The 288,358-nt window shown below is 36.6% G+C and overlaps 7 protein-coding genes across 31 annotated transcripts; 3 read left to right on the top strand and 4 right to left on the bottom strand.

Annotated features, from left to right (window-relative positions):
- Positions 1-4,798: 4,798 nt before the first annotated feature.
- Positions 4,799-8,725, top strand: LOC5576035 (zinc finger protein 888). Of its 2 annotated transcripts, none has more exons than XM_021846926.1 (4): positions 4,799-4,952; positions 5,695-6,253; positions 6,313-7,753; positions 8,346-8,725. In XM_021846926.1, exons 2-4 carry the CDS (start codon positions 5,699-5,701, stop codon positions 8,657-8,659), a joined length of 2,310 nt encoding a protein of 769 aa, XP_021702618.1. In that variant the 5' UTR covers positions 4,799-4,952; positions 5,695-5,698; the 3' UTR covers positions 8,660-8,725. The 2 variants fall into 2 exon arrangements, with proteins under 2 accessions (XP_021702618.1, XP_021702617.1); XM_021846925.1 differs by having other exon boundaries at positions 5,692-6,253.
- A 13,763-nt stretch (positions 8,726-22,488) lies between these two features.
- LOC5576034 (RNA polymerase I-specific transcription initiation factor RRN3) lies at positions 22,489-25,108 on the bottom strand. Its single transcript, XM_001655925.2, has 3 exons — positions 24,243-25,108; positions 23,298-23,915; positions 22,489-23,234 (listed from the first exon to the last, which is right to left on the bottom strand). Exons 1-3 carry the CDS (start codon positions 24,779-24,781, stop codon positions 22,571-22,573), a joined length of 1,821 nt encoding a protein of 606 aa, XP_001655975.1. The 5' UTR covers positions 24,782-25,108; the 3' UTR covers positions 22,489-22,570.
- A 7,048-nt stretch (positions 25,109-32,156) lies between these two features.
- LOC5576033 (probable cytosolic Fe-S cluster assembly factor AAEL012261) lies at positions 32,157-33,994 on the bottom strand. Its single transcript, XM_001655924.2, has 5 exons — positions 33,812-33,994; positions 33,659-33,754; positions 33,332-33,599; positions 32,876-33,268; positions 32,157-32,816 (listed from the first exon to the last, which is right to left on the bottom strand). Exons 1-5 carry the CDS (start codon positions 33,872-33,874, stop codon positions 32,200-32,202), a joined length of 1,437 nt encoding a protein of 478 aa, XP_001655974.1. The 5' UTR covers positions 33,875-33,994; the 3' UTR covers positions 32,157-32,199.
- A 16,980-nt stretch (positions 33,995-50,974) lies between these two features.
- Positions 50,975-77,582, top strand: LOC5576032 (probable chitinase 10). Of its 2 annotated transcripts, XM_021846924.1 has the most exons (11): positions 50,983-51,038; positions 51,132-51,228; positions 69,764-69,811; positions 69,880-70,088; positions 70,149-70,687; positions 70,749-73,651; positions 73,708-73,893; positions 73,962-74,241; positions 74,296-75,305; positions 75,363-75,973; positions 76,038-77,556. In XM_021846924.1, exons 3-11 carry the CDS (start codon positions 69,785-69,787, stop codon positions 77,491-77,493), a joined length of 7,221 nt encoding a protein of 2,406 aa, XP_021702616.1. In that variant the 5' UTR covers positions 50,983-51,038; positions 51,132-51,228; positions 69,764-69,784; the 3' UTR covers positions 77,494-77,556. The 2 variants fall into 2 exon arrangements, with proteins under 2 accessions (XP_021702615.1, XP_021702616.1); XM_021846923.1 differs by having other exon boundaries at positions 50,975-51,228; positions 76,038-77,582.
- Positions 77,583-83,965: 6,383 nt separating this feature from the next.
- LOC5576031 (probable 39S ribosomal protein L24, mitochondrial) lies at positions 83,966-84,974 on the top strand. Its single transcript, XM_001655922.2, has 2 exons — positions 83,966-84,201; positions 84,260-84,974. Exons 1-2 carry the CDS (start codon positions 84,109-84,111, stop codon positions 84,920-84,922), a joined length of 756 nt encoding a protein of 251 aa, XP_001655972.2. The 5' UTR covers positions 83,966-84,108; the 3' UTR covers positions 84,923-84,974.
- A 3,606-nt stretch (positions 84,975-88,580) lies between these two features.
- On the bottom strand, positions 88,581-159,704 carry LOC5576030 (CD109 antigen). Of its 2 annotated transcripts, none has more exons than XM_021846922.1 (9): positions 159,657-159,704; positions 158,444-158,654; positions 94,360-98,500; positions 91,105-91,291; positions 90,647-91,041; positions 90,391-90,584; positions 90,144-90,318; positions 89,886-89,991; positions 88,581-89,811 (listed from the first exon to the last, which is right to left on the bottom strand). In XM_021846922.1, exons 3-9 carry the CDS (start codon positions 98,467-98,469, stop codon positions 89,597-89,599), a joined length of 5,382 nt encoding a protein of 1,793 aa, XP_021702614.1. In that variant the 5' UTR covers positions 98,470-98,500; positions 158,444-158,654; positions 159,657-159,704; the 3' UTR covers positions 88,581-89,596. The 2 variants fall into 2 exon arrangements, with proteins under 2 accessions (XP_021702614.1, XP_001655971.2); XM_001655921.2 differs by having other exon boundaries at positions 159,602-159,699.
- A 9,045-nt stretch (positions 159,705-168,749) lies between these two features.
- LOC5576029 lies at positions 168,750-263,737 on the bottom strand. Of its 22 annotated transcripts, XR_002500840.1 has the most exons (11): positions 263,534-263,666; positions 254,870-255,384; positions 212,068-212,277; positions 209,159-210,394; positions 201,526-201,646; positions 192,604-192,770; positions 192,389-192,508; positions 186,983-187,174; positions 186,785-186,920; positions 185,917-186,072; positions 168,750-169,695 (listed from the first exon to the last, which is right to left on the bottom strand). XR_002500840.1 is itself a non-coding variant. In XM_021846920.1 (10 exons), exons 2-10 carry the CDS (start codon positions 254,943-254,945, stop codon positions 169,677-169,679), a joined length of 2,277 nt encoding a protein of 758 aa, XP_021702612.1. In that variant the 5' UTR covers positions 254,946-255,384; positions 263,534-263,666; the 3' UTR covers positions 168,750-169,676. The 22 variants fall into 22 exon arrangements, 21 of the variants coding, with proteins under 21 accessions (XP_021702612.1, XP_021702610.1, XP_021702601.1 ...); XM_021846920.1 differs by lacking the exon at positions 185,917-186,072; XM_021846918.1 differs by lacking the exons at positions 168,750-169,695; positions 185,917-186,072 and adding an exon at positions 170,361-176,838.
- Positions 263,738-288,358: the final 24,621 nt, after the last annotated feature.

Raw genomic sequence — 288,358 nt, 5'->3', positions numbered from 1 at the left:
TGAAAACTCCCCATCTTACCAACGGCCAACTGTTAGCTGCAGCGCGGGAGATGACTGACAGTTCCATTTCCATCGATCCGCGCACAGCCAATGGCCAACACATCGGTTACACATAGCATGAGTGCGACTTACACAGAATTTTCACTCAACCAGAGAGTCCTGTATTGGTTGCCTCCTAGGGCAATTGGATAGTAACGAAGCTAGCGTAAACAAACCATGCGAGTGTTATCGGAGCTTTACATTTTCCTTTTGTAATCGAAAGTCACTCCGATTGCGAAACGTCATTGCTGTCTCATGGATTGCCTTATTGTACAGTACAAAGAGGTAAGATACTTTAATAACACTATATATGATATATTACTATATATTGGGTATTGGGGAGGGGTAGCCTAAGGGAGTTAATTGAACTGTTGACTGGATGAAAGTGCGTGGGGTCGCCAGCCTTTTGTCATGAGAAAACAGCCTAAGTGTTGTCTTCCAAAGGTCTTCAAAGATATTAACTAGCCCTGCTACAACAAACCATCAGGTAGATCATTCCATCCCGGTATGATTCTGCAGCCATAGGTAATCCTTGCGCTGATGGTGGCTAAATAATCATCATCATCATCACTAACATGCTGGTTAACATTTTTAGTATTAGACACTGAAACTTTTTTAAGATTTGTTGGTCATCAAATATTCAATATTCTACTAAAATGATGGCTACAACCTATAGAAGCTTTTAATCAGTCAATTGTTAAACTTCTTATGTGTTGTAGAACTAAAGCTACTATATTTACATTTTCGGAGGTTTATTCAGCTCTTACCCAAACGCAAACTTCAGCAACACAAACAGCTTTTTTATAAGCGGAAATTAATTGTAATCAATAGGGTAATGACTGTTTATTTTGTTCTCAAACGCTAACAGTTGGCGCCAGCGGCAAAAATTACAGACAACAACCTTTCGAACATTTAATTTCTCTTACCGGCCGCCGAGCGGCGACACTGTTTGTATCCCACTCACTGATCGCGCTACGCTGGATTCTCGAATTTCTCAAACTTTCAACACAAGCGCATGGAAGAATGGTAGTCGGTGAACTGTCAAAACGTAAGGAAAATAATTAAAAACGTAAATTGCTTGCAATTAGGAAACTGGATCAAAAAAAGTAATGATTAGAAATCAAGGGTAAAGTGAATACATAACTTTTTGTGTTTAGTTTATCTTCCGTGGTGCTTTCTTTGCTTCAGGATATCGTTTTTACTACCATTCAAAAAGTGCCATCTATTGCCTTTTCAGTTTTGAATATCGCCCTATTAACCCATTAACGCCCAGTGATCTATTTTGAGATCAGATGCCTCGAACGCCCAGTGATCTATTTTGAGATCAGTAACATTTCTGAATACAGGTAATTTTTTAGACAAAATGGATGGTTGGTATCTTTGACAAAGTTGTGAAAGACATTATGGGCAGTCTAATGACAGGTTTTTTAATTCATATTTCTTCATCTAGGTTGCGCTATCAGCATGAAACATTTCTGTTTTGTCACCAGCTCTTGTCGGCATCACCACGCTCGTCTTATACTACCATAAGCGTGGTTTGCAAATCAGAGATTCCTGAACAATTATAGAATGGTTCCTGTGCCGGAAGTCAGTGTGGATTCCGGGATTCCAGAGTTAATTCTGAGATTTCAGAATATATCCTGGGATGCCAATGTAGATCCAGGGTTTCCAGTGCAGAATCCTGGGATTCCAGTGTGAATCCTGGAGTTATAGTGTGGATCGTAGGGTTTCAGTGTGGACGCTAAGATTGTAGTGTAGATTCTGGGAATCCCGTGTGGATTCTGGGAATCCCGTGTGGATTCTGGGAATCCCGTGTGGATTCTGGGAATCCCGTGTGGATTCTGGGAATCCCGTGTGGATTCTGGGAATCCCGTGTGGATTCTGGGAATCCCGTGTGGATTCTGGGAATCCCGTGTGGATTCTGGGAATCCCGTGTGGATTCTGGGAATCCCGTGTGGATTCTGGGAATCCCGTGTGGATTCTGGGAATCCCGTGTGGATTCTGGGAATCCCGTGTGGATTCTGGGAATCCCGTGTGGATTCTGGGAATCCCGTGTGGATTCTGGGAATCCCGTGTGGATTCTGGGAATCCAGTGTGGATTCTGGGAATCCAGTGTGGATTCTGGGAATCCCGTGTGGATTCTGGGAATCCCGTGTGGATTCTGGGAATCCCGTGTGGATTCTGGGAATCCCGTGTGGATTCTGGGAATCCCGTGTGGATTCTGGGAATCCCGTGTGGATTCTGGGAATCCCGTGTGGATTCTGGGAATCCCGTGTGGATTCTGGGAATCCCGTGTGGATTCTGGGAATCCAGTGTGGATTCTGGGAATCCCGTGTGGATTCTGGGAATCCAGTGTGGATTCTGGGAATCCAGTGTGGATTCTGGGAATCCCTTGTGGATTCTGGGAATCCCGTGTGGATTCTAGGAATCCCGTGTGGATTCTGGGAATCCCGTGTGGATTCTGGAAATCCCGTGTGGATTCTGGGAATCCCGTGTGGATTCTGGGAATCCCGTGTGGATTCTGGGAATCCCGTGTGGATTCTGGGAATCCCGTGTGGATTCTGGGAATCCCGTGTGGATTCTGGGAATCCCGTGTGGATTCTGGGAATCCCGTGTGGATTCTGGGAATCCCGTGTGGATTCTGGGAATCCCGTGTGGATTCTGGGAATCCCGTGTGGATTCTGGGAATCCCGTGTGGATTCTGGGAATCCCGTGTGGATTCTGGGAATCCAGTGTGGATCCTGGAATTACAATATGGATCCTGGTGTTCCAGTCTGATTCCAAGTGTTTCAGTGTGGATCATAGGATTCTAGTGTAGATTGTGTTGCTGCATTGTGGATCCCTAGTTTCTAATGTGGATATTAAAATTCCACTAGGTTTGTTGTATTTTTGTGTATATCTTGGGACTGTTGTTCCGAATCTTGGTATTCCATTGTGGATATTGAAATTCCTGGAATTGAATCCGTGAATTCCAGTTTAGATCCTGAGATTGTAGCATGGGTCGTGTAAATTCAATGTGAAACCTGAGATTTCAGTAGGGACCTTGGGTTTTCAGGATTGATGGACCTTGCAATTTTAGGGTGAACCGCAGGATTAGAACATGGGTCCTTGGTTTCCAATGTGAATGCTGGGATTTCAGTGTGGATTTTAGGATTTCAGTGTGGATATTTGAACACCAATGAAGATAATGCATTTTCAGTGTAGATCTTTGAAATTCACTGGGGATCCTGGGATATTCCAGTATGGATTTCAGATGTGGATCCTAGGGTTTCATTGATGGATACCAGTGAAGAGTTTGAGTTTCCAGTGTAGATTCTTGAATTCCAGCATAGATCATGGATTTCTAGTGTGGATTTTGGGATTCTAGTGCAGATGCTTGTATTCCAGTGAGGATTCTGGCATTCCAGTGGGAATTGTTAAATGGTAACCCAAGGATATACTGAGGGAATCCTGTTAGAGTTATGCAGTCTGTGCAAATTTTGTAAAAAAATTGCGAAAATAGTGAGCAAAAACATTGGGAATCTAACGAGAATGCTGAGATTCTTGTGATGGCCTGTTGAAATCTTGTCTTATAGTTATATGGCAAACAGTTAGTATTCCTGAGAGAATCACGTAGAAATACTTTGGGAATTTGGATTGGTCTTATTGGAAAGAGTCAATTGTAAGAATTATTTGGGTATTGTGTAGAAATACTGCGGGAATTATCAACATTAAGAGAATTCAGCATCCTGGAATTAATGCAATGTGGATTTTGTGATATTCTTCGAGAATCCTGAGGGAATCCTGTTGGAATTCTGTGCGAAGCCTTCAGGATTTCTGTAGAAACAATATGTAATTGTTGGGAATCCTGCTTAATCCTGAGTGGTTTTTATTACGACAAAAAATATCATATTCGTGGAAATTTGTATAAGTGTGTACCACGTAACCATTTGATACAAAGGAGCCTGGCGTAAAATAAAGGAGGAAAATGCGACTACTGCGGCTATATGTGTATGAATGTATGCATGTTTGTATGTACAAAAAAGTTTGTGTTGTGCATGTACGTATATGTGATCGTGTGTGTGTGTTTCGTACGCGTGTCACATTCAACATCATTCTGTGGTGTAGTTTTCAATTAAGCCTCGTTTTGTTATTTATACTTATGGTATCATGTTCTTACCGTTTACATAATGTTTGTCATAATATCTTAACACTTTTTAATGCACTATACCACCTTCTAACATTTGCAAAAATAATCAAGTATTTTAATTTTTTTCAATATTTTGCGTACATATGACCCACTGTGTACTGTGACAAAATGTGACCGTAGATTTCCATTTAAATGACGGTTTAAGTATTCTCTTATCATAATGCGATACTCCAGAAAGAATCAGGTGATTACTATAAATGTGAAATAATTCGGGCGTTAATGGGTTAATGATTCAACTAAATATTTGTTCAGCTATGGTTGCTGCTATGCAGCTTGTATTAAACATCTAAGTACCTTAAAAGCTACCAATTGTTCCTAAGGATGTCCAAACAATTTACAAAAGAAGAGCAGCATCATTTTAGACTGCCGAGAATACGTAAATTTCCCTACCTAGTGCTTTGGCAGTTTTTATTCGGGAAAATTAGTAGAGCAAGAAGGTATTTTTCATTCTGGATACGGCTAGCTCAAACTCGAAGAAGAAATCTTTTAGGGTGAACGAAAATGTACCGTTAGACAATTCACCACTTGGGCAGCAATTTGACATTATCCATTATCACTGCCAGTGATCGCTCGAACCACCCACTCCCATCAATGATTGCTTATCGTAAACAATCATCTTACTGACATTATCGGGAACAATATTTAAGTTTTGTAATTATATATTTTGTGTTCAAAATTCTTTAACAAACATAGTTTACATTTTACTACTTTCAACAATAGTCTGGTAAGTACATAGATGTATGTATATCATAACAAATTAAATTTCCAATGGTAAAAAGGTGTTTTTGGTATATGTGTAACCTACAGTTACACTTTCTTTGAACTATTGAATATGTTATAAGCGAATCCACTAAAATTTATAAAATCTTGAGAATGAGAAAGCAAATTTCAAATTTTATTTGTTTCGCAATATTCTGCAGCATGAGCGTCGCTGAGTTAGAACATTAATCGATTCATAAAATATTCACTTTTACTGACCAACTCGTTGTTGGTCACACTTCAATTTGGAAATTTAATTGCCAAAAGTCTAACAGCTGATATCGCATAATTATTTGTCGAATCTCGGTTTTGTTATACAAAACCTATTTTAAAATATGAATTGTTTTAAACATTTTTCAAAGCTTTTGGTATTTAAATATTATTGAATTTGTAAGGGAGATTATTAATGACCGGGTCATCTCCAACCGTTTAAATGTAATAATTTTGTTCTGAATGTAATCCGTAAATGGGGAAATGGTCATTTGATAGTAGGTCTTTTTGCATAAGTGTGGTATAAAACCATATGATGTAACACTGTTACGCACTGAGTGGCCTTTTGGCATAACTGTTGTTCCACCATGAATTACCATTATGCTAATTCCAGCCATTACCATTATGCAGGTTTCAGCTTAATATTTGATGTTGTGTGAAATGAATTAAAACAAAACATTTTTAGACTAATAAAGGTCATATTTTTCTTTCAGCAGACTCATGGATTCCAATACAAATCCCAATCCAAACGAAAGTGACCGTTTGCTAACAGGACACCACACATGTAGCCATTGTTCATCAACGTTTCGAAGTAAAGCACTCTTAGCGCGCCACATCAGTCAGCTACATCCGGAAAAGAAAAGATTCAAATGCTCTCATTGCGATGCAGCGTATAACTTGCAGAAAAACTTTTCCATCCATCAAATCGTGCATAAGCCTGGCAATCCGCCGTTTAAATGCCCCCAATGTGGTGTTGCCTTTCGCCGTCATTCCACCTTGGTGGGTCACATTGAACGGCACTACGTCAACGAGGATCACATCTGCGCCATATGCGACGAGCAGTTCCAAACCCTGGACGAACTGAAAGCACATGTTTATGAGGGCCATGAGGAAGGACTGCGAAAAAGGGATGTGTCCAAGGTGGGCAGAATTGCTATTGTTTCGTCTCGAGACAGAGAAACTTTCAAGTGCAATCTGTGCGAGGACAAAATCTTCGCCAAAAGAAGTTTGCTGGAAAGACATTTTCTCATTCATACCAAGCAAAAGCCTTTTGTGGTAAGATTACTAATATTACAATGTACGTGTGTATTTCATCAAAATTTGTTTTTTTACAGTGCGACATCTGCGGCAAAGCATTCAACCAGAAAAGTACACTAAAAACACACACGTTGGTGCACAGCAAAATCCAGGAGTTCGTTTGTCTGCTATGTGGGTTGAAATTTTCACAAAAGGTCAACCTGCGCGTACACATGCTTCGAGTGCATCCAAAACGGACCAGTTCTTTGGCGGGAGGACAGCCTTGTCCATTCTGTCCATGTGTGTTTAAAAAGCTTGGCAGTTTAAATGCTCACAAAACGAAAGTTCATGCAAGTTTACTGATAGACACTATCAAAGATCGATATGTGGCCACGAAAACCGTTTCGGATTCAACATCGTGTGAACCGACACTAGGGATCATCTATAAGTGTAGTAGTTGTGGAGTGAATTTTCCAGAAATGGAGCAACTCAACCAGCACATCAAAGAACACGAAAAGGATGTTCCCCATCCTCATCGATCTACGTCTGACATTATACAGCCTATCGTGGCCAGTCGTAGTAAGGAACATTTACAGGGTCCTAGCGAACAGAGACGTTATTCGTGCGAGATTTGTCCGGCCGCTTTTAAGAAATCCAGTCATCTCAAGCAGCACATCAAGTCTCATTACGGACTGAAAGGTAATCGTTGTGGTATATGCAACAAAACTTTCACGACAAGCCACACGCTGAAAGTACACTGCAATAGTCACAGTCAAAACTCACACCTGCACTACAAATGTGACCAATGCAGCGCCAGTTTTAGTCTCCAGTCAAGTCTTCGCAGACATCAGAAGCATCACGACAACCCTGATAGGTCCTATAGTTGCCCTTACTGCAAGCGAGTATTCAAATGGTTTCAGAATTGTAAGACGCATATGAAGAATAATCACTCAGAAGTCACGGATCAACAAGACCCTATCGCATTTTTTTCTCACAAATCTACATCGAACACTGAACAGTTAGAAATTACTGAACAAAACGAACCTGAACTCGCCGAAGAAATGATCATCGATGTGAGCAACTTACCGTCCAATGTGAGCATTTTGGACATCAGTAATCTAACGAATTGCATTGTGAGGATAGATGATCAACTGTACGAGCTACCAGTGCAGATCGGCACGGAGTTTCCACTTCACGAGGAAACAGACCTGACGGAAATGATCACGAAAAATGCAACTGGAGGCACAGTTCAGTCGGAAGGTGAAATTCTCAAATTGAACAACTCGGAGGATTCGTTGTTTCAATATATGGAAGAAGTACGCCAAGAGGATGAGGTTGAAACGACAGCTGTGTCAGAAGAAAAGACGGATCATGTAAGCCAAAAGCTGAAGCCGAAAGAAAGAAAGATTCCGAACACAACTGAACAGGATCTGTTTGAGGAGGTGATTGAAGACGGGAAGAAAAAGTACGGTTGCAAGGGGTGCCGGAAAGTTTTTAAGAAACCAGTTGATTTACGCCGACATATTCGAACCCATACAGGTTAGATTTTAGTCATTTGCCCGCTTTGTACTGTAAGCTATACTGAGAATTCAACGTGAATTTGGCGTGATGAATGACAAGGTGATGTAACGCACGTAAAACCTGTGATTATGTGAAAGATTTACTTTGGTTGGATAGCAAAGTATTTTACACATGATTTCAAAGTGTTTTGCAATTGTGATATTCATCACTAGTAGAACTAGTTTGCCGATCATGGCAAGGACTCATATTTGACAAACAAGCATGTCCCTTTTTAGGAAACTGGGCGCCCGTAATAGGTGCCTGTAATCCGAAAATTCAGAAATCGCTAATGATGCAAAGTTTTTCGATTATTTGTAAATTAACATGTTTTACATTTGAATTTGGATTGCCGATAGAGCGACTGGTTTACAATTCACGTATGAAACACGTTGATCGAGCTTGTAGAATATTTTCAGTGTGTGTAAAATGCTTTGCTGTCGAACCAAAATCAATCTTTCTCAGAATCATAAGTTTGCCAATCAGCATGACGAATTTACGTTGAAAAGAATGTGGATCGAACGTGTGGATTTTTTTTTTCAGTTTATAATCACATTCATCTAATTTCACCCAGGTGAACGACCTTTCCGATGCGACAAGTGCGCCAAGAGTTTCACCCTCAAGGCCGTCCTCGGGGCGCATCTCAAAACTCACGAGTTGCAACGAGAAATGATACCCTGCCCGGAGAAGGACTGCGGCAGCCGGTTTTCCAGCAAATCCAGCCTTGAGCTGCACCGGCGCATCCACACTGGCGATCGACCGTTCCAGTGCGGTGTGTGTAGGCTCACATTCCGAACGTCGGGTCACGCGCAGGCCCATATGACTTCCCACGCACGGTTGGCCAAACGGCGTGAGCAGAACAGTTTCGAATTTCTCTGTCAGACATGAAACATTTTATTTTTTTGATATAAAGACAAGATTATGCGAGAAACGTATAAAAAGTACAAAGATGGACTAAACGGCCTTTTTTCTATAAATGTGTATTTAAGAAAGCATGGATTTTGTTTCCCAAAAGATCCATAAAACTTCTACAGTGGAGTCTCCCTTATTTGCGTTTACCACAGTTTTAACGATGCTTAAGCTTAACTCCTACTCTTAACTAAAACGGGGCGCATTTAATCAAAGTTCGCAATTACAAAGCTGTTGATGTTTCCTTCGAGTTTGTGTGAGAAAAACAAGGAGAAATATTGTCCACGTTTCTTACGAGGTTTTCTATAAATGAGAATCCTTTTGAAATCTCTCCACGACTTAAGAGCTTAGCTTAACCCTTTCTTTCCCACAGCTTTGGCCGATAATCTGATCGTCAAAATGGCGTTTCTGAAAAACGTGCTTGAACAAAAGTTGTTACAAATAATCTAATTATCCAAAACCAATCGAAAAAAAACAGTTGAAAATCAATAGTTATTTGAAGGCACTATTTTCTTATTTTTCAGTGGCGTCTCGTCCTAAGGTGCACTTGGTGCACTGCACAGTCAAAGATTTCAAACTAACAAATTAAATATATATATTATAATTCTCAATACTTCTAACATTCATAATGTGTAGTTGTTTGAAAATGTTGTTTGACTTCTTCACCTTCAATTGGTGCATCGCCCTCAGTGAACGAACCGTTTGATTCTCCCCCCATGGTCTTGCTCAACCAGCAAGCGAAAACAGCTAAGCAAACAAGACAAACTGCCATGCGTCTCCATTAGTCCTGTTCAAATTTGAAAAAATGTTTGGAAATCTTCCGGTCAAGCAGTATTCTGAATTCTCATGCTAAGAACAATGTCTGGTCAAATTTTCAGCTCATTTGATAGAGATTTCACTATGCTTCAAGATGAAAATATGTTTTTAGGCTTATTTTAAGGTTTGAAAAATCATAACTCAATACTTATAAATCGAAATCACTTGCTATTACCACCTATTGAAAGCTAATTCTATTCTGTTAAAGTTTGTCGAACACGCCAATAAGATTAAATTAAGTTTAAACATCGTTTGATCGAGATTTGTTCTCCACAGTACCCAAAAATCACGGTTTTCTGAATATGTATGCTCTAAAAAACACACATTGGTATTATTTTTCCAGGCCCTAGTAACCGGGAAATAAACATAATAAATCTATGAAATCATTAACCATTAACAGCTTACATGTTGCTTTAGGAATTAAATTACAAAAATGCCCAAAGATTGAACAACCCATCCCAACCTGATGATAGTCAAATCGTGCATGACACATGAACCGTCGAATGAATGAATTAAATAAGTTAGCATTGCTTTTTCTTTCCGAGTAATGATTGTTTGGATCGTATTTCACTGACTATTCAGAACGATTTGAAAACAATCATTATCATTGACTGTGAAAAAGCAGTGCTAACGTGTTCATTTTTTACGTTCCTTGAAGCTCACGGTGGAGTTCTTGGCTCACCCACAGCGGATTTACGAATGTGCTTCCTAATTGCCTATTTTTTACAATTTATTTTCTAAAGATAAAAGGTATCTTTAACCGGGATTGAGTTTTAGAAATACATAGTCATCATGTTCTGGAAATTCAAAATCCAAAATTTTCAAACAGGTATGTTTTTCGGAGAGAACACTCCCTAAAAATAGTGAATTTCAAGAACCTTTAAGCACAAACCTTATCCAAACTATGTTTAAACTTGCTCCAATCATAAAACCGTGTTCAACAAAAGTTCGTACAATTGAATAAACTACTATGTAGAGGTATTTCCGATAAGTTTTAATGTTCCGTTCAGTAGTTATGAATTTTCAAACTTGAAAACAGTCCAAAAACACATAATTGATTTGAAGCACATCTAAATTTTCTCCAAATTGACTGAAATTTTGACCACAAGTTTATTTTGACATGAAAAATCAAAATATTGGTTGACTGAGGAACTTCCAGACATTTGAATAGGTCTAGTCTCCATCGTATTGCAGAGAATGTACATTTCAGCCGTGCACTCTTTCTTGTGCACGAAAATAGCGTGTATGGACACAGCAGGAATGTGCATTTGTATTGGCATTTCTAGAGCAACAGTGGCGTTGTATAGGTAAAATCTGGTTCACTCCAATTTGTGCACCCGAGAGAGAAATTGCCCATGACGCTCGCATTGGTTTGCAAGAATTGAGAAAGCGCGCGCAATTGGCGTCACGACGTCTGCTGTTGGAAGAGAAAGCGTTAACGCCATACATGCTTTGTGTGTATATATGTTGCATGGAGCTTCCAGGTGTCGCGCGATAGTAGGCGCAATATTGATTGGAACCAAAACTAGATGTTATAAACGTATTGGCCAAATTGATTTATCTTATTAAATACACAAAATTTATATGGCTTTGAATTGATTTATGGCTTTGAATTGATTTATATTATATGTGAATATAGTTTTTCTTGCTCAATAGACCGACAACTGATAAATTGCGGTGGGCGTAAAGTGGGTTTCAGCGTTCAACAGTCAGTCATCATTTCACTTAAAAGCTTTGATGTATCAACAAAAGTATACAAAGAGATGTACCAGCGCTGGACATCGTCGAAAAGCTAAGATATCGTGATACAATTGACAAGCTGTAAATAATAAGAATTATTATATAGAATAACAACGTTAGGAATAATGGAGATTCGGAATTTCGCGAAAGTCACGAAATCCACGGAATTTATCCTTCATCGCGAAACTTGGAAAATAACGCGTAAATAGTTGAATTCTGAAAGTTTATATGATAATCTCAGAAAAGTTCAGATTTTTGCTCATAAGAATGGTTTATTTATTTGTAAGCCGAGTTTCATATAAAAAAATGTGCTAATCGTTTAGTTCCAAGTTAAACGTCTTTCTTCTTGCTTTATATTTTGTATTGATAATATGATATTAAACTTCGCAAAATACAAAACATGCTTGAAATTTACGCATATAAAGGTCATTTTTACTGTAAATATACATTTTTATGTCAAATATTATCAAACTATGGGGCCGCGATTAATACGCAAAATTTTTCTTTCATTGCCTTGATATCAGCGAAATTTTGAGAATTTTTCTTGTCCCTAAACATTGTATATTGGAATCATCCAAAATTCTTAAGACTTACTACTAGTGAATGAAACGAAGAAAACAAACAAAAAATACGTCCAATGAGCAACAAATATAATAGTTTCCAGACACTTCAAGATTGCATACAGTATTGGAAATTACATTTTAAGAAGAAATTACATTTTAAGCTGGAATACATTTTAAAAAATCAATTGAAAAATTCGTATTCATAATTCAAAATAAACGGTTTGTGCGAGTCAGTGCACAGGTAATCAAATTCCTCACGGGACGCCTCTGTTATTTTTATCCTTAAACTTTTTTTTTGAATAATTAATGTACAAGAGGGTCAGGGGCCATGTCTCCAGCATAAGTTTGAAAACTCACACCTTCCATAATACACCGGAGTTCAGGAGTATGGAAAGTGCGCAACGCAATATCTTCGACCAGAAGGTTTCTTAAATTTTGCTTCTACTCTAGACTTCCACTACACGTGTAAATGATGCATGGTCAATAGAACATGAATAAGTCATACATATACTGCCCATAACTGCATATTTGTAACATTCGACAAAAGTAGGCATTGAGTAAATTAAATACTAAGTGTGCATTTCATGGCAGTATGGGAGGAAACTAAAATTTCAAAAAAAATTACCAGGAACTCAAAAGTGCTTATTTGAGGCTGATGTTTTGTACAACTCATATCGCATACTAGGTGAATAGTCAGAAAATAATTCTGATAGATATTTCATTGCTATTACATTACGAGGCTCATTTATAATCTCAATGTGACTGCTATGCGGTTATAATTACCAATGTGACAAAACAACTTGGTATTTTTTTCGAATTTTCAAGAACAATTTCACAGATTTTATTAAGTTGATCGAAAGTATTTATCATTTGATGACTCTCCATTGTATTATCTCCAATTTGTCAAAAATATCGAATGTGACTGTTATGCAGTTATGGGCAGTATAGCGGTACTAAGGTGTTTTGCCTGAGGATATTGGAAAGGGGAATTTTGTGTGGTGTATGTAAATTGTGCTGTGGAAAGAATTTGTTGTTAGTTAAATAATTAGTTAATCGATTTACCTTTCAATTAATAAAAAAAAATGTTTACTAAAGGTGGTACTCATCGTTTTCTAGGCCATTACGCTGCCATGATAAGGGATGTTCTTCCTCTCCGATGAAATATTCCTCGTAGTAATGTCGGGTTAGATATGAAAACACGAATAAGGAGAGAAGAATTGTTAGTGATTGTTACATGCTATATTGCAGTATTAGCCTACACTGAAGTCATACAAAATTCGCTCTCACGATAATAATCACCATGCAGCTTACGACAAACTCCATGGCAATGATCTCTGTACGTCATGTACGGCACTGAAGTAAATTGAATTCAGTACTTCAACAAAACTTCAATATCTAGCGCAACAAAAAAAAATAATCCGAAGAACGAAAACTTTGATGTTTCAATATAGGACAATCCCGCTTCATTGCATGTAAGAAGTTCATGGTGATACACTCACAACGGCCATTCAGAATGGTTCGACGGATGTACATAAAAGATCATTATAATAAAATTAACGAACGACATTTTAATAAGCTCAGAACGACTTTTGTAACTAGGGATGGTACACAAACTATGTCACGCTAAATTTCAACTTTTTGGGGGCCTCTTTGTTACGTTTTTTGTATGAGTCCTCCGAAATATTTGTAAGGCTTGTCACGCTTGGCTTGACCCCCTCCCCCCTCGGATCGTGACGTCATTTGTGCATGACCCCCTATAAATATAGATAGTTAAACTTAGGGTCGATTATTGTACATAAATTTTCATAGGAGGGGAAGTGAAGAGTGAACGCGAAGTAATGACCTTCCATCCCATCTTCAAGTGTTGTCCCGTTTGTTTTTTCATATTTGGGTTTATTCTACGAGTAAAGTGAGGTGAGAATAGGGTCCTAAAGCCCTGTCCCAATTTTAGTGCCAAAAGCTTAAGTTTAAGCCAAAAACACATGTTTACTCAATTTTCTAATGTTTTCCGTTGGTTTAAGCCCAAAAAACATTTTTTTAGATTTTGTCACATCCTTTGGCTTAAACTCAAATTTTGGGTGTATTTTGTTTTCCGTGTCCCTTACGAAATGTCAGATAGGAACAACCCCAGTGGTCGAACTAAAACCCCTGTGGTGTTTTTGTCGACTAAGCGAACGTCAAACATGATCAAAAGTGTCAAGGTTCATTTATGGATCAAATTTTTAAATTAAAGTTTAAACATGATATAGCCATTATTTGAGCGGGAAAAATTGCTAAAGTAGTTAGAGTAACATGCTCTTTCGTGTTATTAAATAAAAACAAGATTTCATTAAAAATTTTAGGACCCAATTGTCGGTCTCGTATAGCGAGGTGACAATTCCCGACTCGAGTGAAGTGACTTGCCGTGTAAATCAAATGGAGAGTCACTTCACTCGAGTCGAGAATTGTCACCTCGCTATACGAGATCGACAATTCTCACCTTACGCCACTCGTAGAATAAACCCAATTTACTACTTCCTGTTGAATATTTACTATAATGTTTGTGCACACAAACACGTCGGAACACTTCTCCAACACTTTGATAAATGAATTTTCAAAATCTGGTTGCCCGTTTGCAAGCCATTTCGTGACATGCAAACACCATTCCATTTTTATTTACACAGAAGATAAATTGGTTTCTCTAGTGATGGAAAATTCACAGTTTTTGGTAGCTTGATTAGAAGAACACATTTTTCTAAGTGTAACACAATTTTATTGCGCTTAGATATCTAAATTTTGATATAGTAAATGATTAGAAAAGATTTCAGTCGGTCGACTCAATGACATTTTAATTTACATAATGACAGTTAGTCCAGAAGTAAAATTAGCCAAACGCGATTTCCATACTAAATTTAAACGTTTTTAAAAATAGTTCCAGGGCACGGATTCTGGCTCAGTTTTTAACGAAGAATCAGAATATGTAAAAAACAAGCCAATTGAAAGCTTTCGATTGATGCAAATAAAAAAAAAATCACAATATTTCCTCTCTTTAGTTTAACAAAAAATATGTTCTCTTATCAGTGCTATCTATAGGTACGATAGCGCAGCTATGAGTGCAAAGGTAGCCTAAATTTTAATCAAAACTTATTATTTCGATGATTTTTTGAACAAAATGAGGTTGTGAATCAATGGCAGGTTCTTAGATAAATAGCACCTGACTTTCATGGAAAAAATGTGCACCTGTATGAAAACGTATACTCACTCTATGTCATTTATCAAAGTTCTCTCAACAAAAAAGCTTTTTTTTTTTGAATCAGGAGGTTAAGCCGGTTAAGACTACCAAGTGTTCTGACTAAGTGAAATTTGGAAACACCTTGATTTGTGCTCGTGAAATTACACTGAGACAAAATATAATTAATTATTTCTTAAGAAATAATTATGATTTGGCGACATAACGAGTATTGTTGAAATTTATAAGTTAAACTAATGATTTTTATGAAGAATTTCGTTATCAATGTTCATAAGTTGTTCAATCAATTTCTCTAACCAACACATTTATAAGCACGTAATTTAAATTATCAAGCATTGAAAACGTTTGCCCAGAGACGAATGGAGACATAGCATTCGGGTTCAGAATGGGTACCACTTTTAGTACTGCAGTGCATTCGGTCCCTCGGTACTGGAAAAAGTACCCAAGTTTGACAGATAGCAGTACACTTTTCACGGCATTCTAGATTTTGCTCTATTGCCTTATGTGGCATAAAATTAAAGGCAACTGCAAGGAACATGGAGGTCTTTATTTCGTCTTTGGTTAGCCTACACGGGTAAAAAAATCTGTGGTAAAAATAACTATTTTAGCTGACTCCGCCCATTCTTAAAACTACCATAGAATTTCAGACCAATTTACTATGTTTACGGTACATCCCACCATACTACTGGTAGATTAGAAAGAAATCATTTCCATCAATCTGATTTCATCTACAAAGATGGTAAAAACGAGCGCATTTCTGGTCTGCTGAAAATTGCCGGTGCGAGCGCTTAAGTTAACCCCTAAAATGGTAGTTTTTACCGCACCGCGTGTATTACTACACGCAAACAAATTCTGTTGTATAATCTACCGAATCCATGGAAGAATTAAGAACTGCACCAACGATTTTCAACCGACTACAAAAATCTGTTCAATTTACTATAATCTGGTACAAATCACTGAGCAGTGCAGTAAATGTGACCATGTCCATGGTAGCACCCACTACATCCGCATTGTATTTCAATCAGTGACACCCACCGTACAACAAGGTTTGGTCAAAAGTAGAATGCTAAAATTGTCAAATCAAGAAAGTTTCTACTCATAAATACTACAACTGTGGTTAAATAAACGGAATATATTTTCTTGTGTAGTGATGTTGACTATGTTTTAATAGAATTAACAGATAAATGTACTTGTTTTTTTTAATTATGAATCGTGGTTTACGGCCAACCAGCCGAGTGGAAGTTTAACAACTACCGAAAAGCTAAACATTACATATAATTTTCAATTGGATTAGATGGACAAATTGATGTGAAGATTTGCGAAAAAGTTACACGTCTTCTCAGTGAGAATCGAACTCAAGACTCCCCGATCTCTAGTTGGGGCGCGTTACCACAACGCCATGAGAGGACTCATGAACGCAGAAGTTAACCTGAATAGGGTCCTAAAGCCCTGCCCCAATTTTAGTGCCAAACGCTTAAGTTTAGACCAAAAACACATGTTTACTCAATTTTCTAATGTTTTCCGTTGGTTTAAGCCCAAAAAACATTTTTTTAGATTTTGCCACATCCTTTGGCTTAAACTCAAATTTTGGGTGTATTTTGTTTTACGTGTCCCTTACGAAATGTCAGATAGGAACAGCCCCAGTGGTCGAACTAAAACCCCTGTGGTGTTTTTGTCGACTAAGCGAACGTCAAACATGATCAAAAGTGTCAAGATTCATTTATGGACCAAATTTTCAAATTAAAGTTTAAACATTATATAGCCATTATTTGAGCGGGAAAAATTGCTAAAGTAGTTACAATAACATGCTTTTTCGTGTTATTAAATAAAAACAAGATTTCATTAAAAATTTTAGGACCCAATTCGATTTCAGCTCAATAATCACGTGGTCCTTTTTCGCAAAGTGCACCTCTTTCGGAAGAATTAGATGCCCATCCAAACACAACGCTTTCTATATATATCCAATGCCTAGCCCGAGAGCGCATTGTTTTTTAGGTATAGGAATAGCACACTACACTAGCCAGCAACTGCGCTGGCTGAGGTTGCTATTGTGTGGGCTTCCAATGGGTCGCGTCGTTCTCAAACGACCCAAAAAAAACAAGTATTTATCGAGCAACGGACTCAGGTTCCGTAACCGGTCGTTTGAGAACGTCGCGACCCATTGGAAGCCCACACAATAGAAACCTCAGCCAGCGCAGTTGCTGGCTAGTGTAGTGTGCTATTCCTATACCTAAAAAACAATGCGCTCTCGGGCTAGGCATTGGATATATATAGAAAGCGTTGTGTTTGGATGGGCATCTAATTCTGTGGGGTGTCTGTCGTGAGTCACACATTCTGCGAAGGGTCCGCAGAGCATCCTTAATATGAACCATTTTCGTCGAGTTGGTTCTCCCAGCAGCTGGTGCAATTCTTGATCCTCTACACGTAATGACCTTGTTTCGTGCCCATAGAGGAGTACCGGTCTAATCCGTGTCTTGTAGATGGTTAACTTCGTGCGAACTTTGCTCGATTGCAGTTCTGCTGAGTCCAAACTAGACGCGATTTCTAGGTCTCTGGATTGGAGTCCGATTCACCTAGCTCATCCTAGCCAATCGTCTCAAAGTTCCGTGCTACAATATCAATGACGTCGACGACACCAAGTAGCTGAACGGACTTCCTGAAGTTCGTGCCACTTGTGTCTATTCCCGCTCTTCTTCACACCCTCTAACGCAATGTTGAACAGTAAACATGGAAGGTCATAATTTTGCCGTAGCCTTCTGCGAGATTCGAGGGGACTCAAGAGTGTCCCTGATACTCGGACTGCGCACAAGCCTCGTTCCATCATCGCCTTGATCAATCTTATCAGTTTGTCCGAGAAACCATATTCGTGCATAATCTGCCATAGCTGATCTCGATCGATTGTATCATGGGCCGCTTTAAAATCGATGAATGAATTATGTATGAGTATACATTATATTCGCGACATTTCTACAACACCTGGCGGAGGTCGAATATCTGGTCCTTTGTAGCTCGTTAGCCCATCAATCTTGCTGGATATTGCCCAACGAATTCTCTAGCACTTGGTGATTGAGGGCGGCATAAAATTTGCCGCCCTTTTTGTATATGGGGCAGACGACACCTTCCATCCACATTTCCGGTGATACTTCATCTTCATCCTTCCAAATCTAGTAAAAAACCCAATGCAGCGCTCTTGCCCACTGGACTCTCCACCACCGTTTTTTACCAGCTCGCTCGGTAGTTGATCCACTCCAGCTCCAGCTTTTCAACCGTCCAATCTCCATTTCTACCTCACGCGAACTCCCTAATTAATTTCCGGGCCACCTTCGCTACTGGCCACATCACCATGAGGGTGCTCGTCGTACTGCTGTTACTACTTTTCGACCACTTTATTTCCGTTACAGTCTCTGCACAAGTCGGCTTGTGCCAGATAGCTTTTGCGCGAACGGTTCAGCTTCTCGTAAAACTTCCGTGAGTCCTTAGCGCGTAGCAGCTCTTCCATCGCTCTAAGTTCTCGTTCTTCTTGTCAGCCATCATCAAAAATGAAATCGTTCAACTTTTAAGAAATCTTTATGAAAATCATTTCACTGCATTATAGATAGATAGTAATCACAAACCCAGCGTTCGTTTTGGATAAAATAAAAAATTGTAGAACGATGGCGGTTATTTTCCTCTTAAGCGTTTAATCCAACCATACTTTTAATAATCCATAAGTCGTGATTTATAGGAAACCTAAGTAGTTTTGTGTTTTTTTTTTTCCAAGCCAATAAGCATTTATTAACTTTTTCGGAACGCGATGCTACTCAAAGTGGAAAGTGGAAGGGGTAAGGAAAGTAATGTAGAATATGATGGATAGAATCGCAAGCGAGCCATGAGAGAAATTTGTGCTTATTCTGCGCGGCGTGTGAGGTGAGACGAGTCGAATGAGGTGACAATTGTTGACTCGCTCCCATTTGATTAACATTAGTCGTCTCACCTCACTCAAGGTCGTCTCACCTCACTCACGTCGTCTCGACTCATACGCCACGCAGAATAAGCACGATTATTAGAGCATGAGCATAATAATAAAGCACACGCAAAAAAATTGTGCGGTAAAAACTACCATTTTAGGGGGTTAAGTTAAGCGCTTGCACCGGAAGTTTTCAGCAGACCAGAAATGCGCTCAATTCTACCATGTCTGTAGTCGAAATCAGGATATCGAATATGGTTTCTGTCAAATGTACCGGCACCCATCACGCTACTATAAACATTAGACTGGCCCAGCTTAGTATGGGCGAAAATTAAAGTTGTATAATTCCACGGGGCACCCTCCAGAATTATTCCTTAGAAGAAGAGTTCCTGAAAGTTTCAGCTCATTTGGTCGTTCAATGAGCTGGCGCATTTGAATTGAAGTTAATATGGGATTTTCAGCTCAAACATATGGGATTCAGCGCATCATCTAATGTTTGGTCCAGGAAAATCGTTGATCGCGTTCAATTGCACCCAGAATGTTAAATACCCTACTTGATACCATAGCAAACAATATTGTAGAAGGTTTTATCATGATTAAAATTGTTAAAATTGGTGTTTTAACTATTTGAAGTAGATTTGTTAAGCTCATGCTATACTGCTTTGTATTTCCTCAACATAGCCACTAAGCGCATCATAGCCACCTATGACGCTGGGCGAGCTGCTGCACAAGGCGCATGCCAATATGTGACTGTACGGGAGGCTGATCTAAGCCTAATTTTCAATAACTGAACTGCCCATAACTGCATATTTGTAACATTCGACAAAAGTAGGCATTGAGTAAAATGGATAACAAGTTTCCATTTTATTGCAGTATGGGGGGAAACCAAAATTTCAAAAAATCACTAGGAATTTAAAAGTGCTTATTTGAGGCTGAAATTTTGTACATCTCATATCGCATATTGGATGAATAGCCAGAAAAAAATTCTGATGGAAATTTCGTTGCTACTGCATCTTGAGGCTCATGTATAATCTCAATGTGACTGTTATGCGGTTACAATTGCCAATGTGACAAAACAACTTGGTTTTTTTTTCAAATTTTCTAGAACAATCTCACAGATTTCAGTAAGTTGATCGAAAGTATTTGTCATTTGATGACTCTACATGGTATTAACTCCATTTTGTCAAAAATGTCGAATGTGACTGTTTTGCAGTTATGGGCAGTGAAATGGTAATGAAAACGAGCTTAAATCTTGATACAACCTTCTGCAATTATGTTCATTAGGGTATCAACTAGGGTATTTGTCGTTCTGGGCTTAATTGAACGCAATTATCTAGTATACAAAACGAAACAGTGACATTGGGTCAATTCTCAATATATTTTGAACGAATATTCCATACAAACTTCAAATTGAATGCGCCAGCTGGTGGAGCAACCAATCGAGTTGAAATTTTGTGAGCGCTTTTTTCTTACCCTAACGCACATATCTAGGGGGTGCCCCGTTGAGTTTTACAACATTTTTGTATTAGGGCCAGTCTAATAAACATAGTAATATGTGCCGAAATTCCATGGTAATTTTAAGAATGAGCGTAGTCAGCTAAAATAGTAGTTTTTACTATAGATTTTTTTTCCCATGCATGATTGACCGCCCGAAGTTGCTACTCCGTCATTGCAAGAACAGTTGTACTTACACAGGGAACCAACAGATGCTACTCAGGATCAGTAGCATCTTCAATGTATAAGTACTGGTGCTCTCATTATTATAACAAACAATACCGGCGCCGGCTGCGTCCGAATGCAGGTCAATTTGGGAATGGGAGGGAAATGTTGACGTGTTACTTGCTTTATGGAAGCCGAGGAGTAGAGATGTACCGAATATTCGGGCCGAATATCTCGATTATATTGATTTTGCCGAATATTCGGTCTGCCGAATAATGAAATCCGTTATTCGGCCGAATAGGCCGAATAATAACATAATAAAATAAAATGTAATAAAACATTATGTTTCACACAATGAAAAATGTAAAAAAACAAATTTGGTGGATTCTATGGAGAATTTTTCTGTTCTACGGCATTAAGGCGACTACTGTCAGGGCTATCCACAGCTTCGATATTTTTTACGACACTTCAAAGACACCAAACCGTAATGCTTTCAGTGGACGGTTATGCCCTTTGAAGGAAGCACCACACTAGACAACGAACTAGCATGCAACGACCAGCGGAACAGTCGGAAAACGTTGCTGACGAAAAGTTTTCCGGACTAAAGCGGGAATCGAACCGACATTCCTTGGATCGATACGGCTATATGTTTAGTAACACTAACCGCACGGCCACGTAGCCCACACGATCACGTTCTTCCTTTATTATGCGAGTCAGTGGTCTGCGGTGGTATATTTGCTCCAATTTCTATAAAGCACTTCCAGAAGCCGGATGACGAATCAAGTGAAGTATTACCCGAGTTTCTTAAAAAAAATAAATGGATAAATAATACCATCAATTGTTAATTATTAATAAGATACAACTCCTCAACTTCAGAAAATCAAATCCTTAGAGCTTTATTTCACCACTAGACTATCGCAAAAGTTTTTACAAGTGCGGACACGCTAATAAAAGTGCGCAATGGCGGCATCAAATCGGAAAGGTGTCGTAAAAATCAGAGAATAAGTGCTCTGAAGATACCAACATGATTCGATGCAATCCCGCACTTTTATTCACACTTTCGTACTTAGAAGGTCGCACTTCGCAGTCGAGTGGTTAAAGAAATACACAATACGATAATTTCTTCGATCGATTTGAAAAGCTCAATAAAACGATCATTCCGTTCAATTCTTCACCTTGGAAGTGTTTCCTATTGAAAAAAAAACTTGCTTTTTTGTTGTAGATCAAAATTGAAAATGTAGTTTTCGAAAAATTAGACGAATATATGGGTGTTATACGGCCGAATTTTGAGGTTTTAGTTGGCCGAATATTGAGTTATTATTCGGCCGTTTGGATATGGGATATGGGAAAGGATTCGTTTTAGTAAACGATAAAGATATAATTTTAAATGAATGCGTGAACATATACACGGATGATCGATACCGATAGTGCGGTTACTATGCGAAACGGACACGATCCGAATATCGTCGCTCGCCCACAAAGTAGCATGCAACAGATTCAACGGATCAAAAACTACTACTGAGAGAAATTATTAGAAGTTAAAAACTAACAGAGGGCCATGTGTGAACAACACTATCGAAACGACGAATTTTTGCCTAACGCTCTGTTCTTGAACGGCTAGATGTTGTAGTGTTGGTACTGTGGAGGATATTAAACACTGTGTGGCAGTATAATCTTATATGGAGATTCAAAAAACTCATAACACTCATTAAAGTAACTCATTACACTTTCTAAATAGGTACCTATTTTGAACTCCAACTTTTTTGTTTCGACTCATACGCGCGTTGGAAAACAATTATCGTTCTCAAATTATGCTCCCTATTATGCTGTGATATAAGTGAAAAAAGTTGTCTAATCGATTATAATACAAAAGTGTGTAATGGGGTAATGATCTATGTACAATACCGTGTGATAGTAAAGCCGATTTATTCGCACATCTAGCTATGGAAGCCGGGCGACACGCCGTAAGAATATGTAAAGTGTAACTCTCCGGCTTCCTGGCCTCCGCCGTGACAATTCTTCAGTCGTTTGCTCTCCAGAATGAAATCGTCCACATCTTCCGAGGTTGATTCGTAGCGTTTGCGGCCCCTCGCTTCCGAGGAATTGATACCCTGGTCTTCGTCTACCTCGCAGGCTTGATATTGCAGGAAGATTGGTTCGATCCGCTTGCCCGATTTCTTAAGCATGTACGGATCGAACGGGAAGAACGTGTCTAGACATTCTTCTGGGGTTTGGGATTCGTTCTTGTAGACGGTTGCAAGCTTTCGGCGTGCATTTCTCTCCAATATCGTGTGACAGTAGGCCAGCTGGTGAGCACGGGTTACACCCGCAAACGCCGTGGCCACTGCCGGTAGACAAACTCTCAACGGATTGAGATGGCAGGTAACGATGGATGACAGCTGCAGGCTTTGTAGGAAAGTGAGATTTTTTGCATTGGACGTAAGATGCTTACTGCGGAATGCAACCACGTAGAAGATCGCCTGGCACACCGAATAGAACACCATGTGCGCTTTCAACGATTGATTATAATGCATCGAATCCATCCGTTGGATGTAATTATGCACCCAGTAGGAGAATTCTTGTAAGGTAGATTTCAAAAGACTGAAATATACAAAGAAATTGTTAGCACTTTGTCAGATCATCACATCGGTTACTCAAACTTACACTAGAGGAACATATTTTGCACGTGCCAGCATGCTAGCAATGTATCCCACAGCAGCCTGTCGCATCGGAGTCGACACATTTGGATTGCACACCTGTTTCCACAAATACGTGATAAAATATTCGACGTACGATTGCTTAAAACTGCAGATATAAAACACTAAGAACTGTACATGATGCGTATTGTGCGTAGGAAGAATGTGCTTATCGAACAAAGCTAGCAAAATTTTGAACATCCTATCGGCATCGCTTGTATTTTCTGACGTTGCCCGTTGTTCGATGTACTTGAACATTTTCTGCATGCAACAATCCAGAGTCTCCGCAATCGGCAACTTCATGATAATATCGTCATTATCATCTTCGTCTATCACTGCTGGATCCTCATCCATCGAGAAAATCTGATCATCGTCTGGAAATTCAGCATCCTCGATTTCGTTACGCGGAGTATTTACATCGATTGTAAGCAATCTGTTAAAAATGATCTCCAACAGCTCTTCGGAAAACATGGACGAGTGTTCTGTCATCCATAATACATTATGTAGGTATCCACAGATTACATGCATTGGCTTCTTGAAGTACGGAAACTGCTTTCTCAACTGCACTAGTATTACATTAAATATCCTGGAAATAAAACGGAAATTCTTGAATTAAAACCTACAATTCCACAGTTATGGATCAATTAGTGGTGGTTACTCCTGAGGCTTTTTCAAACATCTCAAATCAACATGTATTTCTTATTTTTCAAAATCCCATCGATTACCTACAACATATAGAAAAAGAGTCGAGCTGGCCCTTACACTGGAACATTCTTTAAAACTTGAACTAATTAGACATGATTTGATCCAATATATCTTAAGGTGTCCTAACAGAAATCTTGATTAGGCAGACATCTTTTGCCAAAGTATGTTTTGAGCGAAAAATTCGGTTTCAAAAGCGAACGGTACTCACATCGGAATGACATTCTTCAGTCTTTCGATCAATTCATGAATCGGCGATAGCACCTTCAGCACATCCTCACTCGGAACGCCGTAAATCCAACCGGTTCGTTCTTCATCCTTTGGCACGAACAGTTGCACCAGCTTCGATACGGCCAACGACGTATAATTACTGTGAGCCACCAGCAGTTCTATCACAAAGTCCATATAGATTTCCCGTGCCGTTTCGCTTCGAACTACCCAGTTTACCGACAGGAGAGCCTCGACCAGCATCCCAAAGTTGGCATTCAACATGTAGACGCTTCGTTTCGATTCGATGAAGACCTGCTGGAACTTCCCATCGTCGAACTGTTCCTCCTTGATGGCCGCCAGGAGATGTTCGAAGCGCTGCAGTCGATTGCTTTCCAGGGCATCTTGCAGGACAGACTCCACTGAGAGGTCATCGAAATGTACCTTATTCTGCGATAAGCTGCCGTTCAGCTTCGAACCGTCCAAACTGGGGTAGGGTTTTAAAATTGATGAAATACGACGTTTATCCGCTGTGACAGACATTCTAACATGACCAAATGAAACCGTAATCCGGATTCCGGCGAAGAGATCCTCCAATCCCCGGAAGCTGTTTCAAGGCTATTTCGGCAGCAGCGGTAGCGGGTATAGATGACAAACTGAATTTCACACAGATAACGATCCGAACCGAGTAATTTTGATCCGGATGTCTCACGCACGATTTGTCACACTCGAATTGTACCAACTTGTGAAATATTCACAACTTTTATACAAATTAAAACTGAATTAACACGGGTTTTCACGCCACCCGAGCACGTTTTAACACGTTACAGATTTTTTCACCTCACTCTCGATGCAAAATTTGACGTTTTCGCGGTTTTTATTTCTTCCTTTCTTTATTCGATGTTTGTTTTGATTCGCTTTCGTATTCACCACACTGACCCACGTGGCTTGAATCACATATCAAGCGTGTGCTAGAATAAGGGCGTAAGTCGCATGATCGATTTCTCTTCATCGATCCTCTCTTCTGTGAATAAAGGTGACAAGATGCGGGTTTGTTGGCATTATTTCACTTCAGACTGATTGGCAGCAATGCAATCTTGCGTCCCGAGGTGAAAAAATGCTAACAAACTTGCATCTTGTCACCTTTATTCATAGAAGAGAGGATCGATGAAGAGAAATTGATCATGCGACTTACGCCCTTATTCTAGCACACGCTTGATATATGTATACACGGTGTATACACCGATAAAAAAAGAGTCGAACACGGAGAAATAAAAATAGTCACAAAATTACTAAAGTTTATGCATTAATGACTATTTTCTATCTGCCTCTCTTTCATTGTGCTGTGAATTTTCACACTAACTATCATTTCGACTGGGTTCAGGCTTAGCGATGCTTGAACCAGGGTGAATTGACAAATAGGAATAAAATTCCCTGCAGGGTAAAGGAGAGGCAGATAGAAAATAGTCATCAATTACTGAAATTTAGTCATTTTGTGACTTCCCGCGTTTCTGAGTGAATAGTGCTGCACAGAGAATGTAGCTAGTGAAAAAATTGACCACTTCCCCCCTCCATAGGCAAATTCAATGCGTCACCATCATAAAGGTGGGAAGAAGGAGAGAAATGTCATTGAAAACGTTTGTTGACGTCCAAAATTCAATTTTTTGAACCCAAAAATTAGCTCATAATCAATTATTTATTAAACTATTTTCCATTGGCATAATCACTTCGCTTTATTCTTGCGATACGCGTGATTTCATAACAAATTTAACCACAAACAAAGAATCTGGAAGTTTATAACCTATGTAGCCAAACACCAATTTTTCAATTTTATCCCACTAATCGTACATGAGCACTGACCGGATCTGTACATTATCGAAGGAAAAAAAGTTTATCATGTTTTTCAATGCTCTCTGATCGTCTACAACATAACTATTCCGAGAAAAAGTCTGGACAAACATTTCAAAAGGGCACATCGACATTGGTAAACATTGACTTTGCAAGACGCTGTTGAGCCCAATTCAACTCGATTACGCTCACCAACACCACTATCAGGAAGAGCTAAAGCCAATCTTTCTGATAGTGGTGTTAGTAGAGGCTCAAGACCTCTTGGGCCCTTTTCAAATGTTTGTCCAGAAGTGTAAAATGTGTGCTCTTTCCTATGCTGCACACGGTGCATTCTCAACCCAACCTCTTTTATGACGGTTCTCCTACTAGCCACCAGATGTCGAAGTGATCGTTCAGCTTTGAAAATATTAGCCTATAAGGGTTCATTCACAAATTTCATAACGCTAAAAATGGTAAATTTTGATACCCACCCACCCTCTCGTAACGCATTTTGTATGCATATTTTACAAATTTTGTAAGAGCTGTAACATTTTGAGGACACCCACCCACCCCCTTCAGCATTATGAAGTTTGTGAACAGGCCCTAACGCACTTCGTATAAGGGCTTATTCACAAATTTCATAACGCTTAAGGGGGTGGGTGGGTGTCCTCTTGATGTTACAGCTCATACAAAATTTCTCGCATAACTTATGATCTCGCCCTAAAAGCCATTGGTAACCATGTGTGTAGCTCGTTGTTTCTGAGCATTTGAATGGATTTACACGTTATTTAACAACTCCATGGTGAAGAAAGGATCATTCTCTACCTGCCAGTGGTGTTGGTTTGGATGCTAATTCATTCGTTTGCTCAGAAACAACGAGCTACGCACGTGGTTACCAATGGCTTTTAGGGCGTTATCTCAGATTATGCGAGATTTGTAGAATATTCATACAAAAAGCGTTACGAGGGGGTGGGTGGGTGTCAAAAATGGTCATTTTTTGCGTTATGAAATAAATGAATGAGCCCTAAGGGCCCATTCACAAATTTCATAACGCTGAAAGGGGTGGGTGGGTGTTCTCGCGATGTTATAGTTCATACAAAATTTGTAGAATATTCATACCAAAATCGTTACGAGGGGGTGGGTACAGGTCCGTCACACTCGAGCTCAGATTGGGTACCACTTCTAGTACTGCATTTCGTCCCTCGGTAGTACAAAAGGTACCCAGGCTTGACAGATCGCAGTACACTTTTCACGGCATTCTAGATTACCTTATGAGCCATAAAATTTTGGGCAACTGCAAGGGACATGGAGGTCTTTAATTTGTCTTTGGTGGGTAGGTGTCCAAAATGGCCATTTTCGGCGTTATGAAATTTGTGAATTAACCCTAAAAAAAAAAACTAAAATTTTGTGAGAGCCGTGACTCTAGTCTAGGTTTTATTTTATTTTATTTTTGACTATCACAAGAAAGAAAGATAAACATTTGTCATAGTCTAGACTAAGCTTATTTCAATACCGTGGCATTGATACGTGTGAATGTCGTATATATTTGTATTCTGCATTGTTCATACACTCAGGCAAATGGACTATCGATAATCATAGGAACCCCTTATGAAAATTCGCCACAATAAATCGGATTGAAATTCATAAATTTGCCTTATGAAACCAGAATTTGAAAACAAAAAGCGTTTACGCGGCATCCTAGAATCGAACCAAGAACCTTGCGATCGATAGGCCCGAGCGTACACCACGCGCCTATCGACGCCTTGATGTGGAGTGATGCTAAAACGATACATAAAGCGTTCGTATTGCAATAATCGTTCCACCTTTCATAAGGCAAAATGTATGAAATTCGATAGTCCAGTTCGCTGCGTGTACAATAAGGGTTATTTCACAAATTTCATAACGTCGAAAATGGCCATTTTGGACACCTACCTACCACCTCGTAACGATTTTTGTATGAATATTCTACAAATTTTGTATGAGCTGTAACATCGCGAGAACACCCACCCACCCCTTTCAGCGTTAGGGGTCATGCACAAATTACGTCACGCTCCAAGGAGGGGGGGGAGGTGGTCAAGCCAAGCGTAACAAGTCATAGAAAATTTTCGAAGGACTCATACAAAAAACGTGACAAAGGGGGGGAGGGGGTCGAAAAAGTCGAAATTTAGCGTGACATCATTTGTGTCCCATCCCTTATGAAATTTGTGAATGGGCCCTAAAAGGACTAGTTCGAATTATTGCTTGGAATCGATGTTTTAAATAGTCCAATTATTGTGTGTTTCTTTCACTACTGGACTGCGAAGTGCGGCCTCATAATAATAATGGTATCCACAAATGCTACGGGTAACTAAAACACAAATCTCTTAAACAAATCAACAAACAAACAAAATCTCTTAAACAAATCAAAAACTTCAGAAGAATCACGTCACACATAATATGGCCATTTCCAATGCTTCTCTCTCGTGTGATATTCCTAAATTATGTATGGATTGTCACGTTTCCGTGAATAATTTCTCCGAGAGTGTGTCGTAATTTATAGAAGATCCTCGTTTGCTGATTTCTCAATAACCTTCGGGCTGTCAAGCTGTTGTACCATAGACTTACTTATGTTGTACTTTGTACAACAGTTGTGATTTATATGCTATCATTTTGCAACAAAGATATCTATCGACACCAAACCAAAATGTATTCCGCAAGAATCTTCTAAAGAACAATTGTTAACAAGTATTAATACTCGACAGTCTTGTTTACAGTAAGGCCCTTTAAAATGCGTTAAAATCAACAAATGTACTTAAAGTCGCATATTAATGAACGCACTATATACGGTTTAAGTAAACGTCAGTTTGAAATCGGTGTATCTCAAAATCCAGATAATATAGAAACTTGGTTCTCACCATCATAGAGGTCGCTAGGGGAGAACGAGAGAAATGTCAATGAAAATGTTTGTTTACGTCCAAAATTAATTTTTCAACCCAAAAATTTGGTAATTGTCAATCGATTTTTGAACTTTCTTCCATTGGCATAATCATTTGAAACCATTATTTTTGCGATCCGTGTGATGTCACATCAAATTTAATCACTAACAAAGAATCCGGATGTTTATAACCTATGTTGCCAAACACCAATTTTTCAATTTTCTCCTACTAAACATACATAAACACCTACCGGATCTGGATATTTTCGAAGGAAAAAAAATTTTATTACGTTTTTCAGTGATCTCTGATCACCTACAAAATAACTATTCCGAGAAAAAGTGTAAATTGTGTGCTCTTTCCATTGCTGCATACTGTGCATTCTCAACCCAAACCCCTCTTTTGAAGGTTCTTCTACTGGCCACCAGATGTCGAAGTGATCGTTTAGCTTTGAAAATATTTGCCTATGGAGTGATACAAAAGTATTTATATTAGTATTTTATTAGTATTCATATAAAATAAAATACGGCAAATAACCAATTGGGTCCTAAAATTTTTAATGAATTCTTGTTTTCATCTCATCATACGAAAGAGCATGTTCTTGCAACTACTTTAGCATTTTTCCCAGCTCAAATAACGGCTTTAGCATATTTAAACTTTAATTTTAAAATTGATTCCATATATGAACCTTGACACTTTTGATCATATTTGACGTTCACTTTGTCGACAAAAATGCCACAGGGCATTTAGTTTTAACACTGGGGTTTTTCCCATCTACGGTGGTTTGCGAATACCCTTTAATGGGTAAAAATTTACCCATTTCCGCTAGAAGTGCCTCTCCACATTTAATGAGTAAACACGGTTTACTCATTAAAGAGTAAAGTCAGTTTATGTCATAGGATGGGTAAATTTTTACCCTTTATGCAAAACGCTCCCGCATTGAAAAATGGGTGAAAATTTACCCATTTCGAGAATGATGAGAGGACAATCACAAATTTGAAGATTATTCACGTTATCGTTAAGTAAAACAATTGAGAAATTATAGTTTTGGTTTATTTTATCATATGGAACATATGGGAAATATATTTAAGCACTTTTTTTGCTGAAATATCGATGTAACATTGCGCCGGAATGAAAGGTGATGCCAAACCGGTGCAACCCTCCAACTAATCTGAAATTTCCTGAAAATAAACAACAACTTTAGTTATTTGAATAAATATTCGAAACGAGCATCACTTACCGCTTTTATGGAATATCCCAGTATACTGTATACTTAATAAAAAGATAATATGGAAAATTCAATAAGAATCAAGAAGCACGATAATTTTCTCTGCAAATTGATGTACGCTCTTCATAACTATTTTTCACCCATTTATGAGATCAACAATGGTTTTAACAAATGGGTATTTTTTTACTCTTTTTGAGTTTTCAAATTCACCCATGTTTTGACAGATCGGTACGCTATTCGATAATGGGTATTTTTTCACCCATTAAAGGGTAATCGCAAACCACCGTGATGTGAGATTTCGGAAGGGACACGGAAAACAAAATATACTCGAAATTTGAGTTAAACCAAGGGATGCGACAAAAACCGTAAAAAATGTTTTTTGGACTTAAACAAACGAAAATCATTTAAACATTGAGTAAACATGTGTTTGTTGCCTAAACTTAAGCGGTTGGTACTGAAATTGGGACAGGGATTTAGTACCAAATTGGGTCCTAAAATGTTTAATGAAATCTTGTTTTTATTTGATAACACGAAAGTGCATGTTACTGTAAGGACTTTAGCAATTTTTCCCGCTCAAATAACGGCTATATCATATTTTAACTTTAATTTAAAAATTTCGTCCATAAATGAACCTTGACACTTTTGATCATGTTTGACGTTCGCTTAGTCGGCAAAAACACCACAGGGGTTTTAGTTTTAACACTGGGGTTGTTCCTATCTGGCATTTCGGAAGGGACACGGAAAACAAAATACACCCAAAATTTGAGTTTAAGCCAAGGGGTGTGACAAAATCTTAAATAAATCTAAAACAAAGTTTTTTGAACTTAAACACACGAAAAGCATCAACAAATTGAGTAAACATGTGTTTTTGGCCTAAACTTGAGCGTTTGGCACTAAAATTGTTACAGGCCTTTAGGACCCAAATAACCTCCAAATCATCACCTCCAAGTTAGATCTAATAACCTCCGTTATATGCAATATGGTGGAGCGTCGAGCGTCACTAGTTTATCGTTAAACAGTCAATACTCGCATAACTTCTGATCTCGCCCTAAAAGCCATTGGTAACCATGTGTGTAGCTCGTTGTTTCTGAGCATTTGAATGGAGTTACATGTTTTTTAACAACGCTATAAAGAAGAAAAGATCATTCTCTACCTGCCAGTGGTGTTGGTTTGGATACTTATTCATTCTTTTGCTCAGAAACAACGAGCTACACAAGTGGTTACCAATGGCTTTTAGGGCGTTATCCCAGATTATGCGAGAATAGATGGCTGTTTTTCAGTGGTAGTAAAAACGAAATCATGAAGCAAAGAAACCATCATGGAAGGAGAACTAATAACAAAAAGTTATTTACATTTCGTTTGAATCACTACTTTTTCGATCCAGTTTCCTAATTGCTGATAATTTACGTTTTTATAGAGTGCCTGTAAACAAGAGTGACGTCATGTTCCAGTTTTGACAGGTCTCCTGCTCGATTGGAACGCGGATTTGTATGGAAATGACAATTCGCCGCTGTTCCAATTTTGACATTGGAATCTAGAGCCACTCTTATCTAGATCCACTCTGGTTTTTTATTATTGTCCATACGTTTTGACAGCTCTCGACTACCATTATTCCATGCACTTGTGTTGGAAGTTTGACAAGTTTGAGAATCCAGCGTTGCGCGATCAGTGAGTAGAATACAAACATCAGTGTCGCTGCTCGGCGGCCAGTTAGATAAACTGAATGTTCGTAAGGTTGTTGTCTGCAGTGTTGCGATGGATCTTCTTCGCGAACGATAATCTACGCATCTTCGCGGTTTAAAATTTGCCAAAAATCATTTTTCATTTTTATTTGACTTTTAAAACGTATCCCGTTTTTGGCCTTCTTTTGTCCATAACCATATGGTCAGCCTAACTTAACTACAAATTATAAGGAAAAGGGTGGGTCTTAGATTGAACAAAACACTACAACTTTTAAATTGATCAACTTTATTTTACATCATGATCTATACAAATCACCATTTTATATTCAACGCAGTATTCATTTTTTCGATCTGGTGGTAACTTGTGTGTAAAAACTCTTTCCGTTTGTTATTATCACCAGCATTGTCCAGGAAGGTTGTGTACACCATCTCTACCGCTTCGTTTTCTGGATTCGACTGAGGTAACATCTTGTACATGGCTTCTAATTCCGCTGTTAGTTCTCGTGGTGTTTGACCACTATTTGGCCGGACTTGTGCCCCACCGTTGAGACAACCGGAGGGACATGCCATTATCTCTATAAAGTGATAGTTACATTTTCCTCGTTTCAGTTTCTGAACCATGTTTTGAATGTTCCTAAAGCCATTTGCAATCGCGAAGCGTAGCAAAACTTCTCCATTTATTTCCAGGATCGCTTCACGGAGATCATTATTGCGTAGGATTTTAAACTCAGCTTGATCGATATTTATGTTAAATAGCTTGCGCGCTGCGTATTTGAAGATGTATTCGCTGTATCCTCCTGATCCCGAGCTCTCATGGGCCCACACAAAGGCAGAAGGACGAGGCGTTGGCCATGGCCAATCGATAGGTGATGGTTCCACTGTTTGAAGGAATTGAATGCCCGTTCCGTCCAACATTTGTTCGATTTCAACTACAAGGTGTTAAATTATTAGCGTAAATTTACTAAATTTATGTTAATCCAAAACTTACTGGATGTTATCACACAGTCAACATCCCGACAATTGTCCACATCCGAGAAGAAATCTTCACGCGAAGCTTCCAACTTTTTATCATAGCATGGCATTACTGTCACATGGTAGATTCGATCCCCAGGAACACCCAGTATTTTGGCAAGATATTTCTTAACCAAAACGCCCATAATCTGCTGGGGTGATCTCGTTGTGGCAATGAAAGGCAAAATAAAATTTCCATGGGTCTTCTCGGCGTAACACACCCATCCAGGACAAGATGAGGCCATCATAGGCATCGATTGCCTATTAGTATTGAACCGTTCTACGAATTCATTTCGACTCTCAATCAAAGACAAATCGTCTGCTATCTTTGTGTCTACAACCATATCAGCACCGAGCTTCTTGAAGTAGCCTAAAAAACCATTATCATTCAGATAAGAACCATTCGATGCCATTACATAGTCTCTGATCTTACCAGCGACACGCTCAAAGGTTTCCTCAGGACCTAAATTGTATCGCTTGGCCAATGATAGAATTGGTTGTTGGGCGACAGTGAACACAATGTACCTTACGGAATCCAGTTGATTATTCAGTTTCGCCAAATTATTTTCGTTCATCACTTTCAGGAGCTCTTCCTGACTTTGCTGCGTGATGAGGACACCCTCCGCTGAGGTGATGCAACCGGAACAAGCAAGACAATCGGCCAATGTGATTTCCACCTTTTCCAACTTTTGCAGGCCACTCTTTAAAGAACGTACAAAATGTAGTTCCAAAGAAAGTTGATGCATAAATGAATACTTACGGAAGTAGCTTGCATGTAAGACCCGTCATCTTGGATGGTTATTTTGGATCCAGTTTTTGATTTGTTGGTTTCAATCTTCACGGGTTTTATACATTCCTGTGGAAAACAACAAATTGAACTCATTGGAACTACATCGCATTAGGATGACCTCACCTGTGACGGTGTTATAAAATCATCTAAATCTGTAAGTTGTAGTGCTCCGCTAAACCGAGACATTGCAAATCCACTTTATCACTAGATCAGCGATGATTACGGTCCTGAAACAATTTTAACAGATAATTTCTACGTGAGTATCAAGAAACACAAACTCGTATTTATGATAACGAGAAACTCAAGGGTGTACTTGAATAAGAGCGTAATCATACGAACTCGTTATCTATATCGATATTCTCTCAAGATGCAAAATTTGATTCAAACATTTAATGTTCATTTCAGAACGCCTCACAACGATACAATCTTGCATCAAGATGTGCATAATTGCAATTAAACTCGCAACTCGTTAGATTTAATCGCGGAAAAACTTGTTATTTAGGAAGATAAATCGATCATGAACTTACACCCTTATTCTAGCAAAGACGTGAAATTTTGTTTTGCAAAACTTGCAACCCGAAATGTCAAAAATAATCACCACTTTGTCCCAGTGGGGAATCTTTCGTCGATTGAACTAGAGCTGTCGAATCCCAGAGTACACACCAAGGTATCTAGAAGGGAGGTAATTCAATCTATCCGATTCCTCATTCAGCCATGGACGAATTCACTATGGACCTATGCACGCGTTCACTATTTGACGTTTTAGCGGTGCCGTGTTATTTACGTGACCATGGCTACGAGTGAATTCGGCACCGCTCAAACGTCAAATTAGTGAACTCGTGCATTGATCCATTTGACGTTTGAGCGATGCCTTGTTATTTATGTGACCATGGAAACAAGTGAATTCGGCTCCGCTTAAACGTTAAATTAGTGAACTCCAGCATTGGTCCATTTTGAAATAGAAACTGACAGCTGGCGACCCGGATAAAAACGTATCATTCAGTGAATGGAATAAACCATTAATGTACAATATATCGTATTGGATACAATACAGCGTATTGTAATTGAATGTCGAAGCAATATTATTCTTGTTTGGATATACAATTCAAAAACAATATAATATATTGTAACAGAACATCGTATTGTTTTTAATTGGTTTTATACCTTACAATTTTGGTCAAATTCCTATTTTCGCGTAAAACAATTGTTGCTTTTTTCTATGTAGCTTTGCTGAAAGAAATAAACAAAACAAGTTCAGAAAGCAAGAAATGTTGGGTGAAAAATATTCAAAAAGTTAAAATAAGTAGTTTTTTAGAAGTCACTTGACATTAGCTGTAACGACGAATGCAACCATGATACAGTTCGTTGAATTGTTTTTGTATTGTACAACAATACACGAATTGCTAATCAAGACAATACGTGAACATTATATCGTATTGTATTTTCAAAATGTTTGTATGAGTAAATATGTATATTTGTATTGTTACGATACTTAACCACCCATACATTATATTGCAAAAATCTCATATACCATACAGTGAACTGTTCAAAACAATATATTGTGCTGTAATTGTATTGTCATTTTACATATACTGTATATTGTATTTCCAATATATTGAATGGTACTGTTGTAATACGTTATATTGTTTTTGTATTGTATTTTTTATTCGGGGAGTTTGTCTTGGTTATTGAAAAAAAAGCCCTCCGACAAGGCATTTTTAAAAAGCTGCCATTTCGTCAATTTCCATCAGATTTTTTTGAAACCACCGTCAGTTTACTTTAAAAAAGTTACAGTTCTCGCATAACTTCTGATCTCGCCCTAAAAGCCATTGGTAACCATGTGTGTAGCTCGTTGTTTCTGAGCATTTGCATGGATTTTTATGTTATTTAACAACGTTATGGGGAAGAAAGGATCAATATCTACCAGCTAGTGATGTTGGTTTGGATGCTTATTCTTTCATTTGCTCAGAAACATACAGCTACGCACGTGGTTACCAATGCACAGTGGGACGGATAGGGGTTTTAGGAGGAAAGATGGAACTCACGCCTTCAATTGGGTCCTAAAGTCCTGTCCCAATTTTAGTGCCAAACGCTTAAATTTAGGCCAAAAACACATGTTTACTCAATTTTCTAATGTTTTCCGTTGGTTTAAGTCCAAAAACATTGTTATTAGATTTTGTCACATCCTTTGGCTTAAACTCAAATTTTGGGTGCATTTTGTTTTCCGTGTCCCTTACGAAATGTCAGATAGGAACAACCCCACTGGTCGAACTAAAACCCCTGTGGTTTTTTTGTCGACTAAGCGAACGTCAAACATGATCAAAAGTGTCAAGGTTCATTTATGGACCAAATTTTTAAATTAAAGTTTTAACATGATATAGCCATTATTTGAGCGGGAAAAATTGCTAAAGTAATTACAGTAACATGCTTTTTCGTGTTATTAAATAAAAACAAGATTTCATTACAAATTTTAGGACCCAATAGATGGCACTTTTTGAATGGTAGTAAAAACGATATCCTGAAGCAAAGAAAGCACCACGGAAGATAAACTAAACACAAATTTTAGGACCCAATTGCGATTTTACGTAAAAATGATGTTCTACAAAGTTGTTTCTAATATAAAAACAATTTTTTTGGTCGGAACGAAAATTAGGGTGGCCCTATGTTTAAAAAGATAACCATTAAAACTTTTTTATTTTAAGGAATATTGACATAGCTTGTTCTACAAAGTTGAAGATCGGAGAATTTTAAGCTGATTTGATAAAAAAAGTTTTTTCCTAGCTCAAAAATTGACCGTTTTAGAGCATTTTTCGCTATTGATGTAGGGTGGCCCTTCAAAAATAGGTTTTTGTGTTATATTTTTTTTTAGATATCTCGTCAAAGTTGTCATTCCTTCATCTTTAGACGATTGAGACGCATATTTTAAGGCCTATACAATTTTGTCAGTGAATAGTTATAAACATTTTTCATGAAAAATAAACGTTTTTTTACATGTAAATGTAGTTGGGGCATGGCTCATCCCAAACTTCCGAATAATTCTGTTCTGGGATTTGCCGGGCTCTTTGGGAAACATTCTGATTGGAAGTAACGAATGCTCAATTACTAGTAATTTGTCCACCGTCGGAGATATATCGTATCTGGAACGGTATATTACTAGAGTACGATTTCTGATTATGACGCTGACTTTCAAGGCTAGATTAAAAAGAATAACTATATGCATTATTTGATCATGTTTAGATGTTTTGATTAAGGCTATAATTTAGAGATAGCCATGCCTGAAAATTGAACATTATAGTAAATTTGGGAGTTCCTTCAAAAATCTGTTAGTACCGATTATTAATATATGAACCAGTCATATCATTAGCAAACAGATCCGCCGAAGTATAATACGATTATTCACATTTTTAAGCTGACAAACACTATCGTCATGTCAACACAATTCATTTTGTTTTCCCAACTATACAAACATATAAACATGTTTTTTTTTTTTGATTATCAAAAAGACTTTAACTTTTCATCAGAAAAAATTGTATCAAAATTCTTATTTTTTGGCATTGCGTCCCTACTGGAACAGATCATACTTCTTAGGTTATTGTTGTTAGGAGCACTTCCACAGTTATTAACTGAAAGCTTTCTTTGCCATATTTTTCATTTTGCATTCCTATATCGTATGTACTAGTATCGATGATACTTTATGTCCAAGGAAGTAAATTAAATTTTCATTACGAAAAGACTCTTGTATCTATTTGTTTCCATTAGCTATATCTTTTATGTTGCGTTTCAAGTAATGGGAAGACAATTTTACTAAGAAACTTGAAATAATAAAAATTAAACACAAAAAAAATTTTTTGATGGGCCACCCTACATCAATAGCAAAATATGCTCTAAAACGGTCAATTTTTGAGCTAGAAAAAAACTTTTTTTATAAAATCAGCTTGAAATTTTTCGATCTTCAAGTAGAACAAACTATATCAATATTCCGTAAATTAAAAAAGTTTTGATGGTTATCTTTTTTAACATAGGGCCACCCTAATTTTCGTTCTGACCAAAAAATTTTTTTTTATATTAGAAACAACTTTGTAGAACATTATTTTTACGTAAAATCACAATTGAAGGCGTGAGTTCCATCTTTCCTCCTAAAACCTCAATCCGTCCCACTGTGCAATGGCTTTTAGGGCGTTATCTCAGAGTATGCGAGAGTTATTCATCATAAATGGATAATGCTGAATTCGGAAGCATGCCGGAGATATTCAGGGTTGTACTGGGGTCACGAAGGTGCCAAATTCGGGAAATGTGAGATAATGATCGATTGTCATCATTTCAACATAATTTTCATTCCGGAACATCGTAGCCAGTTCCGCCTGGGCCAGTTTCGAGAAATTTCCGTTTCATGTCCAAAGCATACCGTGCGACGTCTCAATCTCCATTAATTCGGGAGAACATGTCAATAAAAGAAGAAAAACTTCGGTACATACAGAGGTGGCAACTCCAGAGCACCTGGCACAGGTTCCACGAGGGCCTCTTTGGGGATATTTCCTTTTGATGTCCATAACATACCGTGCGACGTCTCAATCTTCTTGAACTCAAAAGAACCTGCCAATAAAGGAAGAATAAACTAAATATCAACAGATTTGGCCACTGCAGAGCAACTGACACAGGTTCCGCCAGGGCCTCTTTGAGGACATTTCTGTTTTTTGTCGGAAATACACCATGCGACGTCTCAATCTTCATGAATTTGAGGAAACTTGTCAATAAAAGGAGAATCAATTAATTATCAACTGATTTGGCCACTCCAGAGCAATATAATTTGAATTGACGCGAATGAATTGGCTAATTAAGTTTCAAGTTTCAAAAATAATAAATAAATAAAAAAAAATCACAAAGAATTTGTAAGTAAAACCCTTTCGGGTAATGAGCATGAGCTCAAGCATAGAAGACCGCTTCCGTCGTTGCACTCCGTGATTGACCAGAACAGTGGAAGTTGCACAGAGATTTAATGAATGGCGCTTGGGATTAGCAAACCATTCCCAAAGAGCACGAATCGAGAGTTTAAAGACCGAATATACCTGTATATCTCCACAGTTGTTTTGGAAAGGACATTGGGTAAGTAAGAAAATGTGGTGATAATGGTGATGCGGTCCAACCGGGCCTAACCGGACTTCCGATATTACTCGATTACGCGTTGCATGTCAAACGAGTGTGTTTCCGGTCCCATCGTTTGCTTCCGGGGATTTATTATTTATTTCCGTACGGGTTTGGGCCGAAAGTTCTCAGATTTTCATGAAACTTTTTCCACAGGTAGGGCTCATCAATATATGAATAAAAAAGATTGAGAAAAATTCAGTGTCGCCTATTTTCCCGGAAAACTCAGTTGGATTTTTTTTTGTTTTCCCATGACACTACTTACTTTGAACAATCATAACTCAAGAACGAAGCATCATAGAAACAAAGTTTTTTTTTATGAAAATGAAAGCAAATTTTCTCAGGAATAAAAAAAATAAACTGGAAAAAGTTTTCCACAAAATTTTCCACCGTTGAAACATTTTTTTTTTTGATGAAAATGTAAGTTGTATACTGAATAATTGAATAAATAAAATTAAAAAAATAATGATAATAATCTTATTTGTTCCATAGAAAAGAAAGAATCCCTTTTCAGTGTAATGAAAAATTGAGGCAGGAACAGTTTTTCTTAGCGGTGTAATTTTTCATGAAAAATATTATCCATTCTGACTTATACTTCATTAAAACCAATCCCATATCTTTTTTCAGATGTTTTAGAAAATTTGCAATTGCTTTGATAAAAAAAACTATAACTCAAAAACGAAAAAAAAGTACATTTCAAAAATTTCAGCGATTAAGGCTTATGAAATTACCTTCTCTAATATATATTTTTGAAAGTTTTCCACTAATTGGAACATAGTTTTTCCGGCTTTTCTTTACGAATTTTCTCAACGGTGGAAAACTTTGTGGAAAACTTTGTGGAAAACTGTTTCCAGTTAATATTTTTTTTATTCCTGAGAAAATTTGCTTTCATTTTCTTAAAAATTGTTTGTTTCTACGATGCTTCTTTCTTGAGTTATGATTATTCAAAGTAAGTAGTGTCAAAGGAAAACAAAAAAATTCCAACTGAGTTTTCCGGGAAGATAAGCGACCCTGAATTTTTCTCAATTTTTTTTATTCATAATTGATGAGCCCTGCCTGTGGAAAAAGTTTCATGAAAATCTGAGACACTTTTCCCAAAAAACTTGTTTGATCAAATTTAATGAATGTAAGGTTCTTGCACAGACAAACAGACGTAACACTTAGAACAAATCTATGATCACGAGGGCATGTACGCCCAATGCTAAAATCGGTGTGTTTGGCCGATAGGCCAACAGATGGCGGTAGTGTGTAAACGTCAAACACGAACAAAAACGATGCGAGCGCTGCGGGTGGCGGATTGGCCACCTACCATATTTTTGAATCGACCGTTAAAAAGGTGGTCGATGGACAGTGATGAGAGTGTGACGTCTGTTTGTCTGTGGTTCTTGTTTTTTTTTAAATGTTTTTTGAATGTTAGCTTTCAGTTACCAGAAGTTAGAATCTAACTGTTTTAAATACTTCATAAACATATCTTGAAATCAGAATACTTGAGGAAGATGAATCGAAGCCAAACCTCAAATTTTCAAGAGCACAAATCTGGAGAACCGATTACTCATTGAAGCTGAAAGCATAATCGATTGTTCACCACCAGCTAGTGACCAATCGATCAAGTTTTCAGCTTAAACGGATGTTCGGTTCTTCATCCAGGTCTTGAAAACTTGAGGGTTGGCTTCGATTCATCTTCACCTTAAGAGTTATGAATTGCTATAGTCCATTTTGCAAAACGACAACACTGATGATATTACTGTTACATTCACACGTTACGGCACCGCCTTCTGTCAAAAATTCTTTCATAAAATAAGCGATCAGCTGTTCGAAAACGTAAAATGGACCATTGAAGAAAATATTATAAAACTCAAAAATAATTGTAATTCGATACTTTGTTTTAATTTTGTTGGATCTCTTAACTATTCGATGAATTTGATTTTTGCAATTCGAGAAATTGGTTCACCGAATATATAAATATGAGAGTTCATTAAGATTTCGAGATGTATGCATATTTCTCTAAGATCCAAAATAATGGGACAAGTATATTCCAAGAGGATGAGACACTATTTTTTTGACCCACATAGTTTTTGAGTTATCAATCTTGTGTTTTATTATTTTGATTTGAGTTTGTTTTGTGTCAATCCCGACTGTTATTTTAAAACCATATTAAATGTTTTTGAATCTTTGATTCAGAAAAAGTTTGTATCCCTAAATAGATTTGTAATTCTGACGACTCTCCACATCTTGATATCGAAGATACCGTTGAGATAGAGAAAGATCGAAACGAAGAACGTATTTTTAATGAATACTAGATTGAAAATCGCTTCATAGTCAGGAAAATAGACAAAATAATAAACAGGCAGATGTCGTGCTCCTAAACTATTTTGGATCAAGAAAATTTGATCTAGTAAGCTTTGATAAGGGGCATATCGACATACGGAGAGTAAATTGGGAACAAAAAATCTACAAGAGCACATCAAGATACAGAGATATCGAGATAAGGAAGATATCCTCGTCGTAGGGAGAGATATCGAGATATAGAACATCGAGATGTGAAGAGTCAAATGTAGTTCTATAATATGCAATTATAAATATTTAAGTCGTAATTTGTGGGGGCCCCTAAAATGTGGGGGCCCGGGGGCCATGGCCCCCTTGGACCCCCCGTAAATGCGGCCCTGCTCAACTCATTATCACGCTTTGTTTGTCAGTACTTCGCTCTTACTAGAAATACTTAGCTTCAATGTTTATTTTTGTTTTTCAAAATAATCCTTCATTTCAGGAGGCTGACCATGTTTATTTTCTGAACAGCTATTTAAAAAGTTTTGAGAAAGCATAAGTTATAAGCTTTGAAATGCATTCGGAACTCAACACGAATTTCGGATATTTTGTCCATTTTATGAAATTTAGCTATAGTGTGATCGCTTTCACTAGGCTTATTTATTGCTGAACAATGTGTTTGTTAATCGTCATTTTGGCCTCTATTGGATCAACTGTTCTTCTAGTATACTGAAGCTGAATTAGGATTTTATGAGAAACTTATTCAGCTCTAATTCATGCTTATGTTAAACATGTGGAAATAGCTGAAGTGCGACGCAAGTAAAACGTTAGTTCGTCTTCTGAATATACTGTTATACATATACATTTGTTTAGTGGAATATTGGCTTTTTAATTGGGGGAAATCAGTCTTGTTCAGCTCATTAGTAAAACAATCTTGACTAGTCGAATGAGAATCTTTGGAAACGTTTAATAAGTGGCGATTCAACTTTTGTTCATTCTAATGCATAACGTTGAACATTGACCTAAGTTTGTGCTAAAATAAACACCTCCACAGCTCTTTATAGAGAAACATTTTTATTCAGCTGTCATTACCATTATTGAACAATAATTAAACATGCATGCTTGTTTGTGGCTCTGAATAATAGAAATATTAGTAGTAGAACGCTAATGGCGCTGTTCTCACAAAACTGAATTAGTTTATTATCACCTTTAACTGTATCTTTTCATTGTTTGTTCGATGCCATGTTGTAGTGGATGATTTTAGAATTTATTTGACACTTTGAGGACCGGTACTCAAGCTGTCAGCGCGTGGCAAACTAGATGTTGGTAACACGAACAGTAGCGACATTAGCATTCTTAGGCTAATGCTTCTACTCTCTGTATTGTTAGTTGGGTGTTCCTTGTGCTTTGGAATGTTGGTAGCGAGGTCACTCTTCATTTATTGACATATTTTTTCCCTTCAAATATTCGTAAATGTCATAAAATAGGCCTTCCATAAAAAACGTGCGTGATGCTCAGGAGTGGCAACACAGGGTCTATTCCTCATCTATTGACATATTCTATAGAATTCATGAATGTTGAGACGTTGCATAATAGGTTTTGGACATGAAACTGAAATGTCCCCTAATATACCTAGGCGGCACCTGTACCAGGTGCATAGGAGTGACCTAATGGATCATTGAAGGTAGTTTTTGCCAGTGCTCACCGCATCAAAACAAAGGCGCCACTGTATATGGGATTTAACATTGTGACAGCATTGCTGTTCTGTCAAACACACAAGGCTATGGTGGCGCCATCTATGCTTTCCATAGCGGCCGTTTTGGTTATTTTAATGATCCATTAGTAGATACCTAGTTCATTCTTCATTAATTGACATGTTCTTTCGAATTCACGCGGATTGACACGTCACACGGTTTGTGTTGGATATAAAACAGATATATCCCCACGGAGGCCCTGGCGAAACCTGTGCTTGGAGCTATGGAGTTGCCGCATCAGGTGTCAATAAGTTGATTCTTCTTTTATTGACATGTTTTTTTTTACAATGGATCATTAAAATGACCAAAACGACCGCTATGGAAAGCATAGATAGCGCCACCGTTGCCTTGTGTGTTTGACAGAACAGTAATGATGTCAAAATGTTAAATCCCATATACTGTGGCACCTTTGTGTTGATGCGGCGAGCACTGACAAAAACTACCTTTAATGATCCATTCACAAAGATTAAGACGTCGCACGGTATGTTTTGGACATAAAGCAGAAATGTCTCCAAAGAAGCCCTCGTGGAACCTGTGCCAGAAGCTCTTCTACTTCTTATTGGCATTACATCCGCACTGGGACAGAGCCTGCTTCTCAGTTAGTGTTCTTATGAGCACTTCCACATTTATTACGATTATACTCTATGCCCAGGGAAGTCAAGGAAATTTTCTTTACGAAGTAAACTCTGGAGTGGCCAAATATTTTATTACCGTGTTATTTTTCATTTATTGACAAGTTATTTAAAATTCATGAAGATTAAGATGTCTCACGGTATGTTTTGGACATAAAACGGAAATTTCCCCAAACTGACCCTGGCGGAACCGGCTAGGATGTTCCGGAACTGTCCACTTATTAAAATTATGTTGAAATGATGACAACCCATCATTATCTCACGTTTTACATAAAAATTTCAGTGATGCAACTGAAATAAATAAAAAAATAATCACATTTCCCGAATTTGATGCCCTTGTGACCCCAGTACAACCCGGAATATCTCGAGTCCGCTTATCTCCCAAGCAATCGAACAAAGTTCTTATGAGCACTTCCACAAATATTAACTGAGAGCTTTCTTTGCCAAAGTTGCCATTTTCGCATTAGTACAACGTGTAGCAGGTACGATGATATGTACTTTATGCCCAGGGAAGTCAAGGAAATTTCCATTACGAAAAGATCCTGGACTGACCGGGAATCAAACCTTCAGTACGGCTTTGTTTTGTAGCGGTGGACTCTAACCACTCGTCTAAGGAAGGCCCCATAGTAAACTCTCATCAAAACCATCATTTTCATTCGCGACTACGAAACAAAAAGAGATTTACAAAGCACTCGCACTTATGGAAAACCTCGTAAGGAACTGTCATCGTGTGCGTGAAAAAAAAGCAAAAAATATATCCCGCCTTGTTTTTCTCACAGAAAACCGAAGAAAACATCAGCAGCTTCGTAGTCCCGAATTCTTACGTGACTAACCAAAGTCGGACTAAACCGGATTCCCGATGGAAGGGATATCTTCACTCTTGATCTTGTCATTGGATAGCATTGAATTAGAGCTGCTTACCAATCCGGTTTTCTGACAAATATTTTGCACATGATTCCATGAATTACGAAACGGCTGTGAATCGCTGACCGATTATGCAATGATAGGTAGCCGAAGGAATGCACACGCTTGTGCCCTATAATAGCCTGATTTCATTTTGTTGCTCTGTTTAAGCTTGGCCATTCTCATAATATTATTGCGAAATATAAACCGGCAAAGGAGTTTGTTTATCAACAATCTGCACTGACGATACTGTCGAGCCAGACGAGTTATTCCACTTACCATTTTTAATTATATTTAATATGTATAATGACAAAGAGCACGCTCCATAAATATTTATCATTTGAGCCAACGGATAAAAGGAGTGGTCGATAAAGTCGGGGTCAATGACAAAGTAATGGTGCATCAAGTACAAACACACCAAACTTGACTTTTCGGGGATATTCCATATTTGTTGTAGGTGTATCCAGGTTGGTATTCAGTATTAACGTAAAATATTTCGGCGGCGCTGGCGACTATACATTAGGGCGGTTCAAATTTTAAAAATGTTTGAAAATCCAATCTTCCATATGTTCCCTACCATCCTTACCATAGAAATAGTGTGAAATTTCCAGCTTTGTAGTGATTTATAGGTGGCCCAAAGACAATGTAGGTTTATATGGAAATTACTATGGAGAAATTTTGAGATATGTTCCAAACATGCTAGTGCTGTAATGTAAGTACAAACTTATTATCCCATTGCAAAAACTCATTCTTCAAACCATAATAAAGAAATTTGGTGAAGAGAGAAATTCAATCCAACGGATAGCAGAAGACATATTCATGAGTTTGTTTGCTATTATTTAGCTATATATGAGATTATAGCCCTGCAAACATGTACAAAAATCCCAAACAAAATTAACTCAGAAGGGATTTATTTCTTCAGCAATATTCTTCATTAAAGTTTGAAGAATGAGTGTTCAATATGGGATGATAAGTTTCTACTTGCATTACAGTACTAGCATGTTTGGCACATTTTTAAAAATTTCTCCATAGTGATTTCCATATAAACCTACATTGTTTTTGAACCACCTTTGAATCACCACTTAGAAAGCTGAAAATTTCACAGAACACTATTTTTATGGAAGGGATGGTAAGGAGCATATTGGAGATTGGATCTTCAAACAGTCTTAAAATTTGAATCGCCCTACTCCACATACCAAAGATCATCTTATTCACTGATAGAGTTGATGGATTTTGCCCAAATTTTCGCAGTAGCTTCTGCTGAACAAATTTTGAGGGGTGTAACTTCAGATTTTTATAAGTTGAATTTTTCCATACAAAAATGAGCCACCTTAATGTGTACTAACAGATGATACAATAATCAAGAGAAATTTCCCAAGCGCAAGGTCCTCGCTGACAAGCTGATTCTGACTAGAGGTAGCCCCTCTAGCAAAGCCGACAGAGCAAGAGTTGACGAGACCCACAAAAGGAGCAATGGACGAGTGACTTGCGTGCTTGTGGCTGCGACGAACCCGTTAACGATGTCGTGCCCACAAGATTAAAAACTGGTACGATCAGTACTGACTGACTCCCCGAGTCTCCTGTGATGTAAAATGAAACTCTGTTTTAAGATCAAGGGCGACCAACACCCTCTGCGCGCGCGGCATCGGAATGGTATGGATGCTCAACTTGAAGGTGGTTGTGACCAGTCCTCCTGCAGCCGGGAACACTTGTTTTGTCTGGATATCTGAAGCACAGTTTTTTTTTCAATTCTGGAGCAGTTTCAATCCGGATTGAAACAAACAGGAATCAAGAGAAGTAGATTTTGCACTTAAAATGCCAATGAGAATTTGCATTGTTCTGCAAACGGAAAAGTAATTAAATTGGTTTACGATCAAAATAAAATTATCACCAATTTTGCATTCCATTTGGATAACTGATTTGAAAGCGGACGATTTGCTTTTCTATAGAAGAAAAGTTCCTGCTACATCAACTTTTCGGTTGGGTTGCTTTCCCCCGAATGTCGGTTCCTCGAATGCCGTTTCTCCGAACGCCAGTTATCCGAACGCCAGTTATCCAAACGCCAGTTATCTGAATAGCCCAGTTCCCCGTAAAGTTTTTGGCAATCATTATATGACAATGATACATATTTCAAAATTCAAACGAACTGGTCATCTGATATGTAACCTTCTTTATTTTATTGGCGCTTCTCTTGAGCTTCCCCGTTGTTGTTGTTTGGTGAAGAAGACTTTAACCCGAAGGTCATTTGTCCCTTTGAAGCTTCAACGTCCTCAGCATTTTTTGGCGACATGAGTATAAACCAAAAACCTCTTTTTTCTGATTGTTTATCGTTCTGTCTAGTTCACCACCCTGCTACTGAATACTATGATAACACCTATTTGAACTGCATCACATTTCTGGGAAACGGGGCATTCGGGGAAATGGTATTCGAGAAATGGGTCATTCGGAGAACTGGCGTTCTTGGAAAAGTAGCACAATTCAACTTTTCATGTCGTAGCTGGCAAATATGTGTTGAAAAAATTCTCACCACTTCACCTCTATATTCATGTTAATGAAAATGAAAGGAAGTTAGACGTCAAATCAAATCGAATGCATTAAAAATATAGCCATTCTTGAAACCAAACCGCTATCAGCACATATTGTTAGAATTATAATTTTATGTCACTGTTCGCTAGTATAGGCAAAAACTAGAGGAGGGTCTTTTCGATTTACCACGATTGGTGGAACCTCGAAACAGTTTGCTAAATAGCCCATTTTTGATAAATCTTAGGTATTTTTTCACGTGATATGTCTGATATTTCCCATGGAACATATTTCAAACTTAGTGGCGTCGTTTAGAGGAATGATGTAGTGTTCATTTGAAGCTACACAACATTTTGGTAGCCATTTTGAATTTGGCCGTCATCTTTGAACTCCTCTAGTTTAAGCATATACGAGCGATCAGAGACCTCAAATTGGAATTCTAAAGATATGTGGCGATAGCGGCTTGATATCGGCGAGAAGCGCTCACAGTTTAAATAAATCTTCAAATTTTCAATACTGTTTAACAGCTCTCAAAACCACTCGTTATCATTGGTGACAGTCTTTATACCTGGTCTTAGGCGCCAACTTTGGGGCGAAGCACTCATGGCCCTCTCAATAATTTGTCAAAGAGGCGAAGTACAAAGTGTAGGGCAGGAATCTCACATTCTGCTAACAATTAACCAACTCTCATGAATTTAATTTTTTAAATGATTACAAATTTGAATTTATGCTAATCCGGTTGCATTCGCGTAACAATGGTAATGTGACAAAACAGCTAGAAATTTTATAGGAAAAAAAGTTTGGACGATATTATTTTTACTGCCTTAATCGAAGAAACATCTATTCTTAATATGCTATTTAGGGTTTGTTTCAGAAGGGACTATTCAGATATTAAGTAACTTTTTTGAACAACATGTTTATGTGCATAATTTAATTATAAACGCAATCTAATTTGGTTGCAACAAAACGTCGTTTGATCAAATTGTGTATGAAGAGTGGAGAAAAATAATTTAAAAGGATTTATTATCAAAAATACATATGACAAATTGATTGTTTTTAAACAGCTCTAATTTGAAAACCGGCCGATATTCACAAAAAAAAAAATATTTATGTGAGATTGAAGGATGTTTTTCAATGAGTACTATTCAAAATAGAGGCGACATGACACGAGTTGTTTTTCAAGTTAAGATCATCATGAATGTTTAGTAGTAAAATTTTAAACGAATATTTTTCATCATGATGTGCGATAGGAGTGGTGAAAAATAAGCTTTCAAATTGTGCATAACATTAGTGAAATATTTCTCTTCTTGTATAGCAATTTTGTACTCTATTTAACATCATATTCTTATTTATTTTTTAGCCAATTTGTCGACATAGAAATCATACAAATTTTACAAAAATTTTGTTAATTTTTGATCAAGGATCATAGAAACATAATAAGTAAAATAAGTTTTAAGTTAATAAAAACATATAAAAATCCACTTTTGGTAGTTTTGACCTCTGCATTTTGTGTCCAGGCTGCACTAAGTACCAGCTAAGTGCGCAACCCTTAGCTGGCGGTCTTTTGCCATCGTTTGATCCATAGAAGCTTGAGGTAAGGACTTGGGGGCTGTCCATTAATTACGTAAGACAATTTTAGCGGTTTTTCAACCCCCCTCCCCCCATAATAAGATTTTTTGTATGAAAACCAAAAATAATTTGTATGGCGCGTAAGAAATCTTCAACCCCCCTCCCCCCATAAACCCTTACGTAATTAATGGACCACCCCTTGTGAGGATCTAACTAAGCTGTGTTAGGCGCTCTTTCCTGGTTGTCGTCTCACCATTTTGCAACCATTGGAACGCCTGAAGGAATAAATAGTGGAAATCCTTGAAATTTCAGGCAGATTCTCGAACGAATCCTTCGAAGAATTCTTGTCAAATCCTTCGTAGAATACAATAATGGAGATGGAGATGACAATGGCTTGATCTAGGGTCAGAGTGAGAAAAAATGTAATCTGAATTAAATATCTCAAAAAAAAAAAAAAATAGATGATCGCAGCAGGCAGCGCGCGCGAACGGATATGTTGAAAATTTATTTGTCACGTTTTCATCGTCTCCGCAAATTATTATATTCGGCTGGTGCAGTTGTTAATAAACAGTGTCTAGAAATAAGTCAATTTATCCTTTATTCTACACGCGTTCTGCTAAGTAGTGCTTCGTTAAAGCCCAAACAGAAGGTGAAGATGCATCGATGCTGGATTTCATATTTGCAGGACCGTGGATGTGGAGAGCTGGACAGCGGATCGAGTTGTATAGGCTTGACCGACTGACTAATTGCTAGTGGTGACCAATCGATTAAGTTTTCAGCTTGAGCCGCTGTCTGGTTGTGCTCTCGAGAGTTCGAGTTTTGGCTGCGTTTCATCTTCTCAATTGAGAAAAACATAAACGTCCACGGTTCCAGTCAGAGCTGTTAAATGTCATAAATTTTAAGAGATTTTGGTAATTGAATATTGCTTATATCATCCTTCCCCGTGGAAGAAGTCAGCGGATATTTTATGTTTAACTTTATTTCTAATGACTGTCGGATGGCAATATTTGCTGATGCGAAATTTCACTTATAACAACAAGCATAATGCGTTCACACCAGTTCTGCAGCGTTCACCTAAATCAAAACGATGTAAACGCATGGTAGATCACATTTTAACAAAAGACACCAATTAGCTGAAATCCCATAAACTACAGGTTCTTCATCTAAGCAATTAGGAGTCATCGAGACCGTCTAAAACCACGTAGTTGAAGTACGTAATACATCGGGAGATAGCTAAATATTGTGTATAGAATTCCATAATTGAAAAATGACCACTATGTCTACTACAGTGTCAATGGTTTATCAGTTGCTTGACATTTACTTTCCATACTTTGAATGATAAAATTCTACTTAATATCTTATCTATGGATATATACACTTCAATGCCCTTACTCAGCCCTTCCCCGATGAATGCACTATTTCTAAATAAACATTGGTCTCATCCATCACTGCCCATTTTCGTATAGTCGACGTAAGCACCAACATGACCAAAAAGAGTTTTTTCATTGCTATGAATTCTATGCCTAGTAATACACTCGCTGGGCATTGGAACAACCCTTTTTGTTAGAAAATATTTGAATTATTATTAAAGGAAAACGGATTGGCATGAGTACTTACACCAACTTAGGCGGCGTCCATTTATTACGTAACGCTAAAATTGGAAATTTTTGACCACCTCCCCCCCCCCTCCGTAACGCTTTTTGTATGATTTTTTTTATATTTTTGTATGAGCCGTAACGCTTGAGCCTACTCCCCCCTCCCCCTAGAGCGTTACGTAATTTGTGGATGCCGCCTTATCCGAACATAAATACGTTTTGTCTAGTGTTTGTTCGGATAGTTTAGCGTATAAACCAGGTTGCTATGACAGTGACCAGGTTTATATGTTAATTCGTGCATACAATCGATCATCAAACTGAGTGTTTGTTCGGATAAAATTATGTATGCGTTTTTAGTTGACAAAATTATGGCATGAAACAAAAAATCTTCCTCAGTCAAATTTTGAATTCCAGCAAATGTACCGATTTTTTGACTGGAATTGTTGACAGATGCAAGAATGCAGCCGGGAACACAAAAACGCATCTTCCCAGCAATGAAAGAGCTGGTGGTTACGTCGATCATGCAAACATGAGCAGATCAGTATCTTTACACCACTAGCTGCCCAAATAAGCCTAAACAAATCACGTTCCCTAAGGAAACCCTTCCTGTACCCAACCCACTTATGAGTGAATCAATCGCAAGTTTATTTTTTAAGAACATAAGATAAAAAAAAAAATCCGCATGCCCGAGCTCTCCCTAACACATGCCCAAGAACGGGACGGCAGGAACAAGTTTAGTCACCCAATCGAGGTCCCCTTGTGGTGCGGTGTGTCTTCACTGGCGGTTTCTGACCGCCTCAATCCGTCTGTGCATACCCGTCCTTACGTCCGTTTCTTCCGTGGTCTGGTCTGAGCCGGGAAGCGTTCGCGTATAAAAGCGGCCTGTCGGGATGAATAAGAATTAGTCTTACGTTGCCCGTTACCATCGTCATCGTCCGCCGTCGCGAGAACCAGAAGTCGAAGAAAAGTGCGTGTCGTTAAGAGTGCCAATTGATCAGTTGTGGTGTCTGTTCCTTCCTTTGTTGAAATACAGCTCATTTCTACAAGTGGATCATTGCAGAACTGGAATATTCGATTCAAACGATTAGCAGCGGGGAAGCGGAAAGGAAATGACCAGCGTCTGGATTACCTACTTTGGATTACAGTGAAATAAAAATGTTAGTATCGTGTGACACGCTTAGAAGCTCGATTTGTCCCAAAACGTGATGCATTGTTTTAAGGAAAAGTGTTTGACCTGATAGAAGGTGGTACCTTATAGGTGGAAGTTTGTGGTAGCCGGTGCAATGCCATTTTAATGTGTGCCTTTTAACGACAAGTTGTGTATGCTTTTGGAATATTGGCTGCAATTTCTGGTTCGCTTTGGAAGATCCAAGCTGATAAGTGACTGTGCCGCGTGATAATTGTTATTCAGAAAACATAATAATTATTCAAATTGATTGAACCTGGTGTAACTGAATTTGTGAGTATGAGCAGAACATACAAGTCCCTTCCTAGTGCACTATTGTTTGGCCGGCTGATCGCTAGTTTGAGGGACGAAGAACATCAACGCTCAGCGCATATCAATGTTGTCTGTAACAGGTCGACGAGCGCTGCGTGAGAGATTCAGTGTGAAGATTAGTCGCCGCTGCACTTGAACTACGAAATATTGAGGAAGTACTCGTCGTCAACGTCGTACTCGTATCTACAGTTCAAACACACACCTCAATCAATCAGCATTAGGTTTAACGATCAGTGTGCTCTGCTCTGTGTTTGCCGATACGCAAAATGTACAAGAATTTTTATGTTTCTCGCAATTTGGGGCGCATTCGAAGAAAGTGTGTCAGATAGTGTATGCGGTGGATTGGCGTATAATGTGCTGCTTGGTTTGGTGAAAGAATCTCTGAATTTTTAATAAACCTGAGGCAGCGCAGAATTTGTACCGTTATTAGCCATTGGTGACATAGTTTGTGTTGTGCTTTTTTTTTTGCATTGCCATTTAAGTGACAACAACGGCCAGCAGAAAGCAACCCGAAGAGGAAATAATCCCCAATCCTCAGAAGAACACATCTCACCTTTCAATCGAGAAAGCAGTTGGGAGGCATGATTATAAATTCAAATTTGTGGTTTTATCGTTCTGTTGAACTTTTGCGGGGACATGTTTGGCAAATCCTCTTTTCTTGCTGGACCGAATGGCATCTCGTGCGGTGAGGATTAATGGAACGATTCGCCGCAAAGAATAACTGGTTTCAGGTTCGCAAATCGTTGTCACACAGTGTATTGACACTAAGAGTGGAAGGAATAAATAAACTGAAGCACATTGACAGTGATTAATTTGTGTGATTGGGATAAATATAGATAGGTTATTAGGGAAGAATGATATTCAAAAAGATTGAAATGATTTACCCTATGCGATGATGAATCAATTATTGAAAATTTCCCCAATTAAAAAAAGAAATTACAAATTTGAAAAGAAACAATTTATTCTTGCAGAGTCAAATAAGTTCAAAAATGTCACGTGTACTTTCTAGCAACTACAAAATTTTAAATTTCAGGTATGGTGCCTATTGATGCAGACTACCCCGAAATGAAAATTTCAATAAAAATATTTGCTCTGCAATGACGAAGAATTGTTAAATCAAAGTTTGCCAATGGTGGGAAAAAATTGTATCGAAAAATAGTTGCAAACTTTCAAAACGGTATGTCTTAGAGCATAGTTGTTCCTTCTTAAACTTTTTACATGTTGTCAAAATCGAACGGAGGCCAGTAAAGAAAAGTAAAAATGTGCCATTGCTAGTAAAAGCTGTGTTCACAAAATATTAATGTTTTCAAAGTCAATATCCTTAAATATCCAGACCTGATAGTTAGAGTAAGACAATACATAGCACCATGCTTCCGAATTCTCACTCACTCTCACGATAATGGATGTATCCCTCACAGCAATTTTCAGCGATTAGCTGCCTTGCGATTTTATCCGTCCACAAAACAAAACGAAAATAGATATTGCACATATCCGCAGCAGTGAAAAGTTTGTTTTCTCTTTCTCCGATCCATGGAGAACTTGTCCTGTATGCATCGCCACAAGCAGCAGTTGCTTTTATGCACCAAATTAACCACAACTTTCGTCAAGTTGGTGTGGTAGTATGGTTAGCGTGCACGCATCGCGATTGTTTTTAGCAATGTTCTAGGTTCGAATCCCGTCGCCGGCACTAGTTTTTGTTTATCCACATAGTGATAATTCTCGGGAGCAGTTGGGAGTTCTTTTTGATCTTTCGACGTTGACGCTTGCTCCTGGGCAGTGCGTCAAGAAAGCATGAGCAATCGTTAGTTGTTTTCCCTCTCGGGTCACGCGCCTATTTTCTTGGAGTGCTTTTATATAGCCGAGCAAACGAGTGAAGCTGAAAGTGTATTGTTGTTGCTCAAGGATGACGGATCAATTGGTGAGCTCGTTTCATGCTACTATTTCTAATCTATAAAATATGTATGACTGCACCTTTAATCAACGGTGAGACGTAAATATGATTGTTCAACAAACTTTGAAAGGTTCGTCACTGTGAGTGTCGACATAAACTCTGATTCATAAATTATTTATGTCTAATTTTTATTTTTCAAAACTCCTTTTTCTTTTTACCTTTATTTTTGTAATTAAAAAAAATTTTGAATGGTTCGACACTACAAGTGTAGACTTGCGAAAGGTTCACTTTATTCAACAAACTTTGAAAGGTTCGTCACCTCAAGTGTCGGCATAATTTTTCTCTACATAGATATTGTTCATATCAAATTAAAATATTATATTTACATATAAGCATGTTTATATCTCACAAATAATTATTTATCATGGTCTAATCGCTTATCAAAGTGAATCCTGTGACCCAACGATCCTCCCCATTAACAAACATCCCTCCCAGTAACCTTTGTGGAGATGCAGAGGCAAACACGGTCTCCAAATAGCAAAGGTTACACACTAACATTCCTTCCCCCAATCCCACCTGACTGCAAGGACGTGGCCGGCGCCGTTATTGACCATGTATAAATAGAAGCACTGAATTATGCACACCGAAGAAGATTATGGCCAATCCCAGCCGAACTTCTAGTTGATTCTTTGTGCATTTTCACTAACTTCGGCCAATCACGGAATAGCAACCATTGATATGTGTAGTCAGTCTAAGCTAAGCTAAGCTAAGCTAATAGTGATAATTCTCGGGAGCAGTTGGTGAGCGAAAATATGATGGAGTGAAAAATATATTATCCCCGGAGTGGAGTGATTTTCGGTTATCCACCATCGTAGCTCCAGGGAAAATTAGTGTGAGCGATAAAAGATGTTCACGTGAGGAAGCGAAAAAAGCATTCTCCTTACGTGCGAAAAATCGTAGATTTAGCATCATTGATACGAAAATTCAGAACCCTGCATAGCACTACAAACAACAAAAATATTTAACCCCTGAGGAAGACACAATTCCCGTATCGAAACTTCCGGCATATAATAAAACCGTTTTAAAAATATAGACTGTGTAGCTGAAAAGCATATTTGATTTAACCATACAGTCGAGTCTGTACCGTGAAAGCAGAACGGGTTTTTTAATTAAAACTTCTATTATCGTTTATTTAGCATTATGTCCGCTTCTCAGTTAGTGTTCTTGTGAGCACTTTTATAGTTACTAAGAGTTTTTTTTCACCAATTTATTGATTTTTTTCCATTTGTATATCGTATGGCAAGCCCAAAGATATTCTATGACATGGAAAGTCGAGAAAATTTTCTATACGAAAAGATCATCGACAGGTGGGATTCAAACCCACGACCCTCAGGCTTGGTTTTGCTGAATAGCTGCGTGTTTACCACAACGGCTATCTGGGCCACTTATCACCGTAATACAGGTATACCTCGATTTAGTGGACCCTCGATTTTATGTACTTCGATTTTATGTACATTTTACCTCGATTTTATGGACATTAAAATTTCATATTTAATTTTTTGATGTTTATCCAATTCTAAACATGCGTTATGTAAACTTAAAACCTGTGAAGGGTATACGGTATGCTTATACAGGGGCTGGGTCCTGTTTCATTGCAAAATGCCAAATAAATGCGTTTAAAAGATGGAAGGTGTTTGAAAATAAGAAGACTCCAGTAGGACTTCCTCAGCCCGTTTTTAGGCTTTCGAGACATTTGATTTGGGGTTTGTCCCATCTCAACCAGCGAAGGTATAGCCGTGACCTGGGAGGGAGGCACATATACTACACACGAAATATTGAACAACTTATTTCTAAACTGCAAGATAACTCCAGCTTGCCAACGACAATCAAGGCAGGCTTGGTGAAAATCGCTAGTTTTCATTTGTTGTGCAGCTCCGACGTTTCTGGACAAACATTGTAAAAGGGCCACAGTTTTCTGTGCATTCAATTTTCATTTTCATTTGAAAAAGTGAAATGATGCGTATTTCAATGCTTTTTATTTGAACAGAATTAAAAACGCCCTAGTGACAATACTTTTGAATGTATATGAATTGATTCTCATTCGATTTTTGTCACTTTTGATAAAATGAAAAAAATATGTTTTGATCAATTACGCGCTTTTATCATGTTTGTCCATTGTTTAAGATCACGGCTCACAGTGACAGTTCGCAGAATTTGGGCTCACTATGACGTGCAGAAATTTTGTATCGGTTTCTCCCTCCAAGGTCGTGACATGTAAATAAACGATAACTTTTAACATGTTGCCATTCACAAATTTAATGCTACAACTAAGTCTGTAGTGATGAGTGCGAATTGTAATTATTAAGGTTACTATTGTATTCTTAGGATTGTTCCAAAAATACCAAAATTTCGAATTTCTCTTTTGTGGGTTTCATGCTGCTCAGAGATGCATCCAAGAGTTTTTTTAGAATTTACTAGAAAAAGGAGAAGTTTTACAATCTAGTAAGGATTTATCAACAGATTATTCAAGTGATTATGCATCTTTCTTCAGGATTTGTTAGACTAATCTGCTGAAATTATTCCAGTGGTTCGTTTTGATGCACAACAATTAGTTTTTCTACGAATTTTTCCAGACGAATAGCATTTTTTTCAATGACACGTGTACGAATTACTCAAAATGGATGTTTATGTTCAGTTTTAAAGTTTTCCACAGTTCCAAGAGCTTTTTCAAAAATAACTTGAAAACTCCTCATTGATTTCGTTCTAATTTTTTAAAGATAATTTCAAAGTGATTTATTCAGAAGTTTTTTTTTTATTTCAAAAATTTATATATTTTTATTTTTATGTATTACTCGTAATATTTTAAGAAAGTTCGTCATACTGGAACACCATGAAATTAAAAAACAAAAACATAATTTTGAATAAATAAAAAAAAAAGAATTTTGTACTATACCGCAACTGTGAGGCTTTCTTCAGTGTCGTGTACAAGACTGAAATTTTGCTACAAGAAAAAGTTTTGCACATATTCTTATAAAAAAAACATTAACCAGGAATAAAATAATTATGAATTGACTAGAGTGTCCATCCCGGGACATCCCGGGACAAAAAATCCCGGGATTTGACAAATTTCGGGATTTCCCATTTCCCGGGATTTTATTTCTGAGATCCCGGGAATCCCGGGATTCCCGAAATGTACGTAGAATTAGATGAAAACCACTAAATTTCAATGAAAAACAATGACATTTTTCCTCACCATCAACCTCATTTGATAAAGTAGAAAAGCATAATGAAAAATAGTACAAACGAGTATTTATTTTCATGAAGAGATCAATTTACCCAGTATATATTTTTATTTGTCTAGTTGCAATGTTTTAATGCTTTTCTTTTCACCATTAGCCGTTTTCATGAGACTATGCTGAGATAAAAAAAAAACGAAAGTACACCTAAACTGCCGTAAATCGCTAGTCAGTACCATCTGTAAAAAGTAGGCATTGAGAGAATTGACTGAGAAATTTTCTATCTCGTTTTCCATAAAAATATTCAAAAAAATCCAGGAGATGGGAACATGTTTCGGCCTCAATGAAAGATTCATAAATTGCTATTCGCTTCGTTACCTTTCCAAGAAAAATATAAAGATGACCAAATAGTGATTCAATTTTGTGTTAAAGTTAGCAAAAATCTGCAGTGGGATGCGTTTACTTTTCATTATGGGTCAATTCGACTTGGTGTTTTTCCTTCATTTTACTAAACGAGAAATCACGTAAGAGCAGCTGAAAGATCATTAGAAGATATAATAAAAACTTATATCAACTCAATTTTGACCAAAATGCAGATGGTACTGAATTGCGATCCACGGCAGTAAATTTCAGTCAATAATTTTCAATAATTAACAGTTAACATGATCTACAATACCTTCAATGATCTTTGATCGTTTCTTTTGTTCTGAAGTTGTCATGACTTTTCAAAAGTTTGAAGCAAATTGCTTTAAAATTATGACTTAAGTTTTTATCATACTTCCATTCATAAGTGTTATAGAGAATTTGAAAAAATCCATGGCAAACCCGGAATTAGTCATGGTTATTTGATGTGATTACTTCATTAGAATAAGAAAGTCTTATCTGAAATGTAATTTGCTATAATAAACATATTATTTTGAAAAGTTACATTATCTGATTATTTTATCAAAATAAAAATTTGATTGTTAAATTTGTACTTCCATTTCAACCGAAATGCTAGTTTTATTGAAAATTTTATAAATCCCGGGATCCCGGGATTTCCCGGGATAAACATAGATTTTTGTCCCGAAACCCGGGACGACCAAAATGGCCGGGAAATGGACACTCTAGAATTGACCATTGTGAAATGTTTGCTTTAGTTAGAAAAATATTCTCAGTGTATTTTTAAAATATCTCCAGATAATTGTTGTTACGCCGATCGTCTCGTTTCCCTTCGAAATCCTTTCTCTTTATTTCGTTACAGGTCATTTTGCAGAATGAATGTCTAGGAAAAGATTATTACCCATTCTTACCTAAAACATTTTTATCTCTTACATCGTTCAAACAGCGATTTTTTTTCTTAATCTATTGCCGTTACAAAAATAACATAGCTCGTCTAGCTTTTGAGATTTCAATCAACTTACACGCAAGTTTACCAACTTGTATGGCGATTTATTTGCTAAGTTTACTACATAATTCAAAGTGTATGCGTTCAAAATAATTTTAAATATAGTTCATATTTCCGATGCTCAAACGATATGTTAAGAAATATTACAACAACTTACCATATAAAAGAAACGAAGAATTTGGTATGGATACTGCAAGCATTTTGATGAGAACGATTTAATTGACATTTTTACGTGCGATTTTTGCCAAATGATACTTAAAGTGAAAGATTAAGTCTTATTCTTTATGTAACATGAATTAAAAAGTATGATAAATTATACACGCAACGAAATAAATTGTACGATCAACAAAAATTGGGTCAAACACGACCAAACAGTTTTCATCTCAGAGCTAGCAAACTTTTTTGATGCATTCAAGCCGAAATGTTTGTTGGTTCTACAATCATGTCACCAGTGTCGTAAAAATTCAGCCGAATGATTCCCGACCAGTGCGAAAACGAACAAAAACAAACTCCGCTAGCACAAAGCCTATCTGACTATGAGAGCGATTGCGAAGAGAAAGGGAGTGAGTGCAGCACACGCACACATTCAGTTTCACTCACTGTCGGTGTCATTGAAATATTCAATTTCACCTAGAGGTACTGAATTAAGAATTGAATATAAAAAATTAGACTGAATTTTAAACCATTGGAGTAAGCAAACAGAAATGTGATGCCTTTATTTGAACATGTATTGTCAAAAAACATTCACACAAAGAAGAAATCAACGATAGCGGATCCTCCTGAGGATCAGCATTGTTGATTGTATATTAAAATATGCAGACACTGGTTGTCACTCAGTTTGATATGTTTGTCAATCCAATAATAACTTTTGTCATGTTGACTATGTTGACCATTCCAAATTTACTAAAAAACACATGATTTGATCCCTGAGACATACAGAATGTTTTTTTTTTGTTATGCTGTGTAAGGAATTGTAATAAAATTTCAAATGCGTTCGGCTCCGTTATGAGTGATGGTGCTTGAGCCTTTGAATAAACAGTTAAGTAAACCATATTGAAAGCATTTTTTGTCGGGTTTTTAACAGTATTATTATGAAAAAAAAACATACATAATTTATATTAGAATGCATTACGTCAATGACGGACTGATTTCATCAAAAATTTGTTAATCAAGGCAACCTTGAAACACTGAGCCGAACACTATCGAAAATTTGTTTTTAGGCGATAATGATACATTCTAATGAAGTTTCAACTGAAAGGAAAACAAAAAGTGAGATAAAAATTTTGCTTCGATTTTATGTACAATTCGATTTTATGGACAATTTTTAAATCAAAATGTCCACTAAATCGAGGTATACCTGTAATGACCACGAATAGAAATTTACCTATTTTGAACAAGGAACCTAAGCCTTAAAAAGGCTCATAAAAATGTTAAGATTAACAAAACGAGTGGCTGACCTATGCAGGCTCTATGTTATGGCTCAGGGTATGTTATGCCACGAAGAAGAAGTGACTGGCCTATTAGATTAATTTACAACAACGTGATATTCTAGAAACTAAATAATAAATATGGTAAGGTGGGGCGAAAGTTCGACCTAAGTGGAATAATCAATATTTATAGAGAACTGTAAAAGTTTAAAAGAAATAAATACCACATAGTGAAGCTTCAACATATTGGCTTCAATTTTGCCAAACAAATTTATGTCAAAATATTTGCTGTTATAGTTTCAAAATAAATTTTCTTAAACAATCTTTTGCTCCACCGATGGGGCAAAAATTCGATGACTAAATCACAAAAAATCGATACTTTTATTACTGGCATTCTTTGAATCAGAGTGAAGAACTAGCCTGATGAGTTAAAATTCACACAAATAAAGTCAAAAAAAATCTTTGAATCAGCCATAAACTGACATTTGCAGAAAAATACACTCTATATATTCCTCACAAAAATTTCGCAAAACTAAGGAAAACCTTGTAATTTTTGTAACTTTTTCGCATGAATAGACAATTTTTGCCAAATGTAAAGATAATATGTGGATTTTGGGCATTTTGCATTTTTTCCATGCACTTATGCAAAAATTGATACACTTTACTTGATATGCCTAGAGACAATCAATTTTACGCAAAAAACGATCAGTATGCACACTCTCTGCACCTTTTTGCATAAATTTTGTACTATGAAGGACTTTCATCTTTTTTTTCATTCCCAGTTAATAAAGTGGAAGTGAAGAACCTTCTTTGTTCATTTTTTTTTCTGAGTAGCTCGTCCTTTAACGGTTTGAAAAATTCCATATTGTAAAATTTTCGAAATTATGATACATTATGATGACTTTATTTATTTTGATTTTAGCTTTTCTTCCGATTTATGTATTTTATATAAAACCGTCAAACACACAAAACATAAGTTCATGAATTCTATAGTAACATTTATTGCGAAAATTCCTCCGTAAGCTACTCCCTTTTAATTCCTGTATATATTTTTCTGAGAATTTAATCAATGATATGTTCAATTTATCGATATCAATATCGATATCAAGATTCCTTGTATAATCTCCTCCTGAATTACTTTAAGAATAACAATCTAAATTCCTTTAGGGATTGTTTCAGGAGTACTGTCTATGCTTGTATCAGGAATCAATTCAAATCTTTTTCAAGAATTTCTTCTAAATTTCAGTTTTGTTCATTTCTTGGGATATCATGAAGATGTTTCTTTAGTCATTGCTAATAGTATTTTTGTTTTTCGTTCCAGGATTCTTCCATTGATCTCTTTGGAGGAATTTTATGAAAGATGTTTAATGGAATTCATCTAAGGTTGTTCCCAACAGTTATGCCAGGGATGACTTTGAGAAAAAAAACAATATATACCGAAAACTACTCCAAGAAACAATAAATACTCTTGATTCACCAATTTTTGTTATAGAAGTTAAGAAAACAAACTTCTTTGTGGATTTCTTTAGAAACTTCAACCTTCTTTTCTAAGGATCAGCTTTAAGTATCTTTTGAACATAATGATTCATCCGAAGTTTTATCCAGAAATTTCTATACACATTTAATCAAGATTTTTTGGAAAATCCATCCAAAAGTTTCGGAATTTCTTGTTTAAATACTCCAGGAATTCTTTCAGGAAGTCCTCCAACGATTTATCCAGAATTTTTTCTAAGAATATCCCTTGAAGGAATTTATGAAATTCGAGAAGTATTCTTGATAATTTTCTTGGTAGTGTTCTTTGAGATATTCATAGATAAATTAAAATTATAAAAATGAAGCCCGAAGGAATCATTAGAATTCATTCAAATATTGGAAAAGGATTTTATCTAATGAACAAATTTAGTTGTATTTATAACATGAAGGAAATTGAAACATTAAACTTTAGGTACTTTTGGGTAAACTTTGGAAACTCTTGGAAATTTATAAATTACGGAAGTCTTTATATGACATTTGAGGAACTTTAAAAAAATACTTAAATTATCTCCAAGGAAAATTTCTAAGGATTTTTCATTTTATAAACACTTTTTTTATACTATATCTTTTTTATTTATTGATAAATTCGTAATCGATTTTCTGTGCATCGTTCAACTATTATTCTGCAATGCTAAGAAAATATAAGATCTTAGAAAATGCTTTTGGTTAAAGAGCTAAATAGTTTTTTCAAAAACTCCTACGAAAAGCTGTTCGTCAAAGTTTAACATTACTTTTCGCAAAACAAAAATCTTTATTTTTATGAACAAACTGGATGTTTGTATCCTTTACTATTCTACAAATGGAATAGATTTGAAAAAATCAATTATACTCAACCATTCTCTGACATTAGGTAACTTTAGCGATAAATGAGTAATATGGCCAAATTTGCTGATACACCATCCTTTCACTCCCAGCAAAAGAGAAAAGTAAAAAACGTGTTCAAAACTAGTTTGGATTACCGTAATTCGGGGTGTAGTTGATCAGCGGGGATAAGTTGATTATTCCCGTACCCACATGTATAGACTGTTATAAGAGCTATGCCACGATTTCAATTATCAGAATTTCTGAGTTGTGGCATTACCTGATAGCTACTCTTGATTTTCATAAATACGGTTTGGCATTCAACGTAATTATTTCATGGAAAAACAGAGTTTTTAGGAAATGTTTCATGAACTGTTGAAGGGTTCTTCTCCAAACAATCGACTTTTTCCACGGCTATACAAAGCTACAGTTATAATAAACTGTTTCATACATTCCAGATATGTTTTGTGTACCCAGTTTCGAATTTGTATTGAGGATACAAATTCTTATTTTAGAGAAAACATTATCTTTTTGCAAGAGGGCTGCTAACTTCAAAGAAAATTGCCTACCTTTAGGCGTTTAATGTAGTGTAATCTGTAATTCACAACTTTCAATTAAAAAATTACTCGATTTATCAATAAGTTGTAAGATTTTTAGGTCTTGATTCAGATTCAGAGACCCCAAATTTAATGAATAGCATACTTCTTTATTTTAGGAAACCTATCGCAGTAATTGATCACCTTCACCCCGGAATCAAAAACATCACTTTTTGATCTCCAAAAATTGTTTTTGTTATTACGATAACAATTCGACAAAATTTCGTTTATATAATTCGTTGAACATTCAACCAGTACACGTTTTAAAATATTTGGATGGTAATACATGCATCCCACTAGGAATTATAACACAGAATCGCTCAAAAGTGATCAACTTCCCCCCAGTTTACGGTACTAAAGAAACTATATTTGTATAAACGAGAGCTAAATCGTAAATTTAAACCACAGTCTTAAGTATGAATTTTACCCTTTATGGTAGTTTTATTAAAAAGTCTCATACTTATAAAATCAGAAACGCATATTTATCGATCTACAGCAAATTGTAAACGGTCTTCTCCGTATATTTCAATTGCTAATCTCAGAATAACATATTATAAAAATAATATGAGAAAATGAAATCGATTTTATTACAGCAGTGTTGCCAATTTTGATGATTGTCAATGTACCGTAAAACGGGGTAACTTTGATAATGCGAGACTCTCAACATACTAAACGAAATAACAAAGTTCCTGTTAATCTGTTAAGCAAAACGAATGCAAAAGTAAAGAGTATAAGCATGACACTTCATGTTAAAGCTATTTCCGTTGGGATCAAGTACATTTGAGGATTTATATGCATATATGGAAAATTTATAAGATTTTAGCAATTTTGAAATGCTCTCAAACAATCTGTTCTACGATCACTATTTGAGAAAACCGACTTTCGATTATATGAAAAATTATATATCCATTAAGAATAAATCTTTTGGAAATCTATCAACTGGAATCGATAGTTAGGATACCAGTACTAGTTTTAAAAATAAGAATTAAAATTCTTTGAAACAGCATGCATAAATATTCAAATTTTCTTCGAAAAAACTATCAAAGTTACCCCGTTTTACGGTACTTTGAAAGGTCTTCTAAGAATAAAGCAATTGTGTTTTTATTGTGTTTCAAATGTGACGTGGGGAATAAACAAGTAATTCTATTACCGTAAAACGGGGTAACTTTGATAGTTTTTTCGAAGAAAATTTGAATATTTATGCATGCTGTTTCAAAGAATTTTAATTCTTATTTTTAAAACTAGTACTGGTATCCTAACTATCGATTCCAGTTGATAGATTTCCAAAAGATTTATTCTTAATGGATATATAATTTTTTTTTTTTTTTTTTTTTTTTTTTTAAACTTTATTTGAGTGTATTTTAACGCACGAGGGCTAGTTCTACACTTATGGATATATAATTTTTCATATAATCGAAAGTCGGTTTTCTGTTTTGGGGTAACTTTGATAATGGAGCATCACTCGAACAAAATTGAATGAATTACAGAACATTTGTAGGGCGTTGCATATCTTTAGGCGTTTAACGATATATGGAAATTTCTGACTTAGATTACAAAAATGGTCCCAGTTTGTAAAAATAGTATTCGCTAAGAGTTTTGAGACCGAATTCGAGTTCTACTATAACTACACTATCAAGTATAAGTGACGAATTCATTATGACTTCATCAAATAGTGATCGTAGAACAGATTGTTTGAGAGCATTTCAAAATTGCTAAAATCTTATAAATTTTCCATATATGCATATAAATCCTCAAATGTACTTGATCCCAACGGAAATAGCTTTAACATGAAGTGTCATGCTTATACTCTTTACTTTTGCATTCGTTTTGCTTAACAGATTAACAGGAACTTTGTTATTTCGTTTAGTATGTTGAGAGTCTCGCATTATCAAAGTTACCCGCATTATCAAAGTTACCCCGTTTTACGGTACCACTTCCATCAGGACGTACTTTAAACCAAACAATTCTACTCATATCAGTACCCTTCAAATTTAAAATATTTTTCTCTAAAAAATATAGGGAAAAATGATTTTATTATATCTGAAAAACAGTTGCTCCAAAAATAACTTGATTTTTCCATCAGACTTCTGATTGATGATGCTTTCGAAGAACAAGCCTTTTTTGAAAATAAAAAATATAAATTGTCGAATTTTCCACCCAATTTCTAACAATCATTGATTTTGATAACCTCCAAAAATCAATCGTTCTAATCGTTGTTCCATATTCGTGTGAAATTTAATTATTTTGGAGAATTTTCATTATCACAACATTGTACAACACTAGTCGAACCGATTGAAATTTCATTGATAAATTAAAAAGATACCGCATGCACAAGGTGTCCACTTTGTAAAATGAACAGTCCTTATATTAAACTCTTGAAAAGTCCCTAATTGAATTCTAGAGGAATTCTTGTCAGATCTATTAAAACCTTTTTATGGGGTAATTTCAAGAACATTCCAAGATACATAGGGAAAATTCCTAAGCTTTTCTTCTCAAACCTGAAGAATTAAGAAAAGTACTTTAAGAAGCCCAAATAGCATTTCTGTACGAATTTCTTTGATAATATCTTAGAACTAATCAACGCAAATTAATACAAAAAATCCTTGGAGTATTTTTACTATGTTTGGAACTGCTGGTGTGGTATAAAATCTGTATTATTATCAGAAGAGAAATGGAATTTATAAAAGCATTTCAAGAAGACCTCTTAATGGAGTTCTCACTGGTATATCAGAACCAAGTTTTGATTAGTTACGGGCGGTATGGGTTGCATTTCGTCAAGAATTTTCAGGTGAAAAAAAGATCAAGAAAACTGAATTTTCAAGGGCTTTAGGCAGTTATTGAAGGCATCAACCCAAATAAGTTATCAAAATCAATTCATTGAAGGATTATTAAAGATATATGAGAACAAATATTTCAAGATTTTCAAGGAATATAAGAAAAGTTTTGGTGTGAATCTTGAAAATAACATGACTTCTAAAGCGTAATTATGGTTGTAATTTATGATTTCTATAATGTTAACAATGCCAAACAACTAAATGCAGGAAAACAAGTACGAAGGTGATCCTCATCGACTCATGTACCGATATTTTCCAACAAATGTCATTTTAGTGTTAACAAATATCTCTAAAATAAAAAATCAGGGGATCTCATTTCGGGGTGAAATTGATCACTTGTCAATGCCATTATTGTTAGTTTTAAAAACAACTCTACCTGATAAATATGAGCTCTCTGAATCCAAATATGCTTGTCAAATTCTTAACAATGCAATATTTATATAAATAACGAACAGTTAAATTTCAAGAATTACGCGGAAAACGCCTAAATGTATGCAATTTCCTACGGAATTGAGTGATATCTAACAGAAATTCAATTATTTAAACCATATGAGCTAATTGGTACGTGTTTTGGTAATGAAATCTGGTTTAGGGGTATATCTGAAGCATCCTCAAACACTTTTAGGTTTATACCATGTTCAGATCCTTGCTTAGAAATAGAAGTTCATAGGTGTTTGTCAATACTGCACCGTGCATGATTTTAAAATTTTACATCATTTTCATAGTAATACACATTCTTCAACGCAAAAAACTTCACAACACACAATTCGACAATAGTCACGACGAATGACGTTCATTTACTGCAGCTCACATTGATATTTGTGCTCCATTACGAATAAATAAAATCGTGTGATACGATGATCAATTTCGCCCCTCTGATCAATTACACCCGATTTTACGTTTGTAGGTGGATGAATCCCTGCAAACTTTCCCTGCAAAACGGTGTGTTTTCTTTGTCTCTCGATAAATACTGTGGTGGTAGCAAGGACAGTGTCGAGACTTGTGGATGCAGAGATCGTGAGTTCAATTCAGTGGCAGGTACTTTAATTGTGTAACGTTGGGAACATTAATTACAGATACTTATGATATAAATTCGGGAAGCTGTGAATTCTGGAATTCATATCATAAGTATCTGAATTTAATGTTCCCAACGATAGGCGAATTTTGAGATCTTCTGAAAATAACGCATTTTTCTCTATTGGGCTTTAAATATGGCGTTGGTCTGAATAAGCAACTCTATGAAGACGTAGGTTGTTTTTCATATGAATACTACATAAGTACTTCCATCATATGACGTACATTAAACCTAAAAATTCTACCTGTTTCAGTTTCCTTTAAATTTAAAATATTTTTCTCTAAAATGAAAATTGTTTTTATGATATCTGGAAAATTGTTGCTCCAAAAATAAATAAATTTGTTTAGAAGGCTTCTTATGTACAAGCATAAGAAGCGTACAACAGCTGTGATCATTTTTCAACAAAGACATCTATCGACACCAAACCAAAATGTATTCCTTAACAATCTTCTTAAGAAGAATACTCAACAGTTTTTGTTTACAGTATGGTGTTTTATGATGCGGTAAAATCAACAATTGTACATAGAAGTCGCATAATAATGAATGCACTATATAAGGTTCGAGCGGACTACAAATTGAAATGGACACCTATATCTTAAAATCTAAATAATTTCGAAACATGGGGTCTTCAGTAAAGTTGTTCTGGAAGTGGAGCTCTATCTGGTGGTACCTCATTTAATTCGGAATTCGATCGCTAGGTGGCACTAGTATGCATGATACTTTTCCTTTTGTTTTGCACAATCTCAGAAGCTGGTGCTTGTGGGCATGAAACTTTTTTTGTGGATATTTCAAGATCCTGACCATTTAGAAAGATGATGTCTTCGGCAAAGTTGTTTAGTAACTCGTGCTGCTAAGATATTTGCACAACAAATGTTTCATGCTCATTGGCGTCACCTGGAAATAAAATTTAGAATCAACTGGCTTGATCCATGATTCCCCTTGGCTTATTGAACAACTTTGCCCAAGACGCCATCTTTCTAAGTGGTCAGATTCTTGAGATATCCGCAAAACAATTACATGCGCACTAGTGCCGCCTTGTGCCAAAATCTCGAATTTTTTGGCTCTAATAATGATAGCTCTTGAGCTACTGAACAACTTTGCCGACCAATGCATACCCAGTACTTTATTTGATTCCGATCTAATATCAATATCACACATATCATTTATTAATTGGTAGCACTCAAACATATCGTTTTGAGAGTGATTTTCACCACAATTCTACCTTCTTCCCATAAAAAAATACTAAACTATCCACGTTCTCAAGGTCTACGTAAGCGCCATTGTCAATTTCAGCATTCTAACTACATTATTTAGCGTGTGTTTGCAGATACTATGATTTGATATCTATAGTACGTTTGTTCTAACCCTAATCTAGATATCCGTGTGTAAAAAAGTTTAAAATTTTCGTTGTTTGTCGTTCAAATGACAACAATGTTCCGAAAACGTCAGTATCGCTAACGTCATCCTTGCAAACATGGGCAGTACAATTAAGAGTTACCTATCAACTTGTGCAAAAGGTATTTGAAAGGCAGAGTAATCTCAACTTTTATGTCTATTTCTGAAAGATTTCGTAATTTTGGATGTATTTTTTAAATATTTTGAGAAAACTAAATTGAAGTTTCTTTCATGTTTTGATACCTAAGTTTCTAGAAAAAAGTGAATTAACAGATATATGAGCATGTAGTCTGATCTGAAACTTTCAAGCTACATCGAGGCTAAAGACCGTGAAAATAAAATCCAATTATTGTATTATAAAACCAAAAATGAAGGGCTGCTGCCTCTCAGTCATATCTGAGAAAATGCATCAAATGCATCTGATAAGCATGAATAAACTGTTATTTGTGAAAATCCCAATTCCTTCGCAAAACTTAACTGTAAGCTACTGGGTGTGCCAATAATAATGTTGATTTAATTTATTTTAGTGTTAGTTTTACTTGAAAACATGCAACAACATTTTAATTTAAATGCCAAACACTGTGATCATTCTGTCTCGTATCCCGGACACCTTGCTTCAAATGCCTAACAGCACGAAGAAATTGTATTCAAATGAACAATTTTACAAATTAATTGATCTGTTCGAAATTTGAGACAAAACGGTAGGCGTAATGTTGGTAATCTTGAGTCACCAACGAATAATGAATGAGAACGAGAACAGGTTTACGTTCAATTTAATATTTTCCCAAATCGATAAGCAACCCTGCAAATTTTAATTAAAGCAGCCAACAAGATTTGTAACCACACTTCAAACTCGTTTTAATTTATTTGATTTAGTCAGCTTATGGCAGATCGAGAAGAACTGGAACATGCATTGTATGTGGTTTCATTCGTTTTAGGCGTGGTGGTGTCGTGAAAACTTTAATCAGGCTGAAGGACTATCAACTAATCGATATTTGATTTGCTTTTCGGACAGGCTTACAAGTTACTATCTATCATTATTTTAGTTCTTCAATTGTATATGAGATATTTTTAATTACATTTTGCGAAGATGTAAGGACCACGATGATTATTCGAGTACTAGGTAACTCATATCACGTGTAATTTGATGTTAAGGTCTGCCTTCTTCTAGTTCTGAGCATTCTTTTTTTCTGATTCTACATCTCTACTAGGACAGAACCTACTTTTTAAGCTTAGTTTAGTCTTATGATCGCTTTCATAGTGATTAACTAAGAGATTTTATTTGCTAATTTACCATTTTTACATTTGAATCGTATAATTGATTCTTGCTCGTCGTCCTCAGGATAGTCTTACTGAATAGCTGCGAGTTCAGTTCAACGGTTTATCAGGCAACTGTCTGTATCGCATTATGAATGCAATACATTTCTAAACTGATGCACATCGAATCGTTAACATAAACCACCCAGTGACCCACTAGAACACGACAAAACGGTGCTCTCTATACGTAGCCAACGAAACAGCAGTTAAGAACGAATGATTATTCAAATCCATTCAACGAACGGCGCAAGTTGGAGGTGTGTCTGGGCTTCATTCTTTTCTACGATTACGGCATAGCGGTACCGGTTGTAAGCGCGTCGAACTTGATGCTGAGCATAGAGCTTTTTTGTCTGCTTCTTCTCGTGTTTCTATACAAAACTTCCATCAACGAATGAATCACACACTTGTTGTTGGGTCTCCCGTGTCCGTGAATTAAACTGGTTTCGAGATACTCTCAACTTGAGCACGTGCTTGAAGATTTTGCGCCTACGGGTTTGAGGTTGAATGGATGCCTATATGTTTTGCTTTTGTACTGGACCTGACTTCAAGTTCAAGAACAGATTATTCTGACTGTTTTTTGCTTACAAAATAATCAGTGCAATTATTTTTATTTTTCTCGGGCCATTTACTTATTCATGAATCTCCAAATCCCTGTCTGAACCAAGCCATATGAATGCATAATATCATCATTTTTTATTTCAGTTTAAATGACCAGTGGACAGAATGACTAAACGAAGGTTTTTCAGTCCGGTAGGTTCTTTTGTTCTATGTTCAAATTAAGAACCATTCTCACGTACAGTCAATCAATCTATTCGCAGCCACTTGTTGTCCTTGCTGTCTGCTGGGCATCGTCTAGCTCGAGCGCGTACAGGAATGTTCAGCCGGAAGCCACAACCTTTCTTCGCGACAGCGTTGAATCAATCCCTCCGCATGTGTATGAAAAAACCGCAGCCTACACGGTGGATGATGTCTTTGGAACAAAATCTCTCCCACTACGAAATGCTGTAGAGAGTGCACCAGTCAATCTGTGAGTCATTCAGATACCGCGGTTATACTATCAATGTACTTACATTATTCCTTGTTCCAGGGTCGATGAACGTCTGCCTCTGCGAGATGCAGTTGAGTTCCGTATCGTAGACATGGATAATGCAATCGAAGATGTAGTCAGTGAAGTAAAATCAGTCATCACCTCGGAACAGCAACGAGTTGAATCAGCAGAAACCATCGACTATCGGGCTCCGCAAAGTCCCATATTCCAGAATAAATATGCTGCCTATTCATTTCCCATGCAATATGATACGAAAAATCCACAACCGTTCAGATACGGATCTCCATATCAGCAACTGGTAGATATCAACACATTGAAACAACTTCCCACGCTTGAATACAATCAGTACAATCAATACGAAAAATTACAAAAAGTTGAAAGCCTGAAGCAAAGCTCAGGTGACTACAAAGTTATCTGCCATATCACCAACTGGGCTTTCTATCGAAAGAACGATGCACAGTTTGTTCCTGAGCATATCGATAACAAGCTATGCACGCATATTATCTACTCATTTGCCACCCTGGATCCATTGAGCTTGATGATGAAGGAGTTTGACTCGTGGGCAGATATCGAAAACAGTAATCTATACGTGCTACTCACTGATCAATATCATTATTACAATATCCATTCTAATTTCAGATCTATATGCAAGAACCATAAGTTCCAGTGGGTCCGTTCCAGTCCTGCTGGGAATCGGTGGATGGACTGATTCGGTTGGGAATAAGTATTCTTCGATGGTTGGTTCGCCCACAAACCGTAGAAACTTCATAAGCAATGCCATAGTTTTCCTCAAGACGCATGGATTCTCTGGTTTGCATTTTGATTGGAACTATCCGGTGTGCTGGCAGAGCGATTGCTCCAAAGGATCTTCCAGTGATAGACCAAATTTATCTAAACTCATGATGGAAATGCAGCGGGAGTTTTCCAGAGAAAACCTTTTAGTCACTATGAGTATTTCGGGATACAAAGAAGTAATCACAGAGGCCTACGAACTAGCTCAACTATCCAACGTGGTTGATTTCATGACTGTAATGACATACGATTATCACGGCTCATGGGAAACGCAAACGGGACACGTGAGTCCTTTGTATGGCAATGCAGGCGATAAGTACCCACAGTATAATGTCGACTATACTATGCAATTGCTTACGAAAATGGGTGCTCGTAGGGAAAAACTAATAATGGGAGTTCCTATGTACGGTCAAACTTTTATGTTGACCCGTAGTAGAGACAAGAGTGAAATACCTGGTATTGGAACGCAAGCATCCGGCCCAGGTAATGCAGGAGAAGATACCAGACAGCCAGGAATGTTGGCATATTATGAAGTTTGTCACCGAGTTCGCAAGCAAAAGTGGTCGGTTGGACGTGATTCTTCTATGTCTGGACCATATGCAACCTGGAAGGATCAATGGGTAGGATATGATGACCCAGTTTCGGCGACGGCAAAGGCTAGATATGTCATGAAATCTGGTTACGGTGGAATAGCTGCATGGACAATCGATCTAGACGACTTCCAGAACAAGTGTTGTGAAGAAAGATATCCTGTACTGAGCGCCATTAATCGAGCACTCGGTCGGTTGAAGACCCCTCAGCCAACAGTAATTGACTGCTCTCGTCCAGTGCAACCAGTAACTCCACCTCCTGCTGAAATGACGGTTAGCGTTGATACCGGAGGTGGTGGAATCGCGACTACTTCTGCAACCACATGGCCATCCTGGCAGGAACCTACAACCTCGAGGATGACCACAACTACAACTACTCGTAGAACTACCACAACCACGACTACAACTACAGAAATGCCAACGACCACAACAACTAGACGCACTACAAGAAGTACGACAACCCGTAGACCAACTACAACCACCACAACATATGCTCCTCCACCAACTACTGTCGGTACGACCATTCCTGCTCCTGGACTTGTTCAACCAGAACTAACGGAAGGAGAACCATGCGAACCGAACCAATACAAAGCCCATCCATACAGTTGTAATTCTTATTATCGTTGCGTCTATGGTGAGTTCAAACAACAGTTTTGTGCAGGTGGTCTCCATTGGAATGAAGTAGCAAATCTGTGCGATTGGCCTGCTTCTGCAAAATGTGCCAAGGACACAGCTGGTCCACCTCCAGTTGCTGCCTTGCCTACAACCACTACTATGGCACCAGCAACTACGACAAGAAGAAGAACTACAACCACGGCTTATACCACCCAATCTCCCTGGTGGTGGACTACGGCTTCACATGTAGAAACCACTCCTCCTAAAGCCACGCGACCATCCAAAAAGCCGGTGACCACAACCAAGAAACCTGTGCAACGACCAGTCGACAAGTGTATCAATGGAGAATACTATCCTCATAAGAGCTGCGATAGCTTCTATATCTGCGTTAATGAGAAGAAGATCGCTCAACAGTGCGGTCCCGGCCTATTCTGGAATGAGGAAGAGAAGAGTTGTGATTGGGAGGATAACGTAAATTGTGTTAGCCGGGCGCAGTATTACAAACTGTTAACCAAGAACTCAAAGCTAGCAGCTTTGAAAGTTTTATCAGAAGATGACCCTTGCGACGGCCACACCCATGTCCCGTATCCAGGAGATTGTTCTCAGTACTTGATTTGTAACTGGGGTCGTCTTGAAGCGGCCAGCTGTGCTGATGGACTCCACTGGAATCAAATTCGAATGATCTGTGATTGGCCGGCAAATGCCAAATGCACGCAGTTGGCGAGTACCGAAAACAGTTCTGAGGAGGGAAGTGAATCGGTGGTAGAAGAAGGTCAGGACATTGATGGCCCGTATAATAAACCTTCTACCACGACTACAACAACTACTACAACGACAACGACGACTCCAGTGCCTATCCTCGAACCATTATCCGGATATTACAAGATGGTTTGCTATTTCACAAACTGGGCCTGGTATCGAAAAGGATACGGAAAATATACACCTGATCATATTAGAACCGATCTATGCACCCATATTGTTTATGGATTTGCTGTCCTGGACTACTCATCGTTGACAATTAAAACCCATGATTCATGGGCTGATATAGATAACAATTTCTATACACGTGTAGTCGAGGCCAAAAATAAGGGAGTGAAGGTGACGTTGGCAATCGGTGGATGGAATGATTCGGCTGGTGATAAGTATAGCCGATTGGTTCGAAGCGCTGCAGCTCGCGCCAAGTTTATTGAACACGTAATAGGTTTCCTTGAAAAGTATGGCTTCGATGGTTTGGATCTGGATTGGGAATACCCCGTTTGCTGGCAGGTAGATTGTAAGAAGGGTTTCGCCGATGAGAAGGAAGGTTTCGCAAGTTTGGTACGGGAACTGTCAGCGGCATTCAAGCCACGTGGTTGGTTACTGTCAGCAGCGGTGTCGCCTAGTAAGACGGTGATCGACGCTGGGTATGATATCCCCACTTTGTCTAGGTACTTCGATTGGATCGCTGTAATGACGTATGATTTCCATGGTCAATGGGATAAGAAAACTGGCCATGTTGCTCCACTGTACTACCATCCGGAGGATGAGATCGACTTCTTCAATGCGGTACGTATCTAAGGCGTTGATTTGTATTATACTGAACTAACTTTTATCAATTGAAGAACTACTCAATAAACTATTGGATTGAACTCGGAGCTCCATCGAGAAAGCTAGTTATGGGCATGCCTTTATATGGCCAATCGTTTACGCTCGCTGATCAGAAAAATAATGGACTAAATGCGAAGGCCCCTGGAGCTGGACAAGCTGGAGAGTTCACTCGAGCTGCCGGATTCCTTGCCTATTACGAGGTTGGTAAATTGTTTCATAATTGTTTTATTGACAAGGTATAAAAACTAATTGTACATACTTTCAACAGATTTGTGATCGTATACAGAACAAGGGTTGGACAGTAGTTCAGGATGATTTGAAGCGTATGGGCCCATATGCATACAAAGGAAATCAATGGGTGTCATTCGATGACAAGGAGGCTCTACTACGTAAAGTTCAGTTTATCCGAGCCATGAACCTAGGAGGTGGTATGATTTGGGCTCTTGATTTAGATGATTTTAAGAATCGCTGTGGTCACGGACATCACCCTCTGCTAACCGCCATCCGAGAAGGACTGAAGGATGCTCCCAATGGAGTGGAGACTATTCGTAAGTATTGTATCTCTAAATAAAGAGTCAAAGCTTCACGTACATTTATCTTAGCTTCAACAGTTGCCGAGCCAAGCAAAGAAGATGAAAATCATGAAACGATCGGCACTAATAGCGTTGAAACCCATCCAGGGAATTTAGAAGTGTCGGCTGAAGTCATCAATAAGGAAACATCAAACCAAGACGAAAACGCCATTGAATCCGACGTTGACTACAAAGTCGTATGCTATTTCACCAACTGGGCTTGGTATCGTCAGGGCAATGGAAAATATCTACCGGAAGACATCGATGCTGATTTATGCACTCACATAGTTTATGGATTCGCGGTATTAGATCGGGATCGATTGGTAATCAAACCGCATGATTCGTGGGCAGATATAGATAATCGGTTTTATGAGCGAGTTGTTGAATACAAAAAGAAGGGGAAGAAAGTAACGGTTGCTATCGGTGGATGGAATGACTCTGCTGGGGACAAATACAGTAGACTGGTTCGAAGTGCTGCTGCTCGGCAAAAATTCATAGCGGATGTAGTAGCCTTTATCGAAAAGTACGGTTTCGATGGACTGGATCTGGACTGGGAATACCCGGTATGCTGGCAGGTTGACTGTAAAAAGGGTTTTTCGGATGAGAAAGAAGGATTTGCTAGCCTCGTCGTAGAGCTTTCTCAAGCATTCAAACCTAAAGGGCTACTCTTGTCATCCGCGGTGTCTCCGAGTAAGAAAGTTGTTGATGAAGGTTACGATGTAGTAACGCTTTCCGATTACATGGACTGGATCGCTGTAATGGCTTATGATTATCATGGTCAGTGGGATAAAAAGACTGGACACGTGGCGCCAATGTACGAACATCCAGATGATTTCGATAAGACCTTCAATGCAAATTTCACTATTCACTACTGGATAGAGAAGGGCGCTGATCCACGAAAACTTGTTATGGGAATGCCAATGTATGGCCAATCATTTTCGTTGGCTGATAATAAAGAGCATGGTTTAAATGCAAAGACATATGGTGGAGGTGAAGCAGGAGAGTCAACTCGAGCCAGAGGGTTCCTTTCATACTACGAGGTAAGTTGATTTTAACATTCAATACTGCATAACTTAAAAAAAATCTATCTGTTCTAGATTTGTGCCAATATTCGAAACAAGAAGTGGACCGTGGCTCGAGATAGGAAAGGACGAATGGGTCCTTATGCATACAAAGGAGATCAATGGGTATCCTTTGATGACCAATACATGATTAGGCATAAAAGCGAATACGTAAAAGCAATGGGACTCGGTGGTGCAATGATCTGGGCTCTCGATCTTGATGATTTCCGTAATTTATGCGACTGTGAAGAATATCCACTACTGAGGACTATCAATCGTGTACTGCGAAACTATCCAGGACCCGGACCAAGATGTGTACTAGAAAAGGAACCCCAACGTGAAGAACCACGACCAACTCGGCCTCCTACAAGTACTACTCCCGAAACAACTAGAAGACCATCTACCACTACATCGACAAGACGCACTACAATGACAACTACTACCACCACCACTAGACGTCCGACAACTACGACAAGACGAAGAACATCCGCTAGACCTACTTATACCACCACAAACGTTCCAAGTTATCAAGAAATTGCTAATGAAGTAGACGAACCAACCTGTACTGATGGACGACTTTTTGTTCCCCATCCAACTGATTGCAACAAATATTACATCTGTCAATACGGCAAGCTGTATGAACAAAAGTAAGTTCTTCTATTCCTCATGACAAACCTATACTGAACATTGAATGAACTGTATTATTTTCAGATGCCCCGGTGGCCTCTACTGGAGTGTTGATCACTGCGATTGGCCTCAAAGCACCAACTGTCGCAATAAGCAGACGGATACTGTAACAACAACCAAAAAACCGTCGTATCCTTCAACCCAACGGACAACAACCACTACTCGTCCACCGAAGCGAACTACCGTAAGAACTACCACAGCGTGGAAGCCGGAGTCAACCACATCATGGTGGTCACCCGAATCGTCCAGCATGGTTTGGTGGTCTCCGGATACAACAAGCAAACGACCAACCAGACCTCCTTTGGAACATACAGACGTCCAAACAACGGGTAATAACGACTTCAAGGTCGTATGCTACTTCACCAATTGGGCGTGGTATAGACAAGGTGATGGAAAGTATACTCCGGATGACATCGATTCGAATCTCTGTACGCACATAGTTTATGGCTTCGCAGTTCTCGATCGTGAATCATTGACAATTAAGACACATGATTCGTGGGCCGATATTGATAACCAGTTCTATGAACGAGTAGTAGAGCATAAACGTAAGGGCACGAAGGTAACCTTAGCTCTGGGTGGATGGAATGATTCACTTGGAGATAAGTATAGTAAACTTGTAAGAAGCTCTTCTGCGAGGCGCGCATTTGTTAAGCATGCCGTCGAGTTCATAGAAAAATACAACTTTGACGGTTTAGATCTGGATTGGGAATATCCTGTGTGTTGGCAGGTGGATTGCAAGAAAGGTTTCCCCGATGAAAAAGAAGGTTTTGCAGAGCTTGTTAAGGAGTTAGCTATAGAATTCCGTCCCAGAAAATGGTTGTTATCGGCAGCCGTGTCGCCTAGTAAAATGGTTATCGATGCTGGATACGACGTTCCAGTTTTAGCGGAATATTTCGACTGGATTGCGGTCATGACTTACGATTTCCATGGGCATTGGGATAAACAAACAGGACACGTTGCTCCGCTGTACTATTATCCTGGTGATACATACGATTACTTCAATGCTAACTTCTCCATCAATTATTGGATCGAAAAGGGAGCTCCATCAAGAAAGCTAGTTATGGGTATGCCTTTGTACGGACAATCATTCTCACTGGCTGACAGTGGTAAAAATGGATTGAATGATAAGTCATACGGACCGGGTGAAGCCGGTCAGTTTACTCGTGCTGGTGGATTCCTGGCATTCTATGAAATTTGCGAGAAAGTCAATCAGAACGGTTGGGCCGTGTATCGAGATTCAGAGGGCCGTATTGGACCATATGCGCTGCGAGGAAACCAATGGGTATCGTATGATGATGTGGATGAGATTCGTAGGAAATCACAGTTTGTTAAAAAGATGAATCTTGGGGGTGGCATGATTTGGGCCTTGGATTTAGATGATTTCAGAGGTCGTTGCGGTTGCGGTAGGCATCCATTGCTTAAAACAATGAACCAAGAACTAGGAAGGATTACCACAAAACGACCAGAGAACTGCACCTAGAATTTTGAGTTTAGTGTGGAGCAGTTACAAAATTGTATTTGATTACTGCTATAAGGAAAGAACTGAAATAAAAATTTATGATAATAAAATATTATAATATTTATTTTCTTCGAATGCCTACACTGAAATGAATTTTATTGTAGAAACTACTGAATCCATGGTAAAGTTAAGAACTGCACCAACGATTTTCAACCGACTACATTAATCTGTTAACTCTACCAAAACAATAGTCAACATCACTACTCAAGAAAATATATTCTGTTTATTTAACTACAGTTGTAGTATTAATGACTAGAAACATTCTAGATTTGACAAGTTTGGCATTATACTTTTGATCACACTGTGCTGTACGGTGGGTGTCACGGATCGAAGTACAATGCTGTGTAGTCGAAGTTACTATGGACATAGTCACATTAAGTGCACTGCTCAGTGATTTTCACCAGATTATAGTATACTTAACAGATTTTTGTAGTCGGTTGAAAATCGTTGGTGCAGTTCTTAATTCTACCATGGATTCGGTAGATTATACAACAAAATTTGTTTGCGTGTATATGTATTTTATTATATTATTCTGTATATTATTATATATTATTCTGTCCGTGGGTCCTTTTTTTATTCCTTATGAGTAAATAGTGCTACCATAAATAAATACGTATTAGTCAAGCAATCTGAAAAGAATTGGTTTTGGGCCCATCCACAAATTTCATAACTCTGAAGGGGGTGGGAGGGTGTCCTCGTGATGTTACGGCTCATACAAAATTTGTAAAATATTCATACAAAAAGCGTTATAAGAGGGTGAGTGGGTGTCGAAAATTGTCAATTTTAGCGTTATGAAAGTAAACAGTAAACACTGTTACTTTATATAATGAAGTATGGATTTTTTATGTTTTCAGTATACTTTTTATGTTATTTATACTTTTAAATATAATGAAAACTGCAGTGGACATAATTCACGTAATGGCTGAACGACATGTGATGTAAATTAAGGAATGCCACAAAAATGTGTCTCTGAAGATGTATTGGACCAAAAACGTAAATTTACTTGTAAAAGGACACGAAAGTAATGCAACTTTTTGAATCAGACTCTATCGTACCTATCTATGGACCACTTCTTTTATGTGCATACAAAAGACGTAAAATCACTATTTTTTATATTTAGTAGACTACATTCGCATAAGACTCACATTCATTAAAACGTTCGAAATAAAAATAGATAGATAGAACTTATATGAAAAACAGCGAAACAATTATCTACCAAAACTTGTTTTATTTACTTCAATGTTGTGGGCTTGTATGGAAACATGAGCAATTGATGTTGACCTAACTATTTCACCTTCATTGGGATATTTTCATCGAAGCCATGCATTGTACCCCCCACTTTACTGCTGTTTGTTAACCACGGAACGAAACTATTCCACAACTCCTTATAGAATAAAGTATCTCAGACTCCAATCTTGTAGAAATTATCTCAAATGTCCATGATGCCTTTGAACTGCTCTTAGGGCATATATTAATTCCACTCCATCCATTGTTGAGTAGCATTTAAATCTGCTTCGAAAAACGAAACAACTGTTCCTGAATATTCATCTTCCTAGGTAAGGATAATCTGCACAAACTTTAATTTTAATAATACCCTTAGGACCAACTTATGCGGATTATGCCAGATATAAAATTGGATATTTATATTTTTTAACCTAGAAACTAAGCTGCCATACCGGGTATGCTTCTTCGTTGAGCTTGTCTACAGGCCACCTTTTCTAAGAGACAGAATCAATGATCTAACCCTTGGCATGTTCAGTCTGTCGGGTTCCGAAGCTACAGTCATCTCTCCCTTACTCGATATTGAAAGGACCATCGAGTTAGGGAGGTATCGAGTTATAGAACACAAAAGCAGTGCAACTGCGTTCCAAGGGACTATCGAGTTAGCCATGAAAACCAATTTTTACTATGGTTCTCTAACTCGATATCGAGATACGGAATATCGAGTAAGGGAGAGTTAACTGTATAACATAGTTAAAAATGACTTTCCGGAACAATGCTAATTATATTTGAGATATTCTTAGGAACTGACGAGATCACAATGATACGGTGAAGCAGTGCATGATACTGTCATTCGTCCTCTCCAATAATTTGCCAGCTTTACTATTCACGAAGAAATTTTGGAAAAGGAAGCTGCTTTTCTCAAATTGGTCGAGAAAAACTTTGAAAACGACAACAGAGAATAGTTGGAGCAAACCATGAATTGCGTTTTCAGAAAATGTGCATTTAAATGCATTAAATTTTGTTGTTGCATCAGATGCACCCCTTGGATGGAACGCAGTGGAACGGAACGCAGAACCAAAACAAAACAGTGAAAAAGGTAACCAGAAACGCGTTTCTATGGTGACTATATGTTCAAATTAAAAATGAATCCCGATGGTTTGCATGAGGTACCGTTCAAATTAGCGGGTATTCCGAATTTTGTTGAAATCTCGTGAAAAACTGTGTTTTATTATCAATAATAAGGTCAGTATCATCTGATACCCATTGGCGTAAATAGGGAGGGGCCAGGGGGGGCCTGGCCCCCCCGAACCATGGGCTTGGCCCCCCTGAAAAAAATTGAGAAGAAATTACAATACAGTTAAAACTAGTTTTTAGTATCAAACACTTCTGATACTAGACGCATTAAATGCATTTTATATATAAATTTATGGATGATCATTGTTTGACAGGCAATAGCAGTATGTAATTTTAAAACGTCACATTCTGCCTCACTGTTTCCTTTTTGCCTTTCCCGATATTGAAATAAATCGAAGCATGTTTTAGAATTAGAAGAACTGGCTTGATGAACAATACCACTATGTTAATTAGAAAACCAAAAATTGAAACCAAAATATGAAACGACTATTTTAAAACAAGCTGCGATATTTTGTGATCAACTATCTAGAACGAATCGTTGTTACTGGGAATGTTACTATTTGTTTCTGTAGAATAAACGTAAAATCTTATTCATACTGAAGACACGCTTTTAATTCTTCTATAAGTGTTTATAATATGACCCTTTTTTTAATTTATTCTTATTATTTTTTCATGCGCCATTTTTGCGTCTTACGTAGTTTATATGTACACTAGTGGTCCCGGCAAACTTCGTCTTGCCATCAAGTAGGCTGTTGAAAAACGATATTGATGGTCCCATACGAAATGACAGTTCCGTTCAAGCACGTTTTTCCAACTTTCCCGGTGACTCTCCTGGGATTTTTATACACACAAACACGTCGGAAGCCTTGACGAACAAAACGGAGATAGAATCATTCCAATCTGTTGACCCGTTCGTAAGCCATTTCGTGACATACAAACACCATTCCATTTTTATTTATATAGATTACATCAATTCTTTTTGTTTGTCTTTGTTAACGAGATTTTTAACCCTGGGCTAGTTCATTTCGAGGCCAATTGCGATCAAACGAATCAGCTGTTCGACGAATAACGAAACGTACGCATTTTGCCTCGATCCTAATACATACACAGTACCTACATGTTTTAAATGTCTGTCTGTCCCCTAGGAAGCTTCTCGGACTTTGCTGAGCAAGCATCTCAGTGTATACTCACCGCAATTGATAATAAAATACTATCAAATAATGAGTTAAACACTTACACACAGTGGTGCATTACTCACATATGCAAGCGAAAAAAAAGGCAAATGAACCACCATGATTATTGCCCCCACGAATCAAGAATATTATTTGTTACATATTCTTGTACATGGGATTGGAGAACTGCACTGCACATTTGATGTAAAACACTACACTCCAAAACCCCATTTAAACAGTCTCCTTGATGACTGTATTTGACGAAAGCACCAAAATAATATTAAATTAAATGAGCCATCGTAAAGGCGTCCACTACCCAAGAACACCACACACTAAAAAAAAAAATATGTTATAGCCGATACCTGAGCTGGAAAAATTGCTAAAATAGTTGCAAGAACATGCTCTTTCGTATTATCAAATAAAAACAAAAAATCATTAAACATTTTAGGACCCAAATGTGAAGCGAAGCAAAAATTGCATGGGAAGAAATAACAATTATTAATAATGAAATATCAAACTCCAAAGGATTTTCGCGTGACGCGTCTACCCTGGCCGACACCTAAAAGTCAAACGTTTCAGCGTTTTAAGCCTGATTCGCTGCTGACAAGTATTTTCTTGGCCTATCTTGATGGATGGAAAATTCCTGCAAGGAATTGATCAAGGAAGCGTTTTTTTTCTGATCGCAGTACGCAGTTGAAAAGAGATGTCAGTTCAAACGGGAATCGCTGTAGAAAATTTCTGCAAGGAATCGACGAGAAATTTCTTTAGCGATTCCTGTTCAGCAGCAAATCAGGCTTTAGGGTATCCAGCTTTTTACGAGCGCTAATGGCTGCCGCCATCAGGCTCGCTTTCTGGTTGGGATCGGTCGATTTGACGTTTGGCTTGGGTCCACTCAGTATAACACGACCCAAGCCAAACGTCAAATCGACCAATCCCCACCAGAAAGCGAGCCTGTTTGCGGCGGCCATTAGCGCTTTTAAAAAGCTGGATAGGCTCATGAACGGATCTTTGTCCCTCACGAGGGCCTAGCAAATCGTCGCTATAGCAAGATATCACATTGATTGATTTGAATACACTGAGCGAAATATCCCGCCATGAATTGAATGATTTTTGCCTCATCCGAGCCCCAAACCTATTTTCTGACAAAAATAGAATGATTTTCATTGTCGTCAAAATCATATGTTTACAAATCACACCGAATGAAAATCATCCAGCCTCGAAATGATTTTTATTCTTCTAAAATAAAATCAAAATTGAATGATTGCTATACACCAATGTAAACAACCCCCATTATCTTCTGGTTCGTAGTTCAAAACAATTCAAATTAAAAATAAATAATAGCTGGTGGTTTTGCTCAAATCACTATTTATTTTGATTACAAGGCCATATAAATACATATAATAACACTTCTTAAATTACTGAGTTGCCTGTTGGATGCCTCTAACATACCTGGTTGGAACGAACATGAAGTGACTGCTCCTTTAGTACCCGCGATGACTCGTGCGTTGAATAGGTCTAGATCCCTTTAAAAGTAATTAACAGACACCACAGTTATAGTTGCTTCTCGATAATAACATCATAGAATGAAAAATTACCTTCAAACACCACGAAGAAACTCTGAACCTCGTTGTTTCCATCATGTTTTTAATAAGATTGACAAGGATGATTTGAAATCTAGGATCATTAACTTTCCAGATGACATTTTGGACTGTAATTGAATGATTTTTGGTTTGGGGCATCGAAGAAAAGAATACCCGTCATAAATTACATGTTGTTCATTTGTTTTCACGTAATTCAATTATTTGCTTAATGTCATACGGATGCGCACTAAAAATCATCAAAACATTGGATGATTTTAGTTCAGTAGTCGGTGGATGCATCATACCCTCTAATAATCATTCAAAATAAGGATTATGAAGATTTCCAGTCAAGTGAATAGGGTAATGACTGTTTGTTTTGTTCTCAAACGCTAACAGTTGGCGCCAGCAGCAAAAATTACAGACAACAACCTTTCGAACATTCAGTTTCTCTTACCGGCCGCCGAACGACGACACTGTTGTTTGTATGTCACCCACTGATCGCGCTACGCTGGATTCTCAAATTTCTCAAACTTTCAACGCAAGCGCATGGAAGAATGGTAGTCGGAGAACTGTCAAAACGTATGAAAAATAATGAAAATCGTAAATTACTTGCAATTGGGTCCTAAAATTTTTAATGAAATCTTGTTTTTATTTAATAACACGAAAAAGCATGTTATTGTAACTACTTTAGCAATTTTTCCCGCTCAAATAATGGCTATATAATGTTTAAACTTTAATTTGAAAATTTGGTCCATAAATGAATCTTGACACTTTTGATCATGTTTGACGTTCGCTTAGTCGACAAAAACACCACAGGGGTTTTAGTTCGACCACTGGGGCTGTTCCTATCTGACATTTCGTAAGGGACACGTAAAACAAAATACACCCAAAATTTGAGTTTAAGCCAAAGGATGTGGCAAAATCTAAAAAAATGTTTTTTGGGCTTAAACCAACGGAAAACATTAGAAAATTGAGTAAACATGTGTTTTTGGTCTAAACTTAAGCGTTTGGCACTAAAATTGGGGCAGGGCTTTAGGACCCTATTAGCAAACTGGATCAAAAAAATAGTGATTAGAAATCAAGTGTAAAGTGAATACATAACTTTTTGTGTTTAGTTCATCTTCCGTGGTGCTTTCTTTGCTTCAGGATTTCGTTTTTACTACCATTGAAAAAGAGCCATCTATTGCCTTTTCAGTTTTGAATATCGCCCTATTGCAAATCATTCAATTCATGGCGGGAGATTCCGTTCAGTGCCGGCGAGACAAAATTTATTAGCGTGCGCGACACGCTTCGACCTTTGATGAGTCGAACAAACCCTCCTGTTCCTCGCGTACGCCGGGCTGTCAAAACGAGAAATCAAAACATTGCGCTGTTTCATAACATTTTCCATGTGAATTTCCAGCAATTTCAATATTTTGTACTAATTTTTGCAAATATTTCTGTTCGTTGGAGGAAAAACTTCTAAAATGCGAATCACAGGGGTTCTGCAGAAAATCGGTGATGTGTCGAAAAAGTTTTCCAATCTCCCGGATGCGTATATTAAGCGTAGCATGGAGCAGGTGAGGCAGAATGTTTATACGGTGAGAGTTTTATTAAGTTACCAACAAATTCTTACAGGTTTATTGGAAAACACCCCGCGGGAAACCACAATACCTGCCGCGCACCGTTGAGCGTAAGCGGTATCGTTTCACCACAAACCGGCCTTGGACGGGTCAATTCAAGCAACAGAATATGCCGGGTACAATTCGGAAAAAGGTATTCGTCGAACCGGTCGCAAATTGGTCGTACTTCAAGGGCGATCGAGTTGAAGTGCTTGTAGGGAAGGATAAGGGCAAGCAAGGCATCGTTAGTCAGGTGTTCCAGGAGCGAAACTGGGTCATCGTCAGCGGATTGAACTGCCACTTGCGGAAAGTGGCGGATGAAAAAGATTATCCGGGAATAACGATCAAATCCGAAGCACCGCTACTTGTAACCGACCAGGTAAGGTTGGTGGACCCTTCGGATCTGCAGGGAACGAGCATCGAATGGCGTTTTACTGAGGACGGCGAAAAAGTTCGAGTTTCGACACGCACCGGACGAATTATTCCCATTCCAAAGGGTAACGAGGAAACGCACGACTATAAGGCCAAGAGTTTGTACATCGAGCGGCCAAAGGATACGGTGGGGGATGTGGTGAAGGAGATTACCTTCAAGCCATCGCTGCAGACGTTCGAGATGGAGATCATGAAGGAAATGGGCATCGAAGAAGACAGGATACCGACCAAGACGTACTGGTATTAGAGAAGGTAGGCATTAGAGATGGTTGAATGGAATAGATTGCGTTACTGAAACATGAGTCGTTGAACTTGAGATGAACAAAAAGAAAGCCTGATTATTTTCTTGGTGATGAGTAGATTATTACAACTATTAAAAATAATTAGGTTAGCTCTATCTAGTATGGTCTAACGTGTTTTAATAAGATGTGATAATTGCAGTAGAGTGCGGTTTGCCAGTTTTTTTTTCTTTGGATTGTCGTACTCGACAAGCTAAGACCATTGGTTGGTCCATCTCGCCAAAAGTTTGCCAGGTTTGCACTCGCCAAGTTCGTTAAAATCAGTATGTATGAAACATATCTATCTAAATTTAAGGTTCCTTTTTGACAGGGTTTGCTTTAAGCATCTCAAAAGATTGCAGAATTCATAAGTTGAAGATTCCTGTTAGAAGTTCTTAAAATTATCAATGTGAAATCGCTCAATATTTTCTTAAGTTTACTGTGCATATATTTTTAATTCCAAAATTTGACACACTGATATGTTAAGCTGATAGATTTCAAGCACTCTTCTTTAAAATTTTAATAGCCGTTAAAATTGTTTACACTTAAATCTGATTTTGCAGTTCGATTTGAGATTCAAAACTAGAAAGAATCAGGATTTTGTATTATTTAGATCAATTTTATTGAACTTTGCATGGAAGCCTTCCTATACCACGTCCTTTTTCTGGACTACTAAACAAGCAAAACTGCATTTTACTTTGAGAAAGCTTGGCCAAATACAGTTTTATTACAGACAAAGTTTTATTATATCATATGCTTTGTTCTAACCAAATTCCCAAATATATTCAAAAATCTTGAGTACGAAGTTCATGCAATCCTGGACGCGAATTCTGGGAAGAAATGTTATCGTAAATTGAGCACAGTTGTTATAAAATATTGAGCAGCAATCTGACATCATCTTCAATAAAATTTTCACAAAATTTTGGGGACGTGCTTTACAAGATACTTAACGAGATTTCACAGATTCATACAATCGGCAAAAACTACACGTGTGTGTTGCAACATCATGCATTTCTCTTTGAACTTTTCTTAAGGACCTATCTCTTTGTTTGAATCACTAGCCAAGGATATTATCTTTCAATGCTGTAATCTCAAGATCTCTTCAAAAGATACAGAATTCCAGCTGAAATTCCAAAATTCTCAGAAAAATCTTTGATGTCAAATCATCATAAAATTCACGTGCACATAAAGGGAATGTCAGATTTATTGCAAATTCACACTACGAATCGTGTAAAATTACATAAGCTACATGAATTTGTGTCCATGCTCGATTACGCGATGTATGTAACAATATTCATAATTTCACATGATTTGTCTTCAAATTTGCCAATCTCTTCATATGCATGATTATATTGATTTTACGCTGTACTCTGAATGGATTTTTTTTTAAGTGCAGCATCAGTTGACAGCTCACTGCTACCCGTATGTAGTAAAATCTCTTGTTCGAAAGTAGTACGTACTACATTTTCGTAAAAGTTTGTTTATTCATACCAAAAGAGTAGTAAAATTTGTGGATTTTGCTTTTGAGTAGATGCTACATGTAGTAAAGTTAAACGCTTTTTATTTATACCACTCATCGGCTGTTGAAAACGAAAAATCTGACTATATCAGCCAACTTGCATGCAAGTTGGCCAGCTTGCATACAAGTTGGCCAGCTTGCATAGCAAATTATTTGCTTAATTTGCCACAGAATTCAAACTTCATATGTACAACAATACTCATCAACACAGTTCAGCATCGAAAGAATGCTCAAAAGTTATTTATTAATGGTTTAGAAAAGTATTGTATTTTGCCATATAAAAGAAAGAAGAGTTTTGCATGGAGACTGCAAGCATGTTAAAAAAATCGTGCAATTTCGACCAAATTATATCTGAAATGAAAGTTTAAGCCCTATTCTGCAAGCAGGCTGAATTAGATCACAAACAGAATTTAAAAGTAATATTTTAAATTTTATGTGAACATCAACAACTTTGACGACCTGTAGCTAAAAAATATGACCTGCTGGGATATTTCTGAGAACGGCTTCAGATGCAGCGACCCCTAATCTACGAGAGACATATAATTTAATCCTTGTGACACACATTTGTGTTAAGGTACCGTGGGGCAAGTGGGTAATGGAATTCGTATAGTTGAGATATTCCAAATTCTAGAGACTTTAAATTGAAATTAATGAGGTCGTGTTTATTTTTTAGTTTGACTCCCACAAAATATAAGCATTATTCTGAAATTGATTTTTGTGTAAAATTGATTAAAAAAAAACAGAAAAAGTTTTTGAAAAATGTCTCTTTACTTTTCACTTGCCCCATAAGTGGGGCAAGTGATAAGTTTATCTTTTTGAACAATCAATTCAAAAACTAACGGTTATACTCACGATTTCTATTAACTTTGACATTTGTTAAAGCGTCGCAATGAACAATAACATAATTAACATGTAAACAAAGAAAATTCTATTCTTGTCACTTGATTTTTCTTCTGTTCAGATATGTTTGTTGAAATGATTCGACAACATCATAACTACAACATTTTCAATATTAGTTCTTACAGAGACAGCAATTGCATTTCTGCTTTGTAGAATTTTCACTGCTCGTTATTTGTTTTTAAGAAAATCGGTTACGACGTCGGATAATTCTTTGGGAGAAATCAAACGGAATGCTTCAATAATGTATTTGGAATCTTTTTTATGTGGATACCCCATTTATATGTTTTGAACTAGCTGTACATAGACATTACAAGAAATTTCAGTGCTTTTTTTATATTGGAACTATACAATCAACGTCTTACTTTTAATCGGCTGTCCGAAGTAGACATATTAATATCCAAATATTTGGCAACCTCTTTTAGAGAAGTTCCTTGATTTCTAATAGTTTTTAACGCTTTGAGTATAATGTTTCTTGTATTATCAGTACGTTCTGTTTTTCTATGATAATTGCGAACCTTGTTTACTTATAGTAACCTAAAGAGAAATCACAAATTCTCTCTAATAAGAAACTTTTCACTTGCCCCACGAGATTAGAAAATTTATGGTGTTCCAATTTAGTTTCTTTTAGGTCTACGTCGAATACATTCTAAAACTTTTTTAATTGCTGTTTGAAACTGTCAGAGTGGACAACTTAGAAGTGGTACAGAAAATTATTTTCCGCTACTGAAAATATTAAAATAAGATTGCACGCCGCCAACTTGTTATGGAGTGATAGTTGACAGGTTAGCAATCTTTCGCTCTATTATGCAATAATGGTTTGAAAATCTCAGGAATCTGTTACCTATCGTAATGTTCTGAATGGCCTCAAAGGTTTACGCATGAGTTTAAAACGTTAATTCAAATATTCTGTAAAATATACAAATTATTTTTACTTACCCCATTTACCCACTTGCCCCGCGGTACCTTACACTGTGTTATTGATAGTATCTACTATACTGAACCAAATAAAGTTCTTTTTTTTACTGAAAAATTAACGATGATAATGCAGGCTGCTCAAGAGAATCTTTATAGAGAGGGAAAGAGATTTAAGGAGCTTTAAAAAATGCAAGTGATTCTATGGAAAATACAAGATGATCTCTACGGTTGGTTTGATTTCTATTTGGTCATTCGATTTCTTCAAAGTAGATCACGTATTCAATTCCACACACTTTTATTTTCAATAAATTTATTTTAAAATGTAGTTTCATCAGCACATCTACGAGCTATGCAGTGATCGTTTTTTGTCACTAAACATTTTTCATTAGAAACATTCGCTTCTCAGATCTCCGTCCTTTTTCAGGTTCTAGTGATACAAAATCGTTTTCTTATAAATGATGGCGCATTCATTCCGCTGAGATAGTTATCTTCCAACTTGCAGTTAAGGCACCCACTAATTTGTATCATTCGTTATCGTTTGCCTAAACGTAGTAATGTGATAAAATTTGAAGTGTTGGAACGGAATTAGTACTATAGTACGATGCTGAGTTTATTGGACATTGAAACCTAAAAGATCATTGTCATTTTATTTCAGTATTAAGTTATTTGTGGTGCTACCTCCTGGAGTAAAATTAAAACTAATGTTGATCTTAAAAATAAAAAAAAAATGTTATGACCAGAAAATTTGGACGGCCTGAAGATTTCTGCTTGCGTAAGATAATAAATCCTAAAAGGCTAGTAAACGAATACAATTCGTACTACATACAATCTACAGAAAGAATATTTAAAATAATAAAACAATAACTGTCGCTTTCCTAGCACTTCTAAAAATAAAAAAAATCGAACACGTGAGAAAATAACGTTTTTCTCCTAATCTAAACGGCATTGCTTCATGCTTACTTTTTCCTACGTCTATCGCGATGTCTCGTTGCGAAATGTAAAGGGAAGAATTGTTCATTGTACACAAATGCCTTGGATGGAATCGCACGGAAAATTGACATGACATGAAATGCACACAGTACGATTCGAGTATGATGTCTGGACAATACTACACTACAGTAACTCAAAAAAGTCTTTGTATAAAAATGAACATCATAGACGAATTCGCAATTGCACGCTGTCGCGCAGTCTCCGTTTAAAAAAGCAGAGATTCTCGATTTCGCATTAGATAGGGATTATGTACACAGAAGTCTGATGGACACTGCTCTTCGTTTTTAATGCGTGCGGCAGCTCTTGTGAGCAATCGTTCCTAATCGTTCCAAAAGATCCAACTGTTCGGATTCACTATTCGGTAGTGGCGGGCAACTATGAGTACGCTGGTGAAGAGCAGCAACAGAACCGACACCGGATTCCGGATGGCAGTATTGTAGATCCTACAATACGGACACTGGGAGCTACCGCATACTTCGCAAATGTTTAGCAGATATGTTTGTAGAGAGTCGAAAATGGTTTCGTTGAAGCGCTCTAAAATTATATGGAAAAGAATGAAATTTGGTATAAGTTAACGTATCATATATTGAAATATCTAAGATACGAACCTGGTGCGTAGTAGTCGTAAACCCTAATAGGCAGGTATCGTGACATGTTAGCCACAGGCATCCACCGTTCTAGTGTGAAGTTCACGCAAACGAAGTCGTTGTCCAACTGTAATTAAAATTATTGTTTAATAAAAAGTTTTGATGTCGATGTTAAGAGTATTATGTCAGTGCTGTTCTGAATAATAGCAGCTCTACTTTAGCATACTCAAGTTTTGTTCCCGTTCAAGCTATAGAAGCGAATACCGTAACAATACTCACATAGTCGAAGTAGAACAACACCTTCCTCTCCTGGTAGCGTGCACGCTGTAGGTTGCGTACTCGTTGGCTGATAGTGTACGAGTCAAGCTTCTGCTGCTGAATCATGTATCCAGTCGGAACGGCTACGTCCAGAACGGCCATACCAGAACGGATCGATTCGGCAGTGTTGGTCCACCTATACGAAGCAAAGAAAAGAAGATCACGAACAATAATGAAAAGCTTTCACTACACACTGTTCGTTACGTACCGCTGGCAGATCACATAACTGATGTGAGACTGATTCCTACCGTGGAACACGGTATGCGTTGTCAGGTCAAACGATTTCACCGGAGGCATCGTTTGGAACTTATACGTATCAACCGAGTACTCGACGTGCATCTGGAGAATAGCGTAACCCACACCTTTTGCTTGGACCTTCACGGTACCCCATGCGTTTGGAATCTGTTGATAAAAAGTCATGTATGAACGAATTGAACCCAACTCCAGCATCAGCAATGGCTCACCTCAATATCCTGAATTGTCGCCAGATTGTGCTGTCCGATGTGCAGGACCTTCGATTCTCCAGGAAGAGACGTAGCCTCCACGGTGACGGTCAGCGAAGTGACATCCGCCACGCGATTCCGGGTACTGTACTCAGTGAGAGCTTTCATGGCAATTCCGGTGTCCTGACTGGAGGCCCAGCCGCCGTCCATCAACCGTTGACTGTTCAACCAGCGAACGATTGGTTCTACGGTGAACGTCTCCTGACGCGATACGTAGGTGAGCAATGCGTAGGCCGTCGTTTCGATGTTGACTGAATCGTATTTGTATGGTAGTCGCGGAAGGTTGAAGTACTTTTGATTTTCCAACTTGCTCGGCGGTTGCGGAACTTCATCGTTACCCCAGTAGTTGAGATCGGCTGAAAAAGATTTAAAAGTATTATTATCAAATGTTTATTTAAAAGTAACCTGAATGTACAAACCTATCGATCTCATCTTGCTGGCTAGGATTTTGAAGGCATGCTCAGCTTGCGGAGCCTTAGCTTGGGCCAATGCATAACTCACCACAGCGATTTCGTACGGAGATCCGTAGTCTTTAATCAATCCGATGTTGCGTTCTATGTATCGAGATGCACGTTGTTCTGCCAAGGCAACACTCGAACCCAGTCGCTGTAAGAATACAAAAAAAATATCAGATTCCGTTAAAATAAAATTCTTCGTCGATCGGTAGCAGGTCTATTTCAGAGATTTGTTCTATTTTAATGAATAACTCTAGAAGAGCTCTATTTTCAATTTAAGGTCTCTTTAAGTTTCTTTTTAAGTAAAATGCTTTGCAAAATCACTTTTTCATTTTTCGAATGTGTGAGCGAGTAAGGCATTCTAAATTAACCATCATCCAGCCAACATACTTTTGCATGCTGAAAAACACACTAAAATCTGCAAATTTTGTTTTTGTTTCTTGATGGATTTCGCTGAAATTTTCAAAAGTTCCCGAAAAACTCTTCTAGTTTAAGGTCTAAGGGTTTCGGAAATATGGTCCAGGTGGTTCCGGAGTTATTCCGGATTGTCTTGGGATACCAAAATTGGCCACATCATCCCTTCAACGGATATCTCAGGATGAGTTGAGTGAGATATCTCAAGATCCCGACAAAGTTGTTCAGTAGAACGAGTGCTACCTGGCAGTAAGAAATCAGTTTGAGAATTCGTCCACTAGGTGGCGCTAATAACATTTTTCCTTAAATTTCCTACAATTCAAGATCCTGATGAACTAGAAAGTTGTTCTTTTTTGGGAACATTGTTTAGTATAACGAGGGCTATTTAGCAGTCAAAGACCTGCTTGGGAATTCGTCCGCTAGGTGGCATTAGTAACATTTTTATTTAATTTTGTATATCTTGAGATCCTTATGGGCTAGAAAGTTGGTGTCTTCAGCAAAGTTGTTCAGCAGGACGAATGCTATCTAGCAGTGTGCAATTTGTTTGGCAATTCGTTTTTAACCTTGATCAACTAAGCTTTAGAACTAGGATAGTTTATTTCGGGAAGGCTTTGCTTACTTTCTTGTGGAATCATTATAATTTTAAGACCATAAGTGACTTCTAATATTGTAATGCATCCTGTGAATACCATTTTATTCTGACAGATTATCCATAAATGAATAATATGATAGACCCAAATTTTTCAACTCCATGAGATAAGAAATAAAAACAATTGTATCGATCGTTTGATATCAAGAATAAATTGCTAGGAATATTAATGCACACGCAGTTTTTTTTTTGGGTGAAAAAGAGCCGATGCTCCCTCATGTTGAAGTTATACCGATCATATTAAGCATAATACTCAATGAACGCAATGCATATGCATAATAAGGGATAATCGCTATTTAACACTAATTTTCTCAGACAAATTTCCATCATCTATAAATACCTTCCAAAAATCAAACAATCTGTAAACGTTCAAATGAAACCAACGCCAACGAATTCATGTAACGTACTACATAAAAAAACAGCCAGTTGACTATTAAAGAAAAAAATGCACAGAACTGGCTAGAATGGGATTTGAAACACAATTTCGTTTCGCTTATGGATATGCCCTCTGTTTCAAGTTGAAACGTTAATAAATTGATTAAATTTCTGTCACCGGTTTCTTTGGATTAATACTACACCCGATGCTGTTTTTGCACGGATTTTTTTACACGGCCGCAGTTTCCATACATTTTTTTCCACCAAAACCTTATTTTTGCATGAAACGTCAAGAAATGGTGTTACTTTTTTTTGCACGGTTTTTGAAATTTTGAACTGAAAACTTTTTTTGCACGGTACGCATCCCCCGTGCAAAAACAGAATCGGGTGTATGTTTGTTTGTTGGAATTAAATTGAAATTTACAAAAATGTCCGTTGTAAAAAAAATAAAAAATCAAACAAACTTTATGTTTTTTTTTATTTATTTTTTTTTATTAAAGTGCACTTAGAACACTAAGCTGAAAAGCAAGTTCTGTCCCATTGTGTACGTTATGCTAAAATATACATAAAAAACAAGACAAACATTATCGGTGTAGCTAGTCTTTGACTGTTATCTTAAAGAGATCTCTGGATAACATTTCTGATATTTTTTTTCCAATGGACTTACTGATTTACTGTACTGCCCTTTTTCGCATAACAATCCCATGTTCTATGGGATTTCTTATAAACATGGGACTGTTATGCGAATATGGGCAGTATAATTATTGTATAGAAATTTCTTGAAAAAAAAAACTTACTTGGTAGAAATGATCTAAACCTATTTCTGGAATGAATTCCTAATTTTTGAGCGACGAAGTATAGGTAATTAACCCTACCAGAACTGTATGAGAAAACTCGCATGTTATTATTAGAGAAACTGCTGCCTGAAATCCATAGAAAATCTAAAAGAATTCCAACTTTTATAGTAATTGAAAAGTTTCGCAGAAGTTTATGAAATTATCCTTACATCGAATCTTGGTGTAAGTGAATAATTCCTACATTAATGCTTCGAGGAATTTTTTGGGGAATTTTTGGAATACATATTTGAGAAAATTCTGAAGGTACCTCAGAAATAATTCCTATAGGACATTTAGGGAAACTCCAAAGGAAATTTTGAAGAAGTCTGGAAAGAAATTTTCAGAGGAAGTCCATGAAATAATGGAGACCATGAAGAAATTCATTGCGGTATTCATTAAAACATTGTTGGAAGAGTCACTAGAGGAACTCCGGGAGAAATTCCATTGTTGGCGTGGGAATACTTTCTGTAGATAATAGAATAATTTCTAGTCAAAATATTGCAGGAATACCATACAAAAATCTAGTATGTTTCCATGGGAAAATAGAAGGCACTGGTTCAGTTTTTGAAGAACGAAAATCTTGGAGGAAATCCTAGGAAAATCTATCGAAGAAATCACTGAATTCTTAATGGTAATCCTAAACAAAAATAACGTAGGATTTTTTTTGAATACGTGAAATAGAAATAAAATGAATCTTCCGATCATAATCCTTGAGAAAAACATGGAAAAATACTATAATTCCTTGTGTAACGTCGTGAGCAATCCTGAGAAAGGCTTGTAAAATCTTTTATAACATATCTTATTTTCTGTATGATCTCTTTTTATGTTTTTTTCTGGGGTCCTGTCTGATCTCTTCCTGATTCATGGTAGGTCTCTTGAAGTCTCTATTTCAAACATAAGTACATAGCCACTTAGACGCTATCGGCCCTGATATCAGCTACTTACCCCTGACAGATCTTTGACCGAAACGAGCGTTATCAGCACATGTGCCGTCAGTGTGATGTTCTTGGAACGGACGATCTCATTGCGAGGATGCTCGGATGACTGATTCACCTTCCGATCCGGTAGCCAGGTAACTTCCCAGAAAGAACCATCATCCTTCTGGTGCTGCAGGATGTAGTGGATGTTTTTCTGGATCACCAACGGATCGATGTAGATGAAATTTTCGTACTCGTAGAAGGATGCTTCCGAGAAAATCCTAGCGCAATAAGCGGTCAGCCATACGGACGACGCGGACTGATTCCAATCTGCACGGAACAGGGAGAACGAACCATCATCGTTAAGATAACTGAGCTGCTTCTGGTAGCCGATGTTCATGTAGTGGAAGGCAAGTTTCTCCGTTTTCTTGTTACGTTGTTTGATTGCTCTCATGTACTGTATGGTGTAGAAGTTGGCCGCAAAGCTGAACATGTTTTGTTCGGCCGAGTCCATTGGCAACGATAGTAGAGATGTTGCATTGACTGGCATGGTTGGGAAAATGGCGCCCACCACGTCTCCAACAACAGAAATACGAGCCTTGTTCGAACCGAATACATAGTAACGATCGATTTCGTATGGGATAATGGGAGTTTCCGTTACGTTCACATGCATGTATTGGAAGAAGTAAGCACGATTACTGAGATCCAGCAGCGTAGATTGATGACGATGTTGGACGAGGCCATCAGGTTCTACGTTGATTTTTCGACTGACTTGATATGCTCCAAGAAGAGTGGATGCGTGAATGGTAACTTCAATATCACCCAAACGAGTCGGAACAATCGGAATGTATACATTTGAAGAATCCTGCGCATATATGTAGATGTAGAATTGATGTTCGCCGAATGATGTCCTTGGGTTGTAGGATCGCACAATACCATCTTCTTCCACGTGCACAAACTGGTAATCCGGAGAGCTATGCAGAACCACAGTAACTTCAATATCCACCGTTTGATAGTTGAACACAGCCACACGAATTCCAACCTGTTCTCCTTGCCTACAAACCGTGGGCATTTCCAAATTGATGAAGAACGGTTGCACTCCGACGTATTCCAAAGGCTTCCGAAGCATGCCGAAACCTTGACTAGTACTCACACCGAAAGCAGAAACGATCCACAGTGCCGGAATTTTGGGCACTTCAAGATTGAAAATGAATCGCCCATGCGGTCCAATATTGATATCCTTCCACAGCCACACATTCTGATAGTGCCTCAGGATTCTGTTGAATCGATACTTTCGGAATTCAGCCAACGCCGTGCTATTCCTGTTATCACATCCAGCTTCGTCCGTTCCATCCTCACAGTCGAAATAGCCATCACATCGTTTATCGCTCCTGTAGCATCTTCCGCTCAAGCATTCGCTGTAGTTCATAGCTGGATCACAACTCAACGGTCTCCGAGGAATCACCCCATCCGTAAACACCACAAGCCCAACGTATTCGAAAGTACGGTTCGCATCTATGCCAAATGTTGAACTGGGATAGTAAACCAGCTCATCTGGATCTCCCTCGTGCGAAATCCACGTTTGCTTGAATGTTCCATTCGTTTGTTCGTCAAAGTTTGCCATTTTGGTAATCACATTCGCGTAAGTCAACTCGTTACCAGCCTGCATGGTGTAGAAAGCGTTGTCGATTCCCGACAAACCCACATACGAACCGGCCTCACCGTAGATAGCCACTTCAACCTTTTCTCCGGTTCTAGCCTTGCGGTTGTTGATAAACACCGTGAAATTGTTTCTGGAAATTCCATTCACAGGGAAAGTCAAACTGTCCGCGATGACCTTTCCGTACCGACCGATGTGCCAAACTACGATCGTTGCTGTAGGGGCCATTTCTGCGCTCAACGTAATGGACAGCGTTCGCACACCACCAGATATGATTTCCTGTCCGGTTACCAGCACGATTCCCTTGGACATGACAATGTAATGGAAGTCCTTAATGTAGAAATTGCTCTGCACGTGGAATATCATGTATTCTCCAACCTTGGCGTCCCTTGTGCTCGTCAGAACCTTTATATTATGGTTGTTCGGGGAGAAGTGTGATAGCAGCAGAAGTTCAGCGCTCGCCCGTTCACCCGATGGGTGGATGTAGTTCGCCGAGAGTCGCATCGATTGAATTTGATTCAGAAACTCATTCGTCTGCTTGCTGTTCTCCAGATTAAGATCGTTGCGAAGATCGATTTTCAATTCCCAGACTCCAGGCTTGTCCGACATTTGCAATTCCTTGACGTCGTATGTGTTGCGGCCTCCACCGCTTCGGCTATCGATCGTGCCGGATAACTCCATCCGACCTGGATATAGCGGATCGATTGGTAACGGTGATCCGTCGTGGTATTCCGCGATCAGGTACACCGTGAACGGCATCGAGGGTTTGAATACCTGGGGAGAGTTGCCCATAAAGGCAACTCGAATCGAAGAATTGTAGATCCGTGTCATGGCATAGCCTTCAATGACTTCGTCGTAGAATCTTTCTCCTACACGGGCCGTGATTAACACTTCCATTCCAGCGAGATTACTTTGGAACAGTTGGGACAGTTCTGACATCGGGAACTTGAAGTGATACGTTCCGTTGAAGTATCTTAAGTATGGCAGGGATTCTCTGTAGGTGTTTGTCCACGAATCCCATTGCTCGGCAGAATCTATCGGTTTCTTGATCCAGAAAGGCCACTCTTCATCAAAGTTGAAATGTCGTTCGATCACATAGCTGTCCTGATAGTTCGACTGATACCTTTGATCTTGGTATTGGCTGTCTGGTTGGTTGAGCTGGCTTGTGAAGGTTGACTGAGCGTTGAACAGATCCGGGTTCGTGTATTGCAGGTAGTATGGGATGTTAGGGTCCAACTCTCGACGGTTGCCGGTATTCCATACTCTGTTCATGTGGTTGATAGCTTTGGGATTCATCCAACCAATTGGACGAATGGTAGCCTTAAGTGTTAGGTTACCTCTCGTGGGTGTTCCATTGGTAAAATTGGCCATGATTTTCCCGTGAATGAACGGATCGGTTTGGAAGAAGAAAGCAGGCATGGTTACGTTCACTTCAAATCTCGTCTGATAATATTCCTCCACACTGAATTTTCCTTCCTCGATTTGACCTTGGGCAATCACACGAATTCTCCATTCACCGAACATCGGTTGATCAGACAGTTTGTACTCTAAGCTAACAGATCCCAAGTTGGATTGCCTAGACAGCCATCGCCGCATGATGTGTCCAGTAGGATCGAGCATGTAGACATCGACGGCATTGTCGAAGCCTTTCAGTTCAGTAGTAATCGGGATCGTTCTGAATCGCACCATTTCTCCCTGCATGTAGACCGGTTTGTCCGTTTGAATGAAGATCGTCATTGATCGTTGCGAGAAAGTCAGTTTGGTCTCGTTCACGAAAATGTACCCGCCGAAGGTGTTTTCGTAAGAACCTTCCACTCGTAGTTTATAGTCGCCGACTACGCTGGTCGGAGGGATACGCATAAGTAGCGTTTCCGGGATACCAACGCGTACCGATTTCAGTTCGCTACTAAGTTCTACGCCGTCACGGGAGATACTAGCGCGTACAGCCATAGGATGTTGCGCCTCCAGCAGATTCACCGATACCTTGTAAATCTGACCGGGACGGACCATGCGGGATGCCACGACAAAGTACGTGATCTCCTTATTCAACGGATTGTTGGATTGGTCCAGGAAAACATTTCTGTTGCTCTGCGGATTGAATGTTCTCGGTCGAGGGGTTGTGCCGAATCGCGTACCAGGAAACTCCCGAGGCGTCGTCGATTGGAATAGTACATCTCGATCACGATCGCGATCGCCACGGCTGGGATCGAACCGATTGTCGATGCTGTTCGAGTCGGTCCCGTAGAAATCTCGACTGCCAAAGCTTGGATTCCGAGGATCGTTGCTCGCGGTTGGGTTTGACTGAGGCTGGAAATTGCTTGAGGTAGGATTGTATCGTTGTCGATTGAACGGATCGAGTGGATTGTATCGTGGCACGTCGTTGGGATTCTGTTGCTGTTGGGCCCAGGTTAGAATCGAAGGGAAGCCGAATAACAGCAGGAGCACACCCGACCAGGTCGGATGCCACCGACGGGTCATGCTGCCGCCGTGGTCGCTATTTTGATGAGTTCTGAAAGCAGATGGGAGAAAAAAGGAATTAATATAAGTATACTAGAAAACGATTTAAATATAAATTAGGATTGAAGTAAATCTGCAATTATTCGACAGGCAAACAGACGAAACTCTGTAGAAAATTGTAGTACCACGTTTAATCCATAATTTTAAATCTTTTAAGTTTTCTTATGTTCTTTCACTTGCACCTTCTGCGTGGCGATTTGCTTTGGACGAACATTTTTCTTACACTTACGTCTATTTGTCTTACTTTCTTCATCTTTATCTTCGACTAAATTAATTCAAATCTCTAGAGAAATTAATCGTTTCCCATTTTTCACCCTACACGGAGCAGTAAATTAAATTAGCATTTTGACTGGATAGGTTCGCGGTTGTTGAATGAAAGCAGTACATCAATCGACAGGGCAACCGATATTCCGGTGTCTGTTTTTCGTCAGGGTTTGGTGGCGAAATACAATACCGAACTACGTATCCAGAAAAAGAAACCACACTCAACTGATAATTATTTATGACACGCATTTTGTACTGCCCACTGCAATCGTGACACCACCCATCCCTAATATTCTATCTATACCTGAGGCAAAGCATCAGCACATTCTATATCAATTGCCAAACTTCTTCCCGCCACCTCCGCAATAGAGCTCCAGAACCATCAGAACGTAGCAATTTTTCGGTTGATGGATGATTGCGCTGTGAGATGGCGGGTTCCCCATTGCATGTTTCCGTTCTACAGCGGTCTATCCGCAGACCCATTGCACAGTTGACGGGTGAGCAAAATTAGTCGAACATTAAATTTTGTTCAACTGTCACAATACCGATTGCCGGACAATAGGACATTCGGACTGTCGTCACAACATTAAAGTTCCATGGCATTCAAATTGTCCGACTGAAGCTTTGTTTAAATTTTGAAGTTCATTGATTTGCTTGTCGTAGGTCTATGCAAAACGAGACCTCTCTGCTGAGCGTGTAACGCTGATGACTCTAATGCTGCCTGTATTGTGGGTGTCGTAGTGTTAACGTGAAGTGTGACGATGAGGTTGGGACAGGCATGAAGCGCAACGGTTAGTTAATGATGAATGAATGAATCATCGTGCTGGAATCGCTTGTCCAATGAGTAGGGGCGTAGGTCACTTTGCGTAAGCAAACTTATGTAGGTATAGGGAATTTTCGAGTTTAACTCGGATGGATTGTGACTGCTGTGGTCAATCGTTATCGATTGAAAGAATCACTGATCGAAAGAGTCGAGACAAACTTGTGGTATCGAATTAATGCAATTTTGTTTATAGATTTTGTTGAAGTAATTGTCGAGACCCAACATCTGATATTTCTATAACATCCAAAAAAAAAAATTGTGAATCAATTTATCTCAAGCAGGGCTGGGAAAAAATCTGAAATTCATTCTACAGTAGTCAAACAAAGCCAATCGCAGTCAGCGAAGCGAAGTCAGTGAAAATCACGCCCATCGCTGCTGTAGGCAAAGAGCCTTGAAAATTGCAAAAAACCCGTTGCTAAGGGCAACCCAAAATTACTGTAGAAAAATGTTCTATTTTCCGCTGCATTTCCCGCATTTATTGCTGTTTGCGTTTGACGTGCAAATCCAGTCTAACTGAACTTCAAATGCGGTAACACCAAGTAACCAAAGGATACTTAGCAACCATGATGCATATCACCGCCAACCTAGCAAAGAAAATCAAATTTTGACTTCGCCTTCCTTGTTGAAAATCTTACCGCATTTGGTGTTCCCGCATTTGATATTTGCATTTCAAATGTACACAGCAATATAGCCTTCAATGACACTAACGATTTAGAAAATTCATGCACCCAACATAGGCTACTTGATGAGATTCACATTTTTGAACTACTGTACTGATCTCAAGTCACTTCACACATACACACTTAGATTAAATTACTGGGGTCGGTAAAATTTTACTGGTTTTTGGAACTACCGAAAGAGTCAGTAAAATGGAAACTGTCGCCACGCGTAATTAAAAAGCAAATTTCACCATGTTTGATTTTTTATCAATATATGATGTAGAAAGAAAGCTCCCTGCAAAATTTCAGTAAAAAATCTCTGTTTTTCGATTTCTGACATTTTTTTTAGTTTACTGTTTTTTTTTGTAGTTTAAAAAACCCAGTTATGTTTACGAACAGATTGAGTGTGTAGATTAGGTACAGAAACACAGATAACATCAGATCTAAACATTTTCTAAAACAGATCAAACTCGAAGTTTTTTTTTCGAAATCTCCATTTCCATCTTTTAAATACTACTTACTGAAGTATTGCAGCATACGTGAACATTACTCGCAATCACTGTATCATTTTTGACGAATCATCGTACAAACAAGCCTAAGTTTGGCGATCAGACTATCTGAGATAATTTTATGAATGTCTTGGGACGTGGATGTCGTAACAAAACTAGGATCAGGTAGCAATCACAGGAATATAGGAGTCGAAATCGGGAAGAACGAGTATAACAGAAAATGCTACTCCATTTCGTATTCCGTCGTTGGGGGTGACAATGGATCAAAAAGGGATATGTACGATTTATTTATTGAAAAGCTATCGCAATTTAACTCCAATAAATTTCAAATTTGGTGTGTATGTACTTTGATGGTACATTAACAACTGCTCGAAAAATCAAAGAACAATATTTATTCACAGCGGCACCACAAGTGAATGAAAAATGACCCAATCTCATCCCATAGAGGGGTTGACATTGGGTCACTGTAATTGAAATAACTTGTTTTTGAGAATATGATTGCAAAACCATTCATAGCTGAAAAATATTGATGAAATACGATGCAAACAGGACAAAAATATATATAAGATGTTTCACAAATATGATAAACCCACTTAAAAGAACGATTATACCAAAAAATTGAAAAGCTATGAGAAAAGATATGTGAACCCAACATTTATCCTCAAGTTTACATTTTTTTTGTTTTTTCCCTCAAATGGTCTTCAAAATCTCATATCCATTGTCATAACGCCTATTCAGTTTTCCCAATGGTGTACTGAAACAGTGATTATTTTAAACCTTCGCAAATAGTTAAATTTCGGTGCGACATTCCACGATCAATATATTTCATGCAGATGTCATAATCCCGGTATTTCAGCGTTCCAACTCATTTGTACTTCCGTGAGATGTTTCTATTAAATTCCAAAAACCATCCGTTTGATAATATTTTACGATGTTGCTGCGCACAAAACATAGTTGCTGGTTTGAGAAGTTGTCAAAATGCGTTGCATTGTTATTCAATGCACGGAATATTCAAGTAGACTTGTTTGATGTTTCAGCGATGCTGTATTTAAAAAGAATCTCACTCCCATTTTCGATGTTTTAGACACCGTACAGAAAAAAAATGAAAATTTTGTGGAAAAATCAAATAGATTCCGGAAAATACGTGTTAAGTGTAATGAAATGACTTTCAACCGTCTACTAATATAACGATAGAGGGTAAAGTACATGTGTGATACTTTGCACAGGAGAAATTTATTGTTGTAAATTTTGCCTAGTTTCAACATACAAGTTTATTGATATATTAAACAAAAACTACTATTTCTAAAAATGTATATTGTGATGAATTACATGTAATAATATGTTCCCTAACGTTTGAATTATTAATTTTAGTAATATCAGCGTTATTAGCTGAAATATATCATAAATCATATTTTTCCGTTTTGACCCAATCTCACCCCCTAGACCCATTGTCACCCCCATCGACGGTTCTTCGCTTTCTGATCGACCAATTTATGAGAATTATAAGGTATGAGAGGATTAACCCTTTCCCGCCCATGTTGTCTGTAGAACACTAAAACTTTCAACCTTTGTATCTATAAAAATAACGAACAAAATCAAATTGTTTTCACGCTACTTCATAATTACACATCTTCTCTTTCACTACAATGCCTTATTTTAGGGATGCCAACACATTTAACATGTTGTTCTTCGAAAAATATGTATGAAGGAATGGGTTTTACCGGTTGATAAATATTACATGATTTCGAAGCCTGATATAACAAAGATAAACAATCCCCAAAGTAGAGATAAAAAAATTTTACCAATAATTTTACTCTTTATTTGAGCTAACATATGATCATAAATGCACAATTTTGTTTAGTAATCATTGAATTTGATGGATTTTTTATGGTGCACATATGCACCACTGGGCGCACGGGCACACAAAAAAGTGTAATGTCGAAATTTCATCATTGTTTACATTCAACATGAAATTGTTGTTATCAGCTCAGTTTGCAAATTTTACTGAAAAATCGTAAAGAAATAAGACAAATCTTTACGAAAGTTGTGCAGAAAGTGATTTTATCGGATTTTTTGATGAAGATTCTGATGCGTTCAATGGATTTGACGAAGTTACTGATGAAGTGGCCAAACTCTCTAGGCATGCTCCGAAATCGATTAGATCCAGAAGTAAGATCAAAATTAGAATCGCATCGTATAGCGGAATATATATAGAGCTATATTACAGATTCCGATATTGTTCACTTTTTTTAGATTTCTGGATCCCCCTGTCACGCTTTTCCAATACCTAATACACGCACTGTCACAATATTGTAGATCGCTTGTCCTCCTTGTCATGGATGTAATTTTTGAATGGTCCCTACAGAGTATGAGAAAATGATGTTTCGGTTAGATAATCACATGTCTCATGGATAATGGGAAACCGATGGACATTTTTCAATGGTTTACAATTGAATACAGCAAATTCTTCTCATTCGAACCTCGGTTTTTTATTTTCCAAAAATAGTTATAATCGCATAAATTAACTCAGAGATTATCAGGGATTTCTTGGCAGATTCTTGAATAGTTTCTCTGAGGATATCCCCAGGAATTACTTAGAGATTTCTTCAGGGATTATTACAGTAATGGGGACTATGTACCTGAAAAGAAAAGTAATCGCCTATCTCGACGCGTGGGAATTTTTTTGCAAGAAATGGTAAAAAAAGCATTTTTCTTCGATCGCAGTATTCTTCCAGGAATTTTTCCATGCATGAACAGAAATGTGATTTTTTTTTCAAATATTAGAGAAAATGTTCGAAAAAAAAATGTTTCTAAAGCAAATTTTAAAGCAACCTTCGATAAAACTTGTGTATGATTTTAAGTCACATTTGATGAATAAGGGTTACTAAAAGAACTCATAGACCATTGAGGAAATTTTAAGTTAAACTGTAAGAACAATTGAATAAAAAACGAATTAATCAAAACTTTGGATGATGGGGCCTTTCTTAGCCGAGTGGTTAGAGTCCGCGGCTATAAGGAAAACCATGGTGAAGGTGTATGGGTTCGATTCCCGGTCGGTCCAGAATCTTTTCGTAATGGAAATTTCCTTGACTTCCCTGGAGATAGAGTATCATGGTACCTGCCACACGATATACGAATGCAAAAATGGCAACTCTGGCAAAGAAAGCTCTCAGTTAATAACTGTGGAAGTGCTTGTAGAACACTACGCTGAGTAGCCGGCTCTGTCCCAGAAAGGACGTTAATGCCAAGAAGAAGAATAAAAAGAAGATGGTGATGATATCTTTCAGCATTTCCTGAAGGAACTCCTTGAAAACCATCAAACAGAATCCCTTAAAGCATGTATAAGAGAATTCTCTGGAAAAATGCTGCAGCATTAATTAGTATGAAATTTCAAATAAAAGTTTGTAGACTCTATGGGATTTTTTTTAGAAATGTTTGGCAGTACTACAGTTGTAGTTCTGTGATGAAATTCTGGAAAAATTCCTAGAAACAGTATAGAGGAACTCAATGATGAAATACAGATTCGAATTTGAGGAATTCTTCGAAAAGTTCTTAATAGATTTTATCGAAAAACACCTTGAGGATTTTTTTTTGAAATTTATTGAAGTTACCGTGAATGAAATGACGTAGAAATTCTTGTCGGGTTTGTCGGAAAAAAATGCTTGAATATTTTTTTCAAAACCTCTTGAATTAACTTTGCGGATTTTCTTGGGAAAAAATCTGTAAAACATCTTTGCAAGATCTCCTAGTGTAACAACTGGAAAATTCGGTTGAAAGATTAGTGGAAAAATATCTGAAGGAAGTTCAAAGATAATGTATGTTAAATTTTTCAAAGTGATTCCTGGGCAAATCACTGGAGATAGTAACGTTAAAGTGTTCGAAGATTTCCTGGAGCAAATTTCTCAAAATATTCTTTGCAAAATCGCCGGAAGATATCTGGAAGAATTTATAGAAGAATCTCTAGATAGAAGAATTGCTGGAGAGAAACTGTAGAAGTCCCTGAAAGTATTCCAGATTAAATAATTGGAGAAACCACTAGGACAATTTCTGAAGCTTTTCCTTGAAAAGTTTGACAGGAAATTTTTGAAGAATTAGTTAAAAAGTCTTGTAACAGTCTCTGAAGGTTTCTCTAACGCCTGAAAATTGTTGCATCAGAATCCACTGCAAGCAAGATATGGAGTTCCATTTTTCGGACTCGTAGTTGAAACTCAACAAAATAGCTCTGAGCCAAGAAATATTTTAGTCGACTAATTCATCAGCTCTTTCATTAATTTTGAATCCACAATGGCTAAGAACCCCGAAGAGATCAACTGTATTATTAACATCGCATCTGTATCGGTCCATGATCGGTAATGTTTCACAAGTTGTAACAAGCTTGATAAATAGCAACATAGAAGGAGAGCCCCCCATTTCTCGCGTAACAATTTAAAAGGGCCAATCCTCAGATCGTTGACTGTGAGAAATTTCGATTTGAATATTGTTCACCACATTTTAAACTCCTATTTCTGAGTATTCAAATCAATCAATGTGATTTCTTGCTAGTTGAGTGTCGATTTACTATTACTACAGGCTAATAATTGATTTTGTTCTGAAAACTGGCAAAAATTTGGAAAAAATGATGAGTTTAAATGCTTGGCCCATTTTCGATTTTCAACAAGGCATGGGCCTTTTTTATTGCCCTAAATTGAATTTTATTAGCGTGCTTGGCCCAAGGCTAGGCCTTTTCGTTTTTCAATGAATCAGCAAAAGAGAGTCATTGGCCTCTCACCATGCAAAGGCCAACGACAGTTTGCGAAATTTTCCGATTGTAGGCCCTCTTGATGGAGCGAGAACCGATCATTGGCCGTTTCGAGCGGGGGCCAATGAATGATTTGGAAAAAAGCGGTTATTGGCCGTTTTGAAAAACGAGTTTATAACGTGAAGTTTTATGATTATGTTGACAATGTTTGCATAATTTGTTGGGAGATGCTATCGAAAGGTATCATAACCCGATTTGTTTACAATTTGATCATTGGCCCTTTAGAATTGTTACGCGAGATTTCTCTCGTTCATTTACCATTAGGTAGGTGTTTTACTTTACTGGCATGAGAAACAATCTTCGAACATCCTATAACAATAGTGCCCTTCAGGCTTAGAGTTTGTTTAGATGAATTTTATCATTTACTGTTATCCCCCCCTATATAATAAGAGCTGTAGCGGTAGACGATAAACAGGTCATGATATGTTGCGAATTATTATAGTCAGAGAGAACGATAAGTGAGAGATACTCTCAAATTTCAACCCCTGATTATTAGTATAAGAAAAGAAAGCATTTTCATATAAGTTTTGACGTGCACGCAAGCAGATAAAAAAGATCTATCACAGAATCATACTTAGTGGTTTTATGATGTTCAACATTTTTACTTGTTATAGAATTTTATTATCAACCAAGCAAAACTATACTTCTTTGGAATAGTTTTGTGGCACCCTGAAAAATCATCACAGACTGATATAGAGGTCCGCAGTTTGGGGAACACTGTCTTAGATCAATAAATATCTTTGTTTTATTGATATTTTCACAGATTCGACATCTTCGAAGCCTCAAAAATTAACCACCGTTTGACAAAGGAGGACAATACTTATTACACTGTGAAAGTAAGCTAAACATTATAAACTATGATAGCGTCATTTACTCCTGCAGATAATCATCCAAGGAATAATCATGACAAATTGAAATCTGAACAAGGTCCAAATAGGGTAAAGAACTATTTGGACACTTTAATGATTCACTTTGGCATGTGGTATTTTTTCGTTTGAATTGTCTAAAAATTTGCAATAAGGACCACTTTCAGATGATATATAATGTAGTTAAATATGAGCCCAGTAGCTTTAAAATGCCTTTACTGAAGTGAATTAAATGTGCCAAGAATAGGATCCAGTTCCCTAGGTTAAGTACTTAATACTGTCCCGTCATCGTAATACAACTGCGCGTCTTTACTAATCCACAAAATAACCCTTTGAACCACACAAATAAATCTTGTTTATTGAGCAGATTTTTTCTACCACCAAAAGAATTCGTGTTTGTTCATTTTTAAATTCCCATCCGGAAACGCTACACGCGACCTAAAACCAACAGAACTACAACGCCTACAACACAAACAAAACCATTACGCCTTTTTCGCTATCAATTTTATCGCACGCGGAAAACGTGACTTTTCAACAACTTGGAAAACTCTAAGGCACACACACTTTCGAAATTCTGCTAAACTTAAACGTGGAACCGGGGAAGTGGTGGCGACGAACATAAATTTAATTTCAAACAACAAAATCTCGATTAGGCAAACATAAAAACGAATGAAGAGTGAAAAACGACACCGGCCGGCCGGCAACCGGTCGTGGCGTGCGGCGCGGCAGAAAGTGACATCATTTCGGGGATAACTTTTTGTCATCGGGATGACTGAGTGGCTGCTGATAAGCGACCGACCCCATGGAAAATCGATACTAATTTTCCACTTTGCTGCTTTTACGCGCAAATTTTTAATGAATCCATAAATTTCTAAGAAGGATATTAATGTATTTTCCTTATGGATTTTCCTGGGAAAAAGGTAAGCTTGGTATATAGCATTTTGCTCGGAGGGTTCGTCGTGGGAATTACGGTAGATGTTGCCATTAGTGTTGATGCTTGTCAGCGTTTGGATCGGAAGTATGTCCCTAGTCATATTCACACTGTTCCAAATATTGCTCCAATCAACGTTGGGGCGTGACTCTATTTAAAACAAGAAAATTTCTTCACGTCAGGTCAAATTTAAATTAAATTCTTAATTTTCACGTTGACTTTCTTCGCTTACCCCTCCGATAGAGAGGAAGCTTCCAGCCTCCAGGCCAATGCCGCACACATGACTGACTATTGATGAGCGTGCCGAAGGATTTTGGCTTGGTAAAATAAACAGTAGGAACACTCCAATCGAGTCGGGCAGAGCCAACGGCTGCTATCTTGAGGGTTTCTCTAAAATTTAATTTGAAAATATTTTCGTTCACTCGGGGATGCCGCCAGCCGGAATCTTGAAATTAAACAGCGTTAGAAATGGTACTATAGATGCAGAGGGGTTCAGAGGGTTTGCTTTGGTACACACTGTGCAAACATTGTAAAACTGTTGCCATAACTGCACGTCGTCAATCGCAATGCGGTTTTCCGGAAGGATCTGTCCGGTGGAAATTGTAAGGGACGGGTACCGTTATTTATGGGCGCTTTGGACATGCATTTTTGAATTGATTAACATGATGATTCATTGATGTTGAACATAAAGAAGCCAATTCTAGCGTTATAAATGAAATATTACGCAGCGTAACAAAAATGATATTTTTGCGTGTCTCAAGGGTCAAATTATGTGTCTCTAATAGATTCGGGGTTGAATCTGATGCCGTTCTCAGAAATGTTCCAGCACGTCACAATTTTTAGCTACAGTCGTCAAAGTTGTATGAAATACTGGTTTCATTGATATTTGCATAAAATTTCAAGTATGGTTTATCAATCTATTTAACTTTTTTGTTATCTAATCCTATCTGATCCTATGCAAAATAGGACCCGAACTTTCACTTTAAATATAATTTGGTTGAAATAACACGATAAAATTTAGATTTAATTGTTTTTTTCAACACACTTGCAGTCTTCATACAAAATTCTTCGTTTCTTCAAAATACAATAATTTTCTTAACCATAAAAAAATAACTTTTCAGCATCGAACGTATTATGAACTTTGTTGATAAATGTTTTTATACACATAAAGTTTGGATTCGGTGGCAAATTAAGCAAATAGATTGCTATACAAGTTGGTAAACTTGCATGCAAGTTATCTGAAGAAGTTTAATTTTGCATTTTCAACAGCCAATATCTCCAAAACCAGACGTGCTATGATATTTTTGGAAACGGAAATGGATTCAGCAATCCTTAATTAACTAAATAGTGATATTTTGGTGCTTGATACAAAAATGTGTTCCGGTGTTATCAATCAATTTTTCAAAGATATTTTATAACTCCACCTATGCAAACTACTTTGAATATTGAAACAATACTTTTCTTATGGGCTTTTGGCCATTTGGCTGAACACTGATGTGTAGGATTCGTAAGTGTAGCCCAATAACTGATCAGCTAAATCAGTGGTACTCAACCTTTTTGAAGCTGCGGCCCCTTTGATGTTCTACAAACAAACTGCGGACCCCCAAAAATGGATGCTCTTGAAATCACTGGTCATGCAAACCTCTCAAAGATCTCATAATGATTTTCTGACATAGGTATTTGTCACTTGGCAGGAGTACACAAAATACGATTAAATTCACCATGGATAATGTAAAGATTAGTGCAGTTTGTGATTAGGGAGATTAGAACAAGTAACAAATAAGGTCCTAAAGCCCTATCCCAATTTTAGTGCCAAACGCTTAAGTTTAGGTCAAAAACATATGTTTACTCAATTTTTTAATGTTTTCCTATGGTTTAAGTCCAAAAACATTTTTTAATTTTGTCACACCCCTTGGTTTAAACTCAAATTTTGGGTGTATTTTGTTTTCCGTGTCCCTTCCGAAATGTCAGAAAGGAACAACCCCGGTGCAGTGGTGGAAAGAATCATGCCGTTTACGCAAAATGAACCAATATTAAACAGGATCCACGCTCACACGCTCACGAACCAACAGCGACCGATTTGATCACAGATTCTTGCATCGGAGAACCAGAACAAAACAAATGTAAAAAGAGAGTGATTGCTGTATGAGTTCACAGCGGTTCTTTTTTCCGTTCCTAGCTATTTTTGTGAATAATTGGACGGATTATGATTATAATAGATAGATTACAAACTAATGTACCACAGTATTGAGAAAACTGACCGATATGTGGTGTTATTGTAGAAATATCAGAGGGAATCAGACGCGTGATTGCATGTCAAAATAAAATGATGCGATGCCCTTTACAGTATATATGTTCGGGCGATCGTGAGCAAAGAAAGCAAGAACGCAATCGCACAAAATGAACCACCGATGCGGTAGCATTTTTCTGGTGTGCATGAACAGACTCTGTTCACCGTTTTACAGCACTGCCCCGGTGTTAAAAAGTTGAACCCCTGTGGTATTTTTGTCGACTAAGCGAACGTTAAACATGATCTCAAGTGTCAAGGTTCATTTATGGATCCAATTTTTAAATTAAAGTTTTAATATGATATATCCGTTATTTGAGCGGGAAAAAATGCTAAAATAGTTACAGTAACATGCTCTTCCGTATTATTAAATGAAAACAATATTTCATTAAACATTTTAGGACCCTATTGGGGGAGATTGAATATTTTTCATAGTTATTGCAATTAAGGTTCAAAATACATTCATAAAGAGTCTTATTAAAACAATTTTAGCACAAGGGTGAAATGTCATTCTCCTCCAAGATTAAGTTTGCAACGTGTGAACTGAACTACGCTTCGAAGGATTGAAGCAAACCGATACTACAGAAGGACTAATAAGTCAAAAACCATTTTAGTTACTGTCAAAAGCTGACTACAAATGCAAAGCGGAAATATCTGCTAGCAGAGAAGTGGATAATTGCTTACATTTAGAATGATCTTTTTGAATGATCATTGACTGTTTCTTGAACTAACACTAAAGAGCTGTTTATCAATGATGATTTATCCTACTTTGAAAAAAAAAACTGTTCTTTGAAATTCAGGTCTGAAATTAATTGCAAATGCAATACAAACAAATGCATGCTAACTGTACTTTACTGTTGTTTTCAATTTCGGCCAAACGACATTCGGCCAAATGGCATCCGGTTAAATGACCCGGAACCCTTCTTAGGAACCAGATTACAGCTGTTGTAAGTGGTTCAAAAACCTGATTAGATATCCGTCAAGTTTTTTTTTGTGTTTTTTAAAGGATCACTACTACAAACGTCGGTCGAAAATCTAATCAGAAATCTTGCTGATAGGCTTGAGAAGATTCCGCCAATGGTTTGAGTGGAAATAGTGAAGAATTGCCATTTTTTCAATTCCATCAATAGTTTTTTTTTTAAGAATTTCCCAGAACGTTTTGAGAACCTTACCAAGAAGCTGGCGAAATCTGTCAAGGTTTTGGCCTAAAGTATGCCTACTAATACCGCTAGGAACGATGTTGATTTTATTTTTCAAGTTTACACTGAAGAAAAAATGCGAATCTGGAGAGGTAAAATTAGGCTAAATATGAGATTGATAGAATAGCATTACAAATATTTTATCAGTAATTATATAGATAAAAATGTCATTATAGTAATAATTTAAATTACAAAAACTTCGCGAACCATCATCAAAACAAGCAAGATAAGACATTTCTCTCATTTATTTATCAATAAAAAATACACATATTTACAACGACTTCGCGGACCCCTTCAGAAGTCTTAACGGTCCCTATGAGTCCGCAGACCATCGGTTGAGAAACCCTGTGTTAGATGGAATTGAATTAATCTCAATGTGTTGTTTCTTAAACAAGCTGTCAATGCTTGTTTTTCTACAAGAGATCTGAACTTTGCATTTCAAAGGTTATTGCACAAGACAGTAGAGCTAATCCAAAGTAAGAACTCTTCGAATCATTGGTGTTTTAAATTGAAGAATTGAATGATGAATTCAAGAGTTAAGGCAAAGTAGGCCGTCATTGAAATTTGTACGCGTCGTTGATGATTGTTGCTAATGCATCTCACAATTTCGAATCAAAGGAAATCAGTTGGTTTTGCACTGACACAGCTGAAAAAGTATCAGCTTACTTTATGCATGTCAGCGCGTGATACATTTTCAAGTCAATATAAACTATCAAGACTGAGTTTTATCACTTTGGAATGCAAGCTCAAAAGTCATCATTGTTGCCAAAACGAATGACGGGCTACTTAGCCTTAATGTATTCAATCGAACGTGCTGATTTTTGACCGTGTCCCAACAAATATGAAGGTTATTTAACCGGCCTTGCTCTTCTACTCGTAGGTAAAGCATTCGACATGGATTGGCATGAAACTTTGATGTTTCAACATGCATTGTTGGAATATTTAAAAGTTATCTGTCAAATCTTAGACGAATGTTAGACAATTTCTCACATCTGCCTAAGGAATGTTGAAAATCTTTGCGTATAACGCCGGTCTCTCCGCTAAAGGGCGAAGCCTATGTGTCATCTGTAATAGATTGGGAACTAAACTTGTGTAATCTGTAATAGATTGGGAACTAATATGTTTTCTTCATACTTGCAAGAATGGTAAAATTCTCAAAATGCTTTCAAATCTCAACATATAATATTCCAAAGTATACTAAAATCTCTATAATTGAAAGCTCACAATAGTCATGTTTGCCGAAGATAGGATTCCCATAAATTGGTCAGATAAATTTAAGTGTCTATGATGTTAATGTGATATTCGATAGAGGCTTCCAAGCAACATGTGACAAATATTTGGAAACATTGTCGTAAGAACAAACTTGCTCTACAAACAAACATATAGTCCGGGCATGTTGTATGCTGCACTTATATAGACAAGCTAGAACTACGAAAACATTTTTACAGACGATTCAAAATAAAAATTTGAAAATGATTTTGAAACTGCCACCCTGATATATTACTTATGAATTACACAGAATATCCAATGTTGAAATATTGGTGCAAATTTCGAATAAAATGATCAAATATTATAGAAAAATTCGTTGCGATTTATGTTTAGGTAAAGTTTAAGCCTCAAACAGGTGAATGTAATTCATCTGCGAATATTCTGATGTACTACGGCACATGAAATGTAATATGGTGTGTACAAATAGGAATAATTCAGTTCTACTAAATTAGAATGATAGTGTTGCTTAATGCTAAAAATAAAATGAATAAATGAATGTAATGCTTGAAATAATACTAATAAAAAATTGCAAAAAGCAATCAAAGAACCCATCGATAGGTCACCTCACAAAAGGGCCAATTTCAAACCACCCCTACTTGACAGTAATTTTACTAGAACTTTTCCAGTTTTCCTCTAGCAATCATTTATTTCATTTCCCTTCTGCGGAAGCTGTAGTAAATTCGTAAAACCCTGATGATTAAATACTGTGAAACTCGCACACACTCTGTTCATGCCTACCCTAAACGTTCAGTTTCCTATCGCACGGCGGCGCCCACTCTGCACCATAATCACCATACAAATCTTGGAAATTGGATTATAAACCAAAGAAGGGGGAAGACAAGCCTCGGTGCCCTAGGGCAACGAAACATGTGGCAAAGTTCGGCCACGAGTGAGTTTCGCAATCCATCGAAGTCAGTGAATTCCCCGAACGACGACGGGCAAAGGCAATCATGCTTGACACAGTTCTATCCTTAAAGTTTCCCGAAATTTATGTAGGCCATCATCACCCAAAGACACCGCAGTCACAACTGTGAAGTGTTGGATTTTTCGTCACCATCTGGTGTGTATAGTTGGGCAAATGGTGTTGAATGGGCGGGGAGCTTATAAACTCAGAAACAATAGTCGAAAACTGATCTCTTTCCATACTATCGATGACATTGGAAGAAACGGCAAGGGAAAAAATGCACTTTTCGGAGGTTTTATCGGAATTATCTGTGCAAACTCACCCCCTCCTATAACAAATGGTATCATTGCAACAGTGAGATGGTGTGTTACAGGCTATAGTTTGAACTGAGCTGTAGTGTTTATGACTTTTTGTCTATAGATACGATGCCAAGTGTGGGGTTAGAAAGCCAATCATAGAAAATGAATTAATTGTAATTGGATTATACTTAGTTGAGGAAGAAAAGCATTCCTAAGGATTACTTCTCTAAAACAACCAATCTTCATTTATTTCATGATCAATGAGAAATATACACATACTGTCAGGATTGCTTTGAGAAAAGTAATAGAAATAAAATTGTATCAAACTTTATGAGTTATTATTTACTGTATTACTACACAATAACATAACCATAAAATATGTGCACTTCTTCGATATTATCGATGATTAGACCTATCGTGTCGCTAACATCAACTAACTATCTGATAATGGTTAAATTGCACTCAAAACTATTATTATCAACAATGTTCGGTACCGACGACTTAGGATCCCGAAAGGTGGAAGCGGCATTTCGATGAACACTTTGATACTATGGTGTTGCGAGCACAGACAAGAAGAGTCACGACATCTGAAGAAACGATAAAAACCAACCGGCCTGATTTTGAAGAACGTCAACGAACGGTTTCAAAAGTTCAAAATGGTGCCATTTTGGATTTTTTTTATAAATTGCATTAGCTTAAGCTTCAATAAAATTGAATGGCTGTCTAGTTCTCAAGGACCATTAACATTTTTCAAAATGTACATCGGTTTGGAGTTATTACAGTGGGATTACTGGGCTGGATCAGGTAAAAAAGACCTTGATTTCCTTTTTCGTCAAAATTTACCGATTTCTATAGATTGGATTACGTATATTATGTGAGAACTAAATAAGTCAATGGGGTTAGCTGTGGTCATGAGTGTTTTTTTTTTTGGTTCTATATCGGACCTCCATGGATCCGGACTTAGATATGCCAATTTTATTTTTCTTCTTAGCAAATTTTAGACAGTTTAGACAAGTTCAGGTCGACTAGCAGCGATTGGCCCATGACCGATTCCAGTGGTGGCGGATTATCCATTCGGCGTAGTTTCATCGTAGCAAATTGTGGCCCATCAAGTATCAAGTATAACAGCCGTAGTTGAGTATGAGCATGATTTACCGCCTGCAGTTGCTACTTCGTTATTGCAAGAACAGCTGTACTTACACAGGAAATCAACAGACAACTCAGGATCAGTAGCATCTTCAATGTGGAAGTACTGGTGCTCTCATTATTATTGCACACAAGAACGATGCCGGCTGGGTCCGATTGCAGATCAATTTGAGGATGGGAGTTAAATGTTAACATGTTACTTGCTTTATGGAAGCCGAGGAGTCCTCTGCACTTCCACAAGAAAACACTAAAATTCTATTCCCTTAAAAAATCCCACGTGAATGATTTCGCATTCAATTTTGCACGTATATTCGTTACATTTATTATGTGTCCGAATTTGAATAAGACATTATTAATCAAAACAAATCTTAGACATATCAAAAGCCGACACAGCTGAGGGGAGTGTCCTGACTTTCTAAGAACGACGAATTGACGCGGTACCCTAATTCTACAAACATCGAGCACAAATTGATCATAGAAATGGCACTGTTGCGCAATCAATCATGCGTGTTATTGCTTCGACTCATCTCTGTACACATGTACTCACTGACTGGCAGCAATGATGTTTCACCCTCATCATGCTCTCTTTCATAGTTCCCAATGTGCTGTAGTAAAAATGCCATTAATAATCTACGCCGATACCTTACCGTCTCAGCACGCTTCCTCGTCATCGCAGCGAGTGCAGTTATCACATATTAAGACATCATACACAGGGAGACAAAGTGTCGATTTTAAAATGGGTTCGACAAAATTTATTGAATCGACAATTCGATGAATGCCTACCACACCCCACTTACAGAGCAAAAAAACTGTTGTACAATGACAATCGGCACCATACAGCATGGGCAGGAAGATCGAGGTCACACATGACACATAGAATAATGGCTGTGCGGCAGGGATAAGCCTTTGGCAATCCGTCAGCTTTGGGGGCTTCTAATGACTATTTATTTTCACTCTAGGTGAGTTGAGTAATCGTATTTGAACAGGGGCAAAGTAAACATGACATCAGCAGCATCGAACTGTATTGACGACGATATGTACGGCGGCTAATAGCAATTCCATTGGTTTGGTCCCGTGGTGGATAAGTGGTTTCGAGACAGTAAGGGGGTGTTCTAAATGTCTGGTGAATGAGGAAACTGGGAGAATAGAGCCTGCAGTGCGTGCCGTTAGGAATATTTTGGATAGTGAAAAACTGCATTTGACAGTTATCCTACAGATGGGTTTACCGTACCAGTATTTCTATAAGGTTATAGTACAGATGGTTAGGTACCGAAGAACAGAAGCATCAATCAAGAAATTACCTTTATGGTACTTGAAAGGGTTTCCTGTTGAAATCAACTATGTTAGTGAAAGACTTCAAATTCAAAGCCACTACTGTCATGCCAAGTGTCAATCTGTCAAGTATCAACAAAGCACATGACACACTCATGCTCTCGAAAACATAGAACAAAACATTGTAAACCCGTGTTGGCACACATGAGCTGCCCAAGCAGAACATTCCCACCCATTTTGAGGCAATTAGCTACCATTATTTCAACCTTCTGTCTGTGACAAAACCAGTTACGTTGACTGTTCCTTGGAGTCATATTGACTCCAAACTCAAATCGTGATAACTGCGCAAAATTTCATTGTAATATCAATTTTATGCGTTTGTTGAAAGTTATACTGAAAAAAAAATCAAATCAAGGATGGTTTATCGCGGAAAAAGGTTTAAATATAAATAAAGATTTAGAAGCCTATATCTCTGAAACAATATTCTATAAAATTATACATATTTTAGCAAAGATATGCAACAGGGATATGATTATTACACATCATGGCGCCAATTCAGAAAAAATATATTCTGATGTTCCTAAACGACTAGGCGTTTTATAGTATTTTACTGTAATTGCTGATGATTTGGAAAATTATTTTCTTAGGCAGTTTGCTCATTGGTTCATTTACTGCATATTGGATTAGTTAAAAATTCTGCAACTAGGCGATGCTAGTGAGCTACAAATATTTCAAACTCATACATCTAAAGATAAAAAATCAGTTATTTCGGCAACATTGTTCGTTAGGTTCAGGAAAATGTGTTGCACTAGGGTGATCCAAAAACACATAAAAGTTTGAAAATCTTATTTACTAAATTTTCCTTACAACCCTCACCAAAATAAAGACTGGAACGTGCAAAAATTGGTCAACTTCAAATTGATGTGTTTCAATTGAAAATACAGTCATCTCTCCCTAACTCTATATTGAAGGGACCATTGAGTTAGGGAGATATCGAGTTACAGAACACAAAACCAGTGCAACTGCGATCCAAGGGAAAATCGAGTTAGCCATGAAAACCATCTTTTACTATGGTTCTCTAACTCGATATCGAGATACGGAACATCGAGTAAGGGAGAGTTAACTGAACATTTAAAAAAAAACCTGAAATGCTGCATTTGAAAGCTTATTGTGTATACAATGCACATTGGTCCCAAAGCCATATCTAGGAAGACAAAAATGATTGTGCCTAAGCCGTTAATTTTAGATACATGGTGTCTTCGGCAAAGTTTCTCCATATTTTCTGACATTTATTTCAGTGATGTGAAATTAGGGTGGCCCACATGGTTTACGAGATCAGCATATAAACTTTTTTGCTGATGCATTTAGGCCTACACAATGTTCTACAATGTTTTGGAATAGCCGATTTGGAGCAATTTTTCCGAAGAACCCAAATTTCAATCTCTAATGGTTCGCGAGTTATGATTCTTTTATACAAAAAAGTTAGGGTGGTACTGAAAAATCAGTTTTTTCTTGATAACTATTCATACGATAATTTCTCGCAAAAACTTTGTTCCGAGCACTATTAGAACTTTCGATTGTGCAACTTTTTTGGCAAAGAAACTACTGAAAAACTAACTAAAAACCATCAATCAAGAGATCTCCGTCTAGGAGTGCCTCGAAAAGCGTCTGCTGCCATAATAGACCTGTGCTGTTTTGGCCATACTTGGTGAGCTGTCACTATGGGAAGAAGGCAATCGAGTGGTACTATACGAACAACGTGGATTTGGTACCCGAAGACCACAACCCTCCCCAACAGCCCAGTATTTAAGGAAAACGTCGACACTTTTAGAATCGAACATTTCAAAGTTTTTTTTTAAATTACAAAAACAAAAGTAAAGGTTTGTTTATTTCAATTGGTTATGTAAAATATGAATAAGAATATGTCGACACTTGTAGTGACGAAATTATCAATGTTGTTGTTCAATAACTGCATAAACGTAACATAAAAACTATTGTAAATTAAAATATGTGTGCTTAAGGCCCAAGTAAAAATGGAGCAAATGTCAAAAGTGAAAAAGCAGTTTTCGTCGTTGGAATCGACAAATCTAAAAAATAAAAACACACAGCTGTTTTATTTCCAAAATAAAAAGGCTGTGTGTTCTTATTTTTCCAGACCTGCTAACTTCAATGGCGAAAACCGCTTCTTCACTCCCGACATCCGCTTCATCTTTACATGCACCTTAAATGTATGACTTAATTGAAATAGAAGCATGAAACGAGCTCACCAATTGATTATCCATCGTCGATAGGGCAGTGGCCAATCACATTCAGTTTCGTCACCAGCAAAACGCGAAAACCAAAAAAAAAAAAAAATAATGGTAGTGAAGCAAAGACACCGCTTACTAGGGCTTGCGAAGCACACTGCCCAGCAAAACGCGAAAATCGAAAAAACACTCCGGTAGTGAAAGCAAAGACACCACTTTGCTTGGGGTTTCCGAAGCGCACTGCCCAGCACAACGCGAAAACCGAAAAAAAAAACATTCCGGCAGTGAAAACAAAGACACCACTTTCATGGGCTTCCGAAGCACCCCGCGAGCGCTTTTGGGCCTTGGTTAGACGGAATTAAAAATAAATAAATAATAAAATCATGGAAAAGGAGCAGTATTTTACATCAAACTGCCGTTCGGCGGCGAATAAGCTCGATTAAAGCACTGTGCAAAATTGTATGGAACATGTTAACCCTGAAGTCACGGCCGTTCGGATTTGGTAAACCAAAATAAAAAACGAATAACAACTACCGAAAAGCTAAACATTACATATAATTTGCAATTGGATTAGATGGACAAATTGATGTGAAGATTTGCGAAAAAGTTACACGTCTTCTCAGTGAGAATCGAACTCACGACTCCCCGATCTCTAGTTGGGGCGCGTTAACCACTACGCCATGAGAGGACACATGAACGCAGAAGTTAACCTGAATTCGATTTCAGCTCAATAATCACGTGGTCCTCTTTCGCAAAGTGCACCTCTTTCGGAAGAATTAGATGCCCATCCAAACACAACGCTTTCTATATATATCCAATGCCTAGCCCGAGAGCGCATTGTTTTTTAGGTATAGGAATAGCACACTACACTAGCCAGCAACTGCGCTGGCTGAGGTTTCTATTGTGTGGGCTTCCAATGGGTCGCGACGTTCTCAAACGACCGGTTACGGAACATGAGTCCGTTGCTCGATAAATACTTGTTTTAATTATGAATCGTGGTTTACGGCCAACCAGCCGAGTGGAAGTTTAACAACTACCGAAAAGCTAAACATTACATATAATTTGCAATTGGATTAGATGGACAAATTGATGTGAAGATTTGCGAAAAAGTTACACGTCTTCTCAGTGAGAATCGAACTCACGACTCCCCGATCTCTAGTTGGGGCGCGTTAACCACTACGCCATGAGAGGACACATGAACGCAGAAGTTAACCTGAATTCGATTTCAGCTCAATAATCACGTGGTCCTCTTTCGCAAAGTGCACCTCTTTCGGAAGAATTAGATGCCCATCCAAACACAACGCTTTCTATATATATCCAATGCCTAGCCCGAGAGCGCATTGTTTTTTAGGTATAGGAATAGCACACTACACTAGCCAGCAACTGCGCTGGCTGAGGTTTCTATTGTGTGGGCTTCCAATGGGTCGCGACGTTCTCAAACGACCGGTTACGGAACATGAGTCCGTTGCTCGATAAATACTTGTTTTAATTATGAATCGTGGTTTACGGCCAACCAGCCGAGTGGAAGTTTAACAACTACCGAAAAGCTAAACATTACATATAATTTGCAATTGGATTAGATGGACAAATTGATGTGAAGATTTGCGAAAAAGTTACACGTCTTCTCAGTGAGAATCGAACTCACGACTCCCCGATCTCTAGTTGGGGCGCGTTAACCACTACGCCATGAGAGGACACATGAACGCAGAAGTTAACCTGAATTCGATTTCAGCTCAATAATCACGTGGTCCTCTTTCGCAAAGTGCACCTCTTTCGGAAGAATTAGATGCCCATCCAAACACAACGCTTTCTATATATATCCAATGCCTAGCCCGAGAGCGCATTGTTTTTTAGGTATAGGAATAGCACACTACACTAGCCAGCAACTGCGCTGGCTGAGGTTTCTATTGTGTGGGCTTCCAATGGGTCGCGACGTTCTCAAACGACCGGTTACGGAACATGAGTCCGTTGCTCGATAAATACTTGTTTTAATTATGAATCGTGGTTTACGGCCAACCAGCCGAGTGGAAGTTTAACAACTACCGAAAAGCTAAACATTACATATAATTTGCAATTGGATTAGATGGACAAATTGATGTGAAGATTTGCGAAAAAGTTACACGTCTTCTCAGTGAGAATCGAACTCACGACTCCCCGATCTCTAGTTGGGGCGCGTTAACCACTACGCCATGAGAGGACACATGAACGCAGAAGTTAACCTGAATTCGATTTCAGCTCAATAATCACGTGGTCCTCTTTCGCAAAGTGCACCTCTTTCGGAAGAATTAGATGCCCATCCAAACACAACGCTTTCTATATATATCCAATGCCTAGCCCGAGAGCGCATTGTTTTTTAGGTATAGGAATAGCACACTACACTAGCCAGCAACTGCGCTGGCTGAGGTTTCTATTGTGTGGGCTTCCAATGGGTCGCGACGTTCTCAAACGACCGGTTACGGAACATGAGTCCGTTGCTCGATAAATACTTGTTTTAATTATGAATCGTGGTTTACGGCCAACCAGCCGAGTGGAAGTTTAACAACTACCGAAAAGCTAAACATTACATATAATTTGCAATTGGATTAGATGGACGGCGAATAAGCTCGATTAAAGCACTGTGCAAAATTGTATGGAACATGTTAACCCTGAAGTCACGGCCGTTCGGATTTGGTAAACCAAAATAAAAAACGAATATTTTTTCCTTTAAATAAGGTACCGTGGGGTAAGTGGATACAGAAAAATCAATAGTTAACTTCATTACTATGTAGAGCTAACGTGAATAATGTAACTCAAACTTTTTTCTGTGGATAACAAATAAGGGACTATTATACTTCAAATCGTCATTTATTTCGATTTTTCTGATTGTTATGTATTGAGTATGAGAGACTTAAAAATTTGCGCCAAATGATCTACTTGCCCCACCATGGTGGGGTAAGTGGATCACCTTTCAAAAAAATCTGTTCTCGAGACAAATGTAGTGTGATTATGTTTAATAAGAATGATATTACCCTCGCTCTTGTTATTAGTGCTACTTATGTTACATTATAATACTTTAAAATTAAAAAGTATTTTTATTATATCAAAATATTATAAAAAGTATGTATGTATTAATTCATACTAATTTGAACAAAAAAAAAAACATTGTAACTAGAAAAATTTGGAGAAAATTCTTCCTTTTATACGCATAAGTTATACAGAAGTATTGTAGGATTATTCTTAAAGATATTTTCGAAAAACACTCATGGTTTAAAAACATTTACTTTTGAATAACAAACTGAAATCCTTCTATTTTATTTATGAATATATGTGTATCATCTGTCTAGAACAATTTATATGGTCAAATAAGGTACGATACTATGCTTTCGATTGGAAAATAAGTATATTTTACTCTTTTACAACTCAGCTTAGATAAACCACGAAAAGTTTCGTGTGAATTTTGAAATTATTATTCTTTTAATATTTTTTATACAAGAAAGGTTAAAAAAACTTTTAGGTGGATTAATTCAAATTTTCCATGGCCAATTTGACAAATTCAAGCTGGGAATGGAACAAAATAAAGGAAAACAACATTTGCGGATATTATAGCTTATTAAATTTCTCGTAAGCAGTCTGCCAATAAATGATAATTATTCTTGATCCATTTACCCCACCCCATTAAAAAGTAGGGGTAAGTGTACCATGTCCAATATATTTGTATTTATTTATAAAAATGACATATTTTTCATTGTGATTCATTCAATTAGAACTGAAATGCTCACCATGTGTCGAAAAAAATAATAGAATTCGATTTTAGACAGAGATACAATGGATTTTTGATTGATGGAAAACAATTTTCAAATTAATTACTTTTTGCAGCTAACAAGTTTGCTTGTGTTAGTGTACGTGTAGTATCAGTTTTGCAATAGTTTCAGTGTGGGCGTAAGAATATAACCTAAAACGAAGCAATGGTGCGAAAACATTCAACATATTCAAGTATTTATGCATTATATTGACAAATGATCCACTTACCCCACTGCTACACTTCCCCCACTGTACCTTATATGAATTAGGCTACCAGAAGAAAATAAGAAGGTTTCTGTATTATGAATATTGACTGAAAGATACGAGTTTTTCGTTGACCAATTTTTGCGCGTTCCAGTCTTTAGCCGAAAAATTGACAGGACTTTTCCTGCAAGTAGCATGCGTTCAACAATTCTGATTTAATATCATTTTTGTACAAAACTTAATGACAAAATGGTACACCGTTTAGTGTTTGAAACGTGTAACGTGAAGAATTTCGACTACAAAACACGTAGGATCGATAAACTAAATTTGTTTATCCTTCTGACTTGCGACTTCTGTTCAGTGCTGGAAAAGTTCGCATCACGATGCAGCTCACGAGTGTATACAAACCCATAACAAACATCACCAGGGTGACCAGTGAAAAGTCAATTTCAAATTCCCGGTTTTCTCCCGGTTTTTTCCCGGAGTTTCAAAAATATTCCCGGTTTCATTAGCAAAAAAAAAGTTAATTACGAAATTTTTTACTATTCCAAACGACTTCAAATACGATTTTTTTTTGGCCATACACCGAAGCACTACTATTAGGGTAAATAAAAACAACGGAAATCAGATTTGTTGCCGCCACTTTTAATTTCTTTTCAAAAATGACCAAAAAATTATTTTTTTTTATTGCAAGTGAAATTTTATTTCGAATTGAGCTCGCACTAGAAAATTTCTTGATCAATTCTGTTGCAGAAATTTTTACTTTTCTTGATGGGAACGGCAAACTTAACTTAACCGTGGAATTTATTATTTTTATGAAAATGTTTAGTATAACTAAAAGTTTGACCACTTGCTTGCATGATATCTAGCCAACTGTAGAATAAATCATAATTTCAATTCAAAATAGGCACACAGTGTTGGTAGACTTTAAAAAGAGTTTATCAATTGTCAAAATTTCGTTCATGAGCATGGAAATTCATAAAGCATTCGGAACTAATTCTATATATTATATGTCCCCAAAAACTCAGAAAGTTTTTCTCAGGGCAATTACTTCTGACAAAATAACACAGATAGTTATAATTCTGGAATGGATTGAAGTTTTATAATATTTTTTACATTATAAAACAAGAAGCGAATATCAAATCTTTTGTGATCATAGGTTTAAATATTCCAAATATATTCGGAAAAATACTTTTCAATATTCCTAAGAGAAGCTTTGTTATATCTATATTCTTGATGTATTCATATAAATATTGTTTTTAAAAGTTAGGTAAATTTTACTATAAGTTGCTTCCTAAAAATGATTGAAATAATATTATCCTAAGGATGCTAAAATATAATTTTAGCAATAAAACCTAAGTATTGAGTGGATGGACTTCTAGCTAAGATTAATAGAAAATTGATTTGGAAAGTTGGAGCATCGCGAATTGAAAGCTTGCTTAAAAAAAATGTAATTGATTACACCCCAACATTGTATTTTGTAACATTTAATTTCATGAAAAAACACTATTCGCAAGAATTTTCTTCATTTAATTTTAACTTATTGGCTAATTAATTACTGTATTGATACAAGTCTTCGTTTAGACTATTATGTTTCCATAGTCTATACACTGACTAGTCAATAAAGCTTGAGATTGAAATGATGAACAATTTCATACCGTTTTCCCGGCGTTAATTGAAATTCCCGCATATTTCCCGGTTTTCTCCCGGAGATTTGCAATTCCCGGCTTTTTCCCGGTTTTCCCGATTTCCCGGTGCGCTGGTCACCCTGCATCACAGACTCGGGAAATGGCTAGGTGTGAGTAAGTCCGCACCCGTCTGCTCGGGAGAACATGTCAAAAGAAGTAGCATCAAGCTCAGGAATTTTTACTCGCGAGTAACCGATCAAGGTGCGATTTATTATGGTTTTGACCGAAAAATTAATTGTCTAACCATCAAATCGACAATAAACTACTAGTTTGTAGACAAAAACCCTTGGAAACCATAAATCTCGGAGGGGAAGCAGCTTTTTTCCCCTAAAGCACAATATGACTCGGAACAGCTCAGAACACGTTTTCGAATCACTTCTAGCTTCGGTTACTCGGGAGCACGACAGATGCGAGTAAACCAGCGCTCTGACGCTCAGGAGCGTTTGGTTTTGTTTTTGTTCCAGTTCAGAAGATATGTTCGCCACTTTCCATCACTGCTTCTGTTACGACGAACGCGAAAACTAATATCAGATTACAATCAAACTCTTTCTCGATGACAATTATCACGATTTTCGAATAATACAAAATTTGATCTCTCAATCTTGTGTTAGTACCGTTCTGATTAAAATGTCTAAAATCTTCAAATTCTGGACACTATACTTTGTATAAAAAATGTTTCAAATTTTACATTCAAATACCGTCAAACGGGGCTTCTTTTGACATTATTTCCACATTCTTTAACTTTGAGAATTTGTAACTCTTAGAATTATGGATAGATGTTGATAATTTTTGCCTATATTTAAGTTGTATATGTACGTAGCAAATGTGCAAAATATGAGGCAAATCCATCAAGAAATAACAAAAATGCTTGAATAGCGAAAAAAGTGTGTCCTTCAAGACAAAAAAGGGGCTACTTTGGACATATTCACAATTTGCTAATGAAATGATTTTTCCTTACAACTTTCAAACTAATTCAATAAATTGTCGTCCACTGTGATGTTATGGAACGTTTTTCATTGATAAACTTAATGTAGAAAATTGCAAAGCTAGAATCAATTACACATATATAACAAATTTCAACGAAACATGCCATTCACTATTCTCAGTTTCCAGTATGAAACTTAAATTTTCAACTTCCTCTTAAATGGAACTATCAGTTACGAATGTTCGATTTTCAAGTTGACATAAACGAACCACGTAACTACTAGGTACTGCGATGATAAATGAGTTATGTACAAAAACTCTTTTTTTCTATTCTTACTGTTATATGAACGATATGTTGAAGAATCACATTAATACCGGTAACTAATTTAATATCAGTAATCAATTTTCATTAAAAACGCAATCTATGAAGTAAAGTTTAGCAAGATCGTAAAGAAGTAAGTTTGCTTTTGTAATACGCTTTTAGCTTTTTAGCAGTTAGCTGGCTTAAGAGTAGTTTAATTTAGGCATTTGAAGGATGCAACTGTTCTGTACTACACATTCATGTAAAATATGACAAAAAATTGTTTTTTAGAGATTATGTTGTGAATTTGGCATTGGTACGTATTGAAATATATGTGTTTTATGTCTGTTCACTTTTACAAACATTTATTTTTTTAAGTTGTAAAATACACAAACCAAAACATTATAATAAAATAAAAGTCGCAAAAATAAGACCTTTGATCAATTATTTTAATAAAACAAAAATTTTAAGCAAAACAAATCACAAGATTTTCATGAAACATGACGATTTGATAGTTTTGTGATGTTCTCAATAAGTTTCCAAGACATGGGTGAAATTCAAACAATGTTTTTATAGCCAATGTTTTATACCTTGTGAATATTTATTCGGGCTTTTTTGAAATGTTTTCTTGTTTATGCTGTTATTGTTGATGTTGTTCCAAGAAAAAATCATGCCTAGTGGTAGAGCATATATTGGTTAATAAAAGGGCTGAAGACACAAAATTGCTCAGATTAATATTTACGCTGCTAATAGCATAGCATAGCATAGCATAGACTGACTGTACATGTCAATGGTTGCTACTCCGTGATTGATCGGAACTGGTAAGAATTGCACTGGGATCCAAATGAATAAGGGATGGGAGTTTCCGCTTACTCTCGAAGTGCAATTTTAGCAGATCTAATATTATTGATCAATAACGGCGCCGGCCAAGTCCTTACAGTCAGTTGGGATGGGGAAGGAATGTTAGGGTGTAATGATTGTTGCTTCTAGAGACCGAGAATACCTCTGCATCTCCACAATCACCACGGGAAGGGTGTTTATTAGTGGGGGAGGAAAAGATCTGGGAGTCACCTTTGGTCGGTGATGCGATCCATGGACAGGGGGGAAATATACGACTTACATTTAAAACTAGTTTTGTATTTTTGTCTCGAGAAGTTTTTAGTAGTAGATTCAAAAAAAAAAAACGTCAACATCTATAATATCGAACAATTCAAAAGAAGTTTTTATTAATAGCGAAAACTGAGAATTACATTATATATTTTAAATCATATGAAACAGCAATAATGCCGACACTTGTAGTGACGAACCATACATAGTTTGTTTGAAAATTACATATGAGTATTACTGTGCATTTTTGTCTCGAGATGGTAGAATTTTTAAAAAATACGTCAACATTCACAATGTCGAACATTTCAAAAGATATTTTTAATAATGTAAAAAAGAGAAAAATATATGTATATTGAAATTGTGTAAAACAAGCATAATGCCGACACTTATAGTGACGAACCAAACAAAGTTTGTTTTAATATTACACAAAAGTTACACTTTCAAGAAAAAATGTGTTATCATAAGCATGAAACGAACTCACCAGTTGGTAATCCATCCTCGACTGAACACAAATATCTCTTCGCAACACAGTGCGAACAGAAAAACTTCTTGGCGTCCCGAAAACAAACCGTTTTCACGAAGCACTATCCAGCAAGACGCGTGAAAACAGGGAAAAAAGAAGTTCTCCGACGACGAAAACACGCGTGAAACCGAGAACAAAACCTATCCGACGACGCAACAACGATCCATCCTGCTTGGGCTTCACGAAGCACTACCCAGCAAGACGCTTGAAAACAGGGGAAAAAATTTTTTCCGACGACGAAAACACGCGCGAAACCGAGAACAAAACCTATCCGACGACGCAACAACGATCCATCCTGCTTGGGCTTCACGAAGCACTCCAGATTAATATTTACGCTGCTAATAAATACAAAAGGTGAGTGTCCAAAGTAGCCCCTGGAATCAAAAGTAGCCCCGTCCGACGGTATTCTCCTTTTGGAGACACCTTTCCATAGATGTTAGGTTAACTAACAAAAATAGTTACTTTCCTTCAAAGTGCTCCGGAGTCAGATTGACCCCACAACACAGACAAAGGGACAAACACGTATATAAGCAAAAAAACGGGCACGATCCCACGAAGCGATCTACGCTTTGTCTGGCGATGACTCTCTTCCAGACGATATTCGACCAGAAAAGGGTCGATTCTGGCACGCGCCATCTCCTGGCCATGTGTGCTCGAAACTTGATTCGAAATCAGAAATCGGTTCAGTTTTCCCCCATAAACCCTACATCATGGCCCATTTGTTCTGCAGATGAGTTCGCGGCTAGCAGTCCTCATAAAGTGCAGCATTTCGATCTGCTGTGGCCATCCGTGTCGTCGAGGGCGCCACAGCACTTTTAATGTAGGGAATGTGAAAAATTGAATCAGCCCTTTTGTTTCCCGGAACATGCGGCAGGGAATCCGATTCCTTCCATCCTGTTCGGTGATGTTTTGCACAGATCTCACTCGTTCGCTCTGAATGTAAAAAGGTAATGTGTGAAAAGCTCGGTAATTCATGTAGCGAGAGGAAGTGCAAATGAAGCGAATGAAAAAAACGCAAAACATGAATAGTGATCTTGTTTTCGTTATGCTGCTGGGAATCGTCCCGTTGAAGATATGGAATGTTAGGAACAACAACAACTTTGTAACGCGATGAGGGGCGTTTTAGTACGAAGTAAAACATCATGTAGGATTCTTGTTCTGTTCCGGACCAGGCAGGCAGGCAGCAGCTTACTCAGCTGGCGGTAATGCACTTGCTTGCACATTATGGACACACGCAGCTTGACGTATGCATTCCTCGCACGAATTGCTCCGCTCAAGAAGGAGCAAACACAGCAGCTGTGAGGGTTTCAGGAAAAATCTTTTGCATCATCTCCCGCCTAATGGGCAGATGATGGAAGTATTCAAGTTATTTGAAAGTGATTGAATTGCTCAAACAAGCCATTAGAACGATGTGTGTTGTTTTATTATTTAAGCATTCATCCATTGTGTACAGTTAACAAATGAGCGAAAATGTGAAAACATGATGCGTGATCGGAAATGTGCCGATAAATTTGTTATCTTTAACCGTAGTTCATATTTCTGAAGAAAGTTGATGGCGGTAAGATTTTCGAGCATTATTTTCATTTTATATTTAAATGGGATAAATCTGACACTAGAGCATGCTTTGCCGTCAGTGCTAAAATATATCCTAGACAAACACATAAATTTCATAACATCAATTCGCTTTGAAAGAAACCACTGAAGTTCTCCGGCAGCGTGCTTCTTCGACTGTGAGTGATTTATGTTTCGGAACACTTCTATTTGTTTGTGTTTCAGTTCTCACCCTAAGTGGCAAGACCGGCACCTCACCGTCACCGCATCACGTTCCATATAGAACGCATTTTCCAGTTCTCCATCGTAACTTGCTCGCATGACGCCCTAGTTCCGAAAATTATATGCTCCACTCAAAAGTTCAAGTAGTTCTAAATCGGTTTCTGATTGTGGCAATTAATCAACCGTGTGTAACAAATGCTACGTGGTGCCCTAGAGAGCACTCGACGTTTGACAGACTTAGGTCAGGTGTTCCATTGCTAGCAACAATGCGCCCCTTTCCCCTTCGAAATGTCGAAATTTACCAAGCGCATTAGTTCATTGTAGGAAATGTGGATTTTATTATAAATTTCTCATTAGTGATGGTCGTAAATTTTTGGGCAAGCCGGCATACGGGTGCTGCGTTCCCTGTTGGATAAAATGCGTATATGCGTCTATTAGGTGTCTGTCCATACGCCACTTTTAATTAACGGCTCGTATGCGTTCTGGAAATGGGTAGCAAGTGCATTTAAATTTTGAGCTTCCCGAAAGCCGGTATGCTGATGGTGCCCTTATGCGTGCATGTTGCTCCAGAGGTGTGCTTGGGATAGTTCAAAATTCAATATAATTTGAAAACATTAACAAGAAGCCTGTTGTTAGTTGTGTTTCTCCAATTCGAATTAAAATCCTGTCAAATTTTCAGCCATTGTGCTATGGAATTACAGTTAGCCCGAAGATGTTGATAGTATTCAAGCATATTGAAAGTTTAACACTTTAATTCAAAAGATAAAGAACTTCTTGGGCTTGGGCACTTCCAAGATTAACTTTGGAATAGGGGTTTTTTCTTGGATGAATTGTATGAAGCTTGGCATTACCTCTACCATGGGACAGAGCATGCATCTCAGCGTAGTGTTCATTGAGCACTTCCACAGGTATTGACTGAGTGCTTTCTTTGCCAAATATGGAATAAATATGCGTAGAACGGTAGTATATGAGAGCGCAGTAGCCTAAAAAAACTGCAGAAGTGAATTAAAAAGTGCCAAGAATACAATCCGGCTCCCTACGCCTAGTTAAGTTTTCCCTGAATACGCTATTGCGTTTGCTTTCGAAGAACCCGATGCTATCACAAACGAACGTATGTTTATACTTGCTTTGATAGATAGACGTTTTAGGATTAAGGCTGATTAAGGGTGCTGGTTTTATGATGGGATCATATGCATACGTACAATACTAGTGCAGGGCTACCGTAAATTTGGCCGTCTTGTTTCTAGATTTACGATAGCCATCGATTAAACAATAGTGCTTACTTTACTCAACTGAGCATCCAGATGTACATTTTTTCCAAACTGAAGTGGAATGAGAACCCAGATCGTTAAAATTTACATCAGCACCAGGTGGAAGAGGTTTGTTTGAACAATATCCTGGGCTACCACAAAAAGTAGGGGTGAGCAGTACATCGACACCCCATGATTCTTTTAACCAAATTGTGTATAACCCGGCCATAAGAACCGAACATGTTTAGAAATCCATCGCGACAAGGTGAATAAAATGTGCTGGAAATAGAATACGTATCCCTATTTATAGTGGTAATTCGATTCCTCCAGCATAGAACTTTATTGCCAACTAATTGAGCCACTTACGGACGTTGGAAATCGAACGGAAATGACAAATCTTCTTCGGGATAACTATATGGCTTACCGAGATCGAAATCTCGACAGAAGAAGGCTATATCATTCTATTTTCTTTCGTTTCATCACGATCGTAGTCGAAAGTCTCAACACCGGAACGAGAGACCGAGAACACTTAAGAAAACATTTACTGGTGGTTTCCAGTCTGTCGTTGTACGCATAACTGTTCCATTTTCTGTGGTAACTTAATGCGATGTAGGACATTTATGCGTATTAAGACCGTACTTAAGTTTCTAGGTGATGATAGTGTTTAAGAACGTGCCATCCACTGCAGTTGAAAATCTTTCCGGGTCATCGAAATAAAAATGCGAAACAAATCGAGGGAACAAATTTGGTTGGGTTTTCCGGCGAAAGTAAAGCACTACTGTGTTGACATATTTTGTGGTGACGACGAGCGTCTAAACTAAATATATGGTGCATATGCTGTGCTGCATGTGGAAAGCGATCGGATTTCGATTCCACATGGAACGTGAGCCGTTTTGTTTAGCTCTGTTGAAAGTAGCACTAAGGGCTTCTACCACAATGTTTGGCTAGATATGGTTATGGACAAGTGTGAATGATCCGATGCATTTAGTCGATTAGAGAATTGAACATTTGTGGTCTTTTCAATGCACTGGACAATAGGTTGATCTGCTTCAAAATTGCTTGCGAAAATTGACTCGCAATAATTTTGCCATTGAAAACATTAATGCCAAACACCGTTCGTGGAACAATTCTTCGAACAATTCCAACGACAGGATTTTATTTGACAAATGCTCATCAGGATATTTCAGCTCTACTTGTTTTTCCCCTTCTAGATACACTTCAACTATGAATTTGGTCTTAATCTTATCAAATCTAAATTAAGATATTAAAGAGCTAAATAGAATCGATAGCAATTTTGACGTAAACATTCCTTTGTAAATTTAGCCAATAGCAAATTGACATTATCAATTCTTTCGGAACTTCAAAAAATTCTATTGTTGATGGGTTTCGATCAGAGGCGCGTCCATATTCGAAACAATGTTTTGTGCACAGTGAAGCTAAGAAAAGTTTTACCCCTATTGAATTTTATACTGGAAATTTTAGGTTTGTATATTTGAGGAGCTCAAACGCAAATGAATGTGTCCGTTTTTAGTTCAGGAAATTCTACTGTTTCTAAACGTATTAATGAAATTTTCAGGTGACTTTTCCGCTCAACAGAAAAATTCATATAGTTCTTAGAAGATTGGCTTGTTTTTCGACTCTCATACAATTTGTATAGAATGAAAAAATGCTGAAAAACTTCAAAGTTAATTTTCTTAAAACTAGGTTCATTTCAATGACACCATTCGAACCCCTTCATTTTCATGCCAGTCGTTACCATAAGACTAAGACTTTCCATCTTTACAGGGCTGGTGCATTGAAAATAGGAAGTAAAGAACTCTTGTATGAAAAAAGATACATAAGAAGAACCAGAAAAAAGCCGCAAAGAGACCAAACAGAAACCAAGAAATCAGAACGAAACCCAATAGGAGCCAGAAAATAAGAGTTTGATTTTTCTTAGCATCAGAGCGGCCGTTTCAAGATCTAAGACCTATTTGGAATAGCTCGATTTTCTCTACGAATTTCATCTGAAATGTATTAAGATAAAATGTTCAGATATTACTCCGGAAAACCTACAAGGAGTATCCTAGGGAATTTCTCCAAAAATTTTCTTTTGAATGTTTCAAGAATTTGACCTGGATTTACCCAAGTAGAACCACAGAAATGGAATTCCTCCAATGATTGTTTAAAGAATCATCAGAACTCCTCCAAAAAGTCCTTACTCCTCTAAGATTTTATCCACTTATTATTCCATCGATTTTTCTGGTTTCCAAGGATTACAGTCAAAACATTTTCTAAAATTCAATCAATGACTTCTTCAGAAATTTCTAGGAATTTTATATAAATTTCTCTTTGAGAATTTATATAAGATTTCAACTAGAGATTTCTCTAAAAAATACCATCAACAATTGCTCCAGAGATTTCTTCTAAGATTTCTGCAAAAATTCCTTTTGTAATACTTTGAGACTTTCTCAAATAAGTCTTGAACGTTTGTTTTTCTAGCAATATCTCCAAGGAAATGCCAAAGAAAAAAAATGATAAAAAAGAAAAGAAATTTTTCTGAAATACAAAACTGTGAGGGGCTTCTTAAAAAAATCCTGGAGTAGTCTCATATAAAACTAGTGGAAGTTTTAAAATCACTGTTAATGAACTATGATCTCTGAAATAACGCCTGGACTCTTGATGAAGTTTAAGTATTTGCTAGATGATTTCCTAAGTTAATCTTAAAAAAATCAATAGAATCTCTGGATAATATTTCCCTGGGTTTTCGAAAGGAATTTCTTTGAAAAATATTGGACAGAATCTCTATAGAAGTTTGTGTAGGAATGGTCGGATGAATGATTGGGAATGAACTTTTAAAGATCGCATGGAATTTTTCGAGAAACTTTTCAAAAATGTTTGGAAAAACTGCAGGGGTAATACTTATATGAAATACTGAAGAAATTCCTAGAAAAAAAAGTTTTTTTTCGAAGAACTCTTCAAAGAATTTTGGATTTCTGGGTAGAAATCGTGGATGAATTCTTGAAGGAATCCCCATGAACAGGTGGAGGAAATTTGCAAGGTTTCTTAAAAAATTCCTCAAACATTGATAGAGAAATCTCTAGAATTGATAGAGAAATCTCTAGAAGACTTTCTGGAGAGATCCCTGTAGGAGACTCTGAAAAATTCACAATGATAATTCCTGAAGCTTTACTTCCGAGACGAAGTACTTTGAGAACCTGTTGAACCCGTTATAATCTCTGAAGGTTTCTCTGGAGCCTGTGCAATTTTGCATCAGGATTCAATGCAGAATTAGGAAAAAGAGACCTTCCATTAAAAATAGAGACTTTTCATAGATTTGCATTAAAATAGGGACCAAGTCCCTGAAAAGAAACCTACACAGTACCAAAAAATAATGTGATTTACGTCTTTTGGGATGCACATAAAAGAAGCGAGCCGAATGACCTAAATTTGTGTCGAGTTTCAAATACGTTAGTGTCCGATTCGGCAAATGTCGATCACAGTTCCATCGTTTTCGTGTCCCTTAACATTTAAAATTACATTTTTTGTTCAATACATCTTCAAGCACGCGTTTTTGTGTCGTTCCATCACTTACATCATGTGTCATTCAGTCATAACCAGAATTACGTCCAGAGTAATTTTCATTATTTTTAAGAGTGTACTATCAGCCTTGTCTCAAAGATCATTTATTGTATCAACTTGTATTATCATTAATATCAAAATATATGAATATAGTTTATATTTATATTCTTCTTAAATCACTTTTATCAAGCATATTTGACAAAAATAGACCAAACTGTTTGTCTTTACAACCAGTGAGGTTGTTCTACTTACCTTGAAATCAAATTGACAAACAGCCAAAATTCTGTTAATTTGTTTAGTTTTTTTTTTCCTTTGCATCGAAGTGAACCTAATAGCGAAAGCTTTCAGAAGAAATTGAAGATTCCTAAAAAATGTTTCATCGCGCAAGAACTCTTTCAAATATTTGTCTGGAATTTCTTTAACAATCTCGCAAAAAAACTTTCAGAAAATCGTCATAATCTGCTCTTTATATTTGAATGATGCCACAGATATAAGTGAGAATTAAAAAAAAAATCAGAAACTAATTGTGGGAGTTCTTAAGCAATTTCCTTAAAAATCGTGAAGACATTCAGCAATACTTTGATAAATTATATCTAGAGTACATTCAGAAATCGCTAGAACCAACACACTCATGCTGTGTATAACACGATGGGACTGGTCATCCAAAGATTTTTCAAGAAATTACTATGGAAGTTCCAGAAACTTGTCAAGAACAACTTCCAGGATTTGTCCGAGAACATTCACAGGGTTGGCCGTGTATATTTTTTTAAAGAAACTATCCGTTGATTCATTCAGAAATGCCGTAGAGGATTGCTGCATTTGTTTTTCTAACGGTTAAAGAGTTCCTTGTCACAATTCTTACAGTTGGTTTCCTATCGATATTCTCAAACGTTCTAATTAGTTCTAAATTAGTTTAATTTATTTTCCAAGCCTTCCGCTGATCTTGTTTTTTTGTTGAATCGTGGGTAGGACAGTCCAAGGATTGGATCCTTGGACTGTCCTACCCAAGGCGGGTTCAGCTGGCTACAGAGTACAATGAACCAGTACCAGGTCCTACCCAGGTATTGTTGTGCGTAGTACATGTCCTACCTGTCCTATCCCCTTCCCGCGCCACTGGTTTCGAAAACGAAATGTGAAGTGAAATTCAATTATGCTATTACAGACGACGATCTTGATCTCTGTCTCAAACAATTAGTATTAACACGTACAGGTTTGAGTGAAAGCAAAAGTACTGAAACTCTCACCGCTAAACGAATTCTAAACGGATTCAAATGATTTTTTGTCAGTATACTGGCACACATATCTAGTTTCTAGAAATGGCCACTCGGGCCATAGCTAGTTTCTAGAAGTGGAACTCTGGAATATTCCTGTGGCCGGAGTTATTCCAGTGAGTCACTGGGTCAAGTCGGGTAAAAAAACGGCAATTTTTAAGAAGTTATCTTTATTTATTTGCATAGACATCCAATAAAATTTCCATAAATCATTAAGATCTGATATTCAACATTATAAATAAAGAGTTTGGGACCGTTTAGAATGTACCGGATGTGGCCACATGGACCTTATACCCGGAAGAACCGGCTATAGATTTGTTGAATACTAAACCGTTTGAATTCTCGAAAAGTAGAGATCAAACTTAATACTTCACTAGAATGCGTTCCCATAAGCTTGACATAGATGTTAAGATACAGATTGGTCACTTTATCGTAAATTTGAGACTTCCCAGAGACCCGAAAATAATGATCATTTGTAGGATCAATCAAATGCAAGGCTCATGGTTATCCAATTCAATCGTTTCTCACAAGGTTTACACTGATGTGATTTTCTTCTCAAAAGGTTTACACTGATGCGATTCGATTGCTGTTGTAATACAAGGAAAAAGGCTCTACGGAGGATTCAAAATAACATTTTGAAGATAGGGGAAGTGGTGGAAAAATGAACAGGGGTGGTAAAATGAACACCGTACCTTTTACCGAGAAAAAAAAAACAAATTTCAAAGAATTTTTATCACACACGGATGATTTAGAGCATAAATCGGAGCATTCGGGTTGATACGGAGATCAATTTAAGTGAAAATATCAACGAAAACTAAAAAAAAACGAAAATCACGTTCGAAAAGTAGAACTGACGTAACTTTTAGCTCAGGGGACTTGTGGTTCTTCAGTGAGGTGAATATCGTTATGATATGATGTCAAATCTGATACCTTTACATTTCTTTTTGAAGGGGTTACAATCATTAATGGATATATTTTCGAAAATGCAATTAAAATTTCCAAAAAATTACCATCAACAGCTGTTCATTAGGGGCCCAGATAGCCGTAGCGGTAAACGCGCAGCTATTCAGCATGACCATGCTGAGGGTCGTGGGTTCGAATCCCACTGGTCGAGGATCTTTTCGTAAAAGAAAAATTTTCTCGATTCCCAGGGCATAGAGTATCTTCGTACCTGCCACACGATATATACATGCAAAAATGGTCAATCGGCAAAGAAAGCTCTCAGTTAATAACTGTGGAAGTGCTCATAAGAACACTAATCTAAGAAGCAGGCTTTGTCCCAGTTGGGACGTAACGCCAGAAAGAAGAGGAAGAAGAAGCTGTTCATTATACCCACATAGTGCAGGTAAAATGAACATTGGCATCATTTTTTGCAAGCGATAAAAATGATTGTACCCCGTTTGGCATAAGGTCGTTTGGCATAAAGCTGTTTGGCATAAATTCGTTTGGCATAATGGTCATTTGGCATAACGTCCGTTTGGCATAATGATTGACTTAAAATAAATATCGGCTTTTACCGAGATCAACACCACCTAAGTCACAGCAAACAAATTTGGAAGGTTCTAAACAAGCGTAGTGTTCCTTCAGAGATTATCCAAGCTTTCAAATTCAATTTTGAAAAGAATTTCAAAAAATATTGTTATGTTAGAGAGCTTTACTAAATAAAACTCGTGACATCTCAGAACTTAGAGTATCTTTGAGCTTGTTGCGATACACATATTTGAAAAAAGTAAATCGGCAAAGAAAGTTCGCACTAATGCATCAAGGGAACGCTCATAGAATATTTCGCTGCAGATCAAGCTCTGTCCCAGTTTGGCATAACACTCGATGAAAATTACTTGATAAAATAATGGAATCTTTTTTTTTGCAAAAATATCAAAAGCTCTAATCCAAAGATCTATCAATGCGACTTAATGCAAAAAACGCCTATATACGAGAGCAGATTATTTTCCGTTTAAAATGTTTAAGGCTCTAACGCAAAAAAAACTTTTCACAGCATAGCTCAAATGAACAACACATGTTTAAAAGATAATATTTGTGGCAAAACTTTTCTATATAAAATCTTATTTTGGAAGTGTACTTCGAAAACACCGTCTATTATCGAAAAAAGGGGAAATTTGTGATTGAAATAATATTTTTCCAGCATATCTCGGAAGGAGATCACGCGTTTGCCCCAAAAAAAGTATATGTTGAATATCGACAAGTTCTAAAATAATTATCATTCTAACAACACATCTGGCAAAAACTAATAAAACAGCAAAATATGAAAATGATTAACATTTAGCTTTACTAAATAACAAAATTTAAAACAATTAAATATAAAGAACAGTCTATTTTTAAAAGAAGGCAAAATTTATAATTAAACCAATAGAAGAATGGACGCCAAAAATTATTGCGACAATGACTGGTTACCCCGAAAAGTGGTGACGAGAAAGAACGATAAACAGTCAAAAGAAGGAAGTATTCTGTCACTCTCGGCTATACACATGTTGGCAAACATACTGAGGACGGTTAAACTCGAAAGAACCTCCCATTAAATGAAGAAGAGTGCATATTAGATGGCCAGTTCGTTCACCACCCTGAAATGTATAAAGTTACGACAATTATGAGTGCTAAAAACTTTTGGGGAAGTGGGCTAGTCGGGGAAACAGGATATTCGGGGAACTGGCGTTCCGAGAAACGATATTCAGAGACCGTCATTTGGGGAAAAGTAGCACAACCCATCAAAGTAACTGCAGTAATCGATCTATCTTTTCGCTGATAATTTAAGCAGATCAATGTTGTCGATTGCCGCCCTTTTGTCAGTTGAACTCAAAAAATACTTAAAAAATATAACTCCAAAGAACAGCCTATGCATAAAAGAAGGAGAAATTTATTGAAATTTTAGTTCAACAGTTTCCATACCTATAATTATGGTTACATCATATTTAAAAAAAATAGAACAATTAAAAGAAGGGTAAATTTGTGCTAAATATATGTAAATCTTCAGTGCAAAAATTTGTTCTAATAGCGAACTAATATTTGAAAGAAGGTTAATTTCTTAATAAATAATAAAATCCTATTGACAATAACTTTCCTACTATGCTTAATTTAATCAATGATGAATGATTGTTGAATAAAGTGTAATTTTGTATCAACTAACTCCAAAACAAGCCTGGTGTCATCAGAAAGATTCAATAGAAACGTAAACACAAAAAAATGAGAAATTTTTGGTTTCAGGCGCATTATGCCAAACGACTATTATGCCAAACGACCATTATGCCAAATGACCTACCACCGATAAAAATATGTGAAAATTTAGCTTATTTAATTTGAATTCTTGTCGCTGCTATAGATGACATCCCTATTCTTGATGTTGTGCGATATAACTATACAAATTCCTCGGTTTTCTGTCAGGAACAAGATGGTATCCTAAAGGTGTTCATTTTACCACCCCTTCCCCTACTTTAGATGCTACGATCCTGGTGTGGAACTAATGTCAAATAAAACTACTAATAATGTCAAATATAATTATCAATATTTCAAGCAAAAATCGTCGCAATCCCATATTATCATGATAAGTGCTTTTATATTTAGGTTAAGTTATCAAAACGCCTATTTTAAAGATAAAAATCAAAAGGCCAGTAGGTGAATTCCGGCGAACAATTTCTTCGAAGAGAAGAAATTTTCTTCCATTACGCACCAGCAAGAAAATTTTCTTTTCTTCGAAGAAAATACGCGCCGGAATTCGCCTACAGATCTAGAAAAAGTTTGACTGTAAGAGATCTGAATCTGAATATTTTAACACAACGCTAATAGCTTAATTTAGTTTTACCAAATAATAGATGATAGTGTTGCCTAAAACAGAACACCTAGATACAAGAAAAGCAAAGCTAGGGTTAAAGTGTCTGTATTCTGTTCCCGGTCGGTCCAGGGTCGTTATGAAAATTTCTTTGACTTTCCTAGGCATAGAGTTTAGTCATGTCAGCCGCATGTTATAAGAATACAAAAATGGCAACTTTGGCGAAGAAAGCTATCAGTTAATAATGTAGAGGTGCTCATAGATGGAAGTGGGGGTGTATTCTAATACGATTAGTTCTACAATCATGGAAAGCTCAGTTTATCGAGTATTATTTGCGGACCCTATCAGATCCTCGGAAAAGCAAGTGAGAAGACAACTCCGAGAAAACTACGAATGAGGAAGCATGACCGATGCCATAGATTATAGGATCATTAGGGCATGGTTTTAAGGGGGAAGGTTTGTAGTGGAAAATGTTTGCGGCTTATCTGCAATCTGATTCTGTTTACTGTAGGACGAAAACCCATTATTCATATCGCACGTGCTATACTTTAGGCTTAATCTAGTAAAATCAACCCTAAAATTTCAAATCAGGGCAATATATGTGGACAGTGGAAATTCATTTATTCCTTTACCTGCTTTCATTTACTGTGCTGTTTGAAATAATAGCAAAGCATGTAAATTTTAATTCAAAAGAACAATATTTCCAGGTTCTAGTTTTGTTCCTTTACAAGCTAGGTATGGAGCTGAATTACTTCCCAAAATTACAAATTTGTTTAATTTTGTTACCAAAAAATAAATCACTCCTAACAGGAAAGCGAAGTTACTAGTTTCGAATAATTAAAACCGATCTAACTCTAAAACGTATTTACCAACACTGAACTGTAGTGGAGATCAATTCTTGCCATTAGCTTATAACGACTAAATTTTCTTCAGTAATCATAAATTGCAAATAGGATACCTGTTCTTTATGGAACACAATAAAAACGATAATGTTTACTATATCTAAATTACTAAATTTTTCATTTTGATAATTTTAAACCAGCATCACAGCATGGAACTTTTACCTATGGCATGGGCATGTTCGAATGTGAACGGGAGGACGTTCACTGGAGGAAATTTCTTTCCCTCCCGAACACAGCTTTCGCCAACGGAAAATTTCATTATCACCACCAACTGCACGGTGTGCCTTATTTACGAAAATATCCAATTTTCATCTAAGAAAATTCGTTATGATTCGTCAAACTCACCGTGTCAGCCAGAACGGCTGGTCGTCCTTCTCGGTAGTTCAACCACTTATCGTATTTGTATTTGCCTAAAGGGCACTAGCAGCAACCCTATTATTGAATTACACATGAAAGCAAATATTGGGCCTTACCAACAACAGGGTGAAAGAGAGAAACCAGAACTGAACCAGATTTGGTAAGCACTTCCTGATGCGGATTCCGTTTTTATCATTCCATGTGCATGCATTGGTTGCATCCAAACAAAGTTGAAGGATAGGTTGGCTCGTGCCTCGTGCGTTGCAGACTATAAAATAAGGGAACTGGTTGATTGATAAAAAGCAAGAAGCGAAATAGAAGCAAGATGAACGAGTTTGATTTCCAGTTTGATGCGAATAGACAGGATAACGCTCCCGTCGCACAGTGGCACACGCTACGGTGAAAGGTCTGGCAAAATTCAAAATGTATCTTTAATTATATTTTTTTATGTTTCTCGCAATTAGTATTATACCGACGTATCTTCAGTGATCGGTTTCCCTTCATCAATTTTGAAAAGTACACAAAATTCAATCAACTTTTATAACTCATTACAGTATGACGAAGGACGATGATTTGTTATTATTGAATCAAAAACCGTCGCCCAGCTAAGTTATTAGCTTAAAAGAAATTCGATGAGGAGAAATCGATCAGTGTAGTTAGGTCATTATGATACTGAACGCGAGATTTCAAGTAAGTATACTTGATTGTTAATCGCTGTTCGCGGAGATATTTCATCCAAACAAAAATAATTTTTATAACAATTTTCTTAACCTGGACCACTATGCATCAGTCCGAATCATTATGCGGAAACCGAAGAGGGAGCACGAGACAGCTGCCGGTAAGAGGAATGAAATAGGATTAACAGGAACAAATGGCCTAGAAATTTGGCCCCTGAAAGCATAAATCACTTGAAAACAATTGGATAAAAACTCCGGAACATGAACGCGTGCATCCTTGGGAAGTAGGTGACTGTACCCACACAACCACACATTCATGGGTAGGAATGTAGTCTCTTACTGCGGGAATCATTCCAATTTGGTGCTTCATTTTCTATTGACGTGGTTTCATAGAATACCCAGATTTGTACATGATTGGTATTGGGACATATTCGAGTACATGCTCATTTAAGGTAATTGGTATCACCAACAAAGTCAGTAACTGAAAACATGAAATAAAAAATGGAATATAGTTTAAGATCCATTTTTGCAGAATGCAAATAATATAATCAATCATTATTCTTAACTATGATGCACATATTTTGTGAGCTGTTGTAAAAATCATGTTTATCCCTAAGTAAAAAAAAAATGGTTGAGAAACAATAAACAGTATTCATATAGGGCAAGTGATCCATTAGTTGTGGGTGTTCCTGTAGTTGCGGTAGTGTCATTTTCACTGATTTTATTACACTAGCAACAGAACCGACTCTGCCAATCGACGTATTTCCTTGTTGATACAGAATAGTTGAAAAGTGCGTTCAAATTGCCTTAAAACTGAAGAAATATCACTAAAATTACTAAAACTTGTCTTACTTGTACCAATAGTTGCGGTAAAGTGTTCCTAAAGTGGAGGATCCCATAAGACAACAACGGATACCGCAACTATGAGAACACAAATTAAAAATATACCGCAACTAAAGGAACAGTGTACTAATAGTGGAGGTATTATTTTTCACTGACATGCCGTGGGTTACTGCGATGAAATCATTTTTCTCATTAAATCATTGGTCGTTACTTCCCGTTAAAACATTAACATGTACATTAATTGCGCTTCTTGAATTTAGGCGGTTAAATGAAGTTCGATCGTCCTTAGTACCTTCACTATTGATACATCTATCCTAAGCTAAGAGTTTTCAAAGCTTTTAGGTTCCGAAAATACAATAAGGCACCCTATCTCAGATATTTTAATTTTAGATTTATTTTCATCCACAACAACAGTACTTTTCAGTCGAAATCTTATGAATGGGTCTCAATTGATTCAAAACCATAATGAAAATTTAAATAAAAAAACCTAATATAAACACGTTTTAGAGAACAGCAATCTAAACATTATCATTGAAACCAAATCGAAATCAAACACCATTAGACAGAATTTCAAACATGCTTCGTAGATGGTCAGAATTGTCAAAGTCCAAAAATAGCCCAGAATGTCAGACCACGATCCTACACAAATGTAGTCGAAAATGCATCCACATACAATTAGCTCGACGATGTCTAGACTCTAAGAGTAGACCGCAGATTAGAATGCACTCGTGTTCCCCCGTGATGCTTCTCAAGCAACATTCTTCACCTACCATTGAAAACCACCGAAAAATTCGTTCAGTGATTTATTGGATAAAAATTCTCGAGGGATACATTTTCGTTGGCCGTCAAGTTTCTCATTGACAGTAACATCAGGCAAGTTCTCTTAATACGATATATCAATGCCTCATTCACTAGGAAATCAATCAAACAACAGTTTGGACGTTCTCTGTCGATCGTGTATCCTACCAGATGAACAAATATGATTTTCTCAGACTGATCCAGTCAGTCAGTTCTGACTTCTGGTGTAAGCCAACCGCACACGTTGCGTTGAGCAGCGATTATCCAAATCGAAAACAAATTAAAATCCAATCGAGAAAAAAAAATTGAGGAAAAACACACTCAAGACCAAGTCAAACATCGAACAGCGGCGTGCTGAAGTCTGATTTGGATCTGTGTTTTCTCTGGCGTTTAGGAAGAAAAACATACAGGCACGAAGCCGGGATCAATGCCGATAACCGCACTAAGCGTGGTGAGCATGTTTCAAGCGGTTCGATCTTCACGGCAGAGAAGATCTGTTGTTGTTTTTTTCTTTGGCCGCCGTCATCGCGTTCTTCTTTGGCATCGGAGCAGTTTTCCAATTTAGTGCAAGGAAAATAAATATGTTTTAGCTTATTCTGGGAGCGTGCCTCTTTGGGGATATCTGGTGGTGGGAATTTAACTGGCAATCGTTTCAGCAAAAAGGGATCAATGAAAATTGGAAAATCAACCCAGAGGTCAACTTCAATGAATGGAAACTTCAAAGAGGAAATCGATGGCAAATGTCAAACGAATTCTTCGGTCAGTTGTGCAAGTGTTGATAGATAGCTGTAACGAACAGTCGCTATCAATTCGATCAATACGATGTCAGACCTAAAAAAAGATTTTGCGTTAACATAGAACGAATATATTTGATGTTGGATAAATTCAATAGGCAGTGAATTTACAGTTTCATTAACCAGTTTAACAAATCAGTATCTTCTTGCATCGTACTTTCTTACTGTGCGTACACAAATTCTTTCTGCTCTCAGATTTTTTTTGTAATTACCTGAAGCAATAAAACAGTACTTATCAGTGCTAAAAAACAGTACTTTTCAGCACTTTTTTTACTAATGATCCCTTTCCGATCCTTGTTTGGAATCCGTGCCTACCATTTTCCGTTCGACACGTTAGCGAAAACTAGCGGTGGTAATCCTTCTTGGAGACCGTCTTGTGAAAAACCTCTTAAAAAGATACAGCTTCTTCCATTCATTCACTAAACATGATTGCAACCACGAACAAAAGGAAGAGTAAATCTCTGAAATCACAACTTCCTTAAAAAAGTAGAGTTTCAAACTGAAACTAAACGTGGCAAAAATTGAAGTAAGGACCTTTCTCCGGAATGCGCGCTTTCTTCCAATGGTGATATGGTAAATGTTGATAATTGCATCGAAATGAGCAACCAGTTCGATGCTTTCACGGTGTCTCTGGTAGAACAACATTAATATAAAAAAATCAGTATCGCTAAAACATCCACCATATGAAAGCTTAGGCTTTCCCCTTTCATTTGAGACCTGTTTGGAAATGTTCTATCGGGGGGTCATGAACATTTTTTTCAAAACAGTACAATGCCGTTTTTTCAATACTGATTTCTTAATTATGGTTCACACAGTCATTTTCTTTCATGCTTATCTAGGTAGCCTTATCTAGGTAGGTGAGAAATTTTACTACGAATAGTTAACCAATTAATAAAAAGGATTTAGATTTAGCATTATACCATTCTATTTAAACCAATTATATACACTACATATCGATAAAGTAAATACGGATAATACGGCTTACAAATGCTCACTATTGTACATTACTACAGCTCAAAGAAGCTGTCAATCATATGCTTCGGAGTTCTCCGGAACCTTAACATGATTCCAAGCAACTTTAAAATCGAAATGCACGGTTTCACTGGCTTGTTTCCCATATTTGCTCAAACCACTTCCTGTGATTTCATAAAACTCCGGAATATGATAGCGGAAATATGGAACTTCGAGCTATTGGGAAAGCAATCCACGTTTTTGAAAAGTTCTCAACTTTTCTGCAAAATCATCATCCAGACTCATTTGAAAACAACTTTTATGTACCTGATCAGAATGATCAAGCGCCTGAAATACATTTTTTCATTTAAAAGAGATAATTTACAGAACAGTACGATAAAATACAATTGCTAGCAAACTTAAATCCCATTACACTTCCAAAACATGCCGATTTTTCAAAAGCTTCTGACAGTTTCATCTGGTGAATCCACATTTGTTGTGGCGTTAGCAACTGATGATCCTCACCTGTGATAAAAGAATTATTTTAAGGTCATCTTTATGAATCACACAATCAAACTGCTGATGCTTACCCATTCCTTGACATAATTTGGATCAATGTATTATACTTTTTTGTCAATTGGATTTACAACACCTAGTGTCATATGCTAGGAAGGTGGTGGGCAATTTGTTCGTCGGGTGATCCATCGAGCAGTGGATAGTAAATACAATTGAAGAACTGCTTCGCCAGTTTATGGTCCGAGCCGAGACTTTTCCATTTCGCGGACGCGTATGTGACAAAGTATTCGTGGATGACCAGCTAAATTGGATAAATCTTTTTTATGTGGTACAGTATGGGCAAGGAAATGTTGAACTACCTCCCATTATTACGAAAACCAGATTGACGATTTTCAAAACTCCACCAATGCTCGATAATCGACAGGGTAAATGATTAAAGGACCCTTCTCCATCGCTTGCAGATCGAACTGCCCAGGCCAACCCCCCTTTTTGGACGTCACATAATCAACTAACCCCTGAACTTTCTTCTTCTTGGCATTAACGTCCTCACTGGGACAGAGCCTGTTTCTCAGCTTATGAGCACTTCCACAGTTAATAACTGAGAGCTTTTTTTGCCAATGTTGCCATTTTCGCATTCGTATCTCGTGTGGCAGGTACGATGATACTCTATGTCCAGGGAAGTCAAGGAACTTTCCTTTACGAAAAAATCCTGAACCGACCGGGAATCGAACCCAGACACCTTCAGCATGACTTTGCTTTGTAGCCGTGGACTCTAACCACTCGGCTAAGGAAGGCCCTTGAACGCATTTATATGCATTTACATTTACGTTATTACAGTTTCTGCATTATCGTTCAAATCAAAGTGCAAATGTGTTACCTCTAAAAACCCCTGAACTGATTGGTTAGGTCTGCTGATTTTCAAAGCGATGTTTGGGGCCATTGCAACATCCAAACCTCTTAGACAGCTGCTCAACTGCAACGCTCATCTGGTGCTCAAATCAATTTTTTTTTAATCAAAAACAAGTCATCAGCGAACAAATGGTTTTTTTTTAGGTTGCACAGATGTTGAATAAGATTCTCAGTTGGGTGGTAAACCGTGTAGATTCGACAACCAACCAATTCAATTGGCACTTACTTTTTGCATTACTGTGTCTACCACGTTTTCCCTTCAGTTTTGGTGAGATTGTTGTTCTCACATCATTACATGCTTCGAGTGGTAGGTTTTAAATTGTATTTATATTTATACGGTGCTATATTCAAAAGTTTGAACTGGTTACTGAACGAATAAACGTGCAAGCTCGACATATTTTTGTAGGACAATACCATACTGTAATCCTGATGTCGTGAAGAATGTGCTGTTCAATAATATCAACCACTATTGCAGACACGGTTGCAGACACAAATTCTTTAAACACAATACGCAAATCTTCGAACGATTGTCTTCATGGCTTTTCGGTTTCATGTTTCAGGTCTCCTGACAGAGTGTAGTGTAAATATATATATTTATTATTAGGTGTGGAATTGGGATATATTTATTGTAATTATTAACAGGCATGCCTCTAATCAGCAAACCAAAATGTTGACCCAAAACAATGAATTAGTTTTGTATAAATGAATAAATTTTGATTAAAGATATACAATTTTACCATTTACTGAATTTATAATCAACTGAACAGCAACACTGCCAAAACAAAAACAAGCTTATTTTATGGAAATCTGAACAAACAGATGTCTTTGTAAGACGCTGTTGAGCCCAATTCAACTCGATCACGCTTACCAATACTACTATCAGGAAGAGCTAACACTAATCTTTCTGATAGTGGTGTTAGTTTGCATGGGCGAACTAAAAAGGGCTCAACAGCAACGTTTCTGAAAAAAGGCTCAAGACCTCTCCAGCCCTTTTCAAATGTTTGTCCAGAAATATTTGTCATGGCCTTCTACGGTTCTATTGAGTTGTCATCATATGGTACAAGCGATTCATTGTATCATACTATTGGTGGAAGAAGATCACCTATGGTACGTATCTCTTACTAAAATAAAAAAAAAAATGTTCAGGACCCCCCGATAGAACATTTTCAAACCGGTCTCAAATGAAAGGGGAAAGCCTAAGCTTTCATTTGGTGGGTGTTTCATCCATACTGATTTTTTTATATTAATGTTTTCTACCAGAGACACCGTGTTTAGACAAATTTTTCGAACACCAAATCGATGCAGCCTCTTGAACTCCATTAGGGGTAAGGAGAATGCTTTTTCGCTTCCTCACGTGAATATCTTTTTTCGCTCACACTTATTTTCCCTAGAGTTACGATGGAGGATAACCGAAAATCTTTCCACTCCTGGGATAATTTCTTTTTCACCCCATCATATTTTCGCTCACCAACTTCTCCCGAGAATTATCACTATGTGGATAAACAAAAACTGGTGCCGCCGACGGGATTCGAATCTACAACATTGCTAAAAACAGCCGCGATGCGTGCACGCTATCCATGCTACCACATCAACTTGACGAAAGCAGCAGTTAATTTGATGCATAAGAGCAACTGCAGCTTGCGGCGATGGACACATAAAAAGTTCTCCATGGAGAGGAGAATGATAAAATAAAATTCTCACAGCTGTGGAGTTGTGCCATTATCTATTTTCGCTTTGTTTTGTAGACGGATAATTTCGCAAGGCAGCTTTTTTTTTGGTGATGGAGAAATCCATCATCGTGAGAGTGAGTGAGAATTCGGAAGCTTGGTGAAGATGAATCAAAGCCAAACCTCAAATTTTCAAGAGAACACATCTGGAGAACCATACACCCGTTTGAGCGCCACCAGCGAGTGATCAATCGATTAAGTTTTCAGTTTAAACGGATGTTCGGTTCTCCAGATTCGTGCTCTTGAAAATTTGAGGTTTGTCTTCGATTCATCTTCACCTTAAAGATCGCGAACTTCTTCTCAAACATCTTGAAGAGAAGAAGCAAATTTTTTTACTTATGACGACAAAACTGAAAGTTCAAAGTCGTCTCGAAGGTTCTTCTCACGTTAAGGTGGAGGAAAATACCAAAAAGTTTGTATGCGCAACTTGCGGTGGCAATCATAAGTCTAATTTTTGGGATGGCCCTTAGCGCAAACCATTCATGGAGGCTCATACCAGGGAGATGAACGGCAACGATTTTCTTAGCTGGAATTCTCCTGGCAGAATCTCCAACATTTTTTATTTTTTATTGACCGATCGCTTACGTGCCCATCACGTAAAATATAATTATGCTCTTTCAAAAGCTAATTTTCTTTCGTCGGATAATCATTCGAAACTTTAAAATTTGAATCGAAATACCCAAGGAAATTCATATGCCAATGTTGTCGCGGGTAATTTCAGCAAATCCTCTTAAAATTTTCTTCCTGCGGGTAACCGTTCGAATTGTTTCAAATCAAATAGAAATACCCATGCCTATGTCAGCGTAACATCTATTCCGCCTCTTCATCAACGGAAAATCCCAACAGAAAATGTACTTACTTATAGTATATGTCTCCCTCTGATTTTGATTTTTTAACTGAACAATGTGGTATAAGTAACATTTACTTATACAACTGTTATTGGATTACGTTTCTCTAAGAAATCCATATATTTTTTCAGTATTTTGAATTGAAATGCTCGTTTTTTGAATGGTAAAGAGGAGCTGTTAAATTTTCTAGCAGCCAATAACATACATATAGGGTAGAAGCACCGGTTTTGGCCATAATCCAGTTGTGGCCATAGTGGATTATACACCGTTTTACATAGCCAATCAGCATGAAACTTTTTGTGATCCGTAGATCACATTCATATGATAGAGCTACATTCATTTACTCGTCCGAATTGATTCAAAAAAAAATGAAAAACAACTAATTTTCTTTATAATTTTAGCTCCCATACACCTATTTTGGCCATGGTTCTATTTTGACCACACTCATAAGAAATCTATGTGGTTGACCAATTTAGGAACCGAAGTTAAGTCTATAGCCGAAACTGGTTCTGGTGGCTTATATTGACCAACGATATTTTCATATGGAAATAATGGCTATAGCTCAGTTTCGATATTTTAAACACATAATATGGATTGAAAGCATGGATTTAACATATTTGTAGAATAAATACGGCTTCTCATACAATTTTTATTGACATTTTTTTTTAGGCTGGCCAAAACCGGTGCTTTTACCCTAGCAGTTATTAATGAGTGTACTAGTGATTTGGTCTTAACCGACTCGAGTCAACTTTGTAGCCAACTGGTTTCTCATGCTAATTTTGATTCTGGTCATGTCCCTGTTACATTTCAAATGTCCCATAAAGCGATTCTCAATTCTCTCACCTCCATTTTCAATTATTTTCGAGTCGACTGGAATACATATGAAACATACATTGATAGTAATCTTGATGTTAATATATCTTCGCAAACAACACTTGATATTGACAATGCTCTCGAAACTGTAACAAATTGAATTTATGAAGTAAGGAGCATTACAATACCAAAATGTGAAGTAAAATACGAATTCGTGTTTATAGACTATGATCTTAAACTCTTGATTCGTCTTTAAAACGTTAGGAGAAGGCGATTTCAACGCACTCGCGATCCTGTTTAAAAAAATGTATGGCAGGATCTGTAAAAATAAATTAAAAATGTATGTAATGTAAAACTGATAGGCGCACGTATGATAAATAAATTACAATTACAATAGAGTCTGTTTCACAGATTACTGCGCTATTAAGACTTCAACATTTACTCCCCTTCTGAAGCAGAAAACACATTTTTTGCAATTGTCATTACCGGAAAATCAACTCGGCAGGTAGACATTGCTTACACGCGAGCAACACGAATCTCATTCCAAATTCTACAAATGGATGTGTCAAACGCATCGACGACCTGACACGCACAGAGCGACAGAACCATCGTTCTAAGTCTCGTGCAGCTAACATTCTTTCTTCTGTTTCTATTTTCATTTCATTTATGCATGTCACTCAAAGCCTGTCAAGACAACACTGAGAAAAATTTAGAATAAACTCCATAAAACACGGGTAGAACGAAGCCAAATTTAACGGGCCAACGCGAAACTTGATCCTTACAGTCAGTGTGAACCAGATGGAGAAGAAGCCTCGCCTTCGACTCCGAGCTCCAAGGACGAAAGGAGACAATGTACCGTTTAATGATAATGGTAATTAGAAGTAAAGCCTTAGTCGCCGCACACAAGTTCCAGTGTAATTTGAGGCCACCGTTTTTGGGTTCGGATATGGGCCAGTGAGAGCGTAATTAGCTTTCAAAAGACTTGCGAACGGTGCAGCGGCATAGCTATGGGTTCAGTCGTATAAGGGGTAGTCCATTAATTACGTTAGATAATGGTGAAGATTTTTCAACCCTCACTTTACAGCGAGGTGTATTGCATGGCAATCAAAAACATGTACGATTCGTAAGGAATCCCACAACCTTTTTTCGCATAACTCCTTACGTAATTAATGAAAGGACCCTCAGTTATACGTAGTCATATGGTCAATGCCGATCGGTGCGGTTATTTGAGCCTGAAACGTTCTGCTCGAATTCAAGTTCATGATAAATGAGGTCGGGTTATAGACCGCTGGTTTAGGTGAATGCATTTCCACTGAAATTTGCATATCAAATTGGGCATTGCAAATCGAATTTAGTTTGCTAACATATTCCTCTTTTCAAACAAAATAACAATCATTAAAATTGATTCCCTTCCCCGGTTTTTGGTAAGACGCTTTGTATAGTACCTATTATAATTTTGATTAGATGCTTATCCGACCATCACTTTATTCAGACACAAAACATACAACAAAACCGCTTATTCATGCCGGGACCCGTGTATTTCTCCATAAATTACGATCCTTAATCAGCGCCTTGCAGTTCCTTTCGTTGTCCCTCATGGTGAGACTCGACCAACTGTCCGATCCTTGATGGTCGTTTCAATGTTCACCATTTCCCGTGTGGTCGCTAATGACTTATCTGAGAGCTCGATCAGGCTGCCACAGAAGTGTCCCATTTTTCGGAAGAATATGGAAAATAATGACGAGTTTGAATCGGTATATGGTTTCGAACGTAACCACAGAAGTTTGTATCCCAAGAGGGTGAAATCTTGTGGGGTGTTTTGTTGTAGGGTGTGCGATATAGGAAATATGCGCTGGCTTGTCAAATGTCGGCATGGATCTGAATAAACCCTTGAATAAATTCTTATAGGCATTTATACTTCAGAAAGCTTTCAGGAGCGTTTTAAATTTGTTTGTTCATTAATGAAATGATTGTATTCTCTCCATGATCAAAGTTGCACTGAGAATAATATTCGCAGCTATGTGGTCTTGTTATGGAATAAAGAGGTCAAGAAAACCAAAACAAAAAAACCAAACAATAATTAAAAAGAAACCCAACAGATACTAGGAACTACTGCAAAAGGTTCAATGACGATTCCTCAGGAAATTGTACCATACATTTTACATGGAATATTAATAAAAAATAATTTTGGTGTTCCTCGTGACACTAAGTTGGACGTTACTCTATGTATTTTCTTCATGATATTGTTTTGAATTCTTGAGAAATTCATACAATATTTATTCAGATACTACTCCAAAGATTTCGTCAGGAATACATCCATTAATTGTATCATGGAAAGTATTTTTCCAAAATCTTTTTTGGGAGTTCTCAAGTATTTATTTAGAAATATTGCTATAGTCTCCAGAAATTCTTCCAAAAATTTTACAGGGTTAGGCAGAGATTGTATAAGAAGTTTCCCGGAATGTATCTGCTGATTGTTCGTCAATATTTCCTTAGAATTTCCACCAATTGTTTTGATTTAGGACTCCATCCAGAATTGAATCAGTAAATTGTGTAAGGTAGGTCCGTCCAACCATTTTGAACTGCGGACCAATTCGATATTTGATGCAGGCTAAATTTTATGAGTGTACAAGGCATCTAAACATTTTCGTCAGCCTTACTGTTATTCTTCTGAATGAGTGAATTGATGCTGAATATGCTGCTTAAGTTTCTTTAAAATAGTTTTCATAATTTTATGAGGATTGTGCTCAAGATCACGTTAATATCGAGCCCGAGAGTCTATTAAAAACCGTGCATAGGATTTTGTAACAATAAAACGACAACAAACAAATAAACGACATTATGAAAATTATTCTCAGAATTCTGTCAGAAGTGTACATCAGATTCAATTAGAACACCATGCTGTAGTTTTATCAACGTAATAAAACTTAATTAATGTAATGAACCTGAAAGTCTATAAGTTGAGGTATCGTACACCCTGGATCGATATATAGCAAAAGCAATGTAATCCCTAGTGTGAATATTATACATGATATTGTTCTATTAAACACTTCTATGGAGAGTAATCTTCGAAAATTTTTGTAACTGCTCGATAGTATCAAAAACACCATTTCATGCCAAAATTTGACTTTACAATTTCTTCTGATGCATAAATGCATGAAAAGTTTCCTGCATTGGGATAGAGTCAAAACAAAAACTAACGTTTCTACATGTATGCATATTTCCATTATCGCATTTGCCAGACCGGGACTAGTCCTCCCTACATCATGCAGAAATCGAAGAAGGGGGAATGCACGAGCTTAATTAGTCATTCGAGTCCCTTTCAGTTTTGTACAGTTTCTTTTACTTTTTCTGCATACGTCACGCCAAGAGTCCATGCCTGCGGCGTACGTTGACCGACCAAGGGCCATTCCTGGTCTGACCTGTGGAAAAGTGCAAAACATCGAAAACCGTTCTACAACTCCTACCCACTGCAAACGAACGTCTGCCTGGTTCTAACAATAATAAAGTCGAAACGGCTGGCGCCTCAATTGAAAGTGAGATTGTAAAACTATATCCTGCGGAGTGAGTAATAACGCCGCAGATATTGATAAACAGTTGCTGATAACATGCACGGGTGGATTCCTTTAACAAACCGTTACGTTGCAAAAAGTGGAAACAATTGAACCAATCCTTTTCAGTGGAAGTCACCTGGAGCAGGTGGGGTACCGTCCATAAATGTGTATCCTAGTCCTTACCAGACAAAAAGTTTTTCCATACAAAACAGAAATCATTCCATAGAGAAAGAATTATGACAAGTTTCTCATTTTTTTGCATTACGTTATATACATATGTCACTTCATCTATTATTACCTGTCGAAAGAACATTAATCAGCCTTACACCATTATTGATTGGTCTATTATCGTGCAGCCGCCGGAGACGAGCGGTTTCCGTCGTAGACGCTATATTCTATTAGTTTTCTATTTCGGTATGATTTCGAAAAGTTCCTGAAGCAGTCAATCCGGTGTGAAACGGAATTCTTTCGTGTGGTGAACAGGAAACCGTTTCGTTCTAGGAATTGTGTTGAAAGCCAACAAAAGGTGGAAGGATGTGAGAAGACGATTCATTAGGATATCTGTGATTGGTTACGAATCACGTGGGAGGGTAAGAAGAAGTTTTATTTCATTTCAAGGTTCCACAAAACGAAATGGACAGCGCAGAATCGTTGATCAGATTTACCGGTGTTTCTATGGTGACTTGTATTTGATAAACATATCTAAATGAATTGTAACGAAATAGCAAAAAACGTACTATCGATTTTAATAAATTCCAACAGTTTTATTTAGTGTAAACTTGCATACATATAGGGCATTCCATAACTAATGTGAGTTATGAAATTATTCCGTGCAAGTGTTTTACCAAGAATCTGTATTACAGATTTTTTGAAATAGAAAACAAAACACAGATATACAGATTTCTTCCAAAATTATACAGATTTTTGTGCAAAAAAACTTAAAATTTAAACTAAGTTGTGTCAATTTTTCAATGTAGTTACAAATTATTGGTATTTCCTCGAATAATTTTCATGTCTACCTAAATTTTAGGGATTCAGATTTGAAATACAGATATTTTGCTTCAAATTAAATTACAGATTTTAATATGGAAACCCCACCACTTCTCCGGTCAATTCTGTGAGGTTATTTGGATCACATTTAAACATTTTGAATATCGGACATTCTAACTGAAATTAATGTGTTTTCGTAGTAACTTGCACAAATTATACTTCATAGATAACAGTGAAATAGTTCGATGACATAGTTTTGATGACCAGCTTCAAAATACTAGACAAGGATAAAAAACCGGTGAGATATTTTCGTGACGAATTGTATCATTTGATTATATTTCCAATTTTATATGCATTTTGGGTTGGGTGGGACTATCAGGGCACCCGATTGGAGCGAGATGGATAGGAAAAGTGAAACTTTCAACTTTGTATTGATAACATTTCGTGGAAAAAGGGCGAGCTCTTCTTCTCATCTATTGGGTCTTTATGACAAGCAAGGGCTTGATTGTTCGACTGTTTATGTTAACATACTTCTGGAAGAAGAATCCTTTTCTCTTGCGGGTTTCGCGTAAGTGTCTCTGCTTACGGGTCCCCCTGTATTGCTACCGATAGATAACTTGCTACAATAGATGGCAGCCTACATAATCATCATCTAACTGAAATTAATGTGTTTTTATCTACCAGCAAAATTACAGCAGATTACCAGAAAATTCTGCGATACTTGAATAATATGGGTTTTATTTTTTCTAAAGGGTCAATAAATCTTGAAAGATCAGCCTTGAAGATGAATCAGGTGAAGATGAATCGAAGCCACAACTCAAATTTTCAAGAGCACCAGACATCCGTTTGAGCAGAAAACTTGATCGATTGGTTATCACCAGCAGGTAATGAATCGATCAACTGCGGAATTTTAATAACTTGTAAATCAAATCCTTTACACGTACATATAAGTTCGTGGGAAGGAAACTATAATTTAAAATTGAGTTAAATTCAATGCTTATAATTGGGATTTTCAATTATGTATAACTTGAAATTTTAACCGACGAATAAAAATAAACCATTAAACATTCATTGGGATGTCGCATTGTTTATTCGAATATTCAACAAATTATTGTTCTTACTATTCCGAAATCACTATAGCAATTTTGATAGTTTATCGTGAAACATTGAGAAGTCATATTTTTTATACTTCCAGCGCGGCACAAAGTTTTAACGCGTGAAATTGTGCTTTTTTGCACTTTCAGTATTTGTCTCAGGCAATCAATTTTATTTCTGATTTTTTTTATTCTGATTTTATATACTGATCCATGACGAGTAGGGTTGATAATTTGACAGCTATTTGGTTTGGTCGTGAACAGGTTTAATCACGACCTGGACGTTTTATGAGGTACTTTGAATAATAGTCGTAACTCATAGTAGGTCATTTGAAAGTTTTTCAAACATTGATCTTCTATAGATTGTTTACTTTGATGATTTTTTAACTTTATAATGGCTTCGGGGAGATTTTTGTCGTCAAATTAGTTTTATGTGCAGTTTTATCGATGTGCATAATAGCAGTGTGTTAAATCTAGAATAAAATTGAAATTGTTACTGTTGACATCATCTCCGAAATTTACCACAGATCATCAAATCTGCAGTGATCTACATATAAATCATCCAAGAGTCTAGTCACAAGTCTTTACAAGCGTTCGATAAAAATGCAAAATCTATAATTTATTTTAGAATTTTAAAAAGCAAATTTTTCGTTCCAAATTGTGTTTACTGTATTCTCTAACTGAAACACTCAGAACATGTTTTCATAGAATACATTTCAGTTAAAAAAAGAGATTGAAAGTGTTTCTGAAGTTGCAATGATGTCGATGATAGATTCTTGAACGTTAAAAAACATTTAAAAATGAGCTTTCACAAATTATATAGAAATTTTCCAACTAAGAATCTCACCAGGAGTTCGACAGACTTTTCGGCAAATATAAATTATTTTCTTATGGAATTTGTCTAGATTTGATAATTTTTTCTTGTGTTTCCAAAAGATTTCTAAAAAAAATACACGAAGATATTACAAATTACACGAAGATATTTATAGGAATCCTGAAAAAAATTACCTACAGGTGTGTCCAGAAAATAGTATTGAATGCCGATTTGCATGGACAATGCTTAAATTTGGCATGCTGTATTTTTGTTTCCTTACGGACAATCGGCTCAAAACTCTGACAGAGAACTGCTCAATTATGCTCAATTTCATGATCACAAAAACTACATATTAATGAAAATCTTTGAAGTATCTGTTAAAAAGTTAGACACCTGGTGAATTTGTTCTGAATAATAGTAGGGTGGCGGTGCCAATAGTGTATTACCTAAGCAATAAAAAATCATAACATAATAACGGAAAGCCTTAACAGAGATCTTTTATTGTCAACAGAAAGATTTCAACCTCTACAAGGTAAATGGGAAAAACATAAAAAAGCGATACAATTTTTTTGAGCGTAAAATCGCTTGAGCCACTATTGGTACACGTGTTCCAGTAGGGGAAGTGGTGAACAGGGGTGGTAAAATGAACACCGTTCCTTTTACCGAGAAAAAACAAATTTCGATGATTTTTTATCACACACGGACGATTTAGAGCATAAATCTGAGTGTTCGAGTTGATACGGAGGTCAATTGAAGTGAAAATATCAACAAAAACTAAGATTTTAGAAAACCACGTTTGAAAATTAGAACTGACGTAACTTTAAGCTCGGAAGACTTGAGGTTTTTCAGTGAGGTGAATATCGTTATGATATGATGTCAAATCTGATACCTTTAGATTTCTTTTTGAATGGGTTACAATCATTAATGGATGTTTTTGCGGTGGGGCAATGGAAATTTTCAGAAATATTTGTTTTGCTCACGTTTTTTGCGTGGTGTGCATTTTACTACCAACCGATGTTCATTTTACCCACATAGTGCAGGTAAAATGAACATTTGCATCGCTTTTCGATAGCGAAGAAAATATGGGAAAATTAAGCTGTTTTAGTCTGAATCCATGTCGCTGCTATAGATTACATCCCTATTTTTGATGTTGTGCGATAGACCTATACAAATTTCTCGTTTTTCTTTAAGATACAAGATGATTTCCTTAAGGTGTTCATTTTACCACCCCTTCCCCTAGTTGCGCTAGCGCTCCAGTTGTAGAAGTTCCCTAGGATTTCCCTAGGATCAGCAATTAAAATCTTTCGAATCAAGCACAAACAGCTCTGGGATTTTTCTACATTTATTTAAGAAACAGCTTCAGTTGATCCACTATTGGAACACGACGGCAACTACTGGTGCAAGGAAGCAAATTTTTAGCGAAAACCTAATTATTTATATACCTATTTGATAAAATAAAAATCCTCCGAAAATCTAGTTTTATTAATTGGAATTTCTGCTGTATTTTCAATTCTAGTTTTTTTTCTTTACTAATTGTTTCAACAGTTTGCACCCTGGCTACAAACAGACAAACAAGCTGTTTTTACAAAACTGTTGTTTAACAAACATTTTCAAAGCAAAAACTAATATTAGTTTGTGCGATTTCACCTGGAGCTCAACATTTTAACAATATTTTTATTTTTAAGTCGACTTCGAAACAAGGTGACAGCATGAAAAATGTTAAACATTTTGTACGGAAATATGCTTTCACTATTATTATTCTGAAAACAACTGTACGTAGGCTGCGTATGAATCTAGTCAATTGGCTTTCTAGCCAACTATGAATGGTGGAAAGAATCCGAGGGCCTTGCCAGATGTTCATCAATAACCTTTCCAAACAACTTTGAAGAATTATTACTCTATATTACCGTTCAACAATCTAATCATTAATCCTAAAGTACGCTAGTTCCCCTGTCTCCTGATGTTACATAGTTCTTTATTTATTGTAATTAGTACATCACACAAATGGTTTACTAACATTGTTGACTGGGATTTTAAATTCCCTTTTATCAATTTTTTACACAAATTACAATTTGTTTAGTTAGCTGAAGAAAAAAAATTCTGATGCAAAAAAATCTCCAAAATTTCTTTAACCTATATTCAAATAAATGTTATTGAATAAGGCTGATACAAATATTAATTTTCTTTTATGTCACCCCCCCCTTCAAAAATCCGAAAATTTTGAAGGGGAGAAAAAAAAAGATTCATCATTTTTTTGACATCAGTTAGGTTTTTTTAATTTTTAGAGTAAAAACCAGGTAAAATAATGATCCAGATGACGATTGGAAAAAGTTTAACAACTATCGTTAAAAATAAAAATTCGAAAAAATAACTTTTTTTTTCATTTTTAATTTTTTGTTCCTTATTTATTTTTATCCCCCCCCTCGTACCTTCCAAGTGGTCTCGGACATAAAAGAAAATTAATATTTGTATCAGCCTAATACACAGTTTATATAGAAGTTCAATGAGTTACATGTGATTTCCCGATGAATCAAATATTTCATCATATTTGATTTGAAAATTTTAATTTGGATTTTTATCTTAAATTTAAGCTGTGCGCCTCCATACATTGCGTGATCCTACCGGGAAGATGGGTGTGTGGCTACAGAGCGAGGTCCAAACAAATTTGAAAACGTTAGCATGATCAAAAGACCACGGAGGTCTAAAAATCCTAAAAAAAAAACGTTTATTTGACTGTCCGTAACGGAAGATGAGAAAGGTATTAATGAGTTTAAATAACATAACAATTTCTCTCCTGTTCTATAATATGATGGCTTTTAAACAAAAACATAATTAATTATATTAGACAGCGTTGATAGGATGCCAATTTGGATTGCGGATTTTTTGCAAAAGGCAAATTTGTGACATTCGATCCGCGAGAACCAGTTTATGAACGATAACCGCCAAATTCCTCGAGAGACACGATAAGCATAATTACGTCAGTCGGCAAGAAGTACCAATGCTGCGTGTATTTATGTTGTTGATCTTTACTGACGTTACCACCCATCTCTCTCAGTGAAGACAATATCAATCTTTAGCTTTGGTATTGGTATTGGATACGCCTTAAAAGTGGATATCTAACAGCACAGCTAGCGTTCAGTTCCATCGCCCGTCCGTATGAGATGATTGTGATCGGTCAAGGTGGTTGTGCAAATTGACTTCCATCAGAAGATCGCACCGCATCGGACCGAAGTATTGGTGGAAGCATGAGTAATGCTGCTACCTTTGAAATGCACAACCTGTCAGGTTTACAACAGCTAATGAATAGAATAGAAAACTGACTTTGCTTTGATATTAGAGCAAGACTCAAAACTAATCTCTTGATGATATCATAAAATTTAACGGCAAACAGAATGATTCTCAATTGAAATATCAATAAATTCAGCATAACATGATCACCTCTCACTTGCATGTGAGAGTGATCCACGCCCCTGTGGTAACATTCTTTTGAGAAAACCTCCCTAAAGGTGTATGAATCAACAGGTGGCATCAATGGAGAAAAACAGTGTTTTATCTATTGCAATACATTTTTATTTGATATGGGTGCTTCAATGTTGAATTTGATTTTTGAAATTTTCAGCTTCATTGGTTAACGCCCAGAGTTGATACGTGGAGATCTATCCATAAATTTCAAAAACAGTGCAAAGATGTTGCCTTATGATCAACACTCCTACCTGTTTGTGTTGGTGTGCTGCGGGGTCTGTCCAAAGTGGGGCCAAGTTATCCACGCTTCAGCTAGCTCGTAAGGGAACCTCCCTTATTTTAGAAATCACTTAAATTCGATCCAGCTTCTTCCAATTTTGTTTGCTCTTCTCTCATTACGGGTTGCTCACTGCACTTAGCTTTCCAAAAGATTACCGCGTCTTGAAATCACCACCGAAATCGCTAGTAAATGATAAACAATTAATAGCTGGTAACTACACGATATTAAGCCACACCACAAGCTGCCTTTTTGACTTAACCACTGGCTTAACTACCACCACACTGAATCACCGTCGGGCGCACAAGACGGGAATTTTAAATTTTAAGCCACACTCCACACACTCTCAAAACAATGCTGAACTCTCGCGTAACAATTCTAAAGGGCCAATGATCAAATTGTAAACAAATCGGGTTTTGATACCATTCGATAGCATCTCCCACCACCCACAAACTATGCAAACATTGTCAACATAATCATAAAACTTACCGTTATAAACTCGGTTTTCAAAACGGCCAATAACCACTTTTTTCCAAATCATTCATTGGCCCCCGCTCGAAAAGGCCAATGATTGGTTCTCGCTCCATCAAGAGGGCCTACAATCGGAAAATTTCGCAAACTGTCATTGGCCTTAGCATGATGAGAGGCCAATGACTCTCTCTTGCTCATTCATTAAAAACCGAAAAGGCCTAGCCTTGGGCCAAGCACGCTAATAAAATTCTATTTTGGCCAATAAAAAAGGCCCATGCCTTGATGAAAATCGAAAATGGGCCAAGCATTTAAACTCATCATTTTTTCCACATATTTGTCAGTTTTCAGAATAAAATCGATTATTAGCATGTAGTAATAGTGAATCGTCACTCAACTAGCAAGAAATCACATTGATTGATTTGAATACTGAAAAATAGGAATCGAAAATGTGGTGAATAATATTCAAATCGAATTTTCTCAGAGTCAACGATCTGAGGATTGGCCCTTTTGAATTGTTACGCGAGAACTGGCCAAAATGCTCCACGGTTTCCGAGGAGAGCAGCCTGCAACCGTAAAGTAACGCACACCTTTTCGTTCCCGCTCTGGTCAGCGGTGTGCGTTTACGATACGGGGAATAACAACACAACACAAAAGCGTCTACCGATGCAACAGTAGCCTAATAACAACGGCACTGCCGTCGAAGGCTCGATACTAACTCGCAGGAGAAATAAACTAAACCGTTACGTACGGAATCTCGTCGCCGACTGAGGCAACAGACAGCGAACGGGCAACCGGCTGTGCGAGAAAGTGAACGGCTTTGGCTCACGATATGATGATGGGTGAGTCCGATGAGATGTGAGAATGTTTATGTTTTGTGCTGTGCAATAGGGTGTCTGTCAATATATACATTATAAAAATATAACGGATAGGAAAATGTTCGCATTGAAATAAGAATAATGCTTGTTGTTTTGACCTATCGATCTTTGTTTGAATTTTTTTGAAATACAGTCAAAATTCCGTAACTCGATATTGAGTTAGAGAACCATAAACTAAAATGAACGATGAAGTGGTACGAACCGTGAACCGTGAAGTTTTTAAATTTGCTATTCCAAAAAAGATTGACTAATCATGCACGCTTTTTGATGCGCGTTTTGTTCCTCCTCAATCCAATTGCATCGATAGCCCCGTGCGTAAGCGTTCACGTTGCATATTTTTAAACATAAAATGGTATTTTTTCTGTTGAAACGCCATGGTAAAATTAAATGCTCAAAATATCTAGAACAGGGTGTCGACCGAATTTTGAAAATAAAATTCCCTGACTTTCCCTGACCTTCCAGTCGTTTTCCAGAAAAAATCCTGGCCATGTCGATTGGTTTGTTTGGCAGAGTTTATGTTTTAGGTCGTATGAATAAACTGAGCAATAGTTTTAACGATAATTTTCTTAAAGTTGATATGATAAAACTGAGCACATGGGTATGCACTTTTCAAACTTGATAATTTGTAATAATAAAGCAGTAAAAGCTGAGTAGAAGCTAAGTAAATTCTGAGTCATCTACTGATCGTATTGAAACCTTCAATCGCAAAAGTTACTTTTAAAATTGTAGAAAACGATGTATTCGGATGTTGAACTACCTCAGATATAATTTCACAAGTTTCAGGCATAAAGGACATTTTTGGACACCTTCCGCAAGCTGATTATACCATTTTTATACATAAGACGTCACTCTATTAAGATCATTACTATGCTTTTTTATTGGAAGGACTTTTTTCCTGAAATTTGGCTACTTATTTTTAAGGTAAAATTACAGCCATTGTCAAAGAACTTTCTTTGAAAAAATCATCAAGGAATTCAATAAAAAAATCTCAGAAATTCCAATTTAAATTCTTAAATGTATTTTTCCAAGTATTCCTCCAGTACTTCTTTGTCCAGGAACTCCTCTAATATTTCTCCCAGAACCTGCTCAAATGTTTTATCCAATCACTTTAATATCACAAAGAATTATTGTTGTGAACGAACGGATTAGCAGGTGCATTGTGTCCCAATTTTCCCACCTGCTGTCCAGCTCGTCTCTATCATGAGCAGGGGTGCCATTATGCCAGATTAATCGGTTCAGTTACTTGCTCTAACTATAGTTCGATAAGAGCCTGTTGTGAAAAATGAGGCAAATTGGTGCAACCATTTTTGAGTGATGAGTATTTAGGTATTTAGCTATATAGGGGATGTCGATCTCTCAAAGCCAGGCTATCGACATGATGGAGACACCATCTTCTATGGTGACAGAGGGCTCGATTGGCTTGTCAGATAGATCGGGCCCGGGACATCCTGTCTACTGCAAATCGCTGCAGTTGATATAGGGCATGTCCATTGCCTGCTCAAAGCATTTCGGAATATTCTCAAAACCAAGTAATCAATGATCAATATCGACGCAGATTCCACAAATAAACGAGTTTTTTTTAGAGCTGGTGAAAAAATGGTACAAAACTATCGAAAAACCAAATAAATCATGGCGAAATGAATGAAATGAACTAATAAATAATAGACATAACACATATTGTTCTTACAAACAATTAAAAAAAGGATTTAAATTAACCTTTTTATTTTAGCTCGATCTACGGGAAGATGTCCTACTAACCTTCCAAGTAATCACACAAACTATCAAATAATTATCGATCAGATTCCTTCAAATTAAATTCCTGAAAGTTCTGCTTCCATGGATTTTATGGATTCACAAATCTTAGATAATGATCTTCATAATTTTTGGAGAATTTCCTGTATATTCTCAGAACAAAAATCAAACTGGACATATATGTAAGTAAGCTCCTGAATAAAATCCTGAAGTAACGCTTGGAATTCACGATATTTTCATGAAATCCTGGAAAATTGAAATTGAAAAATCATAATTGAAATAGATAGCAAAATGGACAAATATCAATATAACAGCACTTTGCGGTATTATCTTTATTGATTCCAGAAACGACATAATAACAAAATAAGGAATTATGTCTAGCAGATTTGTGCTCTTGAAATTTTGAGATACGGTTTTCATCTTCACCTAAACACGAGAATCTTCATTGGTTGTTCTCTATATTTCGTATTATCAGTTTAACTTGGATATTTTGGGCTAACTATTAAAGATTCACATGATTTGATGAAGTGAGTTCCATTTTTCCTCAAGATTTTGAAGAGAAGACAATGATTTGATCTAGCAAACTTTAGAATTAAATATTAATAAAGCAAGCTACGCCAACTTTGAAGAAATTGTTCAGAGAGCACAGTTGATGCTTTTCATTTCAGAAAATTTTGGATTCTAAGAATAAGTATAGGTAGTAAAGTACATCTCACTTTCATATGCATAAAAGCGTCTTCTCAATCAACTTGTTTGGTGTTGTAGTATTGAATATTTTTCCCTGACCTTTAGTGAAATTCCCTGACTTTCCCTGACTTTCCAGGTCAAAAATCGAATTCCCTGACATTCCCTGACTTTCCAGGTTTTTTCAGGTAGTCGACACCCTGTAGAATAAATACGAAAAAAAGTCTGCACAAACCGCGGTTTTATTCCATTTTTACTTCATTCTTATGGGAGGTTATTTTGAGTTGTTTTAATCAAAGCTGGATGTTCTTTTCCCAGATCATTCGTTGCATGAAATATTGGGCAAATGCGCATTTTTGTAAGCTTAACAACATCCACGCGATGTATCAAATCGGTATATTGTGATATGCAAGAAAAATCAACGGAATGTAATTATCTCAAGGCCCGTAGCCCGTCATTCGTTTTGGCAACAATGATGACTTTTCAGCTTGCATTTCAAAGTGATAATACTCAGTATTGATAGTTTATATTGACTTGAAGTATCAATGTACGCACTAACATGCATAAAGTATGCTGATACTTATTCAACTGTGTCAGTGCAAAACCAACCGATTTTCTTTGATTCGAAATCGTGAGATGAATTAGGAACAAGCATCAACGACGCGTACAAATTGCAATGACGGCCTACTTCGCCTTAAAATGTCGATATAGCTTTGCAGTTATAATTTTTGGATTCAATTACCGTGGAATATATTAAAACTCTTTACGAAAATTCAGTTCCACTAAGATTTTTTCGAAAAACTTTTCATGTCATTATTTTATTTCATGAATCCCAATTTCGAAAAGTGGAAATTTTCCTTTAAGTTTATTGATGGTTTATAGAAGAGATCTTCAAGAATTCCTATAGCGAATAAAATTATAATTCATTACTATCTAAAATCCGAAATTGAGAAAAGTCAATTATTCGACAACAAGCTTTTAAATAAACTGTTAAAAATATATCTTATAATAAATCGATTATTTGTATAAATACTGTTTATATTTACTTTCTTCTTTGGAATAGTAGAACAGTATTTAATATGTGTATATCATATCAATATACTTACCGACATTCCAACATACAACATTTTAAACTAAACTAAATTTTAATGCTCTATATGAGTGTTTAAGTCCTTTATTACATTGTTCAGATGTAATAGAGTAGGGTAAGACGGGGTGATACCGCCTTTCTAAGCAATTTATTTTCTAGGTTCAAATCAAGATCTTTTCCAATGCAGCATGTCGTTTTGAAGGCGTAGTCATGATCAAAAATTATCACAGTTGTAGTATTTCTCTCAAGAAAGGACTCGAGCGTTGTAGTATTTGTAGAAACTTATTTATTTTTCGAGACTTGACAAAGTACTTATCATGATTGTTTTGAGCGACGGGGTGAAACCGCCCACCTACTGTTCACTGTGATTCTAAGCGACCACTGCATTTTTTGTACCCAATTTTGCTGAAAACATAAATTCACTATGATTCTATGAAGCATTATTAAATTCAAACTATTCATATTTTGGCAAAATCGATTCTTAGTAGGGGAACTTACGTATTCTCGGCAGTCTAAGCCGATGCCGCGCTTCTTTTGTAACTTTCTCGGACATCAGCAGACAAATTCCGTGTTTGTCTGTTTACATTTATGCGCTGCTCAATCAAAAACGTTGATAATCCAAAAATAAGTTCACAGAATACCAGTCAAGATCACTGAACTCATTATAACTTCGTGAAATAGTGATCGTAGAGCAAATTGTTTGTAAGCGTTTAAAAAATGCTAAAATCTCATCAATTTGTAATATTCAAATATAAAGCCTCAAATACTCTCGATTCGAACGAAAACAGCTCTGACATGAAGTGTCATACTAAAGGTATCAGTAATACGTATTGCCAAACGTGCAAATATTTGGCAAGGCATAACCCAGGGGGGCATCAAAAGACGATTTCCCCGTAGATTACAAGAAAATCACGTTGAAAATAGTATCTCCTTTTATTTAGTGGCTTACATAATTGTTTACTTATTTACTTGCGTATTTCTAGCAATCGCACACTAAAAATCAATTCCGTCTTTATGCGCCTTACCCAGCTTAAACTCACGTTAATGAGTAGTTATAAGTTAACGTGAACAACCCAACACTGTTAGATTTCCCAAAAGTGTCAGATTCCCAAAAAATGTCAAAATCATGTTGGCCACGGTTCATATATATGTGGTTGACAAGCTTGGAGGGCCCGTGGCATAAACCAACAGACAAACATCGGTTTCTACTCTGACAAAAATTTAGGTGCTGTCAAATATTTGTATGGCTTGGTAGTAGAAGCATTAACCTAAGAATGCTAATGTCACTGCTGTTCGTGTTACCAACATCTAGTTTGCCACGAATTGACAGCGTGAGTACCGGGCATCAAAGTGTCAAACTAATTATAAAAACCAAAACAACGACATGGTATTGGACAAACAATGAAAAATCATAATTTAAGGTAATAATAATTAATATCAGTTTCGTGACAACAGCACCCCTAGCGTTCTACTACTAATATTTCTGTTGGCTTGGTACCAATCCAAACCAAATATTTGTCATAGTGTACTGATAGCTTAATACTCTTGACTTTTGTATTCGTTTTGCTTAATTGATAACCAGAATTTATGTTGTTTCGTTTGGTTGCATGTTAATACAATGGTCGACGGAATCCATGAAAAATGAATGTATTTTGAGACACTGGTGCAAAAATTACAAAGATTATTTTCAAGCTGTCCGAAACTGGGCGTCAGGTGATGCTTAACCAAAATTCTAGTTTGTCGACGTTTATTTTTAGTATGGTGCAAAACACATTCTTAGTTTCATGATTATATTAAATCTTGCTTACGTGATCCAAACTATTTAGACATATTCAAAATAATTACTAGTTTAAGTACACAAATTTAAAAGGATACGTCAACTTTCACCAATTTTAAAGCATCTATACTTTGTTTTTAAAAGGCATGCATATTTCAAGGATGTACTGGGGGATATCTCTATAGTCGAAGTAATGCACAAAATTTCTTGGGATAAAACTCTTTTAGAATCCGAGAAAAGAGGATGGGATCAAGTCTCTCCAAGGTTGAAGTGTCTACCCATGCAGTCTGCCCTACTATTATTTACCAAGAAGTTTGGAGAGCAGTCATAAAACTGCGGCACGTGGTTCGAATTTAAATCATATTGAGTTTTTTTAGCTACTCTGTCGACGATGAATTATCAATTGATGAGTTTTTGTTCCATGCTACTATTTCAATGAGTTAAATATGTTTACACACATTTTTATCGACTTGACTCGTATTCCGAACACTGAAGGCTTACAGTTACTTTGAATGCTCGTAATAATTAGGAATCAGCAGATATTTGTAACATTTTAAATTTGTTCGATAGATTCAACTGTAAACTGTTGATTGTACTGAAGCAAAAAGTGTACTGCGCGCAAAACTGTTAAACAACATTTTTCTTCTAATGCCAAACTCTGTCTTCATTCTGTCTCATATTCTGAACATTTTGATTCAAATTCTGAACAGCATGAATAATTAGTACCAAAATTATTAATTTCACAAACAAATTTATCTAAGCAACATTTAAAGGCCTCGATGTAAAGAATCGTTACAACTCCAACGTCTAAAATAGCTTCAAAGATGTTTAAATTGAGATACAATGGATCATTGAAATCACCAAAACGGCCACTATGGAAAGCATAGATAGCGCCACCGTAGTAGAGGGTCTTCTAAATTCTTCTAAAATGAATAAAGAACGGTCGGAGCGGGTTTTGAAGCAAAGATTAGTTTTAAAGAGTAATTTTACAGTAACCGAACCAGATTTTCAAGGTATTGTTGGGTTGTAATTACCAAAAAAACTATACTATCTCACATTTCTTTCATCAATATGTCACCTATTTACCTGTATGCGACGACAATAGTTCTTGATTATAGTAAAATTTGAATAAATTCCATTCGTGATGCATTGAGAATAGGTGATACAAAACACTCTCAAATTTATTTAGAAAAAGCTGTCGAAATCATTCTTCATTGTCATTCATGTAACTGTAAGAGTGTCAGCTTTGACTCAAATGATTTTTTTTTTCGATTAATTGGAACATGCCTGCGTCAGACCAGGAACATATGCTTTGAAATTTTACTAGCAAAACATTAGGTTGACGATTGAGACACACTTTGTACGTAGATAAACCTGCAGAAATTTATTGACATTATATTCAAAAGTTGAATTTCATCCTACTCCTGTCCCACCATTTCAACTCGAGATTAGTATTGAATTACTCAAAAAATACCCTTAATGCTAATCGAGACAATGTTGCTATTTGAAATGCACACGCAATTGATTTGCCGCTTTTACCTTTGGCCTTTAATGGACATTGGAAATTACAATAAAAATTAAATACAAAAATGTTTCTAAAATGTTATTTCAAGTTATCAAGTTTTATTTTGCCAGTTTTCAAAATTGAATTGGAAATACAGTTTGTAGTGTACCAGAAAAATAAAACAAGTTCAAGCGCAAAAGCTCGTATAATTTCAATAAAATCCTTACTTAGTGAACTAAAAACAATAACGAAAAGACATGCATTCACTAACAGCCATCAGGAAAACATGTCGTTTGTTTTGTGCCATATTTTGAAAATTACACAGCAGTATTTTCTAATTAAATATACGATTTCGGGAAATCCCGGGATTTTCGAAAATATCCCGGGATTTGGGATTTTTCAGATCCCGGGATTTCCCGGGATTTTTGTCCCGGGATTCCCGGGACAAGACCCTCTACACCGTAGCCTTATATGTTTGACATAACAGTAATGCTATCACAATGTTAAATCCCATATAAAGTAGCGCCCTTGTTTTGATACGGTGAGCACTGACAAAAACTACATTCAATGATCCATTTACCATCGTTTCCTATAAATATAAGACACATTTCAGTGAAATATTTCAACAAAATCGAGTTGAATCAAGTGTTTGGAATATGAGTCTGTTCGTAATTTGAGACAAAACGGTATCTCAACAACGGTATTTATTAAAAAAAAAAACAAGAAATGATTAGTTACTTATTTTGTGTTTTTTTTTTTTCTATCTTTATTAACGAGATTTTTAGCCCTGGGCTAGTTCATCTCGGGACCAACGGCTTTACTTCCCTTCCCTTATTTTGTGTGTCGAGTTACTCCAATTCATATTTTACATGATACATATTGAAAAACACATGCCTTTACTTTTGTTTTTATACTTTAAACTTCGAATTGCTCGATACAAGATGTGTCGATGTTTTCTATTAGATCTGATGAAGAATTATTTTTATTCTTGTTCCATTGAGCCAATCTTTTACCAAATTGAAATAAAAGCAAGAGTTTTATCACTTTAAAACCTTCTTACTAACAAACCATTTTCTATAATAAATATGTAGGTGCAGAGATATATTCGGACTCTAATAAAACTCAATATCTTAAATTGCCCAATGACCAAGGTGAATCCAGATTGTGTAGCTTTTGAATTCTTCCCACAAAGAAAAACACTTTTTTTGTGACAACCACGAAAATGCAGAGGTATACGGTCTTTAGTAGAAATGGATATCATACAAATATTCCTTCCCTTCTTCGATGACCGGAATAACGTGGCAATCGCCGTCATTGTTATCGCTATCTGCTGAGGCTCTCTTATTTCGTTTCGATTATTCTGATCAATCATGGAGAAGCAACTACGAATTGTATCAATGCTCATGCCCAATTTTTTTGTTCAGAGTATAGTTATTATTTTGCATAAATATTTGAAATAATTCTAAGCTGCAGATTGCTAGATAGTTTGAAAAACTTACATTGATATTTTTTAAAATAATTCGTATTGGACCACGAACTTGATCGTGCTGTGTTCCATACTTAAGCGACTTGACATTATTAGTTCTCCAGCGTCAACTACATTTTTTACACTTACGCCGAGGACCTGGGATCAAAGAATTTCACTTATGATCTTGAGTGACGACTTCCTTCAAAAGAGAAATCAAGCAGTTTGTCCCAAAATTAACTAGCCTAGGACTAATTTCTGGTTAGTAAGGAAAGTAACGAACTCTAAAAAAAACGAGAAAAAAACCTTAATTGTTAGGTATACTTTCTTCTTTATTTGATTTTTTATATTACTAGTCCAGATATAAACTGCCGTCATTCTCAAAAAAAAAAAAAAAAAAGTCAAAATACCTCAAAAAACATCTGAATAGCTCCGGAATTATGTGACCAATAATACTTAAAAACTGTTTTCACAAATAACGGATAGATTAACGATTTCCTATCAAGGTCTGCAATTTGATTTTTTATAGAGGTCAATGGGTTAACCTTCAGTGATTTTTGTTTGCAAAAGTGAGTTATATATATCCCATATAAACCTCGATAATGTGCAGGAGTATAAATAATACCAGGGATGTTTTCTTTCGAATAATCTGCAAAGAATCGTAGAGAAAATTACGCTTTATTGATCATGTTTAACAACGTGAGAAAATAGAGTGCTTTGAAGTTTTAGTATTAGTAGCTCATAATGGTTTTATTTTAGAAGTTTCATTATTAATTATCTACTGCTGTAACATTCTCTCGACTGCCAATTGCTTATGGACAAAGTCGAGCAAGAGTTTGAGTTTTCATTCTATTGAAATGTGTATCATGCTAAACAAGTACCTTTCAAATCAATAGTAATTTTTAATACAGCTGGACGCAAACAACTTGTGGCGAAATATTTGAAGGAGGCTGGCGGTTATTAAGTTGCAATTAAATTATTTTCTTAAATAGAACAAATTGATAAGAGATAAAATAATTCTTACTGTCTGACAAAACCTAATCATACCTTAAATTATGGTGGTCTTTAGAAATGATTTTTTTTTATTTTACATTATCGGTGAGGAATTGTGTTTGGTATTCCTCTGATTACAAGTAGATAAAACAGAAGAGGAAGCTGAATTCTGGCATTTAATTCGAAACTTTTCAAATGCAATACAATTTTTTCCCAAGTTGTTGGGAATTATCGAAACTAAAAGTTTTTTTTTTCTGAAGAGATTGAGTCCCACGGCGCCGCTTTAGCTACGTTGATACCGTTGACTATTGGCTGAGAAAGTAGGTAAAGTGTATGTATCGCAAAACCAAAATCTTACATTTGATGACTAGCGTTTTATCATGGTGTTAGATTTTTAGGTTTTTGAGTGTGGCCAGTGTGACAGTAGTTCCTACATTACCAGTTTCATAGAAGAAAATGTCATCAAAGAAGCAATGAACTTTTAATCGACGCTGGTTGGAGAGGGTGTTCGGCTTGCTTGTTTCGAATGTTGGCGTTTTTGGACTGATTTATAGTCTATTTACAAAAGTGATGGCGCTGTGCGTGATCGGAGAGGATCACTTCTTCAGTTTTTCCCTGAAAACAAATATAAAGGAGTTAGTACATAGATATTCAATTTTCACGGATATCACATTGATATGGAATTTATATAGCAACACATCTAGAGAACGAAATAGCGATTTTTCGATTGGTCACCACCCGCGAATGAAATATAAATCAAATACACCATGGTTCAGTGCTCTCGAAAATTTCAAGTTTGATCTACATTCAAAGTTTAAATAATTTAAAGAAACAGTTGAAAAATGTTCGAAAAAGAACTTTTCCTGAGTGTAACACTTTTAATCACGGTCCATAGTTTGGGCATTATGTAATTTCAAAACGTTATTACCAATTTTGTTTGATCTTTAGCTACCCGTAATCAAACCAATGAAGATTCAATATTATTTTGTATTATCTTGAAAAACGTTTTCAAAATAGTTGCAGAGCACCAACATTTTCAAAAACTTCAATTTCGGTATAGTGCGTACATTTAGAATAAGCAATATTGTGATTACTTTCATACAACTTAATTTATAACAAAATAGGGAGACCCTCTTTCCCATAATTGGACTAAAAGTATAAACAATGACAAAACAAATAATGGGAATTCTTAAATAGTTTACTACCACTTATAAATCGAAAAGATTTTATGCTGTTTAGTATCAGTTAAGGACTTGCGGCAATTAAACAAATTGAACGTATTTAAATCAACTGTTCACTTTTTATTGGTCAAACATTATACATAATAACAATATCTGTAGTGTCTCGTTTCTTCTTTCCAAATTTTCAGTTAAACATTCTATAATTTCTTGTTTTGGTTTGTATCGTCAGCTGAAGGTTCAGCATCTTCCCATTCCTCTTCCATTGTTTTCGCACACCACTTTTCGTCACTACATTTTTGGGTTTTTGTTTTTCTTACAGCTTACCTTGTGTTTGTTATGTTATTCTGAAATACTTATCAGCATTTGTGGATATTCAGGTTCGTTCAACAGAAAACGAATGAACAAATATAAAGTTTATACTTATCTGAATTATTAATCAACCGACGATGTTTCGCAAGCATGGAGAGTACAGAGGGAGGAAAAATGTTGCTATGTTATGTAAGTTATTTATTTTCTATTGAACAATGAACTAAATAAGTGGTTTTCTGGCAATAGCCAGAATGCAATTGATGTGATCGCAATCAATGCAACACGTTACTTCTTACTTTACCTATCATAAATAATGCGTGATATCAATTTGAATAAATCAATAATTCTGGATTCATCAATAATTAAAACCAAACAATTAAATGTTAGTCCGTTTTTTATGTAACCGCTGTAGTAACTACTTTTTCGGTTCATTTGGTAATATTTCTGCATCTGTATTGACTGGTGATGCCTTTTTTGTGATCTCCCTCCTATCTTGTTTTGGTTTTTTATTCACATTGTTTTGTTGTTTTCTTTTTCATTGGTTTTCAACGTCGTGCATCTAAAAATGTGTATTTCAGTTGTTTACGTGCGGAATCTTATTCCAGCTGCTTTACAACATGTCTTTAATCTGCTTTAATCTACTATGTTTTGTTTGTTTTGCGGGAAGTGCATATTTTTGTTCTATTAGATTTTTTGCGTTACAAATGATTTTAGGTTTATCGAATGATGCGAGTGTGTATTTATGTAAATGTTAGTGTGATTATTTTGATTGAAATATTCCACATGCTTTTTCTGTGCTGCAATTTATTGGATTTTTCTCTTGATTTTCCTTTGTTGGTAATATTGTTTGTTTTAATGAGTTGCTTAGAACTGGTATGGTATGAGTGGCAACAGTGTGATGACATGTGCTGAAGATTGCGCGCTTTCAGATGCCTTGACGCGATTTAGATAGTTTGATATTTACACTTCCTGTTAGCTAAACAATCATCTTTATTTCATATCCCGACCTCAGTGTTTACGAGAATTGGGAAATCTGTTCAATTGTATTGACAATAGTGACCGAAACATGAAGACATTTTGATCGCTTGAGTATTGTAAAATCAATACAGTAGAAGAGGAACATTGGAAATTTTACCATCGAGTTTAAGTCAATGAGTGAATTATCGGTTTTCATTTGTATTTAATTTTGGTGTATTTTAAATCAGCCCTTTGGTTCATATTAAACGATCTTTTTTTATCGAGGTACAATTTTGAACAAAGATGTATAGACAACGAACAAACAGAAGTTCGCCTTGAGAAAATTAACGTGAAGTTTTTATTACGATGTAAGGCATTGAATGTCATTCGTAATAAATTCAAGTAATTTATAATGGTAATTTTATAAAATTTTGAAACTGATCTTAAAACAACTTCCTATAATTTGCAGCAAAAAATAAATATATAATAACCATAATCAAAATTTATCTTCACATTTTTTTCTGGTACAAGCTCAACATGTCATCCGAAACAGGTATTTGTATGTCAACTGTACGTAATAATCATCAAGTACATCTGCTGTAATCCTGCATATCAAGTCTTGCACATCTCGTAATAAAAATTTTCGACGTTTCTATTAGCTCTAGATTGCCTTTAGCTATTATAATCTCTTTCTTATCTTTTTGATTACTCTAGTATACCTACCGACACTACTTTTCCTCCTTTTTTGTGTTTTTTCATATAATTTTCTCATTTGACGCCATATGTACTATAATCAATTCATCAAGAGTGTAGTCAATGGAGTTCAACCATGAAGTTATTAGGAAACAGCGTTGTAATAATGATGAAACAAAGAACACTTTTTGTAATTTCCAAATTATAATTTTATTGCTAGTCTTGATAACAAAACAATCGACTACTTACGTTAAACTATGCTTTCAAACTCTCAAAAAGTTCGGATACATTTTCAAGTTCTAGATCATCTTAAAAATAGCAGGTGCTGGAGTTGAACCAGCCTCATAAGCGTGTCAGGCATAAACTCTATTCACTGCGCAATAAGTGTTTTGAGACTCAAGCTGACCAACGGCTTATTTGAATAACATCACTGCTCTTCATAATTTTTCAATACAGTGGAGTTAAATTTTTGACGAATTGGAAAAGTCTACCGTTTTGATTTGTGTCGGTCTTCTTTACTGGCGATTTTGTCCTGTGCAGTCAGAGGCCCGTAATCAATAGAAAAAAAGCAGTGCAAATTACCCCTATTTTTTCTGTAATAACTACAAAAATTCTTCAAGTAGTTAACAAAGTTTTACAAAACGTTTTTTTGAATTATCTTTTCAAACTATTCTATCAATGATATTGTTTCCATAATCACAAGAAATTATTTCATGAGTTTTTTTTTGGGAAAAGTTCTCATATAAAATTTACCTTCATATGTCCTCTTAAATTCTATCAGGAATTATTCACACAATTTCTCCAGGAATTCAAAAATACATAAATTCATAATATTTTTCATGAATCAATATTTTTTTAATTATTGCTGAGGTGCAAATATACACTAAATGTCCTCCAAATTCGGAAACGCAAAATAATTACAGCACACCTAGCAACGATTATATAAATCACCATCGACCTAGCGGGAAAAAAGTATCTTTAACACCGCGTTCCTTGTAGAAAATCTTCTCGCGTTTGGTGTTCTCGCATTTGATATTTGCATCTAAAACGCACACAGCTCTATCTTTCTTAATTTACTCACATCTTGTCTTAAGACATTTCCTCTGATAATTCTACTTAGCTTGTGTCATGAATCTTGCCGTAGAAAATAATTGATGAAATGTCTCGAGTAATTTCTTGGAGTCAGCCACTCAGTCATTCTCTAACCACTTTCAATCGGGAGACACATTTATGACGTTTTTTAATATCTGTACATAAATGTTATTATTGAGTATTAGTGCATTTGGTTGAAAGAATACTCGACGTTCAGTGAATGAAATGTTCGCATCACGAAGCACCTCACGAGTGTAAACCAATGCAAAACAAACATGACAGACTCTTGAAAGGCTTGGTGTGAGTAAGTGTGCACCCGCCTGCTCGGAAGAACATGTCAAAAAAAATTACAAAAAGTTCGCGAACATTTACTCGTGATTTACTGAACAAGGTGTGATTTATTTGGGTGATGACAGACATATCAATTGTATATCCATCAATTCAACAGTAATCAGTATCAGCAGGAGTGAAAAATCCTTGTAATTCAAAAATCTCGCAGAACCCTTGAAAGCCGAAATCTTAGAAGCACAATTGACTATGAACAGCTCCGAACACGTTCACGAATCACGTTGGCTCCGTTTACTCGCGAGCATGACAGATGCGAGTAAATCAGCCACTTTGATGCTCGTGAGCATTTTGTTTTGTTTTTATTCCATGTCAGCTGAATGTTCGCCACTCACATCACTGGGCGTTCCCTGGAGGAAAAAAAACCGCGGTTTTGCATATTTTTTACTTCATTTTCATGGGCGGTTACATTTCGGTGTTTCATCGAAGACGGTTGTTCTTTTTCTGGACCATTCGCCGAGTGGAATTTGAGCCAAATGCGCGTTTTTGGAAACTTTATAACAACCGCGCGGTGTATCATATCAAGCGGACAGTCAATATTAATACCACAATTCAGCAACTTTATGAACAAAAACGCCAATAAATCGTATTCCTTTTATAATAGAACCGGACAGTGGCATGTAAGGTTAAATCGATTTGAAAGTGAATTTGAGTTTCGCAGCGATTTGGATTTTATCCGAAAGAGCATACTGACAAACGCCAGTATTATTTACTTTTCAGAAAACTACAAACCGATTGGAGTTAGTACTAAAAACTTATTAGAATTTTCGTTGAATTGATATCAATAATGTGATTCTTGAAATTGTTTTCAAGAGTAAAATTATTGAAGTAATTTATAATAAAAGAATGATATTCACTAACGATAACAGCGATGAAATACAATACAAACGAAGTACCTAAGCACTGTTTCGGAAATTACTCCATGGTATCTTTTATTCATTGATGTAATGTACATAGGAAGTGTCATTAGGCATTCGAACATACGGAAAGGGTGAACGGCCATTTTTTTATAAAGATCATATCTAGAAAGACAATTAAAGGTGTACGTGTACGTGGTCATTAACTTTAAAATCTCATCTAGGTAAAGCGTACTTTTAGTTATTTATAAGATTTTTCTCGATTTTGATTACGTTTTGAACGCAGTCGTCTTTTATTCCTTATATTATTCTTATTTATTCACCTTGCTTTAACCGAAATAGATTACCATCATTCCTCTTTAGTTGCTAATTTAACGATTCGAAATAAGTTATCTATTTGTAACGCAATTTCCGTTGTTTTCTAATTCTATATCTTCTACATACTTAGATAAATCACCACCTTGAAAGCGGAAATAACCGAAGAACGATGAAAATACACTGAGAGTAAATAAAACCTAAACAGCTTCAACCTGTCGTACTGTTTTTTTCCTCATCATGTTACTAATTTCTATTAGATTACTTAATATGTTACAATTATTTACAGCTTCAGAAAATGTCTATCAATCTTCATCATGTACTAACTTTCCTTCCTACCCGTGTAGCATTGTTTGAATTTGCTTGCAAAACGAGTGGTAGTGCGTTTTCCAAAAAATACACTTGCTTTGTGATAAGGTTATCATATCCTATCACTTAAGATTGGTTTGATGTTTGATCAAACCCTTACTAAGGAGTATTATTTGTGGGAATAAATTGCCTTCGATATTCGTTTATTTTTCGCGTGATCTCTTCCACGAACAGTAGAATTACGATTCCATTTCAAACAGCTCCTAAGAATAATCGAGTACGATCATAAATATTTGAAAGCAAACCGGAATCGTTGCCTCCTGTCAGTTTCCAAGTATTTATAATCGACTAATGGTAGATGCCTTAATCTAATAACTTTTTTTTGTTGTAACTCTTATGTGGGGCTCATTGCAAATGGTTCCACACGTGGTATTGTAATCTTCTGAATCTCTTTCGTAGGCTAGTATTCGCGTTTGTTGTATTTCCTATGTGATATTTTGGTTAGTCTTTTTTCGCCTAGTTGCTCGAACTAGTTTGCCTAAGCACGATTTTTCTTTGTGTGTTTTCATAAAAAAGATTTTTCTGCGATGCTCTTCTGCGCTTGCATGCACCTTATACAAACGGCTTTGTTAAGCTACTACTTAGGTTTTGATGAGATGCTGTCGCTTTCTAGTAGTTAATGATGACATTTGTCTTTTTTTGTTTTTCTTCATGGGTAAAACGAATCTGAATTTGTGTCCACGTGGAAAACTCGAAACGTCGAACTTGATTTGTTCTATCGTATCAACCAGCGATAATTAGTATCTGGAGCCTCAATATTGTGCCTGTTGTTTGATTTTCTTACCACCAATCGGGTCCATCTACGTTTGGAAGTTCAAACATCCCATAAACAATCAATGTTGATCACAGAAATCGTGACTTAAATTATTTAAAGCTTTCAAATTTTCTTTTTTATAAATATCCAACGAGGCATTGGGCTGTCCAGAAGAGCGACCAACGACGTCGGTGCATATCCCGAAAGGATTGTTTCACGATTGAACCTTTCCTTTCGATCGCTTCGAGATTTCTCATTGCGGTACAAGAGGGCAGCAGTGGTGGCATATGTATTCTATTCGCTAGGAAAATTTTCTTCTTCAAAAGGGGGTTTACGTTTTTTGCTTAATTTAATCCTGCTTTTCCTGCATGCTGTATCTCTAAGTCTGTTGAATGTATGTCTTGTGTGTATGTGTCTATGTGTGGGTGTAAACGGTCAAACATTTAACGAGGTTTCCTCAGCGAACCTGGGATGTTACCGGTTCTCAATATTAAGGAGGGAAGTCTTTAACGTTCTTCTGTTTTAGGATAAGTTCTCTGGTGGGCTTCAGTGGTTGAGTGACCGAAATGTTCACGCCGAATATCATTTCTTTGGAATGTTTTCCTCTAAATCACGACATCACTACTTTTGAAGTGTCTGACTTTTTTTTTTTTGCTTGAAACTGGATTGGATGTTGTGATCGAGGATTTTCTTCTGTTTGTTTTTTTGTAATAGTATTTGAATCTTTGTTACCGGCATTTTCCATTGCATCCTATTGTTTGTTTTACGTTCTTCTAGATCTAGTTTGTGACTAAGCTATTATTCAACAATTTCTTAAGAAGTTTTGCTTCAGCAGTACGATAGAATTTATTATTAGTTATAGTTTCGAGAGCTTTTTCTCCTTCGCCTGGTTTGGACGCGATGTAACAGAGAAAAAGGCAGCATTGGTGGAGGGAAGAGATAGAGAACATTTTGTAGGAATTAATCGTTTTCTCCGGTCGATATCGACAATGTTGAACTAAAAATTCAATGGAATAACTAGTACTGCACTACGATATACAATGATTTTAGATCCAAAGCAAGCTAATGTGATACTGTATTTCAAACTATGGATACGAAATGTTTGACCAACAAAAGTTTTTAGGGAATTTTGGCTGCATTACATAACTTAAAATTAAAAAAATGCGAAAATTATTGTTCATGATGGTACTGAGTAATACATGTTGCAAATGTTTTTGTCTTATGAATACGTGATGTGAGTATTTGTGTAGAACGAGATTCTATTTTTTAATGCAGTCAACTCCTTAAGTTCCATTTAGTTCAGGCCTGCCCAACCTCTTTGAACCGCGGGCCAATTTTCAAAAATAGTTTTATGTCGCGGGCCATTTTTAAACGCACGAATATTCCCATGAAGTCTGACAAAAGTCAGTAAATGAAGTTCATAAAATCAGTGAATCAGTGAAGAAATCGAAAAAAAAGTAATTGCTGCTAAGCATTCTGCTGGACATTGTGAGAGTCCCTTTCAAAATTATATAACAATTTAGTCCAGAATATTTTGAAGAATTTACCCCAGAAATTTTGGATCCTGTGAGTATAATACCCAGGATTTTTTTTAAATCGTACGCCGAATTCGGTCAGAATCCGACCTAATATTATTAGCGTAAGGTCAGAATGTCCAAGATTTTACAAAAATCGTGCCTAGGATTCCTTAAGAATCACACTCAATAATCATTTTGAAGTGTCACCTAGAAATCTTTGAAAAAAAAAATCTGCTCATAATTTTCTTATAAATTCTTTTAGTGTTCATACGAAATGTTACACAGCGTTATGTTGTAATCTTGCTCAGGTCTCTAGAAAATTATGTATTGTATTCGTTGAAAATCCTGGCTATGGAATCCTGGTAAAAATTCTGTGATAATCTTGCCAAAGTTATCCGTGAAACGAAAATGTCCCCAAAAAGGCCCATAAGAACATGGGTTACGTTCTCTAGAGTGGCTACCTAAGTTGGTACTGTGAATTCGAGTTCATGAAGATTGAGACGTCGGGCGGCATGTTTTGGACATTCAAATTAAATGTCCCCCAAGGGGCCCTGGCGGAACCGATCACGCTGTTCCGAAACGGACAACTATTTCAAATTGTGGTTAAATGATCACAATCAACCATTTCTGTACTTTATAGGGTGCAGAGCTACTTGGCCACTTCCACGATCCTCTTTGGCATGAGGAGTTTTACTCGGCCGAATTGTCTGAAACTTTGCAATAACAAGCACTTCAATACGATGCATGTTGCGGCTAAATATGAGCTCAGTAGCTTAAAAAAACACTGCCAGAAGTGAATCAAAAGTGTCAAGAATAGGATCCGGCTTCCTACATTAAAACCGTAGTTGTTATTGAAATAAATAAAAAAAATAATCACATTTCTCAAATTTGGCACCACCTAGTAAATATCAGAAGACCTCCAGCATGGTTCCCAATTCTGTACTGTATGTTTATAGCAAATAACTTAAGCCTTTTTAAAGTACACTGAGGGTGGTTAAAAAAATTTGAATGAAAATTGATGAAATGGCAGCTATTTCAAAATTAGACTGGCCCAGCTCAGTATGGGAGAAAAATAAAGTTGTATGATTTCACGGGGCACCCCCCAGGATTATTTCTTGGGGTTAGACGAAGCCTTTCTGAAAAATTCAGCTCATTTGGTCGTTCCATGAGCTGGCGCATTTGAATTGAAGTTAATATGGGATTTTCAGCTCAAACATATGAGCAACAGCACATTATGTACTGTTTGGTTCAGGAAAATTGATGATTGCGTTCAATTGGACCCAGAATGTCAAAAACACTACTTGATGTAATAGCGAAGAATATTGTAGAAGATTGTACCATGATCAAAATTAATAAAGTTGGTGTTTTAACTATCTGAAGTATATCATGCAACACTGCTTGTATTTCTTCAACATAGCTTGGAGGTAGCCACTAAGCGCATCATAGCCACCTATGACCGTGGGTGAGCTGAGGCACATGTCGCATGCATATAAGTGACTGTACGGGAGTGCTGATCTAAGCCTAACTTTCAACTACTGAAAGAGTAATGAAAATGAGATCAAATCCAGATACAACCTTCTGCAATTATGTTCATTAGGGTATCAACTAGTGTATTTGTCATTCTGGGCTTATTTGAACGCGAGCAATTAGTATACGGAACGAAACAGTAACATAGGATCAATTTTCAATATATTTGAGACGAATATCCCATACAAACTTCAAATCGAATGCGCCAGCTGGTGAAGCAATTAATTGAGTTGAAATTTTGAGAGAGCGTTTTTCTTACCCTAAGGCTCATATCTAGGGGGTGCCCCATTGAGTTTTACAACTTTTTTGTTTAAGGGCCAGTCTATTCAAAATGCTTTATTTGAGACGAATGCCGTAGAACGGTAAAGTCTCTATAAGCAAAAAAATGCCTTGTCGGGGGTCGGGCACGTAAAGGTTAAACTATTAAGTCTATGATAGAACTTATCTGCTATGTACAGAAGTACAACATTTTTTATTGATTCGCTTTGCTTGACATTGCATGAACTTGTATATCGCGTGACAAGCATTTCCTACCCGAATAGATACTTGATCGGGTTGCGGATCGAATCTACCATCACTAGGCTATCTTGAGTCCGAATGTTAGGAAACTATAGAAGCAATAAGGAGTCCAAGTTCCTTCACATAAACTTACCCTTAAGAGTTCTTCGAACTTGGTTTGAATGATTCCTTTGTTTTAAAAATTTTGCTCATTTTGATACTATAACAGTCTACTAAAAGATTTCTTGATCCGCTACTAAAGGATTCTTGAATTGTACGCGCAATCTTGGACGATTTCGGCTGTAGTGATTTGATAAAAGAAAATGTTAAAGTGCTGGTTTGTCCATGATATTTGAGTGGTTAAGTACCTACTACTGCTTTTTCTTAAACGGAATTGAGGAACATTAATATCGATTTCGACAAGAAGTGGTTGAGCTTTTCATGCAACTTTTTGTAAAGAAATGTTAACTCTATTTTTGTCTCTCTTTATAAGCAGATTTTTTCTAATATCTCATTTTTTTTCTCTTCCTACACATATTTCGCCACGTCTATTTAACAACATGCTTAGAGATAAACAGTTTATGTGCTGTAAAATAGATCAACATTAAGAGCTTTTTGCTTTTAAATTAGGACTCTAATAACTCCTTTCATTGAAGCATACAGATACCTCATTCTAATTTAGAAGTACAGTCAACTATCCCTTACTCGATATTTTGCATCTCGATATTTTCCCTAACCTAGCCTGATAAGAACTTCTCTGCGCTGCAAAGATGAGACGATTTTGCCGTTTTTCTGAAGAGTAAAAACTAAACTCAAAATTTTCAATACAAATGTATTTTTTCGCTCCATCGCAAAGAGGCAAAGGCAGCACGCTGCTCTAGAGTATTTGATCGTAATCTGATGATGTTGAGGAGTATTATCAAGGCTGCCCCTAACTCGATAAAATGCGCGGCCCTTCAATCTAGGATACATTGATCCCTCTGCAAGTCGCTACCTTTCTAACTCGATGTTCCCTAATTCGATACTATCTGTGTCAGTTTCCCTTGCAAGTTAACCTCTCTAACTCGATAATTTCATAAAAAGTTTCAAATATCCTGTAAATGTTAATTATTTAATGAATTTTAAAGTTATGATTATACTGTTAATCGAATAAAGGATTACAACCCATATCAGGGTGATAAAATTTTCATTTTTTGTAGACTGTTTGACTGACTTCAATATCGAGTTAGAGAGAGTTGAATGACGTGGAATTCGGGGCAAGTGTGCCACCTTAAGCAATTTGTTCTCTAACCTTGTCCATCAATTTATTATTGTATTGATAAGTTTACATCTTCTCAAAAGCACTGTGTCATTTAAAATGAAAAGAAATTCTTGAAGTAATGGTTCTTAAAGGTCATCCAAAATAACGTATTTTTCAGCACTTCAGGGCAAGTGTGCCCCCCATATGGGGCAAGAGGGCAGTAAAATTTCATTATTTTCTATTTGAATCACTTACAGCAGAGTCTTAGTGACAGTTAAGAACATATTTTTAAATTTACCGTTATAGGGAGCTACTTTATAACAAGGTTTATCACATGCTGAACTATCTATTAGTAAATTCGGTAGTGTCTAAAAACCTAATACCCGAAATAGTTATTTTTATCTTCCTTTCAACCATTCGAATACAGCGTATGTAATGCTCAACTAGATCAGCCCCAAATTATGGTAAACATTTTACATCTTTTTTCTTTTCACAAAATCAAAATGATGCTTCCTTTCGTACAGGGTTTTTATTTGAATTTACAAAATAAAATACCATGATATGATTGCAGGCAGCGGATGAGATGCGCAGGCAATTCAGATGTAGAAGAATTCCCTTGGCTTACATTTCAAATATCCCATGAAGCGGTTTTCAATCCTACCAGCTCCACTGTCAACTGGAATATATATGAAACATATATCGATAATAATCTCGATATTAACATTTCTTTACAAACAAAACTTGATATTGACAATGCTCTTGAAACTTAAACACATTCCATTGTCCGTCTTAAAAACGTGAGGAAAAGGCAATTTCAACGCACTCGCGATCCTGCTACAAAAATTATATGGCCGGACTTGCAAAAAAATTAAATGATTTTCACAGAGAAGCTGAGAAGCAGGATCTGCCCCAGTTGGGACGTAATACCAGAAAGAAAGAAAGAAACCTTGGCTAAGCCTATTTTGGAAATTATCTAATATTTTGAGAAAACTTCAGAAGCCAATGCCGGCATTGAAGGAGGAAAACAAATTATTACTAACTAATTATGAAAAACCTCAAAAACTTACTATGCAGTTTGAAAGCGCGCACAATTTTAATTTAGGATTCACTAGTCTAATAGAAAATCAAGTTACTCAGAACCTTGAAAACATTCTCAAGCAAGAGAACGTTTTCGAAAATTCCTGAAAGACGGATTTGAAAGAAGTGAGAACTATTATTAAAAAAAATCAAAAATATGAAAGCCCCTGGTGATGATAGAATTTTCTACACCCTGTTCAAGAAACTTCCGGAAAGTAGCTTATCATTCTTAGTTGATATATTTAACAAATGTTTTCAGTTGGCATATTTTCCTAACAAATACTAAGGTTGTACTTATTTTAATACCAGATAAAAATTCTCAGAAACTATCGTCTAATCAGTTTGCTTTCCTCTATCAGTAAATTTTTTGAAACGGTCATTTTGAACAATATAATGGTCCACATCTATGAAAATTCATGAACAGTTCGGATTCCGCCATGGACATTCGACCACTCACCAACTTTTACGTGTTACAAATTTGATCCGTTCCAACAAATCTGATGGCTATTCTACCGGTCTTGCTCTTCGACAGTGTTTGGCATAAAGACTTGATTGTAAAATTGAAAAACTTAAATTTTCAAACATACATTGTTAGAATAATTCTTAGTTATCTGTCAAATCGTACATTTCAGGTTAAATATCAGAACTCCAAGTCTTAAGGTAAAGTAGGCCGTCATTGAAATTGGTACATGTCGTTGATGATTGTTGCTGAATCATGTTACAATTTCGAATTAAAGAAAATCAGTTGGTATTACAGTGATGTAGCTGAAAAAGTATCAGCATACTTTTTGCATATACGCACATATAGTGATACTTTTTCGTATCAATATTAACTATGAGCAGTGATGGAAAGTGGCGAACGCTTCATCTGAACTGGAACAAAAACAAAACCAAACGCTCCCGAGCGTCAGAGCGCTGGCTTACTCGCATCTGTCGACTCCCGAGTAACTGAAGCAAAAAGTGATTCGCGAACGTGTTCGGAGCTACTCAGAGTCATATTGTGCTTTTGGGAAAAAAGCTGCTTACCCTCCGAGATTTATGGTTTTCAAGGGCTTTTGACTACAAACTAGTAGTTTACTATCGGTATGATGGTTATACAATTAATTTGTCTGTCAAAACCATAATAAATCACATCTTGCTCGGTTATTCGCGAGTAAACGCTCGCGAGCTAGTTGGTACTTCTTTTGACATGTTCTCCCGAGCAGACGGGTGCGGGCTTACTCACACCTAGCCAGATCCCGAGTCTGTGATGTTTGTTATGCGTTGGTATACACTCGTGAGCTGCTTCGTGATGCGAACTTTTCCAGCACTGACTATGAGGAGTGAACTGGGTTGGTGGTCTGATGGCTACCGCTTCTGCTTCATATGCAGAAGGTCATGGGTTCAATCCCAGGCCCGTCCCTTTCGTCGTACTTTGTAGTTGTATATCTCTCACTTGCTTCTATCTTCCATTCTAAATATATCACACTCAAACTATTCGTTCATAGCAAACGTTAGAACCAGAGACGGACAAGAAACCGTTTCCCTAACGCTTCCTACTTAAACGCGCACGCCTTTCTTACGCCTGATACATAGGCAGTCTGCTAACCACAAAAGCAAACCTCTCTGCCATGCCTTTCCCCCAATCCATACACTCCCGCATGAACTGACGTGGATGCAGTGGAATATACGGTCTACGTGGGAGTCAGTTCAATGCATCATCAATTCCTCCCCCTTCCCCTCATTGGTCTGCATTCTGACGTGGCAGGTGCCATTGTTGCCTAAAAATAGAAGATCACCAGCACTTATACACTGAGGATGCCTGTTAGTCCCAAGCAGTCATTCGGTTGGTTCCTTGTGTAAGTGCAGCTGATCTGGCGATACTGGAGTGCATCCACGGGCGGCCAATCAAGCTCAAGCTCAAGCTCAAGCTCAAGCTCAATATTAACTATGAGGAGTGAGATCTATCACTTTGAAATTGCGAGTTGCAATATCAACCTGGCTACCAAAACGAATGACGGGCTACTTCGCCTTAAAGACTTCCTGTATGAGCTGGTGTTACTCAAGGCAGCATTTTGAGACCAATATCACTGCAGAACACGATTTTGTCTCAAGCACCAAAATACCGCTATTTACTGAATTAAGAGTTGCTGAATCTCTTGCTATATACAGAAATATCATAGCACGTCTAGTTTTTGAGATATTGGCTGTTGAAAATGCTAAATTTGACTATTACAGCCAACTTGCACGCAAGTTTTCAAGCTTGTATGACAATTTATTTGCTTAATTTGCCTCAGAACTCAAACTTCATGTGTATAACAATACTTATCAACAAAGTTCATAATACTTCCGATGCTCAAAAGTTATTTTTTGTTGGTTTAGAAAAGTATTGTATTTTGCCATATAAGAAAAACTAAGAATTTCGTATGGAGACTGCAAGCATGTTGAAAAAATCGATTTAACCTTAATTTAGTGGTGCAATTTCAATCAAATTATATCTGAAATAAAAGTTAAAGCCCTATTTTGCATGCTTGGTAGATAAGATCATAATATTTCTTGATTAATCATTGTTTAAATTCCATGTAAACATCAATGAAAATAGTGTTTTATACAACTTTGGCGACCTGTAGCTAAAAATTGTGACGTGCTGGAACATTTCTGAGAACGGCATCAGATTCAGCAACCCCAAATCTGCAATAGACACATAATTTGATTCTTGAGACACGCAAAAATGTCATTTTTGTTACGCTGTGTATTATACAATATTTCACATCTGACTTACCTGAGTTAACATAGGAATGTCAAAAATCTTTGTTTGCGGATGACAAAAGTCTCTCCGCCAAAGGACGAAGTTTGCGTGTCATCTTTAGTAGATTGCAAAAGAGTTTGGATATTTTTTTTCATACTTGCAAAAATGGAAGATTCTTCCAAATTCACGGCAATTTATGCCTAACAACCCAGACACAATAAAACAACTTTAAGAAAAATACGGCAGAAGTTTAAGACCGTTAGTATAGAAAAAGTAGTTATAGTGTGAACATTTTTTTATTATGGACGTGTCGTAGTACCTTCCTCATAATTAAAAGAGTTTACCCTTACAAAAAACTTGTGGTTACTACTTACACCTTTACAAAATACTTGTGGTTACACTCTGCCTTTTTATCAAATTCTCTGGACTGTAATATACAAAGTTAGAAAAACTTGTTTCTTCATCAAAATTTCCAAAAAGAAACAAGTAACATAGAGCTTTGTTTGATACGCATTCCCTACATTTGTAAGAGTTTTCCGATAATATATTATTGGAAACGATTCACTGAAGGAATTTCATTAAATTCGATTTGCCATTTAAATCCGAGTATTGCGTTAATCTATTTTCTTTAAGAAAGCGGATGAGTGTGGTTATCATTTGGGATATTACAAAAAAAGGAACATGCATGAACAAAGAGTTTTTATTCGCCTATTCATTGTGTTCCAATTGTTAGAAAGTTCATTAGCAACAAAATTTCAATTTTTACATTCTGTCTGAAAAGAAATTATACATTGTTATCCTAAGTAACTTTTTTGTAAGGTTATTTCGCATGCAGGATGAAAACTATTGCTGTACTATAATTTGTAAAATTTCAAGTCGATTGAACGATTTGGCGTTTGGCTTTTCCAGATATTTATACAACTGTGTGTATTTTAGATTTTTGTTTAGACTTGATTGGAAGTAACTAGGTCCTTCAGGTTTTATTACGATGGAACAGGTTTTGTTTGATATTGCCAACTTGGTCGAGGCTTTTTTTTCTGAACATTTGTATTGCATACAGCTAGTTCGAAATCATTCCACTAACCATGCAAATGTTAAACAACTTTTAGATTCTTTTTCACGTTAATACAGAATCAAAATATCACCTAAAGGCACACGGCTCATACGCCTGTTGTACAGTCTAACTAGTTTTTAGTTTGATCATCCGACTTTTTATCAATTGTAAATTTTACAAGTTTGCAATCAATGACGGCGATACGATACAATTACATGTTGTGAGTGATAGTAAAATATTTTATTTTTCATCTTCGGGTTAGTACAGATTGTTTTGATTAATCGTAAGATTAGTTTTAGAAAAAAAAGATTCTAATATCTCACTACTTCTAGCACTTTAATCAAATGTGTCTTTGATTTGCACGAGTGAATCAACAGTATTGGGTGTGTGGTGAGATGCGAGGACAAGAAGCAACCCCATCATATTAGTTCTTTCTATGACGTAACTCGGAGGAGTTTCCGTTGTGACCATTCTTTTGTCTGAAAATTGAAAAAAACGAAGAGAAAAAATGTCCTCGGTAAGAAAACAAATGTCTGGGGGGTTGCAAATGAGGCTAAACATTGAAGTTCTGAATACGAGCACTACACAAAACGGACGTGTTAATTTTGTGAAAGCGTGCTCTGCAGTGGCTAGTAGTTTACATGGCAGAGAGTAGTTAGGTGTTGGGTTATTCAAATTAGTTGGTCCAATTATGTAAATTTTAGAACACAGAATTATGGTGTGCTTTACCACATACAAACATGCACATAAGTAGATAGATTATAGAGATTTGTTTTTCTCTCCCCATCCACTCAATTGCGTCAATTTCCTATTAGTATGGTAACTTCAGTTATTTTATGTCAGGGGTAGTTAGCAAGCTATAATGAAGTAGACGACTCGGAGTAACATACAACAAGAGAGATCAATGCCCAAAACAGAGATCTGAGTCAAGAGTAATTAAAGCAAAACGATAAGGAACAACCTTCTCAAGACGACTTCTGTAACAGTTTTGTCGAACTAAGTGGCAACCTTGATTGCTTACACGAAATATGTGTGTTTGTGTTGTGAAGTATTGGAAAGTAATGTAGATAGCGAAATCGAACTGCACGTGATAGAACGGAAGATGATTTGTGCGAATGTTTGAACAAAACTTAGCAACAATTGGACGATCGATGTTGATTTTTCAACACAAAACAGCTAAAGAATACTTACTGGTCTGGACTGTTATCGGTGTCGCTTTCCTCGATTTCTGTCTTGTTGCGTCGTTTTTCGCATATTAAAATAATCGCACATAATACAACAACTTCGGCAATAATGCCCAAGAAAACGTAAAGCGCGGCGTATTTTCCTAAAACGATGAAAAAGTTTAGAAACATGTAGACGTGATTTTTTTCTACGGTCGTCATTTACCTCTAATCCTAACGGTTATCGTGACTTGTGCCGGTTTACCCGTGATATCTGTGGCGTTGTTTCGGCCCTCGCAGGTGTAGTCGGTGTAGTCGCTGAGCAGCACGCTCTCGATAGTTAACCGGGCATTCTCAACGCCCTTGTCGTCTTCTTCCAGCACGATGCGGTCTGTACTCGTGCTCAAGGTGGCGTTGCCTAGTAGGAAAAGATCGGAATAAAAATGTGAGTGCAATGTAAGAAGTTACTAGAGATTAAATTGTATATTACTGAAAACCCCATTACTAATTGTATTTATTATCGTGGCTTTTTGCCCTTGGTGAGTTTGCCACTAAAATATATTTCTGAATTTTGTGAGAATCAATCACTTTTTTACCGCATCTCAGCAGTTTCTACAACTCCTAACCGAAATTGTCATCACCGAGTGCTTAGCAAAACTAGATCTCAGTAATTTTGTTTTGTATTTATTTATGAGGCTTTAAACTTGATTAGCCAGTTCATTCGCCTCAATATCTCAGTAAAAGTGATTCTAGTTTATTGAGATTTCGAAAATATTCAGAATTCCCTGAGTTACCTTAGGAATGTCATAAATCTTTGTTTGCGGATTGCGCCAGCTAAGGATTGTGTACATGACCGGCAATGCAACCTGGACCCTGTCATTCTTCTGACATCAGCTAGAATGAGAAGGTACGTTTCAAGCGTCTCTTCTGGCATCCAGTGGCTGAGTATGAAATGTTGTATAACTTCAACCAAACCTAAGTTGGCAGTTCCATCAACGTGATGTAGGTAGTACGACTCCGGTAAGGTAGAGTACTGAATTCATTAATGACAAAGAATAATGGAGAAAGAAGAAGACATGAACGTTATGTTCGGCAACCGACCTGGTAACGAAATAAGAACTATGATTGGAAACAAGGTACCTGGAATGTCGGGATCTTAAATGCACCTGGTCGTTAATCTGACGTTTGCGTGTCTGCTATTCAGAAAGTGCGATGGCTAAGATCTGGAGAACCTCAGTGTCGCTAACACTGCTTTCAAATTTAACATATACCGCAGCAGTGACGACGAAGATGAACACCGAGTCGGCTTCATAGTGATCGGGAAGCAGATGAAGCGCGTTATCAGCCTGATCAACGTCTATGCTCGCAAGGATATCCGTAAGCACATCTGGCGACATCCAAATGATGAGCTTTGAAACCGAATCGACCATGTTCTGATAGACGGCTGATTTTAGCAATACTGACTCATATTCTTCTTCTTTGTGGCGTTACGTTCCAACTGGGACAAGGCCTGCTTCTCAGATTAGTGTTCTTATGAGCACTTCCACAGTTATTAACTGAGAGCTTTCTTTGCCGATTGGCCATTTTTGCATGTGTATATCGTGTGGCAGGTACGAAGATACTCTATGCCCTGGGAATCGAGAAAATTTCCTTTACGAAAAGATCCTCGACCAGCGGGATTCGAACCCACGACTCTCAGCATGGTCATGCTGAATAGCTGCGCGTTTACCGCTACGGCTATCTGGACCCCTAATACTGACTCATACCACTATCATTATGTGAGAAAAATGCGAGTGTAGATATAAATCGTTTCGAGTTCTAGAATCGGCAATCGTTGCGTTTCAATACCCAATGCCTGTCAGCAGATGGAGCTCGATGAGCGGATTTGTGAAAACGATAACATCAACCTTAGCTATCGGTATCCATAGAATGGTGAGCATAGTAGCGCGAGAAAGTATAGGTACTACAGAACGACGACCAAAGACCGGTTGGTTCGGCGAGGAATGCCAGAGAATGACGGACGAGAAGAACATGACTAGAAGCCGGATGTTGATGTCTGGTACCCGTCAGAGCAGAGAGCGGTCCAAGGAGCAAGGGCAGTCGAAAACCGGTCCAACGCAGAAAAAAAAGGAGCATGAAGCGGCAAGAAGCTATGAAACAGAACGACATGGGAAGGTTCTACAAATCTGTCAATGGTGTGCGGAGAAAAACATCGCCGTCTCCCGCCATGTGCAACGGCCGCGAAGGAATCTTGCTGACGGATAAAACAATGCAATGGTGGCTGCCAGGTGGAAAGAGTACTTCGAGTCATTGATGAATGGAGATAACGGAAGTGGATCTGGAAACAGAAAACGATGCCGATGGACAGGCTGTGGAAACTCCAAAGCTAGATAAGGTGAAGATAGAAGAAAAAATGTCTACACGTTGCTTGATGGTCTCATTTGCCCTTTGAAAAAGACAGGGCATCGACTGGAGTGCGCCAATAACCGAAGGATAACACTCCTTAATTCGGCGTACAAAATCTTGTCTAGAATTTTGTTCAACAGAGTATGACCGCATGAGAAGTTCCTTGTCGGCAAAAATCAAGCTGGTTTTCGAGAGAACAGTTCAACGACGGATCAACTGTTTACCCTGCTTCATATCCTAGATCCAAGAGCACAACTTACAGACTTATCATCTGTTTGTAGATTTCAAAGCAATGTACAATTCTGTGAAGAGAAACGAGTTGTGGCAAATTATGTCCGAAAATGGCTTTTCGGTGAAGCTGATTAGACTGATTCGTGCACCGCTGGAATCATGTGTGCGGATGGTGGACGAGATTTCGTCATCGTTCGCCATCATGCTTCTTGACTTTGCGAATAATATCGGTATCATCAATGGTGCTAGGTGGTGAAAAGTTTAAAGTGGTGGAAGAATTCGTGTATCTTGGAACACAAGTGAAGTGCGATAATGATGTTACTCGCGAGGTGAAAATATGAATTGCAGCTGTGAGTCAGGCTTTCTACGGGCTCCTTAACCAGACGAAGTCCCGTAGCCTGCGAATGAAAACAAATCTCGCGTTATACAAGACACTGATCCTTCCGGTTATCCTATATGGCCATGAATCATGGACATTGAAGGAAGTCGACCGGAGAGTTTGGACGTAAAGTGCTGCAAACAATACTCGGTAACTTTGAAAACGGCATCTGATGGCGTTGCATGAATCACGAGTTGGACGAAGTGTATAAAGAAGTGGATATTGTCAAGCGTATAAAACACGTCAAGATGCATTGGGCTGGTCACGTTGCCGTATGCCGGAAGAAGGACAAGCGACGAGGCCGCCGACTTTGTGGTAGACTGCGCACACGAAGGAGTTGATGAGGAGATTCATTGTAGGGAATTTTAGTCCATCAAGTTAGAAGATAAGTATCTAGAACTCATGCTAGATACAAATTTAACTTTCAAAAATCACATTCACATTCAAGCCAAATCTAACTAATATTTAATGTATCCACTAGAGTGTCCATGGATTTGAGAATTTTTGGGATTCTCTAATTCCCGATCGGCTACGGACCAGATCTTTACTGTAAGGCAAATCTTCCTAAAATATCGTGAATACCTGGTCCCAACGCATCACCTTTTTATCGATTTCAAGGCAGCAAACGATAGTATCGATCGCGAAGAGCTATGGAAAATCATGGATAAGAACAACTCTCCTGGGAAGCTAACGAGACTGATAAAAGCAACGATGGAAGGTGTGCAATTTTAAGTTAAGGTTTCACGCGAACATTCCAGTTCATTTGAATCCTGCCGGGGACTACGTCAAGGTGATAATTTTTAATGCCTGTTGTTCAATATTGCGCTGAAAGGTTTTATGCGGAGAGATCCAGTCAATTTGTTTGCTTCGCGGATGATATGGACATTATCGGCCGAACATTTGAAAAGGTGTACAACCTGTACATCCGCCTGAAACGCGATGCAGCAAAAGTTAGACCGGTGGTGAAAGTGTCCGTTGTGTGTTGAACCGGGGATGGAGAGATGCGGCTACGAACCGAATATTGTGGCTTGTGAAAGTGTTGTGAAATTCAGTGTTATCTGTTTAAATTTTAATTAAATAAATGAATGAAAATTATTTTATTTGAAAATCAAGCATCTCAGTAGATTTTTTCACCAATTACTATGGTTTAAACCAGGAATCAAATTCCATTAGTCAAATTCAACATGATTTTCTTTTCGAACGTGGTTCAGAAGGGATAAACTACAAGTAAAGTTTTGTATTCTGGAACATTCCCCATTCTAAAGACGATTGTATTGTTTGCCTGTTTGCACTCTGTGTGCCCTTTTCATATACAGGTACCTATGGTAGTAACGAGGAAACGCATGCCTCTACGTATTTTGTAGGATAGTTGCGCCATGCTTGCCACCTGTAGCTAGGATTTTAACTCGCAATTGCTTTATACCGTTGTCAATTGTCAGGGCCATACACCTTCGGAAAGTTTGTCGGAAAGAGTGATATAACACCTTCCCCCGTAAAATAGGTTAATACCGTGAGCTGCAATCGAGGGCCGGAACAAGAGCAGGAGTTTCCTTCCTGCTAGTACGACAAAAATGACGTAATTGCGAATATTTACGTCAAAAGGTACATTTTTCAGAGATTCGTCGCATAGATTTATAAAACCGTCAATTTGTTGATTTGAAATTTGATTTACAGTTATCGATACTAAACATCGCAGAAACTGTATGCTCAATAGTCCGCAATAACCACAACCAAATAAGAACAGGCGGGCAAATATTTACTCGAAACACGCGCATTTTGTTTATTGTTTGCAGTTTACAGTTGATTCAGCTATTCATACACTGCTATTGAATTTTGGGACCGCCTTTTCTTGATTCCCAGCCGACCAGTTAATGTCCATTTGGCATGTAAACAACAGTACGGATTCGGTATCGAAATTTTGAGCAGCCAGTGAGACCAACCGAAAGAGGCTCGAAATCTGGGCAGCAATGTTTATTAGCTGTTTACAGTGCGTAGCGTTGGGAATTTCGGTTACGTTCAGTTAATTTAATAAAACAACACCGATTCCTTTGATTTGAGGTTCGTTCATGCAAACACGATTTCCGAGGAAAGCGATGAATTTTGTGTTTTCTGCTATTTCAACGGTCCCACGCGTGGTCAAGCTTTCAGCTATTTGGTCTGAGAGACGAAAGACTGTTTGCGTTCTTGATGTCGGATTAAGTTCCCACACAGAGAGTGCCGAGGTTCGCTAATTGATGGCGATCGCTCCAGAAACGAGTTGGTTTGACGGTTTGATTATGTTTGCATGTGCATTATTGTAAACATGATTGACTGGAGGAGCCTAAGTGAAATTTTTGTGATTTCAGCGAGCTATTACAGTTGATTTAGTGTCCAAGTTGATCGTAGGCAGTTGACGAATCTGTCGTTCAACTCAGTTAACAAGGTCTTAGTCAACTACGGTATTGAACGTACCGTAGCAAGTTAGTGACAACATTGAGTTACAGTGGCAAATTTCAGAAATCAAAACGGTAAATTCATTTACTGCAGTTATACTGTATGGGTAATGTTCACCTCTTTCATTCCATTTTAATTGCATTGCTTCTAAAACTTTCAATAGAAGAAAGTACAAGTACTTACCAACTGTCCAGGTAATCTTGGGATTCGTTCCGAACGCTACGCAATGAAGGGAGAGTTTTTCGCCTTCCACCATGTTTGTTTTTCCTATTTCTGTGCTTTCAAATTTAACAATAACATTTGCTGTGAATGACGGTGAGAAAAATCAGACGAAAGAAACCCGATTAGTAAACCTTCTTGGTTTTTGATGAGTAGCTATAGGATGTTCCCGGACTTACCTACTACATTAAAAGTTCTAGACGCATTCAGCGCCCGCACGCTACACGTGTACGAGCCGGCATCAGATTCGAGTGCCCGACTGATGATGAACTTGCGTTCTTCCTTAATTATTTTGTAACGATCCCGAAGCGAATCGATTTCGCTCACGTTTTCGCCGTCTTTTGACCTGGAAGAGAACAGAAAACGGAAGTGGATGAAAATTCCGGTTGGACCTGGTTATAGTTTTTTCTTCTGCATTGTGGGCAGTGAAAAAAGTTCCAGCATAGAGCCGTCCGTTGGCCGGTTGACCTGGTTAAGCCTTTCCAAGTGGGGGGTGGTGACGTAGAACAAAGGATAAATCAAGGTACAGGAGTTGGTATCTAAAATTAGAACCCTCGGAGAAAGGCTCCGTTTTTGGGACGATGTTGTGGGTTACCAACCACATAGCCAATTTAGGTGGAAGAGTTTTCCGTATATAGTACGGAACATTAAAAAATGGGAAAATCTTTATATCATGTTTTATGGTAGCTTTTATATGGAAAATGAAAGCTAATTATATATTTTATTCATTGGTTGATTTGTTTGGTCTGTAAGGATCATCTTAGTTGTCTCTAACCAAAAGAACAAGTTTCTTCTCTAAAAAGTACGTATAGACCTCAGTATTTACTGTTTTTTGTATGTTGCTCAGACTTAGTCCATCATCTTTACTTTTTATTAAACTTTGAGTAAGCAACGATCAAATGCTTTCTCTAACTCAATAGATCCTTCACACTTTTTTACTTTAGTACATTGGCTTGGTATGTAGAAAAATGATGACAAACATTCTACTAAATTGCGAAGTCGTGTAAGAATATGATAAAGTAATCAGAAGTTGCTCTCAAAAACAATAAATAATAAAAGATTGTATAATTTTCGCATTTTTCTGGGGCATACTGTACCTTGGCATTAGCCCTCGAAGGGATGAATGTGGCATCCGATCGGTACAAAGTGACTCTGATTGGTAGCATTTTGAATCAGAAAACCATAACTCTAGCAGTCTCCACAAGGCAGCTGCTTCTGTCAGCTTTTGTTCCCAACTGAAGCGCCCTGTTGGGAAGATGTGACGTTACCGGTGGTATGACGAATGTAACACATGCTAATGAAATGCTAATTTTCCAAAGATGGTGAAAATTATTCAACGTGTGTTCTGTCCACAATGGCCTTCCCGACAGTCGTTGGAAACGGAAGCCTTGCGGGTGAATGTGATTGAGTAGGTGTGTGGATGTTCGAAAGGATTTGCGTGCAATCGAGCAATTCGTAAATGATGCTAATGAATTGGTCTCCGGCCTGTGGAAATGGAGTGTGACCGGAGCTTTATTATGTTTTCATTATTGTACAAAATTCGGCTTCCTTTTCTTAGAAGTACATAAAATTGCGTAAGCAAAAGCGCATAAAGATGAAGTTCATAAACATTTTAGTTGATAAAGTGCAGTGGTTAGAAATATACCTCTCATGCCAAAAACTAGGATTGAATCCTATCCTTTATTACATTTGATCTTTCTTTCGAAAAGGAGATTAAGCCGTCAATTCCGATAACTTGTCTCGGATTGAAAATCTCGAAAAAAATAAATGCTTTTTCCTAGTGTAACTTTAGGAATGTTGGTTTATTCTCCTTTTAACCAGTGCTGGTAAGTATCCCAACTCTCATCCGACTATGAGAAAGTAAAACTGTCATGAGAAGACACTACGTATCACGTGCGCTCTTTGTCATTAATTTATTTTGGTTGAAATTTCAAATATATAAGAATTAGAACGATTTCATCAATTTATATGCTTTTAGAGGCCATGCACGAATTATTTCACGCTCCTAGAAGGGAGGTGTTTAGGAAGATGCCTTACCTTAGAAAATTGTCTAGCCTTAGAAAATTTTCAGAAGTCCCATATAAATAGTGTGGAAAAAATGTTTTCGACTTTCCTGAACATACATAGAGTGCAATTTTGGGAGTAGTGAAAAAAGTGCCGTGAAAGTTAGTTGTGTTTGATCCTTCGACCTTGACGCTTGCCCTTGCGGGGACGGGTGATGAGGGCAGGATCAAATATGTCGCACGTTGTTCGCGTAGTGAAATGAAAAAGCGCCGCGGATCATTAGTAGTGTTTGATGTATTGATCGCGTCGCTTGCTCTTGTGTGGGCGAGTAATGAATACTTGTTCGGCGTACAATGCGATTATCGAATTATATCGCGAATCTGATTACGCGTGATTATATCATGGATCGTATCACCACCCATTGGTGACTCCCAGACCTTTACCTTATCCCACTAACCCAATATTCTATCCATGACAACTGTGGAGATGCAGAGGTATACTAGGTCTCTAGTAACAACGGTTGTCTAACTAACATTCCTTCCCTTCCCCGATGACCGTAAGGACGTGGCCAGCGCCGTTATTGACTTTAAAAAATTGAGCTCTCTATTTGTGCACATTGAAGAATGGTAAGCTAATCCCAAGTCCCATTCATTAATTCCCTGAACAACTTCGATTGTTCTTATCAATCACGGAGTAGCAACTACGAATTGGTCATCTATTCTCATGCTCATACACAGAGTGCAATTTTGATTAAAAATCGATACACTTATGCAAAAATAATTGTTGATATTTTAATTGAAAATAGTGCAAGTTTTCTTAAATTATTATGCTAAAATTTTAGCTGGAATGTAATGTGAGTAATGGAAAGAAATGGATAAAAAAAACAACAAATACTGTAAAATCTGTTTAAGAACGACATGATTTTTTTTCCGGATTTTGGCACTTTTGCAATGTTTATTTTCGAAACTGACACCACCATTAATACATGTTTTATGACGAGCATTATGTTCATTTGCTGAGATTTGGGAAACAGTTAAGTGATATAGTTAAAGACTCATGAGGAGTACCCAGACAACCAGAATGCACATATAATGAAATCACTTTTTGTGTTATGCGATGCTTATTTGAGCAAAGTTTCACGAATAAAATGCTGCGAAAAGGCCTTATGCGTACATAAGTGGAGGCGATATACGTACATATATTATATGATGAAAAATAGCATGCAATGCGAGTGAGCAGATTTTATTACGAACTAATCTGTACGCTTATACGACTTGATTTATCATAACAAAATAGATTTGTCAGCTGGTACGGATTGATCCGACTTACTTTGTACGAGTACAAAGTTGTACGGAACGAAACAAATTGTACAGATGAACTCTTAAAACAGCGTTTAATGCGAGTAAACTCCTCGATCAAGCGATTTCACGCACCATGCAGTTCGGTTGTGATGCAATGTGTATAAATAAACGACTTTTCGCGTAAACCGTCATGCGACTGCTGGTTGTCTGGGTAATCAAATTTAAAACGAATTATTAGGGAAAAAACTGGAAAGATTTGCAGCTGAAAGTCTAAAGTTATTCATTGAATTTCTATTGAAACAAGAACAGCTTTAGATTTTTTACGAAAAAAAAAACATGTTAAATTGCTAAGGCATATCTGTTTAAAAGATTTTACTGTGAATTTTGAGTTGTCATCAAATTATGAATTGATTTTTTCTGATATTTCTCTAGGATACCTAGGAATTAATGTTTCTGAAAAAATTGGCAAAAGCCCGAGAAGACGAGTCTTGGAAGTAAAATGCAGCAAAATTGTTAAGGAGTTAATGCAAAAATGTCAGAAATTTTCCTAAAATTGTGAACATGAATTCTTCCTTGAATCGCTCTTATAATTTCGTATAAATTTCCTGCAATGACAACGTCAAATGAATTCTTAACATTCTGCCATCTAGACTTATAAGTAGCGTAGGGGCCCAAAGTCGCAGTGGATATTGACAATTTGTAAGATACCAAAAAGAAAATGAGCATGGCAAGCATACTTGGAGGAGACTTGGATCTGTGATGTACAAGGGCCCTTTGATTATCCGGTTTTCCTTTATTTTAATATTTTAGGGCTAGGTTTAGGGAACCGAGGCTTTGGGCTCCAAATTTCAGGAGCCTTCACAAATATTTGTGTTGTAAGTTACTTTCCATGGTGTTCAATCGATTGCACCCATGAGAGAGAAGTCTTCTAACAGTTAAACGCTGTCCTGATGTAGGAACTTAAGCAGGCTCAGATACCTATTTTGAAAATGACTCAAGTCTCATTACGGATTTGAATTCATAAATATATATATATATATATATATATATATATATATATATATATATATATATATATATATATATATATATATATATATATATATATATATATATATATATATATATATATATATATATATATATATATATATATATATATATATATATATATATATATATATATATATATATATATATATATATATATATATATATATATATATATATATATACTTTATGAATTCTAATGTGGGTCCCAAAAATCTGGAACATTGATGAGCTTACATCTTGTACACATTTTCCCACGATCAGACCATTCTTATTGTGTCTATACATGAGTTAAAGGCTAGAGGTGTACATTTTTTAGATTCCAACGATTAAGATATTTTCAAAATCATGAATTTTGAAGAATGAGTAAGCCAAAATTTTTGTTTTTCATTTAATATTTAGCTTATGCAGATATTAGTTTTCTTTTATGTTCTGGACCACTTGAGAGGCCAAGGCAGGGAAAAATGTTTATGGTACAGTCTTTAGCACAAAAATTAATAAAACACAAAAAAGTTAATATTATAAATTTTAATTTTATGTTTTTATTTTGAACAGTGACTGTAAATCAAAATTCCTTCATGTTCCTTCGAGGGGCCCAGATAGCCGTAGCGGTAAACGCGCAGCTATTCAGCAAGACCAAGCTGAGGGTCGTGGGTTCGAATCCCACCGGTCGAGGATCTTTTCGGGTTGGAATTTTTCTCGACTTCCCAGGGCATAGAGTATCTTTGTACCTGCCACACGATATACACATGCAAAAATTGTCATTACCATAGTAAGCTCTCAGTTAATAACTGTGGAAGTGCTCATAAGAACACTAAGCTAAGAAGCAGGCTCTGTCCCAGTGGGGACGTAACGCCAGAAAGAAGAAGATTATTTTTTAAATTTTCCGAATATACCTTCTAGAAATCTTCCAAATTTGTTCTTGGGGTTGGCCTTAAATAATTTGTCAGGACATTTCTTTAAAAATTTCTCCCGGTAGTTTATATGAAATTATGCCATAGATTTTTCTTCATTAAACGTATCCAGAGTTTTTTCTAAGATTTCGTTGAAATAACAAGAAAATATTTCCAAGAATTCATTTTGGAATTCTCTCATAAAGTTTTGCAGAAATTCAGAACCAATATTAACAACAAACCCAGGGAACTTTTTCCAGCGCTTTCAAGTAAAAGCTCTACATAATATTCTAAGCAATGCCACCAATAATTTTTCGAGTAATTTCTGAAATAAAAAGCATAAAACCACTATAATATTGCAGGTAATAACCTGTCTGGCGCTTTTATGTAGACATCAATGCACAAATGAATATTTGAAGAATTGCCGCAGAAATTCCGAAAATTCCTACTATTTTTTTCAAGGATTTTTTCTGAATTCCTACAGGGATTATTCTAGGAATTTATCAAGGTTTTAACCAAGAATTCCATTGAGGAGACCTCTAAGCATTTTCCCCTGAAAACTACTGAAGGAATTTCTAAGCGTGCCCTTGGCCAAGTTTTCCTTTACCAATAACATCAGAAACTCTTCCACGAATTATTTTACTTCTTTTAAATATACACCTTGAGATTTTTTTTGGTATTCATCTTAGAAGTTTGAATTCCACATATGATTGGAATTTTTATAAATTCGTCCTTTATTTTTGCCAGGGAGCCCTTCTTGGATTCGACCATTACTACAAGAAGTTCTTTAAAGCAGTGATTTTCTCAAAAATTGCTAAGCGACTCTACCAGTTTTTTTCATGATTTTTTTATGTATAATATTCCTGCAAGATTTCTTCCAAAGACTTCTTTTAAAAGAAGATTCTTTAAACTCTATAAATTAGGGAATTTTGACAGAGTTCCAGAAAAAATATTTTTACTTCAGAACTATTAATGCGTGTTTATTTATTTTTCAATGTTTATATCAAAATTTTCTCAAAGGACACCTCCGTGACCGGGAATAGTTATATTCATGCTTTTAGTTTTCTTTTTCAAGATTGTATCATGGTTTACTCCCCTACCTTGTTCGTAAAGGATAGATATAATAATAATAAAAAAACGTGAGTACTACTAGTATCCAATCTACAAAGTATACCGTAGCTACGCTAACGCTAAATTTTCTTCAAGGATACCGTAATCCGGGGTAACATTGATCAGTTTTTATGATATTTCTTAAATATTTAATTTGAAAATGCACATGTTGCGAGTTTTGTGTTTTTAAAACCAGTACTGCCACCAATAGCTAGTGACTATATACTTTATTTTAATTCTTGAAAGGTTTAAGAATGTTAATAAAAATGTTTAAGGCGATTTTTTTATTTAGCTGATATGGGGTAACATTGATCACTTATGTAAACACCGTTCAGTAAAATTGAAATTTTCGTTACTTACTTAAATCATGGCTTCTGAAGCCAAACGCTTACAAGTCATTTATTTTTTAAGTTATTTTAAAATTAAAAACACCACGAATCGCGGAATACGCCTAAAAGTAGGCAATTTCTTAAGGAAATTCTACATTTTTAAAAGTAATTCGTTAATGTTGCCTAATTGAACATTATTATGAAAGTTTTGACAACGGAATAATTTTTGGTGAAGCCATTTTTAGTAAAAATCACATTTTCCTTGCTCATATCGCTGGCACAAATTATGTGAGACATGAATCTTCGGTAGTGTCATCCTTAACCATTGAAATCTTTATTTCAAAAAGTTGTTAAATATACGCATTAAGTAAATGCATTTTTTGCAAACATCTGAATTTTCATTAGCTCTTGAATATAAGAACGAGAAGCGCAATTCATGCTTTGGAAATATTTTATCAATAAATGATGATACGAACTTTTGACGAGATGAGTCATTCCGATCAATGTTACCCCGCTGATCAATGATACCCCGGATTACGGTACTTCTATGAGTTTCGCTGGGAATTCCTCAAAAAATAAATATCAATAATTAATTCAAACATTTTATCTTAATTGCTTTTTAGATCAAAACAAACTGAAACTTCTGAAGCAGTCGCTCCACATATAGTTTTTGATTCCACAAGACATAGAATCAAAAACTACCGTTTTGTCTCAAATTCCGAACAGACTCATAATCCGAACACTCGGTTTTTGTATGGCGATTTGGTTGAAATGTTTCGCTGAAATATGTCACCAAATAGCAATGAAATGGCAGTCAATTGCAATTCAATTTTAACGTCTCCAATATAATTTATACCGCGGGAGTAGTGGTGATTCTCCCGCGGTATAAATTATATTGGAGACGTTTAAATTGAATTGCAATTGACTACCATTTCCTTGTTATTTGGTGACATATTTCAGCGAAACATTTCAACCAAATCGCCATACAAAAACCGAGTGTTCGGAATATGAGACTGTTCGGAATTTGAGACAAAACGGTAATCTTTACCACAGGAGTAGTGATGACTCTCGAGTTTGAGACCAGTAGAACAAGCTCAGATTAATTTATTTGCGAAATTATTCATTTGGTTCCGATTTATTCGTGCTGGTCGGAATCTGAATCAAGGTGTTCGGAATATGAGACAGAATAAACACAGTGTTCGGCATTTGAATCAAACTGTTGTTGCATACTTTTACATAAAAATAATACTAAAACTAATTAAATCAACATTCTTATTGGTACACTCAACAGCTAACAGTTAGACTTTGCGAAGAAATTAAAATTTACACAAATATCAGCCAATTTATGCCAATCAGAAGCATTTGAAGTCACTGTTGGCCTTAAGTGTTCGGAATATGAGTCAAAACGGTACTTCATGGCGAAAATCCTGGCTACGCCCTCGTTTGGGTGATTTTTTACCAGAATAATAATTTTTTATCTTTTAATCATGATATTTTTTCCAAGTGTTAAACTTTTCGAAAAAAATGTTGAAGGTACGTTTGAGTTCGAATTTATGGACAGTTTCCAAAAATGTGCTCATGCTCACGCTCATGTGAATTGTCACAAACATTGAACGTATAAAATACCTAAAGTAAAAAGAAATTTGATCAAACAAACAGGTTAAGTCACATAGTCTTGCCATGCGGAAACGCTGGTCATTACTAGAGTTGGGAAAAGTTCTGATATTCACGCTACACTAGCCAAGCAATGCAAGTCACAGTCAGAAATGCCAGTGAAACTCACGGCTATCGCTGCTGTTGGCAAAATGCTTTGAAAGTAGCAAACATCCGTTGCTAATGGCAACCCAAAATTACAGTAGAAAAAAGTTCTATTTCCCAACAACTACCCAGCAAAGGTTACTTGAGGATGGTACACAAATTATGTCACGCTAAATTTCAACTTTTTTGACCCCCTTCCCTTCGTCACGTTTTTTGTATGAGTCCTCCGAAATTATTGTAAGGCTTGTCACTCTTGGCTTGGCCCCCTTCCCCCTCGGAGCGTGACGTAATTTGTGCATGATCCCTTAATGAGTTTCACGCTTTTAAACTACTGTAGTCAGGATAGCCACGTAATTTTCGCGAAATTTAAACCTACTTCTATTACCATTCCCAGTCCTGGTCACTACTAGTGCATATTTTAAATTTGTTTTGTTCCCCTAGTCTTAAATGATGTAAACTATCGCGAGCAATTTATCGAGGTAAATAATCCCAGGAAATGGCAACCAAAATCAGATATTTAACTAATAATTATAAGATTAAAACTATATTCAATTATCTGTTTTTAAGGCTGACCAAAAACTTGAAAATTTGAGGATTTTGTACCCGTCAATCAAGCACTTAACGTTAATTAAAGGAAAACTATAAATTATACTTACCAACTTAACTCATAATCGCCCTCTTTCGTGATATTACAACCGAGCGTCATTGCTTTCGCGATGTCGTAATATTTTAAACTAGAGCTGGGATCATCGTAGTTGGGATGCAGGATATCTGAAACTGGAGAAAGAAAAACCCCTGATTAATTTCGTCCCTCCGATTGATGATTTTGCTTTTTATAAAAGGAAAAGAAAATGTCAACTGTTACTGCGAATTGAATCGTAATCAACTAGCGATAAAAAAAATAAACGACGAGATAAAGTATCAACTATCGAAACTAGCGGTTGGATTGTACAAGAAAAATAAGCATCCTCAGTAGGATTCGCCGAAGAAATCAATTTAGCTAGCAACTCAATCGAAGCAAGGATATCCCGACCCGCGTTTGATATTGGCTTCGATAAAATATGCTATAGCATCACCCTTGCGCTGCTGACGCAAATTAAGCATACGAATAATGATAGAAAATGTAAAAATATTTGCATTGCATCATTAACTAGATGTTAGCAGTCACATGGGTATTGATGTACCCACTCTGTAGCTGCATTCCACGGTTCGAATCCAACCAACTATCTGCTTAGTTGTCATCTGAAACTTGCTGTGTATGTACGGCTAGTTGTCGTCATCGTGCGTTAAATCAACGATCCATTGGCATCGATTTAGCACATCAAAGTGCAATGTGTAGCTACCGTAAAGTGCGCTAACTCCAATCACCGTTTTGGCGACGAATAATGTGGACGTAGATTTAGGCGTTATCGAAAGATTGATTGGAATTAGGGCACACCACGGTAGTTGAAATATTGTTCTGCATGTGAGCAGTGGTAGCTATTGTGGTTTGGATTGAGTGGATTATAACTTGGTCGTAGTCAGTGCCGATGGGATCTGGAAATTTGTCGTTCAAAAATATCGAATGATGGAACGTCAGCGATGTAAAGATTCGTAAATTTTAAGCGAACAGTAGAAGATCAAACAATGTTCAATGAATATTTCTAAATTATTCTTTTATTACATTTATTTTTATTCTTATTTCTGAAGTTACATTTCAAATAAGATAGAGTCTGCTTTTCAGCTCATTGTTTCTGCAAATTTATGCATTGTTTCATGGTTGCTTTCATCGCTAGTACTAGGCACTGGGCACTTCTTCTTCGTCTTCTTGGCATTAACGTCCCTACTGGGACAGAGCCGGCTTCTCAGCTTAGTGTTCTTATGATCACTTCCACAGTTATTAACTGAGAGCTTTCTTTGCCAAAGTTGCCATTTTCGCATTCGTATATCGTGTGGCAGGCACGATGATACTCTATGCCCAGGGAAGTCAAGGAAATTTTCTTTACGAAAAGATCCTGGACCGACCGGGAATTGAACCCAGACACCTTCAGCATTGCGTTGCTTTGTAGCCGCGGACTATAACCACTCGGCTAAGGAAGGCACTGGGCACTATAAATGTCCAATTACCATCTAATTTGGGCCCAAACAAACAAAATTTTCACTCTGCAACTTTTTAGATTATGTGACGCTTGGTATAGTTAAGAACGCATATCCTACAATATGCCCAGGGAAGTCAAGGAAATTTTCTTTACGAAAAGATCCTGGACCGACCGGGAATTGAACCCAGACACCTTCAGCATGGCGTTGCTTTGTAGCCGCGGACTATAACCACTCGGCTAAGGAAGGCACTGGGCACTATAAATGTTCAATTACCATCTAATTTGGGCCCAAACAAACAAAATTTTCACTCTGCAACTTTTTAGATTATGTGACGCTTGGTATAGTTAAGAACGCATATCCTACAATATTGAGATTTCTTTTTTAATTTTCATATATTGAATATTCGAAGTTTATTAAACATATTCTGTGGTGACGAGTGTTCATCTTCATAAGCACTTAATTATCGTACATTGTTGTTGGAATATTTTGCAGTAAGGTTTTCGCATGAAATCATCAAAAAATCTGAATGTGGGCGATTTATAGGATTATTACTTTTACCGAAGTAATGTACCTTGTAGAGAATGGTACACGATAGCATCGCAAATTTTTGACTTGTTTTACTGCTCTTTTATAAAGTATTCAATTGACGTATGAGTTTACTGCACACGTAACTTGAAATCATCAGAAATGTTTGAATATTTGAACTAACACAGGCCGTTGCAAAGAATGGAACGTCTTTGCACATTCCCTAAAACCTTTTCTTTCAACACTGGCTGGTAGATTGATTTTCGTTGTTGACAAGAATATGGTTTTCTTTCTTTGGTCATATTATGATAATCCTATCTTATTTTATCCAAGGTTTAGTTCTGCTTGTTACCTTCTTCAAGGCTGATTTTCACATTTTGTGTTTCTAATTAATCTCAGTCTACCGTATCATACAAAGCATCAACGTATGGAATTATTGCAATAAAAAGAATAATAGAATCACAAGCAAGATTTACAAAGCTATTCACTAACTTAACTTTTACATTTCGTTTCGGCGTTTCGAATATGCTGGTTTAATTTACATTGCTTGAAGAAAATAAATAAGACTTCTCGGCATACGCATTTTTCTCAACTTTTGCACACATTTTTGTCAAGCCATTGCATTGCAAGCCTTAAGTGAAATATAGTTATAATACTAGCTATATGTACTCATTTAAAGAAAAGTCAAAATGGTTCAAAAATATGAATTTTATTTCCACAAAAATACATTATTACAATACGTTTTGATGAATCGACACATCCTGCCTGTCTTACTGTCTACAGAGTTTTATTAGATATCTCTTTTCAAATTCTAGCAACTGTGAGCTGTGAGCAAAATGCGATATTGGTCATTTCATCAAATTACATATAACATAACATATAACTATGGGTGATGAGTTAACATAGAATGAGAATTTGCTAGCCATCCGTTCTGTTCCAACCATTCTAGTAAAAGCAAATTTTGTTCATCAATGCATAGGTATGAGCTTGAATAGATGTTCGTAGCATTGGCACAATAGAAATGAGAAGTTAGTAGGAAGAAGATTACCAGCAAACTTTGAAATATAGAAATAGAAATAGAAGCTGCGATAGACACATAAAATGTAGTGAATAACTTTGTACTGTACTTGATTGCATAGCAATTGTAATTAATAAAATCAAAATTGTAGTAATTGTTTAGAATAATGAAATCTGTAAACTGTGAACTGTCGCTCATCTATATAGGGACCCATTTTTCAGATTTAAAATATGACTATATAAACCTCTCTCCTTTCCAGAAATTTTCTGTGTTTATTTTGCATTTTGTGGAACAAAAATGTCTACTATATTCAGAGTTTGTAGTATTTGTTCTGAAAGATAAGCTGTGTTTTTATAAAATCTCCTAGGCTGGATTAAGATTTAAGCAACCAGGCCAGGCGAAAAAGCCGAAACGAGGAGTCAAGAAAATTCCCAATCCTAAAAGATCCTCGACCGGTGATATTGGAAACCATATTCTACAGCATGGTTTGCTATTTGGGCTCCTATGTGGGCTTTATCTGAAACATGAATATAGCAGAAAAGAACACATCCTATATTGGCAACAAGGTCAAGAAGCTATATAAAATTGGAAGAAAAACGAGCAAAGAACTTCACTCGAAAACCAAAGACGCCCCAGAAAGACTCTTAAGCCTAGGACAAAGTACAGAAATACATTTGTTCGGGGAAAAGTTCGGGCTGCAAATCTTTTGAATAAATATATCTTTTTACATTTGTTCCATCATTGATAGTTTCGGTCGCACCAATAGAGTGACATTACCCCCGTCATTCCCAACAATTTTGCATATCTCCGGAATCTAAGACGTACTGTACGATTGTCTCCGTTCCTAGTTATTTTGGGATTCAAAAGTTTTTGTTTTTTTTTAAGGTTTGTTTGTCTTTTAATCAACTCAAAAACCAAATGCGGCACAGTAGCTGTATTGATATTTGTGTCTACCTACTGAATAGCCCTAGACTAGACTTATTAGATATTACCATACTCCCACCTAGGAAGCCCATCAAAAAGCATGTGGGAATCCTACCCAGAGTTTCATCGAAATAATGTTCTAGTAATTCCGACCAAGACTGTGTAATCCTGTTGAAAATTCTGGGAGATCATGTGCAAAATTTAGTGATAATCCTGCAAAAGTTTTCGTGAAAGTTACAGTGCTGTTCTGAATAATAGCAGCGCATGTCGATTTGCCTACAAAATGCTCAACTTTGACATGCTGTAGTTTTGTTCCCTTTCAAGCAATCGAGTTGAAATTTTCTCCACAGAACTACAAATATGCTCAATTTTGTAAACACAAAATTTTAAAATTTTCTAAGCCCCTGCCGGAAAGTGAGATACTAGGTGAAATTGTTCGAAAAAATAGCAGTTTTTAAAATTTGAATTTCGGCTTCACATTATAGTTTTAAATTGTATATCACTTACCATTGGAACAATCTTCTCCTACTTATCAAACTTACACCTAAACCGAAAATGTTTAAAATATTTGTAGAAGAAAAATTTTAAAATGAAAAACTGCTATTTTTTCGAAAAATTTCACCTAGTGTCTCACTTTTCGGCAGGGACTCAGAAAAAACTGAAATTTTGTAGTTACAAAATTGATCATATTTGTAGTTCTGTGGAGAAAATTTCAGCTCGATTGCTTGAAAGGGAACAAAACTACAGCATGTCAAAGTTGAGCATTTTGTATGAAAATCGACATGCGCTGCTATTATTCAGAACAGCACTGTAAGTGCAAAATTCTGCGCAACTCCAAATTGATGTACGAAATCTCCCTAATTAGATGCTAACCTATGGCTAGGCTTCAGCACAAATCCCCCTTATAGTGTTGTGACATTTATATCCAGGATTCTGTAAGAATACAGCCCCTGGATTTTGTGAGATAGAGTTTTACCTGTTAGGTCGTGTAGTGTCTAGCAACTGTTATCCAAGCTTGATAATTTTACAAATAACAAGGCTTGATAATTGTCCTCAACATCATCGGAGTTCGATGAAATACTCTACAGCAGCGTGCTGCCTTTGCCTCTTTGCGAGGGAGCGAAAAAATGCTAAGCAGAGAAGCAACAAAAATTGAGCGAGGAAGATGCAGCACAAAACACAACAGAGTAAAATTCCAAAAAAAAAAGGTGGTCCCAAACTCCCCGAGGGCTGTCTTGTTCGGGCGGCAACTCCAGAGTTCTTTTGAAGTGTGAGTTAATGTGAGCATCGTAACAAGAGAGAGAGAGAGAGTACCTGAACAAATCCTCGCATTTTTTTTGCACTCTCACTCGAACGCTTGAGGATCTGTGTTAAAAATTTAGAGTTCAGTTTTTTCTCCTCAGAAAAACGGCAAAATCGCTTCCTCTTTGCATCGCAGAGGAGTTTCTGTCAAGCCTGAAAATAACTCAATCAAGATTATTGTGTTTCTAGATAGTCGTAGCGTAATACGAACAACAGCTATTCAACAAGACTAAGCTGAGGATCGTGGGTTCAAATCCTACCAGTCGAGAATCACAAGGGATTTTTTTTTCAATTTTTAGGCACAGTTTTCATACTTGCCACACGATATACAGATGGAAAAATGATCGATTGGAAAAGCAAACTAACATTTAATTACTGTGGGAAAGCCATAAGAACACTAAGCTGAAGAGCAGATTCTGTCTTACTAGTTATAAAGTAACACTAGTAAACCCAACCCTTCCTTAGTACTATTATTGCGGTAGTGCATTACTGTTATTGCGGTTCGCAATCAGAACATGTTTTGTACAAGTAAAAATGGAATGGTGTTTGTATGTCACGAAATGGCGTGAAATCGAGCCAACAGATTCACACAATTCTTTCACTAATATAGTTTCGTTAAAGACTGCGACGTTACGCGTGTAGAACAAGTTTAGGGAAACCTCCGGAATATGCAGAAAAACGGGAGAAAACTAATCTGTCATTTTGTATAGGAGATTGCATGCCATTTTTCAAACGGCCTACTTGATGGCAAGATAAAGTTTGCCGGGACCACTAGTTTTTTAATAAATTTTCGTGACATACAAACACAACTCCATTTTTATTTATATAGATAGATGTCCATAGAAAGAAAAGTTTTCGATTAATAATGAGGATTTAATTTGTGTTCCGCAATAATGTGTACTATCGCAAATAACCCTATTATTTCTCGAGAAAAATTTTGAAATGTTTTATTAATTCAACCAGTTTTTGAAATAAATTTTTCCGCGGTGTCAAAATTTCAGTAGGACTTTTTTTCACTGGGCCATATGGTCGGGGTTCTGTTAAACCGCACTAAGCGCCAATTTGTCAAAAATGAGTTATATACATACTTGAGGATTCGGATTATCATAACCTTTCTACATTATAAATATCGAATAATTCAAACATTCCTTCTTTGTGTAACTTCAAAATTTTTCTCTGCCTGGATATGTTAAACTGAAATTGTATCCAACCAGAGCGAACCATAAACCTAAGCTTGTCATTGAAGGTGATTTAGTGTTCTGATTTAGAACGGCATTTCTTTTCAAATTCTTCCTAAAACATATCAATAAGGTAATTCCAACTTACAGGCCTTACAGAAACAGTTTTCGCTTTCTATTCAACAGTTTGAAATGACCGAGAGGTAGCACGGCCAAGCATCACTCGAAGGGCACGAGTTTGAATCCGGATTAATATTGTTTGCATTGCAGCTATTTAAATCAATCAATTTTAAGATATGTGACTATTATATGAGAAAAACTTAAAGAATATGATCTTGGTTAACTTAACATTTTTCGGTTATAATTAAATTTTTAGTTATTAAATTTCACACAATCAAAAATTACAAACATGATTATGAATTTCATTGTTTGAGTAAAGACTTGTTTCGATCATTAAAATCCTTTTTTTTATCTTCGCTGCACGGAAATGTTTAAGCTGACAAGCATTATTTTTCAAATCAAAACAATTGTTAATTTGGTTGACATCTGTGGGAAATTGAAATGTAATAAAATGACCAAGTGTCAATATATATTTGTCCAAAATATGTGGGATTTGTACCCCTTATTACACTACACAGTATAAGTACTGTGATGAATTTGTAAAGCTTGTCATGCTTTCCAAGACCCCCTTCTTTCCTTTGAAGGGTGTCATGAAATGTGCATGACCTCAAAAGTGCTCATTGCTAGCACTGAAACCCTATATCCAGTTTAACAATCGGTACCCGTCAACTTTTACCAAATCCGCTTGATACGGTACTATTCTAGAACGAAAACCACAATTACACACACATGATGCACATTCTAGTCAGCTAAATAGAAGCAAAAGATGGATTGGCTTCGAAATGGAAGATTGACATGATTGCAAAACGTCATTGAGCTTTGTTTGGATGATAATACAGCATCGATCGATCAGAATGCATAAGCCTTGCCAATGATGCAGTAGTCTAAGTGATTCAGCTGATGTTTGGGTGAAATGATTCCAAAAGCAGTACAAATTGATGGAATGAGTACAAATTATCGTTTAGCCTATTTATAATCATTTAACTATAAGAAATAAATTTTATATATAAAAAAAAAAAAACAAAAGTAGATAATGGAACTGCCAGTAACGCATTTTGCTTGAACTCTAGCTAGCTAGCAGAAGTAAGTAATTGGTACGGATGTGTGAACGGAACCAAAGAGTGGCTTTTGAACGATCCTCACCCGCGACTGACGCGTGTTGTTGCTGCTGTTCGTGATTCCGATGATGATGATGGTGATGTCCTTCGCCGCCGTGTCCGTGTAGCTTGATGGTGGTCATTGTACCGGCAGTGCTGGAAGTTGCGGTCGACGGAGGAAGGGTTGTGCTAGTGGTTGGAACGGTAGTCGGTACTATCATCAGAGCCGTAGTTAGGCTAGTCGGAAGGGCTTCTACAGGGACATGAATCAAAGTGTGTTCGTTTCGTATATGATCAAGCTTTTTGTGAGAGTGGTGATGGTGTAGATCTTCATCACTGTCAACCCGAATCATGCCATTGATTTCGCTCTTGTTTAGTATCAATTTGTCGATATTGTCTTCGATTGAAAGGTCCTTTTCGATTACAATGATATCGCCTTCGTGAGAGCTAGTGTCTTCGTCGATGGTTTCGTCATCGCGTTCGGATCCCACTCGGGCATTATCAACTGCCGAGATTGACTCTTTATTTTCACCGGCGATGGCATCCAGTGGGTTGGCCTCTCCGGAAGTGGGGTATCTATCTTCATTGAGGATAACAATAGCCTTGCCGGCATCTTCCTCCTTATCGACAATATCATCGTTATCGTTGCCATTCCTGTCCTCGTTCGCTCCCGTTGTATCGGGGTATTCATCTTCTTTGATGTCCTTATTAGTTTTGTCTCTCAGGTTATCCTCATCGTACCGTTCGTCGTCTGGCAGAGCTAGGGTGTCTTTCGTTGTGGATTGTTCCTGATTCTTATTCATAAATCGCACCGAGTCTGCTTTGAAAGTATGTTGAGACTTTTGTTTGTCATCATCAGATTTTGTGGATTTATCGCTTTGGGAATGATGATGGTGAGATTGCTGCTGGTGATGACGATGTTGGGAATGTTGCTTGTCGAATTCTGTAGAAATAGGATGAGCATTGGGCGAGATAAATGTGCCGGGCGTCGTCAGTTGGTGATGAGAGCTCGAAACTGAGGTAATCAATGTTGGCCTTAATGTTGTCAGGAGCAATGGTTCAATGAGAGATGCATCCGGTGTGTCCATAATTTGATCGCTGGAACTTTTAACCGAGGTTCTGCCATGTCCAGTAGCACTACCACCACTGCCAGCGGATGAAGCATTTCCGACTATGTATAGCATGTGATAGCTTTTGTGTCGAGAGTTACATTGATAGCGACCTTGATGCTTCGGTAGGGCATGCTGAACGCTAAGGGTGGCCTCAATTTTGTTCCGCATTCCTTCGGATAGAAAGGGGATATAATAGCATCAGTATTGCACAATTGCCAATATGATTGAACGAGCAACAACTGTGCATGAAAGCGCTTACTGGTGAAATGATGCCATGTGACGCGAACCATTGACGTTTGCCAGAAATAGTCCGACGCAGTTTCGGGCTATTGGATTTAGGGACCAATTCAGGTTAAGCGGTGCTTCGTTTGGTAATTCATTTTGATAGCCAATGTTGGTCAATGGATCCATCGAGTGACATGGCAAGCAAAAAATCGAAACTCATGATGGTCAAACTATTATAGAAAGCATGTGCTAATTTTGAGACGGTGAGACTGCTGAAGTCCGCCTAAACGTAATTTTTTTTTGAGTTGCTTGTGGCAGATTTATAGTGAAGCAAAATAAAGATAAAAACGGAAGGAAAATGAAACTTTGGATTGAACTGAAGTCTGTAGCATGCAATGGAAAACTGCATTGCACATTGGTTTCAAAAGCATATCTGAAAAGACAAAACGAAAATTTTGGTGTCCTTACCTCCAGGTTTAGATTTATGATGTCCTTGAGATAGTTATTCCGTAGTTTTAGACATTTTTTCAGTGATGTAGAATTAGGGCGGTGCTTATGGTTTCAAAGTTCAGAACATAAGCTTTGTTGATAATGCAGTTAGATCAGTACAATTTTTGTATTTTATGATTAACCAGCTTCTAAATGTAGGGTAGTCCCGAAAAAATCTGTTTTCTTTCGATAACTAACAGTAATTTCTCACAAAAACTATGTTCCAAGCATTTTAAAACTATTGTTCAAGGACTCGAATGAGAATCCTGAAATAGAATCTCCCTAGGATTCAAATCTGATTCTTCCCAGAAATTTTATCAGCTTCGATGCAATTCTTTGTGGTTGAATTTAATGTTCCCCATAATAGCCTAAAATTTGCATGTTTGTGGCACAGAGGATTGTTTCTTAAAAATATGAATTTAAATCCCGGAAGCTATTAAACTTAACCTGAAATGGCTTATGTGCATCCAGAATGCCTCATATTTACCACCAAGATTTTTAATTTACTGAAACAGTGTTATTTGATGGTTCGTATATTTTCTAATAAAAAATGATCTTTTGGAATCAGGACATGAAATGATCAAATAATTCAAAATGACCAAACTTTCAATTCCACGTCACTGAAAAAATGTCAGAAAATATTGAAAAACTTTCACGAAGGCATCATTTATCTAAATTTGACGTTTTAGGCGCAAACATTTTTGTTTTTTTTTTGAATAAGTACTAATTTGTATATGTCGAAGATTATGCGAGAATCGAGAAAATCTTTTGTATTTTTTTCATTTCCTAGGAATCACTAGTTGTCTATCATTGCTATGTAGTTGTTTTTACATTGTGAGGCGTGCACTTTATATTCAATGGGTGATTTTAATATTTTCCATGTTGATTTGTTTTAATGGAACATGTTTTCATTTTGCACCTTTCGTTATAGTCTTCAAGCAACATAAAAATGTATGGACACAAACAAGCGTATTTTAAAATCCTTCTCGATACGAGATCGCTATTTATTTCTAAGATTTTTCTAGCAACTCTAAAAAAATGCGAAACCAATCAGATGAATAACTGCCTCAAGCAACAGCAGTTCACCGTCTCCGTCCATGACCTACACCTGGATAGCGATGTCCTTTACCTGCGACTCCCATTTCGCTCACGATGTACGAGTGTTCGTCCTTGCCGTGACGTATTTGACTGTGCTTCCGGATTGGCTCGCCGTCCTTGAGCCAATCGATCGGATCGGTGATCGAGGCTATGCACGATATCGAAAACGGGTCCCCCACACTCACCTGGGAGTTACCGTAATATATGACTTCGTAGACGTTGCTTGTGTCGCGTTTGCGACCTGCGTTCCCAAACGTGCACACGAAAAAACAGTTCAGTAAACAAATCGATTAGTTCTGAATGATTGGTTGTGTGTACAGTGGAAATTATGACTCATTGTCGTGAGCGCGCCAAGTTTCTTCAACTACGTCGTCGATCGTGGCGTGCAGTATAGTTGTTCATGCCGATGACGGCAGGAATACACAATCGATTGACGTCATGCAAGGTGGAAACGACTGCCTTCATGGAATGCAACTAACCTCACATCTTAGTGACGAGTATGAGCGAATTAACGAAATCGCTGAATAAGTGTTTAACCCGGGTGGAGTTAGTCATCAAGGTTCGCCATTGAGGCCGTGAGGCATCGAAGTCATAAATCGGGAATATGGAATTGTAGAGGGAATTATGGAAATAACCGCCAACTAGCATAATTAACTCCAATCGGTCGAGTATGCCTCCGAAGATATAAGTACAGTATTGGACAGTACATCGATATTTTTACGATTTTTCATACAAAACAGTCAACGTTAAAAAGTTCGATCTGAGTTTCCACTACCTGTAGGTCATGAACTGATTTGAATGAAATTTTTACAGTGTTTTTAGACATAAGTCGAATTTCAGCATTTATTTTTGAGTAATTTTTTCAATCGTGACTTAGACAATGAACAAATATATGTGAACAATAACGATAAACAATTTCGCTAAAGACAGTTTTTATGTAGAGGTTTTATGATTAGGCTTTTAAATGTTAAGATAAATCATTTCCAATTTTTCGTCATTACATTTAAATCAAATCGCTATTATTGTACTCGTGATTGGAAAAAAAACGCTTTAAAATAAACGCCAAAATTTCAATTATGTCTGACGTGCTGTGAAAATTTCAATAAAATAGATCCATAAATAACTGAAATCTAGCCTACCAGAGCTAATAACCTTGTATGGAAATCAAAAAAGTTTCAAGTTTATTGTCCAATACTGTTATCCAGGGTGAAAATATTGGTGAGAAATAATAAGATTGGAACGTGCTTGATTGCACAGTGAACTAAAGACGTGGGTTTGCGTGGATTCGGTATCATGATCATGATTGGGGTGATTTTATTTTCTGAATAATTGATGATTGTTAGATTTATGAATGATATTATGGTTGACAGATAATCCAATGCCAAGAATTGTTATTGAATTATTTTCATTTTGTACTTTCCAAAGCTTGTACTGACACCATTGGATATGTTCATATCAAAATGTAGAAAAACCTTATATTTTGAAGGTATTCTCTGACGACTTCATTATACCTTGAAGGTTTTCTGAAATTTATTGATATTGTCTTCATTCGTTTAAACACTTCTTGAGTTCTGGAATTCAAATGTATTTCACTTATTTTGTAGAATAATAAAAAATCTCCTTGTTTTTCTTGGATAAACTTCCAAGCTCCTGATAAATCTTGTCCTATATTAGGCAGATTTTTTTTGTTTTTTTAAAAATCCACTTTTTATAATCATAGAAGAAACTTGTGAAATTCTTTTGAAGTTTGTTAAATTATCGAATTATTTGATTTAAGTTGCACATTATATTGATAGCGGTACATTTTGTGTTTTCTGTCAAAGGCTTTACATCTCTTACTCTCAGAATGCCTCAGAAACCTCAATAAATATTTCTACTATAAATTCTATGAACGAAACTATGAAGACTGGTACGAAACACGAAACACGAAATACGAAACTGCTGAAAGTTGACTAATTATTTCAACTATAGACACTTTTCCAAAAACTGCAATATCAAATTCTATTTTGCAGAGACAACAAAAACGTGACATCAATTTTGAACACATCCGTTTGCGCGCGCCGCCTACTATTCTAATTATGGAGTAATTCTTGTACCATTTCTAAAGGGTGATACAGTCAAAATTTGGTCAATTTCAACTTGACATATTGTTTTCAATTTTAAAACCTGAACACCCCTAATTTTGAAGGTGTGTGTGTAGAATCTTTCTCCTATTCTGATTTTGAAGTTCACTCTTCAGTTGTCAAAATGCCATCCAAGCAAGGAGAGCAACGTATCAAAATTTTGCTCATTTTTCGACGAGCTGAACATTTCAAGACCAACAATTGAAAAGGCCTCAAGTCCAAAATGTAAACAAATCGGGTTTCTGCTGATTTTAGTTTATGAGAGCTTATTCTTACTGAAACATACAATAGTCATTCAAAAATATGCATGAAACTTGAAAAAATAACATTTTTCTAAAAGGCCCCATCTCATTTCCCGCTAACTAGGATATTCATCGCAAATGCGTGGTAATGGATGGTGAAACCTACGTCAAAGCCGACTACGAGCAGCTTCCGGGACAGGAGTTTTTTACAGCAAAAGAAAGAGGAAAGGTACCAGATATTTTCAAGCATATGAAATTGTCAAAGTTCTCAAAGAATTATCTGGTTTGATAAGCCATCTATAATTGTGGCTTGAAAAGCAGCAATTTCATAGCATCCGGGACCGTTAACCAAAAAAATTACTTGAAAGAGTGTTTGAATAAACGTCTGCTGCCTTTTTTGAAAAAATGTTGTTCCGTACTGTTTTGGCCGGATTTGACATTTTGCCATTACGGTTAGAGGGCCATGGAGTGGTATACCGCCAACAACATGCAAGTGGTGCCCAAGGACAAAAACCGAACCAACACGCCAGAACTCCGCCCAATTGAGAAATATTTGGCTATTGTCAAGTGAAATCTAAAGAAGACCAAATTTTCAAATAAACGATTTCACTAACTCACACGCATTTTTCCTTGACCAAATTTTGACCATATCACGCTTTAGAAGGTACTCTAAAGTCTCTAAAAATGGTCCGCCTAGATTTTTGAAGGATTTCATGAATGCATTCTTTAAGAATCCATGGAAAAATTCCGTCAAAGTTTCTAAGCGAAAGAAATCCTGACAAAATGGTGGAAGCCTTACAGATTTCGTTTTCGATTCCTGATAAAAAGATTGTAGAAATCTGATAACAAAAAGATTCACTAAGGATTAGTTATCAAGGGTTGATGGTGGCCAAACAGCGAAATAATAATGACTGAAGTGGCTGAAATGTTCAAACAGTGACTTAAAGGTAGCTTCAAGGCTACAAAAATGACAGAATATACTAGCTCAAACAAATGGAGTAAAGATGGATAAGTTTGAAATTTTTGATGGCATAATTTGTTGAAGAGATGCAGGTATGATGGAAAAAATTGTTTTTGTAGAATTGATAGACATTTCCTGGAGAAAATTTCATATCTCAATGAAGTACAGCGGAAATTCTAAAACAAATTATTAAAGATTCTGATAGAATTCATGGTAGAAAATTAATGATAGAATTCAAGATACGCAAATGACAAGAGATACTGGTGGAATTCTAGGCAAAGGACAATTCGTCAAATGGAAGTAGCAACGTGTTAGACTCTTTTGGATGTTACGCCAAAAATAAGAAGATAAAATCAACGAGGAAAAGTTCTGCTCTGTAACTCTTTCATTTTTCAAACTCTACTCCTCTTGGGATGATGGAAATGATGATGATCGACCACAATCCAATTATCGAACAAATCAAAAGCATCTGACACCGAACCGTCAATCATCATCACTCCAACCTAGACCCTGTTTCTTATTTGGTGAGCATTACTAATGGATTGCACTGTTGATGCGTCCACAAAGCCCGGCATCATAGTGACCTACAATTATCGCTCTACTTTATGCAGGGGGGCATCAACCCATATCCCGAATCATCTGGGTACCAGTTTCAATTGGCAAATTGCTTCCGGGCCAGAAGTTATCTCCCTCTGATGTGGTTCATTGCTTTCCACAAACCAGGTGCATGTAATGGTATCGTGCATGCTGAATTGGAGACACACGTTTATGTAATTTTACAAAGAAATCGATTACAATTGCTAATGATGGCGATAAAATAGTACCATCTGAAGTAGCAAGGTTTCTATTTACCTATAGGGAAAAGGTTAAATTAAGAATTTCAGCAGTCTTTCAGTGGTAATTAATTCGGTAAAATGATGAAACTAATAATTAATATTCTGCTATTGGGATTAATTATAATAGATCTACAAGCTCTTATTGGTAGCAAACCTAGCTGAATCATGGATTTTTTTACCTTTTGATTTTCAAACCTAAATCAGTAGCCTTGGGGATGTGGTTACGGTGTCAAGTATTGGACTGGCATCTAACAGCAGTCCAAACATTCATTTGACACCAAATAAATTCGAATAAAGTCAAGCAAATATTTGGACTAGTCACCCATCTCATCAGAGCTTCTCATACGTATTTAATGTTAATTTTTTGCGGTTCTCCTTCTACAAACGCATAGATACAACCTGTTGTAAAACCACGCATGGAACTAATTTGGTCCTGATTTGCAAGCAACCGGCTCCCAGTGCAATATAATTGACCATAAATTGTTCTTTCGGCTTAATCGCAGCCACTTGAACATCCGTATGGATTACATAACATTTGCTCGGTAGGAGTACACTTGAATCAGGAAGCACCAGCCGACACCGGAGTTAATAAATTCCAATTTGAAAGTAGCTAGGTAATTGAAGTCAATTTTGTGAGGCCATCTGTTTCCTCAAAATATGCACTCACACACATGTTCGCCGCCAAACGGCTTCATTGACTCGAGAGTCGAAGGAGCTCTAGTTTTGGGATCGGCGCTTTTGGCTTTACCAGGGCTGGTAGCGACTGGGTGCCTTGAAACAGGAACTTTGAAGAGCTCATGTATGAAAAAAGAGACCGAACAGAAACACACAGAACCAAAACAATTTAAACAATATCTAGAAAATAAGAGATTTCATCAGAATTTTACAAAAACGAAAGAATTCGAGTCGAGTCTAGTACACGACACTGAAAACGGCCTTACAGTTGAGGTCGAAATACGCGTATCTGTCAAAGGACTCATACTCTAGCGAAATTAAATGGTGTAGTATTAAATTCGGTCTTTGATTAATTTTTGAATGTTATTATTTTTTTGGGAATTTCAAGTATTACTGCTCGTATCGAAAAGTTATCATGATTTACTTATCGAAGATATCTGCAAGAATCCTTTCATTGATTCTTTCAGACTATCGTTAATTTATTTCAAGATACCTCAAGGATTTTTTAAGGATAACCTCAGAAATAACTTCAGAGGCCCCACCATAAATTACTTTAGGAATTCCTGCCTTAATTCACATTTTTTTCAAGCAAATTATAAGTACTCCAGGATTTCGTCCAGTGGTTCTTCTATCGATTACACAAGAATTTCATTGAATATTTCCGTTACGGACAGCTTCAATAACTAAAACAGACGATTATAAAAATCGAATGTACATCGGATTTTTTCTCGCTAAAGTTTAGTATTTGGGTTATATTTTCATAATCGGAAAGTTTTAAAATATTCCATCGGTAAAATTTTGATTTTTTCAATTTTTCAGCCATTTTTCATACAAAATCCCATGAAAATCACGTTTTCGACGCATTTTAGCCAATACAAAATGTATGGAAAAAATTTCACCGATAGAATATTTTAAAACCTTCCGATTATGAAAATATAACCCAAATACTAAACTCTAGCGAGAAAAAATCCGATGTACATTCGATTTTTATAATCGTCTGGTTCAGACATAGCGTGTGGCACAGTATTTAATTCGGGTTTTTATTTATTTCATAATTTTTGCAGAGATGCCTCCACTTCTCAGGATCTTCTCCAGAGATGTCGTTCAATTTTTCTCCAAGATTTCAACCAAATTACTTTAAAAACTACTCCTATGACTTCTTCATGAAGTTCTTCAAGAAATATCCCAAAGAAGCTCTCTAAAATTTATCCATTGATGTCTCCAGGGAAATGTCAATAATCCGAAAAATCCGAAGAGTATTGTTTAAACACATTCTTTCTGTAGTAATGTCTAATAATACTCTTGTAGAGATTTCTTATGTGAGGATCTCTGAAAAACTCCCTAACATCTGAGTAAGTCTTGAAAGATTTCTAGATGAATAGCTATGCTAATTGTTGAATAAAATTATCAGTAGAATCCCTATAAAAAATATTGCAGGATACCCTGGAGACATTCCTTGAAAAAGGTTGAACAGAAACTGTGGAAAACAAAGTTAAAGAATTCATGGAGATTTAACTTGAAAAAATACAATTTTCTGGTATAATTGCAGGAGTATTTCGAGAATGAATAAATCCAAGATGAATTTTTGGTCGCATTCCTGTAAAAGTTTTAAATAGATTTCCTGAAATAATGTTGGAGCAATTCCTGAAATAAACCACAGATGATTTCAGGAAGGATTTCATGCAGAAATGGCTAAAGAAGAACTGACAAAATCGGCGCAGGAGCTCTTTAAGGAATTGTAGTTAAAGTTCCTGGAAAATTTTTCACGAATTTCCTCATAAAAATCGTAATACATCATTGGGATTCATTTGGAGAACTTCTGTGAAAGTCTTTGGAAGATTTGCTAGATTAACTACTGGAAAATTGGTGAAGAATTTGAGGAAAAATCTCTGAAGGAAAACCTGGAACGTAGAAATCTTTGGTTTGGTATTTCGAATAAGAATTTCAGCAAGGAGAAGGAAAAAAGTGAATGAAAAAGAGGCTTTTCAGAGACTTGCATTAAAAAAGAGACCAAGTCTCTTAAAAGAAACCCACTACCAACCCTGCTACACGCTATCGCTCAGATGCTTTGGATTATCTCCGTCGCGGTGCTGCCAGCGAGAGAAACAGACCAATTGGCAGCTCACGTTCTATAGTCTGGTTTTCAAATTTTCGCCAACCTATGCTAGGTTGTTTGTTTGTTTGTTTTCTACAAATCGCTTGCACCGTCAGGTAATGTAAATCCCAGCGCGCTCCCAAGTCTAATTTGGAGATGGAATATCAATCGATTCCTATATGAGTATCGTCATTTTGTGCACATTATCATTTCCCATCAGTTTCAAATTTGATGACCTTAAACAGTATTAAATATTTCAGCTGCGTTTCGCTGCCAAGCCTAGAACAACGTTATCGAAGCAGAACGCTTCATAAAATGACAAATTTAGGCTTGCGAGGTTAAAAATAGCCGGAGATTGGCCATGGAACGATTATATTTTTAGTTTCCCGGCTGTCACCTTGCAATGGGGTAATCGTCGTCGTCGTTATCCATGTGGTCAAGTGTTGTGTTTGCAGCACACAAAGCACATGCACTACATAAGCCAATTGTAAATTCATCAACTACCGAGGATTTCTGGCAGAGGACATAGGTACCAAGCTATCAAGAAACTTAGGGTTTAACAGTAGAGCTTCCGACCTTAAAAAATCATTGTTATTTATTAGAATTGATTCTCAATTTTTTAATGCTTTTTTAATTAATTTCGATGATGCACAGAACAATCTTTGGTTTGTTTTTCGTTTTTTTTTAAGGATTATCTTAATAATGTATCTTAATAAGCTTTTTGTATCATGAGGCGGTTCTAGCATAATTTTTGGAGTTCACCAAAACTTCAGGCCTTTTGTTTCAAAGGCCAAAATTCTTGAAAAAATACTACCAAAAGTATCTGTTCAGATTTCGACCAATGATCATACCAGCAAAACTAAAACAAGAGAAATCTTTTAAAAACTATGGTATTTCTACTGATATTCTTCTAGAAATCACTCCAATGGTTTAAGTTTGTGAATCATCTGGGAATTTGTTTTTTTTTTGTAGTGAGACGCCATTGAAAATAGTAGAAAATCTCAAATCAGATCAGACACTACTCCAAACAAAAAAGGTCTCTAAATCCTTGAAGAAGGCGAAATATACGTCGAATCGTCGGGAAGTAGTTTAAACTGCTTAAAGACTGGTAGAGTCGATAAAACCCAGAAAAAAATAATTCATCACAGTAGATAGCAATTACAAAATTTGAAGAAAGGCTAAAAAAACACATATTGAAGAATGTCTGGAAATATCTAAAGGGGTTTCGTAAAAAAAAGTATTGGAAGAATTTTTGAAGAAATTTCCAGATAATTCTTCAGAGAATTTTTAAGAAATCGAATCTCTATTTCATCCAGCAGAGGCAACCTTTTCCAATACAATTTCATGTTAATCGAATGACGGTGGATTTTAGCTAAAAATTTCCAAAACAAAAAAAAAAATGCTTTTATTCGACATGTCGATTTTTCCTTTCTAACTTTTCAGCGCAGACCGATTGTGTCGGATTATCTAGCACATCAGAATCCCCCGCACTAACGAACCACACTCTTGACTTGACCGGCCCAGAGGTGAAATATTTGGAAAACCAAATGAAAAGTTAAATGTTTATAAATAAGTTTTATTATCATTTCGCGCTGTTTGAGCACCGTTTGCCAGTAAATATCTCTTGTCAGATTATACCGGCCAGGACCGGCTGCACGGCGGTATGGTCAGCCAGTGGTCGGTTTCGTGCGTAAACTGTATACACCTACGACGTTGTACGTATATTAGGAACAGCGCCAGTCAGCGTAGCAGCAGCGTGTGGGAAGTTTCTATTTGGGTGACACGTGAAAAACTCTGCACGGAGACGATACTAACACGATAGCAATTTATCTTATAGTCAGAGGTTGAACTTTAACGCCATCGATACTGATCTTAGGCTAGGCTGGCATTCAAACTGTATGACATTACCGTGAATGCCGCTATCCCGAATGCCATTAACCCGAACGCTATTATCCTGAATGGGTTATTGTCCCGATCCCCACTACCCCGAAAGCATAGTGTTTTAAGTTTGATGATGGTTAAATTATATGTGTGGTTGAGAATTTCAAATTATGTGATCATATGACTGTTTATACCTAATAGCCATAGTCGTGAACTCGTAATTACTTAGCAAGATCCTGCTGATGGTAGTGGGTTCAAAACCCGCCGGTTGATGATCTTTCGAGGAAATTTTCTCCAGCTTCCAGAGAAGCTAGCTCTCAGTTAATAACTGTGGAAGAATTGGCCCTGGGCCCTACATTTGTAAATTCGGAGTAATGGGATGTCGCCAGCTTTTAGGTTGCCAATCGTCCCAGAGATGATCGATAATGTCACCCGGGAAATTTGTAGTGAGCGCCGGACAGCGAAAAAAACGGCACGCTTGTGTCACGTTTATAAATATATAAAAAAACGTCAGAAAAGTGGCTGTCACGGCCTAGTGTGAGTTGCGACATTTCAATGGATGACATGGAAATTCATGGAACCAGTCTATCGCCCGTCTAATTTACCGTTTCGGTGCGACAGCTCCAAGAGGTCAGCAGACGGCTAAGCTATGTACGACGTGGGTGGATAGGCGGATACACCATGGGGGTAATAGATGGCTTCCTCCGTTTGCTAGCCATCTTCGGCCTGTCACATGACAGGTGGATGTTTCGAAGGAAAACATCTGTACCGAAGTGACGAAATCGCCTCAGTGACGGTCGTCGACACGAGCTCCGGGTTGGTCAGTTCACCATTAGTATCCGAATGATGGTGCATGCATTTAATGGGATTCACGAGATCAGCAGGAAGTCGAAACACTATTTCGCTATGGAACTCGCCAGACACGCTCCGTTGGACGCACGGGCCGATAGACATGTAGATACAAGAGGTATAAATAAAACAATCCAGATGGATGCACTAATATGGGGAACAACCAAGTAGCACACTTACATGACGATGTGGTAGAATGATTGGTTGTTTATACCCTCAGCACAGAAGCAAACCTGCTTCTCCCTACTATGCATTACATCACATCACTTTTGGGGCCACTCACTAAGTTTTTGTTACGAATGAGTGTGCCTACCAATAGTATTGGTGATGAACTGATGGGAGAAAGAGTGCTGGCTGCGCTTGCGTTTGGCGGAGCTCTTAGCTCACCGGAGACTGGCTGTGAGATCCAGCATGGTCCTGTGAGATATTAGGAGCTTGACATAGTTACGGGATGCGAGGAGAGAACAATGACGTCACAGGTGTCCTGAAGTACACAAACGCATATCTTCTCTCGGAGAATGGAGTAGATTAACGAAAAAAAATCTAATCTTAAAGTGTTACCGGTTAGGACCATGGTAGAGTTCAGTGAAATCATTTTGATTGAGTTTATAGAGTTTTATTAAAATAGGTATATGCTTCAAGCACACGTCTGTTTTGCATGTTCTTTATCAATGAGAATTTTTAAAAGAGAATGACTAGATATTCATTAATCAACCCGGAGGATTGATTAGATATTATAATAAATAGGCAGGTGTTTTATGCAAATCCTAATAAAAAAAAAACTCAAGGATTGATAAAAAAGCGAGGAAGTATGCATTATATTGTTGACTCGACTCCCGTATATCGATAAATCAACAAGTTTTCCAAAAACAAAGGATATTGTTGAAATTTCATTTTCATTCTCGTTCCAAGCTCATCTTCAATGAAAATGTTTTTTTAATACAGGATTTCCAGAAATTGTTTCCTCTGTGAAAGTTGACCCTCTAAGTCTTTATTTATTATCATTGGCGCCTTAAAAGCCAAACATTTTTAGTTGAACAATTCCCAAAGAAATTCCATAAGCACGATTATATTTGACGAGTGCTCCTCAGGATATTTATCAATTCAATACCCTGATAGCTGTACTTGCTTTTCCTCTCCTAGAAATCCAGCAAATATTGATTCGGTTTCTATCGAGATTTAAAGTTAACTGGTGACTCATGTTGACTTTGGTTCTTATCACGTCCTTGTTACGTTTCAAATTTCTCACGAAGCGATGATCAATGCTACCAGTTCTTGTTCCAATTATCACGGAGCTGACTATATATCTTGGTCTGGTAGTGGTGCTAAATTGGTGTAAAAATTCCTCTGCAAACTAAATTTAAAATTGACAATGCTTTAAACTTTAAGAAATTCAATTTTCAGAGCAGGTGCATTGCAATATCATAATTTTAAGTGAAATTTGACTCTATGAAAATTGACAAACTTGAACACATGATGCGTCTTAAAAACGAGTAGAGAAAAAGATCATACGTAGTGAAATGTCGATTCCTGCATTGACATAGTGAAACTATATATTGTTAGCCTATCGGAGATGTCTTAAATTCAATAAAGGCAGTTTGAAAGACCGCATCTTAAACAAAGCTCGCTATTTATACGCAGCATGAGTGTTGTGCTGCTGGCGATGGCCGATGATGCTCTTGATTTCTCAAAACATTCCTGGAAAAATCTGTAGACCATTTGTTGAGCAATTCACACAGAACTCCAGAAATACACACTCTAGAAATTATAGACTGAATTGTCGTAAACATTTCTGCTAAATATTCCTTAATTAGTTCATTGAAAATCATTACAGTCGAAGCGCGTTAAAACGTTGCGATGTCGTCGCAATAGAGAAAAGTCGTTATAGAGAATAGATTTAACATTGAAATATTTTTCATGGGACCGAAAAATGTCGCTATAGAGAGCTTTTGTCGTTATAAAAGTTGTCGTTATAACGAGCTTCGACTGTAGATCATATTTACCATGATTCGTAAATCCTTCTTCTCGAGATGAACCAGCCTAGGGCTGAAAATCTCTTAAATAAAGACAATAATAATAATAATAATGATCCGTAAAATAGAGTATATTTTGAATAATTCCTAAAAAACAATCCTCACGAAAACACTAAAAATGCTAATTGTTTGAGAAATTCCAGCGAAATATTTTAATTAGTTTCTGCAAGTTGAAGCATTTACCAACAATTTTAAGCTTCTTGGGTGATTTTACAATTAGCCAAGAAGTTTCTAACTTCAGTGATATTCATCTTATCTTCCAATGATGCTTCAGTTGCATTAATTATGTAGCACGACTTTTTGTATTTTATTAGGCAAAACGCACAAACAATTCTCAGTACATTTTTTCAATGCCTACTTTTAAGATATGGGACTGAAATTATAAGGTCTTATTAGTTAAAGTTCTGCAAGGAATCCAAAACAAATTTGTTTGATTCCTGGATGAAAAGAATTTGAAGAATTCGTCAAGGAATCCAATAAGGGATGACTCCACGTATTCGCAAGCGACACCTTCTGCAATTCCCCTTTATTTTACAATATATTTTCTTTAGATCCTTTATGTCCTCTAAAACATTCCATTTTTTGTTCGTTTCTGCAAGTAGCTTGAATTTCTTCATCGAGTACTCAGCAATATTTCAAGATAGTTTTTCGTCTCTTGAAATTTTGCCAGAATTTTATTCTTGATTTCATCTTATAGGTAGTTTTCATGAAATCTCTACAAAAAATTTCACATAACTCTCAGAACACCTTCAAGAATGCATATGTGGAACTTAAAAAACGCTTTTTTGTTCAAAATACAAGGAATTCATCATAAATTGTTTCAGCACTTCCAACAAAGATCGTACTTGGAACTATGCAGGGATTCCTCCAAGTACATAGTTTTTTTATAAATCCTACATGTATTCTCTCTCGAACATGATCGATAATTACATCCAATATAATCCATTTCAAAATTATTTTTCTTTTGTTCCTTGAAAAATTTGTCTGTTATTTTTTCTCCATAAATATGTTCAGTGATCCCTGAAAATTGATTTTTAGAAATTAATCCAATTTCACTGATAACATTTTATGGCATTCCATAAGGCAGGGATTTCTTCAAGAATTACTCCAATGATTTCTCCAGGTATTTGAAATTAATTCAGGAATTGTCCCTGTATATTTTTTGTCCATACAATCGTTCTCCGATTATTCTAGGAATTATTCCAGGTAGGGTGCAGAGCCACTTGGGCACTTCTAAGATTCACTTTGACATGCGGGGGTTTTTGTGGACCAAAATGTCTGAAATTTCGCAATGAGAAGCACATTAATGCAACACATATTGTGGCCAAATATGTGCTCAGTAGCTTTCAAAAAACCTCACTGCCGAAATGAATCAAAAGTGCCAAGAATAGGATCCGGCTCCCTATTACACAAAAATAATTATTCAAGCTTTTCTCTAAGATTCCATCAAAGTTTCATCTAAAATTTTTTTTCTGAAGTTTTTGAAAGAAAATTCAAAATAATTTAACTACCATTACATATCAGTCCAGAATGCATATTTTGTTTCACATTTCTCTAAAAAGTGGTGTATGGGAAAGTTGTAGATCTAGTTAAATTCTACAACTTTGCTGAAGGCCTGACGCCGTTAACTTTAAAATCTAATGAGTTACAGGCGAATTTCGAGTTTTTCAAATGTATTTTTGAAGTTATTTTTCTCAATTTACAAAAACTACGTTCTCATAGTTTTTGCAGCAAAAGTTTTCTATGGTATGGCCTTTCGAATGCCGCTTAAAGAATGTTATCAAACCAACACCATGAGCTATGGGCATCTAAAGATTAAATTTGCTTATAGCTTCAAAATCACAATAATTACAAACTTGCAATGTTTAGCAAAAATATGTATCATTACTTCCTTCTGAAGATCACATTCACGTAAAACTGAAAATAAAAAAGTTAGACCAAAATAACTTCTTTTTCGGGTACAACTTTCAAAATCAATTGTTATAAACTCTTCATTTGAGCTATTTACTCAAATGAAGAGTTTGGTCAAAAGCGTCTTCAACAAAGTCCAGCAGTAGTTGTTTAAAACTGCATTCTCTAAAAGTTTGCAGAAGAGCGCAGCCACAAATTTCATGAACCAAATAAGTTCGAGTCAAAATTTAAACTTAAATAAGGGCTTAGAAGAATGCAAAACTACGAATAACTTCTCTGAAGACATCGAATGTCTAAAATCGAACAGAGAAAACACTTTTTTCCTGCTAAAATGTCGATTCGGACAATTGTGCAGTGTATTCTTCGGGTTTTTTTTTTCGTATAACTTTAATTTGTCTATGAGTATCTAACAAAAATAAATCTGCTGAATCCAAAGGAAATTTCTCAAGGCAATCAAGTTTTGGATTCCATAAATTTCTGTGAGGGATAGAAAAAATATTAATAAATCCTTGGAGGACTATCTGAAAATGTTTCTTAGCATGAAATTTATGAAGGATTGTCAACGACTTCTTGACAAAACTTTGAATTTTTCCTTCAAGAAATATGCGGGTATTGGGAATCTTTAGGAAATTATGCTCAATAAAATGCTATGAAGAGATTTTGAGAAAACAACTGCTAGGAGTTTCTTAAAAAAAATCCACAGAGAAGCTCTTATATGGAACTCTGTAGGAATTTTGGTGATCTAAGAATATTCTTGATTCTTGTAGTAGTTGATGGTGTTGATTCTGAAAACATCCTGCAAAGTATGTCAGAACGAATTTTAAAAAAAATGTCCAGAGAATGTACATAATATATAAAATATATTGCTAACAAACTTATTGGAAACATAGATGTATTTTATGAGCAATCATTAAAAAAAACTTCACTATAGAGATTGATGGAGCATTCTTGATAGTAATATCTTATGAATTGACGATATCCCAAATGGGAATTTAGAAGAAACTCCTGAAATTGTTTTGAATTAATTCCTGAAAGCCCTAAAGCAATTACAAGTATAATTCCTGAAGAAATTCAAGCGGAAGTTTTCTAAGGAATTTGTTGAGATATTGAATGCATCATTAGTAAACCTTTGGAACAAATTACGGAGGAATTTTAGCAGCAAATGTAAGTAGAAGATTCATGAAATAAAATCTTGTATTTTTAAAACCAGAGGAAAAATAAAAAAAAAACTAATCTTGAAGAAATCTCTGATGGCATCAAACTCCGTAGGGGTATTTAATACGTATTTCTTAGAGGAATACTTTGAAAACATATTTTAGAAATGCCTGAGGCAATTTTGAGTTTTTTTTTTCGATATAATATTTTTGAAAATCTTTGAAGAAATTGTAGGAACTTGTTATATTCCGTGTCAATAATTTAACAGTGTAAAAATGTAGGACAATAAGACATTTACCAATCAAAGTTTCATTTTTTTCCAATCTGTTAATCTGAGATTAACATGAATGCCCTTCATAGTTTAAGAATCCATGCAAAAAGCATGAAGACAGTAACTTTCAATTTGCTGTCTAGGATTCCATAAATTTGAAAACTTTTTTGGACTTCCGTGGACATGAAGGTTTTGCCAACGTTTGTCCTACCCATGGTTTTGAATGTGGACGCGCCTCTGCAATCATGAGAACGTTTTCCGCATATAATGGAATTCTGATTTGAAAATAGTGTGAACAATTGATGAAGATTTCAAAATTCAAAGCCCAATTCTGAGGGAAGCTAATCGCTTTTGATGAATATATTTAATATATATTTTCAGTTGGAAAAATCTTAAGATAGTACCGAAGTGTCTAGCTATCGTTGTAGCTATGATATTGCTTTCCAAAGTAAACTTTTCGATAAAAGTTCACAATAATGAAAATGGACTGACAATGAGATTTGACCACAGATTCATATTTAAGTACAACGAGTTTTGTTTGATCTAACAAATCTGAGGCCAACTCAATGGATCTTAATGGATCTTGCTCTTCTAGACACATAAAAATCACTTGAAGGGGTTAGGCATGAACGTTTGGTCGTGAAATAAAAATTTAAATTTAACAACTAACATGACAGTCATCTGTCAAATCAAACAATTTAGATTGATTATCAGAGCTGCAAATATGACAGACTATTTGAAAACCTGAAATTCACTCAAAAATTTTGCTAGAATGTTCACCGCTGATGGGCAACAAAAAAAAATATACACGAAAAAAAAATGAACGTCAGAATTTTTGTTGCCCAGTTTTTTTTTCATAAACGAACATTAAAAGCGATAATTGAATTGTTTTTCCTGTTTTCGTTGACATATTTCTGGGGAAAATCTGGTGCAATTTCTTGGAAGAATATTCAGAGAATATCTCTGTTCTTAGGTTATCACATCAAGAGTTATCTTTTAGTTGAATCTACCCTAGAATTGTTTACAAAAATATCAGCATTAATTATGAAATTTCACCGAAAAATCGGGCATAATTTAATTAATTGTTTTCTTTCTCTTTTTTCATAATGAATATGTAATACAAATTCTCGCGTCCTTTTGCAGGATGTCTTTGCAGGAAGTCCTTAAGAGCATTATGCATATTATGTTTCGCGTGAACGTACAAATGTATATACTAAAAAAAAACTACTGCAGTATATAGCTGTATAAATGATCTCATAAAGCACCAATCAAAGCAGTAGGCAGTGTGTTGGTCATTAGACATGAAGGCGTCCGCTTACATCAGCGGTTAGCTAGACTAACTTATTACTGCTCCTATCCAGTTGAGACTGGTTCTAGTGCGTAGCAGCCAGCCAATACATTAGTGAATCACGTGAAAAATGGTTCGAGAACTATGTCACGCCGAACGTGAATGATTCGGATCTGCTTTCCCACTATTTTTGCGTTTCTAAGCGTGTGTTCTGATAATTGTGCGTGATACTTGAGATTGGCACCCTCTTACTTCGAATCGTGTCATGATTTGTGTAAGATCCCTATGAGTGGTTCAGTTTGGTTATTTTCACATGAATTCACCAATAAATCGAGCACCAGAAATAACTCTTCATTGTTTGGTTTACTCCCTACTATTCAGGGACCAATTCAATCTCACGTTTCAATTATGAAAAAGCTTTTGGAATAAAGCGCCAAGGGATGCCTGGGTAGGGAAAGTGTACTAGTTGTGGCTAGTAGTTCGCTATTTGGGCATATGTGAGTTCTCGAAAACTTTTACCTTTTGAATAAGTACTTTTGAATATTTTAACATCAAAATATATTTGACATCACACTACTAAATACAAAAAATCATAACAAATTTGAAACCAATTAAACTGATAATACTGGTACACCTACTTCACTTGAAGTTTTGAGATTCCTTCTTGACGTAATGTAGAGAATGGTGCTGTAGAATTCAACTTATGTCATAAGCCTTTATTTCCGTAATATAGTCCTGCTTGACGTAGGCAAAATAGTTCAAAATTACTTAATTTGGTATCAAAAGAAAGGAATATGTACCAACATTATAAGGTATCACTATTAACAGCAGAAACTGGAGCAGACAAATGACGTTGATGGTTGTTTAGACGGGCGTTATGTCACTTCTTCCCCTACTTTCACGTGTCGGTACAACAAGAAGGTAAATAATCGATGATAAGCTCAGTCGAAACCGTCGCTGCCATACGTTTCAAACAGAAATTTGGGTGCTGGGACTGAAACTTTGATTTTTCCCGATAAAGATCTGATTCTGAGCTAAGCTGTACCAACCACAAGCATCGGACTTTTTTTTTTTGGCTGGTATCCAAAATTTGTGGTCAGTCTGACTCTTTCGGATGGTGGATTATTCCAGTAGCGCCCCATAATGCATGGAAATGTATGAAATGGCTCTCCGTCAAATATTAGATTTTTCATATCGTACTGTGATGCCGATGCGAAAGTGATGTAGATTTCCATGCCTCGATGCAATTAGGACAGAAATCTGTCACCATTCGTTAGGTATTCGGAATAAAACGATTTTTTTTCTGGTAGTTGAGAAATAGCTCAAACTTAAGAAGGATGGAGCAAATACAGTTTTGTCTCGATAGAAAACTTAACAAAATTTTATAAAGGTCGTAATGTTTCTGAAATTTCAGTAACACATCAAATTCATGAACTCTCTTGGCCAAATGTGTGATATGGTTGCCAATAAGGAAAAGGCATGAAGTTGGTGTACTAAAATAAATGGTAATGGTCTGGTTGGATCATTCATCTCGCAACGGCTTCCAACTGTCCGTTTTAAAGCAGCGTTAAAGAACGTCCAATCCCAAATTCATTAGACTTCTTGATCAAAGTGGAGAGTCTGGATTGTGTAAAACATTGCATCTTACAGTAGCGTACATAGAAAACATCTGACTTTGTTTTAGCTTCTTTTAATATGAAATCCCATGTACTTATATCATTGTATACTGGGACACTATTTCAAGGGCCTTCCTCAGCAGAGTGGCTACAAAGCAAAGCCATGCTTAAGGTGTCTGAGTTCGATTCCCGGTCGGTCCAGGATCTGTTCGTAATGGAAGTTTCCTTGACTTCCCTGGGCATAGAGTATCATCATACCTGCCATACGATATACAAATGAGAAGCAGGCTTTGTCCCAGTGAGAACGTAATGCCAAGAAGAAGAAGAAGAAGAAGAAGAAGAAGAAGAAGATAGTGGCAGAATTTCGATACTTGAGCACGAGAACGATTAATTTGTTAAGATTAAACTTTATCAGTACATGCGTTTGAATGCAGATAAATAGTATGCTGATACTTTTTCTGCGATGTCAATGCAAAAAAAAACTGATTTTAATTATTTTAAAATCGCGAGATAAATTACGATGAAAGAGTACAAATTTTTACAAATTTTATAATTTACATGTAATGAAAAATGTTGCTTCTCTCCCCTTCAGTGAGTTGCTGAGCATATCCATGTTATGAGAACGGTGCAGAATTTTGCAAACGGAAAAAGGAGAGCACAGCTGGGTTTATTGTGATCACAGCCATCATACGCGAATGGTTTGGCTCTGGTACATGTAACATTTCATCTGGAGAGTATGAACCCACAGCGTTTTTATAGGCTTAAGTCCGTCTATAGAGAATTAAGTGGATATTTATGGACATCATTCTATTTGTCTATTTATATTGGCAACGTTTCAATTTCAGGACTTTAAATTAAATTTCAGAAGTATATAATATGGTACATTGCTTAGCAGTTAATGAAAGACTAAACTTTTCCCTTGAGGTAATTTTTCAGCTCGTTTTAACGCTCAGAATAGTATCACATTGTATGGAACAAACTTATATTTTCATAACTTTTGCAGGACGGATCGTAAACTGTATCCTTTTAACTCATTCCACGATTCAACAGTGAAACTCTTTAGTTCATCTATCCCAGCTAACATTGTAGTTGGGATTATCCTACAAAAGATGGCCTCCATCTACAAGTCCGGTTTACGATTCTGCCTCCATTATGTTGTGCAGCTGTACATAGCTCAGGACATAAAAAGGATGGCTATATTTCCAATCTCATCCCACATTTCGTCAAGCTCTTCCAACTAGCCAGAACTAAAACTTGAGCTGTCCGGTTGGTATTGAATGCTCTGGTTCGCGATTCCATTAATCTCAATCAGCAAATGAATAGCAGCAGGAGGGCATTTTCGCTTATTTTTACCGAACATTCCCGGCGAACTTGTATGATGTATGTATCTCCCGACAAGGATTTGAATTACAATTCCAAAAGATAAGACCCAACCAGGCGAAAGATAAATCGTCTTCCGGAGTGTTCGTCGTCGTCGTCGTCGACGTCGGTGACAGTGAGCAATGGAAGAAGATAGCGCCACGATACCATTTGCAAAGATGCACAAACAAAAAATGAAATCATTGGCGAATAAGTTGAGGGGTAATTTTAGTGAATCGTAGCAGGGAGCGAAAGCTTTGAAACTAAGCTTAGCGCTCTAATCGTGCTGTCCTTGGCACACGAAGCGGAACCGGAAGGACGTCACTCACTCAGCAGCAAGTCGCTTTGGTTCGTTCGTTAGTTTGGTTCCTTGTTTCTACGGTTCGTTGGTCCATTTTGCTCCTTAATGGTTGCAGAATGACGATGGTGAGTAATAAAGTATATAAGACGATGAGAAACACTGTGAAGATATTTGCAAGTGATAACAGAAAGAGCTGTTCTGTATCTCAGAATTGAAGTGGAATCAGAACTGTTTGTTTTTCGATCATACATGAGAAACTCCGAATGCCTTTTAATTTGGAATGCCGATTTTTGCGAAAAGGTTGTGTACATATTTCAAATTTTTCAGCTAAGCAGTAATTTTCAGCTGCAAGCTTGTTAGTATATCAGATACACGGTCTTTCAGATAAAAAAAAATAACTTCGAAATGACCTGATCATACCAGAATTTATAAGTCTAGTTGAGAACTACCAATTTCCAATCGATTCATTACATATTATGATTTTCAAATTTTGAAAGTTACACAAATGCATTTTGTAACTTTAGAAAGAAAAACTTTTAGTTAAGAATTGAAAGTTTCACGATTGAATAAAAATGAACTGTTTAAAAAAAAAGTTCTACCTTGCACAGCTTCATTCAAAGTGGTAAAAAACTATTTGCCGAACTAATTAGTTTCTTCACTCAACAAGTGGCATTGCGAAACAAAGGACCATACTGCTGCACAACACTCCGTACCTTTCAGAAAAATTGAAGCAGAACAAAACAACGCTTTCTTGCGTGCTAGAGCCACCTACCGCGTCCAAAACCCCTGAGGTTCAAGGTAACACAACGTCATCCACGCGTGGAATTGCTTGAACAGTAACGCAATACTTCCTGCCTAAGTACAGTTCATTAATAATGTACGTGATTTTAACGACTCCAAACTTCACAATGTGACATTGTAATGGTGGTGGTGCATGCTCAAATTTTTCCACACAGTAGAAACACAGATTTACAAACTATTTTAAGCCACTCAATAGGGAGTTTTCTATATAACTGTCCCTACTTATTTTCGAAGCTCTATCATTTAGCTTTTATTATTTGGTAACGATTGCACATGTACAAAATTTACTGTTGTAATTCACGCGTTCTTAGGTAAGTTTATTTTACCGTGCAGCGACGAACAAAGATGTTGCCCGTTTCTTCGACGGACAACGGCAATGACATTGCTGCTGTTGATTCAAACAGGTACATAAATACCAACTGTGGCCGAAGGTGTCTTTCTACACCGACATCGTCCCAAGAATAGGTGCGTTCGTTGGCTCAGCCCCCCACCCTCCCCCTCTTAGTCGTTGCAATGACTGCGACAACTACGTGAGTGGAACCAATTATATCGGTCATTTTGGTCGTCAAGTTTCCCATAATTGAACCCGTTAAGACAGTTGTGTCCGTCACCGACTTTGTGCGGTAGAAGTCTGCGCTAAAAATACGCACAAAATAACATTGTCATAGATCATTTCATTCACACTTTCAGTTTATCCACACAGCGCAATGATGGACAAAGTGCTGTTACCGTAAAGCGCCCACCAGTAAAGTACAAAGCGGCGGACTAGCTGATGAAAGATGTCGTACTGAACGTTTGTACAGGTTGATGGTTTTGCCACTGACCGAGAATCAAATAATCTCATCTCGAGGTAGAGTAAGGCACTTCATGGTTGTCTCCATGATTCACTTTGACATGGGATGTTTTTTTTGTTGATAAAATTGCCTGAAATTCTCAAGACAACAACATCAAGATGCACTGTTATACGAAGTATGGTCAGGTTTGAATCCCGTTCAAAAACTCATGCATAACCCAAATACGAAAATTAGTCTGTACTGAAAAAGGTTACGACCTCACATGTTGTAATTTTTTTTTTCTCACAAAACAATATTTTTCATTACAGAAACATGATGGGGTTGGTGGTCTAATGGCTACCGCTCCAGCCTTACAAGAAGAAAATCATAGGTTCAATCCCAGGCCCGTCCTTTTCTTCGTATTTTGTAGTTGTATCTTTCACCTGCTTCTATCTTCCAATCTTAATCTTGATCAGTCTGGAAACCAAACAGCAAGCCTCTCTGCCATAAAAATACCACCCCTACACCTTCCCGTATGAACTGGCGTAGATGCAGGGATATATCCGGTCTACTGTGGGTCAATCTAAATGCATCATCAATTCCTCTCCCTTCCCCTCATTGGCCATAATCTCATCTCGAGGTAGAGTAAGGCACTTCATGGTTGTCTCCATGATTCACTTTGACATGGGATGTTTTTTTTGTTGATAAAATTGCCTGAAATTCTCAAGACAACAACATCAAGATGCACTGTTATACGAAGTATGGTCAGGTTTGAATCCCGTTCAAAAACTCATGCATAACCCAAATACGAAAATTAGTCTGTACTGAAAAAGGTTACGACCTCACATGTTGTAATTTTTTTTTTCTCACAAAACAATATTTTTCATTACAGAAACATGATGGGGTTGGTGGTCTAATGGCTACCGCTCCAGCCTTACAAGAAGAAAATCATAGGTTCAATCCCAGGCCCGTCCTTTTCTTCGTATTTTGTAGTTGTATCTTTCACCTGCTTCTATCTTCCAATCTTAATCTTGATCAGTCTGGAAACCAAACAGCAAGCCTCTCTGCCATAAAAATACCACCCCTACACCTTCCCGTATGAACTGGCGTAGATGCAGGGATATATCCGGTCTACTGTGGGTCAATCTAAATGCATCATCAATTCCTCTCCCTTCCCCTCATTGGCCTGCATTCTGACGTGGCAGCCGCCACAGCTACAACTTTGAAAGTTTCGATACTAAAAGTGCCGATACACCGTTATGACTCATATTCCGATCAGCCCAACAGTGACTTCAAATGCATCTGATATGCATTAAGGTGAAGATGAATCAAAGCCAAAGTTCAAATTTTCAAGAGCACGGATCTAGAGAACCAAACATTCGTTTGAGCTGAAAATCTAATCGATTGGTCACCACCAGCTAGTGACCAATCGATTAAGTTTTCAGCTCAATCAGATGTTTGGTTCTCCAGATCCGTGCTCTTGAAAATTTGAACTTTGGCTTCGATTCATCTTCACCTTAATTAACCGAAATTTGGGAAAATTTTCAATTATTCGCAAAGTCTAACTGTTAGCTGTTGGGTGTGCTGATAAAAATGTTTATTTAAACTTGTTTAATGATATCAATGGTTCAATCGCCGCGACTTGATGTGTCAGTGAATCATCGATTTGTTTTCGGCGAGGAGTAACGTACAAATAAATTGCCAGATTGTCCGGACGTTTCGGTCGTTTTACTGGCCTACGACCATCTTCTATGGACTAATCTTCTAGCCGTTTGTTTACAGTTGGACGGCCATAACTTTTACAAACATCAAACTTGTTTAGTATTGTTTTTACGTAAAAGTAGGGAATAACATTTTGATTTAAATGCCGAACACTGTGTTCATTCTGTCTCATATTCCGAAAACCTTGATTCAAATTCCAAACAGCACGAATAAATCGTATTCAAACAAATAATTTCGTGAATTAATTTATCTGAGCTAGTTTTACTGACCTCGAACTGAAGAATCATCACTACTCCCGAGGTCTAAAATATATTGGAATATGCGAAAGCTGCGTGCAGAGCATGGCCAACTAAATAAGCAATTACAAGTGATGTATCTGCTACTGCGTTAGAGCAGTTTTTCTTTAAGGGGGGGGGGGCGTATTATACCTTTTTACTCTACTATTGAGAAGTGCTGCAAATTGATGTGCTATGATTTTTTGTATTTTTTTTTGGAGAAATGACTAATTTTGTGCAGCCAAATTCTAAGTGGAACAGACTTTATGTAGCTTTTGATCCCTCCCCATTTAATAAATTCCTTCCTGTGACAACCATGGAGATGCAGATGTGAACTCGGTATCTAGTAACAATGGATGTCACACTCATAATCCTTCATTTCACCGATAACAAAAAGGACGTGGCCGGCGCCGTCACTACTTTATAATTTTTTGAGTTTTCGAATGTGTACATTGCAAATTGAAAGCTACAGCCAAAATTCATATGTTGATTCCTTTGCAACTTCGATTATTATGGTCAATCACGAAGTAGCAACTACGAATTGTACCGTACGTACGGTCATCTTCAATGATTATGCTGCTATTTATAATGATTCAATGATGGATTCTCAAATAATAATTGAAGAGATTTACCACGACAAATTCTCCATACGATTCAAAAACATATCAGGGAAAATTTTATAATTACAGTAATAGAACTTGATTGATTGAAATCCCTTGAGGTAAAATAGATTTCGATGCTGATTTACCATTAAAACATCAATATTGATGTGCTTCGACAAAATTGGCTTTGGTCGGATTTTCAATGCTTATTGGCAAGGTACAAGAGCCAAGAAGGGCACTTGAGCTTAATATTTCTATGTGAAACAAAAATATATGTATTTTCTTGCAAATTGCTTTAACTAGGTCAAAAGTGTGATTTTTTCTTTCAAAAACCATCGTAAAACTTCCAGGTTGAATGTGTTCTAGGAGGAATGCATGGAGTTAGGCAAGGCAGAAGCAATGTACAATAATATTTTGAGGTCTTACTCGAGAATTGCTTGTAAAATCCCCCAATTTTTTGAATAATTCTGAATAATCCTTTGATGAGTTACGGGTATAGTTTCAGGACGAGATGAAAATTAAATGTATGAGAATACTATATATAACGAATTGTCTTCAAGTACATACAACAAATTGTCTGGAGGTGTCTCATTGGTGGAATTCTTATAAGAATACTCGTAAGAGTTAATGAAAAATCGTTGTACGCTTTGAAGCAATTTTGACAAAAATTCTTGGAAAGATTTATGAAGTTATTTCATTGCATTTTCTAAGAATTCAAAATTCATATAAATGTAAAATGATTTTAGAAGGTGTGATATATATTTTTAACTGTGCAACCTTGGCAAAAACTTCGAAAAATTATCGGAGTCTTGGAAGGTTTTCTGGAAGGATTCTCAGATAAATTTCTCAGAAAATACCTGGAAGAATCACAGAAGACTCTACATAGAGATCCAAAATTTTTCCCGAGAGATAATGAGATGCATTTGTGGAGTAATTTTTGGGTGACATTCTGAGAAAAATATTCGTTTGTATTTCTAGAAACATTTTTTGAGAAATGTCTTGACAAATCTATTGTATTGAATGGATTTATTTTCAGACAAGATCCTTGGAAAAGTTTTCTGATAATTCGTCAATTGTAGGCTTTGAATGAGAATGTCAAAGCAATCGAACACTAGCACTTCTGATGACTCATTCGCGTTCAAATTTATGAATCTATGACATTTGGTCGAATGACATTTAGTCGAAAGTACATTTGGTCGAATGGACATTTCGTCAAATGGACATTTGGTAGAAAAGAATTTAATTGCTTTAATAAGCATATGATATTTGGTTCAAAGGACATTTCGTCGAAAATTTGGTCGATTATTTTACTATGTGGCATTTTGACATCAATACACAGTGATTGGGATTGAAAGAGCGGAAAGCATGTATGATAGGAACTTTTACTAGAGGATGAAGATGCAAGAACAACATGATAGAGTGCAAGAAATCTGTATTAATTTACTGGTGTTTATTGAATTAACATCAAGGATTTAATAAGCGACGAGCGATATTTTGGGATTCCAGTTGATCATCGAGACTCTCCACAAAACCGATTGACCCCTGACGTTGTTGACGTTACTTGATGCCATTTTTCTCAATAAGGCTTATTCTGCGAGTCGGATGAATTGCGACGAGCTGATTTCAAATAGGAGCAACTAACTTTTTATCACACTTTTAAGTCGACGCGTCTCACCTCATGCGATACATGGAATAAACACAATTATCTTGTTTGATTATTTTCGATTCAATCAATAATCAACTAATTATCGATAGAAGTCATCAGCTCCGCTATCAAACCCACATGTTTGCTTAAGGAATGTGATTAAATTGGAAGTAACAATCAAAGCAACAATTCACCATGATTAGGAAACGTATCCTACAGGCGAAACTTCTAATGGACTCCGTCAAAATCGTTGCAGAAGCTTTGCATTATTAAAAATTAAAAATGGGCTAATTCTATGTACCGGGTAAGGGAAGACCAGTTGACTGAGGTGACAAAACCTGAACGAGAAAGCAGCATGAAATGTCAAAAACGCAAGAGATAGATTAATACGTTGGAAGAGCGTCCATAAAATTGAATATCAAAAATTTGCTAATCGCATATAGATTGTTGGTAAAATGGCTGATACTTTTCCAATTATTCAATCATTCTTGTATAAGCGACAAAATACTACTCTCGACGAGACTATACGTAAAACTTTGTTTCCATAGTATTTAAATTCGAGCACAATTCTTTCCACGAAATGTCGGTTCGAGCAAAAAGCTTTCTGTTGCAGCTAAACCTTTTCGACCAAATGTCCATTCGACGAAATGTACTTCCGACCAAATGTTCGTAGATTAAAATGATGTAGATTCGTTATTAAGTATGCCGATAATAATAATAATCTCGAGTCATTAAAACAATAACTCTATCCACAAGAGTATATTTTTTTCTGGCTGACTAGCAGGCTTGCCTTTTCCCACAGCTAAAACAGAGTTCGAAGAGAGATGGTGGCAAAGACGATGTTTAAGCAAAAATTAATAACCGACGCAAGGCGTGGGGGCTGATGTGGGGCGCAAAGTTTGCTCTCCATGAAGAACCAGTGATGGGTGGCGCGAAGTAATCGCTTTTGACCGGGTGCTATTTAAACAGCCGAACAAAAGAAAATAAATATTCAAATATTTTCCGGAGAAGCGAAAGAAAATACACAATTGAACAGCCGGCGTGATTTCGATTGCGATACCGTGGTTCTGAACAGTAGTTCATTTTCATGTTCGGCAAAGCAAAGAACACCAAATTAAATTTCGATAAATTTTGATTCACTCTCGTTTACGAGCACTTTTAATGAGAACGACCGCGGTCAGAAGAAGCGATACAAAGTAGTACCGTCGTCGAGGAAATGTGGAACAAATCGCAATACTGATGAAGTTTGCATGGTAAGACAAAAGCTAACACTTAATTATAAGCTTAGATTGTGTACCTTGTAAAGAGAATTATACTAAACTTGAACAGTGATAAGCCTCAGAGCTAATAGTTTCCAATGATATGATGTGTGAATGGTTAACCCTTTGTCAGAGAACTTTGAAGGGTTGTATCTTTTTTGATAGTGATTCGATGATGTGAAACTCAATGAAAAAAGGTTAAAACGACACATCTTTAGTACAACAATTAGTAGCTATAAGGCAACAAAATGTACCAGTGCATGGAAAGACACTTGGGAAACATTTTGCATGTCTGTGTCTGAGTATGTTAAAATATTGGGGTTTCGATAAAGGTACTAATGAGCATTATATTTGGTTTGTGATAGTTTACGAAGAAGAATGGATTATACTGCAGATAGATAAATGCGCCAGCCTTAAAACATGAACTGCAGCGAGTACTCACTCAAGGTGAATTGTGATATACTAAATCACTTTTCAAGATAAGATAACATCTGCGGTGGACGTGAAACAAACAACTTGTAACTCTGATGTTTCTAATAAAGATGTGCTTGGAGATCCGGGATGCGACAAAACTGCTCACTTGATGATTTTTGAAAATGTGAATCGCGTAACTCTCAAATTCTATTAAGGTTTTAATGACGTGTAAAACTTGAATCACACTTTCTATACACGATTCGCGAAGCATAGGGCACCATCAAACCCATTCGCTGTGATTGGACCGCGTTCGGTGAAGGTTTCGATAATAACCTTAGCCTACCTTCATCGGCGGTCGGAAAAGCTCTAGCGATATATTTTATTAAACACTATCGACATTTCCAGTTGTACGTACACGTTATACTTTCCTCGTTACTCGAGAACCTTTCTCTACTGGGAATGAGGAAAGGTCGATGATTGGCACCGAACAGCGCAAAAGGGTACAACAGAATGACTAAGTCGGAAAACGGGTCGGAAAGTGCAATCAACCGTATTCTCCGGTGCTTTACGTAGTAGGACCTACCAAGTGCTCGATCGTTGTTTGAAATGTAGTCTCTTGTTTATGGGAATAAATTTATTTTTAGTTTCGATTGATTTCTATTTTGATTTTTCACTGTCCATCAATCTACGAGAAAGGGTTAGTGTATTATTCAATTGTTGAAGAATGTAATTCGATTTTTAAAATTATCCATATTTATATTTCCATATATAATTTTCAAATTGATTGAAAACAGTATTTATTTTTTAGAACCTAAGGCCCTATAATTATAAAAACATCATAAACCACGTGACTATAAATGGTACTCATTGCTTGGAAAAGAATCGTAGATCCAACCTAACTTTACAGTTATATTGGACCTCGCGAAGAGTTTGAGCACCTCGCAATCATTTCATCCAGTTTTCTATGATGACAATGTTACAGTCCGTAGAATGTAGTTGTGTGAACAACTGTTTGGACTCGACAGAATGGATTTTCAATTGCCCTATTATCAGCTACAACTTCCCCAGGTATAATTGCACTGCATATGCAAGTAAATTAAGCGCTGCATTTTCATAATGTCGTTTGTGGTGTAAACACGGTCGCTTAGCTATCGAACGATTGGCGGTGCATGGAGATAAGAACAACTTTCTATGCAGGGCGAAGTAGCCTATTTCCGCCAATTTTGATTCGTTTGAAGCCCGATTAATTAAAGTTGACCAACTGTTCAATGTTGCAAAATCAAATTCGAAATTAAAAATTAAAACACAAACAGAGAAATACCTCAACGCATAATGCAATCAGTTCGCATTTTCCCTTTATTGATCTTTGCCTGTGTGTGCTTCATTCCGCATCCATTTTTAATGATTATTCTACATTTTTTCCATAAACCTATCACCAAGAAAGACATCCACCCTTACACACTTTTAAAACCTGGACATGAATACGTTCAATTTTTGGATTGAGTCAAAAAGTACAGTTAGCAGCTCAAACCACTCTCGAAAAAATATATGAAGATTGTTTTTGTAGTCGATCGACGGAAGAATTCGACTTTAGGGACTCGACATTATTTTAAATAGATTTATACGAGAACTCTATAAGGCTACCTTAAAGAGAAGCATTGGAGCTCACCAGAAATCCATCAAAGACCTTACCTGCTCTCTGATAGGAATTGCGTCAAAGATATTGTTATAAATTTCATCAGGGATTGCTTACCCTTTGTTATTTTGATGTGACAACGGATATTCGCCATGGATCTGCTATCAAATTTACCCTTTAGTTCAAAGATCATTTCACATCATTTAATTTAGGCAGTATACAGGGCCGGACTTACAAATGTGGGGGTCCGGGGTCCATTGTCTTGTTCGGGCCCTTTTTCCAGAAAATCATGTTGATACTTTAGAATAGAATATATATTTTTAATGTTCTTTGTAAGGTTTCCATTATCGGACGTCAAACTACCTAATAACGTTCAAAAATGCTTTAAATTCTTTATGAACGTTAACCAATTTTCAATTTAAAACTAATGTTCTTCAATATTTTATATATCTGTTGAAGAAATTGTTGTAGGGCTGGAGGAAGGTCTTTTTTAGAGATTTCGTCACTATTTTGCAAGTGTCTAATACTTCAAACGAATTCTCCAGTTGTTGCTCTGGAAGATCTTCCAAAGATTTTTCAAAGGTTCTATAAACGGTAATCTTGGAAGATATACTGAGGAAATCGATTTAAAAATCACCGGATGAAATCTTGGAAACATAGGACTTCCTTGAACAATATCTAAAAAATCTTCGGAGATAATTCTGATGAAATCTTTTTGATTCGGTTCCTTGGAAACTTCCAGGTTTTATTTTTAAGATATTCGAAACATTCTTGGAAGAATTGCACGGGAATCAATCACTCAATGAACTCCTGGAAAAATCTGTGGGATAAACTTTGAATCTTTGTTAAAATATCTAAATTCTCGCGAAGTTTCTGGAGAAAATTATGAAAATATACAAAAAGTAATAAAATTTGTAAGTCTATGGTAATACAGTCGAGGAATTAAAAAAAAAAATGTCTGGCTTGATACTATGATGAAGAATCATACTCTTAGTTTTTGGTTAAAATTTGACTACGTTTTGTTTTCCTGTTTCTAGTTAGTTCCATTTCGTTTTTTTGGTTCCTGTTTGGTCTTTTTTTGGTCTTTTTTCAAGCTAGACTGCCATTCTACGCATATTTGTCCCACGGTACATAAGGTTTGCATAGAACATGGGTCAAGCAGGCGTAGAAGGGCAGTAGAGGTATCTAAAGTTCCTATATTCTAGGCACTTAAAATCGTGATCGATGAAGTCATTTTCAAAATGAATTTTCAAGTAATCAAGTTGTATTACCTGTGTCTACAGGCATATAAATTGCTTTCTAATTCTCAAACTTAGTTGAGAAAGTTTTCGTTACAATTGGAAATGTCACGTTACAAAATCGTTAGAAATAGGGTAACGACTATTTACATCGTTCTAAAATGCTAACAGTTGGCGCCAGTGGCAAAAAGTACAGACAACAACCTTCCGAACATGCAGTTTCTCTCACTGGCCGCCGATCGGCGACACTGTTGTTTGCATTCCACTCACTGATCGTACTACGCTCGTTACTCAAATTTTTCCAACTTCCAACACAAGCGCATGGAAAAATGGTAGTTGAGAACTATCAAAACGTATGAACAATAATGAAAAGTTAAATTACTTGAAATTAAGAAACTGGTGCTTCATTTGCTTTATGATTTCGTTTTTACTACCACTGAAAACGAGCCATCTATTGCCTTTTCAGTTTTGAATATCGCCCTTCTGAAGAAAAAGAATGGCATTTAACTTGTTTATGTAAATCGTTTTTGAATTTTTCCTTATTTTCTTGTTTCTCGTGAAACCAACAAAATCCAATTCTGTTCAAATGTTCTTATATTTTGTAAGTGTTACACATATTTTTCGTAGAACGATGCATATATATAGTTGTTATAAGTGCATTGTGAAAAATATGCTCAAGATTTATAAACACTCCAAAATATTTCATTTGACATTTCGTATGATTGGTTTTTGTCCATTTTCATATTTAGAAACTTCCTTTGAAGCACCTGGTATACTGACCAGTATACCAGGTGCTTCAAAGGAAGTTTCTAAATATGAAAATGGACAAAAACCAATCATACGAAATGTCAAATGAAATATTTTGGAGTGTTTATAAATCTACTTAAACTAAAATTACATAAACTTTGGGGTGGTCCAGCCGAGCCCTAATTTGTGTTAAACGTTCAAAAATTTCTATAAATTTGTTTCAGAGTGTGTAGAAATTACTGCCTCCCCTTCTACCGTCCAACATCCATTCCTACCGGATTGCACCAAATGTAATCACGTGCCCAACAATTGCTCACATTTTGCAACAATCGAAGCTAATTTAATTCATTGTTGCTCATCAAAAATACCATCGGAGCTGCCTCGGAGGAAGCTGCCACTCGCTTCTGGAAAGAATAGACTCCCACAGAAAATATTCCGTCTTTTGAGTCGCGTTCGCCGTTCTTGTCGTCGTTGTCGTCGTTGTCTGCAAATAGGCCATCGCATCCGACAAAAGAGTGCTATTTTTGACGCCACCATACCGCCACTCTCTATGTCATCTCGCTCGATGATGCTTTCGATCGTCTGCAGTTGTTTGTGATGTTTTCAGGATTTTCGTCTGCCAGACTCATATTTGTTATTTTGTCCATGATGAAAAAATCTGATTTGCTTCATCGTCGGTCTGTTACATATTATGAGATTTTGAAGGAGCGACGGCGGTCGATAGTGCCAAAAGCAAATAACTTAATCAATCGCAATGTAGGAAGACATCGATTTCCCGATTTTTCAGTGTTTTAATAGGTAGGTGGTCGAAATCGACGCACAGTCAGCTGTTTGTCGTAGGAAATGAAACTGTCAGAATTATGAAAGTGTTGACGCTAAAAATAAGCAATAAAATTAATTTTTATTCCCTGGCGGTGATGATGACGACGAACGGTTGGACGCAGTGTGGTGTCTAGCTAAACCAGGGATTTCCAACTGGCGATCCGCGAACCCCTAGGAGATCAGGGGTTTTTGATTGATGATTAAATGTGAGGTATCTCTCATTTAGTTTGTTATACGATAGCTTTATGTCCAAGTTACAATTATTTTTTTAATCAAGCTGGAAATTCACAGCTAATCATATACAAATTTTGAGTTATAATAAATCTCCAATATTGAAGAAAATGTTGAAATTTGAATTAGTGATCATTTTAAAATGAATATATTTAGAGCAATATGTCCTTCTACAAAATTGATCAATTTGGAAAGACAAACAAGTTTGTAGAATAACATTTTCCAATGAACTCCAAAACTCCAAAACTATTTAAATCAGGTTATCTCTAAACTTCGCTTAAACTTACAAGTCACTCAGATCACTAGAAACCGAGATCCAGGCATCCAAACTTGAATGTTTTGTCCAATACTGTACATCTGTTGAATATTCGTAGATCTTCGCCGAATTTACGTGAACAATTGGATGTTCTTAATTTTTGAGGTCTGCGGTATGTTTGTAGAACTCAAAAGGGGTTGGAAGCCACTGAGCTAAACATACATAAACGTGGAAGCAGAATCGCGTGAAAAATCGAATCTCGCCTCCAAGGAGTCGGACCAGGCCTAGTCTATGCGGGAGATGCGATTGGGAGAGAGAGACTGTAATCGCAATAAAGCATGATTGAATAAATTATTATCTGTCAGGGTGTGATTGGATTGCTCCTCCGGTAGCATCGAACCAGTTTGGAGCGGTTGGTTGGTCATAATTTTTTGATGAGAATTGATTTGCGAAATTTATGTGCTACTTTTCAGCGAAATCGGATACCTGATAGGGAAATTCCAGGGGACTTTGCTGAGCTGCTTCCATCTGTGTTCTGTAAAGGCGTTAGAATTTTGCATCTTGAAATACTGGCTTCAATCTTCAGTTCTTCACATTGCTTGATGGCTGAAAGGAGTGAAACCTTCATTTTTTACCGAATCAGCTGATCGAAAGTGAAGGAAGCGTCGTAGCACCACGTGATAAGACTTGACATAATCGAAAGAAAATAGCTCTTCAACCAGGAATAAATTACCAACCTGCCGAGCATCAACGGGAAACGGAGGGTTACATAAACTACCACATACATATGCAACAACTGAAGCACCATTCAACAACGGTGCTCCACATAAAAGCTTATAAAGGAAAAGGCGAATGAAAAGAAGGACACGGGCACCGAAGAACATTACTCATTGCCGTAAACTCTTCGTGGATGACGGCGGCGCCGGCAACGGCGATGGCATTGATGACCATAAAAGTAAAATCAATATCCTCAGTTTTATATGGGGCCAGGTAGATTCCCTTGAAATTCTCTGTCGGTGCAATTCCTACGGACAAACCAATAGTGCACTTTATCAGGTAAAGGTGAAATGGAAGGGTTGGCGTGTCCTCCACATATAATTATTATTGATTGAAAGAATGGACTGAGTTCGAATCAGGGATAGTTCCATGTTGAAGTGCGTTTTGTCGTTTAACAGGTAAGGTACCGTGGGGTAAGTGGATACAGAAAAATCAAAAGTCAACTTCATTGTTATGTTCAGCTAACGTGAATAATGCAATTCAAACTTTTTTCTGTGGATAACAAATGAGGGACTAATATTCTTCAAATCGTCATTTATTTCGATTTTTCTGATTGTTATGTACTGAGTACGAGGGACTTGAAAATTTGCGCCAAAAGATCCACTTGCCCCACCATGGTGGGGTAAGTGGATCACCAATAAAAAACTTTTGTTCTCAAAACAAATGTGGTGTAATTATGTTTAGTACGAATGATATTACTATTGATCTTGTAATTATTGCTAGTAGTGTTACATTTTCATACTTTGAAATTAAAAAGTATCTTTACTTAGTCAAGATATATGTATATACATATTTTATGCATTGATTCCCACTAATTCGAACAAAAAATATATTGTAGCTAGATTAATTTGAAGAAAATTCATCCATTTATAGACATATGTTATAAAGAAGTATGGTAGGATTATTCCTCACGATGTTTTATAAAAACACTCGTAGTTTAAAAATATTAGTTACATTTACTTTTGAATAACAAACTGAAATCCTTTTATTCCATTTATGAATAAATTTGTATAATCTGTCTAGAACAATTTATATGGTCAAATTAGGTACGATTATATGCTTTCAATTGGAAAATTTGTATATTTCGCTCTTCTACAACTCAGCTTAGATAAACCATGGAAAGTGTCGTGTAAATTTTATTATTATTATTATTCTTATATATCAGAAAGATTAAAAAACTTTTAGGTGGATTAATTCAAATTTTCGTTGAACAATTTGACAAATTTAAGCTGGGGATGAATAAAATTAAGGGAAAACAACATTTGCGAATACTAAAACTTTTTAAAATTATCGTAAGCAGTCTGCCAATAAATAATAATAATACTTGATCCACTTACCCCACCCCATTAAAAAGTAGGGGTAAGTGTACCATGTAGAATTAATTTGTAATTATTTATAAAAATCACATATTTTTCATTGTGAATCATCCAATTAGAACTGAAATGCTCACCACGTGTCAAAAAAACTAATAGTATTCGACTTTAGACAGAGATACAGTGGATTTTTGATTGATGGAAAACAAGTTTTAAAATAATTAATTTTTGAAGCTAACAAGTTTGCTTGTGTTAGTGTACGTGCAGTACTAGTTTTGCAACAGTATCAGTGTGGGCGTAAGAATATAACCTAAAACGAAGCAATGGTGCGAAAACATTCAACATATTCAAGTATCAATGCTTAATATTGACGAATGATCCACTTACCCCACTGATACACTTCCCCCACTGTACCTTATCTGAACTATCGAACTATTATTTTATGATGTCATATTTAACACATTGAGAATGGCACCGCTAGAAAAATCTATAAGTAGCATTTTAATATGCTTTTGCTACAAATGTCTAGAAAACGCATTGTCCATAACTTCTCGTTATCTTTTTTTTGTAGAGGAGATACTTCCAAACATTTATTGATTTATTGACACACCACTTTCTTGATGCAGTAACGATATAACTTTCAGTCATTTCCACTTAAGTTTCGAAAATTTTGAAAATTTGTATGTTTTCCAAAGATTTTCTTTGATGTTTTTTAGATTTCTTGCGGATGTAAAGTAAGTCAGCCTAATTTTAGTATTTTGTCCGTATTAATTGTTTAGTATTAATAGGGTAATGACTGTTTATTTCGTTCTTAATAGCTATAAGTTGACACCAGCGGCAAAAAGTACAGACAACAACCTTTCGAACATTCAGTTTCTCTCACTGGCCGCCAAGCGGCGATACTGATGTTTGTATTCCACTCACTGATCGCGCTACGCTGCATACACAAATTTCTCAATCTTCCAACACAAGCGCATGGAAAAATGGTAATCGAGAACTGTCATGTGGAAAATAATTAAAAACTTGAATTACAAGCACTTAGGAAACTGGATCGAAAAAGTAGTGATTAGAAATCAAGCACCTTTTCAGATTTGAATTGTGCAAACTAATGTTAAAGTTTGTTACGCCTTCTGCACTTCAGAAAACTTTAAAACATGACAATGGAGACCCATGGTTGCTCATTATTGTCCTCAGCAGTGTTATGCGAAAGATGTATGTTCCGTCCTAGGGACAACTGTTATTTTGATGGCATTCATCTGAAGAAATGTATTACAAATTTGATAGCGCAGCTCATGAAACAACCTGTTATCTTGAAATAAATGGATAAGTGATTGGTACAGCTCTATGAGTGCATATTGGAACATTCTCCTCTACTTAAGCATTTTTACAATTGTATTCACAATAAATTTCTATCGCTATTTAGTTCTTGTCACCTTCACAACAGGGCCTTGTTACGCAACTTCGTCATGGTTGCTTGAAATGAAATGTATGTATATCCCACTCCACCATTGACTTACCAACCACCATCACCAACTTCGGCAGAAACACGATACTCATAATGAATACGTATAACTACTCTTAACATCTCCAGACTAGCATTCGAGCAGTTCACACGAGAAAAGAAACTTTCTTCGCACTTTTCAGCATTGACGAATGGCTGTGTCAAGTGTTCACACCTCTCGACGTAGTGCCTATTATGCATAGTGGGGCATTAAACAGAAGAGAGGGTTAAAATCAGTTCAGCTTTTCTCATTTTGACGAAAAGATTTGCTACAGATATCGTGTGGCAAGCACGAAGATACTATATCCAAGCAACCAATAGTTTGGATTGTAATTAAGTAGTGAACTTCGAAGTTTTGATGAAAATGACATTAACCAAACTTGATTCTCGAAAAAGTTACTCATGCACTGTTGACGCCGTGATAAACCGGCCGTACTCATGACCGGGATAAGTCACACTGTGTATTACACTTTTGGGCATCTACTTTATTTACACACACATGCACTTATCAATAACTAGAACCACCTTAACAAAAGTGATATTAAATAATATTAAAGGTTTAAAAAAGCAAGACTTATACTCGATGTCCTTGTGACATGGGAACAATTCCAGAAACCTGGAGGAAATTTTCAGAACCCCACTTAGTGCCGTCGGTGCCAAAAGTGGGGTCATGGCACAAAACATTGCCGCATGGATGCTAAACGCATGATGCGCGGAGGTTTTTCTCACGCTAAGGACGTCTGTCTCGTGGAAGATACCACAAAGTTTGTGCAAATTGCGGAGGCAATCATAAGTCAAACTTTTGGGATTGCCATTCGTTTAAGCCAATCTTCGAGGCTCGTCCCAGGTAGATGGGCGGTTTTTCGTTCCCAGAATTTCCCTGGCACAATGCTCATTTTCAGTTAACGATCGCTTGCTTAAGAATCATACCCATCAGGTAAATTATAATCATGCTCATTTACAAGCCAATTTTCTTTTTCGTCGGGTATAGTAGCAGGAAGTTTCAACTCCTCCCCTTCAAATTGTCTTCCAACGGATAACCGTTCGAGTTGAAGCAGTTCAAGTTGGTGTAAAATTTACTAATCAAGTTGTTATCGGATCTCTAATGGATCAAAATAATTTTATACATATTTTAAATTAGAGTGCTCGTTCTCTGAATGGTTAAAAAGACAAACTGTTCAATTTTCTAACAGCTAATAACATACATATAGCAGTTATTACTGAAACTTATTAAAAACCTGGATCCATTTAACATTTTTCATGTCTTCTACAAAGTTGTTAAACATCTTAAAACGCGTGTTTTTGCTGAACATCGCACCTCTCTATCTCTCAAAGTAAAAGAATTATCAGTCGAATTCGTTTTAATAAGGCTTATTTGTTTGATAGTAATAACCCAGGCAAAGACGCTTATAGACAAACGTTTTTATCAAATGCCGAAAGGGGATATACGGTACTTTCACGATATGTAAGAGTTGTCTGCGCAATTTTGTGCTGAAGCCAGTTATATAGGCCTAAACTACCCCTTGAAAGAAGAGTAATTCATGCATAACTTTGTTACTTCAAAAGATAGGGTGATGATATGTTCAGCAAAATCAAGGATTTTTCTATGTAAAACAACTTTGTTGAAAACGCAAAAACAATGTTAAAAATCTTGGAAAAAAGTTGTGATAAAATATATGATTTTTAGGGGCCATTCACATACAACGACATATATCTCAAAAAGTATATGAGATAGAAAAATCATGTCTTCGACAAAGTTGTTTCAAATTGCCAATTCTACAACTTTGCCGAAGACACCATATGTCTGTCTAAATGTTTTGAAAAAATAGTTTTTCTATCACACTGCTAGGTGGATTGATCACAAAACTTTTTTCGTCAAGAGATGCGCTTTAGTATACCAAGATAATTCTCCGAACAAACTATATCGCTAAAATCAACGGTTTGGGCGCTATTCAAAAAGCGCATGAAATCGAGAAAATAAAACACAGTGCGATGATGGAATTTTCTACATCCTCATAAAGATATTTCCAGAGAGTAGCTTTTCATTTTCGGTTGATATATATTGCAGTTGCCATATTTTCCTGACAAGTGGAAAAATGCCAAGGTTGTATCAATTTTAAAACCAGACAAAAAATCTGCAGAAGCTTCCAGCTATAGTTCAATCAGCTTGCTTTCTTCTATCAGTATTTTTAGAAAAGGTCATTTTGCACAGAATGATGGTCCACATCAAAGAAAATTCTATGTTTGCCAATGAACGGTTCGGATTCCAACATGGACATTCGACCACTCATCAACTTTTACGTGCAATAATTTTGATTCGTTCCAACAAACCTGAAGGCTATTCTACTGGTCTTGCTCTTCTAGACATAGAAAAAGCATTTGACAGTCTTTGGCATGAAGGCTTGATTTCAAAATAAAAAAGCTTTAAGTTTCCAATATACATTGTTAGAATAATCCAAAGTTTAATGTCAAATCATACACTTCAGGTTAATTATCAGAACTTTAAGTTTGAAAGACTTCCTGTAAAAGCTGGTGTTCCCCAAGGCAGCACTTGGGATCAATAGTTTACACTATTTTTTTATATGACTTACCTGAGTTACCTCAGTGATGTCAAAAATCTTTGTTTGCGGATGATACAGACCTCTTTGGCAAAGGCCGAAGCCTGCGTGTCATCGGTAGAATATTGCAAAAATGTTTGGATATATTTTCTTCATACTTGCAAAAATGGAAGATTTCTCCTAATGCTTCCAGAACTCAAACCATAATTTTTTTAACATAGCGATAGTTTCGAATCCTATTTGGTCGCTCATTTTTCAAATGTTCCAGTAACCAAAATCAACACGTCTGAATTGTATAGAAAACTTCCCGACAGAAGGCCCCTTTTTTTTCCACGCGTGATACTTCATTCTCTCCACAGGTGATATTCTGTTCTGTTTTTGACTGGCGCAATGAAACAGGGTTGAAGCGTGCCAGAGGTGAATTATCGTTGCTTACCGAGACTGAAATGTTTATTTACACCAATTCGGGTAGGTTATTTATGGTGCACGTGAATGGAGATTCTCACTCCAGTGACGCAGATTCGAAACGTACGTAAATTCAGGTGGAGTTCTGGCTTTAATTGTGGCAAGGGTTTAGAAATTTGTGTCTGCATCGGAATTTGCGTATCGTTTTTTTAGGAATCAGAAGAATACACATTTTTTTTTATTCTAGCAAAACATGTCGAATCTTTCGTTCACCTGTTTTACGCAATGTTAAAATTTTAGCGTGAAATTTGATTTAACAGTCTAAATTTGTCAATAAGGCCTTGTCGAATGTTTGTGTGGCTTACAGTCGCCTCTCCACATCTCGATATCGAAGGGACCATCGAGATAGGGAGAGATCGAAACAAAGAACAAATTTTTATTGAGTACTAGATTTGTTATTTACTTTGATCTAAAAAAATTCGTCTAGTAACCTTCGATATTGGTCATATCGACATACCGTTTTGATTCATATTACGGACACTTAAGGCCTCAGTGAAGTATAACTCATCATAAAGCATATAAAATTAATCATTCTGTATGATTGTTCCGCGTTATGGAGCCTTCAAAACAATTAACTTTCGAATAGTGGACGAAGATTTTGATTTCGCAACATGAAAATTTTTAAATAAATAGGAATGTGTGGACTTTTCATGATTCTTATTCCGGACACTTCCTTACTTTTGCCTCGTATTCCGGACACTTTGATTCGAATTCCGGGCAGCTCATGAAAATCATAGATAGAAAAGTGAAATCATTAATTGAGATCGGTAAACCACTAAAGAGGCGTCTAAGGCAGCTGAGCATTATTAATTTTCATAGATATCTATGGAAAATGTTGACTAAAACAAGCCTCGAAAGTGAGAACTTTTGAACGGCAAAAATTGAAACATTACTTGTGAAATGTTTCCCATACAAACTACAGTGTCCGGAATTTGAAGCTGTCCGTAATTTGAATCAAAACGGTACAGAGAGAAAATTGGGAACGAACGATAAACAGGATCACATCGAGATATGGAGATATCGAGATGTGGAGAAAGAAATTGTATGCAGAATGAAGGGACCTTCGAAATCATCGACATAGGGAGAGATATCGAGATATAGAACATCGAGATGTGGAGAGTCGACTGTATTAAATGTTTCCATATTCTAACAACTAATAACATACATATAGCAGATATTACTGAAACTTATTTGAAACCTGGATCCAAACTTTTTGTTTAACGTAATGATCGACTTGATGGAGCATGTAGGGGAGTTGCAATCATCATTCATAGGCGTATAAAACATCAACTTTTTTCGTCATTTGAAACTAATGGTTTTGAAACTCTGGGTGTTTCTGTTGAAACGCAGCAGTTACATTCATAGCTGCTTATTTGACTTTTCAATACTCTGGGCAGCAACTTAATTTGCTTCAAATTGCCTTGCGGAATAATAAGACAAAAAAATGTCATTGTTGATTTTAATGCAAAAAATCGGCTATGGAATAATTCACAAACCAACGGAAGAATTTTATTTGATGAGGGCTTTTCAGAATAATTCTCAATTCAATGCTCTACTTGTTTTTCCTATTCTAGAAGCACTTCCACGATTTATTTGGTCTTGATTGACTCTAGCCATCTTTGTAGCCAAATGGTTACCAAATATCCCATGAAGCGATTCTCAATCCAATCAGCTCCACTTTCAATTAGTTTCGAGCCGACTGGAATATATATGAAACATATATTGACTCTAATCTTGATGTTAACATTTCTTTACAATCAAATCTTGCTCTTGAAACATTAACAAATTCCATTGTGAAAGCCAGGAGCATTGCAATTTCAAAATGTGAAGTAAAATTTGAATCCGTCGTTATAGACGATGATCTTAAACTCTTGATCCGTCTTGAAAACTTGAGGAGAAGGCATTTTCAATGCATCCGCGATCCTGCTATGAAAATCATATGGCAGGACTTGCAGAAAGAAATCAAGAAACGTTTTTCACAATTAAGAAACAAAAATTTAAAAAAATAAAATTTCTCAGTTGGATCCTGGCTCTGAGCCCTTTTGGAAATTATCTAAAATTTTGAAATAACCTCAGAAGTCAATACCGGCATAGAAAGAGGAAAACAAATTATTACAAAGTAAATGCGAAAAAGCTCAAAAACTTGCTATGCAGTTTGGAAGCGCGCACAATTTTAATTTAGGACTAACTAGTCTAAAAGAAAATCAAGTTACTCAAGACTTCAAAAATATTCTCAATCAATAGAACGTTTTCGAAAATTCCTCGAAGACTGGTTTGGAAGAAGTGAGAACTATTATTAAAAAACTCAGAAATATGAAAGCTCCTGGCGATGATGAAACTTTCTACATCCTCATCAAGAAGATTCCATAAAGTAGCTTATCATTCTTAGTTGATATATTTAACAAATGTTTTCAATTAGCATATTTTCCTGACAAATGGAAAAATGCTAAGGTTGTATCAATTTTAAAACCAGACAAAACTCCAACAGAAGCTTCCAGTTATTGTTGAATAAGTTTGCTTTCCTCTATTGGTAAACTTTTTAAAAAGGTCATATTGAAAAGAATGATGGTCCACATCAACGAAAATTCAATTTTTGACCATGAACAGTTCGGATTCCGACATGGATATTCGACCACTCATCAACTTTTACGTATAACAAATTTGATTCGTTCCAACAAATCTGATGGCAATTCTACTAGACATAGAAAGACATTCAACAGTGTTTGGCACGAAGGCTTGATTGTAAAATAGAAAAGCTTTAAATTTCCAACATACATTGTTAGAATAATTCAAAGTTATCTGTCAAATCGTACACTTTAGGTTAATTATCAGCACTCTAAATCTGGAAGACTTCCTGTAAGAGCTTGTGTTCATATCGAGACAACATTTTGGGACCAATATTACACAATATTTTTGTATCTAATACACGTGAATTACCTCAGGGATGTCATTTTCTTTTGTTTGGATGACACAGCACTCTCCGCCAAAAGACGAAGACAGCGTGTCATATGTAGTAGATTACGAAAAAGTTTTCTTCATACTTGCAAAAGTGGAAGGTTTCTCCTAATACTTCCAAAACTCAACGAATAATATTCCTACATAAACCAAAAGCTTCTTATTTGAAACCTTTAAGTAGACATGTTGTCACGATGAGAGGGGTTCCAATAAACTGATCAGATGAAGTTAAGTATCAAGGGTTCATGCTTGATAAAAGCTTCACTTTCAAACATCATATTGAGGGTATTCAAGCCAAATGTAACAAATATTTGAGCCTGCCAAATAAAGGAGATAAGTAAAAAAAAAATGTAGCAAATACATGAAGTCTACTCATTAACAGAAAATCAGAACTTTGTCTTAAGAACCAACTTTTGATCTTCAAACAAATTTTATGGATGTTGTATGATGTACCAATATGGACAAGCTCTTGTATTACAAGGAAGAAACTTTTCTCACGATGTAGAGTACAAATCGATGGAAATCTAAGAAGAAATTTGTTTTTCTACCTTTTTGCAGTCGTCAAGTTCGTTTCTCCGTTTGTGACATTCAGGGAAATTGTAACAATGTTTTTCTCCGTGAAAGAGCAGTCTCAGTTGTGGCCTCATCGATGAAAGGTGAAAGAAAATCAGCAGCTATTCGAGACATTATTGGAATTTCGTTCTATACCTTGTTTCAGATAAACAAAACAAAGGACTAAATTCGTTCGTCGAAAAGAAGAAGCTCGAAGAATGGCTGAAATTCGACACCGCTAGTGGATGTCGTTCAATGTGATGAATGAAATGCGTGTGATATGTGATTAAATGCGAATGCGGGACAGGAGTTAAAACTATGGAGTTGGTTTCAGTGATGGATGGTGATGATGATTAACAGGAATTGCTGTTATCATTCTTGGGCAGGACTCCTCAGGTATTTGTTATACATGGAAATTAGGGATCAAGGCATCGTTTTTCAGTCATTCCTCCATGTAAGACTGTGAAAAACACCTCGTTGATGAGGGAACAGGGGGCTTTTAGATGCGTTTTCCACAAAGATCAACTTAATAAGAATTCAACATAACGGGAAATTACTGTGTTTCGATAAACCGATATCATTTTTTCATGACGTTGAAGGTCGCTATCGGAACCTCGTACCGACCGACCGGTTCCCTGTGGCTGAAAACAGAACGCAAGTATGTGGTTTTATAAATAATGAATTGAGGAATGTACCTGTTTGTGCATTTACTAGTGATGCTAAGAATAGCACGAGTAGTGGCGAATATCGTGAAATCAATTTGCACTCCATCTTGACGATTATCGACCCGCTTTCATGAAAAAGATGAACAGCGTTGTGGCGTCGTCTTCGGCGTCGTCGTTTGCTGGATCGCTGTGCTGAATCCAGAAGGAAGCGCTGGCTGGCGACGGAATCTGCGCTCGCTAGGACAAATCCAAAGGCTAGCTTCTGCTTTGCTGGCACTGCTCCACACGACGCTCTAGGAATGATCCACTTTGATGCTCCACTTTTCCTTGATTTTTGTTGTAGGTATTGCTGTCGATAGACTTTTCTTTTTTTCTCTTCTCTGTGTTCACTCACTTTAGATATCCGACATAGAACTTTATTTTTTCTTCATTCACCACACTTCTGCTGTATTGGCCTTGCTTCGTGGACACTGATTTCTTCTGCTGATAATTTCTAATAGCTCAATTTTACTCTTTTTCTATTCACCGACCGATGCATATATTGGCTTCAGACAGGGTAATTAAAATTAATGCATTTATTTGGGTACAGAAATAGTCGAATCGATCTCGAGGGGAAGTACACTCTCACGCTTCAATATCAACTATTTCCCCGTCACTGTTCTTCGATTTATTCACAAATAGAAGTGAAAAACACAAATGCTATTAATATTCAAACCGAAAAAATATCAAACTGTGACACTTTTCTGATAGTTTAGTGTTTCGTGCGATTCGGATATAGCTGCTTATGCTGGCAGTGCTAGGCGTACTGTTCTTCCCCGTTCCGACCTTCAAGTCGTCAAGCTCGTCAAACACTCCAATCCAATCACCTTTTTTTCACCACCGAGAAAAGATTATGATTCGGAAAATTTCCGTCGCACAACTCTTCTCACAAGGAACGCTTATCCAACAATCGACCAACAACCACCAAGTGCGACGACGAGGATGATCAACCACCACGCTTCACTCCGGACCATCCATTCTAATTGGATTTGGTCCACTTGAAATTAAAAGGAAAACATCGATCTGAATGCGAAAAAAGCGGAGCTAAACTAAACGTCGGAAAAGCCACTCACGGACTGAAAAGTTCGATCGAAGGGAAAATGGCTCTCACTCGGAACACGCGACGACGACGGCGGAAAAGTCACTCTCTTGTCTTTCCGTCATTCTAGACGTGCGCTTCCAAGTGTGAGTGAGTGTGTGCGTAGCCATGTGGGAGTGAAAATTTTGCTAGTTTTTCTCGTCCGTTTTCCAAAGTGCACGCTGCTGGCAGCGTTCGACTGTCAGATTCATCCATCTCTCGCGAGTGGTCTTTCATAGGTTTGCAATTGTGGTGTGATTGGGAAAGAATGGTGCCAAATGCTTCCAACCAAATTTTAAAACTTTAAATTAGCAAAATATTGATTTTTTTTTTCAAACTATGCAAATGATCACCTCATACCTTATACATTTCAAATAACTCTTACTCAGCATTAAGAATACTTATTACATTATTGATTTAATTGACATAAGACATGAAAGATGTAAATCATAATTGATGTTTGTAGATAGGTTCTATCAAGTTAAAACCATTTTTAATATCAATATAAAAATTTGCTATTACTAAAAGTTTTTCGCCTGCTCGGGATTTGTGTTGTTTTCCTAAAATCCTAATCGATTGGTCACCATCAGCTGGTGACCAATCGATTAAGTTTTCAGCTTAAACGGACGCTTGGTTCTCCAGATCCGTGGTCTCGAAAATTTGAACTTTGGCTTCGATTCATCTTCACCTTAAAGTATTTAAATGCTGTGGAAAAGAGGGTCTATCCCAGGACATCGCGGGACAAAAAATCTCGGAATGTAGTAAAATTCGGGATTTCCCGTTTCCCGGGATATACATTCTGATATCCCGGGTTATCCCGGGATTTCCGTAATGTATGTAAATGCTGAGGAAAACCACTAAAATTTATGGCAAAACAATGGCATTCTTCTCAAACTCAAGCATTATTCGATATAATAGAATTAAGGGTAATTATTTTAATGAAATGACCAAATTACCATGTAAGAACACAATATTCATTTGATTGTTTACGACGTTACGGCCATAGATTTGGCTTTTTTCAAGGTTAAAATTTTCAATAGTGTTGTCCTGGTTGAAATTATCGTTCCTATTTGCCGGTTAATTTCACGGTCACAATCTAAAACCTTTAATTTCATTGAATGTTTTAGACTGTGACCTAACTAATACAGTAATTACCTCTTAGCATTATCCTCTTCAATAAAGACATTTCTTTTGATCTTCTAGGTTTAAATGACTTTTCGTATGTCTGGAGCAAATTGTAATAATATTATGACTTAAATATTTATCAAGCTTTGATTTTAAAATAGTTGATTCATCAGAATAAATAAAAAGTGAAATAGAAAATATAAGAGATTATAATCAACTTTCCATCAGGGAAAGCTATTTTCTCCTTATATTTTATAGCAAGAACATGGTGTTGTTGAAATTGTGCTTCCATTTTGATGGGGATGAACCAGCCAGGGACAGGGATGAATTTCCCTAGAAAGTATGGGTACGACTTTGATAATGAAAATCATGGTACTTTTCCAAATAGTCAAATATTTTTATATTTTTGTATTAAAAATAAAGCTATTTTAACCAGCCATAACCATATCATATCATACCATATTTTAACCATAAATTTGTTTGATTTAATAATCGTTTACAACGAAATTTTTTGCTTATCTAGTCAGCACATACCTTTCATTTCGTTTATGTTGAAAAATAACTAATAATATATGTTTTTTATCAAAACCTTTCGCCGTGATGAGTTCAAGTACATTGTATCAAGGATGTTTTAAATAAATTGGTATTTGAAATTTTATTTGGCTTTGTTAAAGAACACTTGAAAAAATCCTGTATTTTTCTCACTACATAAGACAACATCAGAAAGTTATTAATCTTCAGATATTCTAAATAGTATAGTATAATAGTATGAGAGATGCTTCAAAGAAGTGTTACGTTATCAACACATTAATAATTAAATGATTCATTAAAAAATCGCAATTTACTCTTGTTGGATACAGTAATCAAATGTGTAAAAATCAGATTTTTGTCTTCACTAGTCTTGAAATAGCAGTATGGTAAAGTCGTGCCCATACTTTCTGGGAAACCCTATAAAGAGTTAATCAATTCCATTTCGACAAAAATAATAGATTTTTTTTTGGAAATCTGGGAAATCCCGGGTTTTTTTTAGGACTGGCTTCAAATTTTATCCCGAATCCCGGGACAAGTAAGATGGCCAGGAAATGGACACTATATTGTGAAAAAAAGTAATAACACTTCAATGATCGCACATTTTTTAATGGCAGTAATGATATATTTTTCGTAATGCAATTGTAGAGTATGGAATATATTTTTCGCAATACAAGTGTAACAATCTTTACATAAATTTTGTGCTACGTTCTTTGGAAAAGCTCATGAGACCTGTTAATTTATTCTGAAATCTAAAAATTTCTAATAACCTTCTTCAAAATGTCATAGATCAGAGGATTCGAATACATTAAAAAGGGACATATCACGGTTTATTTCACAATAATTCCTATGAAAAATGCAATTGCAATTAAAACCTTTTATGGAACTTGTTGAGCGAAGAAGGAATCTCTGAATACATTCATGGATTATTTCATGGGAAAACCTCAAGAGAAAATTTTGATAGCATCCCATGAAGAATTTTGAAGAAACCTCTGTGGTACTTCAGAAATTCTCAAATTTTCGGAATCTCTACGTTTCAATATCGGTTGCTTAGTGCTACATAGCTGTGGGTTTCAAATCGAAGTATGGTCAAGAGCTGAGACGAGACGCTCCACTATGGGCGATCAGGTGGCCAATAATCGAAAAAATGACTTGTTTCGATAGGTTTTTCTTGTACATCATTCCATAGTTAACGCTTCTACTAAGATATTCCTGGAATATCAGAGCAAGATCTTTCATAGTTTTATTGATACAGTATGTCAAAGTTGGAGTTTTTAGGAAAAATTAAGAATTGAATGCAATGACAAAGTATGCATTGAATAGGATATACTGCATAATCATAATATTTTATACAGATTTTTATACACTGTGCTAAAGCTTATTCAAAAGGCTATCTTAAAAAAATATATGAAATAAAAATTCGTACTTTAAGTTGGATAAATGCGGGGAGTGCACTGAAAAAATATATGATTATTTTATTAAAATTTTAAACATCCCATAGTTTTTTGTCCCAAGTTGTCCCAGGCTAAAATTTACTCCCAAGGGTACTTTGGGATGTAAACTAAAGGATCGTGAAGAATCTAGCTGCACAAATTTGCACTTTTTTATTTTACGGCTTTTTCAATTTTTCCAATATTTTTAATTATTTTCTATTGAAAACAGCTACAAAATAATTCTAAAAATAATTAAACAACGCTAATTCATTCAAACCATTATTTCTATGTAAGTTCTAATATTTAATATGGTTTGCACAACGTTAATCGCATACATGGCTTATATTCATAATAAGTAACAAAACTCATTATTTCGCTATAGGCCTCATTCAAAAGTAAGTCTCGAAAACTTATTTTTGAAAATAAAACATCAAATTTGTATCACAAAACTCATAAATACAACATGAGATGGAAAACATATTTTTGGCCGCTTGTCTGTATGGAAACTGCCCATAGTGGACCCCCGAAGACGGTCTTGTTTTTCTGTAATTGCTGAGTTTTTTTCTTATTCCGCTCTGTGTTTACATCAGTCATGCGTAAGCGGTTCAAACCGTCACATGAACATCTCAGTAAAAAATATTGCGTTTGCATCACACCGAAACATAAATAGCCTTTCGAGTGATATTTCATGCCAGCAAACGTAGAAGACATTAGAAATCACTAATCTTGTATTTAGATTTATTAGCCTCATTGGAAAAACTGCTCCGCAGACTGAGGTTTTTAATAACAGTTTGTTTTGAATACAATACTTTTCACTTTTTCAGCCATAAAAATATCTGGTTGCATTTGACGTTTCACGACAGCGCAATCTGGGGTGCACATGACGTTGATATTTTTCCTCTTCGTGAATCTCTCAGGTCAAGTGGATTTTGATTTCTATTTAGTATGATTGTTGTATATGTTATGAGCTGCCACGCAACATATAATAATCTACGTTTGACGGTCGCATGCTAGGATTTGGTCCAGATTGATAAATGACCTCATCTCTGTGGACGTCGGGTCCACAACTCGATTAGATGGTTTTAGTGCAACTTAAGACAGAGCTCCCAACTCTTCTATGTCAAATTTCAGCATGTTTTTGTTGAACAAGTATTATTTAAATAATGTCTGAATTAATTAATTGTTATTAAAACAAATAGAACGCTTCCTTCCAGGACAATCTATTACCACCTATTAGTGAAAATGATGTGTCTATAAATTACTGTTCAATGGGTATTATTTTCATAGGAATAAACAAATTTAAATTCTTATGCAGTCAATTCTCCCTTACTCGCTCGCTATCTCTATCTCGATATCCAGTTAGGGAACCATTGTAAAGGTTAGTTTTCATGGCATCCTCGATGGTCCCTTCAATATCGAGTTATGGAGAGCTGACTGTAAAACATTTTTTATATTTATAGTGCGAAATAAAATTATATTCAAGACAATTGATTCACATTGGAATGTTTAAAAGTACTCAGTACATCGCATTGATGAGATATGGAATGAAAGAATCCCGATTATCAACATTAATTAGAAATAAATAGAATAATAAAAAAAGTCCAGATATATAAATCAAAACATTCATTCTGAAAAATTTATAAAAAAAAATAAGTTAAAAAAGATTTATTGGAAATGTATCAAAAATTATAAACTATAGAAGCATTCCGAAATATTGTTCTGTTTTTGAGGTTTTTTATAGTATTTTTGGTGATTTTTCGATCCAACAGCACACTTTCTTGCCATACTGTGTTCAGCAAATTCTTTGCTGTAAAAAATAATCACATCCAGTGCTGCTAAATTTCTATCTATTCTGGAGACTTAAAAATCATTTATATCTTACCGTGCGGGATCAAAATCCGTACACCTAAGAAATGAATCTAAATCCGAACACTTCATACAAAACGCCTACTATTTGTATGAAGTGTACGGATTGTGAGCCTGTACGGATTTCGGTCCCCCACTGTACCTACAATCAGTGATGCATTTTAAACTGAACGCGAGTCAAAAGTGAACTGAGCGCGTTCTAATTTTGCACGAGAACCTAGTACACATTGAACTTATGTGCATGATTCTGCACCTGCTCATGAACGGGTTCACATCAAAATGCACATTGAAGTTAAAAACACGAAAAACACTACATCATAACATATTGAATTCCAATCGTTACAAATATATGGCACCTTAAATGTGTTCTCACATCTTTGCAAAACTTTGCAACATTGAAATAAGTCGTGTGTCTGCCATGACGGCAGTTTTCATATCGCGTTCAATTTTCAGCTCGCACGGGTTCAAATTTTTGAACTGCTCAATGTTCAAGCCTACTTGATCCCTCGTTCAAAGGTTTGAACTGGAACGCAAACTGAACGCGTTCGAATGCAACAATGCCTACAATACATGCATAAAATCTGTAACATTTCAAACATGAACATCCATTGTACTATATTTGTCAAACCAAGATATGTTTATTGAAATAAATTCAGTTTAAAATTAATATCAGATTAAGACGCATACATGCTATCGAAACAGTTTTCAAATTATGGATTAGTTCAAACTACTCCAGAACTTCTCGTTTTTGTTGGATTATTTATCCGAGGTTATGTGCACCAAACTGGTGATACTTTTAGTGAAAATCTGTAATCTATACTCAGGTCTGTACCGTACATAATCTGTACCAAAATCTATAGAAAAAAATCCATAACTTTTTTTTTGATAAATCTGAAATATTAGGATCACTGATCATTGACCTATTATAAATCATTCTATCCAATATTAAGCTTCAAACGATAATTACGAACAGCCCATCAACTTACTCCGCAATTCTCATTCACTAATCCCCAGATGATTGTAATCTTTCCTACAATGACAACATCAGCGGCAACATTTGACTAGTTTTCCCACGCGCAGAACTCACTCACTCACACCATCAGCGCACTATTTTGATATTATTGTTCATAAGACCTGGCAAAATTTGAGAACCCACTCAGCAGACTGAAGCATGTGTCAATAATTGTAAATCTTGTGGGTGGTTTGGGTGAACTTGGACGGCAAGATCAGCTACACTAGGGTTGCAATGCATATACCAATACAGCACTCAGCACCACCAGCAGTCAGCAGCGGAGAGCTGAGAGCAAACTACACTATGAACACTAATGAACACAAAATGGCGAACAATTATATGTGTTTTGGCTATAATTTCTGCTTAATATCACTATTGTTTCGGAAGAACGAGGTCATTAAATAACACCATTTAGCACTATTGTCAATGGAAGCCTTAGGATTGCTGTCATTTGTCTGCTGTTATCATCTTCAGATTTCCAAGCACTTCAAATCGCTTCCAACACATTGTTTGCATTCTCGATGAATACCGAAGGAAAAAAAATCGGTCACTCGCGCAAAACTATGTTCTTCGAGAGCTATGCAATCCTCCGGTTGGCAGTCGTTCTTTGATATCGATTTGTTGGAACCTTCTTGACACAGGCAGCACTTTTCACTTTTCTTGCCTCGGCAAGTGCAAATTGGCACTATCGGTAATGGGTCACTCGATCCTACTCTTGTTGCCTTTGGGCAGTTTAGCGACGGAATGCTGCTCAAGACACTGTAGTAGCTCGGTTACCTAGGAACGCAGGAATCACACTGTGGCACTAGCCTGCTTGAAAGTCCAGATTGAATCACACTTTGGCTCGCATATGACTTTCTCAAGGTTTCGTAAGCATTGTCATCTTTGTGGCATTATTGCGGCTTATACAACACACTTAATTACTGCCTGCTATTGCCCACGGCAGTGATAAACGTCTATCTCGAAGCACCTTATCGCATGAAGATTCCAGGGTAAACGAAACTCCCAAACGATAGCTGCAAAGTTTGTATTGCGATAAGAGCAATCTACATCAGTAATGCTCTATTGCGGTCATTCGTTTGGTATATTCTGTTCGTCGCCAACGAAGGACTCTAAATCGCTCAAAAATCTTCTACATGTGTGAACAGAAAATCAGACTGTAGAGATGAAAAAAAAAACTCAAAACCGACAATAAACGTCGCTGCACGAAACGTAGAGTACTAATAAAATATCTGTCTTTATCCCATCACTTTGTCTACTGCGACATTTTTGCTCCAATCGTAGCAACCTTATCACTTTTCTGTTATACCCAGATATGAATTATAAAAAAACCGCGTCGATCACAAGATAGCCAGTAGTTATTTCACGAAAAGAACAAAAAAACTTGATAAAAACTCAGCCAAACTTCAAAAATATAAACTTTTGACCCAAGTCTTGTCTTCATCGATCGCTCTGCTCAGCTCAGAGTTTGCAAAATTCATCGATGGATATGGATTTTTTGTTTCGAATCGATTGCTGTTCTCCAACAATCACGCAAATAACCTGGATCTTGTGGACGCGAACGCGATGATGATAGCACTTTTCAAAAAGAAAATAATAATCACGGAACGCACCAGGACCGAGAGTTTCGAGTTTCACGAGACGACACTTTCTGTGGTCTGATTCGTAGAGTGAAAAATTTTCAATAATTTTTTGACAGCTAGCCAAAAGTTGCAACCTGATGGCAGTGTGGTACCAATACTATATGAGTCACATGTTGGTGGTGCTCTCAGCGTGCTGTGACTAACGTGTGCACGATTTGGAGTGAAATACATGGGAGATCGGTGTACAGTAGGCGAGCTGTGTATTTGTGCTACATTGGAACATTGAGCCAATGTATCGGTCCGATGACAAAGCATGTGACGGTAAAACGATATCGGTAATCGGTCAAAGTGGGCAAGCAAGTTTTATGGCGGCAATACCATTGAACACCATTGCTATTATAGTTTTGATGGTTAGCGTTAGAAGCGAGAAAAAGGTGAAGATTAAAACCAATAGATGGCGATTTTATTCTTATTGGAAAATGTTTCACCCGGTTTCCAATAAGAAAGGATAATAACTAGTGGGGAACTTCTGATCGGATAATGCTTTGTTGAGACTTTCATGCTACATATTTGTGTTCAGAAATATATTTTAGGCATCATATTTTTTAAATTTGATTTTAGTTAACCCATAAATTTAGATGTTTCATTGTTATGGGTTAAAAAAAAACTGCCGAATCCTTTTCTCACATAACCTGTGATCTCGCCCTAAAAGCCATTGGTAACTTAGTGTGTAGCTTGCTGTTACCGAGCAAACGAATGGATTTACACGTTATTAAACAATACTACGATGAAGAGAAGATAGTCCTCTGTCTCCCAGTGGTGATAGTTTTCACCCTGGTCCATTCATGTGCTTAGGAACAAGGAGCTACACACTCGGTTACCAAATGGCTTTTAGGGCGAGATCACAGGTTATGCGAGATTTGGAGGTTTGGATCGCCCGATTGGAGTTGGATCGCCCGATTGACATACAATATGTATGATAACATTAATTGGTTAACTCATTGAGAAATCTAGGACACTATAATTCGGGACAACTGGGCCTCCTATCGAAGAACTCAATTTGAACTGCGAATTCCGTAGAAATTTTTTTCTAATTAATCCAATAAAAACGCACGCAATGACAGAAACACTCATAGTATTGAGGCAATGTAATCTGAGCCATTGATAACCTGGCGTGTAGTTCAATGTTTTTGAACAAACCAATGGATTTACACGTTTATCAACAATGCTACGATGAAGAGAAGATCCTCCTCTATCCCTCAGTGGTGATAGTTTTTATCTCGGTCATTTAATTTCGTATGGGGAAATATATTCAACTTTTTTTTGACTATTATTGTTCTTCCAGAGTAACAAACCATAGTTATTTGTAGAAAGTTATTGATTACTTAAGTTGATCACTGTTTTTTAATAGTTACTGGCTTCAAAACCTAACCGATTGATTCCAGTGCAACGAAAAAAAAAACCATTGCCGGATTATTGAACAAAAAGTTAAATCGACCAGCGTTTTATGAATAGGGTCCTAAAGCCCTGTCCGGATTTTGATGCCAAACGCTTAGGTTTAGGCCAAAAACACATGTTTACTCAATTTTCTAATGTTTTCCGTTGGTTTAAGTCGAAAAAACATTTTTTTTTTATTTTGTCACACCCCATGGCTTAAACTCAAATTTTGGGTGTATTTTGTTTTCCGTGTCCCTTCCGAAATGTCAGATAGGAACAACCCCAGTGTTAAAACTAAAACCCCTGTGGTGTTTTTGTCGACTAAGCGAACGTCAAACATGATCTCATGTGTCAAGGTTTATTTATGGACCCAATTTTCAAATTAAAGTTTTAATATGAAATAGCCGTTATTTGAGCGGGAAAAAATGCTAAAGTAGTTGAAATAACATGCTCTTTTGGGTTGTTAAATAAAAACAAGATTTTATTAAAAATTTTAGGACCCAATTGACGATTGAAATATCATTCGTTATCAAACCAAACCAATTCATTCTTCTAATAAGGATTAGTTTTTTGAAGAGTTTTGCCGCAAAAATTGTTGTTCTTTTTTATTTTAAACTCTACCCGGAGGTTACAATTTGCTAAAGGAACCAAATTTTAACCAAGTTTTGATGGTATACATCTTCTGATTAACATGTTAAAGGAAACCCGTTGAAATATCTTCAATTTCTTTTGAACTTGTAGACTGATACCACCAAATAAAATACTTAAATCAAAACAAGCCTTACAATTTATTTTAATTTCGCCCGTACATTCGATATGTTATGGTGATGTTTTTCTGTAAATAACGGTCTAGCGAGCACCGCGCTACCGCAAGAATTAATTACAGTGGGGTTCCGTTTTTAACAACAAAGTCGTAATTTTCAGTTGTCAAATACGAAACTGTGACAAATTAAAAATTAGTTTAGTTTCAATCATTTGTTTTGAAAATATCAATGGGATATTGATACTTACACTGCGGAACACGTTTTTGTCTCAAGCATTTTATATAAACTCAATTAAGGGTTGTTGAATCTATTGCCGTTTTCAAAAATGTCATGGCACGTCCAGTTTTTGAGCTGACTGTTTGACTGATGAAAATGCAAAATTTGACTATTTCATCCAACTTGCATGCAAGTTTGCCGGCTTGTATGGCAATATATACTATGACAATACTTATCAACAAAGTTTATAATCAAAGAAACGAAGAATTTTGTATGGAGAATGCAAGCATTAGCATAAGCATTAAGCAATTCGTACATTGGCGCATCCTCCAACAGTCGAGAGCCGCCATGGCCATGTCCTTGCGAATGCTGAGGGATGGGTAAGGATGGTTTGTTGAACACCTACTGAAAGATGCATAGAATTCTACGACCTCTCATAGGTGTTACGGGATGTTGTGGAATTTCAATGGAAAGGGAGGCGCTATGGGATACGTCTGGTCAACGTTTTGGCAATTATATCGATGCTGCCTTCATTGGTCGTTCATCTCCTCGGTTTATCGTCTGCTGCGTTTATGAAACAACAACATAGTTATTATAAAACAATGGTGATTATATAATATTTACAGATTTCAATTTCTCGATATGTAGCTTGAACACTTACAGAATAGCATACAAATATTTAAAGCGTCTGTTAGTATTCATTTTGTATGGAGAATGCAAGCATGTTGAAAAAATCGTTTTAAGCTAAATTTAATCGTACAATTTCAACCAAATTATATCTGAAAGGAAAGTTAAAATTCTGTTTTGCATGCTTGCTGGATAAGATCACCAAGAAGATTGATAAATCTCACTTTAAACATCATATAAGCATCAATGAAACCATTATTTCATACAACTTTGGCAACCTGTAGCCAAAAATTGTGACGTACTGGAAAATTTCTGAGAACGGCATGAGATTCAGACACCTCAAATCTACTAGAGACACATAATTTGATCCTTGAGACACACAAAAATGTAATTTTTTACGCTGTGTTATAGAACTATATAATGGTTAGGCTTTGAAATGGAACATTTGAAGCAGATTTTTGTAGGGTTGGACAATGATATAAGACACGTTATTTTAATTGTGACATACATCCTACATACTTTTTATCATTCAAATGTCTTCAATGATTTTTATAAGCTTTATGTATACTAGGTATTTGTATATAAACCACGCAGAAATAATAATCGCATGAGTGATCCTTACTCAAAAATTGAAAAATTCCTCGAAACTGTGTCAAAATACAGAAATACGGTATAATTTACTAGAAGCGTATTTACAAAAAAATAAGTTCTGGGTGTTACTAAATGATTAATGAATGATTAATGGGTTGATGATTTTTCAATATAATGGGTATATAGAATCAGTCAATATTTCAAGCCCCAAAGTCGTCATACTCGAAAATATTTGGTGAGATGAAAATAGATTTTCAAAGGTATGTTTCTTGCAAAATAAGACTTCTCATATCCAATGAATGACCAGAGTCTAATGTACAAACATAAACAGTTGCAATCACACACACAAATTATGATATTTTTCGAAACAGAAAACTGACTCGGCTTTCAATGGGATTTCCATAGAAATATTATTCATAGAAGGTATAAAACAGTGGAGCTCAACCTACAGTCTGCGTGAAATCCTCGTGATCCATAAATGCCCTAGAAATCTTGGGAGCTTACTAGATATTACCAGATTTCGCAAAGCATGCCGAATAGCTAATTATACATTCTGATGATCCCGCAACATACTCTTAATGTCCACTAGCAATCCTCAGATTCTACCCAAGAATCCACTACAAAATTCGTCAAAGTCTACTACAAGAACATAGAATCAAGTAAGGGACCGTCCATAAATAACGTAGCATAACGTGTAAGAAATCTTAAATCCCGACTCCCCTTTTATGCGTAATAATGAACGACCCCTTAAAAATCGAGCATCATGCTCTTAGAAGGGAAACGTAGCTCTAAATAACTAAAGCGGATAGGTGGACATACACACTATCATGATCTCATTGAGAATAAAGTGTTAAGTTTGAACTTTGTTAGCGTTTGTTATGGTGGAGCTATTGAACGGCATTTTAATACGAAAAAAAAGATGAATATTTGAGTTAATTTTCAAGCATACGCTTGAAAAACCAAAATTCACGTAAATTTCAACTGTTTATCCTTTGATTTTAATTAAATTGGCATTTTATTTTTGCGATCATTTCAAATTCAAGCATTTTTATTTGAAAATTTACGGCGTAGAATAAACAATCCTACCCTTATTTTTGAGAATATTTATTTTTTCAGTATGTGGGACAAGTGACGGGATCTGTATCTGTCGTGCCCGGTTCACGCTTTGCGTGTGAATCATAAAGTATATGTTATATTAGCACATGCTCATACATTTATTTTGAATTAAATTTATATCGTTCACCAAATCAAGTATTGCACACAAGCAACCCCTCAAACTCCCAGTGTTTTCTTGTGGAAATGCAGAGAACTCAACGGCTTCCTTGAACAAAAAATACGTCAATGAAATGTCCAAACCCCAAATTGACCTGCATTCGAACGCAGCCTGCACCGTACTTATTTATTTATATTTATAATTTTGTAATGATGAAAGCATCAGTTATTACATATTGAGGATGCTACTGATCGTGGGTTGCCTCTGTTGGTTTTCTCTGTAAGTATAGCTGTTCTTGAAATACCGGAGTAGCAATATGCGTGGTCACTCATGTTCATGTAATTGAACTTATTACCTCCAAAATTTCACCTGAATCGGTTGGACGTTGGACGTAAAGTGGCTAACAGCATCTAATAGGAGACCTAACTTTACGTGGTTTCTTATTCATGAGAAGTTATCTGTATGTTGCATACAGTCCTACAGTTCTCGATAAGTTTGATGGGTAGTTTTTATATGGCCGTCATCCAAAGTAGTCCACGATAAAAATCTGTGACGTATTAAAAATACATAGCTTAAAACCTCTGCAACTTAATCGCCCCGTTATCATTTATAACAGATTTTCTAATTGCCCCGCTATCAGTTGCAAACAAGATAAAACTATGTCGTTTGACTATTTTCCAACCGTTCCACCAACAAACGTGCCGTACACCTGATGTAAAGCACGATCTGTATCTATGTACCTAATACGCTTCTCCAGAAGTCACACTCTCTTTTTACCAGTAACACCGTCATTTTCGAGATATGATCGCTGCGGGACGATGCTCTAGGGCACAATACTTCTGACGGCATAACCCGCTCTTTGGATATGCTATATGTGCGTTGCAAAACTGTGCAAATGAGTCGCTTTGTTCATTTTGGCAAATGAAAAGTGGTGCACCAAATTTTGGCAAACCGCATGGTTGAATAAATTCTATTGGAATGGCAGCGTGCTCACGTTTACGACGCTCCCATCTCGTTACCGTGTGTTGTAAGCCCTAATCACCATTGCACCTCGGAGAACAACGTTGCTTTTACCGCTAGTTAACGTTTACTACAAAATTAAAGAGCTATTTTAACAATCATGTACCTTTCAATTCACAAAGATTGAAGAAATACTAGAATATTAGAAACATGCGAAATCATCCACTAGTATAATGGATTAATGTGCATACCATTAGCAAAAGTTTCACAAATAATAGGATACAAATTATAATATATAGGGAGACTGAGCAGGCGAGAATAGTTTTATTCTAAGTGATTTGTGTAATACTTTTTTTTTTGAAATACAATGACAGCGCTGGAAAAACATCAGATGTAACAATGAATGATATTTAAGGTGAAGATGAATCGAAGCCAAACCTCAAATTTTCAAGAGCACAAATCTGGAGAACCAAACATACATTTAAGCTGAAAACCTAATCGATTGGTCACTAGCTGGTGGTGACTAATCGATTAAGTTTTTAGCTCAAACGGGTGTTTGGTTCTCCAGATTAGTGCTTTTGAAAATTTGAAGTTTGGCTTCGTTTTATCTTCACCTTAAGGAGAAATTTGTTTGTAATGACTAATGTAAAATTTGACAAAGATTTTTTGAACGGCTCTAAATATGTTTTATAATTTTGTGGATTTTTGACAAAGCGTCATATTTTTTTACAATTTTAAGGATTTATGCAATTATAATCGAAACCCCAATTTGAAATTGCAAGATGTTGCTAGTAGAAGGTTCATTCGTTTCCATACTTGGGTTATACATTTTCAATAGATGGAATATAAAATTTTGAGAAATTTAAAAAATTGAATTATTTTGAATTATTTTATTGATTTTCCTGTTTTTATGACTCACATGCTACGTTCCCGGGAGCGACAATATCCTACGAGGACGTTGCCGTGGTCGCTTGAATGGAATGGTCAGTTTGCAGTTTCTATTAGGATTCCGCTCTGCACCTTCATTCAATTATGATAAGATAGCCAGCTTTTCCAAATTCCTGTTTAGTTGCTACGGTGGCTGCAGATGAATATTTTATTGGGTGGCAGAATGAAATGTACTGCTACTTACTTCTTTCAATGTTTGACACATAAGAGCTATATTCTGATTCAGCACATAAATTGAATTACTGTTATGTTGAATTACTGATTAATTTATTCATTAATTTTAAGACAAATCCTGGTGTCCACGGGGCACTTAGTTCACGGATTTCAAGATGATCTGTTGGAAACGTGCCCTTTTATTACACATTTTTTACTAAATCAGACAGTGTTTACATTGTTTTTACACATTACATTTACGCTTGATAATTCAGTCGAAAAACTGGAAAATTTTACGGAGGTTCCTGAGGTTTCCCGCTAAAATTGACAATATTCGGTACTGTTCTGATGTGTCGCATGATAGAATTGATGTCCTTTTCCAGAGTCCTGGAATCGACTCCAGAATATCCCGAAGTTCTTGTAAATGACCCTGTGTTGCAAGAAATTACTCAATTTACAACAGATTATACTACTGGTGCTAAAAATTGAAGATTGCTGTGACGCATGATTGATGCCCCAGGAACCAGGTTCCAGGGAATCCGGAAGTGGACAAAATTGTTCCAAATTAGTTGAAAGAGTTGAAATATATTAATGGTTTATGATTCAATTCTAAACACTTTAGTTTTGTTCGAACCATGCAACATTATTACGGAAATGTCTCAAATGACCTTCGGACAGACCCCAAGGAACATCCGTATAACCCCGGAATCGTCCGTCCGAGCCAAAAGATCACGAAAATTTGGTTGTAAAATAGGTTAAGGATTGTTAATTTTATAAAGTGGACACCTTATGCATGCTGTATATTTTGAATTTATCAATAAAATTTCAATCGGTTTTCTGCACATCGTTCGACTCGTATTGTACAATGTTGTGGTAATAAAAATTCTCCAAAATAATTCAATTTCACACGAATATGGAACAACGATTAGAACGGTCGATTTTTGGAGGTTATCAAAATCAATGATTGTTAGAAATTGGCTGGAAAATTCGACAATTTATATTTTTTTATTTTCAAAAATGGCTTGTTTTGCAAAAGCATCATCAATCAGAGGCCTGATGAAAAAAAAAATCCAGTTATTTTTGGAGCAACAATATTACAGATATAAAAAAATATATTTTTCCATTATATTTATTAGAGAAAAATATTAAAAATTTGAAAGGAACTGATATGAGTTGATTTTTTTGGTTTAAAGTACGTCCTGACGCAAGTGATAATATAGTATTAATATGAAAAAACATCTTACGCCTTCATAGAGTTACTTATTTAGCCCCAACTTCGCATTTAAAGCACAATCGAAACACAATTGCTTTTGTCTTAGAAGGCATTTCAAAGTACATTGACAATCATCAAAATTGGCATAACTGCTGTAATAAACTCGATTTTATTTTACACATATTATTTTCATAATATGTTGTTCTGATATTACCAATTGAAATATGTGGAGAAAACCGTTAACAATTTGCTGTAGATAAATAAATATGCGTACATGATTTTAAAAGTATGATACTTTTTAGTAAAACTACCATAAAGAGTAAAATTTGTACTTAAGTTTGTGGTTTAAACGCACGATTTAGCTCTCGTTTATACAAATATAGTTTCTTTAGTAATCCAAACAAGTTTTGAACACGATTTTTACTTGTCTCTTTTGCTGGGAGTGAAAGGATGGTGTATCAGCAAATTTAACCATAAATGGGTAAATCACTAAAGTGACCTAATGTCAGAGAATGGTGGAATATAATTGATTTTTAAAACTATACCTTTAGTAGAATAGAAAAGGAAACAAACATACCATTTGTTCATAAAAATTAGGATCCTTGTAGCTGATAGTCGTTTCAGGTCATTCAACTTTTCCAAAGAGGTTTTTGATCGTCTTATTGCGCCCGCAGTTAACAATAAACTATACAAAAAGAGAATTACAAACAGGGAGGTCATTAAATTGTTCAACAGAAATAGTATTGAGGATGTTCGTATCATATGTGCTACGGCGGAAATATTCTGTACGATTATCAATATATTTTTTAATGGAATTTACAAGCTATCAGTTATTCCTGATAATGGGTGTAGAATGGAATTCCCCTCTTCGAATTCTATATTGATTGTACAACAAGAAAATCAGCATTACAATTCAAATCCTGTAAGACACAAAACAATCATGAAATTGAAAGTAGAATTAGGGATAAGATGGCCAAGAAGATAAGACAAAACAAAGATGAAGAGTTTGGAATTTATGAAACAGTTATATTTGATAAGGCAACAAAAATTAGAATTAAGAAAATTAAAGGTGATGGAAATTGTCTGATAAGAGCGCTTATTGATCAATTAAGAGGGAAAACGCAGGATGATTATGTCACAAGTAAGGACATTCAAGATTTAAGAAATAGAATAGCAGATCACATGACCAAGAATAAGGAACGGTACGAACCTTTTTTGATAGAAAGTTTGGAGGAAGGCGGATTTGAAAAGTTTATTAATCTTAGTGTAAGACAAATGGGTGTATGGCTAGGACACGAAGTAATGGTAGCAGTCAGTGAAATTTTTGGGAAGAACATAATTGTACACCAAGTAGATGAACCAGATGTTATTATAGGTGAAAACGGAAGAAGTGAGGAGCAAACGCTGAGGATATTTTATACCAGAACTGTGGAAGGTGGAGAGAAGAATCATTTTGAAAGTGTTATTGAAGTGTTAGATGTGGAGAACAGTTCACAACGACAAATCATAATACAGGAAAACGAAAACGATGATACCATGGAAGTAGGTAACGTCGTAGAAGAATTGAATGTAGAAAATGATAATATAATCAGAATAAAACAGATGAGTAGGAGTGATAATGAGACAGAGAGATTGCAAAATAACCAATTTTTTCAAAGATTTATCAGGGTAGCATCCTTGAACGTAAGAGGATGTATTAAAGAAGAAAAAAGAAATGAAATAGATGAACTAATGACATTGCATAATATAGATGTAGTGGCGCTACAGGAAGTGAACGCTTTGGGAGAGATCATCGAAACAAAGAACTATAAATGGATAGCACCTTTGAACAGGCCAAATAAAACTAGGGGTCTAGCACTAATGATTAGAAAAAATGAGGAGATTTCGTTGGGGGATGTAAGAATGAAAAGCTCATCGATTATGTCGGCAGAAATTATTATTAATGATTGTTGGAAATTCCTTTTGGTAAACATTCATGGACCAAATAAAGCAGCATACACTTTCATAGCAGAACTGGGTACAGTAATCGGAAAGGATCATATTAGAAATAAAACACTAATTCTAGGAGATTTTAATGCCCAAATTGGTCGTGGTGATGTAGATGAGGAGGATAGTCAAATTGTTGGACATAAGTTAGGATTTGACACAAGCAATGAGAATGGAGAAGAATTTATCATGTTTCTAAAATTTCATAAACTTATTAATATTTCTTCAAAAATTGGTGTGAATACGAATGTTACATGGAGGATAGGAAAGAAGGAAAGCCAAATAGACTATTACCCAAAGATAGCGACCTAAGAGTAAGATATGTGCGAGGGTTTTGGACAAGTTTAAATACTGATCATAAATTATTGATGGTTGGATTAACTTTTGAGAATAACACTATCAAAAGAAATAGGAAGAAGTTTAAGAAAAAGTTGGATTATTCAGCACTAAAATCTGATGTGGTAAAGAAAAAATATTGTGACGCTCTAACACAATACGATAATGATGAGGTTAGAGAAGTGAGGAAAGATATACATAAGCTTTATAAAGAAGTAATAGAAAAATTGAAAAGTTCATCAGATAAAGCATTGGAAACATCGAAGGCGCCTTTAACCCCTAAAAGGAAAAAAGCTTTAGGAAGATTGAACAAGGCCTTGAAATTATGGAAAAAACATCCTGATATGTTGCCTTATAAATGGAAGGTACTGAATAGGAAGGAAGAGTTTAAAATAGCAGAAAAAGAGCACATAGAAAAAACTATCAAGGAGTTTTATAGAAATTTGAAGGACTTTGATGTAGGAGTAAGAATTAGGAAGTCATACATATTTTTGAAAGATTTTATGAAAAAAAGGTCTAGGAAGAATGCATATATTCCAACTAGGTTATGGAATGAAGTTTTAAAACAGAGTGAAGGGCCTAATGTCACTTTCTTAGAGAAGAACGATACCTGTCCTTTGACCGAGCCTCCATCAAAGGAGGAAATGTCTTCGATCATTTTCAATTCGTGCAATGGTAAATCAGCAGGACCAGATGGGATTCGAATGGAAATGATAAAGTATGCTGATGAAAAAACTTTTAATGATTTGGTTTTGATATGGCAAAGAATGTGGATAGACAATGTTATGCCTAAGGACCTTTCTTGTACAACTCAAATTCCAGTTCCCAAGGTTAGTTATCCTAGAAAAGTAGAAGATTTTAGAAGAATTAGTCTTTGCAATGTTATTTACAAGCCGTATGCGAAATGGGTTAAAAACCGACTAAAAGAATTCACGGGAGACCCAGGGCTTCATCAAGCAGCGTTTACTGAAGGGAGATCAACAGATGACCATATTTTCATTACGTGTAGAATAATGGAAGAGTACTGGAATGGAGGAGAGCAATTATATATTGCGTCTTTAGATATCAGAAAGGCGTTCGATAATGTCAAGTTAGAGAATATGAAAGAAGTACTATTAGAATTGAATGTTCCTACACATATTATTGATAGAGTTTTATTATGCCTAAATGAAGATAGAACTAGGGTAAAATGGCAAAATCAATGGTCAGAGGAAATTAATAGAGGAAAAGGAATTAAGCAAGGGTGTCCATTGTCCCCATTTTTGTTCAATTTAGTTATGCAGAACATATTAAAATCAGTGGTTGAAAAGGTTCCTGAACTAAAATTGATGGAAATAGAATTATTAGATCTACCTTTGATTTTAGTTTTTGCAGATGACGTTCTCATAATTGCTAGGAGCCGAAAGGAGCTAGAAAAAATTGTGAAAGCCTTGGAAGAATGTTTACCAACAGTAGGTTTAGAAATCAATGAAGAAAAAAGTCATGTTATAATAAGAGCCCCCAATAAAATGGGAGATATTCCAAGTTCAATTTTGCTAAATAATAAATCATACAAAACGTGTAAAACTTTGAAATATCTAGGAATAACTTTGACTGAAAACTTAAATAGACCTGCTACAGTGAAACAAAGGTGTATTAATACTGCGAAAGCATCAAAAGTAGTTGTTGAATTTTGTAAACAATTTAAACCTTCTTGGACCATAGGCAAATTAATTTATAATACAGTGATCGCACCAGCAATATTGTATGGCACAAAAGTATCAACGCTTACAAAAAGGAGCAGAAAACAATTAGCAAAATATGAGAAAATAATCGTCAAGAGTATTTGGCATCATTGTACAAAAGAAAATGATAATAAATTGAATATCAGAAAAGAATTAAATGGTAAAACAATAAATAGAAAAATAAGAGTAGGGAGAATAAGTTATTATGGCCACATTAAAAGAAGACCACAAAATCATCCCTTGAAAATGGCATATAGATTCAAATTCAACAAGAAAAAAGAGGGCAGGCCAAGTTATACATGGAAAGATTCCTTGAAGCAGGATCTAGACAGATATAGAAACATAAGTAAAGAAGAATGGAAAACCCTTGCTAATGACAAACATAAATTGAAACAAAAAGCGGAAGAAATCTACAAACAGGAAGAAAGTGAAAATTCAGATGGTGAAGATAGTTAAAGCTAGAAAGAGTAAAAGAGATGAATATTACAGTACAGAATACGCAATGGGATAACAAATGTTAAAAAAAAAAACAAATCTAAGTACCTAACACTTATAAAATGATTTAGCCGGAAAAGGAATGACATATTGAGAAGATAATGTATGTGAACTATGAAATGATTCATATATTTAACAGTTTTTTCACTCACTATCCCATTAGTCAAATAATAATTTGAATTATTTATTTATTTATTATTTATTTATATATATATGATTCTATTTACTTTCTTATTTATTTACTTATTTATTATATATTTATTTATTAAATTATTTACAAGAACATCATTTACAGAAAATTCACGAAAAATAATTCAATCAACACATGTCCACATGGCACACTGTCACGCTTAGTAGTTACGCTACTCCATGCTCTTCAATTGAAACGGATCGTAATAGTGGTTTACCTATAATAGCGTATCCAGTGTATATACCATTTTTATGCGTAACGAATCGATCTGAAATACTCACAAGATATTAGAGCATTTAGACATTCAACAACTTATGAAAATGTTATTTTCAAATTAATTTTAAGAAATTATCTCATAATTAAACATTGTTTGTTACACATTATTATAATTAAATACTGATTGAATTGAAATTCGTTTTTTAGATGATGACGTAAGATAGACAGAATGAGAGGGTAAAGGGAAAAAAATAGTGAGTGGATAAATAAATAAATATAAATTAATAGGAGGATGTTATAGAAAAACAAGTTCACATGGAGGAAAAAAAAGAAGGAATAATGTTACTAGAATGAAATAGTTGGTCAATAAAGTATCGACAAGTTAGGATTTACCGGTAAGAATCGGTTTTTTTAGATACTCGTAAAGATCAATTTATAATCAATGAGAAAACAAATATAAGGATCAGATAGGAAATACAATAGGCTAGTTTTTAAGTGTATTTCACAGGTTGAATAAATGGTGATGCTGGCTCAAATTTTGACGCAAGGTACTGGTGGTCGGATTATTAAGGTAAGATATTGATTATTGATAAATTATATTGAATTGTTTAACATACTTAACATAGGGGGGGTAGAGAGGGAGGGTATCAGACTAATTGCAGACTGGATGAGGGATTCGTGGAAACCAGGCCCAAGTCAAGGAGGTGATCGCTGCTATGGCCAAAATTCTTGGATTTTGAACATAATTGATGATGTCTTCTAACAGTCTGCAATTATTCGACGCACCCTATAGGCAATACCTTGTTACAAACCACCAGACGGAAATCTTAATATGTATAGCGAGTTGCTGAATCATATAATATGATCAGTCGGTTGGAAGGAGATTCTCTACCCCTGAAGTGGATTGCGCATAGGTCTAAGTACTTATGGGTCCACACTCCATTTTGGCCCTTCATACAACCGATTAGAGAGTATTTTATAGTCCAGCACCTTGATCTTGCTATTAAGAGGAACCGTACGACATGGCAAGTCCTGCACTGGTGGTGGCTTTATATCACATCACATCACATCATCAAATAATGATAGCCCTTGAGCTACTGAACTACTTTGCCTAAGACACTATCTTTCTACGTGGTCAGGCTCCTGAGATATTTGCGAACAAAAGTGTCATGCTCACTAGCGCCGCCCAGTGGCAAAATTTTAAATCAACTAACAATGATAATCCTTAACTTACTAAACAACTTTGCCGAAGACGCCATACTTCTAAATGGTCAGGATCCTGAAATATCTGCAAAACAAAAGTAAAACTTCCATGCCCACTAGAGCTACCTAGTGGTCAAATTCCGAATTAAATTAGGTACCATAAGATAGCGCTTCACTTCCAGAACAACTTTGATTAAGACCCCAATTTTCTATATTATCTGGATTTTAAGATATGACGATTTCAAACTGTGGTTTCCTCGAACCGTACATAGTGCGTTCATTATAATGCGACTTCCATGTGCATTTGTTGATTTTACCGTATTTTAAAGGGCCATACTGTAATTAAAAATTGTCGAGTATTGTTCTAAGAAGATTCTTGAGGAATACATTTTGGTTTGGTAACGATAGATATCTTTGTTGCAAAATGATAGCGTACAAATCACAACTGTTGTACAAAGTAAAACAGCGTGACCGCCCGAAGGTTAAACACGTTGAAAAAAAGTTGTAGCTCCCTGCAGAGTTGTTCTGAAAGTTGTTTTGATGTTTCAATAAAATTATACCACGCTCATATTAATTCTCGTATACAATATTTAATTCCTATATGGAGGCCCTCGTTATTCTAAACAGGTAAAACTAACTAAGAGTATTACAGAATAGACGAATTTAATTAATCGTGACACTGCATATTTCGCATCACACCTTGGAGTTATACTCAAACGAACTCCATAAGATTCTGCTTTTACTTGCCTTATGTGATTGGCAAGCACTTCTTTTAGTCCATGACATTCTTCATAATCCTAATGTTCACTGTAACCAAGTGATGGAGGGTGGCCCAGTAAAATATAATAGTTTACCAATTAGGCTTAAAGAAATTATCCATCGAAGTCTGTTCAAAACTCGTCTCAAAAAGTTGCTGTTTGTTTTGTTAAGGACAATTATGCGTTCGTGTCTCAAAAAGTACTTAAAAATTAAAATTAATGATTTCCTTCTATGAAAATCAGAACCATCACAAAACTATTCTCTTATGACAAACGTATTTCTTACTTTTTTGTCAAATTATTTTTATTATTATCTTTTGGTGTTAATGTCTTCGAATCGTGTTTTAAATGGTTTTAGTTTCAATAAAAAATTATAATATGTGCATAATTCAAACTTTTGAACGCCCTGCCTTGAAACCATTTTAGTTACAAAAATCCTGTGAACTCAATTGACACCCATACTGCCTGTGACACCCCGGTGCCGGAAAACTGGTCTATTTTTGTGTTCTACTTTTTTTTCTTGATTGCTAGAATAAACTACAAACGTTTCTCGATAAACTCTAGAAGCAGCATTTGCAGGTTCAATGATAAGTAAAATTACATATAATCCCTTAAAAAGCGACTTTTCTCAGTTGGGATATCGTGTAGATTATTGTTAAAATTAGAACTCGCTCATTGTTTTGTATATTTTTTTTGGAAATTAAATAATTTTTGCTGAGCATTGTATTGAAAAGATCAACTGTTTATATATTTTTAACTCTAGCGCAACGGTCTATTTTTTAACGCAAGCAACGGTGCTGTTCACATGTTGCAATCCTAATATTGGAGGAGAAACCAAGCTTATGATCAAAAGAAGGAAAAATCTTTTATGAAAATTTAATCAAGTGCGATGCAAACAATTTTTATATTAGTATAACTACAAAGAACTGCCGATGATTCAAAGGAGGAAAAATTTCCTATTAATATATAAGCTAAATTATTTCCAATAGTAACGAAACCAGTATAACTCGAAAGAATAGCCTATGCTTGAAAGGAGGAAAAACTTCTTATAAAATCATTAAAAAAAAACTGGAACCCCATAATACCGTTGATAGCCCCAGATGAAACAACCATGAGCTTTGAGTCTTGATGCAATGAGTGGAGTTCACAACTTAGTCCTAAATTAACGGGTCAATTTTATCATTCTCTTGGAGCACTTATATAGTGACAAATATGACGTCCCGTCACTTCATTAAAGTCAATTAATTAGCTGATCTATTATTGGGTTACACCTAAAAATCATACACATAAGTGTTGCAGTAATTTGATAATGTCTTTGTTCGTAATTCGGCCAAACGGCATTCGGCCAAATGACCCGTTCGGCCAAATAGTATTAGGCCAAATGGCGTTCGGCCAAACGGGATTCGGCCAAACGGCGTTCGACCAAATGGCCGGACACCGTTTTATTCATGAATTTTATAATGTTTAGTAATACTCTAACAGTTTTCTCAAAAACAGAAATTAAGCTTCTTGTATAAGTTTAACAAATACTTTAATGTGTAATTATTTTGAGTCAATTCATCAGCTTTATTACAAAACATTCAATGATTTGGATAACGGATTCTTTATTGAGTTCGCGTTTTTTGTGTTTTCGTAAAAAAAAAGAATTTAAGATTTGAACTCGAATAGAGAACATACAAATTAAGGTTCACCAAGGACACCATGAGGCCGAGCTACGGCTCTGTCAGTGATAACCATTCCAGACATAGTGATTTCTTTAAGCGGAAAAAATGTATCGTTTTCGGACATTTTACTATGGATGGGAAAGTTTCACGTATAATGTTTAAAAATATGTTGTTCAAAGGTTCTCAATTTTGAGACATTTTGACGTATTTTATGCTTAGCTAGCTAAGTTGTTGTCATAAAAGCTAGATGAGTTCAATTGATGATTTGACTGTTCTAGATTCACTTTTCATGCGCTGTCTGGAATTTGAATCATGAAAAGGAAATACATTTTTGCTTATTAAGAATCATTGAGGTTGTAGTATCTGAATCTTCTCCTACCATTCAAAAGATAAGTGTTCTCATACCTTGATAACGCCAAGGTGGCTATAGGACCAAAGGACGAACGGTCAAAATGACAAATGGTCGTAAGACAGAAAGCGAAAGGACAAAACGTCGAACATGATTTTCATGATGGGACTGTTTTCCTTCCTTGAAAAAATATTTTCGACCTTTTGTTCCTTTTTATTTCCTCCTCGACCTTTTGTCTTTCAACCTTCTGTCCTTTCACCATTTTTTTTGCTTTTGACTTTTTGTGATAGATATACGGTATACGGTCGCTGTTATGATACGTTGGGTGTCAAAAATATGACCTTCGCTGAGGCCTTTAGTGTCCGTAAAATGAATTGAAACGGTACCGTAATCCGGGGGCAAATTGATCACTATTTTACAACTTTTTGCTATGTTGTCCTTCGGAATTCGAATATTATCAAATAAATTTTTGGCAAAACTAGTAATCCATTGATCTTTATCAGTTTATGTAATCGATGTATCATTAAATAATATTTAACATTTTATAAAAATAGTTTTAATATCCAAAAATTAGAATGACGCGCTGGGCGAAATTGATCACCATATAAAAAAGCAGGTTTAAGAGAAAAAAATCCCCATCTACTAAATTTGGGTCTCGTGAATCTAAATATGATGTCAAAAATCTTACAACTTGAGTCTTTGATAATTTTATCGCAAAATCAAACTTTGAAAATCTGCCTAATACACCTAAATGTTGGCAATTTCCCGTGAAATAAGCACATTATTTGAGAATAAACGGCTTAATGAGCAAATTACTACGCTTGCTATGCTGTATGATATCAAAAATGAGTTCAGTAGTTTATACTAAAGTTTACACAACATTTTAAACACTCATAGTTGACATGTAGGCATATCATCAGTGGATTGTTTAGCATCGACATTTCCAAATGTATTGCTTACATCTTGAAAAAGTGTGAATATTTCTTAACAAAACTGACAATTAGTAAAATGAAATAGTTCCAAATCATCATTAGGCATCTATGATCTTGAAAACATGGAATGTCTTTGGTGCCAACAAAACCTTCAGCATTCTTGGGAGGAAATGTTTTTTGGTACCGACCTCATCAAATCCGCATGAATTCCTTAGTCTACCTTAGTTGGTGTTTCCATTGTTTTGACACACCATATTTACGCATTTTAATTGTTAAAAATATTTGGATTCTCGCTTAAATCAACATTATTCTGATAAAACCATTCTATTTATGATAATCAAAACATGTATGGATATAAACGAAAATCAAATTTTACTTAGTTAAAAACTACATTTTCCAACTTGTTTGAAGGAACAGAGATAACTTGTCTAGGCCTAAAAGATGTTTTATTTGCCACATAAAACTTTGTACCTCAAACATACCAGCATAACTGAACCTTACTTGTGTCCTAATCCAATTGCATGCTTTGTTGTCCTACAACTTTGAAAACTTGTCATTTAAATTTATAATTGAATCTAGTTCTTGTGAGCCGCAAAACGGAACAAACTAATGCTAGCAATGGCATTTAATTTTAAATTCGCAAGTAAATATTCATTGCTCCATAGGACCAACAACTAAATGGTACAAAAAAAAACTCTTCTACTCTCAGCATCTCCGACCTGCACCGAAAGCATCGACACCAGCTCAGAAGCAGCACCACTCACAATAAATTCATACTGGGGCTCATATGCATAACACTCGACAAGCAGAAGGAAGTCCCAGTCAGTCAGTGCACTTTTGAGCAGCAAAGCAAAATGTGGAATACAGTTTGCTGCTGCACCAACCAAGTGGCAATCCAGCAAAGAACCTTACGTTCGAGCGGCCACAAGAGAATGACTATTTTCTTTTCGTTCTATTTAGCAATAACATTGTTATGTTGATTTCATTCCAACTTAAACTTCCAGGTCTGCTCTCAGTGGGAAAGAGTTTTAGCGCTTGGAACACCAATGAATTGTCTATTCCGGAGTGCAGGAGCTCATCCTGTCTGTCCGTCCGTCCATCCGTTCCATATGCACGCGACATCGCTATAATGGTTCACTTTGAATATCCACCACCTACTAGATCAGTGATTCCCAACCCTTTTTAAGCTGCAACTCTCTTCAATGTTCTCAAAATATTCCACGGCACCCCTAAAATAGATATTCTTGAAATCCAAGTTCATGGAAGGTTTTACAATGAATCAACAGTGGCCCACCTAAAAGTCATATCTGTTATTCACCACTGAAAATGCAAGAATGTTTCTTTTATTCCCTGGAGTCCAATAAGTCCACTATAAATGTATTCACATTTTCGTTTTCACATCTTCCTAAGAATCTGATAAAGAACTTTATAAATAGGATCTTACCAAAATTCAATAAAAAATATTGCTGGTCAGGTAATGAGAATGATTTCAACTCCCGCCAACAATTTGTCAAATATAATCAGACAACAACATATAGATTCCTGCGTCCGAAAGCAGTTCAATTTGGCGATGCTTTATGGAAGCCAAGGAGCCATCTGCATTCCACAAGAAAACACTGTGAGTTTAGATATGGAAAAGCATAAAAAGGTAAACGATAAAAGTATAATTTTAAATAATTACGTGAACATATACACGTATGACCAATACCAATAGTATGATTATAACACGAATTTGACATGATCATGATTTCATTGATCGCTCCACATAAGCATGCAACAGATTCAAAGGATGAAACACTACTCATTTATTGATAAATTAAGAAAGACAACATTTACTTACAAAAGGCTTCGCGTAACCCTTCGGAAGCCAACATGGCCCCTTGGAGTCCACGGACCACCAGTTGGGAAACCCTGTGCTAGATACTGCACGGCGACAATGGCGCGGCAGCACGATGATGGTTAGCAGCTATTTGCAGTCGTGAACATTGAAAATGTTTCACAAATGTTGTTGCCGTTCCCTGTGGCGCGCAGAGCCCCTGATGTCCCGCTGCATCTGGCCTGGCTAAACTCATGCAGTTGCTTCAAGGAATGATGCTTTCGTCATATCTGTTCTCATCAACAATAGCCTGCTCTCGCGGCAAAATGGTTAGCTGTGGATGACTTCCATGGCACGGCGATCGCAGGACCTCTACGAGGCTATCGCTCTGAAAGTTTCTATCTGACATAAACTGTTGAATGTGGGTCGTTCAGTTATTGGCATTATGTTTTAGCTTGTTGCTGTTCGTAAAACTAATTATGATTATACATACATGATAGTAGATCAGTAGGTTCTTATCTTCACGCAAATCATTAATGAAAGTTAAACCTACAAAAATGACATTAGTGTTTCGAGGCTCGGTTTCGGTTTTTAAGAGTTTTTGACTGATTTTTTGATTGGATCATTTTTTATTTTAACGGCTCCAGTGTGATTGAGTGATTTTGAATGAAAATCTCAAATATGAGATTTAAGAAGCAGATCCCTAATGAGTTTTCTTTTACGAGAGAGCTCATTGATAAATGTACCGCAAAACGGGGTAACTTTGATAGTTTTTTCGAATGAAACTTGATTATTTATGCATGCTGTTTCAAAGAATTATAATTTATATTTTTGAAACAAGTACTGGCATCCCAGCTATCGATTGCAGTCGACAGATTGCCAAAAGATTTATTTTGAATGAATATATATTTTTTTCATATAATCGAAAGTTGGTTTTCTGTTTTGGGGTAACTTTGATAATGGATTATGAATCGAACAAAATTGAATGCTTGTTTTTAATTATGAATCTTGGTTTACGGCTAACCAGCCGAGTGGAAGTTTAACAACTACCGAAAGCTAAACATTACATATATTTTGCAATTGAATTAAATGGACAAATTGATGTGAAGTTTTTGCGAAAAAGTTACACGTCTTCTTAGTGAGAATCGAACTCACGACTCCCTGATCTCTAGTTAGGGCGCCTTACCTCTACGCCATGAGAGGACTCATGAACGCAGAAGTTAATCACGTGGTCTTTTTTCGCAAAGTGCACCTCTTTCGGAAGAATTAGATGCCCATCTAAACACAACGCTTTATATATACCTATATCCAATGCAAAGCCCGAGAGCGCATTATTTTTGACGTTAACTACGTCTTACGGCAATATACTGGGTGTCAATTAAAAATCTAAAATGTTGGGACCGTCACGATATTATGTTAGAGTTTGAACTAAAGGAAGGCTGCAACTATGAAAATCGACTAAAATTCAAATGCAAAAAAATCACTTGGAGTAGTTAACGTCATGCAGTCGTGTCTTGTACACAACCCCCTCTGATTTTAGGTAAGGTAAGCTGTAAACCACGATTCATAATTAAAAACAAGTACTATCAAAATTACCCGCATTATCAAAGATACCCCGTTTTACGGTACCACAGATCAATTGACCACCTGCCAAACAAGCAGGAATTTGTAATTTTGACAATCATTTCATTTGATTAGGTACAAAATTAAAAAATGAACCCCAGTATACGATTACAGGTAGAATCTAGTTCTAAAATACCCACATCCATGCGATGTTCTCTTCAAGTCGAACACTCGACACTAAAAAAGTTTGTAAGTCGCAGACGAAATAGGCCTATCTGTCAAGATAAGCAACACATATTAGAGTTTAAAGATATTTGCTCGCCTTACTAGTGATTTAAGTATTTTATTTTTTTTTGCAAATAGTGAAGTGTTAAAGTTCAAATAGTAGTTTTAAACATACTCTAATAATCCTTCTCCTAAATTGAATAAAAAGTGTAGTGATCTTTGTAAGTGAGTTCGCTTTCTCATATCCTGGAGCAATGAGAAAGGACCTAAACCAAGGAAATGTTATGATTCGATAGAGTACTCAAAATAGATCGTACTTCCTGTTAGAAATATGACGAGTGCGTTATGGCTCCATCGAACGAATATTTATTGAGCTGAGACTATTCGTGAGAATGAAGTATTGATCAGAGGACAATTCGCTCTAATGCGTAGTGCATCGGTGCTAATTCAGCAACATGCTCGGAACAAGGACTTTGAAATTCATTGGTTTTTGACCCGTAAATGTAAAACGTTCTGCCGATGCGGATTCGACCGAAGTGGTCTGCAGAAATGATTGATATACTCCAAATGTACTCCGAACGGATCGAACTTGGAGTTCCAAGGATTTTCGCTTCATAGTCAAGTGAAAAGCTATGGTATAACTTCAGTAGGGCTACAAGACAAGACTGAACAATGTCACCATTAAAAGGGTTCTTAAATGTTTAATAAAATCTTGTTTTTATTTGATAACACGAAAGTGCATGTTACTGTAACGACTTTAGCAATTTTTCCCGCTCAAATAACGGCTATATCATATTTTAACTTTAATTTAAAAATTTCGTCCATAAATGAACCTTGACACTTTTGATCATGTTTGAAGTTCGCTTAGTCGGCAAAAACACCACAGGGGTTTTAGTTTTAACACTGGGGTTGTTCCTATCTGACATTTAGGAAGGGACACGGAAAACAAAATACACCCAAATTTTGAGTTTAAGCCAAGGGGTGTAACATAATCTTAAATAAATCTAAAACAAAGTTTTTTGAACTCAAACACACAAAAAGCATCAACAAATTGAGTAAACATGTGTTTTTGGCCTAAACTTGAGCGTTTGGCACTAAAATTGTGACAGGCCTTTAGGACCCAATTACCATTCAAGATCTTAATCAGAAATCGATAGTATAGTTACTCAATTTTCAGGAAATACCCACTTTTTCGAATGAACCAGACCTGATTAAGAACCACACTGTGGGTATTAAGGATCTGATGAATTCATTGGTTTTTGACCCGTAAGTGTAAAACGTTCTGCCGATGCGGATTCGACCGAAGTGGTCTGCGGAAATGAATGATATATACTCCGAACGGATCGAACTTGGAGTTCCAAGGATTTTCGCTTCATAGTTAAGTGAAAAGCTATGGTAGAACTTCAGTAGGGCTACAACACAAGACTGAATAATGTCACCATTTATTACCATTCAAGATCTTAATCAGGTATCGATAGTATAGTTACTCAATTTTCAGGAAATACCCACTTTTTCGAATGTACCAGACCTGATGAAGAACCACACTGTCGGTATTAAGGATTTGATTATAGCAATGAAATCAATACAATTCTGAAACAACGAATGCAAATTCTTTTCAATAAATTACAGCTCTTAAGGTGAACTTCATAGGAACGTCCACTTTTCCGAATTTTCCGGAAAACCATAAAGGGACCATTTATCACCACATGACAGGATGTTTTAGATCTTCCGGAGAGCATAAATCTGAGTGTTCGGGTTGATACGTAGGTCGATTGAAGTGAAAATATCAAAGAAAACTAAGATTTTAGAAAACCGCGTTCGAAAATTAGAACTGACATAACTTTTAGCTCGGAAGACTTGAGGCTTTTCAGTAAGGTGAATATTGTCATGATATGATGTCAAATCTGATATCTGTAGAAATCTTTTTAAATGGGTTACAATCATTAATGGATATATTTTCGGTGGGACAATGAAAATTTTCAGAAATATTTGTTTTGCTCACTTTTTTACGTGGTGTTCATTTTTCCACCAACCGCTGTTCATTTTACCCACATATTGCACTGCCCATAATTGCATATCTGTAACATTCGACAAGAGCAGGCATTGAGTAAATCGAATACAAAGTGTGCATTTTATGGCAGTGTGGGAGGAAACTAAAATTTCTAAAAATTACCAGGAACTCAAAAGCGCTTATTTGAGGCTGATATTTTGTACAACTCATATCGCATACTAGGTGAATAGCCAGAAAATAATTCTGATGGTAATTTCATTGCTATTACATTACGAGACTCATTTATAATCTGAATGTGGCTGTTATGCGGTTATAATTACCAATGTAACAAAACAACTTGGTATTTTTTTCGAATTTTCTAGAACAATCCCACAGATTTCAAAAAGTTGATCGAAAGTATTTATCATTTGATGACTCTCCACAGTATTAACTTGAAATCGACAAAAATGTCGAATGTGACTGATATGCAGCTATGGGCAGTGCAGGTAAAATGAACATTTGCATCGCCTTTTGATATCGATGAAAATATCTGAAAATTTAGCTATTTTAGTCTGAATCCATTCCCTATTTTTGATGATGTGCGATAGAACTATACAAATTCCTTGTTTTTCTATCAGAAACAAGATGATTTCCTTAAGGTGTTCATTTTACCACCCCTTCCCCTATATAGTGTTTGTATGTATAGTGAGGTCTTCTATTACACGCTACTACCCACTTTACGCCTACCGCAATTTCTCAGCACATCAAAAATGCATAGAAAATAGTTTTTGATCGTTTTTTGAGCCCTTGGCTCATCTCGCGATTTTACTTCCCTTCCGAAGGATTTGGCCTCCAAAAAAAACTCACGGTCCTCAGTAGGCGTGTGTTCTAACCAGTACACCAGGTCTGTCCGTTAGAAATTTCACTATTATTTTTTTATTTGATTAATAATATCTGATGGAACTATAAGTCATATCTATTGAACACTTGTTTGCAGCCCTACAAGTGTACAAATGTAAAAAGTGCGCTACAATAGTTTTAAGAGATTAAACAAGTCTGCTCAAGATTAAAGTATATTTTTGACAATTTTTATTTTTTGTAATTTTAAAGTGAATGAAAATCGATGGCCATAATAAAATTTCCTGTCTAGAATTCTTGTGAGTCCAGTAGGATTACAGTCAGGTCTCCTATGGACCGATGCACGAGTTCACGAATTTGACGTTTGAGCGGTGCCGAGTTCACTCGTTGCCATGGTCACGTAAATAACACGGCACCGCTCAAAAGTC

This window comes from Aedes aegypti, chromosome 2 (assembly GCF_002204515.2).
Source record: "Aedes aegypti strain LVP_AGWG chromosome 2, AaegL5.0 Primary Assembly, whole genome shotgun sequence".
NCBI lineage: Eukaryota > Metazoa > Arthropoda > Insecta > Diptera > Culicidae > Aedes > Aedes aegypti.
This window is presented reverse-complemented; position numbering and strand designations above follow the sequence as displayed.

What these genes read in the sequence shown, in the direction of transcription:
- LOC5576035 (XM_021846926.1), top strand. Translation starts at nt 5,699, where the DNA reads ATGGATTCCAATACAAATCCCAATCCAAACGAAAGTGACCGTTTGCTA. An exon ending in CCAAGCAAAAGCCTTTTGTG is followed by an intron (nt 6,254 to 6,312) that starts GTAAGATTACTA and finishes GTTTTTTTACAG; the next exon opens with TGCGACATCTGCGGCAAAGC. An exon ending in ACATATTCGAACCCATACAG is followed by an intron (nt 7,754 to 8,345) that starts GTTAGATTTTAG and finishes AATTTCACCCAG; the next exon opens with GTGAACGACCTTTCCGATGC.
- LOC5576034 (XM_001655925.2), bottom strand. Translation starts at nt 24,781, where the DNA reads ATGTCTGTCACAGCGGATAAACGTCGTATTTCATCAATTTTAAAACCC. An exon ending in CTGAAGAATGTCATTCCGAT is followed by an intron (nt 23,916 to 24,242) that starts GTGAGTACCGTT and finishes TTTTATTTCCAG; the next exon opens with GATATTTAATGTAATACTAG. An exon ending in GCAAAATATGTTCCTCTAGT is followed by an intron (nt 23,235 to 23,297) that starts GTAAGTTTGAGT and finishes TGTATATTTCAG; the next exon opens with TCTTTTGAAATCTACCTTAC.
- LOC5576033 (XM_001655924.2), bottom strand. Translation starts at nt 33,874, where the DNA reads ATGTCTCGGTTTAGCGGAGCACTACAACTTACAGATTTAGATGATTTT. An exon ending in CTTACATGCAAGCTACTTCC is followed by an intron (nt 33,600 to 33,658) that starts GTAAGTATTCAT and finishes CGTTCTTTAAAG; the next exon opens with AGTGGCCTGCAAAAGTTGGA. An exon ending in AACCTTTGAGCGTGTCGCTG is followed by an intron (nt 33,269 to 33,331) that starts GTAAGATCAGAG and finishes ATGGTTTTTTAG; the next exon opens with GCTACTTCAAGAAGCTCGGT.
- LOC5576032 (XM_021846923.1), top strand. Translation starts at nt 69,785, where the DNA reads ATGACTAAACGAAGGTTTTTCAGTCCG. An exon ending in CAATGGAGTGGAGACTATTC is followed by an intron (nt 74,242 to 74,295) that starts GTAAGTATTGTA and finishes CATTTATCTTAG; the next exon opens with CTTCAACAGTTGCCGAGCCA. An exon ending in GGTTCCTTTCATACTACGAG is followed by an intron (nt 75,306 to 75,362) that starts GTAAGTTGATTT and finishes TATCTGTTCTAG; the next exon opens with ATTTGTGCCAATATTCGAAA.
- LOC5576031 (XM_001655922.2), top strand. Translation starts at nt 84,109, where the DNA reads ATGCGAATCACAGGGGTTCTGCAGAAAATCGGTGATGTGTCGAAAAAG. An exon ending in TTAAGCGTAGCATGGAGCAG is followed by an intron (nt 84,202 to 84,259) that starts GTGAGGCAGAAT and finishes AAATTCTTACAG; the next exon opens with GTTTATTGGAAAACACCCCG.
- LOC5576030 (XM_021846922.1), bottom strand. Translation starts at nt 98,469, where the DNA reads ATGACCCGTCGGTGGCATCCGACCTGGTCGGGTGTGCTCCTGCTGTTA. An exon ending in CGACAATTCAGGATATTGAG is followed by an intron (nt 90,585 to 90,646) that starts GTGAGCCATTGC and finishes TTTTATCAACAG; the next exon opens with ATTCCAAACGCATGGGGTAC. An exon ending in TTACGACTACTACGCACCAG is followed by an intron (nt 89,812 to 89,885) that starts GTTCGTATCTTA and finishes ATATAATTTTAG; the next exon opens with AGCGCTTCAACGAAACCATT.
- LOC5576029 (XM_021846909.1), bottom strand. Translation starts at nt 254,945, where the DNA reads ATGGAGTGCAAATTGATTTCACGATATTCGCCACTACTCGTGCTATTC. An exon ending in GAGCGAAATGGGAGTCGCAG is followed by an intron (nt 210,395 to 212,067) that starts GTAAAGGACATC and finishes TTCTATCCGAAG; the next exon opens with GAATGCGGAACAAAATTGAG. An exon ending in CAAGATTACCTGGACAGTTG is followed by an intron (nt 187,175 to 192,388) that starts GTAAGTACTTGT and finishes TTTTCCTACTAG; the next exon opens with GCAACGCCACCTTGAGCACG.